At 36.1% G+C, this 237,394-nt stretch overlaps 3 protein-coding genes and 2 pseudogenes across 10 annotated transcripts; 2 read left to right on the forward strand and 3 right to left on the reverse strand.

The window, feature by feature from the left end:
• The first annotated feature begins 3,974 nt into the window (after positions 1 to 3,974).
• Positions 3,975 to 62,643, forward strand: USP8 (ubiquitin specific peptidase 8). Of its 5 annotated transcripts, XM_082387921.1 has the most exons (20): positions 3,975 to 4,129; positions 16,796 to 16,964; positions 20,670 to 20,814; positions 25,686 to 25,771; positions 27,449 to 27,611; positions 30,208 to 30,250; positions 32,010 to 32,154; positions 36,151 to 36,313; positions 39,325 to 39,469; positions 39,771 to 39,991; positions 43,109 to 43,693; positions 50,106 to 50,192; positions 52,713 to 52,790; positions 53,206 to 53,468; positions 55,464 to 55,676; positions 56,730 to 56,940; positions 57,837 to 58,073; positions 58,807 to 58,949; positions 61,507 to 61,639; positions 61,808 to 62,643. In XM_082387921.1, exons 2-20 carry the CDS (start codon positions 16,861 to 16,863, stop codon positions 61,991 to 61,993), a joined length of 3,351 nt encoding a protein of 1,116 aa, XP_082244047.1. In that variant the 5' UTR covers positions 3,975 to 4,129; positions 16,796 to 16,860; the 3' UTR covers positions 61,994 to 62,643. The 5 variants fall into 5 exon arrangements, 4 of the variants coding, with proteins under 4 accessions (XP_082244047.1, XP_082244044.1, XP_082244045.1 ...); XM_082387918.1 differs by lacking the exon at positions 50,106 to 50,192; XM_082387919.1 differs by lacking the exons at positions 43,109 to 43,693; positions 50,106 to 50,192.
• LOC309626772 (ATP synthase F(0) complex subunit C2, mitochondrial pseudogene) lies at positions 47,284 to 48,020 on the reverse strand (annotated as a pseudogene). Its single transcript has one exon. The product of its transcript is annotated as an ATP synthase F(0) complex subunit C2, mitochondrial pseudogene (transcript).
• On the reverse strand, positions 62,486 to 105,019 carry USP50 (ubiquitin specific peptidase 50). The gene is made up of 7 exons (XM_082387976.1): positions 87,228 to 105,019; positions 85,469 to 85,663; positions 85,035 to 85,230; positions 83,190 to 83,399; positions 81,800 to 81,942; positions 78,191 to 78,323; positions 62,486 to 63,904 (listed from the first exon to the last, which is right to left on the reverse strand). The coding sequence occupies exons 1-7, from the start codon at positions 87,278 to 87,280 to the stop codon at positions 63,713 to 63,715; spliced, it is 1,122 nt and encodes a 373-aa protein (XP_082244102.1). The 5' UTR covers positions 87,281 to 105,019; the 3' UTR covers positions 62,486 to 63,712.
• On the forward strand, positions 67,624 to 73,558 carry LOC309626766 (acyl-coenzyme A thioesterase 9, mitochondrial pseudogene; annotated as a pseudogene). The gene has a single exon. The product of its transcript is annotated as an acyl-coenzyme A thioesterase 9, mitochondrial pseudogene (transcript).
• A 332-nt stretch (positions 105,020 to 105,351) lies between the features above and the next one.
• On the reverse strand, positions 105,352 to 217,465 carry TRPM7 (transient receptor potential cation channel subfamily M member 7). Of its 2 annotated transcripts, XM_082387893.1 has the most exons (39): positions 217,240 to 217,465; positions 192,448 to 192,527; positions 188,273 to 188,311; positions 186,324 to 186,522; positions 184,197 to 184,410; positions 181,694 to 181,818; positions 180,709 to 180,880; positions 179,284 to 179,458; positions 178,070 to 178,193; positions 175,526 to 175,598; positions 173,626 to 173,726; positions 166,527 to 166,661; positions 163,104 to 163,157; positions 159,906 to 160,046; positions 159,483 to 159,617; positions 158,609 to 158,889; positions 157,371 to 157,599; positions 156,130 to 156,285; positions 155,912 to 156,055; positions 150,573 to 150,701; positions 148,803 to 149,081; positions 142,709 to 142,883; positions 140,634 to 140,760; positions 139,376 to 139,560; positions 138,238 to 138,370; positions 136,663 to 137,378; positions 134,477 to 134,544; positions 129,283 to 129,379; positions 126,882 to 126,952; positions 123,706 to 123,740; positions 121,755 to 121,780; positions 120,449 to 120,499; positions 120,297 to 120,362; positions 119,392 to 119,675; positions 119,184 to 119,266; positions 118,633 to 118,838; positions 115,943 to 115,994; positions 115,735 to 115,841; positions 105,352 to 106,841 (listed from the first exon to the last, which is right to left on the reverse strand). In XM_082387893.1, the coding sequence occupies exons 1-39, from the start codon at positions 217,240 to 217,242 to the stop codon at positions 106,711 to 106,713; spliced, it is 5,601 nt and encodes a 1,866-aa protein (XP_082244019.1). In that variant the 5' UTR covers positions 217,243 to 217,465; the 3' UTR covers positions 105,352 to 106,710. The 2 variants fall into 2 exon arrangements, with proteins under 2 accessions (XP_082244019.1, XP_082244020.1); XM_082387894.1 differs by lacking the exon at positions 166,527 to 166,661 and having other exon boundaries at positions 217,240 to 217,373.
• Positions 217,466 to 237,394: the final 19,929 nt, after the last annotated feature.

Raw genomic sequence — 237,394 nt, forward strand, 5'->3', positions numbered from 1 at the left:
ATTGTTGTTGTGTTTATTCAAGCCACATATTGCTTGATAATGCTGAAGTTTGAACCACTGGGCATGTATTATTTAATATATTTACCTATAACTTGGAAGACGTAAATGCCACATCAAAAATCGTACCCCTATTCCCATAGACATTACATTACTTTAGATAGTTAAGAGTTGTATAAATGGGAATAAATTACAGAAAGACTTTTTTGGAATTTTGACTTAAAAAGTATCTTCTTTAAATTAGGTGCTTCATTAAAATGTCATTATATCGAAAGCTTAATAAGATTTTTTTGTAAATATGTAGAAAAGGCTTAAGCATGTGTGTTGATTCTATGATCTCAATTCAATACACTGGTAGCTCAACAGTTCCTGTGGTTATTGAATGGGATTCTCTTTCTGCCAGTTAGAGTTAGCATGACAAAACTGCAGAGACAATTCTTAAGAAGTTTAAGTAACTCTTTGATGACCTCACTCAAGTAGGTGAAAATTCTGTGATAGGATCAACAAACTGAAAAATTTATCTTGTTGGGATAAAACCATGTGCATCACCATTTGTAATATTGTATTCTGAGTATTACAAGGAAATATCTTTCTGCAAGGAAAATCTAATGGAAGCAGGAAGATCCAGAAGACATTACAATGGGGAACCACTGAAGAACATAATAACCAGATTAAAACTTTTCAGTTTAGATAGAAAATCAAAGGGAGAAAGGAAAGAAGACCTAAATCTGTAAAATCATTAAGGATTGAAAAAAGTAAGTATAGTTGTTCATTAAACCCTGAAATCATAGAATGAGGACATATCTCTAAAACTTAAAGTTTAGGCCAATTAGATAGAAGTATAGGGACTTCCCTGGTGGTCCAGTGCTTAAGAATCTGCCTTCCAATGCAAGGGACGCAGGTTCGATCCCTGGTCAGGGGACTAACATCCCACATGCTGCAGGGCAACTAAGCCCACGCACTGCAACTACTGAGCCCGCACTCTTAAGAGCTCACGTGCCACAACTAAGGGCCCACGCGCTGCAACGGAAGATCCCACATGCCACAACTAAGACCCGATGCAGCCAAATAAATTTTTTAAAAAAAGATAGAAGTACAACTTCACATTAAAAAAAAATAGAACTCAAATCACCTTAAGTGGTGATATAGTAAATCTTTTACAACTTAAGATAAACCAATCTGGTAGAGTCTTAGTGAAGTGCAAAGATTGGTGAGTGCCTAAACTTTGAAGTTGATAACCAGGAGAATAGCCAAGACTTACCACCCCTTTTCTGGTGATGCATTCCCTAGAGATAAAATGTTTGATGGGCCATGCAACTGGCCCAATGCGATGATCATTATGATTTTAGGAAATAAAACCCAGATGAATAGAAAAGAATAAGTGATTAATAAAAAAAAACCACAAGACACTTGTGCTTTGGCTAAAAGATAATTGGGATGAACATTTGTACATAATGTAAATTTTATTATACATATGAAAGCTAAATTTTCTCATAAAATGTTAACTTGTGATTCACTTCTTGTGTTATTTTGGGATAAACATGTTTTATTGGCTTACAAGGCCTATATAATCTGTGCTCTATTCTCTCCCCACCCCTTTGAGATCATCTCCTATCACGATCCCACTCATTCACTCTATACTGTCCTCCTTGCTGCCCCTCCAGCACACTCTCCTTTTCCTCCCTCACTGCCTTCACCTGTGCTGCTCCCAGTGCCTGGATGCTTTTCCCCCACACGTATCCATGGCTCGCTCCCTCTTTTCACTAAATGCTCTATGGAAATGTCACTTTGTCAGAGAGCTCTTCCCTATTTCACCAAAAATACCACTGTCTTTGCTGGCCATTTACCCTGTTTTATTTTTCTTTTTAGCACTTAACAACACCTAACATAGTATACAGTTGACCTTTGAACAACACAGGGACCAGGGGCACCAAGCCTCTGCAGAGTTGAGGATTCGAGTATAACTTAGAGTCGGCCGTCCATATCCCAGGTTCCTCTGGATCCACCAGTTCAGTTCCACAACCACAGATTCAATCAATATCAGGTTGTGTAGTACTGTAGTATTTACTATCGAAAAAAATTCACATTTAAGTGGACCTGGGCAGTTCAAACTCATATTGTTCAAACTCATGTTGTGCATGTATTTGCTTATCATATTTCTCGCCCATCAGAATGTAAGTCAGCTCTCTGTTGAGGAGGGACTTTATAACCCAAGTCCAAAATAACCCCTGGCGTAGTATACATATTCATCATATACTTGTTGAATGGATGGAGGATGAATCAGGTTCAGTACGTTTTGGACTACTGCTTATGCTGGATGGCCTGGGTACCATAGATACTGCCGCCTGGTTTGTTACAGTACAAATTTGAACAAGAGTTAGGGTTTATAATTCCATTCAATAAGCATAGTTTCATCTAGGTAACCCTGCTCCTTAAGAACTCTCATTCCACTAATTTTGAAAAGTCCAGAGCCCGTCCCCAGATTTTTGTGAATTTCCCAGGAATGTTTTGTTTTTTCCTGCTTTCACCAACTCAGTTCAGTTTTGGAATCATCTTGTCATCTTGTGCCTGGTTTCTCTCCCACACCTGTCGACCCACATGTGGGAACTTCTTAGTTTTCAAAAAAACGCACGCAAATGACTTATGTTTTAGCAAACTTGACTGATGCTTTAGGGAAGTTGGGGAATTCCACTTACTGGGAGGATGGGATTGGGATTGGGGCAATTACATCAGAGCAACAAAAATAACTTTAGGTGAATGTTAAAGAGTCCTATTTATTAAAACCTTTCTGTCATCCCACCATAGGAGACTCTTCACTGGTTGGTTCATTCTTATGGGCTTCGATCTTTATCACCTCACATTCCTAGGATCCTCCCTCTCTGAGATTGTCTTCAGAGAACTTTTCTTCCTCTGTCTTTGTTTGGTTCCTACTCCCAAACTCAACTCTGGATTTTTCTTTGCATACTCAAATTCATCAAGATGCTCAGCAGACCAAAAACAAACCAAAAAAAGCAAACAACCAATAACCAATTTACTTTCTTAAGATCCACCCTCGAAAGATAGATGCAATTTTTCCCCTTAGTTATGAAAAATTTGCTAAGGCTTCCTAGTTAGCAGTCTCAGGTAGTATAGTATACTTCATATTATATGTCTTAAATCTTTTGGGAAAATAGTGTATAGCTTAGGTATAAAAGAGCTACCATATTTTCGCAGGTATTTCATTGTGATGGAAAGGAAATTACCATTAATGGAAAGACCACTATATGTGAAACACTATTGGGTTAGGTCCTTTCATTTATTCATTACACGTTTACTCAACACCTATGTGGCACACACTTTGACTTAACGCATTTGCTAGACCTCGCCTTCCAGCTTTTCCATCCATGAGACACTTGGACTGTCCCTGGGGACTTAGTGACCATGGCCCGCAACTCCATCCAAGCAACTTTATGTTTACAGATAATCGGAGCATTCAATCACCTACAAAGAATCACCTCGCGAGAAAGTTCAGACCTCTCGTTTTGTTTTTGTAAGATTGGGTTTTTAACTGTGTATGTGTATATATAATGTGCTTTAGAACTGTGTCTATTCTTCTCTTACCAGAGGCGTGGCTTCGGAGAACGTTAAACTTTTAATCAGATTTGAGATTCAAATCCCTTTTCTAGTCTGCCTTAAATCTCCAACCTGAAGAGGAAGAGGCGTAGCTAAGGCGTTAAGAGCAGCCCTGCTTCCTTCACAGCAAGGCCCAGGATGCGAGTAACACCAGGGTGACAGAACTAAGCCCGAGAAATGCAGGGCGCAGGGGACGGGCGGACAAGCTCGCCCCAGCTCGGTGTAGCCTGGACACTACCCAGACAGTCCATCCAAAACGTCCTCCTCGGCCCTCCTCCGCCCTCCCGTGCAGCCCCCACAGGGTAGGATGGGGCTGGGAAACAGCAAATAGTCAAGGGCACGCGCGCGCAGCCCCGCCCCTGCGTGACGTCAGAGACGCGACGCGTCGCAACGCAGTGCAAATTGGGAAAGAGGGATGAGCTGAGCTGAGTTCTGTCGGGATAGAGATTTTTCTTCGGGTTGGTGGGAGATGGGCCTTCGGCGAGGAGACCGGCATTAGTGAAGCGCGCCCGGCGCCAAGGTGAGTGCGGGGCTGGGTCCTGGCCTTTGTTCGTCGGGAATCCGTCCGCAGTGAACCCCTTTCCTTCCACCAGCTGCTGGTCACCCGGGAGACAAGCCGTGTCCTCGGAGGGAGTGGGACAACCCCGAACATAGAATCGGCTTTTGGAGGAAGGGTCCTACCTCGAGTCTTTCCCGCTACCCACCTAGGGTTGCCCAGCGAGTTCCGTGTGGGCTCCGGTTTTTCCGGTCTTAGAAGGTGGCCTTGACCATTCTTCCACCTTCTTGGACACTCAGACCGACTTTGACCTCTTTCCTCTTGCCTCCGTTTTCAGATTTTCTGCCCGTCGAGCTACATTCCCAGGCCTTAATACAATCTCTCAGAATGTTTTCCAATCCCTCCTCTGATCCAGTCAAACTTGCTTGTAGTGAAGTCCAGGTATGAGTTTAAAGAACCTGCGAGCGCTTCAGAGTTAAAACTGTGACTTCCCCAAATAAAAGCTTGTCTTTCCTAAAATGTGGCCTCTCTCCTAGAGTTGTGGGACAAGTTAATTTAACCTCCACTCCACCTTGGAAATTATCAGAACCCTGAATTTGTACTTAAAGCTGCAGACCACACATCTCGGTTTATTTCTTGCCTCCAGTTCATTTTGTGACCTTGGAGCAAGTCCCTAATCACTAACAAAATATTTACCTGGAGGCAGAAGTGTTGCAGAGTCTAAGGAATTTAATATTTGTTAAGAGGCCTGAGGGTTTCAGCTGTAGGGGATGTCGAACTGAGGATTTTACTCTCTCTGCATCAGCAAGCATCCTAATTTTTGTGTACTTTCTACTGCAGCCATGAAAAATGTCAAGTGATTTTTGTTGGGGAAGTGTTCCTCTTCTAGGCTTGCTCTGCGGCTTTGCTATGTAAGCAGATTTTGCATTTCAACAGTTTCTGTTTAAGATTCACTGTTGAATGTCTTTCATGATGGATTTAGATCGTTTCTCATGATTCCAGAGTACTGGACCAGTCTGTCTGAAAGGTTCCATAGGTTGTGCTATGTCTTTAACATGTTGAAATGTGTATTCCTTTTCTTGTGACACATTAGGTGCATCTTTTAAATTAGATAGTAAGGACCCTATAATAAAAAACAACAACCTGTCATTAATGACATAAATTTATATTAATTGCACATAGGTATGCATTGTAGTTTTTGAGAAAACAATGCGTGAGAAAAACAAAAATATTTTAAAGATGTCTTTCTAGAATTTAATTTTTAAGATATTTACTTGAACTTTGTCAGTCATTATGGTCATTTGTTTATTAGCGTGAACATAATGGGAAAGAACCAAAATGGCTTTTGTAAAGTAAGAGTCAGTACATCAGATTATTTTCCCATAAAATGTCTAGCATTATATTTTATTATGAACATTTTCTACATAAAAACGTACTTATTTTTGTAGAGATGAAAGGGAAAAAAGTGTCTATTAAATATGAGGTGTTAATAAAATTAGATATTATTGAGTCTTTTTTGTTTTAATCTTGGTCATTGTCCCAGTTGCCTATTGCTATATAACAGATCACTCTAAAACAAAGTGGCTTAAAACTACAATTCATTATCTCATGTTTCTGTGGGCTGACTGGACTCAGCTGGTTGGTTCTCAGTGAGGGTTTCATGTATTTGTAGTCAGATATCCAGCTAGGGTTGGAGTCATCTGAAAGCTCAGCTGGGCAGGACATCCGAGATGGCTCATTCCCGTGGATGGCAGTTGATGTTGGCTGGGAGTTCAGCTGGAGATGTCGACTGGAGTGCCTACAACATAGCCTCTTCATGTGTCTTGGACATACCATAGCATGGAGGCTGAGTTCCAAGACAAGTGTTTGAAGGGTCAGGAAGTGGAAGCTTTCTCTTAAAGTCTTTTAAAGCCTGGACCCAGAAATTGGCACAGCGTTACTTCCAACATTCTGTATTGGTTAGAGCAGTCAGAGCCCTCCCGCAACCAGATGATAGACCTTTTGAAGAGGAGAATGCTGAAGAACTTGTGGCCATCTTTAGCCTACCATAATTTTGTTGACTGATGCTTGGATATAGTAGTAGATGCAGAATAAGTTACGCTTTTGATTTCTTTAGCCATTTCATGGCATGTTATAATTTTCGGAGCACTTTTTATGTATATTTTTTCATTGACACCTTTGAAAACTCTGTAGAAGCAGATGGATTATTCCCATTTTGCAGATGATAATAAACTGAGCAGTGGCAGTGGTTGTGGTGGAGGATTTAAGGAATTTGTCCAGAGTTGTATGATAATAAGTGGAAAATGAGACTGACTTTTATAATATAAAATTTATTAGTAAATGATGAAATGTTAAACTTATTTGTAATAACATTTATAACCATACTAATTCAAGTAACACAGTACTCATGTACAGTGAATAAAGTTAGTGTTGAGATAGCTAAACCTTGCCTCTTCTAACACATTACAGTTTAGTCTTTCATAATACTGAATTCTCTGAAATGTACCAACAGTGATGTGAACCTGCATGTCTTTCTTGTTTTTTAAATTGAAGTATAGTTGATTTACAGTGTTTCAGGTGTACAGTAAAGTGATTCAGTCATATATATGTATACTTTTTCAGATGCTTTGGCATTATAGGATATTACAAGATGTAGAATATAGTTCCCTGTGCTACACCATAGGTCCTTGTTATCCTCGTTGTTTATCCATTTTATATGTAGTAGGGTGTATCTGTTAATCCCAGATTCCAAATTTATCCCTCCGTATCCCCTTTCCCTTTGGTAACCATAAGTTTGTTTTCTGTGTCTGTGAGTCTATTTCTGTTTTGTAAATAAGTTCATTTGTATCATTTTAGATTGCACATGTAATATCATATAACATTTGACCTGATGTCTTTGTAATGTAGTAAAATGAAATTATTATGCATTTTAATACCAATTTCAAAACAAATTGAAAAGCTGTGGGTATAGGAATCCTGGGGTTTTTAATTTCTTAATTACAAAATATTAAAAATTAAAATGATTTTTCATAATTTTGGTAGGTTGGGAGTTATATAACTTAAGATGTTGATTTCATGTAAAATAGATAGCTAGTGGGAAGCAGCTGCATAGCACTGGGAGATCAGCTCAGTGCTTTGTGACCACCTAGAGGGATGGGATAGGGAGGGTGAGAGGGAGGGGCAAGAGGGAGGGAATATGGGGATATATGTATACGTATAACTGATTCACTTTGTTATACAGCAGAAACTAACACAACATTGCAAGGCAATTATAATCCAATGAAGATGTTAAAAATAAATAAATAAATAAAAATAAAATTCTACCTTAAAAAAAAAATGTTGATTTCAGCTGAAAACTAATTGTCATCTTCATAGTGTTTGATTGCTTCTAGTAACATGCTTATATCCATTCTTTATGCCTATGGTTCCCTGTCTTGATTGCACGCTAGAATTCACCTGAGGAGCTTTATAGAAATACCTATGTGCAAGTCTCACACTCAGAGATTCTGATTGAACCATTTAGGAATGGGTCCTGGGCATCAATATTTTTTTAAAGTTCCGTAGGTGATTCTAATATACAGCTAGGGTTGAGAACCATAGCTCTTTTTTTGGTACTTACTAAGTACAGTTGGGTTCCCAGCTCATCCATTTTGCATCTGCTAAAAAAAAATTAAAGAGGTAAAGAGGAAGAGGAGATAAGAAATGGATCAAGGTTATATAGGTAGATAGACACCTATTGTGTAAAACAGTTACCCTCGTGTTTTTTCTAGGAATGGTCCTTAATAAAACCAGAAAATTTGGGCATGGTACGTTAGTGCCTGTACTTTGCTTTGTATTACCACTGTGTACTCATCTTTCATCCTAAGAGGTAGAAACTATGTTAGGAGGTATATTCTTTGTATCCCCTGCAACCCCCAGTGCTACACTTTGAATAGTTGTAGGTATTCTAAATGTTTACCACATTGAAGCTGGTTTTTAATCACTCTTCAGAACTAGGGCTAGTTATTTTACTCTGTTTTTCTTTTTAGCATTGTAAGAACTTTGTAACTTTGGACTTCTCTTTTTCTTTGGTTTCCATGATATTGCACTTTCCTGGTTTTCCTTCATTCTGTGTTTCTTTCCTCCTTTAGGAACCACCCGCATCCCCCCAAGTTCTGAGCCCTTCAGGTATCTTGTCAGCTGTAGAGAAACAAGATCTCATTTCCTTAGTGATTCATTCTCCTGATTTTAGTTACTAGTGTAAATGATGTTTATGTTTTTAAAACTATTACAGAAGTTTAAAAATATACATAAAAGTGAAGAGAATAGAATTTTTTAAACTATATCCTAGATAGCATATTATTTCAATGTCAATACTTTGTTGTCTCCCAAAACACTAAGGATTATCAAAGTAACATTAACGCCTTAATAGTTGATTTAATATCTGGTCTTTCTGTAAACCTGATGTCTATTTACGTATTTACATCTCTATCAAGGCATCCTTCTTTAGATGTTATTCCTTTTGCATACACTCAACATGTTCAAATATTTTTGTAAATCAGTGGTTCTTATTTGGGGGTAATTTTGACACCCACCACCCCCCAACCCCCACCCCCGCCCAGGGGACATTAGGCAATGTCTGGAAACAGTTTTGGTTGTCACAGCTAGAGAAGGGTGGATACTACTGGCATCTAGTGGGTAGAGGCCAGGGATGCTGCTACACATCCTACAATGTGTAGGGCAGCCCCACAACAAAGAATTATTCAGTCCAACATGTGAGTAGTGCCCAAGTTGAGAAATGCTGCTGTAAACTGATCAGTTTTTTAAACTTTTTATTTTTGTTAACAGCACTACCATTCTTCACATTTCTCAGGGTTGAAAGTGTGTGTGTGTGTGTGTGTGTGTGTGTGTGTGTGTGTGTGTGTATACTCCAAGAGAGAAAATACTGTTTCAGTCAAAGCACATTTCTACCTTTTTATGTTCTTTTTTGCCATGGCCTGCTAGTACTCTTTTCTAAAGTATCATTCCCTTGTTCCCATTTCCTTCAAATCTGTCTTGCATATCCCCACTTTGACCTGCCCAGAGATACCATTTTCCCTTCAAGATCTGGCTTCTTATTGCCTGCTGAATTAAATATAAGCAATTTGGGTGGCTTCAAAAGTCCTCCATCATGTAATTCCATTTCCTTACCTAATAGAATTTATTATTGTTAGCCAACAATTATTAAGGGTTGCCTATAAGGACTACTAAGGTAGATGTTAAGAGATCTAGCATGTTAGAGTAATGACTTATATTTTATTTATTTATTTTTGGCTGTATTGGGTCTCCGTTGCTGCACGCGGGCTTTCTCTAGTTGCGGCGAGTGGGGGCTACTCTTCGTTGCGGTGCGCGGGCTTCTCATTGCAGTGGCTTCTCTCGTTGTGGGGCATGGGCTCTAGGCACACGAGCTTCAGTAGTTGTGGCACGCGGGCTCAGTAGTTGTGGCTCGCGGGCTCTAGAGCGCAGTCTCAGTAGTTGTGGCGCATGGGCTTAGTTGCTCCGCGGCATGTGGGATCTTCCCGGACCAGGGCTTGAACCCGTGTCCCCTGCGCTGGCAGGCGAATTCTTAACCACTGCGCCACCAGGGAAGCCCAGAGTAATGGCTTATAAAGACATGTTAGTATAATCCCTTGATCTAATTTGATTATTTCCTAATAATCCCTATAGCATTCTTTATTTTTCTTATTACCTTCCCATACTGATTTCTCATTTTGTGTCTTTGTTCGTGTTGATTTCCTCTTCTGGCATGCCCTCCTTTCTCACTCTATTCATAGCTAACTCCTATCCTTAGGGCCAGTTTCTGTCTCTATCACAGCATCATGAAACTGCATGCTTATAAGGTACGAATATCTTAAAGCCTAGTCATAATTGTCATTTGGTCCAAATTCTGTACTAAAGGAATGATATAGATAACAAATACTGATAGTATAGGATTTAGATCAAGAAATAAACTCCAGGGCTTCCCTCGTTGCGCAGTGGTTAAGAACCTGCCTGCCAATGCAGGGGACACGGGTTTGAGCCCTGGTCCGGGAAGATCCCACATGCTGCGGAGCAACTAAGCCTGTACGCCAAAACTACTGAGCCTGCGCCCTAGAGCCCGTGAGCCACAACTACTGAAGCCTGCACGCCTAGAGCCCGTGCTCCACAACAAGGGTAGCCACCGCAATAAGAAGCCCGTACACTGCAACCAAGAGTAGCCCCCGCTTGCCGCAACTAGAGAAAGACCGTGCACAGCAACGAAGACCCAATGCAGCCAAAAATAAAATAAATAAATTTATATATATTAAAAAAAAAAGAAATAAACTCCAAGAACTGAGACCATCAAGGATGGAAGAGGTGGAACTTAAGTTGGTTTTTGCAGGACGAGGGATCAGCACAGAAGAGTACACTCTGGGCTGGAAGAAGCTCCCCCCTCGCCCCAAGTTACAGTGAATTTTCCCCTCCTTTTGACTTCCCAGTGACTGGAGTCACGTATTAATGTACAGTGTAGGAATTAATTGTTGGCTTATTATTTAATGAGTATTAGTTTGGTCTTGATAAACAGACTAAGGTATTTGTGATCAGAAGCCCTGTGATACTCTCTTTATCTCCCTAGAGCAGTGTTACTCAAAGTAGCCGGTCTCTTACAGGCTTGCAGCTTGTGCTAGAATATAAATGAGTACATTGCTTTCTTTGTAAAGAACGTCTTGCTGCTATGAAAAATTCAGTGTGCTTAATAGGTTTACATTCTGTTATAAGCTTATTTTATCACAGACTAGTAACCAGCAGTTCCTCAACCAGCACTGGTCTGTGGACCACACTTGGAGTAGCATTGCTCTGCAGGACTTTTACACTTTCAATTGTAACCCATAGACATTTCACATTTATACCCAGTGTTCTATATGTGCATACACAGGTACACAGCCAAAACTAAAGTTTCATGAAACAATTCTTAACCTTACTATGTGTGACATGCTCTGATATTTTCTCTTCAGGTTTTTTTTGTTTTTGTTTTTTTAATGGTGATTGTGACCTTCTAAAGGGATTTTAAAAAAACACTGCTATTGTCACTAGACTCATAGTAGATACTCAGAAAATACTAGAGGTTATTTTAGCAGTGATTACTTCTTAAAAGGGTTGGGCCTTAACTTTAGGATTGATTTAAAGCAGATTATTTCATCAGTACTTACTTGTCTCTGGCATTTTAACTAGAATGAGTATAGAATGGATTATATGAAATTTAAGATAGTCAGATGATGTAATGAATACTGTTGCTATCTGAAGGCCAGAGACGGGGTGAGATGAGATGATGGATGGCCAACAAAGACAAACTGCTTTCCTTTCAGTGTTGCCAGCAACCTTGGCAGTGGCTGGTGTGAAGCCCTAGTTAAGATATCAGGACCAGTTCGAATGACAACAAACCTCAATCTTTACTTTTTTGCTTTTTAGTCATCACTCTGTGGTTCAGGTCATCCAATCTTTACTCCTTTCTTTGGAAGGATCAGAAAAATGTCAGAAAGAGAGAGAGTGGTATATATGCCTTCCATTTTCTCCCTATTGTCAGCTCATTTTCAGCACTGCCTGTATTTCATTTTTGGAGCATTGCTGTTTGATTAAGCTGTTCTTAAATCTTTATCAGGTTTACACATCTTAAAATTTTTTTTTTAGGAGAACTTTTTCTTACATATACTTAGTTATTTTATTTTTTGTATTTACAATCCTTTTTGAAGTATAACATAGTTTTAGTGGGTTATATGTTGTATTTAGTTCTAGAGCTAAACAAGTAGATTTTAAAATTATTTGAGTTCTGTAGTTATTGAACATTCCTATATAAGTATCAGTGGGTTTGTTTTTACTGTTGCAACCAAAACAAGGAAATTGTAAATCCATTCAGTCATTCTGGCCTTAAGTTATTTTATGCCAGTCTCTTTTGAAATTTCTTTAATGGCAAAATGCAGCAGAATGACTTATCAAACATTTAATACATTAAAGTTTACATACATTTAAGTTGGATATGTATTCTTTGCTTTCTCATATGATTAGGGAAAAATACCCTTTACCTTGTGCTTTGACTTCTGCAGAAATATATGTGATTGTAGAGGCTAAAATAGCAATTAAGGCAATGCTGGAAGTATTTTTAACACCAGGCATCTTATTTGACAGCATAACGTATAATTTAATGAATGAAAATGGAAACAACTGTGGTCCTTCGATGACATTATCAGAGCAAGTTCTTTATTTCAGCTGTTCTCAAAAATCAAGTAAGGACAGAAAAAGTAACTTTAAAAAAGCACAATCTTTTTCCTGGAAACCCTCATTAAAAACTTCGTTGTCATCATAATCTTATCCCTATAGTTTCCATCGGTGTGTCTGATCGGTTGTCACTAAGTCGGAGTCCTGTCATTCTACCTTTGCAGTGTCTCTAGTATCTGTCTGCCTCCTCCATTCCATCTCTACTGCCCTAGTTCTGACCTTCATCATCTTTCCTTAGGATCATTATTATGGGTAACTAATGTCTTCCTTATCTCCAGTCTTTTAAAGCCTAACCTTGTACTGTTAGTTTAGATCATATAACTCTGTTAGAATCCTGCTCTGGCTCTCTGTTACCTTTAGAAAACAAAGTAAATGCTTTAATGTGACATTCACGGCCTTCCATTTATCTGTTCCTAGACTATTTTTCAGGCCTTACTGCCTAGCAAATCCTTGTTCATTCTGTATACTAGCTAGTTCCTAAAGATGTTTTTTACTTTTTTGACTTTTTCCTCGTACTCTTTCTCATCTCTACCAAAAGCCTTCTCTCACCAAGACTCACAGAAATGCTATCTCTTCCATGATGCCTCCCAAGATCCCTCTAGTCATACTTGATCTTGTTAATTTTCTTATTGTACATTATTTGTAACTCTTTATAGTTTGATATAATACATGTTGTATTAACACTGCTTACAACTTTCTCTTTCACATTAGTTTTTTAAACTTTGTGAGGAAATGGATCACATCTAATTTTTGAGTTCCTGGGAGCACAATGTCTTCTGTACAGTAGGATGCCTGTGAATGTTCTAATGGAATTTAACTTTGAAATAGCTAATGATTTTATTATTTTAAGTTGCCTAGGTAGCATATATAGTATTAATATTCTTTTGTCTTTTAAAGATCCAAGCTTTAAAGGTAATGATGAGAAAAAGATTTGACTGAGACATATTCTAGACCTTCATTTTAGAGGGTTCAAATAAATAGCTTTCTTTTCCCAACCGAGAAACCTAATTGTCATGAATCAACAAAATAGACTCTACCTGACTTTTTGAATATATGTCCTGTGGTTAGACCACTAATACTTAAGATGCAGGTAAAGGATAGAGTAGGAAAAACAGATACTGTCAGACTGGTACGAGGTCACTCTGCCTAACTCTGGCGTTAATCCTTATCTTAGTACATTCAGTGTTGCCAGTAAAAAATCATTGGGCTTTTTGGAAATTACATTTCAAGAGCTAGCCTATATCAGGGGAGCATATGTTGGCTTTTCGTGGTTGAGTAAGCTTAAGATCCTAGCTGAGCTAGGTGGGGGCAGAAAAGTCAGGGTTAACTCTTGTTACTGTTATCTTACTGTCCTTTAGCCCTCCTTAATAGTCCAAGCTCCAACATCCCCTGCCCTCTGCCACCATGGTGTCGGTTGTGGCATCACTAAGGCCTCAAGTTTCCTTAAGCACCTTCCTGAAAAGTTAGTTTCTTGGCCTTACTGTGCTTTCTCTTAGTCAAAAGTATTATTTCTCAACTGTTGCTTCTTATGTTTCAGTAGAAATCATGTTCCTGAAGCACCACTCTATCCCATCATTTTCTTTTTCTTTGCCAATTTTTTTTTTAAGTTGTCTACAGTCTACTTCCATTTCTTTATTCCTTAATGCTTGTGCTCTTGCTTCCACTCACACCACTGTATGGAAGCTGTGCTCAACAAGGTTATATATACCAGGCTCTTACAATATTCCAAATCTGTTTTTTTTTTTTAATGAGTATTTAAAAACATATTTTACGTTTGCTTGTTTCAACCATAACTTCCTAACTGTTATATCTGTCTGGGTATTCTTTTCATATTTGTAGACAATTGGATATTTTTATTCATATTTGCATTGTTATATAATTGCTTTCTTTAAAATTTTTTAATGAAATACATTACATACATTACATATTATTTTATGTTATAAAAGCCTGATAATAAAATGAGCATCTGTACAAACTATTATATGTAAAATAAGCTACAAGGATATATTGTACAACAGGGAATATAGCCAATATTTTGTAATAACTATAAATGGAATATAACCTTTAAAAATTGTGAATCACTATATTGTACACCTGTAACATGTAATGTACATCAATTATACTTCAATAAATACATAAAACAAAACAGTCATCTGTGAGCATCTGTGAACATACCACCCAACTTGAGAAATAAAAAAAACCTTACATATCGCTGAAGCTCTTTGTGTGTGCCTCCCTTATTGTATCTTCTGCCTCTCCAGAAATAGAATTTTATATTTACCATTTCCTGCCTTTATAAATTTATCTGATTTGTATCCTTAAGCAATATATTGCTCAGTTTAGTTTGTTTTAAAACTTCTTACAAATGGTGTCACGTTATATGTATTCCTGCTTTTTCACTCAGCTTTAGGGGGATAAGCAGGGGTTGAGGAGGTGGTGAGCATGGGGGAGTAGGGAATGTTCTCTTGTTAAACTTTATCCTGGAAGGTCAGGGACCACGTCTTATGTACCCTTTGTGTCTTTAACATGTAACATAATGTTTTTTTACAAGGTAAGACACTCAATACTGTTGTCTGTATAAGTATGAGGAAATCCAAGGGATCCCTATCATATTCTTTAATGGATGCTCTTAGCTGTTTTGGTGGTGCATTGTTGATGAATTATATACCTAATCAAGAAATGAGAAAGTATTAATATTTAATATAAAATGTGACAAGAATCAAAGCAAATTGGGGTGCTTTTGGAGTTTCACATAGGTGAACAGAAGCCTTTTCGCCCCTAAAGTTGTGTACCTTACTCAGCATCTTAGGATTCAATGTTCATTGATGTCCATTCGTCTAATAATAGTGAACTGATAGAATGAAGAGCATTAAAAGGTAGTGGAAATAAGTGATAGAAAAAAATTTGTAATCTCTCTTTTCTTTAAATTGAAGTATAGTTGATTTACAGTGTTGTGCCAGTCTGTGCTGTACAGCAAAGTGACTTAATTTTACGCATACATAACATTCTTTTTTTATATTCTTTTCCATTATGGTTTATCACAAGATATTGAATATAGTTCCCTGTGCTATACATTAGGGCCTTGTTGTTATCCATTCAAAATATAATAGTTTGCATCCGCCAGCCCCAAATTCCTAGTCCATCCCTCGCCCTCCCCCACTCCCCCTTGGCAACCACAAGTCTGTTCACTATGTCTGTGAGTCTGTTTCTGTTTTCTTGATAGGTTCCTTTGTGCCATATTTTAGATTCCACATATAAGTGATATTATATGGTATTTGTCTTTCTCTTTCTGACTTAATTCACTTAGTATGATAATCTCTAGTTGCATCTATGTTGCTGCAAATGGCATCACTTTGTTCTTTTTTATGGCTGAGTATTCCGTTGTATATATGTTACCACATCTTTATCCATTCATCTGTCGATGGACATTTAGGTTGTTTCCATGTTTTGGCTCTTGTGAATAGTGCTACTATGAACATAGGGGTGTATGTTTCTTTTTGAATTATAGTTTTGTCCGGGTATATTCCCAGGAGTGGGATTGCTGGATCATACGGTAATTCTATTTTTAGTTTTCTGAGGAACCGCCATACTGTTTTCCATAGTGGCTGTATCAAAAAAAGTTGTAATCTCTTAAATGTATTAATGCAGCTATTTATTCAAATTGTAATTAGTTCTTTACAACTGAAGACCTTGTATAAATTTACTTGGGTTCCTGAAGTTTTCATTTGGTGACACTTATGATCTTGCCAAGATTCCCATTTAGTGTGCTCCCCTGATCTGCCCCATCTATATGCATCCCTGCACAGGTACACACACACACACACACAACTTAATTGTTACATACCTATCCTTTCTTCTTCTTCATTTTGTTTACTACCTCCATCCTCCTAGTCAGAATTTACCAGAGCAGATGAGGAAACAAAGAATGTCATGAAACATCAAAGACCTTTTCAAAGTAAACCAAGGTATTTGGGTGTATTCTACCAGAAACATGTTCATGCATCCCCAGCTTCATATAATGTGCCCTGGCTACCCCTCCCCCCAACTTGTTTCCTTTTGTAAACTGATGAGCAAGAAATATTTCTAAATGAAACTTCCTTCTATTTGTAAACTATACGTGAATGCAGATTTAACAGAAGAAAAATATAAAAGCTTTTATTATTCTGTTCCTTTGACAGGAAAGATTCCTAATACTTAATGCAAAATGATACAAACAGTAATTCATTTAGTTAATGAAAATTTGGAGGGGAAAGTAAATTGTTTATTGATACCCTGTATATTGAACTCTGAAAATAAATATTCAAGATAATTGAAAATTAACTCTGTTAGCAAAGGACACAGTTCAGGAGGTTTGTTTGTTTGTTTGTTTTTTAAACTGCTCACTTGTTTTATTGTTAATGAGGAAAACTAATGAGATTATTTGTGTTCATTTTGTTTCAGAAAAGAACTACTTTTAATGAAGTACACCATCCATTGTGAAAGTGGAGAAGTAAGGATTATTCATCATGCCTGCTGTGGCTTCAGTTCCTAAAGAACTCTACCTCAGTTCTTCACTAAAAGACCTCAATAAGAAGACAGAAGTTAAACCAGAGAAAATAAGCACTAGGAAGTATGTATACTTTGCTAATTTGAGTCATATACAGGTATCCCCCGCTATTCAAAAGTAGAATGTTCCTATGAAGCCTTTTGTAGGCCAAAATGGCATAAAGTGAGGAAACAATTAACTTTTTTCATGAAAGCAAAAATCGCCTCTGGATTTCTTTTGATTAGTGGAAAAGGTACTTAGTTAGGTGTTCTGTAAAAGCAAAATGGTGTAAAGTGGGGGATAGCTGTTAACTTTTAGTTCATTTCCATTTTATTAAATGAGTTAGAGAAGTTCTTAATTTTATCTTGGCAGAATACATATATATTCTGCTAATAAGCATATTATCTGTTTTCTGGACAGTATGTTACATCATAAGTTTAAGAGGTGAAGACTGCAAGGATTCTACAAAACTCATTCAGCCACAGTTAATGTCTTTTCCTAAAACAGTGTAAAAGTACTTCTTAATTAAAGATCATTTTTATCCTTGTGTATTTCACATATAAGATCTGGTTCTAGCATAGTCTTTGATTAAAAAAGAAGAGATATGTTTTTTATGCCGTATTCAGCAAAGTATTTAATTTTTACCAATTTGACATGAACTTTTAACCTAATGATTTTTTTAAAATTTATTTTATTTATTTATGGGTGCATTGGGTCTTCATTGCTGCATACAGGCTTTCTCTAGTTGCGACGAATGGGGGCTACTCTTTGTTGTGGTGCACTTGTTGTGGAGCACAGGCTCTAGGCACACGGTCTTCAGTAGTTGCGCCACACGGGCTCAGTAGTTGTGGCTCACGGGCTCTAGAGTGCAGGCTCAGTAGTTGTGGCGCATGGGCTTAGTTGCTCCACGGCATGTGGCGTCTTCCCGGACCAGAGATCAAACCCATGTCCCCTGCAATGGCAGGCGGATTCTTATATATCCTCTTTCTTTTTTTTTTTTTTTTTAAGTCTTGTTTGTTTGTTTTATTATTTATTTATTTGGCTGTGCCGGGTCATAGTCGCGGCACGTGGGATCTTTGTTGTGACATGCGTGTGGAATCTAGTTCCCTAACCAGGGATCGAACCTAGGCCCTCTGCATTGGGAGCGTGGAGTCTCTGCACCACCAGGAAAGTCCCCTAATGATTTATTTTATGTATTTTTATTTTTGAGGGCATGTAGTCTATCTATGTTGGGGTAGACTACATGTTGAGGCAGAGGCTAGAGATGATACTTTCCTGATAACAGTTGCAGAATTTGTCCTGAGATAAAATATAATAGAGATGGAGAGGTCCAGCTATTTTGATATTTACTGGAAGTTACTTTGCTAAAAATGGGATATCACTAAAATTGTTAACTTGTTGATAGTTTTATCTCTGTTAAGGAGGGATAGGAGACAATAGGGGAACTTTTCCTCTGAATTTATTTTGACCAACAAAGGAGAAGACTTAGAGATATATAACTATATTATTACAGAGCTGGGAGTAAGAGTTTCAGAAAGACAGGTGGGTCTAGCCAGCCTTACAACCTACACTTGAGGTAAGCAGATTTTAGGAATCGGGGAAAACAGGTGTTCTTTGGCTGGAGATAAATGTGAGGCTCTAAAAAATGATATGTATGATCCCAAATGAACCTGTAAAGAGGCATCTTAAACCTGTGTTTTCACAGGAACATCTTTATGAGTCATTTTCTAGAGGAAATAAACAAGATGGGAAGGAAATAAAACATTAAGGATGAAGACAGGAGAGTAGTAAGAACTTTAAAGAAGGTCAGGAAGGAAAATCCCAGAATGAACTAATATTCTTAAACATTACTAAGTGTAAAATGGGCTTTTAAAAAGATCTTTGGGTGGGGAAGGGATAGGAAGAATAAGAGAGGGATTGGCCTACTTCTTGAGCTTAGTTGGTAATGTTGATGGGGTGATAGAGAAAGTAGCGCTGTTTAACTCACATTGAATGATTTTCAAATAGGAAATAGTGAGAAGGGTAAAACCACCTTGAAGCTTTCTCAGAGAGCTTCATCTAATCTTAAAACAGATAAATCTGTTTTAGCAATGTCTGGTTTAGCTCTAGGACTACCCTGATCCCACAGGAAGTGGTATGTTGGCCTAAGTGTACCACCACAACATGTAGCACTATTCTAGAGAATGCTAGAATCCTTTTAGGATATTTGGCTGGTTCACTGGGCTCACAGTAGCATTGCAGCCATCTCAGCTGGGTCTGCTACATATGGGCCCATGAGATATACATGCATCATAATGAAAGAAATTTGGAAAAACCTAAGGACTGTTGTACCCACTCCTAAACTCTTAGAGAATCTTCTTACTGGCTTTGGTTTGATTTACCTCTATCCTGGGACTTTGATGCCATGCTTAGCAGGGCATGCACACTGACTGAAATTGTCCTTGTGTAGGACCATCTTTGGTCTTAAAGACCAGTTTGGCCCTGTTCCTTTGTGTGGTGTTCTAGTTCCTTGGCCTGACCAACTTCATCACTAATCCATGTCTCAATCGTAGAGCACAGTTTGAAAAATATAGAAAACAAGATGAACTGATTTGTAGAAATAAGTTATTGATAAAGCATATTGTATATCAGCATTGGCACTACAACTTAGTTCCCAAAACTTTAGTCCTAAGTAAATGAATTCCTCTTGTAGAAATGTCTGTTTTATTAATTTGCTTTCTGAAGACTGTTAAACCAGGAAAATGTCCTTAGAATGAATGCCGTAGTGGACTTCCCTGGTGGCTCAGTGGTTAAGAATCTGCCTGCCAATGCAGGGGACATGGGTTTGAGCCCTGGTCCAGAAAGATTCCACATGCCGTGGGGCAACTAAGCCCGTGCACCACAACTACTGAGCCTGCGAGCCACAACTACTGAGCCCGCGCTCTAAAGCCTGCGAACCACAACTACTGAGCCCACGTGCCGCAACTACTGAAGCTCACGCACCTAGAGCCTGTGCTCCACAACAAGAGAAGCCACCACAATGAGAAGCCAACGCACTGCAACAAAGAGTAGCCCACGCTTTCTGCAACTAAAGAAAAGCCCACACGCAGCAATGAAGACCCAATGCAGCCATAAATAAATAAATAAATAAATTTATTTAAAGAAAAAATAAATGAATGCCATAGACCCCTCAAATTATTTTACTGAAGTGGAATTTTAAGATGACATGTTTTTAGACTTTAAATCTCTTTTCTTTTCAGGGCCAGTAAATCAGAGTGCAGTTCAGCCATTGTGTAGAAAACTCTAAAAGATTGAGCTCATGTCCCCTTTCCTGTACCTAGTTTCTTGAGTTTTTAGGTGGGGAAAATTTTACATCATGTTTAGAAAGGAGTCAGAAGAATTGAAAAGTATTTGTTTTAACATTAAAATAATAAATATTTTAGCTCCCCTACTTCAGTACAAGTAGTATGCAGCTATGTTCTTTAATTATAGAGTATGACTATTATATGGATGCCGGAGGACCATTTGCCTCAGGATTATCTATTGTAGCAAATCTTTTAAAACTGGATTTAGAATGCATTTTGAACAGTTTGGTGACATACAAACAACTATTAATGAAACATAAGTATTTAATTGTAGTATAAGGGGAATTTTCATGTTGCATCCAAACTTATATCTAACTTTGTATAATTCTGAAGTAGTGCAACCTAAATTATGATATGTATTTTATTGAGATTCTCTGTGGACTTTATACATGACTTTTTTCCCCCAGATGTCAAGTGTTTTAATTACTTTTTCTCTAATTTTAAGTTATGTACAGAGTGCCCTGAAGATCTTCAAGACTGCAGAAGAAAGCAGATTAGATCGTGATGAGGAAAGGGCCTATGTGCTATATATGAAATATGTGACTGTTTATAATCTTATCAAAAAAAGGCCTGATTTCAAGCAACAGCAGGTACCTTTTATTTCTATGTTTTTATTTGCTAAGTTATTTTTACACAGTGGAGCTATTGATCTCCTCTAAAATTTTTAACTAATACTGAAATTTAGGTATTATGTAGCAGCATGTTCAAACTCTTCTGCAGACAGAAAAAGCAAACTAAAGATTTTGTTTCATTATTTGCAATATATGTGTATATGTATGGATACACTCACACTATATACACGTACTTAATTTGCTTTGGATTAGTACAGGTTTATAGCAACATACAGACTCATGATTAGTCTTCTGTTGTAATAAATCACTGCCAGGTCAAATAGAAGGATTCAGTTTACTCATGCATTCAATAAGAAAAATATGACTATAGTTGTACTTTTTCAAGGGTCAAGATTTAGTCACTTGTTTTTATGTGACAGCTTTTTGTATTTAATTGACATTATAGCCATATTAAAGATCTCAGTTTGCAAAATTAATGTTGATTAATCTATTTAATTTAGATAATCATTTTTATCTATTTATTTATTTTTTGCTTTTAATCTTTTGAGCCAGGTGCCTTTCTTCCAATTTGCTGAAGCGTGAGGAGGGAGGGAGGATGGGAGATGTGTAAATGGGTAAAGAGAACTGATGACTAGTATAACCGTTGCTAGAGAAGATGGTTGCATTTTTATTACACCAGAAACAGACAAAAGAAGAAAATAGAGAGTGGGTTAAAGAAATGGGAAGAATATTGTGTTGGTGGTTCCACCTTTACCTAGGAATGATCTTGCTACTAGAGAATAGTAGCAAAATACTGCTTATAGATTTCTTACCTGGTAGACAAGCCATTCTTTCATTTTTTGGCCATGGCATGTGGCATGTGGGATCTTAGTTCCCCGACCAGGGATCAAACCCATGCCCACTGCGTTGGAAGTGTGGATGGAGTCTTAACCACTAGACTGCCAGGGAAGTCCAAGACAAGCCATTCTTGAATTAATATTGAGATTTTTATTTAGTTCACTTTTGGCAGAATTGTCGTGCCTCATTTAAATTTTTTTTTTAATTTGTTTATTTTATTTATTTATTTTTGGCTGCGTTGGGTCTTCGTTACTGTGCATGGGCTTTCTCTAGTTGCGGTGAGCAGGGGCTACTCTTCGTTGCACTGCGCGGGCTTCTCATTGTGGTGGCTTCTCTTGTTGCGGAGCACATGCTCTAGAGTGCAGGCTCAGGAGTTGTGGCATGTGGGCTCAGCAGTTGTGGCTCACGGGCTCTAGAGTGCAGGCTCAGTAGTTGTTGCGCACGGGCTTAGTTGCCCCGCGGCATGTGGGATCTTCCTGCCTCATTTAAATTGACTTATAGAAGTGGAAAAAAAAAAGTTCTCTTATTCTTCGAAATAACCTTTTTTTGTCCACAGTAGTGGGACTAATAAAATTTCTTTTGGTTGTTGGTTATGGGATAACTTTAATGTTTTATTTAATGGTGACAAATGATTGCTGGTGTTTCTTCTCACCAGCAAAATTATGCTGATAATCTTTATGGGGTTTTAGATGTAGCTTTGGAAAGGTAGCTCCTTGCATTTGGAGATTCATCTTCCTGTCTACAAATGGCTGGGTTGGTCCTGCCCTTGGAACATTCTTGGACATACTTATCTGCAGATAGAGACAGAGGCTTGTCTTGCACACTCTTTGATGGTTTTTACAGTATCTATTAAAAAGATACTGCTTAGAGCCAGGATACGGTTCATGTGTTTAATACTTTCTGTCATCACTGATATTTTTCCTAACCCCACTGGAAGGTTTCAGAAAACAACAATGATGTAATGGTCGTTTTACTCAGAGAGTCTTTGAGTCATGTTGTTTCTGCCCAACATAAAATTGAATAAAAGCTACTCTGCTATATACATGATCTATGGGATATGAAGGACTACCCACAACTAAAAGTTTGGCCTATTTATGAGATAATAAAGAGAAACCCAGTGCCGGAAGACCCTGGTGGCATGACAAAAACATCACAGACTGGGGTAGAGTAGACCTGGGTTGGGAATGTGCTCTCTCACTTTGGGCTCTCTTACTTCATCTTTCCTGAGCCCCCCAGTACATTCATCTCTAAAGAGGACCTCCTTGGTGGGTTGCTATAAGAATCGAAGATAAGTCTTGTATTCGTTCCTGTCATACTATAAGTATTCTATAAATATTGGATGGGTGAATGAATGAATAAATGACTGGTGGCAATTATTCTGCTTATTTCTATTGTAAATTTGTATTTTATTTATTAAAACATAAATCTGAACCCTGTCAGAAATTAAAAAAAAAAAAGATACTGCTTAAAAAGAAGTGTAAAAGTATTTACTGAAATAAATATTTTTGAAAGATTTGCAAATTTGGAGAACTTCGGAAGTTTTGGTGTTTCCTTTTTTGTCTGTTGTGGTAGGGCCAATTTTTTATATACTTATTTAATTTTTGCTTTACTTTTCTAACTTACTGGTTACCTTTTTTCTTTGGCAGGATTGGGAGTGGTTTTGTAGCTACCTTTTTTTTTTTTTTTTTTTTTAACTTGAGAAGGTTGGGAGTAAATTTTAATCAGTAAGAAATTTTTCCATTTCCACAGAGTATCTATTGCATTTCCAAAGAGAGTATCTAGTTGAAAGTGGCAGGAGTTTTTCAGGTTAGGAAGCTCCCTGCAAAGGCTCAAGTAACCCAGGCTGTTACTTCATATGCTGTAGATGTTCAGTTCCTGATATTAGTAAAGGGACTGTTTCCATTTGCTCTGTCCAGGGTACCACATCTGCTACTGTCTTAGAACTGTTTTTTGTTTTATTTAGCTCAACGTCTCCAGTGCATTTTAAGTATGTGAAGTGTTAAATTTAGTAACTACATATTTTCTGGTTTTTACCCTTTAAATCAGGAAGTGACAGGATGTAATGTGACCAGCCTTCTTCAGAAACTTACATTTTTCACTTGTTTTACACTAAGATTTAGATAAAACTTGTTAATTTAGCAAGCTCACTAGTAGAAAACACATTACATTATTGTTTACTCATTGAAAAAAATTAGTTTATGAACAATTTTTTCAGGGTTATTTGAAAAGGGGGGGAAGGCAAATATATTGAAAATCTTAGTATAGCAAAGTCTAGATACAGTTAGAGTATTTTTAAATATCCATGGCAATCATGATAATTAATGCTAAATATTATTAGTAGTGAACCATTTTGTTTGGGAAATCATGAGAATTGCTTGAATTTGTGTGTTCAGGAGTAGGAAAGTTCTACTAAGTAAACCTAAGAAGCAAATGTTTTTAGTTGTATAAGAATTGGACTTTTTTTTTTTTATTCTGCCAATTGTCAATACTATTGAAAATTGGAAAAAAATTATACTTACTCCAACTGTGTTCCTTTAAGAGCACAGAGAGAGGTAATTATTGACAAGAAACCTCATTAATATTAGGGGAGTGTCTTCTGGGAGTTTGTACCAGACATGCCCAAACATGATTTTTTCAGCATTTTAGCAGTGTTAAGCTGGGCTTTTAAATGAGTTCATGTCAAAAAATTAATAAAACAAGTCATATAAAGCAACCATACTCCAATAAAAATTAATTTAAAAAAAAGTCATAGTGTTTTTTGGTTTTACTTCGTATTTTGTTTTTATCAGAGAAATATTACAGTAATGGCTAATATTATTTTCTCTTAAAAAAGTATTGCATCAGAAGTCAGGACATTGTGATAATGGAAGTAACTACAGCTTCCACTGTAATTTTTAGTTGATATAATATTGAACAAACTATATACTTTTATTAAAAATTACATAGTGAATGGCCCTTTTATATATTTTATCTCTAATCTAGAAGAATAAAATCAAATAAAACACAATCTACTTTTAGGCTAGATAGATAGATAGGCTAGATAGATAGACATATGATAACTGTTATCAACAGATCTATCTTACCAGCTCTTCGTAACTGCCTCTCAAAGAGCCAGAGATGGGTATTTCTGGCCTCCTGGCCTTTCTTTTTATAACTTCTGATTACAGTATCATTTGTGATAAACTGTGTTAGTAGGCTCTATTTGCAAAGTCATAGTGATAAGTTGCGGCAAGTTAGATCCACTAGTCAGTTAGCTGAGTCTCACTGCACTACTGTCATGTTAAACCAGCCTTGATTTGGAAATATCTCTGATTGCAAGATCTAATGAGTGACCCCTTAGGGAAGTGATTTATTTTTTTTCAATTCATTATGCTTGTTATTAAATTATGTGCTAAACCTTTTGTGTACGTGTGTGTTTTAACGTAGATCATACTATTGATTTATTTTCTACCATTTGATTTTTGGTTACTCAAGGTTTCCTCAAGTGTAAAACTTGTTTTATGTCTAAAGTGATTTGACTCCATTTGGGAGGTAGGTAGGTGTTATAAAATACAGGTGGAAGGAAACATCTCAGTTTAAAACAGGCAAAACAAAACAAATTCTATGCTGTGGATCAATACAGAATTTCCTTTACTGCTTCTGAGACTAAAAGAAAAAACTAAGTAACATATTTACAGTAGGAAAATATATTTTGCTCCTAACGTATATGGTTTGCTTTTTGGCACTTATTCAAAAGCAATAAGAATAGTATTTACACTTCATAAAGGTGCCTCACAAATAAGTAAAATTATTACCTACCGGCTTTTTTTTTTTTTAACATACTAATCGTATGAAAAAAATTTTTTTTTTTTTGTTAAAAAATATTTTTGAAACAATTGGAGAATAAGTTGTACACTTTTGTAGGTTAAAAGTTTTAAGAAATATTTTATTCAGTCATAATATTTTTATCTAAACTTTTGTTTATGTGAACACCATAATTTTGTGTTTTTAGCATTAGTGCTATGTACAGTGGCTAGTACTAACAGTATAAGATGGTTTTCCTATAATTTTAGGACTACTTTCATTCAATACTTGGACCTGCAAACATCAAAAAAGCTATTGAAGAAGCTGAGAGACTCTCCGAAAGCCTTAAACTCAGGTACAGACACTATTATGAAATCTTTAAAAGAATGTAAATTTAGAAGATTAAAATTATATTTAGAATTTGTCCATTTATATATGACCATGCATATAAATCCCAATTCCTAAGAAGTCTTATATTCATGTGTTACCATTAATGTTCTTTACTGAAAATTTTTAAATGTTTAGACTGATACATTGGTAAGATAAGCATTGGTCTATTAGATTATAGCTCAGGTCCAGTTTTTTCTAAGTTTCTGACAGGATTCTTCAGAAAAACATAATATTCTCATATGCTTCATGTCATAATGTGCTACTGGACTTGTGCGAATGAAGTATTTAATGTTAGTTTTGACTTGCCTGGTTGCAGAAGTTACGTATTTAAAAAAAAAATCTAACTCTAGTATTTGCCATGACTGACTTACCAGGCTTATAAAATAATTAGAAATTAAAAACAGTATGTTTCAATTTTTAGTCATTAGTCACTCTTTAAATAACAAAATTAAAAGGGAACTATTTTTACTCCACTATTTTTTTTAAACTTGGATCAGTTAACTGCTGTAGTTACACAGGTTTTCCCCTGCTATCTGAAAGTAAAGTGTTCCTATGAAACTTTACCTAAGCCAAAATGGCGTAAGGCAAAGAAGCAACTACCTCAGGACACGTCTTGCTACAAGATGCACAAAATAAATCGAGATAAAGCACAGATGTTCACAGACACAGTTAGTTCAGAGCTCTGGCAGCTTGATGCTGAGATGCTTGTGTAATTCCTGGGGAAGGAGCTTGGCGGTGCCACTCTCGGATCAGGGTGTGGCTACTTCTCTAACAGCTGGCTGCAAAACAACTACTAAACGCTATTTTCATTTTTCACCTTTTTTCCATAAGTGAATATCCTCTTCAGATTTCTTTCGGTTAGTAAAAACGAGTACTAATGTAGGTCTTTTGTAAAAGCGAAGTGGCATAAAGAAAATGTCTGAAAAGCAGAGATACCTGTATGTATCTTTACTTAGAAATTATCTTTTTCAACTAGTGTGTTCCTTGGTCCTTTCCACAATTACTAATCTTGGGGCTGGAATATGTTAAGGTGGATGAAGTCATTTAGAATTACTATTCTCTTTCTCATTAGCCAGTTAATCAACTAAGTAGAATAGAATTTCTCCTAATCTTTGGGTTACCCATTATTAACTGTTCTCTCTTAGATTGCCTAGTTTTTCCCTAATTATACTACTGCTAGCAATAATCATGTTCTTTACTCCTCTATCTTTGGGGCTTTAGGTTCTTTCACTTATTTATTGTCTGTACTTTTTTGTATTTTGAGCTATTTTATAAGTAAATCGGGCTTTATAGTTGATTTTAGGATTGTAAATCCTTTGAAAAGGAAATGGCAGCATATTTGAATCTTTAAAGGGTTGAAATTAGGGGGAGGGAAAGAGCAAAAAGAATATTGAACAACTTCAACTTGAGAGCATAGAGTTTCTTTTCAAGGTTTTTGAGCAATTTGAAATAAATCTACAGAGGACAAATTTGTGAGTTGTGATTTGTAATGGAACACTGGCAGAGTTGAATTTCAACTGGAGGGAGAAAGAATGCAGCCATAAAATACCTCACGGCAGGATATTAACTTTATGGAACTGGAAATCCTTTACTTTCCACCATCATGCCAATAAAAGACATCCTGACTTCTTTTTTCAACTAGATATGAAGAAGCTGAAGTTCGGAAAAAACTTGAAGAAAAGGACAGACAGGAGAAAGAGCAGCTGCAGAAACAGAAAAGGCAGGACACAGGAAGAGAGGATGGTGGCACATCAGCTAAAAGTTCTTTGGAAAATGTATTGGATGCCAAAGACAAAACCCACAAGGTATTTCAGATTTATTCTGCTAGGTAAAAAGACTGGTTCTTTTTGTCAGATGATTTGCTTAAGAAGAGTTGAGATACCACTATATTGTTCTTTTGGGCAAAAAGGATAAAATGTAATGTGTTTTTATTAGAAATTGAATTAATTATTCTAGCTTTAGTTGATTCCAGGTTTTTCTTGAAACTTCTAAAGAAATATGTTGTGTGTATTTGTTAGTTTTTAGCAGTCACTATAGACTTGACTGGAGCAGTGGAAAGAGCATTTGGGCTGTGATGCAGTATATCTGAGTTCTGGTCCCATATCAAGTCTTGCTTAACTGTTTTGGGACTCAGTTTGGCCAATTAAGATCTTGAAATAGATGATCTTTAAGGTCTCTCCTTTCTAATAAATGTAATTTACATTTGGGAAAGATTTGGTACACTATTTATTTGGTGTGAAACTTTTTTTCTATTTCTGGCATCTCATTCTCTCCCCTTTGCTTTTTCCTCCTTTCTCTGCCTCAGTTTCCCCTTCCTCTTTCTCTCCCTCTTGTTCCATTTGTTCAGCGACTACTTGTAGTCTTTTCAGCTACATCATTTGTTTGCCAGAAACTGTTAGTGACTCAACCTGTACCTGCTAGCTGTCACTGTATCTCCCTCCCTTTACCTCCTCAGAAACTATTCTTTCTAAAATATAATTTCTTCTGCACTGTTGAAATTCATGGAAAGATTTCTAATTTAATTTCTCTTAAGCATTTTGTAGCTTTCAACTATCATTTGTATGTGGGTTATCACTGATTTCATTAAGAAGTAGTAGTTGAATTGCTTGTGACATTGGGCTAGGCACTATGTAAAAAGAAGTGAAGAAATCGATCTTTTGATTTTAGGAACTCCATAATGTAAGGTAAATAGTACTGCCTTAGAGACATGTTCATTTATAGGTCAAATGACTGATATAAAAATATACTAAGATTCCAAAGAACTATATGAAAGGGACTTTTCAAATTCTTCATTTTGTTGCTTTTCCAACAGCAGGACCAACTACCTTTCGTTACCTTTACTTTTGTTTAGCCTTTTTATGTTGAAAAGAGAATACAGTTAAATCCTGTTACCCAGCTTCAATAATCAACTAACATTTGCCATGTTTTTTATCTGCACCTCTCACCTCTTCAATCAAAGTCCAGACAACATATCATTTTACCCCTAAATATTTCAGTGTGCATCTCAAAGAAAGAAACATTTTTTTAACCTTTTTTTTTTTTTTTAATTTTATTTTTGGCTGCATTGGGTCTTTGTTGCTGCGTGTGGGCTTTCTCTAGTTGGAGTGAGCGGGGGCTACTCTTCGTTGTGGTGTGCGTGCTTCTCATTGCGGTGGCTTCTCTTGTTGCGGAGCATGGGCTCTAGGTGCATGGGCTTCAGTAGTTGTGGCACGCAGGCTCAGTAGTTGTGGCTCGCGGGCTCTAGAGCGCAAGCTCAGTAGGTATGGCACGCGGGCTTAGTTGCTCCGCAGCATGTGGGATCTTCCCGGACCCGGGCTCGAACCCGTGTCCCCTGCATTGGCAGGCAGATTCTTAACCACTGTGCCACCAGGGAAGTCCGAAAGGAACATTTTATTAATAACCGCAGTGCTATTTTCCCACCTCACAAAATTAACAATAATTCCTTGATATAATAAAGCCCAATCTATTCAGATTTTTTACCCACTTGTCTCATAATGATTTTTCAGAGTCAGTATGTTTGAATCAGGATCCAAACAGGGTCCACTCATTGTCTTTTGGTTGCAATGTCTCTTAAGTCCCTATAGAATTCTCTGATTGAGTTTCCTTCTCATTTTTCATTTCCTGCATTTGGCTTTTTAATACTGGATCAGTTCTGTAAAATCAGTCACATTGTAGGTTTGTCTGATTACTTCCTCCTTGTGTCACTTAACTTGTTCTTCTGTCTCCTATATTTCCTGTAGGCTGGAAGTTCAACCTAAAAGCTTAATTAGATTGAGGTTCAGTTTTTGTTTTTTTGGCCAGAATGCTTCATAGGTTATCACCTATGAAGTACACCTGTGTACTGTATCATATTAGGAGGCACACAATATACATTTCTTTTTTACTTTTAGTGATGTAGAAATTGATCAGTAGGTTCTAGTGGGTCCTTAGTTTTCCCATCTATGAAATGAGTTAGTACCTTAGAGAATTATCTCATGTTATCTTGGTTAGGAAATGCAAATGTATAAAACTTTGTATCACTTTATTTTCCTTTAATTCTGTAATGGAGGACACTGAAGGGATTGACCAGAATTTTTATTTCATTGTAAGAAGTGCTCTCTCGTTAAGTTAAATACTAAATTTCTCTAATAATCTGTGCTTTGAAATCATATTTGGCCTTTAACTGGAGAAAATTTTGAGGAAATGACATATGATTGTGATATGCTACTAGTTATTTTAGTTGTTATCAGAGTAATCTGTTAATGCCATTACTGTTCATCTGTATTTTTATAAAATGCCAGTACGCTGCACATTTCATTTCCTAGAAGACTTTCAGTTTCAAAGAAGTATTAAAGTTGAACTTTTTCTTTCTATAAAAATGTGTTTCTATTAAAGTTGAAACTTTTTTTTCCTATGAAATAGATAAATGGTGAAAAGAGTGAAAAAAATGATACTACAGAGAAAGGTAAGTGTGCACAGAAAGAGGGAGTTCTTTTAGGCTATTACTGAGATCTTTTAATCAGAATAAGCTTCAGATTTTAGACAATGAGATTCTTAGCATTGCGTTTAGTCTATATATGAGCTTTATCATTTTTCCTAACCTGTACAATAATGTTGAAAGTGTATTATATTCTGTATTTACATGTCATGGGGAATATTTATGGTAATATGCATTTGAAAACATGAAAACCACAGTTGGTACTTGTCATTGCTTTTTTTCAAGATATAGTTTAGCATAGTGGTTAAGAGCATGGAGTCTCAGAAGTCAGACTTCCTAGGTTTGAATACAGGCTCCTCTGAGTTTGCATGTCATCTTGAGCTTATTACTTCCCCTTTCTACTTTAGTTTCCCCATCTGTAAGGTGGGACTAATAATCGCACCTATTTCATAGTGTTATTGTGAGGATTGACTGAGTTAATGTATGTGACATTCTTAGAACACAGTAAACTTCATGTAAGTAGCTGTTAGTACTTATGACTTTAAGTGGAAAACTTAAATATTTAAAGGCTTTTTCACTCCCCTCAAAAAAAATCTAAACCAGTAATTTGGATGTTATCCGTAGGTGGTGTTGATGCTCCAGTAACAAGTATGTGACCTAAACAACAAGACTTATTAGGCAATTGCCTAAGTTTTCCTCTCTCAGAAAAGGTTTAATTTAAACATTAATTGTATGTAACACTAAAATTAATTATCTATTTAAAATGTTTCCATACAACAATTTAAAAAATAAAACTGAGTGTAGTAAGGTACCTTCCTAAAAGCTGTTATCAATTCATTCTAAGATTAGTTTTTATCCATATGTTCCTTTGTATCTCACCCTGCTTAGGTGTTGCATGTCTTGGTGGTTTGTTCTCCACTTTAGATTGTTTTGTTATCAGAATGATCTTGATGGTTAGAAAGGGAAGTAAGATGGTTATTAGCAACTGGGTATTTTAGCTTAGGAGATGGTGTGACTGTGTTCTTCGTACAGCTTACTGCTGAAGTGGTTCTTTCCATATTTAAGCTTCCTTTTAGTGCTTTTTAATCTTTCACTTCAGGTGGTAGAACCTGGAAGAGGAAAATAGCAACATAGGGAATATTTATTTTGGCTAAATATTAAAGGGCTAGATATTAAACATTTTAGGCTTGGGGGGCCCTGTAGTCCTTGCAAGGAAGCAGCCATAGACAATATGTAAACAAATGAGTGTAGCTGTGTTCCAGTGAAAATAAGTGGCCATAGTTTACCAACCCCAGATGTGGAACACAGATAACAAACTTTTGGCTTATTATTCTAGGAGACCTACAAGTTTTTCAGATAGCCCCCATAAGACCCCATGGAGACTTTTAAAAAAGAATTTAGAACCTTCCAAGAACTTTTGAACCACAGGTATTTCTTCTGGTTGACATTTCTCAAATGGCTTGATTTTTTAAAATAGAATATTTTCATGAGACACACATACTAATTTATTTTATACAGCAGCAGAGCCCACACCAGATGTAGCTGTAACATCACCAGCAAGTTTTGGTATTTAAGTCTTTATAAACAAAGCATTGAACTAGTTTTTTGATAAATGTCAAAAACATAAATTGTATTTAAAATTAGTTTAAAAAGTAATAAATAATATGACAGACTAGCAAGTATATGACACTTCTAGGAAAAGCTATGCTTGTCCTGTATTTAGTGATATGATAGCACACGGAACTGGGTGTTTCATGTCACTTATATTGTCTCTCTCGATTCCAAGGAGCAATCACAGCAAAGGAGCTTTACACAATGAGGATGGATAAAAACATCAGCTTGATTATAATGGATGCTCGAAGAATGCAGGATTATCTGGATTCCCATATTTCAAATTCTCTCAGTGTTCCTGAAGAAGCCATCAGTCCAGGGTGGGTCGATGTGTATTGAGATAAAATGGTAAACTGTGGACAGTAGTAAATATTACTACTTAGCATCCAAGCTAAATGTGATAAAGTAGTCTTTTCTTTTCCTGTGGACCTTTTCATTCTTTGCTCCTTAGTGGCACACCTTACCCTTTCTGAAGGGTAGTGTAAAGGACATTCCAGTTTGGCTGTTTTTTCTTATCTGTGGCATTTGGAGTCTTATTAGAAGAGAAATGAAACTCCCTTGTGTGTCCTCTTTCCCCAGGTGTTTGTTGACTAATTTCTCCTGCTATTTTTTATTTGAATTGCTTTCTATTTTGAAATTCCCCATACTATCATCTGTGGTAAAAGATTACACAAATACTTTTTTGAAGAAGAAGCAGGATAGCTAAGTGATTAAGAAAAAATACAGGCTCTAAAATCAGACTGTATTCAGACTATATATTATAACTCTGTCTCTAATTAGCTACATTACTTCTAGCTAGTGGCCTAACCTCTCTAAGCCCATGTTTCCATCTGTGAAATGGGAATAATGATAGTACCTATCTCAGAAGTTTTGAGAAGTTTAAATGACAAATTTTATATATGCACACAGATAACACAGTGCCTGGCACTAGTAAGGACTTACTAAAAAAAATACCTTTTTCTTTCTTTTTTGATAAGAAGGCCTTTAACCTATAAAATAATTTAAAGTTACTTGCATGAATGTATGGTATATTAGAAACTATCATAATAATGATAGGGCTAAAACTCCAGTCCAGGGCTATTTTCAACTATTATGAGTGTTATAAAAATTATATAACCTCTCTAGGTCTTATTTTATGGGACTGGATTAGTTAAAATCTATGGTCCATTCCAGTACCAACTTAAGCAACCTTAAAAAGATATATTTTTAAAGTTAGCTAATAAAATTTGCATAGTTTTTAGCATATTACCGAGGCTTATGAATGTTCGACCTGAAGAATAAAGTGCTTTGTAAGTATGCTATTTAAAAATGAGATTAGAAAGGAAAAAAAAATTTTAAAAAGAAGACAAGAAATTTTTTTTAAATAAAAATTTTAAAAGGAAAAAAAAATGAGATGAGGGTGCATAGTCTAATGAAGTAGGTATGAATATATTTCCAGGATTTGAAAAGAGAAAGTTATGATTAATCTTTGATGATCTAATCTTTACTGACAGAAAGCTGGTGACTTTTATTAACTGTCTCCCAAAATGTGAGAATTTGACTAATGTGAAACTCAAGATGAGTTTAGGTTGAAGATTGAAGATGAATTGCATACCAAGAAAATTATTACCTTTTAATTTCTGTTTCAGTCCTTCTGAATTAGTTAAAAGAAGTTTCAATTTGGTGCTAGCATTCCTTTTTAGTATTTGATAATATCCCTTTCTTACCAGAGAGCAGGCCTCAGAGCTCACTGTAGGCAACAGTATCTTCAGCTAGCTGATGGTGAATACTATGTTACTAGTTTTTCACTGTCTGTTTTAAAATTTTAATACAGCATAATATACACACAAAATCACTCTTATCCTCAGTATTTAGCCCAGTCAGTTCTCAAAAACTGAATGCATCCATTTACCTAGCATCTGGACCAAGAAACAGAACATTACCATCACTGCAGAAGCCTCTCTTATGCCACCTGTCAGTGGCTACCCTTATCCCCACCCACCCAAGGGAACCACCAACAGAATAGATTTGTTTTTGTAGTTTATATAAACGGAAGCATACAGTCTAAAGTCTTTTATGTCTGGCTTCTTGTACTCAACCTTATGTTTATGAGAGTCATGTATATTATTGTGTGTAGTTGTAATTCGTTTATTCTCATTGCTATATGGTGATCTATTATGTGAACATAGCATAATTTACTGATCTGTTTTATTTACTTTTAGGATTATCCTTTATTTATTGGATATGATGCTATTTTCCATGTATATAGGAATATACATTTTCCTGTTAAAACAAATTTAAGTAAAGTATCACTTTCAGTTAAATAATTAAATTAAAACATTACACAGTAGACAAGGTAGAGCAGAGTTGCAGCAGCTTGTGAAGGGGTTACATGAAAGACTGAAGTCTGGGGAGTACTGACTGATATTATTGTTTCCCAAACTAGTATTCTGCAGAATACTAATGTTGAGTTTTTATACAGAGTGATTTAGGCAAGTATATCCTTAGTGTCAGAAATTGTCCTTAAGAATATCATGTTTCAATTTTTCTCATTCTTTGTTGACCAAGCATCCTTCTAATCTCTATATATCAAGTGAGACTTATTACAAAACAGTATTTTGTATTTCTTTTTTTTTATTTCCTAGAAGGTACGGTAACCAACATTATTATATAGGAACAGGATTTTTTCCCCTTCAATTAGTTAAACCATTTAGTTTTACTTAAAATACAAGTTTCTGCCCAGCTTGCCAATATCACCAGTTAAATACCTGAAATACCTAGGTGCTTTGCTAGGAATAATATGGAGTTCCTTTCCTGGAGGAGCAAATCTGTATTATTCATTCCATCATTCAGCAGATATTTACTGAGCACTTATTACGGGCTGGGTTACTGTGGTTCTAAGTGCTGGGGCTAAATCATTGAACAGACAAAAATCTTTGCTTCATGGAGCTTATATTTTAACAGGGAGGTGGGATAGGTGAGACAGACAATAAATCTTAAAATGTGTATCTGCTGTTGATAAGTGCTATGGAGATGGTTGTGTCAAGTGTGTATGTTGGGGTGAGCATTGAAAATTTTAATCCATGAAGGCTTCATGGAGAAGTTATTCCTGAGCTAATCTTGAGATAAGGGAAATGAGTGATGCAGTTATCTGAGGGAAGAGGGTTCCAGAAAGAGGGGACAGTAGGAGCAGAGGTAATTAGGCAGGCGCATACCTGCATAAACCAGTAATTACAAGGGAGCCAAGGGTGGAGTGGAGAAAAGGGGAGTAAGTTAGTAACTAGTGATGAGGAAGTTGAAGTAATAGGATTGGAGAGAGGGGCCACGCATCGGGCCATGGGAAGGCCTTTAGGTAAGAACTTAAGCTTTTGTGTGAGTGAAGGAGGACGTGAACAGCATGCTTTAGTGTAGAGTTGGTATTGTTCACAGGTGATGATGTAGAAGGCAGCACAGCAAAACAGCTAAGAGCATAGACGTGAGCCAGATTGCCTGAATTTGAATTCTGGCTCCACTTGGCAACTGTAACCTTGGGTAGGTTACTTAACCTCTTTGGGCCTGTTTCCCCATCTATAAAATGAGGATAATAATGCCTGTTTTATAGGAGTATAGTGAGGATCTAGTGAGAGTCAATGAGAATAAAACATTTAGAATAGCACCTGGCACATAGTAAATGCTGTATGTGTTTGTTAAATAAGCTGTATGTGTTTGTTAAATAAGCATTTTGGTATTTGGTTTGTGTTTGTTAAATAAGCTGTATGTGTTTGTTAAATAAGCATTTTGGTATTTGGTTAACTATTAATTATCTCTATAGGTATAAGAGAACTGAAATATAAAGTGTTACCCAGGTGCTCCCCCCCCCACCAATTATTTATATTTGGCTGAGACATACTCAGATGACTTCCTGTGTTTTCATTTTTGGCCCTTTTTTTTTTTACATAAAGGGTCAACTGAGTCTATTTCTTTCAGTCTCTAATAATTACTAAAATACATTCCAATATTATGCAGTGGTAAAGGTGTTAAACACTTTAGGCTATATACTATCTTAACATACAGTCTGACCTTAGAAAGGAAGCTGTCTTAAAGTTTGCTATGGTATGGGGAAATTTCCTGGCAGTCCAGTGGTTAGGACTTCAAGCTGTCACTGATGAGGACCCTGGTTCGATCCCTGGTCAGGGAACTAAAATCCCACAAGCCCCGCAACATGGCCCAAAAAAAAAAAAAAAAAAAAAGTTTGCTACGGTATGATAAAGACTGAAGAACAAAACTCAGTGTCTTATATTAGTATGTTAGGACCTCTCATCTACTTTTGCCCCAATACAAATGTTAATACATTTCAGAGTCACTGCTAGTTGGATTGAAGCAAACCTCCCAGATGATTCTAAAGACACATGGAAGAAGAGAGGGAATGTGGATTATGTGGTACTTCTTGACTGGTTTAGTACTGCAAAAGATTTACAACTTGGAACAACTCTACGGAGTCTGAAAGATGCACTTTTCAAGGTTAGCAAGTTTCCTTGTTAGTTTACTGTAATTGCAAGCCTTCTCTGTTTGTTAGAAAGATATGTTGACTAGTTGATTATCTTAAGGACATGAAGATCCGACATGCTTTGGTTGTAGACTTTTTAAAAATTCAGATTTAAAAGACCAGTTTTGACTCACCCAATAACAATAAACTGATCTTTATAAAGTAGGATATTAGAATTTTCCAAAACATAAATTGTCTGGAAAAAAGTGTAATTTTTTGTTATGAAACATAAAGGCAAAGGAAAAAGTCACTAAGGAAAAAGAAATTGATAGATTTGACTTAATAAAATAAAAACTTAGGTGTGCAAAAAAATACCAGATTTGAAGGCAGAAGACAAAAAAAAATATTTGCAACTCATATGGCAGTGATTTAGAACACCTAAAATCTGAAGAGCTTTTGCAAATAAATAAGAAAATTACTTAAGATAAAATGTTGAAATAAGCAGTGGACACAGATAGACGTGAACAGAAGAAAATATGCAAGTGACAAAAACATAAAAATGTCAACTTGACTAGTAATCAGAGAAATGCAAATTGAAACAGTAAATGCCACTTTCATGATCAAATTAAAGATAAAAAATAATACTCGGTTTAATTTGTTAAATTATTAAACAATAATAGCACTGAATGCTGGTGAGCATGGGTAAGTATAAAACTCAGTCTGCTGGTAAGAGGGTCAATTGATGGAACATTGCCCTCCAGGAGAGTAATCTTAAAAGCCTTGAAACAAATCATGCTTCAAAGTAAGGAATCTAGAAATATACCCAGATATAGGCCAACATATGAGATTGCCAATATTCAACTACAGTTAAGTCCCCTACATACGAACGAGTTCCGTTCCAAGAGTGTGTTCGTAAGTCCAATTTGTTCGTAAGTCCAACAAAGTTAGCCTAGGTACCAACTAATACAATTGGCTATATAGTACTGTATTTTATTAGGTTTATAATACTTTTCACACAAGTATTACATACAAAACAAACACAAAAAAATAAAGAAAACATTTTTAATCTTACAGTACAGTACCTTGAAAAGTACAGTAGTATAGTACAACAGCTGGCATACAGGGGCTGGCATCGAGTGATCAGGCAAGAAGAGTTACTGACTGGAGGAGGGAGAGGAGGTGGGAGATGGGAGAGCTGAAGAATCGTCAGCAATAGGAGACAGAGGGCAAGATGCAATTTCAGTCACGCCTGACTTTGATGGAACGCACGTTCGCATCTTTGAAAGTTCACAACTTGAAGGTTCGTGTGTAGAGGATTTGACCTAAAAAAGTGGCAGCTTCATAAAGTTACCTGAAAGTTTAGTGTACAATAAAGATGATATAACAGATCAGTGAGGAAAAGATGGATTGAAATAACTGGTTTGAGGACAGCTGGCTAGCCAGCAAGTAAAAGAAAGGGGATCCCTACCTTATTTCTTAGACCACACTAGATTCCAAATGGGTAAAATATATAAATATGTTGATTCAAACAATGAACTACTAGGAAAAAGCATTGATAAGTGTTTTTATTACCTTGATCCTGAACCAAGAGGCTAATATTTTTGACCGTGTTAAAAACACCACAAATAAAGTAAAAAGTCAATTAAGGGAAAATATTTGTAACAAATATGACAAAGACCTATTTTCCTTAATATTCAGAGTACATTCACTGTTTACCAAGAAAATAGCAAATTCTATAGAAAAATGGGCAAAAGATGAGATTAGTTAAGCCATAGACTATAAAGGGTTAATAAACATATTAAAATATGTTCAGCTTCACAAATAAATACTAACTAAAACAACCTGGGCTTCCCTGGAGGTGCAGTGGTTAAGAATCTGCCTGCCAATGTAGGGGACACAGGTTCAAGCCCTGGTCCAGGAAGATTGCACATGCCGCAGAGCAACTAAGCCCATACGCCACAACTACTGAGCCTGTGCTCTAGAGCCCACAAGCCACAACTACTGAGCCCACGTGCCACAACTACTGAATCCCACGCACCTAGAGCCCGTGCTCCACAACAAGAGAAGCCACTGCAATGAGAAGCCCGCGCACCGCAACGAAGAGTAGCCCCTGCTCGCTGCAACCAGAGAAAGCCCGCATGCAGCAACGAAGATCCAACACAGCCAAAATAAATAAATAAATTAATAAAATAAAATAAAACAACGCACTTTATGTCCACCAGTTTGATAAAAATTATAAAGACTTATAACAGGCATTCTCATACACTGTTGGTAAATGTGTAAATTGGTATTGTCTTTTTGAAGGGCAGTTTGGTGGCATCTACCAAACTTTTAAGCCAACAGTTCTCCTAGGAAATTATTTTACAGAATACACATATTTTTAAAAGATCATTTCAAAGATTAGCAATATACATTAAAAGCCTTAAAATGTTCATGACCCTTGGCTTAGCAGCTCCACTTGTGGGGATTTTCCCTAGTAGAGTTGATTGGGTATGTACATGTATGAGGAGCTTTAGTTTTTATCTCAGCATTGTTTATAATTAAATAGGAAAAATAATAATTGTTCAAATGATTGATTCAGTTTTGGCGTGTGTGTGTATGTCTGTTTAAAATACAATATTATCTGTTCATTACAGATGATGAGATAGTTCTTTATTAATAACAGATGTTCATGTAAGAGAAAAGCAGCATAAGTTTCATTGTTTTATAAAAATAAAATTTAAAAAGAAGTATGTCTATGTAGAAAACTAAAAATAAACTCTAAAATGTTAAAGTGGTACCTCTGGGTGATGAGGTTATAGAAGATTTTTATTGTATTATTAAGTTGTTTTCCTATTTTTCTTCTAAGATCATGGATTACTCGTGTGGTTTTAAAAACCTGATCTATCTATTTGTTTCACTTAATGCTGAATTTTGAATTCAGCTCTCTGTTTTAATCATTTAGAAGATGAATCTTTTAAGAGCAATTTTAATATTCAGTTTTGTTGTGTTTTTAGCTGTCAAGAGGCTGCCTCCATGTTAAACATACCATTTCCTTATTTTATAGTGGGAAAGTAAAACTGTCCTGCACAATGAGCCTTTGGTTTTAGAAGGAGGCTATGAAAATTGGCTCCTTTGTTATCCACAGTATACAACAAATGCTAAAGTCACTCCACCCCCACGAGGCAAGAATGAAGAGGTGTCTGTCTCATGTATGTATGTGAAAATTTTTGTTTAAAATTGCTTCGGTAAAATAAACTTTATTTATGTTCTCAGGGTAATGTTCTTGGTTGTGTGTGCATTTGTCCTGTCAGAGAGCAGTTTGCTTTTAGGCATAAAAATACAAGATGTCCCCATCCTGGAAGTTAATGTTTATTAATTCTTTAAGGCTGTTGTGGCTGTCACCTCTTAGTTTACATTTAACTATCACATATAACATGCATGAGATATGAAGTACTGTTTATGGGGTTTGCTGTTCTTTCAAAAATATTTTTATTCTTTTGGGGATTTTAGTGGATTTTACTTACCCGTCACTGGAAGAATCAGTTCCTTCTAAACCTACTGCCCAGATCACACCTCCTACAGAAGTCAATGAAAACATAGAAGTGATAAACAATCAAGATGAGAGAGTGGGACCACTGAATATATCAACTCCAATTGAACCAATTGCTGCTTCTAAATCTGATGTTTCACCCATAATTCAGCCAGTGCCTATTATAAAGAATGTTCCACAGGTATGTTCTTGATTTTCTTTTAACTTTATTGTCTCTTTTTTTTAATATTATATTAAATATATAGTATAGAAATATGTATCTAGCATATATATGCCTTCAATATTTTAGAAAGAAAAATATTGAGAAATATCTATATGTTTTGGTACCTTTTTTGCTATAAAAGTTTTTCATTATAATTGTCTTACTGCCACAGCAATATTAGAATAACTAATTGGAAGGATTTTAAACCCAGCTGGGTCCATTTAGTACAGGCAGTACTAATGAAAGACAGTATTAGCACAGTGAAGTTGAACAACACTTTCAGGTGTTTTTTATTATAATTTAATTCATAGTATTTTCCCAAATAATTTGGCTTATAGATGATAGATATGTGATGTCAATATTTTGGTTTTGAAATAGTACTTGAGTTCCATTTCCTTAGAATTTGACACATAAATAACAGACATGTTTTAACAATAATTATTTAAAAGAGTTTAAATAAAAGGTGTTACAATAGGGGGCTTTCCTGGTGGCGCAGTGATTAAGAATCTGCCTGCCAGTGCAGGGGACACGGGTTCGAGCCCTGGTCCGGGAAGATCCCACATGCCACGGAGCAACTAAGCCCGTGCGCCACAACTACTGAAGCCCGCGCGCCTAGAGCCTGTGCTCCCAACAAGAGAAGCCACCACAATGAGAAGCCCGCGCACTGCAATGAAGAGTAGTCCCCGCTCGCCGCAACTAGAGAAAGTCTACACGCAGCAACGAAGACCCAATGCAGCCAAAAATAAAATAAATAAATAAATTTATTTTTTAAAAAAAGATGTTACAATAAAAAACTTGTAGCATCTTTCTCTTCATTAGATTTTACTTAAAGGTAGGTTAACTGATTCTTTCCTGTGTGTTTTCCAACAAGATTTTTTAGCATTTACTTTTAATTTTTTTTCCTCAGATATATTTAAATAGTATTTCACATTTGAAGTGGATGACATCTGGTTTGTGGAGCAGGCTCTGATTAGAAAATTAGTCATTTTTTTGTTATAAAATGAAGTGGTTCATTTCTTCATTTTTTACGGCCTGCTTCTAATATTTCTGATTAAATCTTAAGACTAAATAGTATTTGGATAAATTATTCTTAAAATGGAAATTTAAGAAATTTTAAAAAGAGCTTATGATATTGCACTTCCTTTCAACTTAATCAACATGCTATTTGCACCCTAATCCCTTTGTGACTTTCCGAGATATGTACAATTTATCAAACACATTTTGAGGATTTCCTATATGAAACAAAACATGAAGGTTTACAAATATGGGTAAGCCATGGATTCTGTCTGATGTTTAGGAGAGACATGGACAAAATCAGCCACAGCATAATGCAGAATATCCTAAATGTTTTTAATAGTCACTAGAGCACACAGCAAGGAGAGAAATTCTGACTGAGAGTGGGTATCATCAGGGGGTCTTCATGGAGGAGGTAGTATTTTTATCTGAGTTTTAAGGATTGAGTAGGATTTGAGAAACAAGTGGAAAATTGTATGACTGAAGGCACAAATTATGTTCTGGGGTCAGTGAGTAGTTTTGACATGCTTGGGCACAGCTCTCAGTTGGAGACAGGTGAGTGTGATAGTAGATAAGATTGGAAAAGTGGACAGAAGTCATCAAAAGAGACTTGGATCTCTTTTGGAATTTTATCCTGGAGGCAAAAGGAAACTATTAAAGAATTTTAAACTTGAAAGTAACAAGATCATAGCTATGCTTTTAATATGAGTGGAAAATGGATTATTGCCAAAATATGGATGAAAACATTTATTTTGGTCTTGTTCACCTTTTATTAACCTCATTCTCATAGTGGTTCTTCCCACTTCATTCTCAAATAAATTTAGAAAAGGGGGTGGGGAATGGTTTTGTTTTTATTTTAAGTGAAGAGGCAAAAAGAGAAGTAAGGAGCAAAGGAATGATTCCTTCTTCCTATGGTAGTGTTTCTAATGGAAAAACATAGTTCATTTTGTAAGAACACTACACAGGTTGTTACTGGCAGATATTCTCATTTTTGTTTCAGTAAACTTCATTCTAAAGAAATGATGTTAGGGTCACTTTTAACAATTTTGTATGGTTAGTATGTTGTTAAATTGAGGTAATTACTCAATTTGTCATTAGTATCTTATATCTTATGAAAGTTGTTACGAATATTTTATTCATTTGCCCTGCAACATTTATTTACTAAGTGTCAGGCACAATCTCTACCCTCCTGGAGCTTATGTGCTCAGAGGGAGGAAAGATTTTAAACAGACAATTATAGTTGTTTAATCAGAATCCCAGTAAGTACTATGAGGGAAAAGAATAGGGTATTATGAGGGCATGTATCAGGGGACTTGGCTAGTCTTAGGGATCAGGGAAGTGTTTAAGGAAGAGATATTTAAGCCAAGATCTAATGTTGTGGTGGGGATTATCTAGATGAACAGCTGGTATAAAGACCTGAGTTGGGAAGGAGCATGGCATCTTTGAGGAATTAAGTGGAGGGAGGCAAGTATGGCTGGTGTAACAAGTAGTATGAGATAAGATTGGGGAGATAGGCAGAAGTGAGACCACACAGGCATGGCAAGGATTTTAGATGTAATCTAAGTACAGTGAGTGGCTATTTAAAATAAGGTTTTAAGTCGGTGGTCGGATTTGTGCTTTAAAATGATTAGTCTGGTAACAGTGTGGAGAAATAAATTTTCTGGTTTGAGCAGCTATTTGCACAGTGGTCACACCCATGTGTTTGTGGGGCGAAATCATGAATTCACTTTTGGCCGTTTTAGGTTTGTGGTATATGTGAGACACTCACATGAAGATATTGAATAGGCAGTTGGTTATGTAGAAATGGAACTTTAGGTATGCCCAGGTCTGGGTTTTATGTTTTAGAGTGAACTCTTCATATACAGAACATATCAGGGTATTGAAAGTGTGGAATCAAGAGGACGTAAGTGCCAAGTGCCTTCTGAGAAATCTTGACATTGGATAATTTACAAGTAGATGTTTTGGTAGATGCTGTCTCCACACAGTGATGGTTCTTTTATCACAACTTGATATCAAGAACTGAGATTACTGTGTTCCTGGATTTTGACAAAAGTATGTTTTTCTCTGTTTTTGTTGATATAGATTGATCGTACTAAGAAACCGGCAGCCAAATTGCCTGAAGATTATAGAATAAGATCTGAAAGTACAGATCATGAGCAACAGTCTCCTCAGAATGGAAAAGTTGTTCCTGATCGGTCCACAAAACCGGTGTTTCCCCCGCCAACGGCCATGTTAACAGATGAAGAAAAAGCTCGTATTCATGCGGAAACTGCTCTTCTAATGGAGAAAAACAAACAAGAAAAAGAACTTAGAGAAAGGCAGCAAGAGGAACAGAAAGAGAAACTGAGGAAAGAAGAAGAAGAACAAAAAGACAGAAAGAAACAAGAAGCTGAAGAAAATGAAATCACAGAGAAGCAACAAAAAGCAAAAGAACAAATGGAAAAGAAAGAAAGTGAACAGGCCAAGAAAGAAGATAAAGAAACCTCAGCAAAGAAGGGCAGAGAAATAACAGGAGTAAAAAGACAAAGTAAAAGTGAACATGAAACTACTGATGCCAAGAAATCTGTGGAAGATATGGGGAAAAGGTGTCCAACCCCAGAAGTGCAGAAAAAGTCAACGGGGGATGTGCCCCATGCCTCTGTGGCAGGAGATTTGAGTTCAGGCAAGGTAAGCAGAAACACACAGTATACAGGTTGCCAACTAAGTGTAATAAAATGTACATAAAAAGATGACACCAGTAGCATTCCATAAACAGGGCAGGCATTTTAAGTAATTTTCTTAGGAGATGATAGATTTGTACTGATCCACCTACATTTGCTTACCTACTCTTATTTGATTGGTTGGGAATGGAATTGCTTTTTGTGTCTATGAAATGCAACATATTTTCGATAATTGAGATAAATAGCTACGTTTTTCTTTTTTTTTAATAAATTTTTATATTTATTTTTGGCTGCATTGGGTCTTCGTTGCTGCACGTGGGCTTTTCTCTAGTTGCAGCGAGCGGGGGCTACTCTTCGTTGCTGTGCTCGGGCTTCTCATTTTGGTGGCTTCTCTTGTTGCGGAGCACGGGCTCTAGGCGCAAGGGCTTCAGTAGTTGTGGCACGTGGGCTCAGTAGTTGTGGCTCACGGGCTCTAGAGCACAGGCTCAGCAGTTGTGGCGCATGGGCTTAGTTGCTCCACGGCATGTGGAATCTTCCCAGACCAGGGCACAAACCCATGTCCCCTGCATTGGCAGGCGGATTCTTAACCACTGCACCACCAGGGAAGTTCTACATTCTTTATTTTTATTCTTGATGTATGATCATCAGAAGACTAGAATGAAATATAATCTGATCTCCGAATGGAGGAATTTGCTGCCAAATATTTATATAATGAAGTTTGTCTCTGCTTAGAATATGTCCAAAATCAGTGACATGTGAATGAACCAACATTTATCTTTGTGTATAATGACTTTTTTTGTCAGGTCTGTGTCGGGTCTATGTCATTTTGTTTGTTGATTCATCTAGTCAATAATATTGGCAGTAACCCCATTAATGTTGCATTTTTCTGCCCTTGGCTATTCCCCAACATTGATTTTCATAATTTTGGAGGAGATTTTTTTTCTTTTTCTTTTTTTTTTTTTTTGGCTGTCCCGTGCAGCTTTCAGGATCTCAGTTCCCAGACCAGGGATTGAACCTGGCCACGGCAGTGAAAGCACCGGATCCTAACCACTAGACCACCAGGGAAGTCCCCTGGAGATTTTTTTTTTTAACCTAATAATATCATGTATGCTTTTCATGGGCTTTTTTTTTGCCTTTTTTTATTTTGTTGCTGTTGTTGTCTATTATGCAATTAACAATGCCTTTCCCTTTTGAACACTAAACTAAATAAGTGTTTTGGGTTTTTTTTAATCCTACTTTGTTTTTATTTTTTTCCTCCTAGTTATATTGCGATATAATTGACATACAGCACTGTATAAGTTTAAGGTGTACAGCATAATGATTTGAATTACATACATCATGAAATGATTATCACAGTAAATTTAATGAACACCCATCATCTCATAGAGATACAAAATTAAATAAACTAAAAAAAAAAAATTGTGTGATAAGAACTCTTAGGATTTACTTTCTTAACATCTTTCATATGTAACATACAGCAGTGTTGAGTATATTTGTCATGTCGTACATTACATCCCCAGTACTTACTTACCTTATAACTGGAAGTTTGTACCTTGTACAACTACCTTCATCCAGTTCCCCCTACTCCCACCTCCCACCTCTGATAACCACAAATCTGATCTTTTTTCCTATGTGTGTGTTTGTTTTTGAAGTATAAATGATTTATAACACTCTGTTAGTTCCTGTTACACAACATAATGATTTGGTATTTCTATACATTTCAAAATGATCACCATAATGTCTAGTTACGATATGTCACCATAGTAGGATACGTAGCTATTGACTATATTCCCCACACTGTATATATTTCATCCCTGTGACATTTATTTTGCAACTGAAAGTTTATACCTCTTAATCTCCCTCACCTATTTCTTTCCTCCCCACACTGTCCTCCCCTATGGCAACCACCTGTTTGTTCTCTGTATCTATAACTGTTTCTGTTTTATGTTTGTTCATTTGTTTTTTAGATCCTACATGTAAGCAAAATCATACAATATTTATCTTTTTGGGGCTGACTTATTTCACTTAGCATACTACCCTCTAGGTCCATCCATGTTGTCACAAATGGCAAGATTTCATTCTTTTTTTTTTTTTTAATGACTGACTAATGGGCACCTGGGTTGCTTCCATATCTTGGCTATTGTAAATAATGCTGCAATGAATATAGGGGTACATATATCTTTTCTAATTACTGTTTTGGGTTTCTTTGGATAAATAACCAGGAGTGGAATTGCTGGATCATATGGTAGTTCTATTTTTCATTTTTTAAGGAATCTCCATACTGTTTTTCATAGCGACTGTACCAATTTACATTCCCACCAACAGTGTTGTAGTAAGGTTCCTTTTTCTCCACATTCTCGCCAATACTTGTTATTTGTGGTCTTTTTGATAATAGCCATTTTGACAGGTGTGAGGTAATATCTCATTGTGGTTTTGATTTGCATTTCCCTGATGATTAGTGATGTTGAGCATCTTTTCACGTGCCTGTTGGCCATCTGTATGTGTTCTTCAGAAAAATGTCTATTCAGATCCTCTGCCCATTTTTAAATCAGGTTTTTTGTTTCTTTGATGTTGAGCTCTCTGAGTTCTTTGTATAATTTGGATATTAACCCCTTATCAGATATTATCATTTGCAAGTATCTTCTCCCATTCAGTAGGTGGCCTTTTCATTTTGTTGATAGTTTCCTTCTCTGTGCAAAAGCTTTTTAATTTGATATAGTCCCATTTGTTTATTTTTGCTTTTGTTTCCTTTGCCTGAGGAGACATATGCAAAAAAATATTACTAAGACCAATGTCAAAGAGTGTTCCGCCTGTGTTTTCTTCTAGAAGTTTTATGGTTTCAGGTCTTACATTTAAGTCTTTAATCCATTTTGAATTTATTTTTGTGCATGTTGTAGGAGACTAGTCTAGTTTGATTCTTCTGCATGTAGCTGTCCAGTTTTTCCAACACCATTTTTGTTTTGTTTTTTGGGGTTTTTTTGTTTGTTTTACATCTTCTCTCTTGGTTTTTTTGTTTGGTTGGTTGATTTTGGTCTTGGTTTTTTTGGGGCTGCTTCACACAGCTTGCGGGATCTTAGTTCCCCGACAATGGATTGCACCCAGGGCCACTACAGTGAAAGCATGGAGTCCTGACCATTGGACCTCCAGGGAACTCCTGGCTTATTTTTAATATTAATAAAATGTCAGTGCTCTTTGAATGCTGAACTTTATAATGAATACATACTTTGAATTATTTCATCCAATAAAAAAGTGTGGAAAAAAATTACTTGCTTCCTTATGTATCTCAAAGACCTGATCCATCAACAACACCATTTATTGAAGAGGTTGTCTTGTATATTCTTCCTCCCTTGTCGTAGATTAATTGACCATATAAGTGTGGGTTCATTTCTGGCCTCTCTGTTCTGTTCCATTGATCTGTGTGGCAGTTTTTGTGCCAGTACCATACTGGTTTGATGACTGTAGGTTTGTAGTTGAAGTCAGGGAGCATGATTCCTCCAGTTCTGTTCTTTCCCAAGATTGCTTTGGCTATTTGGGGTCTTTTGTGTTTCTGTAAACATTTTAGATTATTTGTTCTAGTTCTGTGGAAAATGCCATTGGTGTCTTTTTTGTTTTTTTTCTTTTTTCTTATTAATACAGTATTTATTTGTCTACCTTCTGTCAAACCCTGAGCCGACCCCTTTCCCCAGGCTGCCTGGGGTGGTACAGGAAAAGGAACATACAGGGCAGACAAGACACAGGAGAAAGAACTATGGGAGGTGGAAACAGCCCCTTCACATGGCGAAGAGGATGAGAAAGGCCACCATCAGGCAAAAGAGTCCCATGGCTTCCGAGAGGGCAAAGCCCAGAATGGTGTAGGAGAAGAGCTGTTGCTTCAGAGAAGGGTTCCTGGCATAACCAATGATGAGGCTCCCAAACACAGTCCCAATCCCAGCCCCAGAGCCAGCCGCCCCTACTGTGGCATCCCCAGCTCCAGGGAACTTGGCTGCTGTGTCAGTGTCCCTTGAAATGGCACTGGTTTGGAAGCTGCGGCTAGGAATAAGTGAGGTGGTCAGGGGACTCGGGGCTGCCAAGCTGCTGTGGCTGTCATCTGTCAGCGTCTCTGGTCGTTTCAGCACCACTGCAGACAGTGATCGGCTTATTAGTGGAGAGGTTCTCCTGATCAAGGAGGGGATGGAGACGAACTTGGTGCAAGTGTACATTTTCCAGGGCTGAAGGGCCGTGGCAGGAGAGCTGCTCCCAGTGCAGAGAAGAGAGAGCACCATTGGGGTCCTGATAGAGATTTCATTGAATCTGTAGATTGCCTTGGGTAGAATGGACATGTTAACAATATTAATTCTTCCAGTCCATGAGCACAGTATTATCTTTTCATCTGTTTGGGTCATCCTCAATTATCTTTCATCGGTGTCTTATAGTTTTCCAAGTACAGGTCTTTTACCTCCTTAGTTAGATTTATTCCTATATATTTTATTCTTTTTTAAAAATATTTATTTATTTTCTTTATTTTTTTAAATTTTTTTTTGCTGCATCGGGTCTTAGTTGCAGCATGTGGGACCTCTCGTTGCAGCGCAGGCTCTTCATTGTGGCGTTGGCTTCTTCTCTCTAGTTGTGGCGTGCGGGTCTTCTCTCTCTAGTTGTGGCATGAGGGCTCTGTAGTTGTGGTGTGTGGGCTCCAGAGCACATGGGCTCTGTAGTTTGTGGCATGCGGGCTCTCTTGTTGAGGCGTGCAAGCTCAGTAGTTGTGACACGCAGGCTTAGTTGCCCTGTGGCATGTGGGATCTTAGTTCCCCGACCAGGGATCGAACCCACGTCCCCTGCATTGGAAGGCAGATTCTTTACTATTGGACCACCAGGGAAGTCGCTATTTTATTCTTTTTGATGCAATTGTAAATGGGATTGTTTTCTTAATTTCTTTCTGATAGTTCATTATTAGTGTATACAAATGCAACAGATTTCTGTATATGAGTTTTGTATACTGCAACTTAACCGAATTCATTGATGAGCTCTAGTAGTTTTTTGGTGGCATCTTTAGGATTTTCTATGTATAGTATCATGTCATATTCTAACAAATAAGTTTTTATAATAGCAAGAACAGCTATAGCCCTTTTTACATTTCATATAAATGGAAATATATTTCTGGTAGTGTGAAAATGAATTCTAATGGGAGGTGAAATACTGTCTGTATTGAACGTCAATTTCTATACTTCTCAAGCAGCAGTTTATGCATATACCAAAATTAACAATTCATATTAGTGCCACATTTATCCAGGGAACACTTAACCTAGTAACTTTAATTATCAGAGATGTAGGTCCCATGCAAAAGCCTTCTAAACATCCAAAGGTAGGAAAATGAAGCCCATGTTCTAAAATTCTCTAACTTTATTCATAGGAGAAGCAGAACTTATGAGCTCTCACCATTTAAATATTATTCATTGTGTAGCTAGTATATGCCAGGTATTTCTTCTATTGATACATAATCTTACTTATTCCTCCTAATGATAACTCTATGAGGAATTCAATTTACAGATGAAATTGAAGCTTAGATTAAGTAAGTTGCCTGTGAATCACATATGCAGTTAAATTTCAAAGCCACCTTCTATCCAGAGGCAGGTAGTCTTAAGAATTTAAAGCATTCGTATTTCTGGGGTCATTTAGTATAGGTGCCAAATATCCATACAAGTCTAAATAGCCCTGAGATGATCACATGTAGTTTTTTTATGTTTCCTATAATGTAACACACTGAAGGAAAGTTAAGATTGCATTCATTGTATGGTCCTTTTAAAAGTAGGCAAAATGTGTGATTTATTCTGGAATAAATTTTATTTAAATTATCACACTTTTAAGTTTTTACTTTAGTTATTTTTAAAATCTTTAAAATTAAAGTGAATTTTTTAAAGCATCTATGAGAAGTTCTAAGAGGATATAAAATGAATTTTGCACTCCTGAATATTGCTCTGTATGAAATTCTATAATCACTTCATTCTCTTTAATACGTTAGTGATTTTAGATCACGACCACTTTCAAGGTAGCCAAAATCATAAGAGATTTAAATAAAAGGATAATGTTCACAAGAGGCCATGGTGTGTGTACACTAATGAACCAACATCTTATACTTGGCCATGTATTATGAATCAGTGCTTCATAATCCACTGTGATTGACATCTCTTCCCCACCACTGATTCATCAAAGTTTCTTAGTTCTTTACCTTTAGAGTTAGGAAATCCCACATGGGCCCTGCCGCCTTTAATTTTAAGTGTCTAATTTGACAATAAAATCAAATAAACTTTTCAGAGCCTCATTTTTTTTTCTCTCTTTTTACATTTGCAGTCTGATGGATTTGCTTGTATTAGCTAGTGATAGGTAGGTTTATGTTGGGGGAAAGTTAAAGTTTCGTGTCACTTCTGATTTTAATAATTTTACAGCCTGTTAAGATTAAAGGACAACCAGAAAGTGGAATTCTAAAGACTGGAACTTTTAGAGAGAATACAGAAGACACTGAAAGAAATAAAGTAAGCAACAGTTCATTGGATAGGAAAAAAAACATGGATTATAACCATGTGGTTATCTCTACCATATCATCCTCCTCCATCTTAAGATCTTCTCTCTGAGGGAATCTTTGCTATCTTCGGTAGCATTTTTTTGCTTGTTTTTACATGATGGATCCACTTACATGCTAAAGGGAATAGATCCTTATCTTCCTAAAGTATGATGGTATGTTCTATTCATTTTATGAAATTAAAAGATACTTAGGCCTTATTGTATGATCTAGCAATTCTACTTCTGGATATATACCCAAAAGAATTGAAAGCAGACTCTCAAAGAGATATTTATACACCCATGTTCATAGAGTATTATTCATAATGGCTAAAGGATGGAAGCAACTCAAGTATACACTAACAGATGAATCTATAAAAAATGTGGTATGTACATACAATGGAATATTATTCAGCTATAAAAAAAGAAATTCTGACATGGATGAACCTTGATGACATTACGCTAAGTGAAATAAACCAGTCACAAGAGGACAAATGTTCTTTGATTCTGTTTATATAGAGTACCTAGAATGGTTAAATTCATAGAGACAGGAAGTAGAGTGGTGGTTGCCAGGGACCTGGGGGTTGGGAGAAGTTGGGAGTTGTTTAAATGGGTACAGAGTTTTAGTTTTGCAAGATGAAGAGAGTTCTGGAGAGTGGTTGCACAACAGTGTGAATATACTTAATGCCACTTACCTATACACTTAAAAATGTTCAAAATGGTAAATTTTACGTTATATTTCATCACAATTTTAAAAATATTTAGGCCTTTTATAAGATGTCTTTGTTTTTATTTAAGAGTTTTCTTGAGGTATAATTTGCATACCATAAAAGTAATCCATTTTTAGTGTACAGTTCAGTGATTTCAGTTCAGAGTTGTGAAACAGTTTTTATTAACACAATCCAATTTTAGGACATTTCCATCACACCAAAAAGATCTCTGTGTCCAGCTATAGTCACTCCCCATTCCAGGCAACCATGAATCTAATCTTTGTCTCCACAGATTTGCCTCTTCTAGGCATTTCATACAAATAATATATATATAGTCTTTTGTATATTTCTTCTTTCACCTACCGTAATTTTTTGACATTCATCTATATTGTACCACGTATCAGTAGTTTATTCCTTTTGTTGCTGAGTAGTATTCCGTTGAATGGATATACCGCATTTGATGGACATTGGATTGCTTCTGCTTTGGGGCTGTTATGAATAATGCTGCTATGAACATTTGCATATAAGTGTCTTTGTATGGAAATGTATTTTCATTTCTTTTGGGTTGACACCTAGAAGTGAAATTGTCTTTGTGTTTCTGTTTTTTTGTTTTTTGGGTTTTTTTGATGAAGTCCAATTTATTATTTTTTCTTTTCTTCTTTTATAAATTTATTTTTTTCTTTTTTTCTTTTTGGCTGCATTGGGTCTTCATTGCTGTGCACGGGCTTTCTCGAGTTGCAGAGAGCAGGGGCTGCTCTTCATTGCAGTGGGCGGGCTTCTCATTGCAGTGGCTTCTCTTGTTGCGGAGCACAGGCTCTAGGGCACACGGGCTTCAGTAGTTGTGGCACGCGGACTCAGTAGTTGTGGCTCACGGGCTCTAGAGCTCAGGCTCAATAGTTGTGGCACACGGGCTTAGTTGCTCTGCGACATGTGGGATCTTCCCGGACCAGGGCCCGAACCTGTGTCCCCTGCATTGGCAGGTGGATTCTTAACCACTGTGCCACCAGGGAAGCCTGTGTTTCTGTTTTTCTAGAGAAACTTTTACAAGTCACCATTATTATAGGCTTGTGCACACACACTCCTTCCCCTTGCTGGGATAATTTTAGGACTTTAAGAAAACATATAAATGGAATATTACTCAGCCATAAAAAGAAATGAAATCGAGTTATTTGTAGTGAGGTGGATGGACCTAGTGTCTGTCAATACGGAGTGAAGTAAGTCAGAAAGAGAAAAACAAATACTGTATGCTAATGCATATATATGGAATCTAAAAAAAGAAAAAATGGTACTGATGAACCTAGTTGCAGGGCAGGAATAAAGAGGTAGACATAGAGGATGGACTTGAGGACTTGGGGTGGGAGGGGGAAGCTGGGGTGAAGTGAGAGTAGCATCGACATATATACATTACCAAATGTAAAATAGTTGGCTGGTGGGAAGCAGCAGTATAGCACAGGGAGATCGGCTTGGTGCTTTGCGATGACCTAGAGGGGTGAGATAGGGAGAATGGGAGGGGGATATGGGGACATGTGTATGCATATGGCTGATTCGCTTCGTTGTGCAACAGAAACTAACACAGTATTGTGAACCAATTATATTCCAATGAAGATCTATTTAAAAAAAGAAAAAAAAAACATGTATAGTTCTTCATCTTTGAACTTGTTTTAAAAAATACTAAGGGCAGCAACACAAGGCTTTTTGGTTGTTTGGTACAAGTAGCTTAAGTTTGTATGTGGCAAAATGTAATTTAAAAATCTTTTACTTTTTTGTTGTTTTTTTTTAAACTAGTCTCGAGAGCCTTTGACAAGAGCACGAAGTGAAGAAATGGGGAGGATCGTACCAGGACTGCCTTCAGGCTGGGCCAAGGTAAAATTCAAAATTAGCACAGAAATAAATTACATGGTCACTGTTTTTTTAAAAAACAAAACATGTATTTGTTTATTCTGCATCTTCTCTAATGCAGAGTCAATTCTGTTTCTTCATTATAAAGGACATAGCTCATTTCCCTAATTACAGCAGGGTTAGATTTTTCGATATCCATTCTGGGATGCTGGCTACCATATATGAACATACTGGCATTTGTCATTGAGAAACAGTGTGTCACTTTAAAACCTAAAGTTCTTTGAAAGTTTAATTATAGAAGTGATTATCACCATTTTATTCAAATTATTTTAATTCACAAGTAAATTTAGCAGTGAAATACTTCTGAGTGATTTTTTCGTTGTTGTTCACTCAATGTTCATCATTTTTTGACCTGTCTTTTTTTTTTTCCCCATGTAAGTTTCTTGACCCTATCACTGGAACTTTTCGTTACTATCATTCGCCCACCAACACTGTTCATATGTATCCACCGGAAATGGCTCCTTCATCTGCACCTCCTTCCACCCCTCCAACTCATAAAGCCAAGCCACAGATTCCTGCCGAGCGGGATAGAGAACCATCCAAACTGAAGCGCTCCTACTCCTCCCCAGATATAACCCAGGCCATTCAAGAGGAAGAGAAGAGGAGGCCAGCAATAACTCCAACAGTTAATCGGGAAAACAAGTAAGTTTATCCTAACTCCTAGAAACAGAATCATCTGCTGTATTTGAAAACTTCTACTCTAAACATACCAGTTTATTAATATCACGGCATCAGAAAATTCTGTGGATGGCTATCCCAGCCTTTATTTACTAAAGAGGAAAAAAGAAATAAATGGATTAAATGTCCTTGATTTTTCTCCCAAGTGCTAACTTAAATATATCACAGAGGATTATCATACGTAATAATGTAGATATAAAAGTATACACCTTGTTAAGTTTTAAGGCAGTGTGCCATAGACTGCTTAGATGTGTTTTATAAACTTCCTGTGATCCCTGAATCTCCTTTTGAGGACCATAATTTATAGGATTATTGAGTATGTCTTGTTGCAGCTCTTAAATTCCAAACTTTTTTTTTTTTAACTCAGCCAGTAATGTGGGAGCAAACTTATATAGTATTAAAATAATGAGCATTTTAGTGTGTATCAGCTTCTAATCCGTATTCTGCTTCCTTTTCCTTCATTGCATTTCTGTTACTCTGTTCACAAGTGGTGATCAATAGGTGATTCATTTAGGTTTCCCCAAAACAGTATCTCATTTAGATGTATTCCTGGCTTTATCCCTTATTGAATACTCTAATGCTCCTAGCTTATGATTGATAGGATTATGAGAAGATAGTTTGCTAGTCTATTTACCACTTCTGATCATTAATTTTGGGGGATGTAGGATAGATGGAAGTGAAAATAAATGGATTTTTCTATTTATTAAATACACTCTCTTAATTGCTAAGGAATTCTAACTAGGCTGTCTTTTTGGCCTCTTCAGACTCACCTCTGCAAAAAGTAGTTAATATATTTTCCTCATGAGAACCTTCCCTGCCAGGTAGGACTTACCTGGAGGAGATTTTGTAAAATCAGTAAATCTAGGTATAGATTTTAGGGCTCACTATTAAAGCTGGTGAGGTGTAATTCCTTCTTGAATTATCATTCTTATGAAAGTTTGTTAATTTGACAGTTTTAAAAACTACAGCATATGCAGTTCATGTATTTTTTTATCTGTGTTGCACAGAGAAATAGCACGTGAGTGCATACACCTGAGCCATGTGTAAAGAAAAGGTGGTTGAAATATAATCTGTTCTCAGTATTCCTTTCAGAGGTGGAAATATACTTAGGATCAATAATAAAAGAAAGACTTATCAATTAGGAGTTTTCTTAATGCTGTAGCTGTTTTAGAAGTTCCAGATATAAATCAAATACACTAAGTAACAAAAGTCTTGGAGGCATTCTCTAGTCTAGTGCTGTCCAGTAGACATGTTGATAGAAACATTCTGTATCTGTGAAGATAGAAATGTTCTGTATCTGTGCTGTCCAGTATGGTAGTGGCTATTTTGAATTGTGGCTAGTGTAACTAAAAAGCTAAATTTTAAATTTTATCTTAACTTTATATAGCCACCTGTAGCTAGTGGCTACTACCATATTTGTCAGCACAGCTCTAGACTTTAGGTTATAGTACCCAAATAACCTCTGCCTGCTTGATAATACACTCCACAGTACCATATATATATACACACACACACACAAACACACACACATACATATACACATACACTTTTTTTTTTTTTTTTTATTCCTTATTTGGCATTCTGGTTGAATACAACATTTGGTAATGCTAAACTTCCTGGGATCATTTAAAGAAGTTTGAAAGAGCCTTCTCTACTAGAAGACTCTACCTGTTCATGAGAAGCCAGAGAAGCTATCTCGGGGTACCTGTAAAAAACCATGGACTCACATAAGAGGTTAAAGGTGTTTGTTTCATGGGAGGGTCACAGAGTATAACCAGTGTTAACCTAGATACTAAATGTCCTGTAAGACCCATTACCTTATGAGCTAACTTAGTAACTATTTGCAAGATTACTGTATACTCTGGTACAGATGCTGGAGTTTACTGCCCTTTGTAGTGTGAACCTTCATTTCAGGTGCTGTGCATTTTAAGGTATCTTGTACACTTTTTTCTTCCTTAGGCCAACAAGCTACCCTAAAACTGAGATCACAAGGCTTTCTGCTTCTCAGATTCGGAACCTCAATCCTGTTTTTGGAGGATCTGGACCTGCTCTCACCGGACTACGTAATTTAGGAAATACTTGTTACATGAACTCGATACTGCAGTGCCTATGTAATACTCCACATCTGGCTGATTATTTCAACCGCAACTGTTATCAGGATGATATTAATAGGTAAAGAAATATCATACTTTTTGCAGTACAGTATTAAAAGGGTGATCTAACCACACTTCCTTACCAGCCAGTTGCAGAGATGTCAAATTAGGAAAGAGGAAAATATTCTTAAGGACAGTGTAGAAATTGCCAGGACATGGAAGCAACCTAAGTGTCCATCGACAGATGAATGGATAAACAAGATGTGGCACATATATACAATGGAATATTACTCAGCCATAAAAAGAAATGAAATTGAGTTATTTGTAGTGAGGTGGATGGACCTAGAGACTGTCATACAGAGTGAAGTAAGAAAGAGAAAAACAAATACTGTATGCTAACACATATATATGGAATCTAAAAAAAAAAAAAATGGTTCTGAAGAACCTAGGGGCAGGACAGGAATAAAGACACAGACGCAGAGAATGGACTTGAGGACATGGGGACAGGGAAGGGTAAGCTGGGACGAAGTGAGGGAGTGGCATGGAGTTATATATACTACCAACTGTAAAATAGCTAGCTAGTGGAAAGCAGCTGCATAGCACAAGGAGATCAGCTCAGTGCTTTGTGACCACCTATAGGAGTGGGATAGGGAGGGGTGGGCGGGAGGGAGACACAAGAGGGAGGAGATATGGGGATATATGTATATGTATAGCTGATTCACTTTGTTATAAAGCAGAAACTGACACACCATTGTAAAGCAATTATACTCCAATAAAGATGTTTAAAAAAAAAAAAAAGAACAGTGTAGAGAAAAGCCTCCTCTAATTGGTAAAGAACAGACAGGAAAGGAACAGTACAAGAAGGTGGAACCTCACTGTCATAAACTGGAGCCTGTTGATAAGGAATAGGAGACCGTGCAGGGCTGGCAGCCAAAAGGAAGCAAGTTGGAGGGGTGTAATCAAAGTAAGATTCAGATAGGTATTTGGTAATAAACCTGTGAATAAGTATTTTAGTGTAGGGTCACATATTACAGTATGTGAATAGTTTAATGTAGATGTCAAGAACCCACTGTACCTTGGCTCTTTATAATTCCTGTATTGCTTTTTTGTAACTTTAATTTTATTTGCAAAGGTCAAATTTGTTGGGGCATAAAGGTGAAGTGGCGGAAGAATTTGGCATAATCATGAAAGCCCTGTGGACAGGACAGTACAGGTATATCAGTCCGAAAGACTTTAAAATCACTATTGGGAAGATCAATGACCAGTTTGCAGGATACAGCCAGCAAGATTCACAAGAACTGCTTCTGTTCCTAATGGATGGTCTCCATGAAGATCTTAATAAAGTAAGAAATTTTTCTAAGTTGCAAAGGCCCCTTAGGGTTGCTTAACATTGTACTCATTTTTATAGCAATTTAAAATTATAGTTGGTGATTGTTCGCTGCTAATTTATTGAAACCTAGTGACTGTACTATGGCATGGAACTTTAAAACAAATATATCTGATAGGTCTAATATTTGAAAGGAAGTATATGCAATTTGTATTTACTTATGAAAATGTTAACAGGTTGTATTACTGCAAGAAGTTTGTAAATGTTGTAAATTTGTAAAAATAGTTGTCAGAGATGCTGTGTTTGTGACCCACATGACCAAATGATTGATGTGAAAAGTTATTACTGAGGCATCTTTGTCTGTGTACTGTGGCCTCTTTTTAGCACCAAGCTGTCCTCTTTCAGATACCTTTGGGGTCACCTTTCTTACCAGCGACCATATACATACACAAATAGACACACACACTTATCTATATATATGTATGTGTGTGAATATATGTATGTTGTGTGTGTCTATATGTGTATATGTGTGTGAAGGTAGAAAGATAGATAGATAGATAGAATGTATCCATCCATGAGACTAGGACAGCAAAATAACATCTGTCTAGTTGTAGCCCTAACTCCCAGCTATATGTGGAATGTCTTTTCAAAACCAGACTTTTCAGCTCTTTAAATAAAAATTTGTTAAGAAATTGCAACAAGTTACATCCTTTTGATAAAGTGAGTTTTGGTATTTTAGGAGTTTTTTTTGGCTAGAATTTTTTTGTAGCACTTGATGAGATTAGAATTCCTTTCTGAAAAGAACAAGAAGTGTTTCTAAATCTGCAGTGTTTGTATTTAATATACTCTTTCAATTTTATATTTAAATGTTGACTTTGAGATATTAATATAGAGTCTAAATCTTATTTCCAGGCTGATAATCGGAAGAGACATAAAGAAGAAAATAATGATCATCTCGATGACTTTAAAGCTGCAGAACATGCTTGGCAGAAGCACAAGCAGCTCAATGAATCTATCATTGTTGCCCTTTTTCAGGGTCAATTCAAATCCACAGTACAGTGCCTCACCTGCCACAAAAAGTCTAGGACATTTGAGGCTTTCATGTATCTGTCTCTACCACTAGCATCTACAAGTAAATGTACATTACAGGTAAGTTTAGGATTGAGAGAAAATGATTTGTTGAAGAAAAATTCTGTTCATATGCACATAGAGGTGTACTTTATTCAGTAATTTATTTCTCTTGTTTGCCCCATAAACATTTTATAGGTTAAAACTAAAACAAAAATTTTGTTTTAATTAGGTCTCTGTAGATTAGCAAAAAAAACAGCATTTTTTAAAAGAAATTTTCCTTTTTAAAAGATATTTTCCTATAAAATATTCTTTTAGAGTTAATACTTTTTTTTAAGTTTGTATTTATTGAAGAAGTTTTAAAAGTTAATTTGGAAAATTGTATGTTGACTTTAACTTAGGTACAGTTTTTGTAGGAATTTGCTCTACATGGGTATATCAAATAAATATGTTTTGCAGGCAACAGTGGTGTGATTTAGAGAGCTTGTTGACACCCTTTAGTGTTGGCTTCCTGTTAGTCAGAACTTCCTGAGCCACCAGGTAGAAGTTGTTCCTCAGTGCTCTCAGGGCATGCAGGACTTCTTCCCTCCACCATAGGCAGCACCACCACTCGCCACACTCTCTGTCACTGTCAGCTCCCATCTGGGTCTGCATTCCTCACTAGATCATAAACTTTGTGGGGGCAGGAACTGTTTTGTAATAGTTTACTGTTGTATTCCTCATGCCTGGCAGAGTAACTTACTGAATAGATGCTCAGGGATACTGTGTTGAAAATATTAACAAGTATCCATCTACTACTTGTTTTTGCCTCCAGGATTGCCTTAGATTGTTTTCCAAAGAAGAAAAACTCACAGATAACAACAGGTTTTACTGCAGTCATTGCAGAGCTCGACGGGATTCGCTAAAAAAGATAGAAATCTGGAAGTTGCCACCTGTACTTTTAGTGCATCTGAAACGGTAAAAGGGACACATTTTTCTAAGTGTTTAGTACTTTTTAGATGAAGGACTTCTAAGTCTTTTATTCTAAACACTTTGTTGTACTACCTGCTTAGGATGTATAACAAAGGAAGATTATCTGGTTAGGGTATCTCTAGGGAAACTAGGCAGAAATAATGAGATTCTAGTTCACCTTAGTGTTTGTAATAACAGGGCAAAGTGACAGCATCACTCTTTCATATAATTCTGTCTTTAAAAATCTGTGAAACTAGTGGGGAGGGATAGATTGGGAGTTTGAAATTGACACGTACACACTGCTATATTTAAAATGGATAACCAAGAGAATTCCTTGGTTGCCCAGTGGTTAGGACTCTGCACTTTCACTGCCAAGGGTGTGGGTTCAGTCCCTGGTTGGGGAATTAAGATCCTACAAGCCATGCAGCACAGCCAAAAAAATTAAAAATAAAAAATAAATAAAATAGATAACCACAGGGAGCTCTGCTCAATATTCCATAATAACCTAAATGGGAAAAGAATTTGAAAAAGGATAGATATATGTATAACTGAATCACTTTGCTGTACACCCAAAGCTAACACACATTGTTAATCAATGATACTCCAATATAAAAAAAAAAAAAAAAATCAGTGAAACTAAATTATTACATTTCAAATATGAAAATTTTAAATCATTACAAAGCATTCAGTGAAACTGTATAAAAATAATGTTATACAATATAACTCTAACACACTATTAGATAAAATTTGTCATACAAACAATAAAGTAAACATAACAAAAAAGAATACTGTGCTGAAAATGAAATATATGAGTTTTTTAAAAGTGTAATTTTTAAAGATAAAACATTAAGGATGCCATTGTAGAGTGCAGACATATTTTTGCCCAGATTTTTCCAGCCAATGAAAAAGATCTGGACCTATAGCAGTAGAAGAATAATGGCGAGAGAGTTGTAAAACATGTGCCAGGTCTTTTGCTCGATTCTTTGTCTTTATGGTATCCATCTGTGGAGTGATAACTTCAAGTCATTTTTTGGAAAAACTTTAAAAGGAAGTTTCATCTGTTTATTGAGAGCTCTAATTTTTGTTTCCAAGAAAGCATTTCTTTTTAATTTTTTGTTTCATCTTATATTATTGGAGATTCTTAGGCAGTTATTTATGTTAATTTCCACATTGATATGTTCAAATTCCTCTTGTGTAAATTTTCTAACAAAAGCTTATTATATCAGTTGTCCTTTTCTGCTTCTTGCAGATTGTGGAGGTATAAACATTCTATAAATGATTACACATTTGTTCTGTTAAAATTTTTAATGCTGTGTATTACTCTTGGAGAATATCTAAAAGTATAAATGGTTCAGAGTTCATTTTTTTAAAAATAATTCTGAAATAACCATATTACACTAACCAAAATACCAGTATTTTGGTGTTTAAAGAAGCAGAATATGTCAGGATAATGGAATGCCATTATTTCAGTCACTAGTTTATGTGCTTGCAATTACCAGCTCTAGTGTCCCCAAAAGTACAAGCTTAAATCTAGAGCAGCTCTCCTCTGTCATTCCTCTGTTCTTTTGTGGTGATTAGCATTATAAATGGGGGTTTTCATAACTTTTTACCTTTGTAGAAGACTAATCTAACAGCTTTAGCTGGTCTAGGGATTAAGGGACCAAGGTATGGCCCTACCTCTACCACTCTAGCTGTTTGACCTGGGGTTAGACATTTAACTCATTATTGATGGGGGATTTTTGCAGAAACTAACGCCTGCAGCTGGTGATTTGTTATGTAAATGAATATTGAAATGCCTACGGTCAATAACGTTCAGGTAACAAAAGACGTATTAATACGTCTCTGGTCAATAATGTGTTAATATCTGTGTACGTCAGTTTCTTCATTTGTAAAACAAATGACACCAAGTACAGCAAGTCCCCTACATAGGAAGGAGTTCTGTTCTGAGAGTGCGTTTGTAAGTCCAATTCATTCGTTAAGTCCAACAAAGTTAGCCTAGGTACCCAACTAACTCCGCTATATAGTACTGTACTGTAATAGGTGTATAATACTTTTCACACAAATAATACATAAAAAACAAACAAACACAAAAAATAAAACATTTTTAATCTTACAGTGTAGTACCTTGAAAAGTATAGTAAGTACAGTACAACAGCTGGCATACAGGGGCACATTTACATCTTTGAAAGTTCACAACTTGAAGATTCGTATGTAGGGGACTTAATGTTATCTTTTTCTTCTTCTTTTTTTCTCTTCTTTTTTTCTTTTTTTTTCTTTTTTGGCCGTGCCACGCGGCATGTGGGATCTTAGTTCCCTGACCAGGGATCGAACCCATGCCCCCTACATTGGAAGCGCCGAGTCTTAACCTCTGGACCACCAGGGAAGTTCGAAACCAGGTGTCTTTAACAGGTCCCTCCACTATTAAAATTCTGATTGTGTGTTTGAAATGGATTTTATGGTCCTGTCTAAAAATCTGGATTGTTTGTTAATGAATGAATTAGGGTTCATTCTGATGTCTTTCTTTGGTCTGTCAGTGTAATTGCTGTAATGTTATGCTCTACAGTTTTTCCTACGATGGCAGATGGAAGCAAAAATTACAGACATCTGTGGATTTCCCATTAGAAAATCTTGACTTGTCACAGTATGTTATTGGTCCAAAGAACAATTTGAGGAAATATAACTTGTTTTCTGTTTCGGTAAGTATCTCATTAAACTAAATACGTTTTCTTTCGAAGCAAACTAAAAAACCAAGTTTCAAGTGGTTCCTTACCTCATAGGAAAGTAAGAACAACATAAGTCTTTGAAATTATTGACATATTTTAAATAATTCAATTTGATTTGATTTTCTGTCTTGTTTGGCACAGAATCACTATGGTGGGCTGGATGGAGGCCACTACACTGCCTATTGTAAAAATGCAGCAAGACAGCGGTGGTTTAAATTTGATGATCATGAAGTTTCTGATATTTCCGTTTCTTCTGTGAAATCTTCAGCAGCTTATATCCTCTTTTATACGTCATTGGGACCACGAGTAACTGATGTAGCCACATAAGGAGAAGTAGGTTATAAGCTAGTTATCTTTTAACAGGCTGAGCAACACAACTCTTGAAATGCTTAAAGATTCTGGATAGCTATAGCTGGCCATTTAAAGGAATTCTAGGACAGTGAGAGTTGTGTTACTATACCATATACTTCAGGTCAGTGCTATTATCAGAAAACTGACCAAGAACATTTAACAAGTATTGCAGTAAGCAAGCACTCCTTACAGGTACCATTTATTTCAAAACAACTTTTTTAGTTTACTCCAAAGTTAAAATAATTAGCTAAGCATAATTATTCTACTGGTCTAAAAACCATTGTATCCTTTATTTTCCTTTTTACTGTTATGGCCTTTTCACATTTCTAAATCCCAGCTTGATCTATGAATACTCTAGAATGATGTAAAACAGGAATGTATGTGTATATATTTATTGCACACTTGCACATCAAATCAATGTACATAGTATAATATGTGGTCCTTTTGTGAAGCCTAGAACTCAGAGGATTGCTTTTTTTTTTTTTTCCTTTCCTTTTGGCCTATTCTGAGTAATTGCAGTGCTTTCTTAGGGAAATGACAGGGCAAAGCTATTTTTCTGTTGGCTTTGGGCTGTATTTGTGCACTAAATCTTTATTCTAAAAAAATAAATGGAAACTTTTCTTTAATTTTTTAAATGAGAATTTTCATTTACACCTACATTAAAATCTTAATGAGAAAAATAATTTAAAACCCTGTAAGTGTTCTGTCTTTAATTTTATATTATTAAACATAGAACAGTAGAATTATAGATTTTATACATACACTCTTTATACCACTACAATGACTTAAAATTTAATACACTTATTCCTTTGCATCACTTGATTCCACTCGTCCTTCACCTTGACCCTGAACTGCATATAGCACTTATGATTATCTCAGAGTTGGGAGTCAGAGTAAGATATAAATAACTTAATGCCCAGACTCATTCTGTCAAGAATAGTAGAATTCTTAGGATTAAGATAAAAAGAGAAGAGTCAGACATGACTGCAAAGTGAACTGCGTTATAAACCACATCTTTACAAAGTGATGTATTAAAAGGGATAGAGGAGCTTAGAATTTATCATTTACCTCAGGGACTTAGTTGTTATAGTTAAAGTCAATATATAACACTCCATATAAAGACAAGAGTCTAAAGGTGCTTCTGAAAGATGTCACCATTAGTGGACTCCCAGGAAGAAGATGAAAGGATGGTGTTGAATTGTGAAACTGACAACTTTTCATGTTCTACAATTAGTCTGAGAGATTATAGTTTCTTGCCTAAATTATCTGAACAATTAAATATTTTCAAATCACATTCCTAACCTCACAGAGCCACTTGAACAAAAGTTATTTTGGTTTAGCTCCATGAAGTATCTTTGGAAAATAATTTGTTGGATATATATAATTATTATGAGATAGTTTATGATAAAAATACACACTAATAAACACTGTACTTTGAAACCTGAACACAATACTTACAATCTGATTGCTTTGAAGGTCCCCATTCGTTAGCATTGCATCATTTTCATGCTGCCTCTTTCAGTGGGCCAGGACCCATCTTTTTATAGACTTACCTTGTGAAAGGTTGCATAACATGCCAGAAAGACTTAAAAATGTCAGTGATGCAAGTAAGTTGCAAGAGTTTTAATGACAAAGCAAAACTTAAGTACTAGGTTCTAATTGCTAGTTTTGCAATTTTCAGGAAACACCATTTTCCTAGCTCTTGCGTTTTTGTATAGGTATAGAAAAGGGCTGGCAGCTATAGAACAGGAGATATGCTGTAGCGGTTTGAACTGAAGTATCTGGAATCTCACTGGCTCGTGTGTCATCAAAGTTATACCAGGCGTGAGTCACTGAGTTTTTGCAGAAAGCAGTGTAGTGGCCACCATCCAGATCACCAAAGTGGTTCTACGGGAGAAAGGAATGTCACACAGTATTTACATTTGAATACCTTAACTATTAGAACCAAAACGGTAGGGCCAAGAAATATTTTTATAATTGTCCCTTATACTGGATTAAAAGGAAATCATATGTTACGTTAAATCATACATATAGCCTGACTGGTATATTTTTCATGTCAGTGAAATGGTTATATATTGTGTCCATCGATTATTTAATAGACTCTGTGAATGAAATAGGATAGTATTTGGCATCTTCTAATATCAGTTAATACTGAGCACCAACTGTACATAGACTATTAAACATCAAAGGAAATTTTAAAATAAGAAAATAGTCATCTTTCCTAAATGAGCTTATAGTTTAATTTTGAAGACAGTCTAAGACAGACATGAAAAAAGACATTTAACATTGGAACAAGACATTAAAACAACTGCATACTCTGCTACCACACGGTTTGAGGAGGTTGTACAGCAACAGCCCCCTTGGTCATCCAAGGCCCAGAAAAGAACCTGTTCTATTCTCTTTTTCCCATGTCTTCCCTAACCCAGTAAAGCAATGTTTGAAACAAAGGCATTGGAGAACCTCACTTCTCAGAAGGTGGTATGGCATAGAGCAGGGGTTGACACACCATTTGCCCATGGGTCAAAGCCAGCCTGCTGCCTGTTTTTATATGGCCTGTGAACTAAGAATGCATTTTATATTTTTATATGGTTGAAAAAAATCAGAAGAATAATATTTTGTGACGTGTGAAATTATATGAACTTCAGATTTTTCAATGTCCTTAAATAAAGTTTTATGGGAACACAGCCATGCTCACTTGTTTATGTTTTTAAGTGGCTGCTTTCACACTACAAGTGTAAGACAAGAAAGACTATAGACTACATGGCCTGCAAATCCTAAAATATTTACTATCTAGCTTTTTAAGTTTGCTGACCGCTGGGGTAGAGGGAAGAAAATGGATTTTTCTAGTCAATTTTATGAATACAGCTCTAATACTATACAATGACCTTAAGGAAATTATTTAACCTTTCTGAGCTTTAATTCCCCTATCTTTTAAAATGGGTAATAAGACCTTGTCTTATACAACTACTGTTTCTCTTATAGTGCTAGCACATAGGAGGTACTTATTAAGTGTTCCCTTAGACCTTCATCTTCCCCACATCTCCTGTTACACCTTAGAGAAATATCCCAAAGCTACATTTTAAAGATTCAGGCTCTGGTCCTGGTCTTGGCCATGTGACCTTAAGCTGATATGCTTAAACTTCCTTATTTATAAAATGGTGCCCATAATAGTGTGATGTAATTTGAGAAAAACAAAACATCTGGTGGATCCAGATGATGAAGTAATGTTCTAAAGTGACTAGACAGATTATGGCTGGAATATGTTCTGTTTTGATGATAATGTAAACAAAAAAAATTGACATAGTAGAATAGGGTAGGGTGAAGCATCATTCTAGACTTCCATTCCCAGTAATTTTGGCAGACAATTAGCTAGCCTAAAAGCCTTAGTTACGAAACTGTAAAGAATGCTCGATAGGGACTTCCCTGGTGGCGCAGTGGTTAAGAAACTGCCTGCCAATGCAGGGGACACAGGTTCGAGCCCTGGTCCGGGAAGATCCCACATGCCGCAGAGCAACTAAGCCCATACACCACAACTACTGAGCCTGCGCTCTAGAGCCCACAAGCCACAACTACTGAGCCCACGCACCTAGAGCCCATACTCCGCAACAAGAGAAGCCACCACAATGAGAAGCCCACGCACCACAACGAAGGGTAGCCCCCGCGCGCCATAACTAGAGAAAGCCCATGTGCAGCAACGAAGACTCAACCAGCCAAAAAAAATAAAACAATGCTGGATAAAACATGGTAAATACCCTTTAAAATATATGGCTAACTTTAAAGATTGTATAGTGAGAGTAATCTCCAGGGGCCAAGAACAGAGGAAATAAAAGATTAGCATGATGTGTGGTTAATGCTGTGACTGCCTGAGAGCAAAGACAGTTCCTGGTCCCTGGAACCACAGTGCTTGGGTTTTAAAGGTCACACAAGGGCTGGAGGTAAAGTCTTAAGTCCCTGCAAGGTGAGGAGCTGGATTGAAATCCACACACATAGCCACAACTTCTTAAAGAGAGTCACCCTCAATAAAAGAATACACTAGGGGGGAACAAATCCATCCTCCAGTGCTTAGCTTAGGCTTTGGGTACAAAGAATAAAAGTCATTCCTGGAAAGTCGTTACCACAGACCTGGCTTCTCTTTGGTTTGGGATTCAAATTTATACTACCGTCTGTGTCTCAGAATCCTGTGAATTTAAGGTGAGAATGAAAAGTATTTTGGGGTTGCTTGGCAAAAGAAAAGAGAATTACTTTCTGATTGATGCACCTTAATTCAGGCTGTACAGGATACCCACATATAAAACCCAGTGATGCTGAACTCAAAATTCAATATTACAGAACAGACAAGGAAACAATTCACCAGGAGTAAGAGAAGGCAATAAATAGCAAGATTAAAAACTCCAAGGACTTTAGGTAATAGAGACTATACAGAAAGTATATAGACATTTAAGAAAAGGAAGCAAACTGAAAACCTAAAAAGAACTTTCAGAAATGATAAATACTTGAAATTAAAAATTTAATGTAGAGAGTAAATAGTACATAGAATTGAAGAGAGAATGAATAAACTATAGAAACAAAACAGGAAATTACCCTGAGTGTAGTAGCGACGAGACATTGAATGAGGGACTTCCCTGGTGGCATAATGGTTTAAGAATCCGCCTGCCAGTGCAGGGGACATGGGTTCAAGCCCTGGTCCGGGAAGATCTCACATGCTGCAGAGTAACTAAGCCCGTGCACCACAACTACTGAGCCTGCACTCTAGAGCCCACAAGCCACAACTACTGAAGCCCGCACACATAGAGCCTGTGCTCCACAACAAGAGAAGCCACCACAATGAGAAGCCTACACACTGCAACAAAGAGTAGCCCCCGCTCGCCGCAACTAGAGAAAGCCTGCATGCAGCAACAAAGACCCAACGCAGCCACAAATAAAAAAAAGAAAGTTGAATGAGAACATTCAGTATATGCCTAGTAGAAGTTCTAGAGAATATAGGAGCAAAACAGTATTGAAAGTAATAATGACTAGAAATGATTAATGAAAGGCATAAATCTTCAAATTTAGGAAATACAGTGAACCAAGGATAAATAAAAATAATACTGCAAGACAACAAACACAAAGAGAAAAGTTTTTAAAGCAACAAGAAGAAAAGATTACCTACAAAAGAATAACATGATGGTAGAACTCCATGGCAGCCATATAAACAGAAATAATAAAATAGTTTCAAAATGATAAAAGAAAATAATCTAGAATTTGGTCTCTAGTTAAATTATTCAAGAATCAAAGTAAACTAAAGACTTTTTCAATCAAAGACTTGGGAGACTTCAGGATAAGAGACCCTTGTTGAAAAGTCTACTGAAATATGTCCTACACAAATAAAATTGAATACAAATGAAAAAGTAATATATAAGAGAGATTAGTTTGCAAAAAGGTTGGTAAAGATCCTGGTAAATCTAGCCTGCCCCTGCCCCCTCCCATCGCCACACTGCAAGGGTGAGGTCCTGGGGAGCAAGGTCCAGTCCGGCACCCGTTATCCCTCTCCCTCTCCTGCCATCCACTGCCTCAACTTCCCTCCACCGACCGGCACACAGAGCCCAGGTCTGTGGTCATGTGCGCGGCGGCAGGCAAGCGTGATGAGGCGGGCAGTGCTGCAGCTTTGTACCCTGAGTAAAGGGCTCCTTGCTCCCATCAGAGAACTGACTCAAGGATCTCAGAATCCCGAGAAACAGAGTCTTCCACATTCATGAAATTCCAGATAAGTTGCAGGAGATAGTAGGAGCATCCACAAACTGGAGAGAGCACGTGAAAGCAATGGAGGAAAGAAAATTACTTCATAGTTTTTTGGCTAAGTCACAGGAAGGACTGCCACCTAGGAGAATGAAAGACAGTTACACTGAAGTTCTCTTACCTTTGGGCAGTCACCCTGAATTACGAGAGAAATATTTGACTGTTCAAAACACTGTAAGGTTTGGCAGGATTCTTGAGGATCTTGACAGCTTAGGAGTTCTTATTTGCTACATGCACAACAAAAAACATTCAGCTAAGATGTCTCCTTTATCAATAGTTACAGCCCTGGTGGACAGGATTGATATGTGTAAGAAGAGCTTAAGCCCAGAACAGGACATCAAGTTCAGTGGCCATGTTAGTTGAGTTGGGAAGACGTCCATGGAAGTGAGGATGCATATGTTCCAGTTACACGACAATGAATTTTCCCCTGTTTTGGATGTGACATTTGTAATGGTGGCTCTTGATTCTGAAAACAAAGGGCGGGCATTTGTAAATCCACTTACCCTTGAAAGCCCAGAGGAAGAAGAGCTCTTTAGACAAGGAGAATTGAACAAGGGGAGAAGGGTCGCCTTCAGCTCCATGTCATTACTGAAAATGGCTCCCACTGCTGAGGAGAGGACAACCATACATGAGAGGTTTCTTAACATATTGGATCCAAAGACTATAAGTTTTTGAAGTCGAGTTTTGCCTCCTAATGCAGTGTGGATGGAGAAACCTTTAGCGAGAGTCATCAAGGAAAAAAAGAGAGAGGGCCCAAATCAATAAAATCACAAATGAAAAAGAAGTCACAACTGACACCACAGAAATACAAAGGATCATGGGACTTCCCTGGTGGTTCAGTGGGTAAGACTCCATGCTCCCAATGCAGGGGGCCTGGGTTTGATCCCTGGTCTGGGAACTAGATCCCGCATGCATGCCACAACTAAGAGTCTGCATGCTGCAACTAGGATGTCCGAATGCTGCAAATAAGAAGCCCTCGTGATGCAGCTATGAGCCCGCATGCCACAACTAAAATATCCCGCATGCCACAACTAAAGATCCCACATGCAGCAACTAAGATCCCAAGTGCCACAACTAAGACTTTTCACAGCCAAAATTAAAAAAAAAAAGTACAAAGGATCATAAGAGTACTACAAGCAACTATACGCCAATAAAATGGACAGCCTAGAAGAAATGGACAAAAGTCCAGGACCAGATGGCTTCACAGGTGAATTTTATCAAACATTTAGAGGAGAGTTAACACCTACCCTTCTGAAACTCTTCCAAAAAGTTGCAGAGGAAGGAACACTCCCAAACTCATTCTATGAGGCCACCATCACCCTGATATCAAAATCACACAAAAAAAGAAAATTAAAGGCCAATATCACTGATGAACATAGACGCAAAAATCCTCAACAAAATAATAGCAAACCGAATCCAACAACACATTAAAAGGATCATACACCATGATCAAGTGGGATTTATCCCAGGGATGCAAGGATTCTTCAATTTATGCAAATGTGATACACCATATTAATAAATTGAAGAATAAAAACCATATGATTATCTCAACAGATGAAGAAAAAGCTCTCAACAAAATTCAACACCCATTTATGATAAAAAAAAAAAAAACTCTCCAGAAAGTGGGCATAGAGGGAACCTTCCTCAATATAATAAAGGCCATATATGACAAACCTACAGCAAACATCATTCTCAATGGTGAAAAACTGAAAGCATTTCCTCTAAGATCAGGAACAAGACAAGGATGTCCACTCTCACCACTATTATTCAACATAGTCTTGGAAGTCCCAGCCACGGCAATCAGAGAAGAAAAAGAAATAAAAGGAATCCAAATTGGAAAAGAAGAAGTAAAACTGTCACTGTTTGCAGATGACATGATACTATACATAGCAAATCCTAAAGATGCTACCAGAAAACTACTAGACCTCATAAATGAATTTGGTAAAGTTATAGGATACAAAATTAATACACAGAAATCTCTTAACACATTAAAAGGAACACTCTCAAGCTCATTCTATGAGGCCACCATCACCCTGATACCAAAACCAGACAAAGATATCACAGAAAAAGAAAATTAAAGGCCAATATCACTGATGAACATAGACGTAAAAATCCTCAACAAATAATAGCAAACCAAAAAATTAGAAAGAGAAATCCCAGAAACAATCCCATTTATCATTGCATCAAAAAGAATAAAATACCAAGGAATAAACCTAGCTAAGGAGGCAAACGACCTGTACTCAGAAAACTATAAGATACTGATGAAAGAAAGAAAAGATGACACAACCAGATGGAGAGATATACCATACTCTTGGATTGGAAGAATCAATACTGTGAAAATGACTATACTACCCAAAGCAATCTACAGATTCAATGTAATCCCTATCAAATTATCAATGGTATTTTTCACAGAATTAGAACAACAATATTACAATTTGTATGGAAACACAAAAGACCATGAATAGCCAAAGCAATCTTGAGAAAGAAAAACGGAGCTGGAAGAATCAGGCTCCCTGACATCAGACTATACTACAAAGCTACAGTCATCAAAACAGTTGGTACAGACACAAAAACAGAAATATGGATCAATGGAACAGTATAGAAAGTCCAGAGATAAACCCACGCACCCATGGTTACCTAATCTATGACAAAGGAGGCAAGAATGTACACTGGAGAAAAGACAGTCTCTTCAATAAGTGGTGCTGGGAAAATTGGACAGCTACATGTAAAAGAATGAAATTAGAATGCTCCCTAAGACCATACACAAAAATAAACTCAAAATGGATTAAAGACCTAAATGTAAGATCAGACACTATAAAACTCTTAGAGGAAAACATAGGAAGAACACCCTTTGACATAAATTGCAGCAAGATCTTTTTCGATCCACCTCCTAGAGTAATACAAATAAAAACAAAAATAAACAAATGGGGCCTACATAAACTTAAAATCTTTTGAACAGCAAAGGAAACCAAAAACAAAACAAAAAGACAACCTGCAGAATGGGAGAAAATATTTGCAAACGTAGCAACTGACAAGGAACTAATCTCCAAAATATACAAACAGCTCATGCAGCTCAATATCAAAAAAAGAAGCAACTGAACAATAAATTGGTGTAAGATCTAAATACACATTTCTCCAAAGAAGACATACATATGGCCTAAAAGCACATGAGAAAGATGCTCAACATCACTATTAGAGAAATGCAAATCAAAACTACAATGAGGTATCACCTCACACTGGACAGAATGGCCATCATCAAAATATCTACAAACAATAAATGGTGGAGAGGGTGTGGAGAAAAGGGAACCCTCATACACTGTTGGTAGGAATGTAAATTGGTCCAGCCACTACGGAGAACAGTATGGAGGTTCCTTAAAAAACTAAAAATAAAGCTACTGTATGACCCAGCAATCCCACTCCTGGGCATATATCTGGAGAAAGCCATAATTTGAAAAGATACATGCACCCCAATGTTCATTGCAGCACTATTTACAATAACCAGGACATGGAAGCAACCTAAATGTCCATCAACAGAGGAATGGACAAAGAAGATGTGGTATACATATATAATGGAATATTACTCAGTCATAAAAAAGAACAAAATAATGCCATTTGCAGCAGCATGGATGGACCTAGAGATTGTCATAATAAGTGAAGTAAGTCAGACAGAAAGACAAATATCATATGATATCGCTTATATGTGGAAACTAAAAAAAGGGTATAAATGAACTTATCTACAAAAAAAATAGAGTTACAGATGTAGAAAACAAACTTATGGTTACCGGGGGGTAAGGAGAGGGGCATAAATTGGGAGTTTGGGATTGACATATACACACTACTATATATAAAATAGATAACTAATAAGGACCTACTGTATGTATAACACAGGGAACTCTACTCAATACTCTGTAATGACCTATATGGGCAAAGAAGCTTAAAAAAAGAGTCTGTATATGTATATGTATAACTGATTCACTTTGCTGTACAGCAGAAACTAACACAACAATCAACTCACTTCAATAAAAATTTTTTTAAATAAATAAAATAAAATAAATAGCATTAAAAAAAGAAAATCCTAAGATGCCATCAAAGAACTACTAGAACTCATCAATGAATTCGGTAAAGTTGCAGGATACAAAATTAATATACAGAACCTACTGCATTTCTGTACACTAACAACAAACTATCAGAAAGAGAAATTAACACAAAAACAGACACATAGATCAGTGGAACAGAATAGAGAGCCCAGAAATGAACCCACATTTACATGGTCAATTAATCTATGACAAGGGAGACAAGAATACACAATGGGGAAAAGACAGCCTCTTAGAGAAATGGTGTTGGAAGAGTGGACAGCTACATGCAAAAAAATCAGACTAGATTACTCTCTCATAACATGCACAAGAATAAATTCAAATGGATTAAAGATTTAAATGTAAGACCTGAAACCAGAAAACTTCTAGAAGAAAACATAGGCAGTATGCTCTTGGACATTGGTCTTAGAAATATTTTTTTGCATGTATCTCCTCAGGCAAGGGAAACAAAAGCAAAAATAAACAAATGGGACTACATCAATCTAAAAAGCTTTTGGATAGTGAAGCAAACTATCAACAAAACAAAAAGGCTGCCTACTAAATGAGAGAAGATATTTGCAAATGATATATCAGATAAGGGGTTAAAATCCAAAATATATAAGTAACCCATACAACTCAACATCCAAAAAACAAAAACCCTATTAAAAAATGGGCAGAGGAGCTGAATAGAATTTTTTCCAAGGAAGACACACAGATGGCCAACAGGTACAAGAAAAAATGCTCAATATCACTAGTCATCAGAGAAATGGACATCAAAACCACAATGAGACATCACTTCACACCTGTTAGAATGGCTATTATTAAAAAAGATAAAGTGTTGGTGAGAATGTGAAGAAAAGGGAACCCTAGTACACTGTTGGTGGAAATGTAATTTGGTGCAGCCACTATGGAAAACAGTATGAAGATTCCTCAAAAAATTAAAAATAGAACCAGCATATGATCCAGCAATTCCACTCCTGGGCATATATCCAAAGAAAACCAAAACACTAATTTGAAAAAATATATGCACCCTTATGTTCACTGCAGCATTATTTACAATAGCCAAGATATGGAAGCAACCCAAGTGCCCATCAATAGATGAATGGATAAAGAAGATGTGTGGTGTATATACACAATCGAATACTAGTCATCCATAAAAAACAAAAAAAAAGAATAAAATCTTGCCATTTGTGACAACATGGTTGGACCTAGCGGGTAGTACGCTAAGTGAAATAAGTCAGCCCGCGAAAGACAAATACTATACAATTTCACTTATATGTGGAATATGAAAAACAAAACAAATGAACAAACAAAACAGAAACAGAGTTATAGCTACAGAGAGCAAACAGGTAGTTGCCAGAAGGGAGAGGCATAGGCGAAGGAAAGATAGACATGAGGGAGATTAAGAGGTACAAACTTTCAGTTGCAAAACAAATGAGTCACAGGGGTGAAATATACAGTGTGGGGAATATAGTCAATAACTATATAATATCTTTGTGTAGTGATATAGCATAACTAGACTTACTGTAATCATTTTGAAATGTATAGAACTATCAAATCACTCTGTTGTGTGACAGGAACTAACATATTGTTTTAAGTCAATTATACTTGAAAAACAAACAAACAAACAAACTCATAGGAAAAGAAACCAAAAAGAAAATCCTAATGTGATTTCTTTAAAAAAAAAAAGAAACCAGATTTGTAGTTACCAGAGGCGGGGGGTGGGTGAAGGAGGAATTGGAGGAAGGTGGTCAAAAGGTACAAACTTCCAGTTATAAGATAAATAAGTACCAGGGATGAAATGTACAACATAAATATAATTAACACTGTTGTATGTCATATATGAAAGTTGTTATGAATAAATCCTAGGAGTTCTCATCACAAGGAAAACTTTTTTTCTATTTCTTTAATTTTGTATTTATATTAGATGATGGATGTTCATTAAACTTATTGTGATAATTTCATGATTAAATAATTATGCTGTACATCTTATACAGTGCTGTATGTCAATTATATCTCAATAAAACTGGAAGAAAAGAAAAGGGCAGAAAAAGAACAAATACTATCATCCAAAAGAAAGCTGGAATAGTTTTTTCAATATCAGACTAGACAGACTTTAAGTGAAAAAGTATGGCTAAGTATAAAAGATTCCCCTAGCATGACAAAAGGAACAATTCACTACAAAGATATAAAATTGCACACATAGCTTCAAATTATGACAATTACTGGAAAATTTTGGCAAAATCATAGTCTTTTTTATCATATATCTTTCAGTTATTAATCTTGTTAAAGCAAACAAAAACTTATTAAGAGTATATATTCAAACAACACAATTAACGAATTATATTTAATGGACATATGGAACCCTGAACCTAATTTAAAAATTCTTTTCAAGCACACACAAAACTATGACACAAAGTGAGTATCAACACGTACCAAGAATGGATACCATTTGGACCATATTTTCTGATAAGAATGCAATTAAGTTAGAAATTAGTAACAAAAAGATGACTAAATAAAATTATGTTTGGAATTTTTCAAATGCACCTCTAAATAACATGTTGATGGAAACTCAAAGAAAGTACAAGAAGGGAAATAAAGACCAGAAATTAATGAAATAGAACACAAAGGAATAAAGAATCAACAAAACCACAAGCTGGTTCTTTCAGATAACAAAATAGATAAACTTTGGCAAGACTGACCAAGAAAAAACAGATTAGACACAGATAATATTAAGAATAAACAAAGGGAGAACTGAGAATTCCATAGAGATATTAAAATGTCAAGAGTATAATGTGAGCAATTTTCTGCCAATAAATTTGAAAATGTAAAAAATGGGAAGTTTTAAATATAATTTTTTAAACCATGCTAAAGTAAAACAAAGCTTTTATAAGATAGAATAGGTAAGTGTCTTCATGATCTTTGGGTAGAGCAATATGTGGTATTTTCACACAGTGTAATACTATACAGCAATGAGAAGGAACAAACTACAATACATGCAACAATAGGAATGAATGTTGCATAATTTTGAGTAAAAGAAGCCAGGCACAAAAGAGTACACACAGTATGATTCCATTTCTATAAAGCACAAGAGCTGGCAAAACCTATTCTGTCAGCAGCCAGTGGTCTCCTGGACTAGAAGGGGGCACAAGGGCAGTTAGGGTGCTGGTAATATTCTACTTGGACTGTTTTCTGGTTACAAGGGCAGGTTACCTTTACGAAAATTTATTGAGTTTTACATTCATGGCTTGCATTTTTCTATATGTATGTTTTATCTCAATAAAAAGTTTATTTTTTCAAAAATGAAGAAACAGAAACTCCTGAATAGTCTCATCCTGGCTAAAGCAAATTCAAAAAATATTTAAAAATCCACCCACCAAGAATAAAAATTTCAGGACCAGATAGTTTTTTTGTTTAATTCTACCAGCCTTTCAAAAAACAAGTTATTTTTATCTTCTGCAGACTGTGCCAAAGAATAGAAAAGAATGGCCAGCTTATTTTATGAGGCTAGAAACAGGCTGATCCTCAAGACAAAAACAGAAAAGAACAGTATGAGAAAGTTACACGTTAGTTTCTCGACTGTGAAAATAGATACAAAAAATGTGAAAACATTTTTAGCAAAGAAAAAAGAAATTAAGTGTTTTATGTTAATAGATTAAAGGAGAGATTCAGGTCAGTTATCTTCAAAATGTGATCTGGGAGAACATACACACACACACGTATATATAAAGTTTCATGTGTTAGCACATGACAATGCATTATACAAAGTTGTAGGAGCAGAATGCTGGAAACAACCTAACTGTCCAGCAACAGGAGAAATGATAAATAAATAGACACAACGAATTAGTAAATGCAGGTAAATGTATGCACTAAAGCTAATATATCACTATGGATTAATATCATAAAAATAATGCTGAGGAAAAAAGTTACAGAAGGATATGTACAGTTAATGATACTAGATTTATAAAACACGCAAAACACACTATATCACACATGTGTGATAAAAGTGTGAAAGTATAGTACAGACACATATGAAAGAATGCATGGGTATAATTCCCTCCAAATTCAGGACAGAGAAGGGAGAGGAGTGGGGTTGTTAAAGATACACAGGGGCTTGATGTTTTCTACAATATTCTATTCTTAACATCTGTGTGCACACTTACTGTATTCTGTTTTCTGTGCCCGAAATATTTCATAATTTAAAAAAGTTTTTCTAGAAGCCAGTCATCTGAAAAGGGTTGAAGGAGGTAAACACTGTTGGTGTATGATCACTATTTTCAAATATTTGAAGGGTCATCACGTATAAGAAAGAAGAATGTGTTCTGTTTAACTAACACATATGTACAAGCATTTGTTAACCAAAAATCCACGTACATATTACTATTACTACCTCAGAGGACAGAATTAGGACAAATGGAAGGAGTTACAAGGACGAAGGTAGATTTGTGCCCCATACAGAGAGACAAGTTAACAATCAGAGGCAGCATAACATGGCAGTGAGAGCAGGACAGTTTGGAGCCAGCCTGCCTGGCTTCAGATCCTGGCTCTGCCCTTTGTAGGCAGTAGATTGGAGCAGATTATTTAACCTCTGTTCCTGTTTCCCATTCTGTAAGATGGGGATAATAATAGTGCCTACACTTCACAGGGCTACATAAGGATTAAATGATTGGTAATGCATAAAGTGCTTGGAACAGTGCTTGGTACATAGCAAGCACTATATGTTTGTAAAATAAACCAAACAAATCTGGCAGATAAAGAGCCTTCCTTATAAAGCAGGAAGCTCTTTAAGGGCTTATTCAAAAGCTGGATAAATCTCTGTTAAGGGTGGTGTGGAGGTAATCCTTCCCTTCTGGTCTAGCTGAGTACTTCTCAAACTTCCATATGCATTCGAATCACATGGGGATCTTGATAAAATGCAAGTTTCTAGTCAGTAAATGTGGGGTGGAGCCTGAGATTCCTTATTCCTAACAGGTGTCTCCTGGGGACGACACCTTGAGTAACAGAGCTATGGATGGCCTTTCCCTATGACCATACATTGTAGTTTCTAAGATGCTTAGTTCTTGTTTCTGATCAATCATCAGTTTGCAGGAAATTCTAGATATATTTCTCTTTCAAAACCAATTTTTACCCTTCAACTAATAATTTAAACACTAAAAGGATTAAGAATTTATAGGAAGCTTGGGTGACTCTTTTTATGTAACTGTAGATAATTACCACATAATTTTTAATAATTCTGCTTTTGGATTTTTTTTGAAGCAGAAACACTTATAATGAGATGTTAAAACAGTAAAATATAGGGGGGGACGTATCATTTTGGAATTCACATTAGAGTCTATTATGATAGGGAAGAGGATGTCACTCTAGATTTCCAAATTGGCGAGTGAGAGAAGGAAAATCATGTTTAAGGGCAGGATAAATTAGAAAGGAGAATGTCAAGGCTTGAAGTAAAAAGGAAAAAGTAAAGAAGGATTTTTTTTTAAGTTTGAAGTATGGTTCTGAGAGATGTTAAAGAGAAAGACCAGTGGGATCAACATTTTATATTAATTCAGTGATAAGCCAAAAAGGGAAATTAGACTTCAGTACCCTGGAGGGCTCTGGTGAATCATACTGGGCTCCAGGGGGAGCCCCGCCCATCTGACATTGGACACAACTGGACCTCCAGGTTCAACTGAAATCTGAATGTTCTGAAGCAGATCTTTAACACTGTGATCCAGAATAGAAACCCAGAAAATGGCCTGGTGCTTGGGGTGGTTCATGCTGTGGGAAGTTCTAGACGATTTGGTCTGAATTATACTCCATGCTTTCTTTCCTTCAATGATGACAGTTGATTTAGAGCCAGAGGGAACCCCCAGAGTTTCCTTAGGACTGATGCACACAGGCAGTGAATCTATGACTACCATGTACCTCGTGTTTGGGGCTTTCACCGTAGAGGGGCTCATGATTATTCAACATAAAGCTATTGGAACCGACTTCTGCTGCCCCCAGAGCACAGCTCACAAATGTCCCTAGATCTGAAATAGCCTCTCTCTACTATTGTTATAGTATTATTTATTAGTATAAATACTAATAAATAAATACTCTGTAGTATTATAGAGTAGAGGGACAGTGGGGAGGCAGCATAGAGGACATTGTATTCTTTCATGTATTCTTTCACTGCTCTACTGTTCAAGGTCAAAGCAGGGAGTTTCCAGGCTCTATATTTTGTTTTAAAAAGGGCAGTATAGGAGAAGTCAGGGAGAGATAGAAGTAGTAGTCATTCAAGCAGATAATTCTACAGTTTTCTTTAAACCTGTGTTACTTTAAATAGTTTCAGTATTTTACTCACCACCACTGCACAGAGGTTATATTTAGGATGTTTCCGAAAAACTGGACAAATGTAAGGAGTAAGGTCCAAGTTAGTGAGCGGGTAATGAATATCTGTGCTCAGTTTCCTTTTCATTGTACCCAGAATGTCAAACCTGCAGAGATATAATAAATGTGTAAAATAGAAAGTAAGTTTGTGAACCACTCATGAAGTCCACATACCTTCACAAGTTCCAAGTATAGTTAAAAGTAATTTCTTGGAAAGATTATTTGGTGTAGACCTATACATAAATTATTTTTTTCTTATCTACATATATTTGAATCTCCACAGCCAAAACTGAGGCTGAAGTGGGCCAAGAGCCTGAGTCAGGGAGTGAGACAGGGTAGAGTCAATCTAGCGGGAGAAAAAGAAAGGGATAAAGCCAAGCTCAGCATCGGGGGGAGTAGAAATCACATTGATAACTTCCAGAAGTCTTCCCTCCATCTGATGCTGTTCACTCTAACCAAGCTGACTCAGCTTTTCCTTATGTTGATTTCAGCACACACTGTCTTCGCAGTGTCCTGTTTTCCAACTTGGAGGTTTTAATATATCTTTAATAAGATAAAATTTTGTGAAAATCTTGTCACATTCTCTATGTGTTATACAGATCAGCAGTTCCCAAATCTGAGTTCATATCAGAATCACCCCAGAGCTTTTTAAAGAATAAATTATGTTCATTTTGGAAAAACAGCTGGTTTAGGTCGGGGGAAGGGAAATTACTGGGTGAGGCTGAGATTTTCCTGTGCCAGAAAGCAAGAAATCTTGTTTGCAAAAACTAAGGGAATATCATATCATATGACCCAGCAATCCCATGCCTAGGTATCACCTCAGAAGAAACAAAGACTTATATCCACACAGAAACCTATATGCAAAATTTATACCAGCTGTATTCATATCTGCCCCAAACTGGAAACAACTCAAATGTTCATCAACTAGTGAATGGATCAACAATTTTGGTACATTCATAAAAGGGTATACTACACAGCAATCAAAAGGAAGGAACCATGACTACATTTCACAACATGGATTAATCTCATTGTGCTAAGTGAAAGAAGCCAAACTCAAAAGGCCACATATGGTATAACATACGACATTCTGGAAAAGGCAATAAAGATGGAAATCAGATCAGAAGTTTCTAGGGGCTGAGGGTGGGAGAAGGAATTGATTATAAAGGAACATGAGAAAACTTTTTGGGGTGATGGAAAGAATCTCTGTTGGCAGTGACGGTTACATTACATTTATCAAAATTCATAGAACTATATAAAAGAAGGATACATTTTATATATGTAAGTAAACTTAAATTAACTAATGGGGTCACAGGAGCTGGCTTGAAGGGGATCCCACTGGCCAACTTTGAATAATTTGAACATGGAGAAGAATGATAATAGTAATGGATATTAAACCAATTAAGTTTAAAAATATCCATGAGTCCAGAGTGATACTAGTTACAGAGGGGAAAACTACTATACCTTAAAATGGTGAGATCTTATAGTCACTACCTTAACTAAGTGATCAAACTTAACATTACCAATAGTGGGACAAACTTTTATGATTTGCCTCCTGATGTAATGTAATGACGAGTCCATAACATCAGCTATGGCAAATTCTTGCTAAAAAAAAAAAAGTTTAGCCTGAATCTAACTATGGGGAAACAATTAGACAAATCCAGGATGGGTGACATAATCTAAACAAACTCAAAATGAGAAAAAAATGTTTAAATATGAAAAAAGAGGGAAGGATTCTTCTAGATTAAAAGAAACTAAAGAGACGGCCAAACGCAATGTATGACCCTTGACTGGATGCTAGATTGGAAGAAAAGTTATGAAAGATATTTTGGGGATGGGGGAATTTAGATATGGACTGTATCTTGGGTGATATAAAATTATTGTTAAATTTCTTGGGCTATATGATAATGGGGTTGTGATTATGTAGGAGAATGTCCTATTCTCAGGTGATACATGCTGAAGTATGTAAGCATGAAATGCCATGGTGTTTGCATCTTACTTTAGACGGTTCAGCTAATAAAATGGAAGGGAGGGCTGGAGGGAGAAAGAGACAGACAGGAAGAACAAAAGGAAATGTGGCAAAGTGGCACCAACTAATGAAGATTCTAGGGTATATGGGTATTCATTATATACCTTTTCAAATTTTCTGTAGATTTGTAACTTTTAAAAATAAAAACTGGGACTTCCCTGATGGCACAGTGGTTAAGAATCTGCCCGCCAATGCAGGGGACACAGGTTCGAGCCCTGGCCCGGGAAGATCCCACATGCCGCGGAGCAACTAAGCCCGTGCGCCACAACTACTGAGCCTGCGCCCTAGAGCCCACGGGCCACAACTACTGAGCCCACGTGCCACAACTACTGAGCCTGTGCTCTAGAGCCCACGAGCCACAACTACTGAAGCCCGTGTGCCCTAGAGCCCGTGCTCCGCAACAAGAGAAGCCACCACAATAAGCCTGCGCACCGCAACCCATGCTCCACAACTAGAGAAAGCCCGCACAGCAACAAAGACCCAATGCAGCCAAAAATAAATTTAAAAATAAAAAATAAAAATAATAACTGAGCACGGTGTGGTGGGGGGGGTGTTAAAAATTTAAATAGTGATGCTTAGATTCCACCTCAGACCTGTGCGAACAGAATCCCCAAGGGTAGAGCTAGGGAATTTATTTACTTATTTATTTTATAACATCTTTATAGGAAATTTATTTTTTTTTTTAATTTTTACTTATTTATTTATTTATTTATTTATGGCTGTGTTGGGTCTTCGTTTCTGTGCGAGGGCTTTCTCTAGTTGCGGCAAGTGGGGACCACTCTTCATCGCGGTGCATGGGCCTCTCACTGTCGCGGCCTCTCTTGCTGCGGAGCACAAGCTCCAGATGCGCAGGATCAGTGATTGTGGCTCACGGGCCCAGCCGCTCCGCGGCATGTGGGATCTTCCCGGACCAGGGCTCGAACCCGTGTCCCCTGCATTGGCAGGCAGATTCTCAACCACCGCGCCACCAGGGAAGCCCGGAAATTTATTTTTTAAAAGCACTCAAAGTGAGTGCCAAATGTCCATTGACAGTTGAACAGACAAACAAAATATGATGTACATACATACGATAGAGTATTATTCAGCTATAAAAAGGAATGAACTTCTGGTACACGTCACAACAAGGATGAACCTTGGAAACATGCTAAGTGAAATAGGCCAGCAAAAAGGACAAATGGTGTGTGACTGCACTTAAGTATCAGAACAGGCAAATTTATAGACACAGAAAGTAGACTGGAGGTTACCAGGGGCTGGGAGGGAAGAGGAATGGGGAGTTATTGCTTAATGGTTCCAGAGTTTCTGTTGAGGGTGATGAAAAAGTTTTGGAAAATCGATGCACAATACTGTGAATGTAATTAATGCCAGTGAAACTATATACTTAAAATGGTTAAAATGGCAAATTTTGTTATATATATTTTACCACAGATTTTAAAAAATTAATGTAATATACTCAACACCATTGAATTGTACACTTAAATAGGTGAATTGCATGGTATGTGAATTATATCATGATAAAGCTGTTCAAAAAATCTGCTCACAAAATGTCAAAATCCATACCTTTTTAAGTGAAAGACAATTATTTTTGGTGCTTTAGAAATACTGGCCTTCACAGCTGTTTCTTGCTTGGTTTCGCAAAAGGAACAGTAAATTTGGTTGTTCCAGGTCAGTGTGTCTTGTTGAAAAAAACACTGGAGACAGTCCTGTTGAGGAAAAAAGCATTTGGTGACCAAACTGAATCCACTGCAACCTGGGGTCCTGTCTATATTAGAACTTTGAAAGAGCTGCGGAAATGTAATCCTCGGTGCTTTTCTCCAAGTTAAGTCCAAGAGATGCCAGCGCCGCAAGCTGCAGCTTGGATATAGTCCACCTGGCAAAGGAGGTGCTGCCTTCTCACTGAGTTACCGAAATAGATCCAAATGTCCATCTCATTTCTAATCTCTGAATCAGCATTTTAACATTTCTGGTTTGTTTCAGAATAATACCAACTATGCAATTTCCACTAACCAAGTCAGGCAGCTGCTTTAAGTTACTCATCTCATCAGAAAAGTGATCTAGGGACTGAAAAATGACCGTATCCCTGTATTTGGGGGTGGCCCATAATAAAGACAGCAGAACAGAGGGAATTAGATCTCATGCCCACAGGAGACATCCTCAACCAGCCAGGCTCCCCACTCTGCAAACCATTAACCTAAAGAGGAAGATGAGCACAGATTGCCAGCACCTCACTTAGAGGCTTTGGAATTATCTTCAGTAGTGTTTAGCAGTTTGAGCTGAGAACAAAGCCCAGTTCTGAATAAGTAGTAGGATTATTTTCTCTAACTCTGGTACTTGAAGACTTTTAGCAATTTAAGAAGAAAAATATAAATGTGTGTTTTCCTGCAAGGAAACTTATTGCTCCCTGCCTCCTCACAGTTCCCTGGCTTTTACTGCCACCTTTCACCCACTCCCACCACTCCTCCGTTTACAGATTAACTTTTGGTATTATGGTAAAGAAAATTCGAGAGGTAAACTAAGGCACTATTCCATTCTATCTTTCCCCCCAGATTCCTCAGCTTTTGTCCAAAACATAAGAACTCAAGAATAAGAGTCAAAGTCATTTCCTAATATGTACCTACAGACCTCTGGGATGAGAAAGGGCCATAAAATTTTTATAAGTGTAAATTCCCTATATGCACCAAGCCATCTCAATAGACTGAATAAAGCCCACCCATCTTTCCAGTTTTACAGTGAGGCTCTTTCATTGAGCACATTTAGAGATACATCTGAATTCATAGTAACTTTTGGCTGTATGTCACTTTTCTACAAAACGTTTTCATCACGGGTCTCCAATTTTTTTAAGTTATAAAGTAGCTCCCCTCATACTAGAAAATGTAGGAAACAGCCTTGGGAAAACCCAGGGCTGGGGTAGAGAAAGACAAAAGAAGTCTCCAGGAGTAAGAATCCCTACCTGAAGAGAGCACTCGTATTTGGATGGAATGGGGAGGGAGAGGATGGTGAAGACTTCATTCTTGTAGGTACAGTTCTCACACTTTAAACATATGATGCTATAATTGAGCTGCCCTTCAAACAGCCGGGTGATGATGGAGGACTCGTTGGCAATCATCTTCCTGCAGAATCTCGGAATAGATCTTTTTTCATATGCTCTTCTTCGGTGGTACTGAATAAAGGAACAAATTTACCCCAAATCAACTACTGGTTATCAAAATTTTTTTAATAGAATGACCTGATTTTTCTAACAGAATGCTACCCAAAACCACTTAGTTTTGGATTCAGACAATAAACAGAATAAGATCTTCTTAAGAGCATATAATATGTGTGATTTCTGATAATTCAGTTATTTCCCTCTTTAAGTGAAGCTGAGGAATGAGGACACCCTAACCCTGGTAAAACACATGTCCATGGTGCCATAAACTGACAGTAAATGATAATGTGATATAGGGTCCTGCAGGCAGTTTTTCCTGGGAAGAGGGTAAGCTGCAAACTAGCTTCCAGTCATGCAAGCTGATCTAGAGGTAGATAAAGGAATTGGATCTCTCCTCCAGTCCCTTCAGGTTATGTTCCTTAGCCTCTTCTTTTATTGTTAGAAAAAAATTTTTTTAAAGAGCAAATCTTAAACTCCAAAGGCAGCCCGATTTCACTAGCCTTGTAGCCTGATTTGAATCTAGCTGGTGCTCAGGAACAGTATTTCTGGGAGCACACCCTGACCCGTGATTCTACAGCCTCAGCAGAATATACATTCTGAAGGCGCTTTAGCTCCACAGTCAGCTCTGCTTTGGAACTGTGCACCAGGCTCCGCTTTGGCTGCTTCTTTCATCACACCCACCTGCCCGTGTCTTCCACCTGACAGTAGTTTGATGCCTCTAACTCCAAGTTTAACCTTGAGAACCAGAATGCTATTTATTTCAGACTGGCTGCAGATGAGGACCTCAGTGATTTTTACTGACCATCACCCTCCCCTCTGGCTAAAAAAAGTGCTGCTGTGAATATCTCAGTAAAAATTGAAAATGGAGCTGAGGATTGCAGATGAGAGGAATTAACAGTAATAGTTTGTGGTCTTTCGTGATAAGTGTCTCCTGGCTATGAGGTAAGCTAACAGCAGCACAAAGACACTGCATAAAGTCTAGGGCATATCTTTGGAGAGTGTGGGTCTCAGATCAAGGCTGAAGGTAGTGAGTCTTATAAATAAAGGCAACCTCCTTAGTAGCTGGCAATTTCATGTTTTATTCAATGTATGTCCTAATCCAGTGAAGAACTCAGGTTAGGCACATTTAGTATAAAGATGAAACTGCAGTTTACAGATCTGTCCTTTCACCTCACACCAAGCTTAATATTTCCTTGGGTTTGTAACTACCAAGAACACTTGTTTTAAGTTGTAAATTTTATATATTATACCTCATGAGGAATATATTTTTATAAAAAAATGTAATTTTCACTCTAAAAAAATACTCAAAGCAGATGTTACCGCAAAGGGAACTAGACCAGTGGTCCCCACACCTGCTGATTACTGGAAATCCCAAGTGAGTTTTCCCAGAAGACAACCCAGACATTCTAATTCAATAACACCAGAGGGCCTAAGAAGCTGTGCCATAAAATCTCCCCAGGTGATTCTGATAAACAGCTAAGTTTGGGAAATACAGGCCCATTCAAATACTAACCTGAATGCTCCCCATAGTGACCCCAGCACCTGTGCTCAGCACAGAGTAGGCAATACTGACTGAACAAATGAAAGAATGAAAAGTGAAAGTTGCTGATACAGCTAAAGGTCTATTTCAAGGCCATTAATTCTACTTACCTTTTTCAGAGTTTCATGAAGTTCATTCAGGACATAAATCAAGAATTCCTGAGCATCTTGCTGCGTCTTTTTCATAAATGCTGGGTAGAGTTTGCCAAGAGCTGACCAAAATATTTCTGGTGAGACACAGTCAGAGTCTCCAAGCCACATATCTGTCATCACATAGGCAAAAGCAGTGGCAACCTCACTGCAATCCCTTGGAAGAAGGAAGGGAAATGATTCTGGCTAAGCATGTGGCATCAGACCCCAAACAAAGCTTCATCCATTTCTTGGTTGACCTTCCCGTTTTACTCACCCTAGAAATGGGATCTGGGGCACTGCAGCCTCTCCTAACTGGTTTAGCCCTTCATAGGGACTCCAGAGGGTCCCTTCCCTAACCTCACCTTGGAGAGCAGGGGTGAGGGCCCGGCTGCAGGGATGGCAAATGGTCTTACTTTTGAAGAGCGGTAATGTACTTTCCAGAGAGAAAGTATTCCACCAGCGGTGAGATGCTGCAGAGACACTGTAAGATGGCATTCATGTAGCATGTGTTGCCCAGGTTCCGCAGACCAGTCACGCCCTGGAAATGGGGCCGGTTCTCATCAGCCTCGTTAACTGGAAAGGGGTCATAGTGATCTGTGCGCTCTGTGCTGTGTTGGTGCCACATGGAAAGAAAGGAAAGCATTTTGAGGAAACAAAATACGTACAAATGAAATAAGGCCGTCTCAACCTAATGACACAAAGAAGAGTCCTTCATAAGACTTCCACCCAATACATTCCCTATCAAAGACAGAAGTATTCGGACTTGGAGTCTAAAATTGCATTACTTTGTTTGGGACTCTTTGAACAGTGCCTGCGGCCAAATAAGCAGAGATAAAGTTTCTTCCTAAAACCAAAGCAAGAGGACAGAAAAGACTGGCCTTTCAGAGACCTAGAATTGCTTTGCTAAAATGCAGACTTCCTCTCTAAATACCAAAGTATTTCCTTTTTTGCTGGGCAAGTAATTTAATTATTATTAGCAGTAATAATAATAACAATAGATAGTAGTTAATAACAATAGCTATCTTGTATTGACCTGACACTATGTTAAGTACTTAACATGAACTTTCCCATTTAATTCTTTCAACAATTCTATGGGGTAGGTACAGTTATTTTTAAATCCTGTTTTACAGGTGAGATATCATGTGTAAATAAATGGTTTCGTCATTTGCCCATGGTAATATACTAAGGCAGGTACAGTGGCACATAGAGAGAAGGGATATCTATCTATCTACCTACGCATCATCTGTCTGTCAAGTTATTTGGATTTGTATATCAAATATTAGGAGTATATACGTGTTTGTATATACATATATATGCCATATATACATTTGAGAGCATAATATATACACATATTGAGAATATATGCATATATTAAGAGCACATACATATGTATGTTATATATGTATATATAATACATACATATATAAACACACACACACATACATAGAGAGGGGGAGAGAAAGAGCATTTAGTTTAAATTTTGACTGTCACTTACTAGTTACATGATCTGGGACTCGTATCTGTTTCTCATCTATAAAATAGGAATAGTGTTACCTGTCTTATAGGATTGTTGGATTGTGAGGATTAAACAATGCAAGGAACGAGGCACAGATTACATAGTTAATGGTAACCTAAAAAAATTTCTTTAAAGAAATGACTGATCCAGGATGTCCTTAACAGTAGCTACGGAATTCGTGTGTCCATGTGGATCAACCAGACCTGCACAGAGGAGAGGGTCCTCTTCTTTCCACACAGAGCTTCCTTTTGTAATTTGGCTACTGTACCAGGCTGCCCAGTATCTTCATCCTTTTGGGTTTTCTTTCCATGTAGTATCTAAAACTGGGACTCCAGGAGACAGCTACCTCATGTCAGTACCTCTACTTACAATTCTGCCAGTTTGAAAAGTGCTCTCTTTTACACGGAGGGACATTTCCCCTTTTATTTACCAATGTCACAGGAGGCCCTGGGCTGTCACTCTTTAGGAATAACTATTGGCTAGATATTAAATAACGTCGTCCCATCCCTTCCCTTTGGGAGACCTCCAATGGGTCAACCCTGAGGAATCCATTCAAAATTCGGCACGTACGTCCTGACCCCTTTAAGCATGGCTTCCCCCACCCCACTCCAGCTCAGCTAAGCTTATCTAGAAAACTGTAGTAGACAGAGGCTCACAGGACATAGTAGATACTGAAGTCATCTGCAGTGAAAGGCTGTCGCGAAGCCATTTTAGTGAAATGACGTTGATCTTTCACTTCTATTCAGGAGCTCCGTCTAATCCTTTTAACTTCATTTCTCCAAGCCTGTTACTTTGGCTCTTCTTGTTTGTAATACACAACTTATATGTTCCTTCCTACTGTCAGTAGCTGCAAACTGATTTCATCCGTACTTCAGGTACCTTCCAACTTGGATTTCCCATACATCATAATCCTTTATATTACACTTCAAAATTCTAGAATGCTGCCATGAGATACTGTTACTTGGTTGCTTTAAAACTTAAAAGATTAGATTTCAGAGAATTAACTGAACATATAACCTCTCTTCATCTTTCCAAGTTTCTCTTGTATATATATATTACAGACACACACACACACACAAACACAGAAGATTTGCCTCCATATCAGTGTATACTATGGCAACTCTGCCCCCTTAGGGTACTCATCCACCTTCCCAGTAACCACACCACTCCAGGGACTTTGAGGGACTGTGTCTCACACCGGGGAAAGAGGCAGATGGATTTTGCTGCTTCCCAAAATGCATAGCATTGGGATAGACTGGAGTATTTCCCTTCACGGTCATCAATTATAGTGCAAAAGAGGTATACACACACACACACACACACACACCACTAATGCCACACTGGGCAAATAAAAATATTCATCAAAGAAGAAGTTATAAATTGAGAAATAGCAAAGCACACATGAGATCCTGAGCTCTCATTTTCTTCACAGAGAACTGTGCTTAAGAAAGCACTTCAGCCGCATAGCACAGGGAGATCAGCTCAGTGCTTTGTGACCACCTAGAGGGGTAGGATAGGGAGAGTGGGAGGGAGATGCAAGAGGGAGGGGATGGGGGATATATGTGTACGTATAGCTGATTCACTTTGTTACACAGCAGAAACTAACACACCATTGTAAAGCAATTATACTCCAATAAAGATGTTAAAAAAAAAAGAAAGCACTTCAATAGAGAGGGACCCCCCAACCCCTGCAAAGAACCCTTACCCAATGCTCTGTCTAGATGAAAAGGGGTGAGAGAATACATGCGACCAAAGCAGTGATAGCAACCTGGTCGAGGAAGTGGCCTTGTTAGAAAGGGGGAGCTACTGGAGTTCCGGAGCTAATACCAACATGTTCTTCCTCCGAGCTAACTTAGAATCTGTAGAGAGTAGGTAAAGAAAGAGCCATTAGGGCCAATTCAATTCATCTTTTCTCAACTCTACATCAAGTAAAATGAATGAGGTAACAAAAGGAAAAAACTCTTCAAAATTGTCAATGTCAGGAAAGAAAGAAGGCTGAGAACTATTTCAGATTAAAAAGAAACTAGAGAAACAAGACAAATACTCAATCCTGGGCGGGATCCTTGATCAGGAAAAAAAATAGTATAAAAGGACATTATTGGGACAACTGATGAAATCTGAATATGGATTATATAAGAATAGTTTTATATCTGAATTTTATAAAACTGTATTCTGTTTATTAAAGATAATGTCCTGGTTTTTAAGAAATACACATTGAAGGATTTAGGGATAAAGGGACATGATTTATGCAACCTGCTTTCAAATGGATCAGGAAAACACACACAGACACAGACACACATGAGGAAAGGAGGGAAGGGGGAGTGATAAAGCAAATATGAAGCAAATGCAGCCCAAATGTCTGCAATTGGTGAATCTGAGTGAGGGTATATTGGAGTTCTTTATCCTCTTCCTGAAATCCTTCTGTAAGTTTGAAATTATCTCAAACTAAAAAGTTTAAAAAATAAGAATGTAGTAGACATATTTGTAACTTGGATTTATCTCCAAGATACAGTACTGGTAAGTCAAAAAGCAAGGTGCTTAAGAGTTTGCCTATAGTATGTCCAAATGGTTATACATATACATTTATATTTATATATTTATACTCAGGCTACACAAAGACATTAAGAATAATCACTTTTTGACACCAGGATAAGGGATCCTGGCAACTAGAGGTGCTAACTCTTGCAGCTATTTGATCTTTGCAGCCTATTTACAGAGGAGTTTCTTGAAGTCACCACAGTGGTGGTTCTGGAGGACTTGAATCCTATCATCCTGCTCCTTTTGTCAGTGAAGTTCTCCCAAGACCTTCAGTTTCTCCTAATCAATATAGTCTTGCTAAAATTTCATTTTAATTTGATGCTGGAAGGTAAAAATACAATTCATATTCATATGTTGATCTTGTATCCAGGAACCTTTATAAACTTACTTAAGTCTAATTTTTATTTAGGTTCTTTGGATTATTTCCTTTCCAATTCTTACGACTTTTATTTTTTATCTTTTGAACTAGCTAGCACCTCTAGTAAAACAGTGAATACAAGTGGGATAGTAGGTATCCATAGCTCATTCCCGAACTGAGGAAAAGCTTTGAATAATTCACCATTAAGTGTGATGCTTACTAAAGGCATAGTTTTTTTTTTTTGAGAGTTGCAATCATGAATAGATTGTGAATGTGATCAGGTTTTTCTGTATCTTTTGAGGTAATCATGAGATTCTATCTTCTTTATTCTGTTATTGTGGTTAATTATTGATGATGGTCACGTATTAAACCCATATTCTATTTCTTGGAGAAACCTATCTTATTTGTGATGCAGCATCATTTTCATGAATTGCTGGATTCTATTTGCTAATCTTTTGTTCAAGATTTTTGTATCTATGTGCATAAGTAAGATCACCCATGGATTAGTGTTCTATGCTGTGTAACAAATTACCAAAAACTTAGTGGTTTAAAACAACACCCATTTACAATATTATCTCAGTTTCTGTAGGTCGGAGTCTGGGCATGGCTTAGCTGGGATCACATATTGCATTTTGTTATCACGTCTCTTTAGGATCCTTCAACCTGAAACAGTTCTTATATATCTCCTTGACTTTCAAGAACTTGACACTTTTGAAGATTACTGGCCAGTTATTTTGAAGAATACCCCTTAATTTGGGTTTGTCTGATGTTTCCTCATGATCAGATTCACTTCATGCATTTGTAATACAAATATCACAGAAGTGATGCTGTGTTCTTACTGCATCATATTAGGTGCAACACAATTTTGATCTGTCCCAGCACTGGCAATGTTAACTCTAATCATTCAGATAAAGTGGGGCCTTCCAGGTTTCTCCAATGTAGTTACTTTTCCTTTTTGTAATCAGTATTTTGTGGGGAGGACTTAGAGACAGTGTAAATGGTCCATCCTTCATCAAAGTTTCACACATTAATCAATGTTGCTTGGCTGGATTAATTATCACTATGGTGGTTGCCAAGTGGTGATTTCCTAATGCTGTTATTCCAACTACATTCATTAGCTGATCCTCTACTATAAAGAGAAGTTTTCTCTTTTCCTCATTTGTTTTTTAAAAAAATTAATCATGGTGGACTCATGAATTTGTTTTATTCACTGGATTAGAATCTGTTATTATTATCATTTATTTCTGATGTATAAATCATCTCAAGATTAGCCAGCAGGAGGCCCTTCAATATGTTTTCTGTACCCGTTTGACATGTCCCCATCATTCTTTGGGCACTTCCTTACTTTTTGGTACAGCAAGGTCTTCCAGACTTACCTTGTATTGTCCCTGTCCCAGTCCTGAAGTCAGCCATTTCTCAAAGAGCCCTGGTTCCTGTTAGAGGAGAACAGTATTTAGAAAATCTGGGAGCTAGGTATACTCACACTATTACAGTGTCACAGCCCCCCATTACTCTCAATATGTTTCCTTATTTGATCAACCCCTATGCATGTAAATTATCTCCTGTTGCTGCCACCCCTGATCCCCACCCTATTACACTACACACAGACACCATCCTTACCCTGCTTCTCTGACACCCCACGTCAAGTCACTGCTGCCCTGCAACAATATGAGGCCTAACTAGATTGGTCTCAGCTATGGCTTTTAGACTAAAGTGTGAAAGAACGAAGGAAGAAAAGAAGAAAGGAATCAGGCTCTCCCTGTTATTTTCTGCTTCTGATTTTGATGGATTACTTTTTTTTTTTTTGGTCTCTCTTCTCAGATGGCTTTAAGTTCACTAAAACTGCACCAGAAACTGAGTAATATGGCTTTTTAGCCTGAGAGTGAGTGTACAAGTGTTGGGGTGGGATGAGGCTGTCAGCAATTGTAGGCAAGTCTTAGCAGACTTTCAGTGGGAACAGCCTGCAAAGACGTGTGGGAATAGAATTCTAACACACGTGGGTACATTGCAAGTGTTCCGACAGAGGCCAGTAATGCCCACAGAGGCCACTCACACTTTGTCATGGGAAGAACCCGAAAAACATGGGTCTGTCCTGCAAATGTCTGTCCAATTTGTTGTTGTACAACTATTTGAAGTATTCTCTTATGATTGTATATCTTATCTGTGATATTGATTGTAACTTCTCTTTCATTTCTAATTTTATTTGGGCCCTCTCTCATTTTTCTTAATGATCTGGCTAAAGGTTTATCGATTTTGCTTATTTCTTGAGTTAGGCCTGTATTGCTATAAACTTCCCTCTTAGAACTGCTTTTGCTGCTTCCCATAGATTTTGGAAAGTGGTGTTTTTATTTTCATTTGTCTCAAGATATTTTCTGTTTTCCTCTTCGATTTCTTCATTGACCCACTGTGGTTTTCTTTAGTAGCAAGTTGTTTAGTCTCCATATGTTTGTTTTTCCATTCTTCTTGTAATTGATTTCTAGTTTTATCCTGTTGTGGTCAAAAAGAAGCTTAATATAATTTCAATCTTCTTAAATTTATTGATAATTGTTTTATGGCCTAGCATGTGATCTACTCTGGAGAAAGTTCCATGTGTACTTGAAAAGAGTGTGTATTCTGCTTTTTTGGGGTGGAATATCTTGTACATATCTGTTAAGTTCACCTGTTCTAACATGTCATTTAAGGCCAATGTTTCCTTATTGACTTTTTGTCTGGATGATCTATCCACTGATGTAAGTCTGGTGGTAAAGTCCTCTACTATTATTGTATTACTGTCAATTTCTCTCTTTATGTCTGTTAATATTTGCTTTATATATTTAGATGCTCCTATATTAAGTGCAGATAGGCGCCCATTTACAAATTTATAGCCTCTTTTGGATTGACCCCTTTATCATTATATAATGCCCTTCTTTGTCTTTTATTATAGACTTTGTTTTAAAGTCTACCTTGTCTGATGAGTACTGCTACTCCAGCTTTATTCATTTCCATTTGCATGGAACATCTTCTTCCATCCCTTCATTTTCAGTCTGTGTTTTCAGCTCTGAAGTGAGTTTCTTGTAGGCAGCATACAGATGGGTCTCGTTTGGTTTTTTTACATCCAATCAGCCACCCTATGTCTTTTGGAGTGTTTAGACCACTTACATTTAAAGTGATTATTGATAGGTAGGTACATATAGCCATTTTGTTACCTGTTTTCTGGTTGTTTTTGTAGTTCTTTTCTGTTCTCTTCTCTTAGTCTCTTCTTTGTTGTTTAATGATTTTATTTAGTGTTATGTTTGGGTTCCTCTATTTAATTTTTGCATATATATTTTAGGTTTTTGATTTGTGGTTACCATGAAGTTCATATATGTCGACCTATAACTATATCTACTTGTTTTAAACTGATAGTCATTTCAGTTCAATACATTTTAAAAGATCTCCATTTTTCACTCCCCCACCACGTTTTATGTTTTTGATGTCATATTTTACATCTTTATGTCTATCCCTTTACTGTTTATCGTAGTTACAGCTGATTTTACAATTTTGTCTTTTAATCTTCATGTTAGCTTATTTCAGTGGTTGATCCACTGCCTTTACTGTTATTTGCATTTGCCACTGAGATTTTCCCTTTCATATATTTTATTTCTTGTTATAGCCTTTTCCTTTTCACTTAAAGAAGACCCTTTAACATTTCTTATAAGGCCAGTTTAGTGGTGATGAACTCTTTGTTTTTGTTGTCAGGCATACTATCTCTCCTTCAATTCTGAATGATAACCTTGCTGGGTAGAGTATCTGAGGTTATAGGTTATTTCCTTTCACCACTTTAAATATATCATGCCACCCCCTTCTGGCCTGCAAAGTTTCTGCTGAAAAATCAGCAGATAGCTTTATGGGGGATGCCCTGGATGTACCTCTTTGTTTTCTCTTGCTGCCTTTAAAATTCTCTTTAATTTCTGCTGTTTTAATTATGGTATGTCTTGGTCTCTCTTTGGGTTCATCTTGCTTGGGACTTTCTGTGCTTACTGGACCTGGGTATCTGTTTCTCTCTTTGGGTTAGGGAAGTTTTCAGCCATAATTTCATCAAATACATTTTCTGCCCCTTTCTCTCTCACTTCTCCGTCTGGGATCCCTATAATGTGAACCTTAGTACACTTGATGTTGTCCTAGAAGTCGCTTTAACTATCATTAAAAAAAAATTTTTTTTTTTTTTTGTCTGTTCTGATTGGGTGATTTCCATTATTCTTACTTCCAGGTCACTTGTACGTTTTTCTGTATCACCTAATTTGCTATTAATTCCTTCCAGTGTATAGTTTTCATTTCAGTTATTGTATTCTTCAGCTCTGATTGGTTCTTTCTTATATGTTCTTTGTTGAAGCTCTGAGTTCCTCAATTTTTCTCCTGAGTTCAATGAGCATCTTTATGACCATTTCTTTATACTCTTTATCAGGTAAATTACTTATCTTCATTTTATTAGGGTTCTTCCCCCCTTGAGGTTTTATTTTGCTCTTTTGTTTGGAACATATTCCTGTCTTCTCATTTTGTTTGACTTTCTCTGTCTCTATGAAATTAGGTGAAAGTTACCTATCCCAGTCTTCATGGTGAATGGGAACATCCCTATGCAGTTTGTGTGTGGCCAGTGGCTTTAGTGCGAGAGCTGGACATGAAGTGAACAGGGGCCATGTCTTCTCCTGGGGTGCATTGGCAGCTGGCTTCTTGGTGGGAAGTAGGGCTGGGGTTGGAGTGGCTAGAGTCAGTTGCAAGCTAGGGCTTCTCCTGGTTCAGTGGTGGTTGCTGCCATCAGGGGGGCTAGTCCAGGGCCCAAGGGGGTGGAGCAGGAGCCCTGAGGGAGCTGGGCTTCTTCTAGGAGCAATGGCAATCTCTGCCATGGTTGAGGGCATGGCCGGGGTCTGAGGGGAAAAATATGGAACACTTCACAAATTTGTGTGTAATCCTTGTGCAGGGGCCATGCTAATCTCTGTATCATTCCAATTCTAGTATATGTGCTGCTGAAGCAAGAATTAGATTTTATTTTTCTTTTTGCTTGAGTTTATCCTTAATATTTTCCAAGAAAATTGTAAACTTTCTGAGAAAGCCATTAAATAGCTGGGTTCAAGCTCCCCCTTTTCGCTTAACAATATTGCTTTGTTATCTCCTAGATACTATAGGACAGGAGAAAATTCTTATGTCAATCTGACTTTTCTCCCCTTTGTATACTTACCTTTTTTAAAAAAATTTATTTATTTTTGGCTGTGTTGGGTCTTCATTGCTGCACACAGGCTTTCTCTAGTTGTGGCGAGCAGGGGCTGCTCTTTGTTGTGGTGCGTAGGCTTCTTATTGTGGTGGCTTCTCTTGCTGCAGAGCACGGGCTCTAGGCACGTGGGATTCAGTAGTTGCAGCACGCGGGCTCAGTAATTGTGGCTCACGGGCTCTAGAGCACAAGCTTGGTAGTTGTGGCGCACAGGCTTAGTTGCTCTGCGGCATGTGGGATCTTCCCAGACCAGGGACCGAACCCGTGTCCCCTTCATTGGCAGGTGGATTCTCAACCACTGTGCCATCAGGGAAGCCCTGTATACTTACTTTTTTGCTCATTTGCAGAGTGACCAAAATGTGGCATTAAGTAGGTCTTTTCACTTATTTCCTCTCTTCTAGGTCTTTTAATCTGGAACGCCTATTAAATAGCTATTATATCTCATTTACTAATCTAGAAGATATTTATTGTGACTCTACTTTGTGCCAGTCTCTGTGCTGGTTGTTTAGCAGTGAATAAAATACAAGTCTCTACCTTCATATAACTCACAGTCTATTGACCACTTAGATTTATTCTCTGTGCTTCCAACTCTTCCCACAGATTTTCCATTATTTTGACTTTCGTACACTTGCGCTTGTATGGTTACTTGACTTGAATTCTCTTGATGTTTTAGTTTTACCTTTGTGCTTATGGCAACTTTTTACATGTTTTTTTCTAATCTCACTCTTAAAGTCTTAAAGGATAACTTAAAAGTGCCTTCAAATGCTGAGATGAAGATGGAAAAGACATACACTTTGAGCACATTATACACATATACATGTCTCTTAAGCAGGTGCTGATATTTTAACTATACTAACAAAAGAAGCTACAGGATAATAAGTCCCTTTATAAAGAGAAAAATCACTCTCAGAATGTTCTCTATTCTTCATCATACCCTCCTCTCTCTATTGGAACTTCCAAGAGAAAAAAAGGTAGCATGAAGAGACCTATTATTTGAGTACTTTTATTTGCTGAGTACTTAACTCACTGCACCTTCACAACAATATGAGACAAATATTGTCAAATAGGCTTGCTCAATAACTTGGTCAGTCATGGAATAAGTGGCAGAGCAAGAATAAGAATCCGAGTCTATCCAGCTTCATTTTGCACTGTGGTGTATACACAGTTACTACAGAATTGAAAGGCCCATGGGATGTTGTAGGATACATCACTACTTCCTTTTATAGCCACACAATATTCTACTTTTGGATATATCATATTTTATTAATCCATTCATCCAATGGACATTTGTGTTGTTTCCACTTTTTGGCTGTTATCAATAATGCTGCTATCAACATCTGCGTACAAGGTTTTGTGTAGACATTTTCATTTCTCTTGAGTATAAACATACACCAAAGATTAAAACTGCTTTGTCACGAGCTGTCTTTTTATTGTTGTAAGTTCTTTACACAAGTCCTTTATCAGAAATATTACTTACAAAATTTTTCTCCCATGCTGAGAGTTGTCTTTTCACTGCTGATGGTGTACTTCGAAGCACAAAACTTAAAAATTTTGACGAAGTTCAATTTGTCTATTTTTTCTTTTGTTGCCTTTGCTGTTGGCGCCATATGTAAGAAACTATCACCTAATCCAAAGTCACAAAAATTTACACCTACATTTTCTTCTAAGAGTTTCATGATTTAGGCTCTGACATTTAGGTTTTCAATCTTTTTTTTTTTTTTGGCTGCGTTGGGTCTTAGTTGAGGCCCACAGGATCTTTGTTGAGGCATGCGGGATCTTTCCGTTACAGTGAGCTGTCTGCTCGGGCTCCTCTCTACTTGCGGCGTGCAGGTTTTCTCTCTAGTTGTGGTGCATGGGCTTCAGAGCACATGGGCTCTGTAGTTTGCAGCAAGCAGGCTCTCTTGAGGCACGCGAGCTCAACAGTTGTGGCACGCAGGCTTAGTTGCCCCGTGGCATATGGGATCTTAGCTCCCTGAACAGGGATCAAACCCACATCCCCTGCATTAGAAAGCAGATTCTTTACCACTGGACCACCAGGTAAGTCCCTTCAATCCATTTTGAGTTGACTTTTGCATATGGTGTGAGGTAAGGGCTCAACTTCATTCTTTTGCAAGTGGGTATCTTAGTTGTCGCAAAACAATTTAATGAAAAGTCCATTCTTTCCCCATTGAGCTGTTTTGGCACCCTTGTAGGGTGCCAAAATCAACCACAAATTTCTGGACTCTTAATTCTATTTTATTAATCTATAAGGCATAACACACTGTCTTTGATTTGTCTAGCTTTGTTTGGGAAGGAGTATTTTAACAGGCTTTTTAGATAGTTGTCGATATTCTTATTTGAGACAATACCAAAATTTGACAAATGGTGGTTTCTTAAAGGTCAGCTGCAGTGTAGAATCTGAAACCCCTGTAAACTTCTTCTACCCTGCTAGAGTTTCATTCACTTCTTCATTCACGGACCATTTTGTAATCCATGCACAGAGCATCTGGAGAACACTGGTTGTTTTGCAGATCGTCCAAATGTTGACACATTTCATTATAAACTATCAAAAATAACTGTTGTTAAATCAGCACTGATTATATTGGAAAAGTATTGGGAAGCTGTCATGCTACGGTGTTAAGAGGCAAGTTTTCTAAAATTCCAACTTTCTCTTGAAAGTTCAAATTTTAGCAGTAACAAGTACTGTTAGTTTTCTGCCAAACACTCAAGTCAGAAGAACCCTGGTTTGTCTGCCAGTCATTCTTCCAAGTAGACATGTTCAATGAAAAAAGTGACTAGTTCAGTTTGTAACTCACACAATTGCATAATTGCCTTTCCTTTGAAACAATCATCACACTTCATTATGTAGCAAAAGTGCTTTATGCATATTTTTCATTTTGTTCCACAGACTATTAAAGACATGTTTTCAAGGTCAAGATTAATTAAAAATTGAAATGAACTTAAAAAAAAACTGTGGCATGAAGGTGAAGACTATAATGAACAACAGTACAGTTTGGTGCTACTGCCTTGATTCATGCTAAGGTACCAGCAGTTTTACCCATCAATAATTTTGCTACATCAATAAAACTTTCAACACATTGAAAAAGGTAAATAATAACTTAAGAGTTATGAGACGTTTTGACCTTGTAGGCCCCGTGAAAGTGTCCTGGGGACTCTCAGGGTCTATGGTCCACTTTGAGAACCACTGACCTAATTAATACATCTAAGCAATGACCACCGAAAAGACAAGACCTGTGTTTCCTAGTGGAAGTATACACCACCACCAATGAAGCATTCTCAAAAAACCAATCTTGAATTTGACCAAGCCTCTAAACCTAACAACTAGCTTATGGCATATACAGGAAACATAAACATAAAATGACAACTAATGAAATAATCAGCAAAACCTTTTATGTGGGAAACTTTTTAGAATGAATGAGCTGGTTCTTCAAAAAATAAACTGGAAAAAAAAAAGGTGGGAGGAGAAACCTATATATTAAAAGAGAATTTAAAGACAAATCAAGCAACTGCAAAACATGAATCTTATCTGGGTCCTGATTCAAGCAAATTATAAAAATAATGTTTTTTGAGAATGACTATATTATCTGATATTAAGTAACTTAAGTTTTTTAGATGTGAAGATACTACAGTTCTTGTATTTTAGAAACATATACTAAAACATTTATAATTGAAAGTCAAGTTCCATAATGCAGGACTCCACAGAAAATTCCAATGAAAAAACAAGGGCAAGAGCTAAATGTGGGGTGGGACAGTGCATGAAAGTAAGTACCCTGATGAAAGGTACTGTTTACTGTAAACTGGCGCATGTAGCTTTTCTGAAGAATAACCATACCCTTTCCCACCCGTCTCATGCCCACTGAGGTAGAATCAAGAACCCCAGGAAGAAACTCTGCTTTGAGGAATTTCCAAAAGGCCTAGAAGGAGGAAAACATATTCCAGAGAGGATCAGAACCTTACCTTGGGATTTCTCCTAAGAAAAAGCTCGCAGATCATCTAATATTGGAAATATTCTGTGGTACTTCTTCAATACGTACTTATTGAGTACCTATATTGTATGCTACAAAATCCAGCAAGGCTCCAAGGGAAATACAAAAATAAGACAACTCTTAGTTGGTAACACAGACGATCTAGTTTTGAGAGACACACACAGTGGTTGAGTAGTTTTATTCCAATATATAATTACTGAGTATTTAACTAGGTGGTTAACTGTGACAGATCGGAGGATACAGGTTCCTCAAATACAGATGCCTTGTGTGAAATCTAGCTAGGAAACAATCAGAACAGATGTGGTAAAACAAGGAGATCTCAAAAATCCCTCCCTGCCTATACATGCCCCGCTTCCTGCAAATAATTATTTCATCTGTCTTGTAAGTGATAAACAGCTATTTACTGGGTGCTTTTGCCTTGATTGTCTACTTAAATACACAAGATGGTATCATTTTGATCTGTCTTCCTCAAGAGAAAGTTTGATATTGTGGAAAAACATTTAAAAACTCAATTATTTTTACGAAATGTCTGTCACAAGGCATGTGGTATACAAGGTGGTGGGTGCTACAGGAGCGAAAAATCTTAAGGGTCCTTTCCTCTGTGAACTGTACAGTCTAACAGGGTATAAAGACAGATGGTAACTATGAAAGCAACATAGTCCAACTTAAAGGTGGAAAAGGAGGGTAATTTTATATTTTTCTTTACATTTAAAATTGTTTCCATATGTTCCAATACAATCAACATGCATTACTTTTAAAATAATAGTGGCTCACATATACCACCAGACTGAGGAAGGCATATTATTAGAGAACATCTACAGAAGATATTTTATGAAGTAATATTTGGTAAAGAGGTGGAGTTCTGTTCTAAGTAGGATGAGACTGAGAAGCAATGTTAAAGAAATTAAAGTAAATGACACTTTCAGACCACAGAGTAATAATGATGAACTTGAGTAATCTAAATGTGGTTTTCAGGTAAACTGTTACTTTCTAGAATTAACTAAAAAAGTTAATGGAGTAAATTTGTTTCAGAAAAGTGACTAGGAACTGGTACAGAAATCATCAATGGTCATTGCTTCAAAGTTAATATAGCATGGGGCTTAAAAGCATAGATAAAAGCCTATCTGCCACTCATCCACCAGAGGGTAGAGAGCAGAAGCAAGAAGAACTATAATCCTGCAGCCTGTGGAACAAAAACCACATTCACAGAAAGATAGACAAGATGAAAAGGCAGAGGGCTATGTACCAGATGAAGGAACAAGATAAAACCCCAGAAAAACAACTAAATGAAGCAGACAGAGATAGGCAACCTTCCAGAAAAATAATTCAGAATAATGATAGTGAAGATGATCCAGGACCTCAGAAAACCAATGGAGGCAAAGATCGAGAAATTGCAAGAAATGTTTAACAAAGGCCTAGAAGAATTAAAGAACAAACAAACAGAGATGAACAATACACTAACTGAAATGAAAACTACACTAGAAGGAATCAATAGCAGAATAACTGAGGCAGAAGAACGGATAAGTGACCTGGAAGACAGAATGGTGGAATTCACTGCTACGGAACAGAATAAAGAAAACAGAATGAGAAGAAATGAAGACAGCCTAAGAGACCTCTGGGACAACATTAAATGCAACAACATTGGCATTATAAGGGTCGCAGAAGGAGAAGAGAGAAAGAACCCGAGAAAATATTTGAAGAGATTATAGTTGAAAATTTCCCTAACATGGGAAAGGAAATAGCCACCCAAGTCCAGGAAGCACAGCGAGTCCCATACAGGATAAACCCAAGGAGAAACACGCCGAGACACATAGTAATCATTTGGGAAAAATTAAGACAAAGAAAAATTATTGAAAGCAGCAAGGGAAAAACGAAAAATAATATACAAGGGAACTCCCATAAGGTTAACAGCTGATTTTTCAGCAGAAACGCTACAAGCCAGAAGGGAGTGGCATGATATACTTAAAGTGATGAAAGGGAAGAACCTACAACCAAGATTACTCTACCCGGCAAGGATCTCATTCAGATTCGATGGAGAAATCAAAAGCTTTACAGACAAGCAAAAGCTAAGAGAATTCAGCACCACCAAACCAGCTCTATAACAAATGCTAAAGGAACTTCTCTAAGTGGGAAACACAAGAGAAGAAAAGGACCTACAAAAACAAACCCAAAACAATTAAGAAAATGGTCATAGGAACATACATATCGATAATTACCTTAAACATGAATGGATTAAATGGTCCAACCAAAAGACACAGGCTTGCTGAACGGATACAAAAACAAAACCCATCTATATGCTGTCTACAAGAGACCCACTTCAGACCTAGGGACACATACAGACTGAAAGTGAGGGGATGGAAAAAGGTATTGCATGCAAATGGAAATCAAAAGAAAGCTGGAGTAGCTATACCCATATCAGATAAAATAGACTTTAAAATAAAGAGTGTTACAAGAGACAAGGAAGGACACTACATAATGATCAAGGGATCAATCCAAGAAGAAGATATAAGAATTATAAATATATATGCACCCAACATAGGAGCACCTCAATACATAAGGCAACTGCTAACAGCTATAAAAGAGGAAATCGACAGTAACACAATGATAGTAGGGGACTTTAACACCTCACTTACACCAATGGACAGATCATCCAAAATGAAAATAAATAAGGAAACAGAAGCTTTAAATGACACAATACACCAGATAGATTTAATTGATATTTATAAGACATTCCATCCAAAAACAGCAGATTACACTTTCTTCTCAAGTGCGCATGGAACATTCTCCAGGATAGATCACATCTTGGGTCACAAATCAAGCCTCAGTAAATTTAAGAAAATTGAAATCATATCAAGCATCTTTTCTGACCACAACGCTATGAGATTAGAAATGAATTACAGGAAAAAATACGTAAAAAACACAAACACATGGAGGCTAAACAATACGTTACTAAATAACCAAGCTATCACTGAAGAAATCAAAGAGGAAATCAAAAAATACCTAGAGACAAATGACAATGAAAACACGACGATCCAAAACCTACGGGATGAAGCAAAAGCAGTTCTAAGAGGGAAGTTTATAGCTATACAAGCCTACCTCAAGAAACAACAAAAATCTCAAGTAAACAATCTAACCTTGCACCTAAAGGAACTAGAGAAAGAAGAACAAACAAAACCCAAAGTTAGCAGAAGGAAAGAAATCATAAAGATCAGAGCAGAAATAAATGAAATAGAAACAAAGAAAACAATAGCAAAGATCAATAAAACTAAAAGCTGGTTCTTTGAGAAGATAAACTAAATTGATAAAGCATTAGCCAAACTCATCAAGAAAAAGAGGGAGAGGACTCAAATCAATAAAATTAGAAATGAAAAAGAAGTTACAACAGACACCGCAGAAATACAAAGCATCCTAAGAGACTACTACAAGCAACTCTATGCCAATAAAATGGACAACCTGGAAGAAATGGACAAATTCTTACAAAGGTATAACCTTCCAAGACTGAATGAGGAAGAAACAGAAAATATGAACAGACCAATCACAAGTAATGAAATTGAAACTGTGAATAAAAATCTCCCAAGAAAAGTCCAGGACCAGACGGCTTCACAGGTGAATTCTATCAAACATTTAGAGAAGAGCTGACACCCATCCTTCTCAAACTCTTCCAAAAAATTGCAGAGGAAGGAACACTCCCAAACTCATTCTATGAGGCCACCATCACCCTGATACCAAAACCAGACAAAGATACTACAAAGAAAGAAAATTACAGACCTATATCACTGATGAATATAGATGCAAAAATCCTCAACAAAATACTAGCAAACAGAATCCAACGACACATTAAAAGGATCATACACCATGATCAAGTGGGATTTATCCCAGGGATGCAAGGATTCTTCAATATACACAAATCAATCAATGTGATACACCATATTAACAAAATGAAGAATAAAAACCATATGATCATCTCAATAGATGCAGAAAAAGCTTTTGACAAAATTCAACACCCATTTATGATAAAAAGTCTCCTGAAAGTGGGCATAGAGGGAACGTACCTCAACATAATGAAGGCCATATACGACAAACCCACAGCAAACATCATTCTTAATGGTGAAAAACTGAAAGCATTTCCTCTCAGATCAGGAACGAGACAAGGATGTCCACTCTTACCACTATTATTCAACATAGTTTTGGAAGTCCTAGCCATGGCAATCAGAGAAGGAAAAGAAATAAAAGGAACAGAAATTGGAAAAGAGAAGTAAAACTGTCACTGTTTGCAGATGACATCATACTATACATAGAAAATCCTAAAAATGCCACCAGAAAACTACTAATCAATGAATTTGGTAAAGTTGCAGGATACAAAATTAATGCACAGAAATCTCTTGCATTCCTGTACACTAATGATGAAAAATCTGAAAGAGAAATTATGGAAACACTCCCATTTACCACTGCAACAAAAAGAATACAATACCTAGGAATAAACCTACCTAGGGAGACAAAAGAACTGTATGCAGAAAACTATAAGACACTGATGAAAGAAATTAAAGATGATACCAAGAGATGGAGAGATATACCATGTTCTTGGATTGGAAGAATCATATTGTGAAAATGGCTACACTACCCAAAGCAATCTACAGATTCAATGCAATCCCTATCAAATTACCAATGGCATTTTTTACAGAACTAGAACAAATCATCTTAAAACTTGTATGGAGACAGAAAAGACCCCGAATAGCCAAAGCAGTCTTGAGGGAAAAAAACGGAGCTGGAGGAATCAGACTTCCCGACTTCACACTATACTACAAAGCTACAGTAATCAAGACAATATGGTACTGGCACAAAAACAGAAACATAGATCAATGGAACAAGATAGAAAGCCCAGAGATAAACCCACGCACTATGGTCAACTAATCTATGACAAAGGAGGCAAAGATATACAATGGAGAAAAGACAGTCTCTTCAATAAGTGGCACTGGGAAAACTGGACAGCTACATGTAAAAGAATGAAATTAGAACACTCCCTAACACCATACACAAAAACAAACTCAAAATGGATTCCAGACCTAAATGTAAGACCAGACACTATAAAACTCTTAGAGGAAAACATAGGAAGAACACTCTTGGACATAAATCACAGCAAGATGTTTTTTGATCCACCTCCTAGAGTAATGGACATAAAAACAAAAATAAACAAATGGGACCTAATGAAACTTCAAAGCTTTTGCACAGCAAAGGAAACCATAAACAAGACAAAAAGACAACCCTCAGAATGGGAGAAAATATTCGCAAACGAATCAACGGACAAAGGATTAATCTCCAAAATATATAAACAGCTCATGCAGCTCAATATTAAAGAAACAAACAACCCAATCCAAAAATGGGCAGAAGACCTAAATAGACATTTCTCCAAAGAAGACATACAGATGGCCAAGAAGCACATGAAAAGCTGCTCAACATCACTAATTATTAGAGAAATGCAAATCAAACTACAATGAGGTATCACCTCACACCAGTTAGAATGGGCATCATCAGAAAATGTACAAACAACAAATGCTGGAGAGGGTGTGGAGAAAAGGGAACCCCCTTGCACTGTTGGTGGGAATTTAAATTGATACAGCTACTATGGAGAACAGTATGGAGGTTCCTTAAAAAACTAAAAATAGGATTACCATATGATCCAGCAATCCCACTACTGGGCATATACCCAGAGAAAACCATAATTCAAAAAGACACATGCACCCCAATGTTCATTGCCGCACTATTTACAATAGCCAGGTCATGGAAGCAACCTAAATGCCCATCGACAGACAAATGGATAAAGAAGACGTGGTACATAATACAATGGAATATTACTCAGCCATAAAAAAGAACGAAATTGAGTCATTTGTTGAGACGTGGATGGATCTAGAGACTGTCATATAGAGTGAAGTAAGTCAGAAAGAGAAAAACAAATATCGTATATTAACGCATGTATGTGGAACCTAGAAAAATGGTACAGATGAACCGGTTTGCAGGGCAGAAGTTGAGACAGAGATGTAGAGAACAAACGTATGGACACCAAGGGGGGAAAACCACGGTGGGGTGGGGATGGTGGTGTGCTGAATAGGGCGATTGGGATTGACATGTATACACTGATGTGTATAAAACTGATGACTAATAAGAACCGGCAGTATAAAAAAACCAACAAACAAACACGTCTACCTGCCTGTGTTCAAATTCTAGTGCTGCTACTTACTGAGTATAAGAAACTGAGAAAAGTTACTTTACCTAATGCCGTCATCTTCTAATCAGCATCATCGGATAATAATAATACCTATTTCATAAGATTGTTGTAAGGATTAAATGGGTTAATGTATGTAAAGTACTTAGAATAGTACCTGACACATATTAAGTACTAAATACATGTTCAAGTACTATTATTATTATGTGAAAATAATCAACAAAAAATTAAATATCAGTAGACAATTTATATCCCTCTTTTCTGACATAACAAGAAACAGATCCAGAAATAAATAAATAAAGACAGTAGGAAATCAAGATCACTTTAAACATTGTACAGGACAGGAGATCACAATGCACAGGTGTACAAATGGTTCATTTAAAAAAAACCTGATATTCTGAAAAAAATTAACACTGAAAATATTAATTTTTCAGAATGATTAAACTCAGTAAAACATCTGTAAACAAGAATAAATTTATTTAATTTCTTTTAAAGATTTAATGATATACAAAATGTATATAGTATAATATCTTTAATACATTTTTTCTTTCTCCCCCCATCAATATTAAACACTATTTGAACAGCTTATCTCTTTTTCCCTTGTCTGTATCTATGAGATACACTACTTAATACAAATAAGATTTACACTGCTCCCTCCCAAATAAAAATTAAAATTAGTACCTAGGGAAAAAAAAAAAAAGAAAAAAAGTCAAAGCACAGAACTTCAGACAGATGCAAAGCTTTTCTTGTTGCTGAGTATTCAACAACATCTGGGGCAGTTAAATTACATTTTATTGGCATGAAGTTGCATTGCAATCTCCCAACATCACATAATGATAATCCAATTCAATTTCTTAAGTACCACAAACAATATTCATGTTCAGATGTTCCTACACAATTTTAAATATATGCAAAAATTCATGTTTACATTCTGATTTGATATACTGGTCAATAAAATCTTTTGAGAAGTATGTAACTTCCAAGTTGTAACTATAGTAGATATAGATAAGAAAAAAGCACTTTAACTTTTCTCACAAGGTAACTTCTCTTGAACAGTGAGTTAAGTTTCTCCTTTGATACATTTAGGTTATACCAGTCTACCATGGCTTTCTTCTACTTAACAATGTTTAAAAAAAAAAAGCACTAATACTTTTGCACAATTTGGGCTCTATTTAACGAAAAATCTGGCTCTATCTTTTAAACAGGAGCCTAACCCTGATTCATAAGGTCCCTCTTAGAAAATGGTTTTCGGCTTGGGCTTTCTATATCCCTGTAGATCTAGAATTATACCAAGCCATCTCCTTTCCCATGAGATGGGAAACAACAAGCATCTAGCTGGGCACTAGTGACATCATCACTGAACACACTAAAACACACTGAGGAAGACACCTGACTGCCATTTAACCAAAAGACTGGGTGATTTCTTCATTTCGCTAGCTGAATGGCAGTAAACCAGCTGCCAATAAAATCTGCACGGACACCTAACTTTGGTTAATGGTATTGCACCACATGAAGAGAGGGTATTACCCTCATCAGAACAAAGTCAAATGAAATCCTCTGTTAAAAAGAGCCCTTTAAAAAGTTATAAACACTAATTTTTCTTTACCTTTAAAATTTAACAGCTGCCAGCTGTATTGTATAGGGAGTTCCTGACTAATTTAATCAGGTCAAAAGAATATTGACCTTTTAAATGTGCCAGTTCAGCATATTCAATTAGCACACGCTTTTCTTTATTACCAAACAATTCCCTCCTAAATGAAAAGTGACAGTAACATTTTTGTGAGGTGTAGGCAAAACCAATGATTCAGTAATATTATAACATCAGACGAATAGAATTAGTTGATTCTGATTCTTTGGTGGAATTTCCAGGCTGAAGAGTCAAATCAGAAGGCTCATCCTGAGGAAATATAATTTTGTCAGGTGTATAGTCATTCCTCTTCAGATCTATATTCATGACCCCCAACAAAAAAAAGAAAAAAAGAGTCAGTATTGCTTAGAAACAGAAAATTAAGAACATTTTCTAAATTAATTTCCCTCTAAACATGCCAGATCTATTTTCTACAAGGCTGTTATAAATTCAAAAGTCACAAAATTTATACACATAAAAATGAAATCATTCAACAAATAATTATTACACTCCGACCATGAGTCAGTAACTCATGTAAGTGTAGAAACGCAGCAGTGAACAAGGCAGGTAAGGTCCCTGTTCTCATGGAGCTTATATTCTTGTAGGTGAAGAAAAACAAATAGAAAAATGACAATTTTAAGTAGTAGCAAGTGCTTTGAAGAAAATAGTGTGATGAGGGTCAGGTGGGAGACGGTATAAGGTGATTCTTTTAGATAGGGCTGGGCAGAAAAGCCACAGGAGGTAACATATAAGACCTGAATATTAAGAAATGACCAATCAAAGTCCCAGGAAGAGTACTCTATGCAGAGAAAGTTAACTGCGGACTGCAAAAAGGAAATGGACTTGGTGTGTTCCAAGAATGGCAAGAAGCAGCATGGCTTGCATGTAGTGAATGAGGGAAAGACTAGGAGAAAATGAGGTCAAACAATTGTTAACGGTCAGCAGTTGTCAAACTACAGCCTGTGCGCCAAATCTGGCCTGCTACTTGTTTTTGTAAATAGTTTTATTGGAATGCAACCATAGAAATTTGTTTACAGATTGTCTCTGGCTGTTTCTGTACTACAATGGGAGAGTTGGATAGCTGTGACACAGGCCATATGGCCCACAAAGCCTAAAATGTATACTTCCTTTGTTTGCCTTTTACAGAAAAGTTTGCTGACCTCTGATTCATGGTTTGCAAGCTAAGTACAGAATACGGTGAAAATCCAGTGGAAGGTATTAAGAAGTCTTAAGGGAGGAATGTAATCAAATTTGTTTAAAATGACCATTCCAATCGTCACATGAAGTCTTGTTAGAGGACAACTGGTAAGAATCCAGGAAACAAAATGGTGGCAATGACGATGAAGAGAAATTGATAAATTCTAGGGAGATTTCAGAATTTGAGCAGACAGAATTTGACAGATTGGTTATGAAAAGTAAGAGAACAAAGGAACTGGCTAGCTTTTAGGTTTTCAGCCTGAGCAACTGGGTAACCATTAATGAGACAGGGAAGCAGAGTTTCGTGGGTAGGGTTGGAAAATGAAAGTCAAGAGTTCTGGAGCGAAAGTGTTACTTAAAAGTAATTCAAGGGCTTCCCCGGTGGCACAGTGGTTGAGAATCTGCCTGCCAATGCAGGGGACACGGGTTCGAGCCTTGGTCTGGGAAGATCCCACATGCCGCGGAGCAACTAGGCCCGTGAGCCACAACTACTGAGCCTGCGCGTCTGGAGCCTGTGCCCCACAACAAGAGAGGCCGTGATAGTGAAAGGCCCGCGCACCGCGATGAAGAGTGGCCCCCGCTTGCCGCAACTAGAGAAAGCCCTCGCACGAAATGAAGACCCAACACAGCCAAAAATAAATTAAAAAAAAAAGAAAAAAAAAAAAGTAATTCAAGTAGCAATGTAGGAAACTCAATATAGAAACAAGAGCTCAGGAAAGAAGTTAGTCTTCAGTTAAATTTGGTACTATCAGTATGTAGACTGCCTTTATAGCTATGGGATAGGATGAACTCAGGGAGTAACAGACATATATGACAATGGTTGCAGAATTGGAAAACAATACAGTAGTATCAAATTTATACTTTATAAACAAACCACAGTCGTGCATATACCCTTATACTTTTATCTCCATGTAAAACAGAACCAACACTCAGAATATGAACTGTTAATTTTAATTTCAGTAATAGTCTATATTCAATGGTCCAAATACATATTTGCTACAGTATGAACAATTTTTGATAAACTTTAAATTCAAGACTTTGCCAGTAAGGCCTTAGGGAATGCAAATTAATTTGTAGCTGAAGTGTACACAAAGAACAATGGATAGAAACACAATTATAATTCAATTCACAATTATAATGCTGTTAACTAATGGTGTAACCATGGGCAAATCATGTAAACTCTTATTTTATGTTCTGTAAAACGATGGACTTGGACTGGGTTGCTTTTAAGGTCCCTTCCAAGTTGTAAAATCCTTTAAATGACAATTTAAAAAACAGATATGCTATTAAATATTGCATTGTATCAAAACCAAATAAAAATTATATCTGGGCTGCCTGTTAAATTCATCATTGTGTGTTCTACTGCTGGCTTAAATGGACTAAGCATATTCCATCCTCTCTCTTTCTCACTGATTACAAGTAAAAACATGATACATAAAGCAACTATCTCAGATTTCTGAAAAGTAACAGCAGACATATAGGAGAAGGAAATCAGAACTTGGAGAACGATTTATATGGTGGTGAGCTTCCTGTTTTTTTCCCATCTCTTATTTCTGGGCTTAGACTTGAAGATAGCTCAATCACAGAAACATACAGTGAGCGTGGACACAAAAAGCTCCAAGACCTTCTGGCCACAGGATAAGGAAGGAGGACCCTGTGGGATGGAAAATGTTGAGGGGAATTCCCTCTTTTTAATTATTCTTTTTGCTCTTCTCCCCTTTACCTAAGCCCTGGTCATGAAGAGGCATTCCTACAGTGGTGGCAGTTGGGCAAGAACCTACGACTCCAGGAGAAAACCCTTCTCTCTGACCAGAAGAACTGAGAATAGGTACCTCTATGATCCCAAAAGTATTATTTTCAGCACCAGAAACAGACCTAATTGCAGAATGTGTGTGACAGCGCAGGGATGCCAAAATCCTGGCTTTCTAGGCAGTGTACCAAAAAAAAAAAAAAAAAAGGAAAGAAGAGGCTCCTGGGAGTCACAAAGTATGGAAGAAATCATGGAGAGGAGGAAAAAGGAGAGAGAGACACCCTAAATTTATGTATGAAATCCCAGACTCATGCTTGAGTGGCACATATGTGGAAGGATGGCATAGCATAGGCTTTGAGAACTAAACTATGGTGCAGACCTTCACTCATGTCCCAGACTTGCCCTTGTTTGACACACATGTGAGAGAGACCTGATTAATAATGCAAAGGCTTTAAAAACTAAACTGACATTAGAGGCACAGCCACACAGAAGATAGACTGGGACTTGTGAACTGAATTTAACTGAGTTGATTGCCTACTAACACCAAAAATCTCAAGGATTCAAAATTCAAAAATTCAAAATTCTCTATAGAGGATTTTTAATAAGACCTCAAATCTCATAACATAATATTCAAAATATCCAGGACACATTCTAAAATTACTAGAGATACAAAAAACAGGAATATTTCAAAGATTCTCAAAGAAAAAGACAACCAAGAGAAGCCAATCCCAAGGTTACCCAGATGGTAGAATAATTAAAGACTTTAAACTAGCTACTAGAACCATACTCCATGACGTAGGACAAACAGACTTGAAATGAAAGGAAAAATAAGTTTTCAGCAGAGAAATTATCAGTATAAAAAGACCAACAGGAAATTATAGTACTGAAAAATATAACTGAAATAAAAAATTCAGTGCATGAGCTTAATAGCAGAATGAAGAAATAAAGAATGAGTCAGTGAATGTGTGTGTAGATCAATAGAAATTATCCAATCTGAACAAAAGAAAAAAATTAATTTTTAAGGAAGTAATCAGAGCCACAGGTTCCTGGGTGACAATATCAAAAGGTCTAACATTCTTTTTATGAGAGTCCAGAAAGAGAAGAGATTGATGCAGACAAATATTTGATGAAATAATAGCTAAAAACTCCCCAAATTTGATAAAAGTCATAAATTGGCAAATTCAAGAAGCTTAGTAAAGCTGAAACAGGATAAACTCAGAGAAAGCTACAACTAGACATACTGCTAACTGCAGTTAACATAACCACAGAATCAAACCGTTCAAAACCAAAAATAAAGAATAAATCTTGAAAGAAGATAGATTATAATGATACATCATGGAAAGAACAATTCAAATGACTGTGGAGTTTTCATCATAAATAACAGAGGCTAGAAGACAGCAGAACATTTTTTAAGTGCTGAAAGAAAGAAATGTCAACCTAAAATTCTAGATCCAGTGAAAATACCCTTCAGGAATGAAAGTGAAATACATTCTTAGGTAAGGGGAACTAAGAGCAACCACTAAAAAACCTAAACATAAAGATGAAATAGAATACTAAAACAGAGCCGGGGGTGTGGGGTGTGGGGTGTGGGATGTGGGGTGGAGAAAACAACAAAAAAACCAAACCAGAGACATCAATCAGAAAACAATAAAACAGCAGATCAAAATCTAACCATATCAATAATTACATTAAATGTAAAGGGTCTGAATCAGCTATTATAAGATGGAAATGGTTAGATTTTAAAAAACAAATTAAACCTAGGAACTAACTATATGCTGTCTACAAGAAAACCACTTTAAATAGAATTAATATATACAGGTAAAAAGAATGGGAAAAGATACCTGATGAAACCACTAATCATAAGCTATGTTAATATCAGACAAAGCAGACTTTAGAACAAGGAGAATTACCATGGCATTAATTTAATAAAAATTAAATCACCAAGAAGTCATAACAACTGTAAATCTGTGTGTATCTAAGAGCAAACCTTCAAAAATACATGCAGGAAAAATTGATAGAACTGAAAGCAAAGCAGATAAATCAACAATTATACTTAGAGACCTTTTTTCTAAGTAATAAACAGAATAAATAGACAGAAAATCAGCAAGGATATTAAAAACCAGAACAACACTATCAAAAAACTTTCCTTCATTGGGACTTCCCTGGTGGCACAGTGGTTAAGAATCCTCCTGACAATGCAAGGGACATGGGTTTGAGCCCTGGTCTGAGAAGATCCCACAGGCCACAGAGCAACTAAGCCCGTGTGCCACCACTGCTGAACCTACACTCTAGAGCCTGTGAGCTACAACTACTGAGCCTGCATGCTGCAACGACTGAAGCCCGCGCACCTAGAGCCCCTGCTCCACAACAAGAGAGGCCACCACAATGAGAAGCCCGCGCACCGCAACGAAGAGTAGCCCCTGCTCGCCACAACTAGAGAAAGCCCATGCATAGCAATGAAGACCCAATGAAGCCAAAAATAAATTAAAAAAAAAAACAACAAAAAACTTTCCTTCATTAACATTTATAGAATACTCCATCCAACAAGAGAATATTCTCTTCAAGCGTATGTGCAACATTCACTAGGGACAGTATCTTTTTAAGGTTAAAAAAAATTTTGATATTGAAATCATATAAAGTATGTTCTCTTATCAGAATGGAATTAAGCAAGAAATCAGTAACAGAAAGATACCAGGAAAATTTACTAATATTTGAGAACTAAAAAAGACACCTGTAGGGGCTTCCTGGTGGTGCAGTGGTTAAGAATCCGCCTGCCGATGCAGGGGACATGGGTTCGAGCCCTGATCCAGGAAGATCCCACATGCCACGGAGCAACTAAGTCCGTGCACCACAACTACTGAGCCTGCTCTCTAGAGTCCGCGAGCCACAACTACTGAGCCCACGCGCCTAGAGCCCGTGCTCCGTGACAAGAGAAGCCACTGCGATGAGAAGCCCGTGCACCACAGTGAAGAGTAGCCCCCACTCGGCACAAGTAGAGAAAGCCTGCGTGCAGCATCGAAGACCCAATGCAGCCAAAAATAAATAAACAAACAAACAAACAAAAAAGACACCTGTAATTAATCCATAGGTCAAAGAAGAAATCTCAAGGGAAATAAGAAATATTTAAAAAATAAAAACAAAACTAAAACATACCAAAAAAAATTTTTTTTAAATATCAAAATTTGTGGGATGCAGCTAACACAATGCTTAGACGATTTACAGCACTAAATTTACAGCACTAAAATGTTTTGTTAGAAAAAAAGTCTCAAATGAATATTTTAAATGTTTACCCTAACAAACTACAGAAAAAACAAACTAAAACCAAAGCAAGCAGAAACATGAAAATAATAGAGAATAAGTCAATGAAACTGAGAACAGAAAGTAGAGTAAAACAATGAAAACAAAAAGTGGTTCTTTGAAAGTATCAATAAAACTGATACACCTCAGCCACACTGACCAAAAAATAAAAAGCACAAATTACCCTAATGAAAGAGAGGATTCACCACAGACATTTAAAAAAATAAGATAGTAGTATCATTGACTCTATGCCCATAAGTTTGACAATTTAAATAAAATGCAGACAAATATTGTATGATCTCACTCATACATGGAACCTAAAAAAACAAACAAACTCACAGAAACAGATGACTTGTGGTTACCAGAGGTAGAGGGGTGAGGGGAGGGAGAACTGGAGGAAGGTGGTCAAAAGGTACAAACTTCCAGTTATAAGATAAATAAGTACTATGGATGTAATGTACAACATGGTGACTACAGCTAACACTGTTGTATGATATATAGGAAAGCTGTTAAGAGAGTAAATACTAAGAGTTATCGTGAGGAAAAACATTTTTTTTCTTTCTTTTTATTCTATCTATACAAGAAGATGGATGTTAGCTTAATGTAGTGTGGTAATCATTTCACAATATATGTAAATCAAACCATCATGCTATCCACTCTAAACTTATAGATATGTATATCAATTATTTCTCAATGAAACTGGAAAAAAAATAAACAAATAAAATGGACCAATTCCCTGAAAGACACAAACTACTAAAACTCACTCAAGAAACTGACATCTATTTTAAAAAATTAAACTTAATTAAAAAGCATCTGACAAAGAAAACTTCAGACTGAGATGGTTTTGCTAGACAATTCTATCAAACATTTGAAGTGGGGATAATATCAATTCTATACAATCTATTCCCCAAAACAAAAGAGGTGTAAACACAACTTATTTTTAAGGTCAGTATTATCCTGACACCAAACAAGACAAAGAGAGTACAAGGGAAAAAACCCCATAGACGAATATTCTTCATGAACATAGATATAAAAATCATCAACAAATTAGAAAATTGAACCCAACAACACATAAAAAAGATAATATACCATGACAGGGACTTCCCTGGTGGTGCAGTGGTGAAGACTCTGCACTCCCTATGCAGGGGACCTGGGTTCAATCCCTGGTCAGGGAACTAGATCCCACATGCATGCTGCAACTAAGAGTTCACATGCCGAAACTAAGGAGCCTGTGAGCTGCAACTAAGAAGCCTGCCTGGCACAACAAAGACCCAGCACAACCAAAATATATATATATATATATAAAATATATACCACGACAAAGTGGAGTTTGTCCTTGGAATACAAGACTGGCTCAACATTTAAAAAGTCAATCAATGTAATTCAATGTAATACTAACCAATTGAAGAAAAACCAAATGATCATATAAATAGATGCAGAAAAGACATCTGACAAATTCAGTGAACATTTAGGATAAGCATCTTCAAGAAATGAGGCATGGAAGATGTCTACTCTCACTACTCCTATTCAACATTGTACTTGAATTCCTTGCCATTACAAAAAGTCAAGAAAAAGAAATAAAAGGCATACAGATTGGAAAGGAAGTAAAGAACTGTCTCTATTGTCTACCCAGAAAATTCCAAGGAATTTACAAACAATAAACAAGAACCAAACAAACAAAAACCTCCTAGAACTAAGTGAGTTTAGCAAGAATGCAGAATACAACGTCAATATACAAAAATAAATAATTTCTGTATCTATTAACAATGAACAATTTTTAAAAATTTACAGATAGTAGTATTAACATGCTTACTATGTGCCTGTCACTGTTCTAAGTACTTCACAAATACCAACTCATTTACTCCTCAAACAAACAAAAAACAACAAACCTCTATGACATAGGTATCTCTGAGGCCCTGGAGTCTGGCTCCCAGGTCCAAGCTCTTAATTACTACTATATTATTGGTCATAATGCGAGGGACTTTTAAAAATACAGCTCAAGGGTGAGTGCCAGGCACCTGTAATTTTGAAAAAGTTCCACAGGGGATTCTGACACACACCAAAGGGTGAGAACAACTGGTTTGTGATATAACTTATGATTCAATAATAACTTGTAATTCTTCGAATATAAAGATGAAGTTACTATCATGAGAGACTGTATCTGCAGTTCCTCTTCCTGTTTCACAGAATACTCTTTTCCCAACTCTTTTCCAGGCTAACTTGAAAGTCTATTCATCCTTCAGTTTTAGGCAAATCTGTTAGTTCCCCAGGTAGCATTCCCTGACTTCTAAGTTTGTGTTAAGTGATCTTGTTACCTGTTATATTTTTTCTGCTTGGCATTTATGATAGTCCTATAATTCTCCGTTAATCTTTTTTTTTTTTTTTAAATTTTATTTATTTATTTATTTATTTATGGCTGTGTTGGGTCTTCGTTTCTGTGTGAGGGCTTTCTCTAGTTGCGGTGAGTGGGGGCCATTCTTCATCGCGGTGCGCGGGCCTCTCACTATCATGGCCTCTCTTGTTGCGGAGCACAGGCTCCAGACGCGCAGGCTCAGTAGTTGTGGCTCACGGGCCTAGTTGCTCCGCGGCATGTGGGATCTTCCCAGACCAGGGCTCGAACCCGTGTCCCCTGCATTGGCAGGCAGATTCTCAACCACTGTGCCACCAGGGAAGCCCCTCCGTTAATCTTGTCAGTATCCAAGACCTGGCTAAACTCCACCAAGTGCAGGGACCATGTTTGTCTTGTTCACTATGTATTGTTAATATCTAACACAATTCCTGGCATCCAGCAGACACATAATAAATATGTATTAAGTGAATGGACTTTGTGGTTTTATAAGTAATGAATGAAAGCATAGATCCATTTATAACCAAAAATATGTATTTATGCTTCTGGCCTTATGAAGTTCTGTAGTAATTAACTTTGCTAACAATTTATATATTATACTGATTAAGAAAATGCTTACCTGGAAGTTTAAGCTTTCTACAGCAAGAATTACAGTGATGTTTTGCTCTGAAGTTTTTTATTGCATCTTCTCCTAGGTTTGCTGGGCCAAAAACCATATCACAGGATCTGTGAAATTGGTAGTTAAAAGAAAAAGTCAGTTAATGCAAATAGAAATGTAGAATTTGAAATTACAAAAATGTCTTAATGAAATTATTAAAACTTATTACCTCTTTTCTTCTGCCTTTATCACAGATGGGTCAGTCAAATTTTCACCCACACCTTTATATGTATATATTAAAAAGACAATTTATATTATGTAACTGATATAAATACATAAGTATAATAAAAAGTCACAAGAGATTCTATAGCATCATCAACCATTACACGATGTTAAATTATTCAAAAGAGGATAGTTTTTCTCTCTTGATATTTCATAACTTGACTTATGACTTCAACATTGCACTAGGAACAAACACAGTTCCTACGACATGAACAACAGTTAAATGTCAGAATAGGTAGGTAGGCATGTAAGCTCCTGGTGACACCAGTTTCTGATGCAACAAGGCCAAGCTGGAAGTAAATATCTCCTCATTTACAATCTGCCCTTGTTTCACCTTAGTTAGCAAAGAACAATTAGGTACATGAAGGCATGATCTACAGGTCATTTTAAAAGTCTTGGAGTTTTTAAAATCACAGGCTAACATATAAATACATTTTCTTGCAAAAGATTCAGATTACGTAAAGAGTAAGATTGTGAACATCTTCCTTCACCTCCAGCCCTCTCCAGAGGTGTTAAAAGTGTGGTTAAATCTTTTCAGTCTCATCTATTCATTCATATAAAGAACAACTACTGATATTTGAATAATCATAAAATATTTAACCCATTAGAATGAAACCTAATAAAATGGGTAGAATTTCACAATAGGAAAAGCTAGAATTAAAACATGAGTCTAATTTCTACTCAGATTGGCAAAGATTAAGTAAATATTCAGTAATGAAGAGATGGTGCAGAAATGGGCACAGTGATGGGTGCTCACAGTGCTGAGTATGAATTCATATAACCTTCTGGAAAAGTAACCTGGCCGTCGCTATTGAAATTGTACTCATCTCTAAAACTAAAAACAGGGTGACTGTCTCATAACAGAGGATGCAAATCATGCTATGCCTCCATACTACAGCTGTTAAAAGGAATGACTCAGATTTATCAATAATGATCCAGAAGATGGCCATCATGTATTATTAGGTAGAAAAAAAAACAAACAAGTGAAATACACACACACACACACACACACACACACACACATACATATATATATAGCATGATCCCAGCTGGAGGAAAATCACAACACAAAATGATTAAAAATAAGTTTAAAAATTTGTAATTTGTCTTCACAAAGGTAGAGGAACAGTAAAGATGGGAACATTTTGTTCTTTATATATTTCTATATTGTTTAACTTGTTTGTAGTAACTGTCTAAAATATTTCTATGAAAAAAACGGCTCCATGAACACATTAATTTTGTAGAGAACATCACTATTACTCTGCTTATTAAAAATAACTGCCATCTTTTAATTAACAGTTTGGCCTCACTTCCTAGGCATATTTGAAGATGGATTGGCCCATCTAATAATATACATCAGAGATTTCACTATATATATCACTTAATCATTTATGTAAAATGATGAATTTACTGAAAAAAGGATAGCTATTTTTACACAGATTTTCTTTCTTGAGTTGGTATTGAAAATCAATACCAACTGTTTGTTTTTCAACAAACCGTTTATATTTGGGAGTATCTATATAATGAAAGAAGTCATCAAGTGATAAATATTCTAAACAACTGTTTTTATGTGATTTGAAATCTGGTCTATGTTGACATTTGAAATTAAAGCTGCTCTTTAGGGGAAAAAAAAATGGAACCTATAATGTGAAAGTATCATCCAGGCGGAGGTGGCAATTTGCTCAATTTCATTTTTCTTTGACCCTGCTGTGAAGCTGCATAAACATTACTCTAACCAAATCACTGCTCTCTCATAGCCATAATTTCTTTTTTTTCCCCTTTTACATGTATGAAGGAATCTGTCTACAAAGATGGCTATGCTCAGTTTTTCCCTCCTTGTATACATGTTGCTCTGCCTACCAAGTGCTTGAATCTATTCCCTACCTCTTGAATCTGAGCTGTCCTTATAACTTACTTTGACCAGTAAAATGTGGCAGAAGGGATCTGGGCCCATTCTGGTCCCAACCTAAGAGTTTCTGCTTTCTCTCTGGAGGAAGCCAGCTGTCATGTAAGAAGTCTAATTACCTGAAACTACCATGCTACAAAAAGTCCAAGCTACCCAGCCATGTGGAAAAATCACTTGGTGGAGAACTGAGGAATTCAGCTGTCTTGAACAGAGACCTAAAACATTTGGCTCCAGTCAAGCTGTCCAAACTAGTCTCCAGCCATTCAAACCCTCCAAGGGGACAGTAGAGATGAGCCATCCCCAAATTCCTAAACCAAAGAAGTGTAAGCAAGCAAAATGGTTGTTTTAATCCACTATTAGGTAGTTTAGTTCACAGTAATAGACAACATAAACACCAGGAACAATACAGATAGTTGTTATTGTTTTAAAGAAATGGTCTTTATACTTTTAAAGAAATTAAGGCAACAGATCTATGAGTAGAATAGGGAATTTCACATGTTTTTGCTTATTAAAACATCTGTATTACCTAAATAACAATTAAGATAGCATCCCACTCTTCAGGGCCCTAATAGCTATATACTATGGCTGTTATTGACTTGCTTTTTTAACAGCTTCTGCTGACCTAAGATTTTACCTATCCATAAATTAGATTTCTGTATATTGCTCATATCACATGAATAGATGAGAACCTAATGCATAATTCCCTTTTAGCAATATTTTAATAAATTTACCTTGTAAATCAAGTACCAGTAACTCCCCTCTTGTATATTCATAAGTCCAATGGCTAAAGGCTAGCATGATCTCTTCCAGTGTATTTGTTGGAATAATCTCATCACCATTATTGTTGTTGTATTTTCTAAATTCTCCAGTCATACATTCTTCCACAGCAAACCACTGTCCTGCTGAATGGCAATACAGCAGGAAAACTTCAAGGAACCTTATGAAAAACAGTTATAGATATTACTAGTAGTTTTCTTTTTCTTTTTTTATGATAAACCAAATGACAATTTTTATTGATTTAATCTTAACCAATACACAATCTATGCCATATGTAATTTTAGCTCTGCAACCACCTACACTTATTCACATTTTTTAACTCAAGTTCAGTGCCCTCAGGTTCCTGCTCATAGTCATTTTATCCTATACTAATAGTTTTCTTAATAAAATTCTAATCCATCTTTAAAATGGGTAAATAATGAAATATTCAGCATCAATAATGAAGATCAAAAGAGAATGCTATCCACATAACACTAAAAGATCTCAAAAATTTTAAAAGATTTACCTTGGAGAATATGGTATGGATTTGGGTTTCATTTGGTTGAAGGCAAATGTGAGCTTTTGTGCTGCTCTCTGTTGCTGAATTTCCTACAGAACAGAAAAAAGAAACCCTCGTTCAACACTGAAATTAAGACTTTTTGATTTATCATACTTTAGAAGTGAAAACATGAAGCTCAAATAATGCTTCACTGTATGCATTCACTAGCACTTACTCTAAGACAAAGATGCAGAACTGTATCTTCTTTATAAATACTTGACCATGTATTAACCACCTCAGGAAGAAAAGATTTGATAATATAAAGATGTCCTGATTTGAGGATATCATGTTCTGACCAAGTACACTGTACTTTGACAGCTCTTCGTAAACCTCCTCCCATCTCCTCTTTACTTAAAAACTCTATTTTGGCACAGAGGCCTAGCTGTGACCACGAAGACATGCTGTTATTCAATATGTTGGGAGAACTCTCTTCCAAGCGATACACTGTGACAGGCTCACCTGCAACATGAATAGACATATTTTAAGGTCAAAGTATGACTCTGAAAATCACAAGGTAGAAATTGGCAGGTATCTTTGGTTAAGATTAAGTGAGGAATAGAAAATGAGATGGACCAAGCTGTAGTTTTATAAAAGAAGTTTAAGGGCAAGAAATACTCAGAAACTAAGGATCTAATATCTCTAAATTCACCTGTATTTGGTAATGATAAGCATTTTTGAAATCGTGAACATTTTCGACAAAAACTTTTAGAAAGCAATTAGACTTCTAAACACTTCTAAGCTAAACTTTTTAACAGGAGGTTAGATCTGTTCCACAAACCCTGTGATATCAATTTATCAACGCTTTCATTGCTAAACTACGGATCAAGAGCTTTTCTGAATTAAAATACACCACTGTTTCCAATATGCCAGAAATAGAGAAATCAATACTTCTGATGCTTCCTTCAGTTTAAACATACCTGAATCTTGTAGTAATCAGGCTGATTAAAATTTATATAAAATTAACAATTCTTAATGTGATCCTTCCTCTTTCTGTCACCACCCGTGTTCTATATTACAGTTAAAACCACATGTTAATTAAGGGTTAATTTTCCCTCTTATTTCTTTACTTTTTGGATTTACCTCTTGGAGGCACAGGTGTAAATGGAATGCTCTGGGATAATCTCATCAAGTTATTTCTTTCCACAGCTGCATAAAAATGAGAGAGAAATAATGAAATCCCCCAAAGCTCAAAGAACTACTAAATTTTGTTTTTAATATTTACTATTACTAACCTGAGTAATAGTAATTTGTATCCATAACTGGTTTAAATGGAGAAGCAAGACCTAAAATGGTAAATAAACAAATGAGACCCTTTTAAAAGTACTAATGCAGCATAAATTTTTGTTCAAGCAGTCTCATTTAATCATCCCAAGTTTCCTTCTTGTAAGCTCTGTTCACAAAAACAGAAAAAAACAAGTAATAAATTATGTCCATCATGTGCTTTATTACCCTATTTCATTATGCCAGATTAGTGGTAACTGTGTAGTCTGACACCTGGAAGGGAAAAAGCACACGATGGTTCACACTCTCCTGTTATAAACTGCATTCTTCCCTTATTCCCTACTCAAAAAGAAAAGTATCAGACCTTTGGGGTGTGGGGCTGTAGCCCTGTAACCATTTTAATGGGTTGACCATGAGAAGATATAAAATAACAAAAAAGCCCCTTTTCCATCTCTAAGTATATCTGAGGACTTTACTTTTTTTTAATTTTATTTTTTTATTGAAGTATAGTTGATTTACAATGTTGTGTTAGTTTCTGTGAGGACTTCACTTTTTTTTTTTTTTTTTTGGCCACGCCGTGCGGCTTGCAGGATCTCTCAGTTCCTCAAACAGGGATTGAACCTGGGGCCACAGCAGTGAAAGCCCAGAGTCCTAACCACTAGGCCACCAGGGAACTCCCGAGGACTTCACTTTTTAACTGTAGTGAGAAAGATGGATAATAAATTGAACCTGCTATGTGTTAAGTTTCTAGAATATAAATGAAAAAGAACCTATCGTCTTGCAGAAGAAGAAAGTTAGTTAACAGTTATATCATTGTGTGAGCGGTATAAAATATAGTGTGTGTGTGTGTATGTGTGTGCGTGTGTGTGTTTTCACACATGCACACAATACAGGACTGTAGAGGAGGGGTACCAAATGTCTCCTGGTTGAAGAAAGGTTGAAGGATATCTCAGAGGAAGAGGGCTTTGTGAGTGCAAGGTCAAGGGAGTCAAGAATACCTCCTGCTCAGGTTTCACCTAGCTGACTGAAAGAGTACCATTCACTAACACAGGGAATATAAGGGAAGAAGCAGCCTGGGTAGCAAGCATGAAGGGGAGTGGGGAGACTTTTGTAAAACGATCATCATTCAAACGGTGAGTTCTTGTATTTGTGAAACACTTATAATGAAGAGAAACAAGCTGAGGGGAGAACTTTCTACTACCTTGGCTTTTTCAAATATGAAGTCTAAAATTTCTTACTTAGGACAATGTAGTATTTGCTAAAGTAGATCATATACAATCCTCAGTTTTTCACATTAAATCTACCACACAGACTCACCATTTAACGTTCCTTCTTCAGATGGCCTAAAGAAACAACAAAAAATATGTTATAATTTTAGTAACTTAAACTTAGTTTTGGCTACCACAAAATTTTTTATTTTATGAAGTTACTCTTATTTAATATAACATTATTAAAGGAATTCTGAGATTCAGATTCACTTTTGTTTGAATATTTGCCACTTCCCTTAAGCTTGTACCAAATTCATACATGGATATGTATAAATCCATATGCATATACTTTATCAACAACTTTTACCTCCAATTTATGCCTACATAAATATTATTAGTAGTTTGATGCCAAACTGAAGGTTCAGTACTAATACAGTAAAATATTCCATGACTCTTCTATTTGTGGAGATTCATTCCAGTACTTTAATAATGCCTTGAAATGACTTTGCAGGATTCTAAAAATACTTCAACAGAATTGATGGGCAAAGAATAGAGAGAACAGCAATTATATATCATTTTGCAAAATTCAACTGCTAATGTTGAAAAAGTTTTTTTCCAATGTTGAATATATTTATTTATAACAACATATACTGGTACCAAGTGTAGGTTCTATTAATCCCAAAGATTCCAGTGCAAATTAGAGACAAGTGTAGTGGAAAGGAAAGGGGAATGGGAATCAAGAAAAATAGATTAGAAGCTTAGCTCTCCCATTATACAGTTATGTGGCCTTGCTCAGGACTAAAAGGACTAGATCCAGAAAGGACCACTTGAGTAGGAGACCTTGGTAATCTCTTTCTAGCTCTTACATTCTATCTGATCCTGATACTTCCTGTTGGCTTTCACCTTAGTAACATAAATATTTCCTATAGGAAATACTTTGACCCTAGCATCAGCCCTTTGTCTACTGCTGATAAACCACTCTTAGCACCCAAAGAGTACTGACCAACTCCACCTTTCTGGGTACTTCCATGGGTCAGCATTCTGTAACTCAATGTTCTCTTGTTAGCTGAATTAACATCAACTTTAAGTACTGATTCTGCATTTACATCCTACAGTTCTACTTATAAAAGACATTATTCTCTGAAGAGGTCTGATTATAAACAGGTCTTCCAAGTGCCATTCAGGGCCAGGATACCTCCACAATTTGAACAACTGCATACCCACATATAGCACCTGGTTTATTTTCTTCTCTATATATTCACATCTATTTCTGATACAGAGAAGGAAATAGGGAAAACACTGTATAATATATAATAATTACCCTCAAATTGGCTTCCCTTCTCAAGCAGTTCACATTGGAGAGTAACTTTACCATGCTTCTAGTATCAACTGGGTGTCAAAACAAGATTACTCTTTTTTAATGTCCTTTGGAATCCTAAAATACTATTTCCAGGCTGGAAAACAGAGAGATTATCTTTGATTCTTCTTTATCTTTATGTTTAATCTGTACTGAAAATCTTCACTTTCTGGGGATGACTACTTGTAAGATTGCCTTTTGTTTCTACTTTTGGTTCTGGATTACCACATCAGCTTTCTCGTGGATCTTCCTGTATGCAGGCTTTCTAATGTACACTGTGTATTACTGCTCTAATTATCAAAGTCCTTTCCAAAAGCAGAAGAAAGGCTTGTTGATTAGAACGACGGGCAGAGAAGTTATTAACTAAAGTGTCAAACTAAGTTGTTGAACAAGTTTATTCAAAAGCAAGTTGGAAACAGGACTAAATAATAAAATCATAATTGTATCATTATAATGAAAATTTTAGTTGAGTTGTGGTTATAATATGACTAGTATAACTATATAAAATCATAAATTTAAATATATACATTAACTTATAATAAATGATTCCCCAATCTCTTCTATGTAAAGACAGGAGATCACAAAATAAATAATCAGCAATAATTTCAAGAAGTGTTAAAAAGATGATGCAAAGAGCAGGAAAAAAACAACATTCAATAACTATGATACTTTTCACACTAACGATGAGAAAAGGCTTACTTACATTTCTCTATTTGATGGTCTATCTTGTAGCCAATCCTTTAGTCAGAAACAAACACAAACAAAAAGTTAAAGAAAAAAGTCTCTAGATAAAGCATAACTGTTTATCTCTGTTTTGTATCCTACATGTTTCATGAATGAAGGGTTGAAAAGTTAATATGAATTTGTTTTATACAACTGAACTAATAAAATAAAAAACTGGTATAAAAGCTACCATAAGGCCATTCCACAAGGTAGAATAAAGAATTTCATGAGTGTTATTTCCTACAACGTAATTGTAATTGTCTGTTGACAATTTTATTTTCTTAAAATACATATTTGTTTCTATGACTCTAAAAAAAATGTATGTGCCTGTTGCCAAAACACATCAAAGTATAAAGAGAAAAATTAAAATCATGCAAACTGTGACAAAGAAATCACTAATAACAGGCATATTTCATTGAAGCCCTTTTGTGTATGTGGTGGGCTTTACTCTGCAGTTTTATATTTCTAGGTGTGGATTTATTTTTACCTCCCCACTTTGGGACTTATGCTTCCTGAATTTGAATCTTCATATATTTCATCAATTTGGAAAATTCTAAGTCATTTATAATCTCTTCAAATTGTCTACTCTCTCAAAAAAAAAAAAAAAATTGTCTACTCTCTCAAGGCCAATTTAGAGGTATTTTTCCATCTCTTTATGTTTAACACATTTTCCACCTTATTATAATTCTATGTTACATTGTGGTCCAATTTAGCAAAATTCTCCATTCAGCTGTGCCCAATCTGTTATTTTAACCCCCACCAAGATTTTTTTTTTAAATAATTAATTTTATTTTTGGCTGCGTTGGGTCTTCGTTGCTGCGCGCGGGCTTTTATCTAGTTGTGGCGAGCAGGGGCTACTCTTCGTTGTGGTGCGCGGGCTTCTCATTGCAGTGGCTTCTCTTGTTGAGGAGCACGGGCTCTAGGCACGCAGGCTCAGTAGTTGTGGCTCGTGTGCTCTAGAGCGCAGGCTCAGTAGTTGTGGCACACGGGCTTAGCTGCTCCGCGGCATGTGGGATCTTCCTGGACCAGGGCTCGAACCCATGTCCCCTGCACTGGTAGGCAAATTCTTAACCACTGCGCCATCAGGGAAGCCCCCAACTGAGATTTTTAATTTTTTCCCAAATTTTCCAGTATTTTTGAGTAGTATCTTTTCTCTTTTAGAAATATTTATAATACTTTTTAATGGCTTTAATCAGACTTATTTTATAATCTGTAACCAATAATTCTACTATCTCAAGTTATCAGAGATCTAATACTGTTTGTATAAGCTGGCTCCCACAAGTTTTGTAATTTGGCATTGTGATGTCATTTTCAATGGAACCTTATTTGTAGCAAAACTGTGCAGCTTAGGTTCAGGATGAGTCCTTCCAGAAAGGAGGATTTGTTACTGTGAAACTCTGCGCTCACTAAACCCCCTTCCCATTGAAATAATTTTTTTAATAAAATGATTTTTAATAATACAATCTATCTCCTTACAGCACAATGTAAGTTAATATGGTTAATATGGTTTTTTTCTTTTCTTCAGGCTTCTACAATGTTTTAATAAGGATGGGCATCTGGGGGACTTCCTTGGTGGTCCAGAGGTTAAGAATGCGCCTTCCAATGCAGGGGATGCAGATTTGATCCCTGGTCGGGGAACTAAGATCCCACATGCCACAGGGCAACTAAGCCCGAGTGCCGCAACTACTGAGTCCACACGCTGCAATGAAAGATCCCGCACGCTGCAATGAAAGATCCCACATGCTGCAATGAAGATTCCGCGTGCCGCAACTAAGACCCAACGCAGCCAAATAAATACATAAATATTAAAAAAAAAAAAAAAGAAGAAAAAAAGAATGGGCATCTGGGACAACCGGCAGGCGAGTGAGCAGGGCAAATTGGGATCACTGGGTGGCCGGGAATCCTTGCTGGACCTGATCCTCCTGGTGAGCATTTCTCCGCTCAGGGTCACAGACTGCAGACTGGGCAACACTTTTCTCAAATGTTCCTGGGCAAGGTACGACTGCCAGGGAGGGGATGGATTCCTCACTCCCCATGATGGGCCGGTTCTGGGCACTGGAATTCACTTCCAAGGTTCACTGCTGGCTGGCCTCAGCTGGTGCGAGCACGTCGAAAAATTTTTCCCATCATCTTCAGTAAACATCACAACCTTTGTGCATGCATGAAGAAAGTTTCCTCTCCCCCAACCCCCTTGCTGTGGCCACAACAAAGGAACATGCATAAATGAGATGAATAAAAATACAGTAATGTTTAAAAAAAAAAAAGAATGGGCATCTGATGGACTTAGAAGATCCTCTTGTTTCCTTTCTGCATAAGATGATGGAAATGAGTGAAACAATAGCAGCAGCAGGTCAAAGGCTTCTAACAGGATAAGATTAAAAAAAAACAAAAACTGGTGTACAAATACACTGACTGGAATATCCAAGGGGTTTCCCTTTCAGTTTATCACGGAGATGAATCCACATCCCATTTGCACACTGAACCACTTATAGTGCCCAGTTCTATGCACAACCTGGGATTTCTCCCCTGCCTGCTCTGGCAGCTTCCTGGAATCTTCTCCATCACCTTTGCTTGCCCCACCTGGGGCTGATAACACCTGGTTGAATGACCTCTTTGTCTTCTGAAGAACCTCCAGGCTCTCATGGTTGCCTTGCTTGCCAGGGTGGGAGCAAGCAAGAGGGTGTGAGTACATGTGTAGCGTTCAGTCCAGGGGGATGGGGCCAAGTTAATATGTTCTTGATGATCCAGGATCATAATTATGAGCACTAATTTCTATACTTGACTAGAAAGGAGCAATTGTTTTTGCTTTCTCCCAAGCTATTTGTCTTGGTTGCCAAAGTCTGCTTTTAAAGAGTGCTTGTAAAATCAAATATTACCCCAGTTGGCTGGGAATAATTTCATATCATTAGCTTCAATTCAAACAGAGATTCCTACCTTTCTTTCTTCTGCATACATTTTTCTTTAATAATTCCTGACTATTCACTACAGGAAGAAACTCTTTTCCATAACTGCTACTATGCACTGAGGTCAGTTTTCTAACATTAAAAAATTTTTGAAAGCTAGATATAATCTCAGATAAAATATCACCATCTTTCATCTCTTCTCTAACAAATAAGTATTTTTAAATATGCATATGTTTAATTGAAATGTACAAACCGGTAGTAAAGCTGCTTTGGAATCTACTTCATGAGTATCTTCTATAGATGGCCTTCTACTGTTACTTTCCACTAAAAGAAAATTTTAAAAATAAAAAAGTTATACAACTAAAAAAATTTTTTTTAATACCAACTAACCAAACAAAGTGTTTCGAGGCATAATATAACTTTCCTAAGATAACTTATCCTCTCCCCAACACTGCTGAACATAAGAGTTATATGAGTCCCACGGGTCTCTTGACAGGATATCAAAATTATTCAATTTATTTTTGTGAAAAGGCAATATGAAATAAAAGAATATGGAAAAAAAAAGCCTTGCTCTTCCTCTGTTCCCAAATTTCTTGTGTATCCTTCCAAAGATATTTTGTGTTTCTACATATACCCCTGAATCTTCTTTTTTTAACATAAATGCTAGTATAATATATATATCTTCAGGTTTTTTTGTTGTTGGTTTTTTAACTTTAAGCTTGGAGATCTTTCAATATCAGTACACAGAGGATTTCTCTATTCTACTTCGATATTATGCTGAACTTCATACAATGGATATACAATAATTTATTTAACCAAACTCCTATTGATGGACATTTGGCCTGATTTCAATCTCTTGCTGTAACAATGTTGCAATTAATAATCTTATATAAACATCATTTTACAGTAATGGAAAAAAAACCCAGTTCATCTTTCCCATTTAAGATGCCACTTTTGTCACATTTTGCTTGTTTATGCTAAACAAACTTTAGAATTAAGCCTATTTTCCAAAAAAAGTGAGGATGTTAAATTTTCAATTAATTTAGAATTTACAACCTCATGATACAATAAAGGAAAACCTCAGAATGAACAGTGAAGAGAAATCTTAGAACAAAAGAATGAACGGTGAAAGGAAATCTTAGAACATTCCAAGTAAAGAGGGCAAAAAGAGCAGATTGAGATATATTAGGAGACTCTGGGCACAACTTTTTCAAGATGATGAAACTGAATATTTTGAAGAAATTTATTCAAAGAGCAGAGAATCCAGTGTTGATCTAACCAAAATCATGACGTAACTACACTGGTGGGAAAGGGTAAAGACATCTGTGCACGCATGTGGGCTAGGGAACAGAGAGGGGTGGGGACGGTGGTGGGGAAGAGCTCAATCCTTGTCTTCTTTAGTGGGAGGTCAACAGATACTGCCTAAAACTGAAATATGAGGATATAAAATTACAGGCATCCTAACTTTAGAAATAATATCCACGTTATCCAAAAATAGTGAGTTTTATTTCTTCCCTCCTAACCCTTCTACCATTTATTTTTCTTCCTTTTTTTCTTTGGCTAAAACGTTAAATAGAATCCTTGTCTTGTTCTCCTTCTAGGGTGTTCAATATTTCACTATGAAGTATGGTATCTGTGGTAAGTTTTTGTTAGATACCCTTTATTCATATTAAGGACACTCCATTCTATACTTACTTTGCTAGGAGTTTTAATCATGAATGGATGTTGAATTTCATCAAATTCAGCCTTTTCTGCAGCTATTAAGATAATCATATGATTTTTTTCTTTAATTTGTTACTATCATGCCTTTTATTTTTGAATGTTAAACTAATTTGCACTCCTGGAATAAACCCAACTTGAAGAGAATAAAAGGAGAAATGATGGTGAGGGGAATAAGGAAGTACTGCTTTTCTTAAGGAACCTCATAAAGATTCCATGTACATAACTGAAAAGTTAGATAACAATAAATTTATATGCATATAACTATGACCCCAAAAAAGCATGATATAGAAACATCTCCAGATCATTAAACTTTTTAAATGAAAAATTAAAGGTGCAGGACAACATGTATGGTATGCTACCTTTTGTGTAAAAGATGAAGAGGTAAAAAAGACTATTGTCATATATGACTACATAAGCATGAAACTCTAGAGAAAAAACAAAAATAACAGTGGTTACACATGGGGTTGGAGTGAGACTGAGACTGATCTTCAAAGTGCTTGTGTGTGTGTGTGTGTGTGTGTGTGTGTGTGTGTGTGTGTGTGTATTTTAATTTTGAACCAAATAAATGTATTAGTTATTTTTAAAGGTTAAAGCTGAAAAATAAGTTGACTAAATGACTATACAGATTAAAATACAACCGATTCAATTGTAAAAGTTAAAGTCAGCAGATTTGTAAAAAGCGAGTCTTTGCCTTTCATCTTTTAAGTCTAAACAATTTGTTGAAAAATATTAGAATGTTCAGATTATGTATTATTCAAGGTTAAGAACAACAATGATGGACCAGAATCTGCATTTTCTGACTTCTGAAACATTCACTGCTCAAGTGTGTGACATACATAAAATACATTTAAAGTTTAATGATGTCCATAAAATACCTGTAAAGCTTAAATGGGTATGTTTGTTAGCATAATTCATGAAGTCAAAACACTCACCTCGTTCTGAATGAAGAGGAATAGAAGTTCTGTGACACTCAGTAAATCCAGCACGAGAACTCACATGTTTCAGAGTGTTTTCAGAAGGAATATCATTCTGCATATTGTACATATAGACAATTTTAAAACAATTGAACTAAATTTCAAATCATTGCTCTAAGTAGTATAAGAGCCTCTGGATCTCTTTAGTTCAATATGCTTTAATCTACCTGGACTCCAAAGGGTATATTACAAATTACAGTTATTTTCTTCAATGTCAATTTCAAAAACTGCCATCAAAACACCCTACTTGCTTATTATTCATAAATCCATCTGAATGAATCCTTTTTCATAGCAATACAAGTTCATTTAAAAAATTGGAGGAAAATAGGAAACTATAGGGAAAATAATAAAACATTTACCAATTCACCTTAAAAAGAAAAAAACTACTATTTTACACTAAAATTGAAACAGCAATACTTTCTTCTTTGGAGAGTAAAGAAGTGGAGGGGAAATTTATTTTGGGGAGTTTTGGTAGCTTTCTTATTGCTTTGTATAAGCTATTTGTATAACAAAGATCTATCTGATCATTATTTGTCAAATTTCAATTTTTTTCAGATTTGTTTTATCTATGCTTTATATTTTTAGGTACTCATCTCTTTACATCCTTCCCTTAATATTTGTTTAAAAAGCCCTGCTGGCTTTACTGACTTAATATTTCTATTTTCTTAAGTTTTTTTATACTTTGAATTTTTATATTTAAATCCAGAATTCATCTGAGCTTATGAAGTGATATGAAACAGACGTTTCCAAATTTCTACCCAGTTGTCCAATTTGTCTGTTTACTGACAAAGCATTCCTTTTCTCATCAATTTCTAATCCAACCCTTATTAAATTTGTATTTGTAGAAGGGTTATTTTGGAGTCACCAAAATGTTTCACTAAATATTCATGTTTCAATTGTACCACCTGTATAGATATTTTAGTATCTAACAACTAATTCTCCCCCATTTTCTTCTTTTTACCTATTCGTTTTCCCAGATGAACTAATGAAATTCATTAAAGTAATGCGGAAGATCTGATACCTTCACCCTGTTTCTTCTTTTCAGCTATACACAGGTCATACTACCATGTAACTTTAAAATATTTCCAAATCTCTACCACCCCTCAGAAACAATGAGTTTTAAAATGTTACTACCACAATAAGCTATTACTTTCATTAAATAAATTTAACTTAAACATCTCAAGAAAATTAAGTTTTTCTACCTTTGATGTTTCACATTCTTCACATTACAGCTGATTTATTGATATATAGCCAAGCAAAAAGTGCTAACCTTTTTCCTATTGTCACAAGGCAACTCTGATTTCCTTTCTGATTTTAGTTGTTCCTTTTGGAACCAGTTCTAGCTATTTCTTGATTGTTTTACTTAAGTACTTTCTTTGATATATACTCTTTGATGCAATGACACATCAATTTCATAGAACCATCTTTGACAGAAATTCTAGTGTGGGACTGATGAGTGGGCTTCGAGGTATTTGTAAAACTCTTTATTTTAAAAGAAAAAAATTTGTATATGTGCATTTGCCTGGGAAGGTGGTCTGTAGTTTTCATTACATTTTCAAAGGGATGTATAACCCACAAATGTTCAAGAACTCAAAACCTCTAACCGTCACGAGCTAGAGCTCATTATTCTATTATTATAGTTCTTTTCCTCTAAGTACTCACAGTTGCTAAATTTAAAACATAGCCACCATTTTTCTTCCCACTCACAGAAACTTGTTATTTCTTCTTGTTTTTACCAGGAAGTTATTTGCTCACTTAAAAATTTTCAGCATACTCCTGTTTTAAGTTCATTTAATAGGTTCATTGTTAAAAGGTGCAATCTGGGGGGAAACCCTAACATCTACCATTTACCATTAGGAAATGTCCATTTATTATAAATGATTTCCCACCATATATCAAGTGCTTCACAACAGCAAAATGCCATCAGAGTGTCATGACAAATTCCTTCAACTGCTGTTGTGACACCTTGTTAAAGATACCTTAAAAGTTCAATGAAATATAAATTAGATAATTAACAGCCTAAGTCAGGGTAACTATAACTAAGGATTGAGAAAAGTAGAGACACTAAAAAAGTATTTAGGAAGCAAAACCAAGTAGACTTGGCCATTGACTGGAAGGGAGAAGTAAGAGTGCAAGTTTGTCCTGGTAAACTAGGATGCTGATGCTATTAACAGAGGTAGGAAATACAGGAGGAAAAGAAATATGTCTGCTGAGCGGGTAGATGATGGTGAATTTGAGGTTTTGACATGATGAGTTTGACAACTCTAAGACTGCTAGTTAGCAGTTCTAACTGCTAGTTAGCAGTTCTAACCTTTTACTGTGGTGTCATGTCAATTCTCTAAGTCAGAATCACTCCAAAGATTTACTTTCTCCATATCCATTCCCAGCCCTCAGAATTTTCCTGGCTAAAATTCAAGTGTACAGGTTTAGAGTCAAACTTGGGGTCAAATGCCACTTAGGCACTAATGCCCCTATTACTAAGTTTTTTTTTTTTTTTTAAAGACAATCAGATGTATGTATTTATTTATTTATTTATTTATGGCTGTGTTGGGTCTTCGTTTCTGTGCGAGGGCTTTCTCTAGTTGTGGCAAGCGGGGGCCACTCTTCATCGCGGTGCGTGGGCCTCTCACTATCGCGGCCTCTCCCGCTGCGGAGCACAGGCTCCAGACGCGCAGGCTCAGTAATTCTGGCTCACGGGCCCAGTTGCTCCGGGCCCAGTTGCTCCGCGGCATGTGGGATCTTCCCAGACCAGGGCTCAAACCCATGTCCCCTGCATTGGCAGGCAGATTCTCAACCACTGCGCCACCAGGGAAGCCCTATTACTAAGTTTTATTACTAACTGCTAAAAGGTATCAATAACTATCTCTAAAATTCTAGGATACCAAGTACCCAACTATAAAATTTAAACATTTAAAAAATTACTTTCACTAATAAAAACTGAACAAATATACTACCCAAATTATCATGTACATCTCTCTTGAACAACTAATTATACTATAAGGAAGGACTAAATTAAGAGGCACTGGGCTCTCTTACACTGACACAAATGGACTCTACAATTGAGCAACATAACATACTGGGTCCATATTTTTAATTAAAGGGTATTTGCATATAGGAGAAAGAGAGTGTGATAAGAAATTTTATTAAACTTAAATAATTCCAAATTACAAAAAAACTCTTAAAAGTTACGAAGGTCCATAAAACACTTCATTTACTGTAAAATACACTTCAGTTAAAACCTTTTCAAGAAAAACCCCATATGGAATGTAGACATATCATGTCTACATTTTAAGAATTATAAAACCAACTCTGGTAGAGCTTTGTCAGTTCTTCTTTCTACTTATTACTTTTTCTCATTCGTTTCTTCTTCCCTTGTTTTTCATCATCATGTGTCAGCTAATGCTACCTAAATGCATTCAACCTATTTATTTAGTTTTCTCCTTCTCTGTAAGGCATCATATATAATGGAAAATTCAGACCTTTAGAAGTATGTCACAGAATTAAAATGGTTAGAATACATCATACAAATTATAGTCTTATGTTAAGTTTATCTTACCTACTTCCTCTATCTAAATGTATATGTATATTTTAAGTTAACTTTTTTTTTTTTAAATAAATTTATTTATTTATTTATTTATTTTTGGCTGTGTTGGGTCTTCGTTTCTGTGCGAGGGCTTTCTCTAGTTGTGGCAAGCGGGGGCCACTCTTCATCGCAGTGCGCGGGCCTCTCACTGTTGCGGAGCACAGGCTCCAGACGCGCAGGCTCAGTAGTTGTGGCTTACGGGCCTAGCCGCTCCGCGGCACGTGGGATCTTCCCGGACCAGGGCATGAACCCGTGTCCCCTGCATTGGCAGGCGGATTCTTAACCACTGCGCCACCAGGGAAGCCCTAAGTTAAGTTTTTGACTCCCACAAGTAAGAGACTTTACCTGATATTTAGGCATCTTTGAATACTCCATAATCGTATTTCTTACATCATTCTGATGGTCTTATTTGAGGTAAGAGATACAAACTTAAAGGCAAATATGGAAAGAAAGGGACCTCCTGGAATCACTACATCTCAATTTCCATATAGTCACCAATTCAATCCAAAGTTAACAAAATCTAGTTAATAGACATTAAATTAAATTATTCACTTTAGTACAATAGTTCAATCAAAATGTATGCTATTAAAAATACAAATGTTGGGGAATTACTGGCAGTCCAGTGGTTAGGACTCTGCGCTTTTACTACCAAGCGCGCAGGTTCAATCCCTGGTCAGGGAACTGAGATCTTGCAAGCTGAGTGGCACGGCCCAAAAAAAAAAAGTTGGTATTTATATTACAAAAAATGCACTTGAGTCTACCTTTTAGATGTAGGGTAATAAGTAACACGTCCTGACAGCAATTTCACAATTAACTATAGATCATATGAGAAATAATCATTTATAAAAGCTTATATCATTATCATTTCCTTGGCTTTAGTTTTAGGAAAAACTTTATTTCCGTTGTATTTATCACTTGATCATTTCCACAACTTAAGTTCTTAAGGGATGGAGAAGCTTAATTAGCACTTTTCCAGGTCTTCTTAATTATCTTGATGTAGCTGTTATTACCCTTAAAGCTCAAATTAGTTATTGGTAATTTATGAAAGCAACAGTTAAGAAATAAAAATTTTCAGCCAGGAAACACACCTTTCTGCTAGTTGTTCTGTACACTTTAAAACTCATTTAACCAACATTTATTGAACATCTTACAGTTGCACGCGATACTGTAGTTACTGGCATATTCAGCTTTTCATTGCTAGACCACAGGGTCCTTGAGAAGCAGGGTTATAGTCTAATGAATTTTGGGGCCTGGGAAAGAGTTGAGCTCAATGAGTAGTCCGTGGAAATCATACAGGGAGAAGCATTTTTTAAGAGAAATGTTAAATAGGTGATTTTTTAATTTCAGTTAAAAAATGCAAGCTATTTGTACATTTTTTCATATTCCTCAACTGTTTTTTCTTTTTTTCAAATTGTGTATAAGCTTCAAATATTTGGAACTCTCATGTTGATGATGGTTTCTGCTAACACTGTATTTTTCCTGAAAAATATGTTTAATTCTATTTAATTCTATTAATTCTATATACTCCAAAATAGCAAAATAATCGCACTGCTATAAGGATTTACTTACGGATAATATTTCTTTTATCTTGTTTGACGTTTCTTTAAACCTCTGTAAATCCATGCTATCTCTGTGTCCTTAAAAAAGAAAAAAAAACGATTACAACAAAAAATACTTGTTTTTTTTTAATTCTATCAAAATAATGTCATTGCCTAGTCTAGTCAAACAAGTGACGTATGTTGTCTTGTAAGTAGTTTTGATGGCTCTGAAGTTTCCTGTAGCTTTCCTGATAAATACTGAAAATAGGTGTCAAAAAGCTGGAGAAGATGAGTAGTTCAAGTTTACAGTAACAGGATCCTAAAAGAATCCAACATGTGATATGAAGTGAACTGCTTGAAATTTAGAAGAGGGTGAGCAATCATTTTTACTCTCAATAAAAAAAAGCATTATATATATTTATTATACATATATACATATTACATATAAATATAGACATCAAACATATAGATATCTATATCTACATATCCATACCACTGGCAATATATTAACAAACAGACTAAAATATGTTTTTTAAAAATAAACTGGGATAGATTTTATGTAGGAAAAGTTGTCTCTATAAACCCACAGTGAACTCACATGGCCTAGCAGTAGAGATCAGCATGCTCAGTACCTAGATAATCCATGGGGTTGGCCCTAATTGTGGAGATATTTACATAGACATAACATTCTGTGAACCATCTCTATACATGTTCCATGACTAGGTAAATTCCTAGGCTGGGAAGGCTCATATAAGTGTTAAAGACAAGGTTAGGAAGCCACCTGAAGGAAAAATTCAAACTTGAAGAGACAGAGGGCCTTCTTCAAACCTTGGAACATTCTGGTTATGTCCATGAACAACCCAAGTTGTTTTCTAAGAATTTTTTGTTAAATACTTTTATCTTTAATAATCTAAGAGGAAGGCTGTTAGAACACTATATTCTACAAATATTTGGGGCTTAGCTAGCTCTACAAAGCATTCCCTCTTCACCTTTTCCTTCCACGTGGCATAATGTCAACATTTAAATAACAAAACATCATCATTAAAAACAAAACAAATGAAACCTTAAACATACAAACCACAATATTAGTTCTTTCTTTTTGCCTTCACTGCCAAGCTTTTAAGAGTCGCCCCCCCAGTCACTCTCTACATTCACTCCTCCCATTTGTACTTTATTTCACTATAATCAGGCTTCTTCCTCTATCACATCCTTCACTGAAACAGTTTTCACCAATGTTATTAACATGTTATCATTGCCAAAATAAATATATTTTCAGTCCTTATTTTACTTGAGGTGAGGTATAAGAATGAATCATTCCTAGACTTCCCTGGTGGCGCAGTGGTTGAGAATCTGCCTGCCAATGCAGGCGACACGGGTTCAAGCCCTGGTCTGGGAAGATCCCACATGCCGCAGAGCAACTAGGCCCGTGAGCCACAACTACTGAGCCTGCGCGTCTGGAGCCTATGCTCTGCAGCAAGAGAGGCCGCGAAAGTGAGAGGCCCGCGCACCGCGATGAAGAGTAGCCCCCACTCGCCGCAACTAGAGAAAGCCCTCGCACAGAAACAAAGACCCAACACAGCCAAAAATAAATAAATAAATAAATACAAATTAAAAAAAAAAAAGAATGAATCATTCCTTTCTGAAGTGATCTCTGGGTATATACTCTCTGGGTATATAAATGGGTTGACCATAAATACTCATTTTCCAAGTAGAGTCTTGGCTTTCCCTATTATCCTAATGTAAATATTAGTAACACACCCTTTCACTCTCAAAAGTGTACTGGTTTGGATGAAAAACTATATGGTCAGCCTATTTATAAAACACTGCTCTTTTCCAGTTACTTCTAGCCTCCCCTATACCTTTGTCTTGCAACACTTACAAATCACTCAAGTTCTTTCAACAAAAGTTGATCAAATTCAAGAGACTATGCTTAAATTCAAAAGACAGAGTCCAAATAAGTTTTCCACACAATTGTTATTATAGTAAGTTGCACCAAAGAGGTATGTGCTAATATAACTAGTATAGCCCAATTCAACCTACTTCCCTGACTTCTGACTCCTTAAAAAATTTTTAGAACTATACTCTATGAAAAGGTAGTCCACTTGTCACACAAGTACATGATTTCAATAATAAGCAATTTATTTTTATTTCTAAGGTGATAATTATAATTAAAAAATAAATAATGCTGATGTACAAGTATCAGTTTGCCAAACTTACCTACAAATGCTCCAAATTCTACATTATCTCCTTCTGCAGCTTTAGAACAAACAGTTTCTTGATCTTTGGTTATAGTTTCCAAGTGGCTTTTGCAACTTGGCTGGGATGGTGTACTAACAAAAAATTTGGTTGGTGGGGATGATACATGTGGTATGCTATTAGATGAACTGCCTGATTTTTGATTTTTACTAAACATTTTTAAGGTTTCTACTCCATGTTGTCTCTGTCGCAGTTCTGGAGGAGAGACAGCACTTGGGAATAAGGCACCACAAGAGGAACCAGCCTCTGGAAAATTGAATTCTTTTCTCTGGGGTATTACAGGTAAATCCTGACCAGATATGTTAGATCGGGAATCTTTTTCATCTTTCATAAAAATATTACAAAGAAAAGGATTATTACTTTCAAGACCACCTTGAGGAAGAGAGGAGCTAAGTGTATTTACAACACTGTGCTTTTTCCACACAGAAGGTCTTACAGGACCATCATCAATAAGGTTTTGAGCCAAATGTTTGGAAATGCTCAATTCTCGTGTGATTTCATTGTGAACTTTGCTAGCTTCTGAAGCTTTCTGGGCAGTGAGTGTTTTTAATGTATCTACAGTCAGGGCTGAAAGATCTTGCAAATGGCCAATTTGAGAATCTAATGATTGTAATGATCTTTTGATATAGTTGACGCGATCTCCAACTTCTTTAATCTGAATGGACATCTGTTCCACTCTGTAAGGGAAACACAGGAGTTTTACAAATGTTAAAAATTAATGGTTTTGAAATATCCGCCTGCCAATGCAGGGGACACGGGTTCGATCCCTGGTCAGGTAACTAAGATCCCACGTGCTGTGGGGCAACTAAGCCCGCGTGCTGCAACTACTGAGCCCACAAGCTCTGGAGCCCACGCGCCACGACTAGAGAGCCCACGCACCACAACAACTGAGCCCACACACTCTGGAGCCTGCACGCCCCGGAGCCCACACGCCCCAACTAGAAAGAAGCCCACATGCCACAACTAGGCAGAAGCCTGCACACTGCAAAGAAGAGTCCCCGTGCCGCAACTAAGACCCAACACGGCCAAAAATAAATAAATAAATAAATAAATAATTTAAAAAAGAAGGATCAAGTGCTAATCCTATTATAATAAAAATATAAGATTTTAAAACACACTTTTGTACCATAGGCTATTTATTCCCCCATCAGAGTAACACAAAACTGTGTATTCAGCTACATACACATAAACTACTATTACCATTATTGTACCTACACAAATACCATATACTTTTAGAACGTAGCAAAACTAACGGAAAGAAACATGTTTTAAAACAATTAAGACAGTTTAACTTTTCTCCACCAACTCTTTTCTGCTCTCTGTAACAAGGGTCCAAAAACAATTAAGAGACTGACTTACTGACTTACATGAAGTCTTAGAAGTAAAGAACTGAACTGTCTCCCAATATATTATGTAAAACCATTACTAAACTTACTTGTTTGACAAACATAAATTGAACAATGACCATGTGTAAGAGACGTAACTAACAGAACCCACTCTGACATAAAATCAGTTAAAATTGAAGAGTTTCTGAACCTTTCAAAAGTGACACGAATTCTCTCTTCACTCCCAGAATGGAATTTGTCATCTTTTTCATTAAAATACATCTCAACACACTGCTCTTCAAAATCATGAAGTTTCTTTTGATCTTCTTCTGTTAAAAAAAGTTCTAAGGAGGGAAAAGAAAAAAAAAAAATCAACAGAGACATAGAGAAAAACTTTAGCTCATGAGTTTTATGTTATTTAGAGTTCATAAGGCTATGTAAATCATCTGCAATTTTTTTTCTCTTTTTACTGGTGTGTTTCTAAAGCCCTAAACAAGTATTTCTACTTCTTTCTTCACTCACAGTGTGATGCTGGAAGAATAGTTTCCAGTACTTCCTCCTTTTCCTATAAAATACCCTTCCCCATCTCCCTCTCACACCTCTCCTTCGCATACCTAGGTAGAAGAATATAAGAAATGATTTGGTAGAATAAAAAGCCACTGTAAAATTTTAGGCAGAGTTTATTACGTCTCACGTAGTATACAGAATGTACTAAAAGTGTTATTGTTTACACAGCAGTCAAAATGGTTTGTAGAACAGCAAGTGTTATTATGGTTTACACTAGCATTTTAACAAAACCAAATTGAGATGCCATACCAAAAAAGGAAGTTTAATACTAAATTTACTTTTATAGATAACCATATTGCACTTTAAATTCTTTTATGTTTAGGCAAATTCAACAAAAGCCTTTACAATAACATTAACCAGTTAAGTCTTCTGAATAAAATTAATACTTAGCTTTCAGGGACTTCCCTGGTGGCGCAATGGTTAAGAATCTGTCTGCCAACGCAGGGGACACAGGTTCGAGCCCTGGTCCGGGAAGATCCCACATGCCGCGGAGCAACTAAGCCCGTGCGCCACAACTACTGAGCCAGCACTCTAGAGCCCGCGTGCCGAGAGCCTGTGCTCCACAACAAGAGAAGCCACCACAATGAGAAGCCCGCACACCGCAACAAAGAGTAGCCCCACTTCACCGCAACTAGAGAAAGCCCGCGTGCAGCAACGAAGACCCAATGCAGCCAAAGATAAATAAATAAATAAATTTATTTATTTAAAAAAAATACTTAGCTTTCAGTGTAATACTGATAAGTGATAAAATAAAAACATTTGCCTTAATATATTTTACTTACTTGGTCCAGCCGAAGTCTTGTCTTTTTTTCTTCTTTTACATATGCAGCAAAACAGAGAAACTATATGGCTGAGAATGATAAGTGGTGGAGGCAGAACTGGTTTCTCATGATAAGCCATAATAAAATGATAACGTTGGTACTTCCATACAATATTGGAAATTGCCTTCACTTGTAAATACACATTGCTTGAATAACAAAGAATAAAAATAAACAAACTTAGCTAATCACATTTTAAAGTTTTAAATACTAAAATTTTATTGTAATTCTGCTCTAAACAAGGATTCAAAGAAGAACCCCACCATAAACAAGACTAAAAGGCAAATGCGAAACTGGAAAAAAATACATGCAATAGTATAAGGCAAAGTTTGATATTGTTGAGGGTCTTAATTATAAACTCCCAGAAAAATCGGCAGAAAATATGATTTTAAGCTTTTAAAATTATATATAAATGACAAAAACAGAAGAAAATATTCAACCTGAGTAGTAACAAAATAAGTGCAAATAAAAACAAGACTCTTATGTACTGTCAAATTAGCAACCATTAAAAAGATAATACCTACTGTTAGCAGAGATTTGGAGACACAGGCCTATTTTGACTTAAATAGAAGAAGTCCAAAATATACATATATTGAATAGTTCTACTTTTAGGAAAACACTCTAAGGAAATACATAAGGATTAATAAAAAATTTAACCACAATGTGGTTTTGGGGAACAAAAAATTATAAACAATCGAATGGAGCAATATAACATATTGGCTTAAAAATTAGTCTATATCATGGAATACGAGGTAGTCATTAAAAAACTGGAGAGGGATATTTATTAATGTAGGATAATATTCATGTTTTGCTTAGTTAAAAACAGTATACAGAATATAAGAACATTATTTTTGAAAAGAAAAAGTGGTTCATATATACAAAAGATAAAAAGGATGTATACCAAAATACTAAGAATGGGATTACTGAAGAATTTTCTATTTGCCTTTCTGTTTTGTATACTGCATGTGTATTCCCTGGCCACCTTGTAATAAATACCAAATAAAGATTAAATTTATAAAAAAACTGCATGTTGAAAGATAGTCTCAAATTTAGAATTTGATTTTGAAAATGCATGCTTTCTTATTTGTAATTTTCAAAAATAATTTTTAGTAGTTTAAGCCTCAATAAAATCTTTATATTTTAAATTTTGTATAGTTCCTTCAAAAAGAGAACTATATATTAAATGATCTCATTACAATAAGCAACCAAATAAAATTCTTACTTGAAAAATGCAATAAGAAGATTGACCATAATGATATACTGAACAAAGAGGTAGACTGCTTGAAGAAATGGAGTCAACCATGTCCCAGGACCACAGATTTCAGTGATACTGGAATCCTTTGCACAAACTTGAGAAAGAAAAAAAAAAAAATTAAAACAGTAATTTACCAGTTACTGCTTCTAGTCAGTATTTGTGTAGGTTTGTTTGAAGGAAGTTTTGATTATGTACATATCTGTTTCACAGATTCTAGCAAAAGCTTCTGGGCAGGCAGCCATACAAACACCAACTTAACAGTATTCCAAAAGAGAAGAATTTTGTGAAGGATGTGGGTACTATTCTACGACTCTACTCCATACAAGGAAGTGTATTTCTGTATTATGTCTACCCTCCAAGGTAGGGTTTAGCCAGAGGAGCATTAAGAAGAATAAAACTCCCAGATTTAGCCACACATTTCTATAAGAAAAATAACTGAACCAGAAAAGAGTATGATAAACTCATAGTAAATTTACAAACATAATGATTACTGACTTTAGCTTATTAGGCCACAAAGGAGGGTTGAAGGAATGGTTAAAGTGCCTCTTAAATATACAATGATTAGATCTGAATTCCTTGCATTTCATTGCCTCCATCTGGAATGTTTCTGAAGCCATAACACAGCTGAATTAAGGAAGGGAAGAGCTTTAATACCCACCACAGAGTTATGAGGAATAAAGTAAAATAAATTCAAGTAGGGCCAGGATTTGAATTAAATAATCTTGAACTAGTGACAAGTTTTATACAAATCTTTATAATACACTTAGCACCTGGTGTTTTGTAAGCATTTAAAAAATATACATCATTGAAATTCTCATCATGGCTGTATCATTCCTTTCACATAAAATGGTTTTACGAGCAAACTGATGCATAAGGTCCTTTCACTCCTAAAAAATTTTATGAATCTATTTCCACTCTATTCAGATTAGTATGATGAAGCAAATACCCAAGAAAGAGAATGCAGGAGAGTGAAAAACTATATCCAATGCGTTATAACTAAACTAGAGCCACATAAGAAAAAGCAGACGATAAAAACCTGGAAATGACACTAAACAGGAAGCCATTAAACACAAAATTTTACCAGGCTGGTAAAACCTCACTGTTTTAACCAACATCTCATAACAACTGATGACTACTATGTGACCATCCCCTGATCTAATCACCTATAAATAGGTGGGTAAGGAGCAACACAGAATGGGGGTGATGGAGGAGTAAAGATGCGAGAGAGAGAGAGAGAGAGAGAGAGAGAGAGAGAGAGAGAGAGAGAGAGAGAGAGAGAGAGAGAGAGATGGAGAGAACATGAGCAAACTAACAAAATAAAGATTCTATAACTCAATGTGAAGGTCAGAAGAACATCCTTGAAAGTTGGCAGTATCAACTATGTTCACAAGTTATCTAGCCTTTTTAACTAAAACAATAGAATAGCTTTATGCAGAGAATGTATTCAGGGTTGAATTTTACAATTCAAGAGTATATACAATCCAACTAATCAATGTAATTCCATTACCCCTGCCCTGTTTAGAGACAGGCAGACTGAAGCCAATTTGAGCTAATGAGATTAAAAAACCGGTTCAATAGAAGGCATCTGGGAAAGGGACTTTTTCGCCTGAAGAGAACCAATGGAAAACAGTGTCTCCTTCCTCCTGTTGCTTGTGACAGAGTCTTACAATTGTAAAGGAAAACCTGTATGAATCAGACACTTATTACAGAGGACTGGGATGAAAAAGAATGTGTCCTTAGCATGAATTAACCAATCCCAAAGACCACTCTACCTCTGAACTTTCTGTTATGTGAGCTAATATATGTCCTTACTGTGTAAGCCAGTTTAGGCCAGATTCCATTAATTGCAGCTAAAAAAAATTCTGAAATACTTTTTTTCAATTAATTTTTGCTATGTTTCTTCTGGGATTAACTAATGTATCGTGGGAGGACTTAGGTTGGTAACAGTTTGATTTGTGAAAATTTGTAATATTACTATAATGCAATTTTGACTTTGAAATATGAAATAACCAAAAGATATATTTGTACACATAAATCCTTACCATCAATTTCATATGCATAAACTTCACCAAAAATCATCCAGTATGGATGAAAAACTATGTCTTTAGCAAGAGTCCAAGATGGCGCTTCGCGAGGATAAAGTATTGCCTTTCTGGGAACACCAAAACTAAGTAATACAAGAGCCATAATCACTACAATGTAGAACATATTGGCCACCTGTTAAAAAATGAACACTGTTAAAATACATGGGAATTTAAACACAAAGACAATTCTTCATCTTAAAAAACAGTTTCTAATGTTCCAATAGATAACTTGAATCTTTGAGTTTCTTTTTATTCCTAGCATTAGCATTCAGGAAACCTCATAACTACATAAACCTTAACATCAAGGAAATTATGTAAAAACTGATCTGTAACATCAGATAAGTCATAGGCATCTTCTACATAATGAACCATATCACAGGCTCAAACTGGAGTCTGCCTATCTCATGTCCATGAAGATTTTAAAGAAGTATAGACATAAGGGGCAGATTCAGGGAACCAATTTCCATGAGAGTTCTTTCCTAAAACTGTTCTGTTCTTATACAGGAGGTGCAAACTATCTTTTCTACCTTCCTTTGATAGTACCTTTTGCCCACTTCACAAAAGAAAGGCATTCTTCTCACCCATCCTGAACCCTACCATGGTGCCTTGTCTCCTGGGCTGTGAAAACCTCCGAGGAGGTAAATAAAACAACAAACTGAATTATCAGTATGGGTGTTGAAAAAATAAGTGATACCCGTATCTGGTTAACAAATTCTTTTGCAAGTCACGTAGTTTGCAATTCTTTAATTTCAGCGAAATTGAAAAAGAGCCTAGCTGAGCTATCACATAATAAATCATTAAAAAACAATTTTTATTGCTAAATCACAATGTGAATTTTGACATCATTACTCAGGAATTCAAAGAATTAAGTGAAATGCTATAATGAAACTTTAATTTCTATCCACTTATTTATGTGTACAAGTGTTCAGCACTTACATCTAAGAAAGTGAATGTAGTGTCACTCTAGCAATATGTAATAATATTCATCCACAAATAATAATCTAAGGGGAAAATCCCATGGAGATCAAGAGACTACATTTACAATAAATCTGTACTTTAATCTACTATGAACTAACAATAATTGCAGTACTAAATCAATCTAAAAGAAGTTACTAAGACATTTTCATATGTTTTGAACAAGTATATAGTGAGAGTAGAAATGGAAGGCAGGACTGTGAGAAGTAAAGAGGACAGTAAGTCTAGACTAGATGGAGAAATTATAAAATATTTATTTATATATAATCATTTAGTCTTGATCCTTTACCTTTAAAATTGTTAGATCTGCCAATACATTTTTTTTTTTAGTTAAGTTAGAGTTGAGTCCCTGTGACTTACAATAAAAAAATCCCATAACCCCCCAAGATTCAGTTTTTTTCTTTGTAAAATGGTTAAATAACGCCTTATTTGACCACTTAAGAGAACTACTAAGAGAACATATGTTTTCAATAAACAAAATCTTGGGATAAAAGATTTTTAAAAGGCAAATAATTCATCAAAACATTATTCACGGCATTTGCTGTAATTTGGAATCCAAATTAAGTAAAGAAAAAGCCCAACTCAAAAATTCAAATCAAAACCCAAACCTGAAATATTCTAAAATTATTCAAGGTCTGTTGGCTGATGATTCAGAGGTCTCTGGATTTCATACCTTTCGCATAAAGCCTATTTGACAATCTTCCTTATATTTGATCTAAATTTTAACTAATTAAAATATCTGAATATTCCATTTCTTATATCTAAAATGAGGGTTCCTAGCTTGAATGTATAGGTATATGGAGTGAGTAGGACGAGTTCAGCATTTACCATGTAATTTTCATTAGTCTGATCTCTATTAAAGATGTCAAATGTGAAGATTTCTTCTACTTTAATCTTTCATATCTTTATGAAAGATATGAAGCTGTTTTCTCTGATTAGAAATTCCCTGCTCAAGAAAAATTCCTACCTATTTTCTAAACTTTTTTCAAATACCATATTCCTTGTGAAAGCTTTCAGTCTTCACAAAACAGTTTACCATATCTTTCTCTATCTGCTCACATGCTTGTCTTATATACTAGACTGTGAATTCCATGAGGATCTGGACCATGTCTTATTCATCTTTGTAGTCTCAGCTTAGTATAATGCATAGCATATAACAGATACCCAATGATTAAAAAATGTTAAGTTACTCTAGGAATCTACTACATACTATAAAATTCATCTTCTTTATTCATTAAAGGTATACTTTAATGAAGGATTTCTTATACTCTGCAGCATCTACTTTAAGCAGATAATTAGAACAGTAACCATCTGAGAGTACTGAAGGAGGTAGAAAGGGAAGATGGCACTAGGATATATGATAAATAAATGGCTGACAAAGGGAAGACATAATCCTGGTGGAGGGTGGTTCTAAAGAAGATCAAAGGTAAAGAAGAAAATGAAATATATATTTCAGCTCCCTATAATTGGGATGGGAGAACCAGTGGGAGTGTTGGGAGTACATTAGAGGTAAGATTCAGATGGAAATCCAGACAGCTCCACTTTCTCTTGGCTTCCTTACTTTTCCCATCTCCATCTGTTATTAAGATTGTTCACTTTTATACTTCCTGCACCTCCCATTTACTGTATATCACCATTAAATTAACCCAATAACACTAAGTCACTAAATAATCTGGTAGACAATGAGAGCCAGAGCGGTTTTTTGCCCTAAAACGTTAGGCTAAAACCAGTTCCTCCCCCAAAACCTTAACTCCCCTAACTTTTCCTGGAAATACCACTACTTCATGAAAGAATGCAAAATGGATGAATAATAAGTACTTCTTTGATGTGACAAATAATAAACCAGTAATTCTTAACTGGGGAGGGTAGGATACACTCTCCTAGAGGGAAAATGTGTAGTGTGGAAAATCAAGTATAATAATGAAACTTTGTATTCAAAAAATGTAAAAACTTTGTCTTCATGATGCAAAGCAATGCTGATAATCCTGTGAGCTAGTGGGGCTACTTAAAAGATAAATTTAATCTAGAAGACCAATTTTAAAAAGAACTGAGAAACAGCATACACATAATGAGCCCATTTCGATAAAACTATTATATACATTTATTCGTGTGAAGTTTGACACAAATAAACACACGTATTCATATATATGTCTTGAAGGATGGAAAGGTATACATTAAACTGTTAATACTGGATGTCTCTGGAGGGTAGTTTGTCTGCACTTGCTAAAATTTTTTACAATGAATAGTAATTTTAGAATAAGGAAAGAGAAGTTACTTTCACAAAAGCAACAGAAGCATAATAGAGTTTGCCTTTTTCAACTGAAAACTGAAAGTAATTTATGGCAGGAATAGGCCCAAATTTATGGCAGGAGTAGGCCCAGTACATTTTAGATTTTTTTCAGCTCAGTGCATAAAAAATTGCACATTAAACCTGACATGTATTTAAAAAACAAAACCTGCCAGTTGGTTAAGCCTATGGGAAAGAGCAAAATATTGGGCATATTATATCAGGAAAAGATTAGATGTTCTGGATATAAATTTTAAAAACAGTCTGGATCAGTAAAGATAGAAGGAAAGAGGTACCTAAAGACATAAACCACTGACAGTATTTGTTTAGTTAGCATTATCTTGCAAAGTGCATTAATAAGGGACAAGATTAGTGTGGTGGGTTGGAATTGAGCATGAGGAACCCTTGTGAGACTTTTTCAGACTGCCCCACTGGTTGAAAATCATCATAATGAACAATCTGACTAGCTGCTTTCAATATCCATACACTGAAAAGTCACTCCAAGATGATAAGGAAAGACAGAGAAATGTCAACCTACTTCTTTTATGGTAAAGAAAAATAAAAATTTGGGGGAAAAACTCTTCAATGGTTTCCCCTATATTTTTCTTCTCTAAAGTCCTAGTTTTCAATGTTCTATATACTCCAAGCTACTACGCCCTGTCTATCCAATTTGCTAACAAACTATACCTTATCACAAAAAAATTTCCAGTCAGGCTGTTCCTTTTTACTCCCATCTCTCTCAAGCTTTCGAAGAATGGCTCAGATTCCATTGCTTTAACAAAAACCTCCACAAACTTCTCTCTTTCCATGAATCCCTATATCCCCTACTCATTAACTTAATCAATAAACCACATTGATAGTTTACTAATATCTCATATAATTTCCTAAAATACTTTATGTAGGATAGGCTCCTCAAGCTAGATTATGCAACTGTTAAAAATAACTACAGGACTGATAAAGTCAAAAAAGAGAAATGTGGTTTCAGGGACAATATCCTAATAACCAATCTGCATTGTCTTGCATAGCAGTGAGAATATAATAAACATTAAAAACTACTTGGTGAACAATTACAGTTTTTTAAATTTATAATCTGCTGCTAAGGATATAAAAATAAGAGAAAAAAATCTTAACTACCAACCTATGAAAATACAATTAATGTTCAGTGTTTTTATGTTGTTTTTTTCCTACTTGAAATGGCTTTATCCACCCAACCAACAAATATTTAGTAAGGAGAAATCTACTATGTGACAGGGACTGTGATAAGTATTGAGATACTAGAGATATAAAGGTGACCAACACCAGACAAGGTTCCTACTCCAAGGAATTTAAAGTCTAGAGGAGAATATAAATAATCCAATAAGAATGTAGTTTAAAATACAGTTAGACACAGATAAATATTCTGAAGGGAAAAACATGGGTCCCATAAAATTATACAGCAAATAAACTTGATCTAGTTGAAAAAGATCAAAAAAGCTTCCTTGAAAAAAAAACATGTTGAAGCCAAGATCTGGAGGACAAAACTAAGTTAATTAATGAAAAAAGCTAAGGATATGAGTGTAGATGAGGGTGATCATTTTACGCAGAAAGAACATGAGCTATTCTTGGTTCTCTGATAGGGGCTGTGTTAAATGAAAAAGACAAAGGTTTGTGTGACTAGAACACAAATAAGAGGTCAAAAATGGTAAGAGGTGAGACTCAAGAAAGCAAGGAAGATGTTACTACTGGAGGAAACTAGGTAAAGAGTACACAGAATCGCTCTGTGTTATTTCTTACAACTGCATGTTAATCTGTAACTATCTCAAAATTTAAAGGGAGGGAGGGAGAGAAGAAGGGAAGGAGGGAGGAAGAAAGGAAGGAAAGCAACAGTCAAACTGGGCAAGGCTTATGGGTTTCATTAAGTACACTGACTTCTAGCAGTAATGCAAAATCATTAAAAGATTTTTTTAAGAAGGAGAACTGACATACTCAGATTTGCATTTTGAAATATTACTCTAGCTATAATATAGATTGAAGACAGGCCAGAGTGCTTGTGAGTAAACAGATTACTATACTACTGCCAGCGCCAGATGATGACAGATTGGGTTTAGGGTAGTGATAGTAAAGATGAAAAGAAACTCATAGATTGGAGCTAGCAAGTTCATATTTTTCAAATAGCCCTAGCAAGTAACATTTAAAAATTAAAATATTTCAAGAGAAAACAAATAAAATAAGCTTTCCTAACTTTATCCCATCAAATATTTTCTTCAAAAGTTAATATCCTGGGCTTTCCTGGTAGCACAGTGGTTAAGAATCCGCCTGCCAATGCAGGGGACACAGGTTAGAGCTCTGGTCCGGAAAGATTCCACATGCCACGGAGCAATGAAGTCTGTGAGCCACAACTACTAAGCCTGCACTCTAGAGCCCGCGAGCCACAACCACTGAGCCCACGTGCCACAACTACTGAAGCCCGCGCCTAGAGCCCGTGCTCTGCAACAAGAGAAGCCACCGCAATGAGAAGCCCACGCACTGTAACAAAGAGTAGCCCCCGCTCACAGCAACTAGAGAAAGATGACTCGCAGCAACAAAGACCCAACTCAGCCATAAATAAATAAATAAATAAATAAATAAATAAATAAATTTATTTTTTAAAAAGCTAATATCCTTAGGAATGGGTCTATTCGCAATATGAGGCAAATAAACATGAACTATCATTCTCTGGTTCAAGTAAAACTACATTAATAACATATTTTTATGATTTTAAGAAAAAATATCAATAAACCCATGAGTATTATCAGACACCTCTCAACTTACCATTTTTCCAATCATCATTACATAAGGTCCTGCCTGTTGATTTACAGCTAGAAAATCTAGCAAACGCACATACCAAAATATTATGTTAAGACAGTAAATTAATCTTCCAGCCACAAAAACATGATTATCATATGCATTCTCAAAGTTCCATTTTGCTCCAAATCTTAGTCCAAATCCAATGAAGAAAGAAATTATGGCAATTGTATCACTGATATTGAAGTAATCACTAAACCACACTTTAATCTTCTGGCTTATTTTTCCAGCTTCAGACATAAAGATCTACAGGTTTAAACAAAAAAAAAAAAGTTTCATCACTTTCTTCCCATTAAAACATATACCAGAATTCAATTATACTGTCATAGCAGAATTTTATATATCATTTAATATTTCAAAGTATTTTGACTGTCTTGGCATTTGATCACCAAAACAATTCAATAAGATATCAAAGACAGATACTTCTTATCCTCGTTCTCTATATATAGGGGGAAAAAAAGAAAAAAAAAGACCCACAAATAAATGACCTGCTCAACCAAGGTCATCCAACTAAGACACTGAAAATTCTGGATTAGAACACAATTCTCTAGACTTGGAATGTGAGATACTTGTAAAAAGTTGTTTTATTTTTCACTGAAACAACACTAGGATATCCAGGTAGGATCTTCCAAAGGTGCCTTATTTGCAGAAAGTAAACAACTCGATGGTTTAAGTAGCTATACTTAGCTCTTTAATATAAAAAATATTTTAAATTTTTTGTGGGGAATGGTAATACATTTACAGCTTCAAAATCATAGTGTATCAAAAGCAAATAGTGAAAAGTCTCCCTTCCACTCTTCACCCCTAGCCAACTAATTCTCCTTCCCACTACAGGCAATCACTTTTATTACTATCTAATAAATCCTTGCAGAACAGTTTTATGAATAAAAAAATTATTTGCAACTTGCTTTCACAATTTAACAACTTTAATTTCTTCAAACATGTTAGTAAAACAACAGATTTCATAAACATATGGGCCGTGGCACTCAAAGGCATTTAAAATGCATAAGCTATTAAATTCCTATTATACCTAAGTGGGAGGGAAGTACAATGCCTTCTATCTATTTTTGCAATTTCATGTATTCTCTAAATGTAAAATAGAGACATGAAATAATTCATATGTATTTAAATAACTGTGTTATAAAACAACATTTATATAGGTACTAGATTAAACAGAAAGTATAAAAAAATTTTAAAAACCTTTTTTTCCAAAATCAGGATATTAGAAAATTTACAGTTTTAAACTGAAAACTCTGATAGACACAGGGACAGAGGGATCTAAATCTAAACGATAATTCAATGGGCAATACAGTACACTTTAGAGCAGTATAACCTAAAAGCAAAGTAAGAATATACTTATAATTTATCTACCTGATTGGCTATATGTATATTTAATACTTTTTGAGAATGGCAAAGAACATAAACATCAATGTTGAGAAAATAAAACAAAAACAAATCTATTATTTGAGACAAATCATTATCTTTGTAATTGTGACAAAGTTAACAACACAATCTCTATTCTATGGCCATCACTTTTAGAACAGCAAAACCAAACAATCTATACTTCAATAACATCATCACCTACTGGGTGATGTAGGTGGGCATATGAATATACCCACCTACATCATGGTTATGTGTGTGGGTATGAATAACACATACCCACACACATAACCAAAACAAAACATAACACCCTCCATATATACACCAAGTTACTGGTAGGAAAAACTAAAGACATACCTCACGGACTTTCTCAATAGCATAGGTAAAAATATAAGCAATAACAATCCATTCTTGAACTGAAGGTAACTGTTCCATTTGTACAAGAACCACAAATGTATAAAGCATCAGAAATCCTAAGTATGCCAACTAATAAAAAAAGAAAATACAAGATATGAATAAAATTTATTATAAAATACAATTTCTTTACTATGAAAATTTCCAAGCATACACAAAAAAAGAGACAAAATGAGCCCCTGTGAAGTATCTCCCTTCAATCATTAAAAAAGTTTCAGAAGTTAACTCTTCTTCCATGCAGACATTGCATTTATCAATCAACCATTTATAAATGGTCCCCAAGGTAAAAATGTGTTATTCTAGACTTTAGTTGACTTTTTAGTACTTCTCATAGGAAGAATTTTATAATACCAGGTTTATGTTCTCAGTATAGTCCACATAATTTCACTTATATTATACCTCAGGTATCATACTATAGAACTTCATCACCATCATCAAGAAACACATACTACGTGGCTCCTCCTTCCCCCGACCACGTAGTATTCCTAAGAAAGACAACTGGTATTGTATTAGCCAAGAAGTTCCTTCGGTTTTTAAGTAAAAATAAAAGACACATTTTTCATTTTCACCAAGAACTTTATTGAACAACATATTCACCCTTTTGTTCCACTACCTTCTGACATTTTTCAGGCAACTTCATAATTCCATCTTCCCAAAATTTTTATATTTTTGAGCAAAGAACTGTTCCAGATGCCTTTTACAGTCTTCCAGGGAATGGAAATTTTTTCCATTAGGAGAAGTTTGCAAAGACCAAAATAAATGGAAATCCGAATATGCAATGTCTGGTGAATACAGCAGATGCATGAGAACTACTCAGCCAAGCCATAACAGTTCTTGCCTGGTCATCAAAGAAACACGCGGTCTTGTGGTATCCTGATGGAAGATTATGCATTTTCTGTTGAGTAATTGCAGAAGCTTTTCATTGAGTGCTGCTTTCAGTTGGTCTAACTGGGAGCAGTACTTGTTGGAATTAATTGTTTGGTTTTCTGGAAGGAGCTCATAATAGAGGACTCCCTTCCAATCCCACCATATACACAACATCACCTTCTTCAGATGAAGACCGGCCTTTGGTGTGGTAGGTGGTGGTTCATTTCACTTGCCCCATGATCTTTTCCATTCCACATTATTGTACAGTATCCACTTTTCATTACCCATCACAATTTGTTTTAAAAACAGAATGTTTTCGTTACGTTTAAGTAGGGAATCGCATGCAGAAATACAGTCAAGATTTTTTTCACTTAACTTATGTGAAACCCAAACATCAAAGTGATTAATATAACCAAGCTGGTGCAAATGATTTTCAACGCTTGATTTGGATATTTTGAATATGTCGGCTATCTCCCATGTGGTATAACGTTGATTGTTCTCGATGTCTTGATTTGATCGCTATCAACTTCAACTGGTCTACCCGACCACGGAGCATCATCCAGTGAGAAATTTCCAGCATGAAACTTCGCAAACCACTTTTGACATGTTCAATCAGTCACAGCATCTTCTCCATACACTGCACAAATCTTTTTTGCATTTCAGTTGTTTTTACCTTTCTTGAAACAATAAAACATAATATGCTGAAAATGTTGCTTTTTTTTCTTCCGTCTTCAATATCAAAATGGCTACACAAAAATTCACCAATTTTGATAAGCTTTTTTTAAATGCACGCTGATATGACAGCTGTCACAATACAGTCTAACAAAACTGTTTCGAATGAAGTTAAAGACAACTAAGCGCTACTAGAGCCATCTTACAGAAAAGACCCAACAAATTTTTTGGCCAACCCAATATTTTCTTAGCTCCCAATCACTGAGGTTGAATCCCAAGAAATGTAAACAAATATGAAAAACATTCTCCCTAGGTAAGAGAACATCCCACCTTTGAGACTCTTAACAAGAAAGGTTATAAGGAGATGATAAGGAACAATATATAATAACATCTGAAGAGTCATTTCATTTCAGAGGAAAACCCAGACTCTCTGACCCTTGAACAATTGTGGCTGAGAATTCTCTCACCGTTTTCCTTGCCTCTACCAGTTTTAAAATAAGCCATATCTTTGATTTGAGCTATAGCAGAGTAGGGAAGTAAACTGCAATAAGCAAAGAAAGAAAAAAGAAATTCCCTCAGTCACTTGGGGGAAGGAGCAGAATGCAAGGCCCCACCCCTAGGGGCGTCCTGGAGGGGGTGCCCCAAACCGGGGGTGGGGGGCGGGTACCCACTGCGGCCTCAGCCCCAGCCAAATAATACCTAAATGTTGGAGTTTGGAGCAGAGAAAGGTTTACTGCAGGGCAATGCAAGGAGACCGGTGGCTCATGCTCCCAAAAACCCAAACTCCTGAAAGGGTTTCAGCAAAGCATTTTTAAAGGCCAGGAGCTGGTTATTCCTGTATTTCTCCTGAGACAAAGGATGGGAGAGATTGGCCTTTTCAGCATTTCAAAGTCAACTTTGAAAGTTCGGCTTGTGGGTAGGAGCTGGTGAGGGAGATGTGTTGACACCTTTGAAGGTATATTCTCAAGATGCTGATGTGTTTCTTCAACATAATATTGATGAAAAAACAACCCAGAGCAGGAGGAAAAACAGGAGGAAATGGCAGCTTCTCAGGGACTGCTGACATTGCAAGATGTGGCCATAGATTTCTCTCAAGAGGAGTGGGAATGACTGGACTTTGATCAATGGGAATTGTACAAGGACAGATGTTAGAGAACTATAGGGACCTGGTCACCTTTTTGAAGCAAAAGAAGGATCTCTAGGATGTGAAGGGAATGGAAACAGTAGCCACACACCCAGCTATGTCTTCTTACGAAACCCAGATTTTGATGACCACAAAGCAGGCACGGAAGATTTATTCCAAAAAATGCTGCTGGGAAAACATGAAAGTTGTCGACTTGGAAATTTAAACTGCAATAAACTGTGTAAGGTCTTAACCAAGAGCTCTATTTTTCAATAACTACAACAGCATTTATAATGGAGCAACAAGCTATCCCTGCATTGAATCAGACAATAACTTTGACCGAGACCCAAGTCTTATGAAACATCAGGGCACTGAATTTTCAGAAAACCATTCTAAAAGTAATAAATACAGGAATGTCTTTTATCAAAGCTCATATATTACTACATATAAGAGGATTCATATTGGAGAGAAGACTTACAAATGTAGTGAATGTGATAAAGGTTTTAATCAGTCTTCAACATCAACTTACTCAACATCAGAGTATTCATACTAGAGAGGAACATTAAAAGTGTAATAAATGTAGGAAAGCCTTTAATCAATCATTAAATCTAAGTAGACAAAGGAAAATTCATACTGGAGGGAAACTTTACAAATGTAAAGACTGTGGTAAAGCCTTCAAATGGTGCTCAAAACTTACTCAACATCAGAGAATTCATACTGGGGAGAAACTATACAAATGTAAAGAATGTGGCAAAGCCTTTACCCAGGGCTCAAATCTTAAGCAGCATCCGATAATTCACACTGCACAGAAGCCTTACAAAAGTACAGAATGTGGCAGTACCTTTAATCAGCATTCATATCTTATACAGCAGAGACCTCATACTGGAAAGAAACCTTACAAATGTAGCAAATGTGGCAAAATCTTTAACTGGTTCTCAAAAACATCAGAAAATAACAGTAGAAAAAGTAGAAAAAAACCATAATAGCAAAAAACGTACAAATGTAGAGAATGTGACAAAGCCTTCAACCAGAGCTGTTACCTCGCTCAACATCAGAGAATCCATAGTGGAGAGAAACCCTACAAATGTAATAAGTGATGAAAGACATCAGTCCTGAATATATACTTCAGAAAACACCTGAAGAGTTCACAGTGGAAAGAAACTTGAACGATGAAAAAAAATGTAAAAGTACTTAATCACAAATCAAATCTAAATAAATATCAGAATACATAGTAGAAAGCATTAAAGTCAGTAACTTTTCTGGCATTACTCTAATTGAGACTGTTACAGAAAATAATCTAAAGTTAAAACACTTATAAAATTTGTTTGTTGGTATTGATCACAGGATCACAGGGAATGATGTTTGGACAGGTGTAATTATTATCAGCATCTTTTTTATATTGGCATTATTTGAGATTATTTGAAAATAATATTAGGTAGCAATCATTTATTTTTATTACTCCATGGATGTTTAAAGACCCTGTAATGTAAAACGTACAATGAAAATCTAAATGGAAATGACATCTGTCATTGATTTAAATCATTCCTATAGATCACCATTAGTTAAGTGTTCAGGGAATCATTCTTTGTATTAAAGACAGAGGATCACTGTAAATCTTAAATAGTTGTGACCATTTGCTTTTAAGGATAAAAGGATGTTAGTTCATTAAAATCTTGATAAACATTCATTAAATCAACAGATAGAAGTCATGAATATTAGTTGGCATATTTGAAACAAATACATCTTCATCAATAACTAAGAAAAATGTAGGGAACCCTTCCATAAGAAGTTATAAAATTACTGTACATCCATGTTTACTAAATAACTAGGCTTCTTTGTGTAAATCATAAAAATCACAATTCTCAGATCATTCTATCCAAAGAACAAGAATTCTTCTGAATTACTATAATCTGTATTTTGATAGAGAATCATAGATGGATTGTTAAAGGTTTATTTAGACCATGTGTGAACTTAATATGTTAATTAATAAAACTGAATGGTTTTTAATGTGGTAAAAAAAAATTTTGCTCAATTTTAAAATATACCATATTACTAATTCGAAAAGATACATGCACCCCAATGTTCATAGCAGCATTATTTACAATTGCTAAGATATGGAAGCAACCTAAGTGTCCATCAACAGATGAATGGACAAAGAAGATGTGGTAAATATATACAATGGAATGCTACTCAGCCATAAAAAAGAATGAAATTTTGCCATTTGCAGCAACATAGATGGACTTGGAGGGTATTATCTTAAGTGAAGTAAGTCAGACAGAGAAAGACAAGTATTGTATGATATCACTTATACGTGGAATCTTAAAAATACAACAAACTAGTGAATATAACAAAAAAGAAGCAGACTCACAGATATAGAGAACAAACTAGTGGTTACCAGTGGTGAGAGGGAAAGTGGGGAGGGGCAATATAAAGGTAGGGGATTAAGAAGTACAAACTATTAGGCATAAAATAAGCTACAAGGATATATTGTACAACATGGGGACTATAGCCAATATTTTATAATTTTATAAATGGAGTATAATCTTTAAAATTGTGAATCACTATATTATACACCTGTAACATATAGTATCAATTATACTTCAATAAAAAAAAATCATACCGTGTTAAACCAGAATTTTACAATTGGTGCATGATAAAAGGCATAAAACTTTCGTGTGATTGGAAGCTTTTTTGATTTTATTTGTATCTCCATTTCATTCTTCCCTTCATTCCTGTCCAATATTCTTACTTCTTTAAATACTTCCTAAAATAAAAAGAACATTTATTGTACATTTATTCACAACAAATTTATATTTACTTTAAATTTTTTTTCCTTACCATGGGAATCTCTTCTGTTATGTTTTGAAAGTTGTTCTCACTATCTTCCATTGTCATTTGATGAGCATCTTGAGATTGTGGAATATGAGACATTTCAGCCTTAGTTTTATATTCTAACATTAATATGGCAGGTGGAACTAAAATGCTTAGTATGACCTAAAAATTTTAGAAACACAGAAGTTTACATTTTAAAATTAATGGCCTTCAAGAATATAATAAAAGCAATAAAAAGGTATAAAATCTCCTAATTATTAGTTAGCCATTTTGTCCCTGGTGGTGCAGGGAAAAAACAAAAACTTCACATTTTACTTATATAGAAAGAGGCCAGGTTGAATTGTTTTAAAGAGTAACAAAACATTTGAGTATTACGATATAAGGGTATAGAAAAGATTTAATAATTATTATAGACTTGTCCTGTTAAAAAATCAGGTTACAATTTGTTCAGAAAATACATTTTTGTTTAAATAAAATATAAGCCTTATGAAGTTAATATGTGCTTAATTTTATCCTAAATCTCTCTGCAAGTGTTCCGTGTCACAATGTGATTACTCAGCTTGTGCCTCTATAAACAAAAAGGTTTATTTCTGAAATTTTATGTATTACCTGCAAAACCCTCAAGCACAAAGAAATTATAATTGTGTGTCAGGGTTTCTATTATAATTGTATATCAGGGTTAATCCTTCACCATTATTTTTAGTATATGATCAGTATTTATTATCCACTTACAATGATCAGTGATTAAACTACTTGCCTGATTTCTGCCTTCTATATTCTATACCTTTTTTCAGACATAAAATAACAAAAAGGAAAGTTTAAAGTAAAATCTCTCACTGTAATGAAACTGAAAGTACCAGACAACATTTTATCCCAATTTTTAACCATAAAAACTGAGCAGATCCAATATACTTCAAGCAAATTAAAAGTAACAGATTATTAAGTTAGTAGATAGGTCCTGAATTTTAGAATTTGGGAATCATCTTTTCATAAAGCAACAACTTTTTTTTCATGGCTGCTATAAATGCCAATACTCCCATTTGTTGCTCTCATGCTTCTGGCTCAGACTGGGGAAACAATCACTATACACCACACCTGAAAAGGATTCAGAGTGAAGACTAAGAGGGATAAAATGCCAACACCACAACCCCTACCCTCACAAATCAAGGCATTTTACTATACAGCTGAGCTAATTCCTCTGTTCTTTTTTATCTAATCACACACTTTATATTATTTCTAAGGTATACCTTGTACCAGGAATTTTTCCTCATATTCAGCCTTCCCATCCACATATCAGATAACAACATTTGTGTACAGGTGTGGGCTACAAAAGGTCTAAGTCTTGAAGAAACTGCTAACTTAAGACAGGTGGAATTACTCCAATTTTTCAGTTCATAAGTGAGCAATTTCATAGCCATGGTTTCATCTTGTCTGAAGGATTGTTCTAATAATTCAACTGCCAGTTGACCAAAATCACTATCAAAAGATAAAAGCCAAAACATATTCAGATTACCAAATTGCAGTTTTAAACCATTATCCTTAAAGTCATTCATAACATGTTCCAGTTTTCAATATTTTCACACACACACTTAGGGAATTGTGAGGCCCTATGTTTTCAGATATCCACTACTATGTGAAAATCACAAAATATTAAAATATGCCACATTAGGAACAAGACTGAAAATGTGATTCCAGAGCACTTTCCCCTGGTCCTAGAAATAAACCTATAGACTCACAGGAAACCCAAACTGACAATATTCAGATACTCTGTTCAGAAAGTCTCTAGACAATATTTCAAACATAGAAGATGGTTGGTACCCAGTAGAGAGGAAGAATAATGTGAATAGGGACTAACCTAATATGAAAAACATCTTAATCTTAAATCCCTGGTAACATGATCACAGGATCTCTATTTGAGTTATTTCCAGTAACAACTCTTACTCTCTTCCAAAGACAGCCCATTTTGGGGGAGGGTGGTCCTATTCTCTATTATAAAGCTTCCTACAAACTACCTTTCTAGCTTAATATTTTACTACTCCCCTAAGTAGACTGTAAAACTTGTGAACTATTTTATTCTTCTACATATGTAGTTCCACCATCTGAAATGCCCTTCCAGCTGAACTAAATTTATTTCCTTAGAACACAGCTCAAACCTCACTTTCTTCCTTTCCCTACCACTTCAAATGGAACTTTTCCTAATCTAATTGCTATTATGTACAACTAATTATTAAACTTATTTCTGGCATTTCTTCTTTCTTGTTGAGATATTTAACTCTTGAACTGCAAACAATATACATGCCTAGGCAGCAAAGTTTCTTTCTGAGTTTTTTTTAAAAAACTTAAAACATTTAGAAAGTGGGTTTCTCTTAATTTTTCCAATAAAATTATAACACGTAACCTAATTAGTGCGTGGCACTATAATCTCCACTTAAACCTCATCTATTTTGTATTTTTAAAATGTTTCAAATGATAAAATGTAACTTACTTGGAATACTGTTTCAATTCCTCTGAAGTATCATCTACGAGGTCACTCTGCTTTGCTTCATATGCCATTGAACGATAGATCTTACAGGCAACTAATGCTTTAGCCATTGATTCTTCACCATGCTGCCACAAAAAACGGGCCATGACCTGCCTCTTCATAAGGCAAGCCCAAATTAGCAGTTCATTAAGTGGATAAGGAAAGCGCTTGGTTTCTGGATCATCAATATCTACAATTTCATCTTTGGTTCTTTTCTTCTTTCCTTCTTCCACAGCTGTATCAATCTTTAAGAGAAAATAAATGTTATAAGGCTCATCAAAATGAGGCCATATGACATTCATGTGAGAATTTTAATAAAATACGCTTTATTCTTCAACTTCATACAGCTGCACAAATGAAAATAGTATAAATTTTACATACTTGATTTTTATTATAGCTCATATTCATTTCATAGAAATGTCATTTCCAAAAAAATGTCTTTGCAACAAAGTTTTCCAAGATTAAAGAAAGGGCCTAAATATTTCAACTAATATCCAATAAAACACAGTTTTAATGAAAAGAAAGTTTGGATAACACCTCTGGTCTTGCATGTTGTTAATCAAGTAAATATAGAATAAAAGGAGGCAGTTAAGCAATAATCAAAACATCTAAAAATTTTGGTCATTATCATAGTTAAATACTAAAAAATAACAGAATCATTAACCAACAATGAATATCTTTTGGCATATAGGAAAATGAAGAATCAAGGATATAATACCATATCTAAAAACAAAAGATAATTCTTACTAAAACAAGGAGTTTTTTGTTTCATAATACTAAGTAATTTAGAAAGAACAAAATGCGAAAGCCAGAAAGGGTAATATTTAAACAAATATACCTTTGGTCGGTAGGGCTGTGCTGTTTTAATGAAATGATTATGCCTCATTTTTTCCTTTTTATCTGCTCTATTGCTGAAAGATTCCTGACTCTTTCGCAACTGAGGAGTGCTGCTGGAGGTATTTCTGCCAGACCTCTGAAAATAAAAGCTTATTAGATTTTATAGATTTAAATATGCTGATATGCTATAAAAAATCAGTTTTTACATATGTATGTATATATAAATATATGTGTGTACGCACACCAAAAAAAAAATATAGTTTCTTCAGGATTTCAATTACAAAATATTTCTAAGTACTCTTAGTTTAAAATCTCATGTTTTTAAGGCAATCCCACTTTTACCATTCTAAGTAATTTTTAACTTTTAAAGTGTGTAAGTTTATTTTAAAGCACATCTATAGACTTCCCCCCAAATATTACGTACCCGATTATTTCCACCAAGACTATTATATATTAATCGAAAACGTTTCCGAGTGTAGGTGCATCTATACGTTCCTCCCATAAGATATTCAATAACAAGTCCTATATCAATTAGAGTGATCTTATATCCTGGAGGAAGATTTCCCTGAAAACAAAGCATTAGTTTTAAAAAGACAAAATAGTATTTCTCAATATTTCCATGCCATGCCTAGAAATGTGCCTACTACTCTCCAAAATAACAAATGTTTACTTGTTACAGGAAGCTGGAGTTGCCAGCAGCTACCTTTACAGAAGAAGGGAGTGACTTGTTTCTGTTTTCTTTTGTAAGAAGAGAGATTCTGAGGTTTTGAAGTCCCAACGGTGTGGCTCAGGAAAGGAGTATGGCTTACAACAGGAAGATAATTTGATCTCTCCACTGTATTAATACTTCACACACACAGGCAAAGAAACCTCTAAGTGCCAAGTATTCTGTTTCACCGTGGCACATAAGTTGCATTTTCCTGCATAAATAATGCTATAAATGTTTCCTGAGGGGCCCATTAATACTTATAAATATTTTTAACCAAAATTATATTGGCCATATTGTAGATTACACGTTTTTATAGCCTTGACTAGAATTCAACTACCACCTATAACATTGTTCAGAGATAAAACTTCATTTTCCCAGGGCATCAATTTACAAATGAACTTTTGGAACATAAGCCATTTGTGAGTTTGGAAAGACTGTTTCAGAATGAATTATTGGTTAAAGGGTTTAATCATCAGATGAGTTATATATATTAACCAATTCTGCCCTCTTAACACCATCACCATTCTTTTCATTTCCCTAATTATAATTTCATGAACTTAGTACTTTTTAAAATGCTTATACTTTTTATATTTTGGCTTCATCTGTGAAGTTTCTAATTTCTAGATATCTATATTCTTTAGATCGCTAATTTAAAGATATCTATATTCTTTAGATCGCTAATTTAAAAACTAATCATAGAGTCTGTCATACAGAGTGAAGTAAGTCAGAAGGAGAAAAACAAATACAGTATGCTAACACATATATATGGAATCTAAGGGGAAAAAAAAAAGGTCATGAAGAACCTAGTGGCAAGACTGGAATAAAGACACAGACCTACTAGAGAATGGACTTGAGGATATGGGGAGGGGGAAGGGTAAGATGTGACAAAGTCAGAGAGTGGCATGGACAGATATACACTACCAAACGTAAAATAGATAGCTAGTGGGAAGCAACCGCATAGCACAAGGAGATCAGCTCTGTGCTTTGTGACCACCTAGAGGGGTGGGATAGGGAGGGTGGGAGGGAGGGAGATGCAAGAGGGAAGAGATATGGGAACATACGTATATGTATAACCGATTCACTTTGTTATAAAGCAGAAACTAACACACCATTGTAAAGCAATTACACTCCAATAAAGATGTTAAAAAAAAAACTAATCAAAAAACATACTTTCATCTTAAATACAAGATTTTTGTTTTTATTTCATCTTAAGCAACCTCAAAATATGCTCTATGATTAAGGATGTCATGTATGATAGATATTTTAGTTCTATTTTTTTTTAAATCTGACAAATTCCCTTATGTTATGAATTCACTTGAATGGGGAATACTTAATTTAAGGAAAATAATGTGAGTTATCTAAAAAAATGATAAGCAATTTCTCAAGCTATACAACTAACTCTTAGAAAACTCATTAATTTGAATTAGAAAATATTCAATTACTGTTTTTACTTTAGGATTTTTCACTTATGCAAGTAGAAAAACTGGGCTTATTATTATAGCCATCAATGTAAAAGAAGTTAACATATAACAAATCTCCTATGTGAGGTTCCCAGAATTAACAACTATAGTTCTGCTAAACCACATAAGTAAATCATAATGCAAATGTGTTTAAGAAATCCCCGGACTGAAGGTCTCCCTCATTATTCAAGCTTTCTGGGAAGGAAAAAAAAAAAAAAGAAAGCTTTAGTTATTTAAACAAAACAAACAAAAATTAATGTGAACTGTCCAGAATAGGAAAATCCACAGAGATAGAAAAGAACTAACAGTTGCTTAGGGCGGGCTCAGAGGCAAGGAGTAGAGAAGCAGCAGGAATGGGGAGAGACTGCTAATGGGTACAAAGTTACTTTGGGGGGGTATTGTAAATACTCTAAAATTGTGGTGACGGTGGCACTACCCTGAATATAGAAAGTCACTGAACTATACACTTTACATGGATGAATGCTATGGTATGTGAAATACATTTCAATAAAGCTACAAAGAAAAGCACATGGAAAAAAATAAAGAAAAAAATTTTAAGTATGACAAAGTCTAAGTTCTTTCTATGAAATGTTAGTTTAGTATTAAACATATTACAAAACACAGAAAATGACATTTCTATCAAGTTTTCCATTTTTTAATAGTACACTCACACTTAATGGCAAGTAAAACATTTGAATGAAGAATTCTAGAATGAAAGCATTTTAGTTCAGAAACTTTAAAAATAATTCAATTAACTAAATATGAGTACTTTTTCATCAAGGGAAATAAAACTATTGGATATCAATAGTTTAAATTGTTATAATTTTTAAATAAGTGTTTAAAACTATTAATTCACAGAGAATCCAGTAGAAAAGAAGAGGAATATCAGTGTGTCAAATTTAGTCACCACAGAATGGCTTCAGACCATATGAGAGCATTATATAGGAAATCACTACCAATACTGAATATAAAAGAAGGGGGAAGAGGGAGAGAGAAGGAGAGAGACAGAGATGGGGGGGGGGGAGAGAAAGACATAAACAGAGAGAAAGACAGAACATTTTCAGCCTTTTTATTGGCAAAATCTGCCATTGAAGATCACCAATCTGTGTTTCTCTCAATGTCCTTTACATGCCCAGGGAACAAATTTCTTCTTAACACAGAGAAAGAAGATCTTCCTTTATGAACAAATAAGCATTATGAACTTCATCATACTGTACCCTGGATGACTAGAAGCTCAGGTCTTAATTCCATAAACTTTCCTTTCTCTTGATTTCTGATATATTATGCTCTTTACTCCTGTATTACTACAAATTTATCCCTTATTTTAATCTCGATCTAAAAAAAGTCACTTTATTGCTAACTTTAAGATGCACTGAAATGCTTTCTAGAAACAGATGAAGTATAAATGACTTTTTTAAAATAACATTTTTCGAAAACAAAAATAATCTCTTACCTGTTTGACATCTCGAACAAGATGAAATAGCATTGGATTAGTTGGGCCTTGTTTCTTTAAGGAGAAAATAATTAGAGGAAACTATTATTTTTCTTCTAAAATAACTTAAACAATTTCCTTTTTGTTACAGGACTTTTGTTCTTACACAAATTATATTGTTTTTGAGTTATACAAGTTCTGTTCATAAAATGGAACAAAGAAAAAGATGTAACTATTACATGTTGTCATATTTACCTTTAACAAGATATATAATTTCTTATGCTCTTACATTTTTACTTATGCAAAACACAAAAGCTTTTCTTTTCTAAAAGTCATGCAAACATTGCAAGCTTCACAATTATATGTTAAATTTAATTTATATTTCATTGATAATGGAGGCATTCTCTTTCCTCTTGTTAAAATGTCTGTACCTCTGTTTCTGCCACTAATCATCAAGCTGTAGCAATACATTAAATATTTTGGGTAACAAACTTTTAACATTTATATATGCCATCTTTTCCCTATTATCTTAATTCTATTTAAATATTACAGTAGACTAATGACAAGTTTCATTTTTACATTAATCTTATTTTGATGGTATCCTGTATTTTGAAAAAATACCCAGGAGTATATCTCCCCCCATCAAAACTGAGATAAATGGGCCAAAAAGATATTCTTCTAAACTTTTTAGACAGTGCTCTGACCTATATGAAATTTACTGCAATTGATTCTAAGCAGCACAAATCAAGAGAATTATTGTCAATACTTTAAATCTATTGTTTAAAAGAAATATCAAATGAGATTTTTCTCCCACCATTGTGTTACTGTTAATTTTTATGAGGTTATTGTAGTAATCAATTCAATGTACTTCTCCATTTTGATTACATATACTTGGTAATACATTCTCAAATCTAAGTGGGTAAACTTATTATTCCTTTGAAAACAATATTATTTTCTTTGATATTAGTGGCTTTCAAATTCTATATAATATCTAAAGATGGCTATAACTGATACTGCATTCTTTTTATAGTATTTAGTCTATAGACTTAAGAGCTGAGTTCCCTCAGCTCATTCTCCTCGTAAGTTAATCTTTTTTAATTTAAAATGTCAATTATTTTTAACATAAAGAAACAAACTTAGTAGAAATATTTACAAAAAATCGGTAATATTTTAGTGCACTTAGATAGACTTACAAAATATTTACAGCTCAAACATTTCTGAAATGCAAAGTATTATAAAAAATAAAGACAGAGGCCTGTAAGTTAATTTTTAAAAAATAAATGTGTCTTCCAAGTGAATGTGAATTATTTCATGCTTTTTAAGTATTAGGAAGCTTCATTGTATTTTCTCTAATAGTATATAATCAGAGAGAAACACAATTTTTGTAATTCTATTTTATCTTAATCCATTAATGTTTATTCATTAAATATGACTTCTTAGTAAAAAATAAGTACACTTTAACACAGCAGTTCTCAAAAGTGCAATCTGGGGACTCCTGAAGGCCCCCAAGACCCTTTTAGGAGGCCCATGAGATCAAAAGTGTTTTCAGAATCATGTTAAAATGTTATTTGCATTTATTCATTCCCATTCTCTCAGTGTTCAGTGGAGTTTTCCAGAGGCTTCATGATGTGCGATATTGTGAGATTAAATTCAAAAGCAAACATGAGAATCCAGCTGCCTTCTATGAAACCAGACATTAAAGAGATCTGTAAGCCATAAAAGTACTCTACTCTCCTCACTAATTTTTTTGTTTTCTTGAAAAATATGTTATATATGTTAACATGTAATGGATTTATTATTTGTACTGAAGTACAAATTAATAAATATGTTTAAAATTTCTTGGTGTTACATTCCAATATGATACATATCAACACACATAAGCAAAACCTCTCTAGAACAGCTCTTTGATGTCCTCAATAATTTTTATGGATCTTGATAACAAAAAATTGAGAACCACTGCTTTATCATGTTATATACAATCCCTTAAACTTTAAAAAAATTTACCAATAATTGATGCTGAACATTAACTATTATCTTAATAACTTTGAGTTATACAGTTAAAAAAATTACTTGCCTTGCTAATGGGATCAATTTTTATTTTTAGTGTTTTGTATTTGCTTTACATTTCAGGGATAAACCTTACTTTGGCACAATGAATAATCCTTTTAATTTTTACATCTATTTGCTAGAGACAGTAGAACGCCAACAAATCCCTACTCAAAGGAAATTTACAATCCACAGTGGAAGACATAACTGTACTTAACAAACTGCACCACTGGGCTTCACTGTAGCACTGCCTTGGCATTTGAACTAGGTTCCAAACAAAGAATAAAATCCAGTAAGTGGGTAGTAGTAGCTGGAAGAAAAACACATACCAGCAGTGTGTAAACAACTAATGCTTTTTTAAAAAGTTTATATTTTGGGGAAATAGTAGGTAGATGACATAGTTGAAATATCCACTATGCGGAGGTGGGAGATAGGAATTAAAAGGCCAAGTGAGAGAAATAGCTGAGGCAAAATTTCAAAAGCTGGAGAGCTTTGAAAACCAAGTAAAGGGTTTGAGTATTATTCTATACACATTGGGGAGCCATCAAAAGTTTTTAAACTGGGGAAAGATATGATAAAGTATGTCACTATAAGAATATTTAGGTTAAAGATTTGAAAATAGACAAGGAAATTAGATTACTGAAATAGTACAGGCTGGAAATGATTGAGTAGTACAAAGACATTAGGAATGAAAAGAAAGAGATAAATAGGTAGAAACTGATAAATAAAAGGAAACAGCTTTGCAGAGAAGTCAAAGTTAGAAAGCTAGGATTTGGTCATAGTACTCCTCAAGGTATACTTCTATTAGTAATGAAAAACCATTAAGAAGAGTAGTATTTACCCTCTCCAATGTTAGTGACATGAAATTTGAAACAAAATGAGAAAGGCTTTGTAAAAGGAATAATTAGTTTTCAGGAGCTCTTTAAAAGAAAAACTGAAAAACAGTATGTAAGCTGAAAGTACGACACCACAAGGTCAAAATCATGAATGTAAACACCAAAAAGGAGAAAAGAAAAAGCAATGTGTAATTTCTCCATTGGTCAAAGGAATCAAAAGAAATTTGGTGTAACAAATGACTACCAAGAAAAAGAAGAAATATAATGACTCTATAATTAAGAACTTGATCTTATAGTTTTAAAAAGGGGTGAGGTGAAGGAAAGCGTTGTTAACACTACATCTCTTTCCTATGTGGCTATGGTGACAGAGAAGGTCTCCAGAAATAGGGAAAGGGTTTCAGACTGTCATATAAACAATCTATACTAAGACTGGCTGTAATTTTTCCACATAATCCAGCAAAACATTAAAGGTTTTACCAATAGGAATGAATATACTCAGGTAAAATGACACTTTCCAAAGATGATAAAACTTAGTCCACAAAGAATTTTAACATACACTTACAGTGTTGTAAAGTTCTTCCAGTCTAGGAATGGTAAGGAATTTATGCATGCTTACTCCATTTTCAATAAGAAGTTTTACAAATGCAACTCTATCCATTACAAGAGCATCAAGCATAGCTTGTTCCAAGGATCCAACCTAAAACAGTATCAACATTAATAAAATTATACAAACAGTTCTACATGCAAGTCCTTAGGATTTATACATATTTGTTCCTAAACAGTTTTAGAACAAAATTAAAAAGATGCAAAGTAATAAAAGGCTAGGACTTAAGGTATATAGGGAATAGATAAAAAGACCTCACTAGAGTAGCATTCCCTAAAAAACATTCTGTAGGACAGCAAGGGTTATGTGGGGGGGGGGGGGGGGGAAACAAGAAAGAATCCACCATCAAGTAAATTTTGGGAAAAATACCTTAGAGCAATGGTTCTCAGTGTTTAAGAAAGGTTTTTTAGAGGGATCATTTCAATAATTGGGGGCCACTACTACATTTAATGGACACGGTCAAAAGATACCAGAAATCATACAATATGCCAGACAATGTCACTCAAAGAGGAATTGCCTTATATCTCATACAACTTTCTATTATCCTGTTAGATTCTCACAAATGAAAATCCAGTAATTCTGCTTTACATATAAACACAAAGTATTCTGTCACAAACTTTCCAAAAATACAACTGCTATGTAAGTCAGAAAAGATTGTACTTAGTTTTCTTTAGAACTGTAACAGAAACCATTCACCGTCAGAGAAAAATCGTATCTCTTAACAGCAATACAACATGTGGCACTGCAGTTTAATGTAACACGTGTATCAGTCAGCATTTGTAGCGCTCCCTTGTAAGTTTTTAGAGACACTTTTACAGACTTCAACAGACAATGAATCAAATACTCTAAAACCAGTGAAGACACAAATACAGAAATTTCACTAAGAAGCATTATAAAAGTCATCTTATTAATGTAATAATATTAGTATATTTAGTATTACTGATATATTAATATTTTAATAATACCTCATTGCTTCTGTATAGTTTTAAATATTTTGGTATCATAGGATAAAAAACTTTGTGGTGAAAATCAATACCAAAAGCACTGGGTTTGGGCTTCCCTGGTGGCGCAGCAGTTAAGAATCCGCCTGCCAGTGCAGGGGACATGGGTTCGAGCCCTGGTCTGGGAAGATCCCACATGCCGCAGAGCAACTAACCCTGTGCGCCACAACTACTGAGCCTCCACTCTAGAGTCCATGAGCCACAGCTACGGAGCCCACGTGCCTAGAGCCCGTGCTCTGCAACAAGAGAAGCCACTGCAATGAGAAGTCTGTGCATGGCAAACGAACAGCAGCCCCCACTCCCCGCAACTGGAGAAAGCCCGTGTGCAGCAACAAAGACCCAACGCAGCCAAAAATAAATAAATAAAAGAAATACATTAAAAAAAAATCATTGGGTTTTTTCACCTTTTGTTTTCTAATCTTTATTGTCTTCAGAAGTTTACCATACAACTATACAACTTCTCTATAGCAGTTTCTATTACCATTTCTTTACCCAATCTACCCTTGATTTCTATTACTTTGCAAAGGATAGGGTCTCCAAAATCTTTTTAGTATACAGACTAAATACATGCCTTATGCATGATGGATGATGATCAGAGGGCAGATATGTTTTCTGTCACTTTTTTTTTTCACCACTCAGTTCTATTTCATAACAAGGAAAATATTTTGGCATTGCACTTAAAAACAAGGCACAACTAACTTATAAGAATGTAATACTTATTCAATTTCTCATATATTAACAGCCTGTAATTTATCATGGCATTCCTATTTTAGTTAAGATTATCTCCTACTTTCTCGTATCACATACAAATCTGATTTGTTATTAACTTATTCTAACATTAACAACATTTACTCTATTGCTCAGTTGGTCCTCTCTCCTTTCTTTTCTTATCCTGTACTTGTAAGGGGAGTTCTTCTGTTCCCCATGGATTTTAAGTTACCAACAATAACATTCCTGTATTAGTCTGGTTAATTAAAAAAATCATCACCAAAACCTATGTCAAGGATCTTACTACCTATGTTTTCTTTTAAAAGTTTTATGGTTTCAGGTCTTATGTTCAAGTCTTCAATCCATTTTAAATTAATTTTTGTGTGTGGTATAAGACAGTGGTCAAGTTTCAGTCTTCTGCATGTGGCTGTCCAGTTTTCCCAACATCAATAATTGAAAACACTGTCCTTCTCCCACTGTATATTCTTGACTACTCTGTTGTAAATTGATATGTGCATGAGTTTATTTCTGGGCTCTCTATTCTATTCCACTGACCTATTTATCTATTTTTATGCGAATACCATAATGTTTAAATTACCATAGCTTTGTGACACAGTTTGAAATCAGGAAGCATAATGCCTCCAGCTTTGTTCTTCTTTCTCAAGATTGTTTTGGCTATTCAGGATCTTTTGTGGTTCCATACAAATTTTAGAATTGCTTGTTCTATTTCTGTGAAAAATGCCATTGGAATTTTGATAGAGATTGCACGGAATCTGTAGATTGCTTTGGGTAGTATAGACATTTTAGCAATACTGATTCTCCCAATTAATGAGCACAAAATATCTTTCCATTTCTCTGTATCTTCTTCAATTTCTTTCATCAACATATTATAGTTTTCAGTTCACAGATTTTTCACCTCCTTGGTTGAATTTATTCCTAGGTAATTTATTCTTTTGATGCAATTGCAAGTGGGACTGTTTTCTTAATTTCTCTTTCAGATATTTTGTTATTAGTGTATAGAAACACAAATTTATGCATATTTATTTTGTATCCTACAACTTTGCTGAACTCATTTATTAGTTCTAACAGTTTTTCGGTGAAGTCTTTAGGGTTTTCTACACATAGTATCATGTCATCAGCAAAGAGTGACAGTTTTATTTCTTCCTTTCCAATTTAGATGCCTTTTATTATTTTTTCCTGCCTAACTGCTGTGGCTAGGGCTTCCAATACTATGCTGAATAAAAAGTAGCAAGAGTGGGCATCCTTGTCTTGTTCCTGATCTTAGAGGAAAAGCTTTCAACTCTTCACCATTGAGTATGATGTTAGCTGTATGCCTTTATTATGTCATATATGCCTTTATTATGTTGAGGTGCATTCCCTCTATACCTGCTTTGTTGAGAGTCTTTATCATAAATGGATATAGAATCATGTGAAATGCTTTTTCTGTATCCACTGAGTTGATTATAGGATTTTTATCATTGTTTTTCTTAATGTGATATATCACGTTGACTGATTTGCAGATCCCCGGAATAAATCCCACTTGATTATGGTATATGGTCCTTTAAAAGTATTGTTGAACTCAGTTTCCTAAATATTCTGTTGAAGATTTTCAAAAGCTGTTGTCTGAGGGTCTGGATTCCAGTCAGTCTGAATCTGGATGCTGAAATACTCCCCTTAGGGACACTGATAGGTAACTGCACATTCTCAACTACTGGGAGCTAGTAAAAATACAATACATTGCTTGAACAAGCAGAAAGGTTTGAGAGAGAACAAAAAGCTGAGTCAAGGTTGATTGACAAGGCTCATCCCCTACACAAGGCTACTTCTCCAAGACTGGAAGAGGTGGTTATTTCATCTACTGTATAGAAACCAAAACACAGTCAAGTAAAATGGAGAAACTGAGAAATATGTTCCAAATGAAAGAACAAAATAAAACCTCAGGGAAAAACCTCAATGAAATGGAGATAAGTAATTTACCTGATAAAGAGTTCAAAGTAATTATTATAATGATGCTCACCGAATTGTGCAAAAGAATGAACACAGTGAGAACTTCAACAAAGAGATGGAAAATCTAAGAACGTGCCAAATAGAAGTCACAGAGCTGAAGAATAAAAAACTGAACTGAAAAATACACTAACAGGGTTCAAGAGCAGACTAGATGAAGCAGAAGAAAGGATCTGTCAACTTGGAGACAAGGCAGTGTAATTGACCAAGAGTAGCAAAAAGAACTTTTAAAAAAGTGAAGTTAGCTTAAGGGACTTATGGGACAACATCAAATGGACTGATACATTTTAGGGTTCCCAGAAGAAGAGAGAGACAAAGGGGCAGAAATTGTATTTGAAGAAATAATGGCTGAAACTTCCCTAACCTGGGGAAGAAAACAGACATCCAGATACAGGAAGCTCAGAGAGTTTCAAATAAGGTGAACCTATAGAGACCCACACCAAGACACATAATTGAAATGCCAAAAGTTAAAGACAAGGAAAGAATATTAAAAGCAGCAAGAGAAAAACAACTTGTTACATAGAAGGGAACCTCCATAAGACTATCAGCATATTTTTCAGCAGAAACTTTGCAGGCCAGAAGGGAGTGGCATGATATATTCAAAGTACAGAAAGAAAAAACTTCCAACCAAGACTACTCTACCTGGCAAAAATTCTTATTCTGAATTGAAAGAGAGAAAGACTTTTCCAAACTAGCAAAAGCTAAAGGGGTTGATTACCACTAAACCAGCCTTTCATGAAATGTTAAAGGAGATTCTTTTAAGCTGAAAAGAAAGGGTGGTAATTAGTAACAAGAAAACATATGAAAGAAATCTCACTGAAAAGGTAAATATATAGTAAAAATAGTAGATTAATCACTTATGAAGTTAGAATAAAGGTTGAAAGACAAAAGTAGTAAAAATAGCCATGATTACGATAATTAGTTAAGGGATACTCGAGGTAAAAAGATGTAAACTGTGACATGAAAAACAGAAAACAGGAAAGGGGAATATAAAAATGTTGAGATTTAGAATGGGATCAAACAAGTGGTTATCAACATAAAATAGACATTATAGATATAAGTTATTATATGTAACCCTCATGGTAAACACAAAGCAAAATCCTACAGTAAATACACAAAAGACAAAGAGAAAAAAAATAAGCATATCACTAAAGTCATCAAATCACAAAAGAAGAGAGCAAGAGAGAGAAAAAAAAGGAACAGAATGGAACTACAAAAGCAGCCAGCAAACAATTAACAAAATATCAGTAAGTACATACTTATAATAATTATTTTAAATATAAATGGACTAAACTCAACAATTCAAAGACACAGAGTAGCTGAACGGATAAAAACACAAGACCTACCTATATGCTGCCTACAAGAGACTCACTTTAGATGTAAAGACACACATATAGACTGAAAGTGAAGAAATGGAAAAGGATATTCCATGCAAATGGAAACCAAAAGAAAGCTTACTTATATCAGACAAAATAGACTTTAAAAAAAAGACTGTAATAAGAAACAAAGATGGATGGCACATAATGATAAAGGGGTCAATTCAACAAGAAGATAAAATATATGTAAATATTTATGTACCCATCATAGGAGCATATAAATACATAAAACAAATATTAACAGTCTTAAAGGGAGAAACAGACAGCAATACAAAATAATAGGGGACTTTAATACCCACTTACATCAGTGGATAGATCATCCAGACAGAAAATCAGTAAGAAAACATCAGCCTTATATAACACATTAGACCAATGGACTTAACAGATATACAGAACGTTCCACCCAAAAGCAAGAGAATACACATTCTTCAAGTGCACATGGAAAATTTTGCAGGATAGACCATGTTAGACCACAAAACAAGTCTTAATAAATTTAAGAAGACAAATCATATCAAGCATCTTTTCTGACCACAATGGTATGAAAATAGAAATTACACAAAGAAAACTGGAAAATTCATAAATACGTGAAGATCAAACAACATACTACTCAACAACCAATGGGTCAAAGAAGAAATCAAAAGAGAAATTAAGAAGTATCTTGAGAGGGCTTCCCTGGTGGCACAGTGGTTAAGAATCCGCCTGCCAATGCAGGGGACACGTGTTCGAGCCCTGGTCCGGGAAGATCCCACATGCCACAGAGCAACTAAGCCCGTGCGCCATAACTACTGAGCCTGTACTCTAGAGCTCACGTGCCACAACTACTGAGCCCACATGCCACAACTACTGAAGCCCATGTGCCTAGAGCCCGTGCTCTGCAACAAGAGAAGCCACTGCAATGAGAAGCCCACACAGTGCAACGAAGAGTAGACCCCGCTCGCCGCAACCAGAGAAAGCCCGCACACAGCAACAAAGACCCAACGCAGCCAAAAAAATAAATAAAAAGTACCTTGTGAAAAACAAAAATGGCAATATAACATACCAAAATTTGTGGGATGCAGCAAAAGCAGTTCCAACAGGGAAGTTCACAGCGATAAATGCCTACCTCAAAAAACAAGAAAAGTCTCAAATAACCTAACTTAACACCTCAAGAAACCAGAAAAAGAAGAACAAACCATACTCAAAGTTAGTAGAAGGCAGAAAGTAACAAAAATTAGAACAGATATAAATGAAACAGAGATTGAAAAGACAACTAGAATGAAACTAGAGCTAGTTCTCTGAAAAGATAAAATTGACAAACCCTTAGCTAGACTCAGGAAGAAAAAAAAGAGGACTCAAATAAATAAAATCAAAAATGAAACAGATGTTACAACTGATACCACAGAAATACAAAGGATCATTAAGAGGTTAATATGAACAATTACATGCCAACAAACTGGACAGCCTAAAAGAAACAGATAAATTCCTAGAAACATACAACCTATCAAGACCAAATCATGATGAAATAGAAATTCTGAACAGTCTGATTACTAGTAAGGACCAGACAGCTTCACTGGTGAATTTAACCAAACATTCAAAGAACTAATACCAATCCTTCTCAAACTCTTCCAAACTCATTTTATGAGTCCAGCATTACTCTGATACCAAAACCAGACAAGGACCCCAGAAGAAAAGAAAATTACAGGCCAACATTCCTGACAAACACAGATGCAAAGAGCACTATTTCTAAAACTTTTTTCAGTTACAGGATTTTTAAAGATCTCTACCCTATAAAAAACACAGTTTTTATCAAGAGGCAAATAGAACTTATTAAATCCTAAATGGATCTGAATGTTGCAGAAATGTTTAGCTACAGTAAGTCTGCACTTTTGACTGACAGGCAAGTGTCAAGTTAGGTCACAGTTTCAGCAAATACTTTGTTATTAACTTAGCTTAATTTAATTACACTGTTTATATAGATTATTTACATACCAGCCACTGCTGTCCATAAACAAATACATGATTTTTGGCAATGTCAACTCTATCCCATGCCAATGTAAGGATGAGCTGGTCAAATGCAGATGCATTAGTGCCTAATCGAATAAAGAAAACAGTCGACAAGTTCAATTAATTTATCTCCATTAAAATATGAACACTTATGAATTCTCCCCCTTCCCCTTTAATTAACTTACACAGCTGGTGTTAGTCACTATTCAGAGGTAGCCTGCCTCAGAAACATAAGGTTACCCCAGGGTTGAGGATTTTTATTTTCCAACTATAGAAAAGACACAGCCTCATCCATCGCAAACAATTCAGAATGCACAAGAATGAATAGAAAAGAAAGATGATCTGTTTCTATCACAGCAATAGTATTGACTGTTAATATTATGAAAAATATCCTTACAGGTGTTTTCTGTGCATATATAAGTTCATATATATACTTTTAATTGTTTATGCAAAAGTAGGTCAAACTATACAAAATACTCAGCCTGCTTTATGTATCATATTTAGTTTTCAATAACAGTACATATAGATGTACCTTATATATATATAAATACCTTTTAAAGGTGAACTAAAATTTATTCAACAAATATTCTAACTAGTGGACATTTCATGTTATTTTGAATTTTCTGGTGAGTGTATCTTTGTGCACATATTTAACAGGATGAATCTGTAGAAGCCAAATTGCTGTGTAGAAGGGTATATAATTTAAAGCTTTTGATACACTGCCAAAATATATTCCAGAAAGGTTATACCATCCATCAGGAGTATACAAATACCCAGTAGGAGGACAGAAAGCTTCTTTTTTTTTTTTAGTTTATGTTTTTTTAAAAATTATAACATCTTTCCATCATTTCCACATTTCCCCCAAGCATTTGTACTCTGCTAAAATCTTTTACTTAAATTTTGACTCATTTTTCCATGAGGTATTCATCTTTTTGTTACTAATTTACAACGCCTTTTTGTGATCCTTCCACATTCCTGTTCTTAGTTTTCTCAACTATAAAATGAGGAAAATAATAGGAAATCTTCCTTTTAGGGCTGTCACAAGGGTAAACAACATAAACCACTAAAGCACAGTAGCTAGTACACAGAAAGGTATACAGCAAATATTAGGTGCTCTCTTTTTATTTTTTATTTTTATGCAATCGCATTTATTGATCTTTCCCTTTATGGTTTCTGGGCTTCCTATTATGATCTCTTATTCTCAGATGATGTAAATATGTTATACTTTATTATATAGTATTTTTCAAATGTTTGATCTATTGGCAATTCATTGTGGTCTAATATTTGGGAAATTCTTGTGAATGATAAGACAGTGCTCTCTTGCTCTGCTTCTGCCACCTCACTGCATACTTGGACTTTCAGGTACTCAGATGGAACAACATTTTAGTTTCTAATTTTTGAAAAGATTTTTCACTACAGTATTGTTTGTCTTATCAGTTAGATGTCTTTGGAAAGATAATGAGAGGAAAACAATTCAACTGTGTGTGCATTAACCCCTTAGTCCTAGAAGATACCATTAGTGTTCTTTCCAAATTTTCCTTCCTAATGAAAATAGCACATTTAAGAATGCTATCCTTAATTTCTATTAACTAATACTCTATTACTTTTAAACACTTATTTTTTAGCCAATTAAAAATGTGACATGTTTGACACATTCTTAACAGGATAATTAAACAGGTCTAATGGCATAAATCCTGGTATGAACTTTTAAAAAAGTTATAAGATTAAAAACAAAAGAAAATTTGTCAAAGAAAGTGAACATTGTGTCCTTTTCAAAGAAAAACTATTGAAAAATTCAGTTATCAAACGTTTAGTCAAATTAAAAAATCCTAACATATAAAAACACTATAAATGAAAGATCTAACAAATAAATTTTAAGTCTTACCTTTAAGCAGCGCAGTAAGTATTGCTACATCTATATCTTGATGTTCATCTGATCCAATGTGGAAAACGGTAATCTATTTAAAGATCAATTCATAATATTATGTCTTTATATTTTATAAGCTAAGACGTAAGGCATGTAAATCACAAAGTAACTGCAAACTACTTGGCAGATACAGTTTTTTTGGGTCAGAAATAATTTCATTACAATCAAAACACAGAAAAGTAAAGAATTTGTATCATTTACCAAATAAAGTTCAAGTAGGGACTTCCCAGGTGGCACAGTGGTTAAGAATCCACCTGCCAATGCAGGGGACACGGGTTTGATTCCTGGTGCAGGAACATCCCACATGCCGTGGAGCAACTAAGCCCGGGCGCCACAACTATTGAGCCTGTGCTCTAGAGCCCGTGAGCCACAATTACTGAGCCCACGTGCCACAACTACTGAAGCCCGAGTGCCTAGAGCCTGTGTTCCGCAATGAGAAGCCCACACACTGCAACGAAGAGTAGCCCCCACTCGCCGCAACTAGAGAAAGCCCACACGCAGCAACGAAGACCCAACGCAGCCAAAAATAAATAAGTTATAAATTTTTAAAAAATTATAAAATAAAATTCAAGTATATGCAAAATGTTTGGTTTCATATTATATTCATTTTTTAATATATTTTATGTCCATTACTAGAATAAGCAATTTATGAGCTAAGGCTATAGATTACTAATTTGAGTAAATCCTGCTGTTTCTTCTGCAGAGTGGACATTTACTCAGTTCAAGTAAATATACGTGTTCTTGAATGAGAAATGTTTTGTTGAATCCTTTTACTGGAAATTTATTTAAAATTTGAAACATAATACCATTAGAGAGAGGTTTTCATTTAATAACCTTTTCATAAAATAAAAGTCTATTGTTATAACCCCAATACAAATTTTTCAACTAACTTCATTTCATAGTATACAAAAATGAAATGCATGAAAGAAAACAGCAAATCAAACCATGTTATCATCCACCTACTTAGAAAACTGCTAAAATTTTTTGTCTCTGTAAACTGAAGCCCATGTCTAGATGACTGAAATTAAGCAACACTTGGTCTCTATTTTTTTTTTATTGGAGTATAATTGCTTTACAATATTGTGTTAGTTTATAATGTACAGCAAAGTGAATCAGCTATATGTATGCATATATCCCCTCTCTTTTGGGATTTCCTTCTCATTTAGGTCACCACAAAGCACTGAGTAGAGTTCCCTGTGCTATACTACACAGCAAGTTCTCATTAGTTATCTATATTACACAAAGTATCAATAGTGAAGCAGCACTGATCTTTAATTTGAGCACTCACTCAGAGGAAAATAGAGTTTTTTCCTCCAAATACATTTTAGAGAAGCCAATAATAACTCTTTAGAGTTCTTCCTTGATCCTGGACATAATCTACTGAGGCTTAGTTATGAAACTTTTCCAAAAATAGAAGTGTAATACCTGTCTCAACACCATATAAAAACTATATTCTAGGGGCTTCCCTGGTGGTGCAGTGGTTGAGAATCCGCCTGCCAATGCAGGGGACAGGGGTTCAACCCCTGGTCTGGGAGGATCCCACATGCCGCGGAGCAACTAAGCCCGTGCGCCACAACTATTGAGCCTGTGCTCTAGAGCCCGTGAGCCACAACTACTGAGCCCGCATGCCGCAACTACTGAAGCCTGCGCACCTAGAGCCCCTGTTCCACAACAAGAGAAGCCACCACAATGAGAAGCCCGCGCACCACAACAAAGAGTAGCCCCCGCTCACCGCAACTAGAGGGAGCCTGCGCACAGCAACAAAGACCCAACACAGCCAAAATAAATAAATAAATTAATTAATTAAATTAAAAAAAAAAACTATAATCCTTCTATGCTATCTCTTAGCTTGAACAAAATTATAAATGACATCTTTACATGGTTAGAAAAGATTTTAAAATTTTAAATCGGAAGTTTTAAAAAAAGTATTTGTCCAACTGGGAATTCTCTGGAGGTCCAGTGGTTAGGACTCCATGCTTTCACTGCAGAGGGCCTGGGTTCAATCCCTCGTCAGGGAACTAAGATACCATAAGCCATGGGGAGCAGCCAAAAATTAATTAATTAATTAAAAAGCATTTATCCAATTTAGAATGTACTTTGAATGAAATAAAAAGGTTTATTCTGGGCCTCCCTGGCGGCGCAGTGGCTAAGAATCCACCTGCCAATGCAGGGGGACACGGATTCGAGCCCTGGTCCGGGAAGATCCCACATGCTGCAGAGCTACTAAGCCCGTGAGCCACAACTACTGAGCCTGTGCTCTAGGGCTCGTGTCACAACCACTGAGCCCACGTGCCACAGCTACTGAAGCCCGTGTGCCTAGAGCCCATGCTCCGCAACAAGAGAAGCCACCGCAATGAGAAGCCCACTCACCACAACAAAGAGCAGCCCCCACTCGCTGAAGCTAGAGAAAGCCCGCACACAGCAACGGAGACCCAATGCAGCCAAAATAAATAAATAAATTTATTTTTTTAAAAAAAGGCTTATTCTGTGAAATCTACTTACGAGCTCCTTTCTTTTCATACACTCCATCAGTGTTTGAAATAAATGAACTGCTTCACTCTGGCCAAAGTTAAATGTTTTTTTGATGGTTGAAATAATATCAGGCTCTGCTGCATCATGAAGATTCCTGAAGTAAGAGGAAACATAACTCAATCCACTGATTTCAAATTCCATTATTTGCAGAATCTAATATCAAGTCCTAGTGGATCCAGGCAAGACATTTAAAGATACTGTATTAATATTAAATACTTGACGCTGAGTTAAATTTTCTCCTTCATTAGACTCCCACTATAAGTCATAAGGGTGGAAAATGGAATGGAGTGATTTTTCTCTTTGAATTATTTCTAATTTTTTTTTACAAGGCATGTGTTAATGTTATCAGTTATACAATATCTTATCATGTAAGATATTGTATAAAGATAATTTTAAGATATTACGGTGTAAAAAGCAGTATTTTAACAAAATGTGTTAAATATCATCACATTTGCATTTTTATCTTTTTCTCAATATGGAATATATTTACATGGCTCAAAAATATGATATAATATAAAATATAAACCTGTGAAAATTCATAGTGAAAGTGTCTTTCCCACTGTCTTCCATCGGCCATTCCATCTCAACTGCTTTCAAGAAACACTATTACTTTGTATAACTTTTGAGGATCTCTTTCAATACATACAATTATCTCCTTTTCTTTTTTCCTACATAAAAGGTGCCATAATATACATGTTACTGTACATTTTCCTTTTTTTTACATATATATTTTGGTAATCTTTCCAAATCTAGTATACAGATTAAAACCTTATTTAACTACAAACTACTCCATTGTGCAGATGTACCATAAGTTATTTATCTAGTCTCCTTGATATAAATGTTCTATTTTGTTCTAATCTTTTACTGTTACAAACCACACTGTATTGAGTAACTTTATATATGTTATTTCACATGTGTGCAAGAACATTTGTAGGAACAATTATCAGAAATGGAACCATTGGGTCAAAAGATACATGCCTCTGTATGTTTAACAGATCTTTGAAAATTGTCTACTACAAAGACTTATATTTTAATTCATTCCAATAATGTATCAGACAGGCTATTTCCTCAAGACTTAAGAAGGTATTTTCACGTTGATAAAACACTGAAATGAATCTAATATTCTAAAAACCACAGCCTCTTTACATAAAATTATTAAAAATATGTTGTAATCATACACTTACCCTCCTTCTTCTGTTTGTTTATGAATATATGCTAGTAGATCTGCAGCCCTGCCTGTTCCTTCACATATGACGACTGGAACAGGAGGACTTTCCTGAAGGTATTCTAAAACTGTGAGGATAACGTTTGGCCCACCCTCAAATATAAGTGCCACCACAGGAACACCTTGACCAATTCCTTAAAAAAGGTAAGAGATTAATTATGATATTAGGCAAAATTCAGTAATTTAATCTTAGTTTTCACTCAAAAATAAAATGCCAAAATATAATTTCTTATAAGACTGTGTTGACTTAATTTTATGTCCTCAACATGATATATAGTCTGATATAAATAAATTAAATACTGAATAAATTACTTTTACACTGACTTTGTCTGTTCTAAATAACAAAATTAGAAAATCCAATATATAATGAGGCACACACTATGATTTATATATTCACTGAAAAGCAATCATTATTTTGTATATTTCACTACTTTAACTCGACAAGAAATTAAAACACCAATTTGGTTTTCAGTTTTTTAATACTTTATGAGTTGAACTTCTCATATGTATTTGTTTTTAATCACTTTTAAAATGTCTATTTTTGATTCCAAATGCACTGAGACATTAATATAGAAATTAACAACAGAATCAGGACTACATAGACAGAACAGATCAATAAAATCCAAGACCTCTATTAAGAGTAACAAGAAATTCAGTGAATACCAATTTTTGTTTTACAATAACTTGCAATGCAGTGAAAGAATCCAAAATATAGGCATTCCCTAGTGGGGTATGAAGGATTCTAAGACATTCCTAATTTTTAGGAGATGCTATGACTCCATCATAATCTGAAAATACTGTTCTATGAGTTTGTATTTCTATTTCACTTTGTCATAGAGCTCACCTTCTTGGTGCCCTAAAATTATAAAATTTCTTTTTTTTTGAAATAAAAATCCAGATGTTGAGCCAGAAAGTTTGACCATGGTCAGAAAGGAAGACCAGTGTCAAAAATACCAACCTTTAAGACATATCTACCAAAGAGTGATACATACTCGTGTTATCAACTTTAAGCAAGGTGATTCTTACTTCACAATAAAGTATGTTTTTCCTCTTCAATCTTGAATTTCAAAGTTGTGTATTGGTATATATCATACATTAAGAATATTTCTGAATTCCTTGAGCTGCAGTGGGATTACAATAGCAACAAAGCTTCCAATGAACCTCTGTGGCTTTGGCTTTGTTATCTGAGTACCCTATTTAATCTCAGACTTCCTTTCCTATATCTTATTTTGTGTAAGGTCAGTCATTCATGGTTGTTTTGTATGTTATCCTGCTACATAAGGAAATGAGAACTTAAAGAACAGTCTACCTTTTTTAGAATGCTGCTCGCAATTAATACAGCCCAGGATAATTTCAACAACAACAAATTTATAAATTCCCTTACTAGCATGAATTCTTTGCTGATTAATAGTTTTTTCAAGTTCTCTTCTCAGTCTGACTTCTGCCCCATACTTTCCAACAGTGCCATCATCCACCAATATGAAATGGGAATGTAGATTATTCAGAACATTCAATTTGCTCAGAGGGTTCAATAAGGTTTGGTAAGGAGCAACCACCTAAACAATAGCAAACGTGAGAGTTAGTGGGCAGGATTAAATTTAATATAAAGTAAAAACAAATTCTGAAATAATCTGTAAAGGCAAGTAGGAGGTAAGATTCTATTTATGCATAGCAACAAATAGAAAATGTAAAAGAATATATCAAAAAGCATGAGCTTTTAAGCAGCTGAAGATTATTCAATAATGGGTTGAACCACAGTATTATATTTCAGCTCTCATTGCAGAATATACCATATTTCATCATCCCATGCAAAGGAAACAGCAGCAAACAAGCAAATAAACAAACAATGTGAAGAAACTATTAAGTTATTAGTGAATAAAGTGAAATATATAAAGGACACTGAATAAAAGCAATCAAATGTCATATTGTTATTTTTCCAGTCATAAGTAGAATCTTTAAAATTGATGTTAGAAATGTAATTGCACTTGAGAGTGATCATTATAATTCAGTAATTCCTTTTTAATAATCTCTTGAAAGAGATCTATAACCAATTCACATGTCTTTAACCTACTTGAAAAAAACACCGGTATTTGATTACTACTCTTACAGACAATACAATTAATTCTTAATAGAATGTCATCATTAAAAATTTTATTACAAAGACTGGCATGACATGGAAACGGTGTGAAATAGGTATACAAAAAAAGGCAGAAACAAGATGTATTAACACTACTTTTTGTATCTATGAATGCATTTTCGAAAGGGTCATGGTATGATCATGAATATTTTAGGTTGACTTCGCATTATTCTTGCTCTAATTTTGTTTATACATAAGTTTAAATATAAGAAATTTTAAAAAGCACTCTTACATCTCTCCCAACAAGATCATTTCTGTTTTCAATCACTCCCCATGGAGCTATTCCGATAGTGCAAATCTTTCGAGATGATCTGGAAGCATGTTCTTTAAGGGCATCACCAACATGTTTTGCCACACCTGTTCATACAAAATTTAATTCACTTTATTTGAAAGTCTTTACTGTGTTCAGAACAATCCTTTGCTCAATAACATTACAATTGGTGGTATTTTTCTTTACATACACTAGATAAAAGGCAACAAGGTCCAAAAGACAAACTTACAAAAGAAAACACAAGGACAAAAAAGAAAAAAAAACCCCACAATGTCAAATCACTACAACTGCCTGAAACACACATAAAACTAACTTTTACCATGTTGTTAGGCCTAGTCTCCTCTCTTAGATTCCTCATGTTAACTGTAGCTTTTGTTACTGCTCTATACATCATCTAAAAAAAAAGAAGAGTATGGCTCAGGACTATAGGCAAAACACACACACTCACAAAAAACTACAAAAGTTTTCCAACTGAGTCAAAATTGGGAGGAAAGTAGAAAAGATAATTCAAGAGAGCACATAACTTCTATCACTTGTTATGGACTGAACTGTATCCTCTCCAACATTCGTATGTTGAAATCCTAATCCCAGTACCTTAGAATGTGACTGTATTTGGAAATAGGTTCTTTAGGTTATCATGTGAAAATGAGGCTGTTAGGGTGGGCCCTAATCCAATCTGACTGGTGTCCTTATAAGAAGGGGAAATTTGGACACAAAAAGAGACACCAGGGATGCACATGCACAGGGGGAAGGCCACGGGAGGACACAGTGAGAAGACAGCCATCTGTAAGTCAAGGAGAGATGCCCCAGGAGGAACCAAACCTGCTAACAACTTGATCTTGGGTTTCCAGAACTGTGAGAAAATAAATTTCTTTTGTTTAAGCCACCCAGTCTGTGGTATTTTATTACAGCAGCCCTAGCAAACCAATGCATCATTCGATTTGATTTTTATATGCATTAGATCTCATTCCTAACATAGATTATGGAAACAGCACCTTCACTGTTCTTCCAAATGATGCCTTGCCTGTTTACAGTCTATTTTTAAAGCATCACTCAAGTGATCTTTGCTCTTGTCAACTCTCTGCTTAAAACCTCCCCTTCTCATTCGATTAAAAGTCATAGTGCTTATAATGGCCTACAAGGCCTTATATGATGATCTGTCTATTGCCCCTGCTATTCACCACACCACCCCACGCCAGGCCTACCACCACCACCACTCACCCATAACTTTCTGATTTCATCACTTGGCACTCCTTGCTCATTCCACTCAAGCTATACTGGACCTTTCTTACTGTTCTTCCAACACTTGCCACTTCTCCTTTAAATGCTCTGCCCCACATTACTCTTATCTTGCTCACTTCATTTCCTTCCATCTCTACTCAAATGTCACCTTATCAATGAAGTCCCCTCGACCATCCCTCACTATCCCTCCTCTGTATTTCATGTGTCTCCAAAGCACGTATCATCTAATTTATTATACATTATTTGGTTATCTGTTTGTTGTTTACATCTTCCCCACTAGAATATAAGTTCCATGAAGGTAAATATTTTATTTTGTGGAATGATATATTTTCAGCAGCCAGAAGAGTGCCTGACACACAATGAGGTTCAAAAAACAGTTGCTGATAATGAATTAGATTTTTCCAAGCTAATTTAAATAATAACTATGTTTTACTTTGGATATTAAAATTAATTTGCCTTCCATATATCCAACCTGTATATCTGATAGGGAAGACTTAGAATGAAAGATTATAGTACATTAAAAATTAATTTGAAAAGCTATTTCTTACCAGTGTCTAGGCAATGAATTGCCATTCTTCTCTCAATTTACCAGTAGTCACAGAGTGACAAGAACAACACTTTGCTTTACAGTAGGGAGTCAGCAAACTTTCTTACAAAGGACCAAATTGTAAATATTTTAGGCTTTGCAGGGCATACAGTCTTTGTCAGAACCACTCACCTCTGCTTTTGTAGCACAAAAGTATGATACAAAACAATACAAAAACAAATGAGTGTGGCTGTGTTCCAATAAACCTTTATTTACAAAAATAAGGAGTAGGCTGGATTTGGTGCATGGAGCCACAGTTTGCAAACCCCTGCTCTAAAGCATATTATTCTTGGGGATTCCCTGGTGGTCCAGTGGTTAGGACTTGGCACTTTCACGGAGGGGCGGGGGTCCCGGATTCGATCTCTGGTCCGGGAACTAAGATCCCACAAGCCGCACGACATGGCCAGAAATAAATAAATAAATAAAGTCTTAATAAAAAAAAGTGAATGATAAAGCGTATTATTCTTTTAAAAGAATAAATGAAAACCAAATACTTTTTCAGTTAGCATTTATACTTAGGAACTGTAGATTATTTAACAGAAAAATTGAATATATTTATATTGTGTTGACTTTTCAAATATCTAATTGATATTATGAAGAATTTACAAGCACACCAAATAAAATTGGTATAATTACCTGTGTTTACTCCTCCTGTTAAAATCCAGGCTCCGGTTGTAACTGCAGCTTTAATAAGACCCTTTCCAAGCAACTGTTTGATTCGTGGGTGAAGCTCAAATTTCTGCATGCCACCGTGTACAGAGATAACAAGTTTGGGTAATTCCATTTGCCATTCTTTAAGCAGAAGTTGTAGAATGACTTCAGGTTTGGTATCATATGATAGCCTCACATACTAATAAAAAAGATTTTAAAACAATAATTAATAATTGAATATTCATAGGTTTCAAAATGCAACATTATATGACTTAAGAAAAATTTTGTTTGGATCAGATTATTATAAAATAGATTTCATAGGCTACTTGCAATATATTTACACTTCTAGGAATAAGCAATAGCAAACGATTTTAAAGTTGGAAAATCACGCCGTAAGAGCTGTAGAAGCAGTGGCACTGTAATTTTTAAACTAAGATGTAAATTTGTTACTCTTTCTGTTTATATAAACTTAATTACCATTCATCTGATTTACAAATTTATCCACAGTACTCATTGCCTTGTTTAACTATGAGTATGCATTGAGTGAGAAGTGTTAAGGATAGGTATGATGATGGGAAAAGGGAAAATAAGAGAAGAATGGTGAAAACATGGAGACTTCTACAACTCTTGCAACTAGGAGAGGCAAATATTGAATTATCTGTTTGAAAGTTTGATCAATGATCTAATCCATTGATCAGAATTGTGACTATGCAGTAAATTACCACAGATTTTTTAATACAAATGATTGTTTCCTTCACTGGAAGTAACTGTGGATTTGACTCACAAATTACTGAAAATAATAAATTTTGCTCAGTATTTCAAGGTGTTCAGATGGAATCACCACTTTAATTTTTGAAAAATCATTCTATAAGAAAATAAGCTATCATATCTGAGGAGTAAGTTCCTCTGGTTTGAAAGATTAAAAAAATGATCTTTCTGGTAAGTGACATCACAAAATTTACTTGCTATGACTACTGTGATTCATTTTCTTTATCTAAAGCACCTATGACTTAGCTCATAAGAAATCTAAAATATTCAGATGTTAGAAGAAAAACACTTTTAATCATCTCTAATAAAGGTTCTTTGCAAAACAACATATTGCCAATTCCTTTACAAATAGAGATCAAACACCAAGGAAAATTATCCCAAAATATCAGAATTATATAAAACTGAGAAGACTCCAGAATCCCTTAAGAATGATTTGTAATGAGATTTGTTCTGTACTAATAAGTCTTTCTGCATTAGTTCTGTTTAACTCATTATTATACTTGGGTACATTAAGTAGTGTTTGGAAAACAATCTAAAGTTAATATTTTTAAAAAAAAGATTATGTTAGTAATAAAGGAGGAATTCCATTTCCAACAATGATGGACTAGGCTGTTTTCGACTAACTGCCCCTGGGAACTAGAGAAACTAGAAACTAGATAAATAACACCTGTTGTTAAGCTATCAGTGAGCTACCAAAGCAGTGACAACTTGTGGGATCAGCATCCAAGAGAATAGAAAAAATGGAGAGACACGCCCAGCATTTGGCACTGCTTATCAAGTCAAGGCAGGGAGGGAGGCAGGTGGAACAATCTACAGGGTAATATGTTGATATGTCTAAATGAATAATAATTATGATTTGGAGGTTTAAAATACACGAAGAAATAAAATTCATGCCAACAAGAGCACATTAGTCATGAGGGAAAAAAAATGTAGTCACAAGTATTCTAAAGTTTCTTGCATTGTCCAGGAAGTGGTAAAAGTACTAATTTATATTAGTAACAAGTTATAAATGCATTTTATAGTATTTATTATACGATAAATCTAAAGAATAGAGAAAGAATGTATAAATAAGATGCTTTAAGAAGGAAAACTTAATAAAAAAATACTTAATCCAAAAGACCAAACAAAAACAAAGAAAAAGTGAGATAGTAGACTAAACTAAAAAAAAAGGTTCAATTCAACAAGATATAACAATTCTATATTCATATATGTACCTATATAAAGAACTTCAAAATACATAAGGAAATGATTGAAACTAATTTTCTGACACAATATTATTGTCAGGTAATAAATGTACATTATTAGGTAATAAGGTAAATGAAGAAACTCAAATACATGACATACCTTAGCTCTGTAGGAATGAGAACCCCCTTGAAAATTTATGACTCCATAAGCATCAGTTGGGCTCTGTTCTGTATGTTTTTCCACAGACCACTCTTCTAATGTCTGATTAAAATGGTCACCCAATTTCACATCTGAGTATTTCATGGCAAGACTTGCAGTAAAACAAGCATGTTGCTTGACCAAGCGACCACAAAAACACCTAAAGGAAAAAAGTAATAAAATTTTAAAAAGACCTTCTAAAAAATTAGTCAATGAAAAACCATACAAAAATAAATGAACTCATAAAGAGTATGAAAATTAATCTTTTTGATTTTAGGATATCAGTAAATTAATACCTTCACCATAGAATTAAAATAGTATAAATACATTAATATTTCATGATACAGTCTTCTAAATTTAGTTTGGGGCATCTACTTCCTACTGGATGGGCAAAACAGCATTGGAGACTGCAGAAAATAAGTGTTAGTGAACCTGAAGACAGATCAATACAAACGATCTAATTTAATAAATGGGAAAAATTATTTTAATTAAATAAAAATGAAACAGGGCCTCAGTGACTTGTGGAAAATATCAAGCAATCTAATATATGTATAACTGGAGTCCCTGAGGGAAGAGAGATAGAGAATGGGGCAGAGAAGTATTTTAGGAAACAATGGCTGAAAACTTATAAATTTGGTGAAAAATATGAACTTGCAGATATTTATGCAAGAAGTACAAAAAGAACCATTCTTAGGCACATCATAGACCTGCTGTTGAAATCCAGAATTACAGGAAAAAAAGAAATCCTTAAAATAGCCAGAGGAAAAAAAGACCCATTACACACAGGAGAGCAACTACACTAACGACAGCTGACTTCTCACTAGAAACCAACAGCTAGAAGACAATATAATGGTATCTTCAAAGCACTAGAATGAGAAAACTGTCAACTCAGAATTCCACATTCAGTGAAAATATCCTTTAAAAATGAGAGTAAAATAAATATATTTTCAGATAAACCAAGCTGAGAAAATTCCTCTCCAGTATATCTGCATTATACCAAATGCTAAAGGAAGCTCTTCAGCCTGAGTGGAAAGATACCAGACAGAAAACTTCCCATCTAGAGGAACAAATGAATAGGACTGGAGATGGTAAAACAACTCGATATATCTAAATGAACGTATTCTATGCACTTCTGTTCCTAGCCCACCAACAAGAGACCTTCTCAACTTCCTCTTGTCTTCTTTCATCACAGCTTAAAAGAACAACATTACTCTTTAATTAGCTGCCCAAGTAAGAAATTTAGGTACCATCCTCAACTCTTCCCTTTCTCCATACATCCACCAAATCCTATTGAATTTATCTGATTAATCCCTTCAAATATGCCTACTTCTCCTTCATCACCATAGCCAGTATCTTAATTCAGGCTCTCATTTTTTGCCAGAATTACTCCAAAAGTTTCTATTTTTTTCTCCCAATCCAATCTCCTAAAAATACCAACTGCTTTTATTGAGGGGGAAAAAAAAAACCAAACTAAGCATGTTAGTTCCCTATATAATATCCTTTTAACATGAAATCAAAACTGTGTGGCATAGTACACAAAGAGCTTAAATGATCCGGCCCTACTTATTTCTCCAGACTCAGATCTCTCCAATATCCATCTTACATTCTACAGCCTGCAGTTTCCTGACAGAACCATCATCTCTTTCACTGCCAGGCCTTCCCACATCCTGTTCTCTCTGCCTAAAATCCCTTTCCCTCAATCTTTACCTGACTAATTCACATTCAGCTTTAGAACTCTGCTCAGATACCTTCACTTGAGTTTCAAGCAGCTTTGCCTGATCCTTCACCTCCGAAGTCTGAGTAAAGTAACCCTTAAACATAATGGCCTGTGAATTTATCCCAATGTATTGATTTTTTTCATACATTAGTTTTATTTTTCAAAATTTGTGCAATGGAGTTATGAAAATTACCTGACAAGTTGTTGACAAATTTGACATCCTGGAAGGCATCTATAAAACAAGGTAAATCTATTACTTAAAGGGAAAACATTTTTTTAGTTTAAACTATATAAAATCCATTAAAAAGTACAAAACAAAGGAAAATTATGTATTTAGTTTAATTTTTCAGTAGATAGCACAAGTCATTTATACCTTAATTTACATGTTCAAATAACTACTTTTAAAAACTAACATGGTTTTCATATTTTAAATATAATTAGTTGTGACTTAAAACCCAGAAACCATAAGAGAAAAGACTGACAGATTTAACTACATAAAATATACAACATTTTTATGTGGCAAAAATATGTCACATAAAGTCTAAAGGTAAACTGAGAAAAAATATTTGCAGACAAAATGTTAGTTTTCCTAATATATAAGAGCTTCATTGAATCAATATAAAACAGGAAAATATATGAACAGATAATTCACAGTAAAAACAAACATGAAAAGGTATTCGATTAGAAAAAAAATTTTTTTAATCCTTTAAGACAATATCTTGGTGAGAATATAGAGGAAAGTAGCCTCGTATCTGCTGGGAGGAGTATAAATTGATAAACTCTCTATGGAGGGCAATTTGGCAATACTTATCAAAATAAAAAATGCAGACTCTTTCTCTAAGTATAAAGTACTAAGAGTGAAGGTTAAAAAATATCTACAGCATATGGGTAAAATGATTCATTTATAAGGTTATTCACTACAGAATTTTTTTTCATTCATTCATTCGTTTGTTTATTTATTTATTTATTTATTGTGGTGAAGGTAAGTGCAGCATTTATTGTAAGGTGCCAAACAAGGAGTCAGGGACAGCTAATGCTGAAAAACCCCAACAGAATTTTTTCTTCTAACACCAAAAAAACAGAATAGCTAAAATGTCCTAAGGGAATACTAAAATTATGATTCAGATATATAATTAAAAAGGATGCAACAATTAAGAACAAAGTGGTTATTGCCAAGATAACAAACACAATGAGATAAACAGTATGTATTTAAAAGGGAAGAGGGAGGAATAATATACATCTGCTTGGTCAGGCAAAGAGTATATCTATTTCTAAAAGGTATCCCAAGGAATAGGTAATACCAGTTTCCTTTAGGGAGGGGAACTTATAGTTAAGGCAGTGGTAAAAACGAGGCTTTCACTTATAACTTTTGGTACCTTGTAAATCAATGATTAACCTATTCATATTAAATTAATTTTAAAATCCAATTAGTGTAGGAAAAAATGACCAGCTAATGGTGTTTGTAAATTAGGTCTCATATGGATGGCTACAGGCAAGGGTATTTAATAACAGCTTGAGATTTCTTTAACACCTAATGAGGACTTGTATTATTTCTACTGTAAAGTAAAATTAACAAAATTACAAGAAATAAGCTCCTTAATGATAATACAATCTATTTTTTTTTCAATCTATTTTTTAATAAAGCAAAACCATAATTTTCTCTCAATGAAAGAACAACACAGTCTTATTTAGAACTGGCAGATCTAAATTCTAATCCAATCTTTATGAATTATTAGCCACGTGACCTGGGAAATGTCACTTATGCTCTCTGGTTAAGAAATGTGATCTTATCTTGTAACAAAACCTATCTTTAATAATTAGTAAGAAATACAAATAAATCATAGAATAATGATTGGAAGAGACATTAAGGTTATCTATTTTAATGATCTAAAAAGACATTTACAGAAATTACCAAAAATTGGGGGAATATTAAAGAATATTAAAAATGTTTTCTCAACAGTAATCAAATAAATGCAAATTTAATACATATACTATTTTCTACTCATCACTTTTTCTTGAAGATGATGGATCATATTACTCTAGTCAATATTCAGGCATTCTCATCACTACTGGTGATAATGTGTATTCTTTACTCTTTCGGAAAGTTTTTTGGCATTACACATACTAAGCGGGAATAAAACTTTAAACACAAAAAAGTTTTATCCACTAAGATCTCCATTGTGACCTAATTTTAATTTATAATGCTAAAAACTAAAATAACTCAAACGCCCAAGAGTAGGATAGGTATATGAATTGTGATACATACACTAACAGAATATTAACTACCGTTCTTATAAAATATCTATACCATGAAAAAATGTAATTACTATAACATTTTGTTAAAAAGCAGATTCAAAGTTTTACATATAGACTGAATTTAGCAATATTTTAAAACTAAAGCTATGCACTGAGAAAAGATTAAAAATAGGTGCAATAAATGTTATTAATAATGACTGTCTTCATGTTTTGAAACTCTGAATATTGAGCCTACTTTCTTTTTTTAATGATAGAGTAACTTTTTTTATTAAATAAATAAATAAATAAATAAATTTATTTATTTTTGGCTGCTCTGGGTCTTCGCTGCTGTGCGCGGATTTTCTCTAGTTGCAGTGAGCGGGGGCTACTCTTCGTTGCGGTGCGTGGGCTTCTCATTGCGGTGGCTTCTCTTGTTGCGGAGCACGGTCTCTAGGCGCACGGGCTTCAGTAGCTGTGGCTCGCAGGCTCTACAGTGCAGGCTCAGTAGTTGGGGCACACGGGCTTAGTTGCTCCGCGGCATGTGGCATCTTCCCGGACCAGGGATCAAACCCGTGTCCCCTGCATGGGCAGGTGGATTCTTAACCACTGCGCCACCAGGGAAGTCCCTGAGCCTACTTTCTGCATCTCAAAAGTTTCCAAAAGTTATCATGCACATTCCTCTTATAATGGAAATCTGTTTAAGTGAGAGATATATTCAAAATAGGTATTTTTTGCTGTTAAATAAAAGATAAATGTTGAATTCAAACAGCAGGTTTATGTAATGTAACAAACAAAAGGTTTAGAAATTCTATTCAACAAATATTTACCGAAAAGTCACTATGGACAATAATGGTGACAGGTGCTATAATTTAAAATACATCAGTTAATAAAAGATTACCTACTTGGCTGTATTTTCATAAGGACCATATAGCAAATGGAAGTAAAAGTTGCAGAGAAGATAACTACATAGAAAACAAGGTTTAATAGGAGACAGGAAAGGTAAGAAAACTAAAAATCCTTGTAAATGCCTTTTTCAATTAATTTTTCCTAAGTGCCTGTGAAAAGAGGTGCTCTGTAGGCCAGAAAATAACTATATTTTTGATTTACCCTTTTAAGCTTCTTGCTCTTTTTAGGTCTCAAGAAAAAGAAAAAAATTAGGAAAAATGTTTCTTCAATAAATACCTCAACAGGTCTTTTTCTTGAATTCTAACTACTGTCCTTTACTTAAAATTTTTCCTATTATCAAAGCCATTTTAAAGACCAAAAGACAATCAGAGATGCCAACAGAATCTCTGGTGATAGGTTTTCCAATAAGTGCTCATTATAGCTATATTTTGGCAAACAAAAACAGCAACTATTAGGTTCATACTGGTTTCTTCAGCATAAACCATAGTGTTGGGTACTCAGTAGATGCCCATTAAACCAATACACAAACTTTTTTAAGTTCTCAGTATCAGTGAATCAATTAAAAAAGAGAGCCTTAACTGTCTTTGTAATACACTAGTATGATATGGGGGAGATTAGGGATGGAGCAACACTTTGAAGAAGAGGTTTTATGTTGTGAAATGTCATTAAGAACTCCAGAATACTGATATTTTGCTAATGATAGCTCCTTCTCCTAATCCTAAAAGAATAATTAACAGTAAACACAAAAGTTAACAGTAACTACAAATAATAATCTAAATTTTTAATATATAAATAGCAATATAACTTCATCTAAATTTCTAGAAGAGGGACTTCCTTGGTGGTCCAGTGGTAAAGAATCCGCATTCCAATGCGGGTTCAATCCCTGGTCGGGGAACTAAGATTCCCACGTGCCGCGGGGCAACTAAGCCCATGCACAACAAGAGAGTCCGCGCACCACAACTACAGAGCCCATGCACCCTGGAGCCCTCGTGCCACAACTAGAGACAAAAATCCCACACACCGCAACTAAAGAGAAGCCCAAGTGTCGCAACAAAGAGACCGTGCTCCGTAATGAAAGATCCTGCATGCCTCAACGATGATCCTGTGTGCCGCAATTAAGACCCAAAGTAGCCAAAAATATAAGGTAGGTAGGTAGGTAAATAAATAAATAAATAAATTTACTTATTTATTTCTAGAAGAACCCAGAAGAAAGAGAAGTATGCTTACCTGTGAGGGTCTTTTGAACTTGGTATAATGTATACACATTCCCTCTTGGTCAAAGTGCTTTCTATCCAGGATTTCTGGGACTAAAACAGAAAGTTTAAAAAAGATGGTTTATAAATTAACCAACAAATATTACAAGGAAAAATTTAATGATAAATACATGAAAATAATTAAATTTTTAATTCACTAAATATTTACTATATACAACATGTTTACTGATGACAGCACACCTAAAATATGAGAATCATTCCATTTAAGTCCAGTGAAATTGAGACTACTAAATCAACAGTACTATGCAGATACTGTGGCTTCAAATAACCAGAGAGGAGGGAAATCGAGTTTCAGCCAAAAACCTCAAGAGGGGCTGGTATGATCCTGGGAAGTGGATCATTTTAAGGCCAATTAAAAGTGACTGTTAGATTCAACTAAAAATAAAATAAAACCTAGTAATAGCTATACTCTGTTTCTAAGACAAATACCTAAAGCATAGGGCATGGAATGGCTAATGGTACAGGGATAGAAAGAGATATCAAGCAAATTCTAATCAAAAGAATGACAATACTAAAAAAAATAGATGCTAAACATCAATAGGGATAGTACAGGTTATTTATTACATGATTTCAAATATCTGATTCACCAGACTACAACAATCTTAAATATGAATCACCAAATAAAGTAGTCTCAAGATGCATAAAGCAAAAACATCAATACGGAGAATAAGACAAATCTAGGATGACAGTGGAAGATTAACACATTTCCGTCAATTACTGTAAACCTGAAATAATTTCAAATTTAAAAGTTTTTTTTAAATTACTTTTTATACCACCACTTAAGCTTCTGCCTGGATCCCTAGACTCTGTATCCTGCTATTGGTGATTGATTAAAAAGGGATGAGGTGGACTTCCCTGGTGGCCCAGTGGTTAAGAATCCACCTGCCAATGCAGGGGACAGGGGTTCGAGCCCTGGTCTGGGAAGATCCCACATACCGCGGAGCACATAAGCCCGTGCACCACAACTTCTGAGCCTGCACTCTAGAGCTTGCATGCCACAACTACTGAAGTCCACGCACCTAGAGCCCATGCTCTGCAACAAGAGAAGCCACCGCAATGAGAAGCCCGTGCACAGCAACAGAGTAGCCCCTGCTCACTGCAACTAGAGAAAGCCCGCACGCAGCAATGAAGACCCAAGGCAGTCAAAAATAAAATAAAATAAAATAAATAAATAAATTTATTTTTTTAAAAAAGGGATGAGGCATCACATACTGAGATAGGTGAAACTCCATAAATTCGGACTGAGTAGACTGAAGATCTTGAGCTTCAACCTCCACATAATATATATATTAGACATATAGATAAATATTAGATATCTAATATATCTATAGATATTAGATATATATTAAATATAGATATTAGCACGCTCTCTCTCTCTCAAAATCTCTCCCCCCCATCACCCTCTCTCTTACCAGTACAGTACAAAACAGAAGAGCCTGTATTCCAAAAAGAAACCTCTAGGGAATTCCCTGGCGGTCCACTGGTTAGGATTCTGTGCTTCCACTGCAGGGGGGCATGGGTTCGATCCCTGGTTGGGGAACTAAGATCCTGCAAGCCACCACCTTCTTTTTCTAACTAAAGTCTGGTAGTATTCCTTTGAAGAATCTGCTTCCCTACATACTCCTCAGGGGGGGAAAAAAAAAAAAAGGAATCTCTCCAGCTTTACTGTACTAGGAATACACCTAGCAAACCCAACCCTGATTCAATCCAATTCCCCACCTATTCCATAACTGCCTATATTAATATGACTACAGAAAAAAACAAACAAAACAACACCCTCTGGTTTGACTTTAAAACCATGACCACAAACCTCAAATGTCCCTTAATGATGCCCAAGAGTCACACCATATTTCCCTGGTCCATTTTCTCATTCTTCTGTATGATTTCACACCATCTCCTCCTCTCCTCAAACCTCCAACCCTCCTTCACCATTCTTACTCTCAACTGATGACCTACTTCCCATTTCACTCAGAAAATTGAGCAGCAAGAAGAGAACTTCTACAAATTTCTACCACATCTGTCCACCAATGAGTATCTATACCCACACATTCTGCCTTCCTTCCTGTGACTGACTGTGTTCCTATTTAAGTCTAATCACTCCTCTCGTGCTCTAGACCCCATACCCTTACTAACTCTCCACCAGTTCTCCCTGATTTTTTTCCCCTTCTTTATTAACTTATTCCTATCAGCACGCAACATGCTATTATTCTGCCCATTTTAATAAACACAACAAACTTTGCATGACTCCACTTGCTCCTCAAGCTAACACATAATGTTTCTGCTTCCATCTACAGTAAAGATCACTGGAAAAAGTGTTTCCCTCTTTTCTTCTCCTCCTACACTTTCTAAAACCCACTCCAGTCAGACTTTCAAGGCAAGCACTCTCCTGAAATAAGTTTCAACAAGATCACCGATGATTTTCTCTAAATCCAAAGGTCAACTTTCAGGACTCACCTTCATTGATATATCAGCAGCATTTAACAAAATCAATCATTCTCATCTTCTTAAAACATTTTCATCAGTTAGTTTGATTTTCTTCCCTTCACTGGCCACTCCATTTATATCCTTGCTGACTTCTCCTCTTCTCCTCAATCTTTAGACTTCTTTTTTCCAATTATATTCACTCAGACTTTGGACTTCTTTTTTCCGGTTATATTCACTCAGACTTTGGACTTTTTTCCAGTTATATTCACTCTTCTAGTGCTCGCATCCACTTGCCATCAATACACTGGATGACTCTCTAATTTGCATTTCCATGTCAGATTTTTCTCTGAACTCCATGCTCACATATCCAACTGCCTACTTAACAGTTTCATTTTGATGTCTAACAGGCATCTCAAATGTAACATGGCCAAAACTGAGCTCATCTTTCACCCAAATACTATTTCTCATAAAGTCTTCCCCAGCTCAGTAAATGGTAACTCTATTCTTCCAGTTGTAGTCTTTCTTTTCTTTTAAAAGCAAAAATCTTTTTTTTTTTTTTTTGGCTGCGTGGCATGCAGGATCTTAGTTCCCCAACCAGGGACTGAACCTGTGCCCCCTGCAGTGGAAGTGTGGAGTCTTAACCATTGGACCGCCAGGGAAGTCCCTTAAGGCAAAAATTTTAATGTCATCCTTGATTTCCTCTTTTTATGTACTTCATATATAATCCCATGGCAAAACCTGTCAGCTTGCCTTCAAAACATATCCAATATCCAACCACTTCTCACACCTCCACTGCTACTATTCTGGCCCAAGCCATCATCACCTCTTGCCTGGCTTACTGCAGAAACCACTCATGCCACCCTTGCCAAAAGAAATAAAATAATCTTTTAAAAAATTTTTATTTTATTTATTTATTTTTGCCCATGCCACACAGCATGTGGGATCTTAGTTCCCCGACCAGGGATCGAACCCATGGCCCCTGCAATGGAAGTGCAGTCTTAACCACTGGACCACCAGGGAAGTCCCTAAAGTAATCCTTTTAAAATATGTCATTATGTCACTTCTCTGCTCAAAACTCTCCAATATTTTCACATTTTACTCAAAGAAGTTTTATAAAAGCCAAAGTCCTTACAATAATCTTTAAGGTCCTAGTGCTCTGCATCTCTGCATCCTGCCTCATTACTTTCATTCTATCACCTCCTTCAAGTCTTTGAGCAAATGTCACCTTCTCAATGAGACTTACACTATTTAGGAATGCAATCTCCATCACCCCCTACTCCCTTATGCACCAGTAGAGCAATGGAACCATCCCCAGGATCACATTTAGAGCATTCTCCTGAGAACCAAAAGATCTGGCCATGTCAGTTAGACTGCTGGTATATTATTGCTATCCTGGCCCCTTCTCCCACTCCACAACCATAGTACACTGAAGGTAGGCAGAGCATCTGGACCTGAAGACATTTATTCATGTGACTTCTGCTTGTAACTTGAAAAAATTATCATTTGGTAGGCTTCTCTGACACATGATAACGTGAGGTTGAATTTCTACCAAAACCAACTTAACCTACTGCTTTAAACTCATGAAATTTTCATTATGCTCCTATTATTAAAAATGCAGGGTTTAGGGGTAGCACTAAAATTATACTGTGATTTATCATTTAAAGGGTAGCTTCTCTCTTCTAGAAAAAATTGGAACTGGTTTGGGAGGGATAAAACAGATTAGTGGTTGTACTTGCTGCTATATTTTTACTGGTTGTTAAAGCAAGACAAAGATTTGTTTGGAATTTCTCCCTGTGAGCTTATTTGCAAACGAATGGCAATGACCGAAGCTCAGTCCCATGCTATGGTAATGAAGTCCACCAAAATCAGATTCTAGAACTAGACATTTAACATATGCAAATAACCTACTAAAATAATGGCAATATACATGCATGAGAAGCACTCAGATTACTCTGGTATGAATTACATATATATGTTTTTAACTAAATCATTTGCAGTTCATGAGCATACGCCTAAAGCCTAAAATATGAATGAAAGATGGGCAAAAAGTGAACACAACATGAACAAATTTATTAATTAACAGTGGACCTTTCTAAGGAGTTCTGTCAAAAGACAACTACTTGACAAAAGAGGAAAACGTCTCAGGGAGAACTTGGAAATATATGGGCATAGATAAATGCTATAAAATGCAAACTTGTACAATTCACATCTTCTTTTTTTTGTTTTTTTTAACCTCGTCTTTTTCTTGATAGGAAAACTAGAAAGAATAGAGTAGACTTAAACAACACTGTCAGTCAATTTCACCTGATGGAACTTATAAAATACTCCACCCAAAATAGCATATACTGATTTAGGACTTATTTGCAAATAAGATAAAGGACTCAGAAAACTCAACATTAAAAAAAAAAATCCAATTCACAAATGGGCAAAAGACATGGAGAGACATTTCACCAAAGAGAATATGCTTATTTTACCAAATAAGCATAAGAAAAGGTGCTCAACTTCACTGGTTATTAGGGAAATGCAAATTTAAAACTACAATGCAATACCACTTCACAACCACTAAAAGGGCTTTAATCAAAGGCTGACAATATCAAGTGTTGGCACGGATGTATAAACTGGAAGCTCATACTTTACTAGTCGGAATGCAGAATGGCATAAATACTTACAAAGGAAAAGTTTGGTTGTTTATTGAAGTGTTAAACATAAACTTACATATGACTCCAAGATTCCATTCTTAACTATCTTCCCCCAAAAAATGAAAACATGTCCACACAAAGACTTGTATTTGAATGTTCTAGAAACATTATTCATAATAACCAATGAAGTGATATATCCATACAATGATATATACTACTTAGCAATAAAGACAGACAAACTAAAGATAACATGCAACACTGCTGGACCTCAAAAACATTATGGTAATGGGAAAAGCCAGATATAAGATATTATGTTATCATTTACATGAAATTTCTAGAAAGGCAAAACCATAGAAACAGTAAGTTTAGTAATTGCCTGGGGCTGAGAGTGAGAGCAGGGATAAACTGCAAACAAGTACAAGGGAACTTTGTGAGGTGTCTAAAACTGGATTGTGGTGGTTATAAAACTAAGTTAATTTATTAAAAACCATCAAATGGGGAACTCCGTGGCAGCCCAATGGTTAGGACTCTGTGTTTTCACTGCCGAGAGCCTGGGTTCAATCCCTGGTTGGGGAACTGAGATCCCACGAGTTGCACAGCGTGGCCAAAAACAAACAAACAAAACAAAAAAAACCCACCAAATGTGTATACTTACAAACGGCAAATTTTATAGTATGTGCATTATTCCAAAACTAAGCCGTTTAAAAGGCAGGGGAGAGTTACAAGACATGTAAAACAAAATGAGAAGATCAAACGTAAGTTTAATCAGAGTTCCGGAAAGAGAAAAGACAAAGTATGGGCAGAGACTTAGACATGAAAGTTACAAGACTGTCCAAAGTCACACAGCTAGTAATTTACCCTGACTCCAAAGCCTCTACTAGCTTTTTTTTTTAAGCTTTTTAAGAGAAATTTAAGGTAAGCATTTCAAAATCATTTGATGATATGCTTTAAATAAGCACCTTTCTTACATCTTTTTTGAAACCAATGAGTAGAAGTACATTAATTACTTTCAAAAGTGGAATTCCTATGTAATCATTATGTATATAATTTTCTGAACATGGATTAAAATAAAAAGAACAGAGGGCTAACATACCTCTCCTAAAAGGTATTGTTAATTGCTAACTACTGCTAACCAGTATTAGCTTTTCCCCTTTTCTTTCTCCACTTCCACTCCTCAGCAACAGTCTACCTGAAGCAACTCTAATTATAGCTATTTAAACCCAAGTGGCGATAGGGATGGAAGAATTATATCAATAGATTTCAAAATGACTGTTCTACAGCAACGAACTAATGCCCCAGTTAAGTCTAAAGGCTGGCTTGCAAAACTTTGGATAGTTATTAATTGAAATACTCATAAAAGTGAATTACAGGTATATATACTTTTCATACCTTATACCTTCCTATTAAATGTAAATATAAATATTTTCATTGACATTTTAATTTACATATGGAAGAAAAATGAATCCCAAGTAGCATTTAACATAAGGAATCATCAGAGCTCTCTTCAGGAAAATTAATCAGGGAGATAAGTAAAAGTAAGCTAGAGCCACCAGTCTTTTGGGGAGGGGCAATGGGAGCCTGGACTAGTAAAGGAATGGATACAACAGATAATTTCCAAATCCTTTATAATTTAACATGATGCCTTACAAAAAAATAAACACTACAGATCAATTATTAATATAGTCCTGGTTTCTCATCCTTTCTTCAAATTCACCTCTGCAATTATCTTTCCAACAACAGACAACTCATCAGCGCCCAAAGGAACACCCTTCCCCTTAAACTGATGCTTCCTTCAATTTCCCCACTTCTTAGAGAAGTATGGCTATACTCTAAATGGGCAATCAGTAAATTTTTTCTATTAAGAGCCAGATGGTAAATATTTTAGGCTTTGTGAACCACATACTGTCTCCATCACATATTCTTTGTTTTGTTTTTACACCACTAAAAAATATAAGAACCATTCTCAGCTCAACGCCATACAGAACAGGCCTTGGCCAGATTTGGCATACATAACCTAGTTTGCCAACTCACGCTCTAAATCACACAAAACCTTCCCACAAAAAATCTCACCATTCCACTGAGTCAATTCAATCTAACAAGTATGTGCCAAGCCCTTCAGATTCTTCCCCTACACTGTTTCTTGGATATTACTAATGTCCCTTCTACCAGCCCTACAATCCCAAAAGATCCTTGTATTAAGAATTGCTTCCTAGAGGAGGAACCAAGATGGCGGAGTAGAAGGACATGCTCTCACTCCCTCTTGCGAGAACATCAAAATCACAACTAGCTGCTGGACAATCATCGACAGGAAGACACTGGAACTCACCAAAAAAAATACCCACATCCAAAGACAAAGGAGAAGCCACAATAAGACGGTAGGAGGGGTGCAATCACAGTAAAATCAAATGCCATAACTGGTGGGTGGGTGACTCACAGACTGGTAAACACTTATACCACAGAAGTCCACCCACTGGACTGAAGGTTCTGAGCCCCACGTCAGGCTGCCCAACCTGGGGGTCTGGCAACGGGAGGAAGAAATCCTAGAGAATCAGACTTTGAGGCCTAGGGGGAATTGATTGTAGGACTTTGACAGGACTGCAGGAAACAGAGACCCCACTCTTGGACGGCACACACAAAGTAGTGGGTGCATCGGGACCCAGGGGAAGGAGCAGTGACCCCGGGGGAGACTGAACCAGACCTACCTGCTAGTATTGGAGGGTCTCCTGCAGAGGCAGGGGTGGCTCTGTTTCACCATGGGGACAAGGACACTGGCAGCAGAAGTTCTGGGAAGTACTCCTTGGTGTGAGCCCTCCCAGAGTCTGTCATCAGCCCCACCAAAGAGCCCAGGTAGGCTCCAAGGTTGGGTTGCCTCAGGCCAAACAACCAACAGGGAGGGAACCCAGCCCCACCCATCAACAGTCAAGTGGATTAAAGTTTTACTGAATTCTGCCCACCAGAGCAACAGTCAGCTCTACCCATCACCAGTCCCTCCCATCAAGCCTCTTAGATAGCTTCATCCACCAGAGGGCAGACAGCAGAAGCAAGAAGAACTACAATCCTGCAGCTTGTGGAACAAAAACCACATGCACAGAAAGATAGACAAGATGAAAAGGCAGAGGGCTATGTACCAGATGAAAGAACAAAACCCCAGAAAAACAACTAAATGAAGTGGAGATAGGCAACCTTCCAGAAAAAGAATTCAGAAGAATGATAGTGAAGATGATCCAGAACCTCGGAAAAAGAATGGAGGCAAAGACCAAGAAGATGCAAGAAATATTTAACAAAGATCTAGAAGAATTAAAGAACAAACAAACAGACATGAAAAATACAATAACTGAAATGAAAGCTACACTAGAAGGAATCAATAGCAGAATAACTGAGACAGAAGAACGGATAAGTGACCTGGAAGACGGAATGGTGGAATTCACTGCTGCGGAACAAACTAAAGAAAAAAGAATGAAAAGAAATGAAGACAGCCTAAGAGACCTCTGGGACAACATTAAACGCAACAACATTGGCATTATAGGGGTCGCAGAAGGAGAAGAGAGAAAGGACCCGAGAAAATATTTGAAGAGATTATAGTCAAAAACTTCCCTAACATGGGAAAGGAAATAGCCACCCAAGTCAAGGAAGTGCAGCGAGTCCCATACAGGATAAACCCAAGGAGAAACACGCCGAGACGTATAGTAATCAAATTAGCAAAAATTAAAGACAAAGAAGAAATATTGAAAGCACCAAGGGAAAAATGACAAATAACATACAAGGAAACTCCCATAAGGTTAACAGATGATTTCTCAGCAGAAAATCTACAAGCCAGAAAGCAGTGGCATGATATACTTAAAGTGATGAAAGGGAAGAACCTACAACCAAGATTACTCTACCCGGCAAGGATCTCATTCAGACTCGATGGAGAAATCAAAAGCTTTACAGACAAGCAAAAGCTAAGGGAATTCAGCACCACCAAGCCAGCTCTACAACAAATGCTAAAGGAACTTCTCTAAGTGGGAAACACAAGAGAAGAAAAGGACCTACAAAAACAAACCCAAAACAATTAAGAAAATGGTCATAGGAACATACATATTGATAATTACCTTAAACATGAATGGATTAAATGGTCCAACCAAAAGACACAGGCTTGCTGAATGGATACAAAAACAAGACCCATATATATGCTGTCTACAAGAGACCCACTTCAGACCTAGGGACACATACAGACTGAAAGTGAGGGGATGCAAAAAGATATTCCATGCAAATGGAAATCAAAAGAAAGCTGCAGTAGCTACACTCATATCTGATAAAATACACTTTAAAATAAAGAATGTTACAAGAGACAAGGAAGGACACTACATAATGATCAAGGGATCAATCCAAGAAGAAGATGTAACAATTATAAATATATATGCACCCAACATAGGAGCACCTCAATACATAAGGCAACTGCTAACAGCTATAAAAGAGGAAATCGACAGTAACACAATAATAGTGGGGGACTGTAACACCTCACTTACACCAATGGACAGATCATCCAAAATGAAAATAAATAAGGAAACAGAAGCTTTAAATGACACAATAGAGCACATAGATTTTATTGATATTTATAGGACATTCCATCCAAACACAGCAGATTACACTTTCTTCTCAAGTGTGCATGGAACATTCTCCAGGATAGATCACATCTTGGGTCACAAATCAAGTCTCAGTAAATTTAAGAAAACTGAAATCATATCAAGCATCTTTTCTGACCACAACGCTATGAGAGATAAGAAATGAATTACAGGGAAAAAAACATAAAAAACACAACCACATGGAGGCTAAACAATACGTTATTAAATAACCAAGCTATCACTGAAGAAATCAAAGAGGAAATCAGAAAATACCTAGAGACAAATGACAATGAAAACACAACAATCCAAAACCTATGGGATGCAGCAAAAGCAGTTCTAAGAGGGAAGTTTATAGCTATACAAGCCTACCTCAAGAAACAAGAAAAACTCAAGTAAACAATCTAACCTTACACATAAAGGAACTAGAGAAAGAACAAACAAAACCCAAAGTTAGCAGAAGGAAATAAATCAGAAAGATCAGAGCAGAAATAAATGAAATAGAAACAAAGAAAACAATAGCAAAGATCAATAAAACTAAAAGTTGGTTCTTTGAGAAGATAAACAAAATTGATAAACCATTAGCCAGACTCATCAAGAAAAAGAGGAGGAGGACTCAAATCAATAAAATTAGAAATGAAAAAGGAGAAGTTACAACAGACACCGCAGAAATACAAAGCATCCTGAGACTACTACAAGCAAATCTATGCCAATAAAATGGACAACCTGGAAGAAATGGACAAATTCTTACAAAGGTATAACCTTCCAAGACTGAACGAGGAAGAAATAGAAAACATGAACAGACCAACCACAAGTAATGAAATTGAAACTGTGATTAAAGATCTTCCAACAAACAAAAGTCCAGGACCAGATGGCTTCACAGGTGAATTCTACCAAACATTTAGAGAAGAGCTAACACCCATCCTTCTCAAACTCTTCCAAAAAACTGCAGAGGAAGGAACACTCCCAAACTCATTCTATGACGCCACCATCACCCTGATGCCAAAACCAGACAAAGATACTACAAAAAAAGAAAATTACAGACCTATATAACTGATGAACGTAGATGCAAAAATCCTCAACAAAATACTAGCAAACAGAATCCAACAACACATTAAAAGGATCATACACCACGATCAAGTGGGATTTATCCCAGGGATGCAAGGATTCTTCAATATACGCAAATCAATCAATGTGATACACCATATTAACAAATTGAAGAATAAAAACCATACGATCATCTTAGTAGATGCAGAAAAAGCTTTTGACAAAATTCAACACCCATTTATGATAAAAACTCTCCAGAAAGTGGGCATAGAGGGAACCTACCTCAACATAATAAAGGCCATATATGACAAACCCACAGCCAACATCTTCTCAATGGTGAAAAACTGAAAGCATTTCCTCTAAGACCAGGAGAAAGACAAGGATGTCCACTCGTACCACTATTATTCAACATAGTTTTGGAAGTCCCAGCCACGGCAATCAGAGAAGAAAAAGAAATAAAAGGAATACAAATTGGAAAAGAAAAAGTAAAACTGCCACTGTTTGCAGATAACATCATACTATACATAGAGAATCCTAAAAATGCCACCGGAAAACTACTAGAGCTAATCAATGAATTTGGTAAAGTTGCAGGATACAAAATTAATACACAGAAATCTCTTGCATTCCTGTACACTAATGATGAAAAATCTGAAAGAGAAATTATGGAAACACTCCCATTTACCACTGCAACAAAAAGAATAAAATACCTAGGAATAAACCTACCTAGGGAGACAAAAGAACTGTATGCAGAAAACTATAAGACACTGATGAAAGAAATTAAAGATGATACCAACAGATGGAGAGATATACCATGTTCTTGGATTGGAAGGATCAATATTGTGAAAATGACTATACTACCCAAAGCAATCTACAGATTCAATGCAATCCCTATCAAATTACCAATGGCATTTTTTACAGAACTAGAACAAAAAATCTTAAAATTTGTATGGAGACACAAAAGACCCCGAATAGTCAAAGCAGTCTTGAGGGGAAAAAACGGAGCTGGAGGAATCAGACTTCCTGACTTCACACTATACTACAAAGCTACAGTAATCAAGACAATATGGTACTGGCTCAAAAACAGAAACATAGATCAATGGAACAAGATAGAAAGCCCAGAGATAAACCTACGCACTTATTGTCAACTAATCTATGACAAAGTAGGCAAGGATATACAATGGAGAAAAGACAGTCTCTTCAAAAAATGGTGCTGGGAAAACTGGACAGCTACATGTAAAAGAATGAAATTAGAACACTCCCTAACACCATACACAAAAATAAACTCAAAATGGATTCCAGACCTAAATGTAAGGCCGGACACTATAAAACTCCTAGAGGAAAACATAGGAAGAACACTCTTTGACATAAATCACAGCAAGATCTTTTTTGATCCACCTCCTAGAGTAATGGAAATAAAAACAAAAATAAACAAATGGGACCTAATGAAACTTCAAAGCTTTTGCACAGCAACGGAAACCAGAAACAAGACTAAAAGACAACCCTCAGAATGGGAGAAAATATTCGCAAACGAATCAACAGACAATGGATTACTCTCCAAAATATATAAACAGCTCATGCAGCTCAATATTAAAGAAACAAACACCCCAATCCAAAAATGGGCAAAAGACCTAAATAGACATTTCTCCAAAGAAGACATACAGATGGCCAAGAAGCACATGAAAAGCTGCTCAACATCACTAATCAGAGAAATGCAAATCAAAACTACAATGAGGTATCACCTCACACCAGTTAGAATGGGCATCATCAGAAAATGTACAAACAACAAATGCTGGAGAGGGTGTGGAGAAAAGGGAACCCTCTTGCACTGTTGGTGGGAATGTAAACTGATACAGCCACTATGGAGAACAGTATGGAGGTTCCTTAAAAAACCGAAAATAGAATTACCATATGATCCAGCAATCCCACTACTGGGCATATACCCAGAGAAAACCATAATTCAAAAAGACACATGCACCCCAATGTTCACTGCAGCACTATTTACAATAGCCAGGTCATGGAAGCAACCTAAATGCCCATCGACAGACAAATGGATAAAGAAGTTGTGGTACATATATACAATGGAATATTACTCAGCCCTAAAAAGGAAAGAAATTGAGTCATTTGTTGAGACGTGGATGGATCTAGAGACTGTCATACAGAGTGAAGTAAGTCAGAAAGAGAAAAACGAATATCGTATATTATCGTATATTAATGTATGTATAATGTATTCCATGTATGTGGAACCTAGAATAATGGTACAGATGAACCAGTTTGCAGGGCAGAAGTTGAGACACAGATGTAGAGAACAAACGTATGGACACCAAGGGAGGAAAACCGCGGTGGGGTGGGGATGGTGGTGTGCTGAATTGGGCGATTGGGATTGACATGTATATGCTGATGTGTATAAAATGATGACTAGTGAGAACCTGCAGTGTGAAAAAACAAACAAAAAAAACAACTAATACTAAACTCTCTTTGGGTTATTTGTATGGAAATATGTTAATATAAATGTTTCAGACATTACATAAAATTTCTAAAAATCTTATATGTTCTGGTATAATGTTATAAATCATAATTCTAGTTATTACTTTAAAATGTATATCTCAGAAATAACTAAATTTCCTTGTCAGCTGAATTATTATGAACTTTCGTCATATCTTTAACCGTGGTCATTTTTAAGTCTTTTGTCATTTACAGACAGTTCTGGGTGTACTCTGATGCTTTTGCAAATATGTTCCTATAAAAGGGTTTCATCTTCAAGGAATTCATGGAAAAGACTCTGACAAGTACAGGTTTCTGGTAACTGACTATACTGCTGAACTGAATGAATAAGCATTTTCAGAACTCTAACGGAAAACTGATGAATTCATAAAAGTGCTAACAAAAGATCAAGATAAAAAAAATATTAATTACATGGGACTGAGTGAACTGATGAGGATGATTATATTTTTGTGACTTTCTGTTTGAATTAAAAAAAAAAATCCCACAAGGACTCAGAGGCAAAAAATATACAAATCAATTTTCACTGCAGAGTAAAGAAGCTGTTACAGTGGAGGATTGCTGGATTGAATGTCAATATCATGACATAGTATGAGTGTGTTTTGTGTTTGGTAATTGCAATCATTGTTGCTTTTCTTATGGTCAAAAATAAATAAATAAATAAATATAAATAAAAATATTTTTAAAGAAAAAAAAGTTGCTTTCTAATGAGGTGAAAAAAGAGGTGGGGCTAAAGAGTTTTAGATGTATGTTAACAAAGTTATTTTTCCTGCAGGTTTCCTACACCTGATAGTCACATATCCCAGCTGATAATTGCAAATCCTTCCCAATGATTGGTTTCTGCAATTTTTGAAATTCTGAGTTTCTGCTCTGCCATCAGGTATCCAATCAAATGTACCCTGGATTATAAATATATATATTTATATTCTTGATTTTATACTTCTTTTGCTAGACTGCATTACTGAATTTTACCAAAAGGTGGCACACTACAAACACAAATCTGAAAATTCCTAAACTTAAATGCTCTAGGTAAAGTAAAAACTAACTATATCCACAAAACGTTAGCAAAAGAGGGAAACTTAGGGATCACTTTGTGATCTTCAGTGGTTAAAGAGAACAGATTCTGGAGTCAGATTAACCTGTTAGAATTCTAGCTTTGTTGTTTATACTGTCAGTGCAACCTTAAGCAAGTTTCTGAACTTGTATCCTCACCTATAATATAAAAAAATAACAGTACCTAACTCACAATGTTGCTTTGAAGACTATGATCCGTGTTTTAGCAAAATGCCGCACACACAGTCATATTTCACAATTCTTCAAAATTCAGTTATAAATTCTTCCTATCTGTCTCATAGCAATAAGGGGCACATATGCTATAAATAAACCTTCTAACCACATAATACTCTTCAAACAAGTCAGTAATAGCACATCCTTCTTGCCTATATGCTGATAGCAAAAACTGGGGGAAAAAAAGATTGCTTTAAAAATTCTACTTCAAGGTAACGTGAAAATCAATCTATTTTTACAACTAAATACACTCTATGGTTCTATATATTAATATTAGAAAGGAGCTTCCACCTATGGAGGTTCTACTGGATTAACCCTCCCACAGATAACCATAAACTCTGGACAAAATAAAAATTAAAAAAAAAAAACAACTACTTAATGGCACTGGAGAGGCAACCAAAAGCAAGCAGAAATCAGATGAAGTCTGTACTTAGGATAAAGGAACAGCACTGAGTGAGTTTCCCATTTTTTGCCTAAGACAGGCCCCACTCCACACCTACTAAGTAGCTAAAACTCCAATAGAAATCCCACAGTCTTACTCGCTTGAAGAACCAGAATAGCAACTTCAAGGTAACAACAGCAGCTGGAAAGGGATGGAAAAAGTGACTCTGCAAAGGACAGAGTCACAGAAAGGGAACCTTAAATGCTGCACATTAACTCTGCTCATATCTAGCTGACCCATGAAGTAGGTATACATGGGGCAGATTTCAAGCATGTCAGTTAAGAATAAAATAACTGAACAGATATTTTTGCTGCCCACTGAAGGAGACACAATTTGGAATTTGAGTACAGTCAAGTTAATCAACTACTATCCTAGTCTGCTTTGACTGCTGTTAACAAATACTGGAAGACTTAACTTTGGTTTCAACAACCAAAATTCATTTTCTCAGTTCTAGAGACTGGAATCCAAGATCAAGGTGCTAGTAAGGTCTGTGTCTGGTGAGAGCCCCCTCCTTGGGTTGCAGACAGCTGTCTTTCCACTGTGTCGAGGAGAGGGAGCAAGCTCTCTGGTCTCTTCGTATAAGGACCCTACCTTCATGACCTCATCTAACTCTAATTACCTCCACAAAGCACCATCTTTAAATACCATCAACACTAAATTCTGGGAGGACACAAACATTCAGTCCGTAACAACTACTTTAAAAAACAAAATCAGTAGTCTTCAGAGGACTATAACAGAACCCAGAGTCTCTCCAAGTTAACATTCACAACACCTATGATAACAATCCAAAATTACTAGATATAAGAAGAAACAGGAAAATGTGACCCATACTCAAGACAAAAGGCAATCAAATTAAAAGGAAGTTTGCCTACTAATAAAATGCAGTAGCTTAAAAAAGTTAAATGACACTACAGATTTAGAAATTTTGAGTTACATGATAATTTTGTACAAAGGTCAACATGCCTGCCAGCAACAGCACAATGACAAAGAAAAATTAAGGTTAGCCTGAAGCAAAATGTTGAAAACAGCTGGCACTCTTTGACTTCCTCTGTCAGAGTCCAATTTATTTGATCTCCTGGCACTCCTACAGGCCCTTACGCTAGAGTTCTGCTCTTGTGCTTAATTGGCTGCCAACCACTTAACTAATTAATAATTAGATATTACTGATAATTCAAATGTGAACCCTCTGAACAGGTTTTAAAGACACTGTTGAAAAGCTTCTGTGGAATGATAAACAGTTGGGAAAGTTTTATATATTAAAAAATAAACAGAATCAGATTCAGACCATGACTATGTTTGTAAAAAGTCCAACTACTACAACCCATCTTATTTTCTGTTGGTTTTGCTGTCCTGCTGACCTCGTGGAGATTGCTACCCTGACTGCTTACCAGCCCAATACTGCCCTCAATTTAAGGGATAGAAAATGTTTGATAAAGATAAGTATGAGCAGTTGCCATCATGCCATACTATGGAGCCCAAGATATTAAATAACTGAAGACTAGACATTGAGTCTAAAAAGTGACCAACCTCAATTTAGCTCAAACAGCAGTAATTTTTTCCTCAGGTATTCTAGATAAAGTCTTACCCAGAATAATTCATTTTTACCATAAAGAATTATTATTAAAATGAAAAGGGATCAAAATTCATCATTTTAGGAGAAAAAAAGATAAGTATGTTGGCAAAAAAAAAAAAAAAATTTAAATTTCTTACACTAACTCAAGAAATTTTACCAGACTGCTAAGATTGCTAAAAAATCCAAATAAATATATTGACACAAAAGACAAACAGAGCAACTGAGTAAATCACTTAGAAACTTGCACTTAAGGAAACTTGGTGTGTGACAGACACAGCAATACAAATCAGGAGATAATACCAATATACTATATGTATATGAACTATCACACTAGAATTCAAAATGAATACTAGATGGGTTAAAGTCGTAACTTTAAAACTACTACCAAAAAATAAATAACTTTATGACCTCAAGATAAGAAAAAGCACATGCTATAAAGAAAATACTGATAAATTATTACACTAAAATTAAAAACCAATGTACACCAACAACCTAAAAGTAAGTAAATAGCCCACCATTAACAAAGTAAAAATTTTAAAAGCTAGAGACTGAAGAAGGTATTTGTAGCTTATAAAACAAAAACAAACAAAAAAAAAACAAAACAAAAATTAGTATCCAGAATACATAAAGAGCTTCTAGAAGTAAATAATAAAAAAGAAAAAGATAATCCATTAGAAAACTGAGCAAAGCAATTCATCAGAGAGGAGGTAACCACAGCCAAAAACTTTGTAACCTGAAATGATACACAACATTATCGGTGGACAGGGACATGCAAATTAAAACAATGAGGAACTACTACACATTCATGAATCTGGCAAAATAAAAGAACCTCATCAATTAAGTGCTGGCAAAGATGTTGGGGGGGAAAAAAAAGAATTCTCATATATTTCTAGAGGGAGTGGACACTGCACAACTACTTTGGTCAACACTTTGGCAATATCTACAAAGATGAAGATGCACCTACCCTATGACCCAGCAATTCTACGTCTAGATATGTACTTCCTAGAAAAATTCTCACATGTGTACATAAGATGATACATACAAGAATGTTACATCACTATTTGTAAAAAAACTGGAAACAACCTAAATGCCCAGTAACAGTAAAATGGACAACATGCAACATATTCCTATAATGGAATAACATATAGCAGCTGAAAGGGATAAACTAAACCTTACATGTATCAACATGAATTAATCTCCAAAATCGAATGTTCATTAAAAAGAAAAAAAAGGAAAAAACAAAGCTATAAGGATACACTGTTAGCACAGGAAATATATCCTGTATTTTAAAATAACTTTATTTTTTAAATATCTTTATTGAAGTATAATTGCTTTACAATGTTGTGTTAGTTTCTGTTGTACAACAAAGTGAATCAGACATAAGTGTACAGATATCCCCATATCCCCTGCCTTATAATAACTGTAAATGGAGTATAATCTATAAAAATATTGAATCACTATGTTGTACACCTGAAACTAATATTGTAACTCAATTATATTTCAATAAAAAAGAAAAAGAAAAAAAATCCATAAAAAGATGTACATCATTTTATATATATCAAACGTAGAAATACCAGAAGACCACTATATAGTATACATACTCTAGGTAACAACATTACAAAAGCATCCAAAGGAACAATAAAGGCTAAATTTAGGATAGAAGCTATGTCTGAAAAAGTGGAAAGTGGAATGGGATTTTGATGGGGTACATCAAATTTTGTCTGTAATATTTTATTTCTTAAGCTGGGTGATAAGCACTGTCTGCTATATTATGATCTGCACACTTATACATCTGAATTCCATAACAAAAAAACTACCAAAGAACTCAAATTATATACATTTATTTTAAAATATTATGTACTTTCAGTCAAATAGTACAATTTAAATTCTGCACTTTTTTCCCTGGCTCCTTGTTACCTAATAAAATATTTTTTCAAAGGCAACAGAATCTGTTGAATTAAATGGATCTATCACATATACCTAATTCAATGACCATTGATTGATATGTTTTCAGATGATGCCACAAAAATTGATCTGAAAAAGAGAAATCTAAAGAAGTATTGGACATTCTCTATTACAAATCTTGAGCCTTCATATTGGAGTAAACCATAACAACCTATTCTCTGTCCCTGAGTAGTGTGATGATACTTTGTTGATACACTCATTATAAGCATCTATGGTTTTTATTAACCAGTTCTACCTATAACAAAATCTATTTAGTTTAGTTAATGACTTTTCCAATCTATTAAGGATCCCCTCAGAATAGTAAATCTCTGCACTTCGTCAAAATACCATGTATACAACTGAGTTATAAATAACCTATCCTAAAGTTATTACATAGAAATTTGGTAGTAAAAGAAATTCTACTAAGCTTTATAGCATTTAAAGAAAATATGGTATGACAAAATTTTTTTAAAGGTGACATTTTTTTAAATGACCTTAACTTTTTTACTTAACAGTTAACACCTGTCATCTGACATCTCGCTAATATACATGCCCCTGAATATCAAGATCCTTCTCCAGGTTTCTATAATTTGGCAAGTCAACACCTACTCTTCCACTTAACAGCCTTATGACCTTTGGTGAGTGTTTCTGCTTCTCTGTTCTTTATATAAATAATGGAGAGCAAAAAAAGTGTCTACTTCATAATGGAGTCTTGAGAGTGATATATGTAATTGATATATGTAAAGCATTTAGAACAATGGCCACAAAATGCTAATACATGTCAGCTAATATTGTGAAAATGTGTCTAAAGTCTATAACACACTTTGTTTAGTCAGGAGTACCTTCTGGGTAGAGCACCTTCCAGGTACTGGGTATGGTAAATTATACTCAAAAACAAGGAAGACCGCTAGTTCACATACTGAAGGGTAATTTACAGTCTTATCTTTCTATTCTAGTTAATGTTTCTCCAGTCTCCTCCTTACAGTAATAGTCTGCTTCCCAGATAACTTTCCTTCTATGATTCCTAATGTACTACCAAACTGTCAGAGAAAAGTAGGTAACTAAGCCTATTAAATTTCACTTTGCACATATTTTTCAACCAGTGAACTCTGGGCTCAAGGGTGCTATATTTCTGATAATGGCTTGGCTCAAAAGCTTTTTTTCTTTCTATGAGGAGTTGGGTTTCCAAAGGTTGAAGTTTTCAGAAGTCTGGCAGCTGGGATAGTTAAGGTGTTAAGTCATTAACATGTTTTCATGACGCAAGGAGGGACAAATAGTGTTTCACAGACTTTAATCCTAGTACTGCTCCTGAGGTGAAGTATAAAAAAGATTACCATCTGCCTTTCACAGAGTAACAGTGACGCTCATAAAAGAGTGTGACTTGGCAAAGATGCTTAGGTGAACAGGCAAGTCTGTCAATTTCAAAGAACTGCTTACCTCCATACACCAAAATTTCTTCAACGGGGTTCTAAAACCTTTAGGTAGTCAGGAAACTAAACACATATTCCCCCAAACGATCCAGAGTAATTTTCTAAATCCTAGGTGAACCGAACCAAAGGGTCAACAAAATATCTAAAAGTAGTAACTTAATTCAAATTAAACCAACATTTTTATAAAGATAAACTAGAAGAGGTCCGATTCTCCAAGTCACACATTTCACTCATATTCAAACTAATCTAATAATTACAAAGCCCCTTCTAAAAGTGACACACATCTAAGTGTTTTTATACCAATTCATATAAATGACTCAGTTCAAATTCCCATAGATAGCCAAATGTTGCTCATGTTCTAAACTAATCTCAACTACTCTGAACTTTGCCTCCAGGCACCAGACTTAAAACAGGCATTTAAAGAACAATCTCTTTAAAAAAAATAAAATAAAATAACACTGTAAAATTTAATCATATGCTGAAAGGTTCCCCCAAAAAGAAAGGAGAAACAGAAACCCAGAGTGAAATAACTGAGCAATGGCAATAATCATCAATTGCTACTATTATGTGAATGTATGATGGGGAACTTCACAACTCAAAGATCAGGCAGCTGACAACACCAACCCACTGGCCAATCTTAACATCAAAAAAAGAAAAACAACCAGACAGCATGTGCCTCTTAATGTAATGCAATACAAAGTAAACAGCACTACCTGTGAAGCAGTCTTGCCAAAACATCAAACTAGAATCTCAGAGTCTTTAGATTAACCACTCGTTCACAGGAAATACAGAGGAGAAAGGAACATGTTACAGGATGCTATACGGATACATTCAACAAAATCCAAACTGTGGGAAATTCTACAGGGCAAATGATCTGGATTTTTTTTTTCATTAAATAAATGTTAAATGACAAGACCAAAAAGAGGGGGGGAGGGGATACAAGAGACTGAGACTTATTTATCAACCAAATGCTGTGTGGACTTCTTTGGATCCTGATTCAAACAAACCAACTGGGAAAAAAAAAATGAGACAATTAAGGAAATATGCTGAATATTTAATGATATTAAAGAATTATTAATTTTAGGTGTGCTAATAGTACTATGGATGTGTTAAAGTTTTAGAGATACACATAACGAAGTACCTGTAGATGGAACATGTCTGGGATTTGCTTTTAAATTACCCAGTTGAGGAGGAATCAGAGGGATAATAGCAGAAACAATATTCACATGTTTCAAACTGTTGAAAAGGGTCATGGGTATATGGTGATTCATTTTACTATATCTTTGTATGTTTGAAATCTCCCACATTAGAATGTTAACGAAAGAGAGTATCAGAGTACTGTATCAAAAATATCTATGGTTGGCAGAACTCTCAAACTTAAATTTAAAAGTGTTTGCTTCAACAGACCTTCATTTAAAAATCAAAACCAGGGACTTCCCTGGTGGCAGAGTGGTTGGGAATCCGCCTGCCAATGCAGGGAACAAGAGTTCAAGCCCTGGTCCGGGAGGATCCCACATGCCACGGAGCAGCTAAGCCCATGCGCCACAACTACTGAGCCTGCGCTCTAGAGCCCGCGAGCCACAACTGCTGAAGCCCACATGCCTAGAGCCCCTGCTCCACAACAAGAGAGGCCACCGCAGTGAGAAGCCCGTGCACCGCAACGAAGAGTAGCCCCCTGCTCACCGCAACCAGAGAAAGCCCGCGCGCAGCCATGAAGACCCAATGCAGCTATAAATAAATTTGTAAAAAAAATAAAAATAAAAGCCAAAAACACAATTTTAAGTACTGCCTTTAAGTATTATATTTGCACATATTAAGTAATGACTTCAACTATTACATGTTTTCATTTTATGTCTGGTTCTTATTACTGACATTTGCTAACACACACACACACCTCCTCCAAAGGAACCAAGTTCTAAATATTCTAAATATTCTAACTCCTAAACATCTCAGTCAGTTCCTTCTTTTCTTCTACTACTTCTTTACTTCAAGCCCTAAATATTTTGGTCTTGTTACAGCCTCCTTATGGTCTCTCTTTTCAGCTTAAACACACACCAAGTCACCCTCCATACTGATTCCTTCAGTGGACCCCCTCATCTCCAGAATAAAATCCAAACTTCTTTGCATAACATACATTGCCCTCAGAAATCTGGTCCCTGCCTATCTTTATAACACTCCCAGACTAGTACCCCATATATCATCCCATGCTCCACTCTTTCTAAACTACATACAGTACTCGTACAACAGATCTTAGGATAATCTATGGATGCTCTTCTCTCTTTTTTTTTTTTTTTGGCCGCACTGTGCAGCTTTCAGGATCTTAGCTCCCCGACCAGGGGTCGAACTCAGGCCCTCAGCAGTGAAAGCGCCAAGTCCTAAACACTGGACCAGGGATTTCCTTGGATGCTCTTCTCTTCTAAAGCTCAGTTCCCTTAGACTAAAACCACCAATACCAAATTCTACATACCTTCTATTTCCAAGTTAATTAATTCCTATTGCCTCTACGACACTCACTTCTCCTATCAGCTCCTTTGCAAGCCTACCCAGACTTTCCTTTCTCTCTCCCTGACTATCCTATACTTTCACAGTAATCTATGCAGTAATATCACACTACCTTTTTGCTTTTTGCATATCTATACTGCCCTTCAAGACAGAGTATCACAGAGCCTGCTAGACACTAAATGTTTGTTTTGTGATGTATGCATCTTCCATTGACAACAGACAGGTAGTTCTTTTATAAATAACTGGAATGTAAGCGGTTTGAAAGTGGGAAACTTGTCTAACACATCTTTGCCACTCCAGGGCTTGGAATATATTAAACACTAGGTGTTTACCAAATGAATGAAACAAATATTTCTAATAGCCATGGTTTTTAATTTTGTAACAAAATTTATTCCACTCCAGTTTACCTTGTGTTTCTTGGTATTTTATTTGTTTTGTGTTGTTTTTTGGTCTGTTGGCTGATTAGTTTTAAAGCAAAGACCTTAAACAAGAGTTTACAATAAGAATTATACATTGTAGCTACAACATACTTTGGGAAACTTTCAGGTCACAGTGTTGACCTTAAAGTTGAGGAGGCTCAACAAATTATCATTATTGGAGAACCTCAGTATTAGGTTATCCTAAGGTTTCACTGTAAGTTAATTGGAAATTGTAGGGAAAATCACAAAACTCAACAGCAGTCAGAACCCAAGCAACGTAAAAAATAAAATCAGATTCTTAATTTCAAATTTTAAAGTGAAAATTTCTCCCTGTAGAAACAACAATGCTGCATACAAACGTTGTTTCGGGGGCGGGGGGTGCATCTGCTAGAAAAATGGAAAGACAAAAACACAAGAGAAACTCTGACCACATCAATTTTTGAAGGCTAGATTTCAAAGTGTGTGGATAGCGACATTAAGAGGCTGGACTTAAGAACAACACCTGAGGTAAGACTAAGAAATTGACTTTCACTAGAATGTCACTAGAAACAAAGTCATCTGGTTGTTTTAACCAAACAGTAGGAAGCAATGGCTTTTAAGATGATGAATCGTCTTCATTTCCATTTTCTAACGTATCTAAATTTTTTTTCTAAATACTTAAGTGGTATGTTCAAATGTATGCTATTTACCATCTAAAAAAAGGAAAACTAGACACATCACTGAACAGTATTAATGGTTTGCTTTTTTTTTAATGAAAGGCACTTTGATTCAACTTTCTCCCCGCCAAAATAGATTCCCTTAAAATCCACTTAAGTAATAAATGTTAAAATTTAGCGTCGGTAGAGGAACTTAACAAATCCTTCTTTTAAAAATTACGAAAAAAGGTAAAATGACGTTTTTATTGACTTTACATTACCGAAAAATGTGGGAAATAATGGAAAGGTGTACTATTTATTCAAAGCATAACTACTTCCGTGGTTTCAATTTGTATGGTACCTGAATTAGTTTCTAGAGAAAAGTAAACCTGCCAGACTCCAGCAGAGGGAGAATTGTTTGCATGAAGCATATCTAGTTCAACTACTGACCAGGAATACCTACCCGCTCTTCAAGTCTCTGATCTAAATGACTTTCTTTGTGAGAAATCTTCTAATTTTATTCCTGCCCTTAACAAAAACCTCTATCAGAAGGTGAAATGCCCCGCATCCCTCTCGCAACTTTGGTTTAAAACACGACCAACCGTTCTCTAGTGCAACGAATGAGGCGGTTCGACATAAATCCAGACAACACATCACCTCGGTACCTACAGCAGCGCCCCAATAAAACCCTTAATTCTTGCTGAAGAAAATTCCAAACCAGATTTAGCGTCAATATCGTCTAATCGCTCCTCTTGGGCTCCAGAGGAAAATGTACCTGTGGAGTACACGCTGCGCAGCAAACAAGGCACAGCTCCAAAGCCGTATCCTCTATCCCGTTTTTGCTCCCTCTCAGCCCTCCCTCCGCTTCCATGCAGAACTTGAGCAGAGCATTTGGCTGCCTTATCTGCCAGCAACAAGCGCCAGGAGGAACGCGCTCCTGGGAGATGCGGAGCTTGCAGGCTGAGCGCTGCCTCTGGCGCGCTGCGGCCGCTCCGCTCAGCCAGGTCCTCCGCGGCTCCCGCCTCTGCCGGCCCGAAGAGCCCTCGCCTGAGCCCGGGCTCCGCTCAGGGGATTCCCGCGACGAGGTGTCGCGCCAGATTTGCTACCTGCTTCCTGCTCCTCACCCGCGAAAGAACTGCACTCCCGTCCCGCCAGGGCAAGTCCGGAAGCCTCAAGGCAAACCGGCGGTCCATAGCCCCAGAAAGAGCGGCTCCGCGCACACACTTGCCAGCCGAGTCCTCCCCCTTCCCTGCCCGCAACCCCCAGGGCCATTCCCCCGCCGGGGCCTGCGTGGGTCCAGTACCATTCTCCTCACGGGGCGGACTCCGGAAGGGTAGCAACTCCACCTCCTCCTCCTCCGCGGCCTGTAGCCATCTATCGGGAAGCGTCTCCGGAGGCGGCAGCAGAGGCCGCCGGACAAGGACAGCCCAGGGAAACCTTCTCAGAACTAACTCAGCTCCGGCGCTAGCAGCAGAAACTGAGTCTTTCATAATTGTGCGACCAACTCCGCCGGGTGACTGGCCACAGGGACGCGCCCGCGCCCGCCTCCGCCGGCGACGGGTCTGGAGACAGACCACGTGAGGGGCGCGTCGTGTGCGTAGCCGCCCGCGGGCCGGGTCACGTGAGGGGCGCGCGCTCCCTCACTTCCAGGCCGCCTCCCTGCGCGCCGCGCGCACGCGTCGGGCACGAGCACTCCCAGTCCCAGCGCCTCGGGTCTGCCGAGTTGGGTGGGGTGTTCTCTCCTGATCTCCGTGGGATACCTAGGCGGGACTTGCACAAACATCTGCCTCAGCTCGAGGAGTGGAACTTAGGGAAGCGATAGTTGAGAGTTAAGGTTTCAGGCCCCTGGGATCCCGCCGGGAGTTGTGGCGTGGTCTCGTCTCTGCTAACTGGGCCTGGCGTCTGCCTGCGCTCTGGAGCAGCGTTTTCCAGCCCCGTAGCTGTGCCTCAGCGAGGGTGGAGGCCTTCCATGTTGCTGTCTCCTAGTCCAAAATGGAAAATTATCTTGACCCAAATCATGTTCTTCCTCTAGCTTCCCCTGTTTGTGCCGGCAAAAATTCTTCTGGCTTTAACTGTGGGCACTAGCCTTTCCCTCCAGAGATATCTCCCACCGGCGCGGACACACCACACACCTGAACCAAAGACTGTGGCTTTTCTGTCTTTCCTTTTCCTTTGCTCTCACACCAGCCCAGGTTTGACTATTAGGGATAGTTTACTAACTGTTGCTTTTCACACTCCGGAAAAACGTCCAGAGTTCCTCTGTCTGATCCTGATCTTATCTCTTTTTTTAAAACAGCTTTATTGGGATTTCCCGGGTGGTGCAGTGGTTAAGAATCTGCCTGCCAATGCAGGGGACACGGGTTTGAGCCCTGGTCCCGGAAGGTTCCACATGCCAGGGAGTAACTAGGCAGGTGCGCCACAACTACTGAGCCTGTGCTCCAGAGCCTGTGAGCCACAACTACTGAGCCCGCAAGCCTAGAGTCTGTGCTCTGCAATGAGAGAGAAGCCACCTCAATGAGGAGCTTGTGCACCGCAACTAGAGAAAGCCTGTGAGCAGCAACGAAGACCCAATACAGCCAAAAATAGATAAATAAAATAAAATTATTTTAAAAAACAGCTTTATTGAGGAGTAATTGACATGTCAGTAAGTAACCTATGCCTATTTAAATGTACAATTGGACAAGTATTGACATATTTATACACCCATGAAATCGTCACACTCAAGACAGTGAACGTATTCATTACCTCACACTTTCCTTCTGCCCTTTATAATTCTTCCATCCTGTCTCTCCCCATCTCCATCCCTTAGCAACTACTGATCTGTTTTCAGTCACTATAGATTAGTTTGCATATTCTAAAGTTTTATGTAGTGGAATTATACCATATGTACTTTTTTGGGGAAAGGGAGAGGAGGTCTGGCTTCTTTCACTCAGCATAGCTATAACCTTGTAAACCTTTTAAAACACAATTCAGTGAAGTAGGATCTTCTCTTCAACAAAACTGATCCACCCATTTTCCCTAACAAGCTTTAGCCATACTTGTGAACAATCTTCAATTACAGACATACCCTGGAGATATTTCAAGTTCCATTTTAGACCACTGCAATAAAGTGAATATTGCACTAAACTGTGTCACATAAATGTTTTGGTTTCCCACTGCATATAAAAGTTATGTTTACACTATACTGAGGTCTGTTAAGTGTACAAGAGCATTATGTCGAAAAAAAACTACATACCTTAATTTAAAAATACTTTATTGCTTTAAAAATAGTATCTTTGAAGAGCAATAAAGTGAAGTGCAATAAAACAAGGTACGCCTGTATTGTATATTCCTTCCCCATCTGGCAGGTCCAGCAGACCAAGGTTTAAAAAATGGGTTTTTTTGTTTTCTTTTTTTTTTATTTTTGGTGGTATTGGGTCTTTGTTGCTGAGCGCAGGCTTTTCTCTAATTATGGAGAGTGGGGGCTACTCTTTGCTGCCGTACGTGGGCTTCTCATTGCAGTGGCTTCACTTGTTGCGGAGCACAGGCTCTAGGCACTCAGGCTTCAGTAGTTGTGGCACGCAGGCTCAGTAGTTGTGGCGCCCTTAGTTGCTCCGCGGCATGTGGGATCTTCCCGGACCAGGGGTTGAACCCATGTCCCCTGCATTGGCAGGCGGATTCTTAACCACTGCGCCACCAGGGAAGTCCTAAAAAAATGTTTTAAAACACGTGTCATACCCTTCCTACTAGATTGTCAGCCCCTTGGGGCAGGGATCTAAATGTTTATTTTCTAGATGTCAGCTGGGCCTACGCACTTCCTGCCTTTAGGGAGTTTATAATCTAGAAAGTGGAAACAAACCAGAAAATCAAAATAAAATGAGATAAGAGTGCTTTGTGGGGCTTCCTTGGTGGTGCAGTGGTTGAGAGTCTGCCTGCTAATGCAGCGGACACGGGTTCGCGCCCTGGCCTGGGAAGATCCCACATGCCACGGAGCAACTAGGCCCGTGAGCCACAACTACTGAGCCTGCGCGTCTGGAGCCTGTGCTCTGCAACAAGAGAGGCCACAACAGTGAGAGGCCCGCGCACCGCGATGAAGAGTAGCCCCCGCTTGCCACAACTACAGGAAGCCCTAGCACAGAAACGAAGACCCAACATAGTAATCAATCAATCAATCAATAAATCTTTAAAAAAAAAAAAAAGAGTGCTTTGTTCTCCTTGGTCTTTGTGTCTCTGGCCTTTTTGTACCCACAAGTCCCCTTGCTTGGATGGTGTAGAAAGGAAACAAGAATAGCTCCATGATAGTTGGTCTCCAGAAATTTTTGGTAAATTGGAGCATTTAGTTTAGAGTTAGAAACGTTGCTTGCCATTTCAGTAAAGAGCGAATGTTGCCCATGATCAAGCCATCAGCCACTACCACTTTGTGCTCTGAGGGGAATTCAGGATAGAGAAAGACAAGATACTGGCTCTAGATAGTTAAGATGCATATCAAAGGAATAATTTCAATGAGCCCAGACCCTTATTTATTTATTTATTTGGCTGCATCGGGTCTTAGTTGCAGCATGCGGGATCTTTCGTTGTGGCACACGGGCTTCTCTCTAGTTGCGGCGCTCAGGCTCAGTAGTTGCGGCATGTGGGCTCTAGAGCGCTCAGGCTTAGTTGCCCTGCGGCATGTGGGATCTTATTCCCCCGCCAGGGATTGAACTGGCATCTCCTGCATTGGAAGGCGGATTCTCAACCACTGGACCACCAGGGAAGTCCCTCAATGAGCCCAGACTCTTGCATCTTCCCATACATAGAAAAGCCCTAACATCATTAACTTGAGATGTCTGTTTTTTTGTAATTAGCAGTAATGTTTTGATGTTCGACTACATATCTTTTTCTAGCAAAAACTCCTACATAATCTGGCTCCTCCCTTACCTCTTTGAAACAGTTTCTCAAAGCTATCTGAGACTCTGTTTCCAGGCTATAGTACTCAGTAATGTTCTTGAATAAAACATAATTCTCAACTTTTAGGTTGTGCATTTTTTCCCACTGACACCTTAATTGAACTACTGAAAATAAATTCTTTAATTTACAGGTGATCAGACAGCCCTGAAGTTCACATATGCTGACCTTCAGTGAGCAATCAATTCTGGAGGATGAATATATTCATTCAAAAAAAAGTGTTGGGACTTCCCTTGTGGTCCAGTGGGTAAGACTCCGCATTCCCAATGCAGGGGATCCGGGTTCGATCCCTGGTGGGGGAATTAGACCCCACATGCATGCCGCAACTAAGACTCGCCACAGCCAAAGTAAATAAATATTTTTTAAAAAGACACTCAAACAGCCTCTGAAGAGGTACATGTGGCAAGGGGCTGAGACCTCCCAACAGCCAATACCAAGTTACTGGCAAGAAAGTGGAGCAACAGGAACTCTCATTCATTGCTTGTGGGAATACAAAATAGTACTGACACTTTGGAAGATAGTACGACAAAAACTAAACATACTCTTTTGATAGGATCCAGCAAGTGTGCTCTTTGGTATTTACCCAAATGAGGTAAAAACTTTTGTCCACATAAAAACGTGCAAACGGCTGTTAATAGCAGCCTTATTTATAATTGCCAAATATTCAGAGCAATCAAGATGTCCTTCAGTAAGTGGATAGATAAACAACTGTGGTACATCCACAGAATGGAAGATTATTCTGTGATAAAAGAAATGAATTATCATGCCATGAAAAGACATGTAGGAAACTTAAATAAATATTTCTAAGTGAAAGAAGCCAATCTGAAAGGCTACAAACTGTATGATTCCAACTATGTGACACTCTGGAAAAGGCAAAACTATGGAGGCATTTAAAAGATCCGTGGTTGCCAGAGGTTTGAGAGGAGGGAGGAAGGGAGGGATGTATAGGTAGAGGACAGGGCGTTTTTAGGGCAGTGAAACTACACTGTATGACACTGTAATGTGGATACATGTCATTATACATTTGTCAAAACCTGTAGAATGTACAACGCAAAGAGTGAATCCCAATGTAAATTATGAACTTTAACTAATAATAAGGTATCAATATTTGCTTATCAATTGTAACTAATGTACCACACTAATGCAAGATGTTAATAATAGGGGAAACTGGGGGGAGGGGGGAGGGTTGTGAAAGGGGTATACGAGAGCTTTCTATACTTTCTCACTCAATTTTTCTGTAAATATAAAACTGCTCTAAAAATAAAGTGTATTAATTTTTTAAAAAGCATATGGGCAAAGTAGAATAGAAACACAAGTTAAGGACAAAAAAAGAATAATGCAAAATTTCCTATTCTTGAGAAGTTTACCTTTCTTAAATGAAATGATGGGTATCAAATCATATTTAAAATCTAAGTGATAAAATTTACATTTTAAAATCTCTAAATTTTTAATATTCTGTTAATTACATTTATTGCAAATATTATAAATTATGATAAAATATACAAGAGTTACATAGTGTTTTTTACATTGATACATATTTTATTGAGATATAATTGACATATTAGTTTCAGGTATACATCATAATGATTTAATATATGTATATATTGCAGAATGTTCACCAAAATAAGTCTGGTTAATATCCATCCATCCATAGTAGTTTCTCAAAATTATTTTACGTGCTTTGTAAACAAAAATATTTGAAGACCATCACTCCAAGTCTCTTTCATTATTTTGGAAGAAGATAGATACAGCCATAGTGTTTTAGACTTCAAGTTTCATAAGGACATTTAAAAAAGTAAGATTAAGAACCATGAGAAAAGAAATGGATTATATAACTCCCAAACTGTAGAGAGGAGAAATGGATTAAAACAAAAACAAAAACTCAGTCAATCTAAAAAATGTCAGTGATTAGCCCACAATTTCCTCTTGGTTTTTGTAATTTAAATTTGTTAAGAAAAATATACAATACTTGGTGTTGTATTTACATTTAGACTGTTTCAGAAGCACATTTTGCTGTTTTAAACACATCAACAGCTGCAGTAGGGATGTGTCAATTATAAAACAACCATTTTAAACATTAGCAGATTCTTTGTGGTTTTAGGGTATTTAATAATAAAGAGGCTAAATTTTAACCTAGGAAAAGTATTTTTAGAATGCTGCAAGTTTATTGTAATTTATATCTAGAGTGACCAATAAGTAGTAGTTTATGAGTGATGACTATCTCTGACACTAGCCAAGTTTTATGACTTCCCACAATTATTTAAAACATGTTTCACCTTGATGCCCACACAAATGTGTATAGAGGTTTACATTCAGGTAAGTAAAAGCAGGTTCCATAGTAAAACAGTTGGAAAGCATCAGAGTCCTTACTTCCTAACACTGAAGAGCAAGCATTTATTGAATGGTTTCTCCCTGCCAGGTATTATTCTAGTCACTCAACATGTATTAACTTAAGTCCTCTGAACTCTATGAGCTACATACTATTATTATCATCCCTATTGTACAGAGGAGGAAACTGAGGCACAGGGCAGAACCATGGTTTCAACCAAGGCAGCCTAATTCCAGAGTTTATGGCCTTAACCCTTCTGCTATATTACCTCTTGTGACAGTAAAACACACTGAGAAAGCTGTCACTAATAATAGAGAACAGATTATATGATTCAGCCTTTCACAAAATCTTTTCTTCAAACTATTTAATCAGCTAATCAAGATTCTTTATTTACTTCACTAGGTCCAAATATTTGGCTTATATGATTGTTTTCACATTAATCATGCTCTAACTTCTCCCTAAACGGATTTGCCACTAGCGTTAAGTCCCTGAGCAACCTGAGAAGGGGACACTGTGTCTCAAAACTGAAGAACACTGGCAACATTAAAACAATTAAAATTGATTAAAGCATCAAAACAATTAAAAAGAGAGCCAATATATGAAGTATCTGTTTTATGTACAATTTCCCTGTCACTTAAAATTAGACCCTCATAAATGTTTGGCAAATCCTTTGTTTGTATAAGCAGAGCGATTAAACCAGTTCCAAGAAATTTTGCAGTAATTTGGATTGAGGATTAATGGATTTTCTTTCTTAGGCATTCTTTCAAAAGAATTAACCTGTTTTGTAAGAGGAAAGCTAATAAAATGGCACCAAAAATACCTGGAATGTTTCAAATATATTTTTTTAATTAATTTATTTAGTTTTGGCTGCGTTGGGTCTTCGTTGCTGCGCGCAGGCTTTCTCTAGCTGGCGGTGAGCTGGGGCTACTCTTCGTCGTGGTATGCGGGTTTCTCATTGCGGTGGCTTCTCTTGTTGCGGAGCACGGGCTCTAGGGCACGTGGGCTCAGTAGTTGTGGCACACTGGCTTAGTTGCTCCGCGGCACGTGGGATCTTCCCAGACCAGGGCTCGAACCCTTGTCCCTTGCATTGGCAGGCGGATTTGTAACCACTGCGCCACCAGGGAAGACCCTGAACTATTAACCTCTAACCCCAATAGTTTAGTACAGTGCCTGGCATATCATAGGTATTCAATAAATAGTTCTTGAATGCTTGAGAGGATGAAAATCAGGCTTCTTGAATTAGAGTGTATGCAAATATGTTACTTATTTATGCAATATACAAGTAATAAACATTTTTTATAACTGTTTTCTTTGGCCCTAGTTTATTTTTAAAGGAAAAAAATTTCTTCCTAAAGTTTTAAAACTCTACTCCAAGTGACTAGATTTGGGTAAACGCTGGAACAAATTACCAGTAAACATAGAGAGAAATTTCCCTTTGAATTTAGCAAAACCTTTGTGTTGATAAAGAATGTTATTTTGGGGACTACAAGAACTTCTCTGAAGCATACGTGAGTGTACAATGAATGGATTACTTTGGTTGAACAGGAAATTTAAAGGGGTCTAAGACTAAATGCATTAAACTATGATAAACAATGATAATTTCCTAAAACTAATTTAGATGGTGTAGTTAGCCCTAAATCATTTGACTCCACTTCCCCAGAAAGTGGAAAAAAAAAATAATGAAGTTTATGTAAAAAACTAATCTTTAAATTTCAGTCTGAGGCAGAGACTTAAGCACATGAAACTGGGGGATGAACAATTAAGTTGTACATAAAAGTGATTTTGAATCTTAGGGATCATGAGTCTGTGCTATATATTTTAATTTTCATGGTCAGTTTTTAAATTATTAATTGATGGTTCTAGTTGTGAATTCTTACTCATTTCCACTGGTACATCAATATTTTTAAGCAAATTCAGGTAAGATACATAAAAAGGTAAGTCTGTTTAAAGTTGATTATCTAGGGACTTCCCTGGTGGTCCAGTGGGTAAGACTCCAATCTCCCAGTGCAGCAGCCTGAGTTCAATCCCTGGTTGGGGAACTAGATCCCACATGCTGCAATTAACAAGTCCTCATGCCACAACTAAAGACCTTGCCTGCTGCAAGGAAGATCTCGTGGGCCACAACTAAGACACAGTGCAACCAAAATAAATAAATAAATATAGTTGTTTAAAAAAAGGGATTATCTAGTTTGACACTTAAGCTGTTTGCTTTGATAATTATTTTGGATCGCAAAAAACAAAGTTTTCTTTAAATAGGATATTGGTAACAGTTGAAAAAAGGGATCTCAAAAAAGATCTGATTTTCTGATACTGGATACCATTATTTCTACTATGTATTAGCATTGCTAATATGTATCTCCTAACTTAATACTGATTTATTAACATTTTAACATTATAAGGTTATCTAAGGAAGATCCTAAAATGCAAGTTAAATGGCATTAAAATGGAATTACTATAAGTATATATTTTTTTTATGTGTATGAGTATGTATATACTTGCCTCACAATTAAGAGATTTTCATCTTGTTTCATGAAAATCTCAAAGGGGTAACTTTCAGGTAGCTAATCTTAACCTAATATACTTTAAGATCATAAAAGCCAATTACAGTATACCTAACACTCTGAGGAAAACTAAAACGTGTAAACATAAAATAACCAAGCAACCAGGTATTAATTGGATTAATTGGCTCTGTGCTTTGAATACTATTGAAATACAATATAGGTGCTTAACACCAAATTATTACAAATGTATAGCTGAAGAAAAGAGTTTAAACATAAGGAGAGCTGCACGTGAAAGGTGATGAATTAACACACATCTAATTTGGCTCCCTTGTGAAAAACTCCATAAAACAACATTTTTCAAAGATATATAATTAACGCTTTCATACATATACAAGAGTAGAAACAAGCACCCACCCCCTAGATTCAGTGATTATCAAGATTTTACTGCAATTTACTTTATCTGGTTTTCTTTTGAATTTTATTTTATTTATTTTTTTACACAGCAGGTCCTTATTAGTCATCAATTTTTTACACATCAGTGTATACATGTCAATCCTACTCACCCAATTCATCACACCACCACCCCCAACCCCCGTCACTTCCCCCCCTTGGTGTCCATACATTTGTTCTCTACATCTGTGTCTCAATTTCTGCCCTGCAAACCAGTTCATCTGTACCAATTTTCTAGATTCCACATACATGCGTTAATATACAATATTTGTTTTTCTCTTTCTGACTTACTTCACTCTGTATGACAGTCTCTAGATCCATCCACGTCTCAACAAATGACTCATTTTCATTCCTTTTTATGGCTGAGTAATATTCCATTGTATATATGTACCACATCTTTATTGATTCATCTGTTGATGGGCATTTAGGTTGCTTCCATGACCTGGCTATTGTAAATAGTGCTGCAATGAACATTGGGGTGCATGTGTCTTTTTGAATTATGGTTTTCTCTGGGTATATGCCCAGTAGTGGGATTGCTGGATCATATGGTAATTCTATTTTTAGCTTTTTAAGGAACCTCCATATTGTTCTCCATAGTGGCTGTATCAATTTACATTCCCACCAACAGTGCAAGGGGGTTCCCTTTATGCCACACCCTCCCCAGCATTTGTTGTTTGTAGATTTTCTGATGATGCCCATTCTAATTGGTGTGAGGTGATACCTCACTGTAGTTTTGATTTGCATTTCTCTAATAGTGATGTTGAGCAGCTTTTCATGTGCTTCTTGGTCATCTGTATGTCTTCTTTGGAGAAATGTCTATTTAAGTCTTCTGCCCATTTTTGGATTGGGTTGTTTGTTTCTTTAATATTGAGCTGCATGAGCTGTTTATATATTTTGTAGATTAATCCTTTGTCCATTGATTTGTTTGCGAATATTTTCTCCCATTCTGAGGGTTGTCTTTTAGTCTTGTTTCTGGTTTCCGTTGCTGTGCAAAAGCTTTGAAGTTTCATTAGATCCCATTTGTTTATTTTTGTTTTTATTTCCATTACTCTAGGAGGTGGATCAAAAAAGATCTTGCTGTGATTTATGTCAAAGAGTGTTCTTCCTATGTTTTCCTCTAGGAGTTTTATAGTGTCCGGCCTTACATTTAGGTCTGGAATCCATTTTGAGTTTATTTTTGTGTATGGTGTTAGGGAGTGTTCTAATTTCATTCTTTTACATGTAGCTGTCCAGTTTTCCCAGCACCATTTTTTGAAGAGACTGTCTTTTCTCCATTGTATATCCTTGCCTACTTTGTCATAGATTAGTTGACAATAAGTGCGTAGGTTTATCTCTGGGCTTTCTATCTTGTTCCATTGATCTATGTTTCTGTTTTTGAGCCAGTACCATATTGTCTTGATTACTGTAGCTTTGTAGTATAGTCAGGAAGTCTGATTCCTCCAGCTCCGTTTTTTCCCCTCAAGACTGCTTTGACTATTTGGGGTCTTTTGTGTCTCCATACAGATTTTAAGATGATTTGTTCTAGTTCTGTAAAAAATGCCATTGGTAATTTGATAGGGATTGCATTGAATCTATAGATTGCATTGGGTAGTATAGTCATTTTCACAATATTGATCCTTCCAATCCAAGAACATGGTATATCTCTCCATCTGTTGGTATCATTTTTAATTTCTTTCATCAATGTCTTATAGTTTTCTGCATACAGTTCTTTTGTCTCCCTAGGTAGGTTTATTCCTAGGTGTTTTATTCTTTTTGTTGCAATGGTAAATGGGAGTGTTTCCATAATTTCTCTTTCAGATTTTTCATCATTACTGTACAGGAATGCAAGAGATTTCTGTGCATTAATTTTGTATCCTTCAACTTTACCAAATTCATTGATTAGCTCTAGTAGTTTTCTGGTGGCATTTTTAGGATTCTCTATGTATATTATGATGTCATCTGCAAACAGTGACAGTTTTACTTCTTCTTTTCTAATTTGTATTCCTTTTATTTCTTTTTCTTCTCTGATTGCCGTGGCTAGGACTTCCAAAACTATGTTGAAAAATAGTGGTAAGAGTGGACATCCTTGTCTTTTTCCTGGTCTTCGAAGAAATGCTTTCAGTTTTTCACCATTGAGAATGATGTTTGTTGTGGGTTTGTCATATATGGCCTTTATTATGTTGAGGTAGGTTCCCTCTATGCCCACTTTCTGGAGAGTTTTTATCATAAATGGGTGTTGAATTTTGTCAAAAGCTTTTTCTGCATCTATTGAGATGATCATATGGTTTTTATTCTTCAATTTGTTAATATGGTGTATCACATTGATTGATTTGCGTATATTGAAGAATCCTTGCATCCCTGGGATAAATCCCACTTAATCATGGTGTATGATCCTTTAAATGTGTTGTTGGATTCTGTTTGCTAGTATTTTGTTCAGCATTTTTGCATCTATGTTCATCAGTTATAGGTCTGTAATTTTCTTTTTTTGTAGTATCTTTGTCTGGTTTTGGCATCAGGGTGATGGTGGCATCATAGAATGAGTTTGGGAGTGTTCCTTCCTCTGCAGTTTTTTGGAAGAGTTTGAGAAGGATGGGTGTTAGCTCTTCTCTAAATGTTTGGTAGAATTCACCTGTGAAGCCATCTGGTCCTGGACTTTTGTTTGTTGGAAGATCTTTAATCACAGTTTCAATTTCATTACTTGTGGTTGGTCTGTTCATATTTTCTATTTCTTCCTCGTTCAGTCTTGGAAGGTTATACCTTTGTAAGAATTTGTCCATTTCTTCCAGGTTGTCCATTTTATTGGCATAGAATTGCTTGTAGTAGTCTCTTAGGATGCTTTGTATTTCTGCGGTGTCTGTTGTAACTTCTCCTTTTTCATTTCTGATTTTTTTGATTTGAGTCCTCTCCCTCTTTTTCTTGATGAGTTTGGCTAATGCTTTATCAATTTTGGTATCTTCTCAAAGAACCAGCTTTTAGTTTTATTGATCTTTGCTATTGTTTTCTTTGTTTCTATTTCTTTATTTTCTGCTCTGATCTTTATGATTTCTTTCCTTCTGCTAACTTTGGGTTTTGTGTGTTCTTCTTTCTCTAGTTCCTTTAGGTGTAAGGTTAGATTGTTTACTTGAGATTTTTGTTGTTTCTTGAGGTAGGCTTGTATAGCTATAAACTTCCCTCTTAGAACGGCTTTTGCTGCATCCCATAAGTTTGGATTGTCGTGTTTTCATTGTCATTTGTCTCTAGGTATTTTTTGAATTCCTCTTTAATTTCTTCAGTGATCTCTTGGTTATTTAGTAACGTATTGTTTAACCTCCATGTGTTTGTGTTTTTTATGTTTTTTTCCCTGTAATTCATTTCTAATCTCTCATAGCGTTGTGGTGAGAAAAGATGCTTGATATGATTTCAATTTTTTTAATTTAGTGAGGCTTGATTTGTGACCCAAGATGTGATCTATCCTGGAGAATGTTCTGTGTGCACTTGAGAAGAACGTGTAATCTGCTGTGTTTGGATGGAATGTCCTATAAAGATCAATTAAATCTATGTGGTCTATTGTGTCATTTAAAGCTTCTGTTTCCTTATTTATTTTCATTTTGGATGATCTGTCCATTGGTGTAAGTGAGGTGCTAAAGTCCCCCCCTATTATTGTGTTACTGTCGATTTCCTCTTTTATAGCTGTTAGCAGTTGCCTTATGTACTGAGGTGCTCCTATGTTGGGTGCATATATATTTATAATTGTTACATCTTCTTCTTGGATTGATCCTTTGGTCATTATGTAGTCTCCTTCCTTGTCTCTTGTAACATTCTTTATTTTAAAGTGTATTTTATCAGATATGAGTGTAGCTACTGCAGCTTTCTTTTGATTTCCATTTGCATGGAATATCTTTTTGCCTCCCCTCACTTTCAGTCTGTATGTGTCCCTAGGTCTGAAGTGGGTCTCTTGTAGACAGCATATATATGGGTCTTGTTTTTGTATCCATTCAGCAAGCCTGTGTCTTTTGGTTGGAGCATTTAATCCATTCATGTTTAAGGTAATTATCGATATGTATGTTCCTATGACCATTTTCTTAATTGTTTTGGGTTTGTTTTTGTAGGTCCTTTTCTTCTCTTGTGTTTCCCACTTAGAGAAGTTCCTTTAGCATTTGTTGTAGAGCTGGCTTGGAGGTGCTGAATTCTCTTAGCTTTTGCTTGTCTGTAAAGCTTTTGATTTCTCCATCGAGTCTGAATGAGATCCTTGCCGGGTAGAGTAATCTTGGTTGTAGGTTCTTCCCTTTCATCACTTTAAGTATATCATGGCTTGTAGATTTTCTGCTGAGAAATCAGCTGTTAACCTTATGGGAGTTCCCTTGTATGTTATTTGTCATTTTTCCCTTGGTGCTTTCAATAATTTTTCTTTGTCATTAATTTTTCCCAATTTTATTACTATGTGTCTCGGTGTGTTTCTCCTTGGCTTTATCCTGTATGGGACTCTGTGCTTCCTGGACTTGGGTGGCTACTTCCTTTCCCATGTTAGGGAAGTTTTTGACTATAATCTCTTCAAATATTTTCTCGGGTCCTTTCTCTCTTCTCCTTCTGCGACCCCTATAATGCCAATGTTGTTGCGTTTAATGTTGTCCCAGAGGTCTCTTAGGCTGTCTTCATTTCTTTTCATTCTTTTCTCTTTATTCTGTCTGCAGCAGTGAATTCCACCATTCTGTCTTCCAGGTCACTTATCCGTTCTTCTGCCTCAGTTATTCTGCTATTGATTCCTTCTAGTGTAGTTTTCATTTCACTTATTGTATTGTTCATCTCTGTTTGTTTGTTCTTTAATTCTTCTAGGTCTTTGTTAATCATTTCTTGCATCTTCTCGATCGTTGCCTCCATTCTTTTTCTGAGGTCCTGGATCATCTTCACTATCATTCTTCTGAATTCTTTTCCTGGAAGGTTACCTATCTCTGCTTCATTTAGTTGTTTTTCTGGGGTTTTATCTTGTTCCTTCATCTGGTACATAGCCCTCTGCCTTTTCATCTTGTCTATCTTTCTGTGAATGTGTTTTTTGTTCCACAGGCTGCAGGATTGTAGTTCTTCTTGCTTCTGCTGTCTGCTCTCTCCTTATCTGTTTTTTTCCTTTTTTCTTATTTTCTTAGCTGAGGTTGATTTATTTTAACATAAATAATAGGGCTTCCCTGGTGGCACAGTGGTTAAGAATCTGCCTGCCAGTGCTGGTCAGGGAAGATCCCACATGCTGCGGAACAACAAAGCCTGTGAGCCACATACTGAGCCCGCGTGCCACAACTACTGAAACCCGCATGCCTAGAGTCGGTGCTCTACAACAAGAGAAGCCACCGCAATGAGAAGCCTGCGCATCACAACAAAGAGTAACCCCTGTTCGCCGCAACTAGGAAAAGCCCATGCCCAGCAACGAAAACCCAACGCAGCCAAAAATAAATAAATACGACCCAGCAATCCCACTACTGGGCATATACCCTGAGAAAACCATAATTCAAAAAGAGTCATGTACCAAAATGTTCATTGCAGCTCTATTTACAATAGCCAGGACATGGAAGCAACCTAAGTGTCCATCATTGGATGAATGGATAAAGAAGATGTGGCACATATATACAATGGAATATTACTCAGCCATAAAAAGAAATGAAATGGAGGTATTTGTAATGAGGTGGATGGAGTTAGAGTCTGTCATACAGAGTGAAGTAAGTCAGAAAGAGAAAAACAAATACAGTATGCTAACACATATATATGGAATCTAAGGGGAAAAAAAATGTCATGAAGAACCTAGTGGCAAGATGGGAATAAAGACACAGACATACTAAAGAATGGACTTGAGGATATGGGGAGGGGGAGGGGTGAGATGTGACAGGGTGAGAGAGTGTCATGGACGTATATACACTACCAAATGTAAAATAGATAGCTAGTGGGAAGCAGCCACATAGCACAGGGAGATCAGCTCGGTGCTTTGTGACCGCCTGGGAGGGTGGGATGGGGAGGGTGGGAGGGAGGGAGATGCAGGAGGGAGGAGATATGGGAACGTGTGTATATATGTAGCTGATTCACTTTGTTATAAAGCAGAAACTAACACACCCCTGTGAAGCAATTATACTTCAATAAAGATGTTTAAAAAAAAAAAAAAACAAGACCCATATATATGCTGTCTACAAGAGACCCACTTCAGACCTAGGGACACATACAGACTGAAAGAGAGGGGATGGAAAAAGATATTCCATACAAATGGAAATCAAATAAATAAATAAATAAATAAATAAATAAATAAAATTAATAAAATTATTTAAAAAATAAAATAAAATAAGTCATAGACATCATGTCATTTTGCTTCTCTATACTTCAAAATACATCTGTTTAAAAAAAATGGACATGATGCTGTTATCACATCTAAAAAAAACAATAATTATTCGGTATTGTTTTATATCTGATTCATAACCAAATTTTCCCAGTTGGCTCACAAATGTCTTGTTTAATTGGATTATTAAATTGGGATCCAAACAGCATCCACGCAATTGATTTGGATGTCATGTCACAAAAGAGTCTTTTAATTTAGAGCAGCCCTTCCTTCCACACTTTTTCCCCCTATGGTATTGATTTATTACAAGAACCAATTCAGTTGTCTTTGAGAATGTTGCATATTCTGTATTTGTAATTTTGCTCCCTTGAGTGTCATTTAACTTCTCCCTTCATCCTCTATATTTCTCATAGTTGGAAGTTTGTGCTGTAGATTTGATGAGATTACAGGTTATCTTTTTTTTGAAGAATACTTCATGGTGCTTTGTGCTTCATACTATACCATGTTGAAAGGCCTACTATGTCTGGTTGTCCCACACTTAATAATGCTAAGATTAATCAATGATTTCAGGTGCTGACAGATTAAGCCCTCCTCTCATCTAATGGTTTTATACACTGATGATCATTGCCTAAACCAATTATTTCGTTTCGGATTACAAAATTGTTATTTTCTAATCCTATCATTCATGAAGAGCCACACATCTCCTCTTATACTTCATGTAGCTGGGCAAATTTTTTTCCCTGACTCTGGCAGAAAACTGGAGCTTTGTTCTTTGGAGAGAGTAAAACAGGGGTTTTACTGGCTGGGATGTTGCCAGTTACAATCGAGGGTGTGCATGGGTAACAGACTGAAAATTGTGTTTGAGTGAATGTTTGCATGTAGAATGCTGAGACCCTCAACACTTTCCCAACCACATGACTCCAAGAGATTGGGAGACATTTTTCTGAGGAATCTGATCAGCCCAAGAGAAAACATTTTAATATACTGGTATTGGGGTTTCCCAGCAGCAAAACCAGATCATCCTACAATGTACCTCACATTTAATAAGCCCATTTATGTGCTCAGAGTGTCCAACTGTATTTTTAGCCTCTCACTCTTAAACATGAGCAGAAAACTAAAGATTACCTTCTCTCTGAAGAAAGCTTCTAAGAAATAACACACAAAAATGGAATTGGAAGAAAACGGTAGTTATACACAGAGGACAATTTCAAAAACAAGCAAACAGAAACACTATGATTAATATTTTCAGAGCATTAAGAGAATATATGGCATCAATGAAACAGCAATAGAATACAATAAAAAATAAAGTGTTAGAGAGCAAAAAGAGCTCTTGGAAATTTTTAAATGTTAGCAGAAATAAATTCAATAAAAGGATTAGATAATGTTAAGGAAATCTTCCAGATAATGGGCAAAAAGACAAGAGGTGGAATATTTGAGAAAACAGGTAAGACAGGAGGTACAACATCAATATATTAGGGATTCCAGAAAGAAAGAACAGAGAAAATGAAGGGGAGGAAATAACCAAATAATTTAAGAAAATATCCCAAAATTGAAGGACAGAGGTTACTAGGCTGAAGGGTCCCATTGTAAGATCAGCATAATGGATGAAAATAAACCCATTCTAAGTATACTTTGGAACATACTTATACTAAGAAGTATCCGTTGTCTATCTAAAATTCAAATTTAAATGGGCATCCTGTATTTGATCTGGGAAAACTTCATTGACCTTATCATTACCAGTAATGGCAATTCCTCATAATTTCCATTTCTAACAATCATCTTGGACCACCACTTTCCATCTATTGAACTTTTTCTACTATTCCAAACCCAACAATCATTCAATTCTATAGGTATCTATAATGCATTTATCCTAACACCTTTTCACTATCATTTACTGCCCCCCCCAAACCCTCATGTTCTTCTTTACCTAGCTTAAATTTCATGGTTAATATGTTATATTCACTCCTTCACACACATCCTAAATTCCCTTGCTCCTCTTTTGCTTTTGAATTTGCTTGGCTAAATCACAGCCCTGGTTCAAATCAATATTATACCTGTATAACTGAATGTGGCTGGGGAAACACACACATACATACACACACAAACAGAAAGTCCAATTTAAATTTAAGACCACGGACCTCATGATATGCCCCTGATGCAACTATATCATACTACATTTCCTTAGACCAGTAGTTTTCAAAGTGTGGTCTGCTGGCCAGCAGTACCAACTTCACCTGGGAACTTGTTAGAAATGGAAATTCTTGGTTGGGTCCCACCCCAGACCTGAATTAGAAAATCTGAGACTGGGACCCAGCTCTCTTTGGTTCAATAAGCCTTCCAAGTGAGTCTGATATGCCTGGTCTCAAATTTTAGCTTGTAAAAGAATCACCTGTAAAGTTTGTTAAAAACCAGATTGCTGTACCCCACCCTTGGAGTTTCTGATTCAGGTCTGGGTGGGGACCAAAATTTTGCATATTTAACCAAGTGATGCAGTTGCTGAGCCAGGGACCACACTTTGAGAACCTGTCCCTATACCAATCATTCTTACTTTTGAAAGATTAACTTTTTTCTTTCTCTTCAAACTTCCTGCATCTGCTCCTGAAACTGACTCAGCTGATGACCCTGATTAGCACTTCATTGTCAGAATATAAAAGCAATCAGAATAGAACTTCCTATGCTCACACCTATCACATCTACCTCCCTATTATGCATTTATACTTACATACACTACCTTATCTCCAGTTACTGGAGGCGAATGCTCCATATTTCTATTTAATGCAAGCCCTTCCACTTGGGCACTAGATCCCATCACCTCTGGCCTACTCAAGGAAATAAATTTAGTTAATTCTCCAATCTCTTTCCAACATCATCAAAATATCCCCTTTTATTGGATCTCCATTAACATTCAAAAATGCTGTTATTTCTTCCCTTGTCAATACCCTACCCCCATTCCAAACTTCTTTCTTTTTTAAAAAAAATTTTAATTTTTTTAAACTTTTAATTTTATATTGGAGTATAGTTGGTTAACAATGTTGTGACAGTTTCAGGTGTACAGCAAAGTGATTCAGTTATACATGTACATGTATCTATTCTTTTTCAAATTCTTTTCCCATTTACCAAACTTATTTCTTGAGCCCATTTCTCGTCTTCCTTTTTAATAAAACTCCATAAAGGAATTGTATTTGTTCTTTCCACATTTATCTCTTCCCATTCCAAACAGTGATACCTAAACTGAGATTTGAAGGGTCTATAGGGGATGGCTGGGTGTGGGAGATGGGACTGTGTGCAGAAGAGCTTCCTAGGAAGAGTGTAAGGGGGCAGGAATGAAGGAGAGGAAAATAATGGGAGATTAAGTTGGAAAGAAACAGGGACTAGAAAAACCACATTAAGGTATCTAGACTATTCTTAAACAAATTTGGTGCTATTAAAAGTTTTTTTAAAGTGCTTGAATTGCATGATCAGATTTTCATCTTGGAAAGATCACTGGCTATGATATGGAAGGGGGATTGATAGTGAAATTAATATTTGGAAGACCAATTAAAAGTCTGTTACAGTACAGATGAATTAAATTGAGTTAGTGGCAGTGGGGATGGCGAGTACCAGGATTCTTTGAGAGACATTTGGAAGAGTATGGAGAGGACTTGGCACTTGCATTTGTCTATTTTATTTCTCTGCACTGAAAGGGGCTGGAGTAGATTTTATAGAAAAAAATAATAATACGTGAGGCTTCAGTGTTCCAAACACATATAATAAATTTTTGGATGAAGCACTCTTCATTTGTAAAAAATTACTTGGTTTTCTATAGCTAGCAGAGCCTATTAACACGTAACTATTAATTAGAATCCAATTGATACCTTTCCCACTTATCTAAAGAAGTGACCCTATGATCTAAATTGGAAGGTTGTTTTTAACATAATGACAGGCCAAACCATAGACTTTCATTTACAGCTAAGGTTAAGAACTATTTACAGTAAACTTTCAAGTTGTGAACTTTCAAAGATGCAAACCTGTGTTCACATGTCCAATCACGTAAGTTAGTTCACATGTCTGGTGTACATTGTCACGTGCATGCATTCTCTACACGTGGTTGTGCTTTTCTGTGCTTACTTTGTGTAGCTTACTAATGAAGACCTGATGGAATTGGAGGCCCAGAGAAAGGACGAAGAGAGACAAGAGGAAGAAGTAACTGAATAACTAAAGAGATTCACTATGCAGGAAATGGCAAGGGGATTGTCTTTATTTGAGGAGGCACTATTAGTTCTTTTTTGTTTTTGTTTTTGTTTTAATTTATTTTTGGCTGTGTCGGGTCTTAGTTGCCGCACGTGGTATCTTTTGTTGCTGCACATGGGCTTCTCTCTAGTTGTGGTGCATGGGCTCAGTAGTCGTGGCGTGCCTGCTTAGTTGCCCTGCAACATGTGGGATCTTAGTTCCCTGACCAGGGATCAAACTCGCATCCCCTGCATTGGAAGGCAGATTCTCAACCACTGGACCACTAGGGAAGTCCCGAGGCACTGTTAGTTTTTGAGGCACAGGACCAGAACATAGAATGGTACATGAAGTTTGCAGCAGCCGTTCAGAATGCAATCCAGTGCTACCATGTCATCTATGACGAGAAAAAATGAGCTACTACCCAGACATCACTGGATCGTTTTTTCAAGAGGGTAGATAGAATTGAATCCAGCAAGGAAACAGAACCTGTGCCATCAACGTCAGGCATGAGTGAAATTGCAGCTTGCCCTCCTTGTCTCCTATTGCTGACGATCCTTCAGCTCTACCATCTCCCATCTCCTCTCTCTCCTCCAGTCAGTAACTCTTCTTGTCTGTTCACTCGATGCCAGCCCCTGTATGCCAGCTGTTGTGTTATACTACTGTACTTTTCAAGGTACTGTACTGTAAGATTAAAAATGTTTTATTTTTTGTGTTTCGTTTTTTTTAATGTATTATTTGTGTGAAAAGTATTATAAACCTATTACCCTATATAGCCGAT

Source organism: Balaenoptera borealis (assembly GCF_965194805.1).
Source record: "Balaenoptera borealis genome assembly, chromosome: 3".
NCBI lineage: Eukaryota > Metazoa > Chordata > Mammalia > Artiodactyla > Balaenopteridae > Balaenoptera > Balaenoptera borealis.

Coding starts and splice junctions, on each gene's coding strand:
- USP8 (XM_082387921.1), top strand. CDS start 16,861: ATGCCTGCTGTGGCTTCAGTTCCTAAAGAACTCTACCTCAGTTCTTCA. Junction 53,469..55,463: donor ACAGTTAATCGGGAAAACAA/GTAAGTTTATCC, acceptor TTTCTTCCTTAG/GCCAACAAGCTACCCTAAAA. Junction 58,950..61,506: donor CTTTTAGTGCATCTGAAACG/GTAAAAGGGACA, acceptor TATGCTCTACAG/TTTTTCCTACGATGGCAGAT.
- USP50 (XM_082387976.1), bottom strand. CDS start 87,280: ATGGCTTCGCGACAGCCTTTCACTGCAGATGACTTCAGTATCTACTAT. Junction 83,400..85,034: donor TTCATGAAACTCTGAAAAAG/GTAAGTAGAATT, acceptor TCCTTTATTCAG/TACCACCGAAGAAGAGCATA. Junction 63,905..78,190: donor ATAACCTCTGTGCAGTGGTG/GTGAGTAAAATA, acceptor TTTCTCCCGTAG/AACCACTTTGGTGATCTGGA.
- TRPM7 (XM_082387893.1), bottom strand. Junction 150,702..155,911: donor TAAAATTCTGGTTTAACACG/GTATGATTTTTT, acceptor TTTTTTTATTAG/TTGGCATACTTAGGATTTCT. Junction 123,741..126,881: donor CCAAAGCAGCTTTACTACCG/GTTTGTACATTT, acceptor TTCTGACTAAAG/GATTGGCTACAAGATAGACC.